The 288,358-nt window shown below is 41.0% G+C and overlaps 1 long non-coding RNA gene and 1 pseudogene across 3 annotated transcripts; one reads left to right on the top strand and one right to left on the bottom strand.

Moving 5' to 3' along the window:
- Window positions 1-524, top strand: part of LOC123374527 — a 2,154-nt pseudogene extending 1,630 nt beyond the window's left edge.
- A 52,525-nt stretch (window positions 525-53,049) lies between these two features.
- LOC123373868 lies at window positions 53,050-207,007 on the bottom strand. 3 transcript variants are annotated; one of them, XR_006580902.1, is made up of 5 exons: window positions 206,928-207,007; window positions 189,453-189,605; window positions 130,399-130,482; window positions 55,218-55,327; window positions 53,050-53,150 (listed from the first exon to the last, which is right to left on the bottom strand). It is a non-coding gene; the product is annotated as an uncharacterized LOC123373868 (long non-coding RNA). The 3 variants fall into 3 exon arrangements; XR_006580904.1 differs by lacking the exons at window positions 53,050-53,150; window positions 55,218-55,327 and adding exons at window positions 117,205-117,391; window positions 117,475-117,557; XR_006580903.1 differs by lacking the exons at window positions 53,050-53,150; window positions 55,218-55,327; window positions 189,453-189,605 and adding exons at window positions 117,205-117,391; window positions 117,475-117,557.
- Between the last annotated feature and the right edge of the window lie 81,351 nt (window positions 207,008-288,358).

Raw genomic sequence — 288,358 nt, 5'->3', positions numbered from 1 at the left:
TATAAAGAAGATAATTTAGGTCATTCTAGTAATACACGTAAAATAGTTGAATTATTCAATGTTACGGATCCCACTTCATGGAATATTGAAGAAGTCAGGTTACCTTGGAAATCAGGAGAAGAAAAAGTGCATGAATTAAATAAATTCATAAAATGTGTAGCTGATTTAAATGATTTTTGTGACTATGTAGAGAATAACATTCAATCAAAAAATCTTCCTGATCTGGAAACAATAAGGAAAGCAAAGCTAATTATGAACACAATTGCAATTAGTTCTGCGGAAGCAGAAAGAGCTTTTTCGTTGATGAATATTATTTGTAGTGATAAAAGGGCAAATTTAACAATTAAACATATCTCAAGCTTTATGACCATCAATTTGTTGGGAAAACCACTAAAAGTTCCTGGAACCCAATACCATATGTTAAATCATGGATGAGAAGTCATCAATCCGCATTAGATACCAGAGTTCGTGTAGAGAAGATCAAGAAGCCATTTGGAAATTACTACCTAATTAGTAATAAATAATGTACTTAAATATTCTTTAAAATATTGTTTGTTGCATTGTATACTTCAACATGAATGTATTACACTTTTTATTTTTAAAAACTTAAGTAGTTCACATGTAATATTTTAAAATACAAAAATACACATTTCATTTTTAAATATTATCATTTCCTTACTCATACATCTCTTCTTTATATTTTCTTCTTTTCAAATGTATTTTAAATTCATTTAATAAAGCAATACTTTTACCTGTTTATTACAATAGAGGCAGAATGTTTTGGTTTTTTTTATTGTTAAGTATGACTCCCAATGACTCAATGCATTGCCACTTCTTATGGAGAAAGGTAGAAAAAATACATACTGTGGGATATCCCTTAAATCAGAACTTTTTATAGGGAACCGGTTGTTAAGATTTTGGCAGCTCATCACTGGATATGCAGAAAAACAGTTGTTGTCGCAAAGGTGGACGGTGGAATTTTTTAAGGCATGTTGGGAGGGCCTCAGAAAGAAAAAGGGTGAGAACCCCTGTTCTAGACCAAACCATCTGCTTGTAGATTTCTTGGTGATATTGTGGTAGATTTCAATTGTCACTCTCATATAAAGCTGTGAAATCATTCATTTAAGGCCAGGTTATGAACCTCTTACTTTCATTGGCATGCAACTGCTTACACAAGTATTCCAGGTGATTTCAATGGGACAATTCATAAAAGTGATTGCTCACAAATTTGAGAAAAGAACTCATAATCTGACCCTAAAAACCTGTCAACCACTGATTTGTTTTTACCAAAATTTCACTTAGCATGAAAGATGATATTCAATTACAGCTTTAAACCTCTTTCTCAAAATATGTAAGTCAAATGGTCCTTTATATGTTGTAGGTACATTCTTCTGATTTAACTGCATCAAAACCAGAAAACACTACTTTTTCTACAGTTTCTGAGCCACAATGGTTGCATGCTGACTGTCCTATTATATCAGGAAGAGTTCAAATCATATCCCCTTTTGCCAGTGAGTAGTATGCCTTTTATTCTCCTCTTCCACAGGTCACACTCTAGGCTTTTGTTTATCTCTGATGTTTACAGTTTTACTAGCAGTAATTCCTGAAACATTCACTAGTAATAGTAAGTATTCTGTCTTCTTCAGGTTACAGTCATTAAAGATATCATTGATCACACACACTCTATATTCCGTCCAATAGACGGCAGTAGTACAAACATGCATTGCCAGAGAAGAGGCAAACAAACATGGCTTGTTATTACATAGATGCTTAGCCAAAGAATTGAACAATTCAGCAATCCTGACATTGCCTGTAACTCAGCCAAACATGCACCCAAACAAATCTTTCAGTACTAGAGCTGTGTGAATAATTTCTAGGGGGAAAAAATCAATAAATTGAAACAATTATTTTTCAATCAATCCAAAACTGAAATATTTTGAAATTTTCAGTAAATCAAAAAAATTCTGTTTCAGTTTAAACAAAATGTTTCTTTCAACCCAAACCATCCTGTTTCATTTCTGGGAACAAACGGCTAGATTCATAAAACCCCAGCGGTAGAAGGAAATATTTAAATAGTCACTGGGTCAAAAAGTAAGTGACTATATAGCCCGGTATTTAGGGCACTCATCTGGGAAAGGGAGACTAGGGTTCAAGTCCCAGCACCAGTGAATATTTAAGTGTTTCATATAAAGGTGGAATAGCTTTAACAGGAGAGACTGAAAGAGTCCATCTAGAATCACTACGAGCCCAGTGGTTTGGGCACTCTCCTGTGAGGTGGGAGACCCAAGTCCCTCCTCTACATCAGGCACAGTGTGGACTTTTAACCATGCCTGCAGTACTGTGACTGAGTGCTCTAATCGCTGGTCTATTAGAACAGGAGTACTTGTGGTACCTTAGAGACTAACACATTTATTTGAACATAAGCTTTTGTGGGCCTCAGCCCACTTCATCGGATGAATAGAATGGTGAGGAGATATATATGCACATACAGAGAACATGAAAAGGTGGGAGTTGCCCTACCAACTCTAAGAGGCTAATTAATTAAGATGAGCAATTATCAGCAGGAGAAAAAAACGTTTGTAGTGATAATCAAGTCATTAGAGTGGCAGACCAACACCTTATGAATGACACTTATGTTCCTGTGTGAATATAAGCCAAAAAAAATCAACACTTCATTGCAGACACATCTAAATGATCCATTTTGACCTTTCCATTTTTTCCCTGAAACAATTTGCTGAAATGCACCTGAATTCAGAAATTATTTCAGTCAACCTGAATCTGCATTCATTATCTAGTCAGCACCTTAGGCTAGCCTAGCTGGACTAAATCACCTGGAGCCTGATCCAGTTCTCTCTGAAGCCACTGGGAGTTTTCCAATTACTTTTATGAGAGTAGGATTGGACTCCTAGTATTTACTAGCTGGAATTGTTTAGGACTGTTTGATTACTATTAGATGAGGTGGGTTTACTGCAAGAGAGAGCAAAACAAAACAGTAAGTGACTTTAAATCTTTCCATCCCCTGACAATATTGCTGCAGAGTTTAGTTCTTTTTAAAACATAAACACATGTAGATATCCAACTCCATGTGTAGCAACCAGGTTTGACTCAGTGAAAAATCACACTGAGTGTTGTTTAACAATTCCCAATTTATCAATCATTTCTTCTGAATTCCCTGCCTGTTTCTATAAATCATCCCAAAAGACAAACTGTACTGATGGTCTCATGTTTTAAACCTTCTCCTACTTACTCTCTAAATTTGAATTTCACTTCCTATTAGGAAAAAATAATTATTGGTGGCACTGCGGTACACATGAGCAGTTGTGATAAGATAGACTTAATAGTCTAGTTTATTCTGGTTACCATATATCCCCTAGAGACAGTTGCAGATTAGAATGATAGAAAAATACTACACACATGAACTGCTGGTATGGATGAATAAAAAGGTGGTTTGGGGATTATCTTTTCAACATGGTAAACACTTCAAATATTTGATAAATGATAGTAGTATCCATATTCTCTGACTCTGAAGTGTTCCCAGAAAGAGTACTCTTTTTGAAAGGACCAAAATGAAAGGGGGTCTTCATTAGAGTTGGTCAAAACTCAGAATTTGCAGTTCGCACGAAAATTTTGACATTTCAAAATTTGGTTTAATTCAGATTCAGACTCTTGAGTGGTAACCGTTAATTAGACCCCATTATTCTGTATGTATAGTTGGTATTATGTTTTCCAATGTGCATTACTTTGCACTTATCAACATAGAATTTCATCTGCCATTTTGTTGTCCAGTCACAGAGTTTTGTGATATCGTTTTGTAACTCTTCAGTCAGTTTTGAAGATAGTCATTGTGAGTTATTGTGTATCATCTGAAAATTTTGCCACCTCATTGTTCACCCCCTTTTCCAGATCATTTAGGCATATGTTAAATAGCATAGGTCTCAGCACAGAACCTTGGGAGCCTTTTTAAAAAAAATTGATGTTACATAGTTAGCCTCCAATCATCTGCTACAGAGGCTGATTTAAGCAATATATATGAAACTGCAGAACTATTTACTGTGGTTTGTAACCTGAGTTCCTTCAGAACTCTTGGGTGAATACCATCAGGTCCTGGTGACTTATTCCTTTTTAATTTAGCAATTTGTTCCAAAACCTCCTCTATTGACACCTAATTCTGGCACAGTTCCTCAGATTTATCACCTAAAAAGAATAGCTCAAGTGTGGGGACCTCTCCAATATACTCTGCGGTGAAGACCTACTCAAAGAATTCATTTAGTTTCACCACAACTGCCTCATCTTTCTTGACTGTTCTTTTAGTACCTCCATCATCCAGTGACCCACTGACTGTTTGGCAGGGTTCCTGCTTCTGATGTACTTAAATATGGGGTGTTTTTTTCTTGTTTCTTTTTGTGTGCTTAGTTAGTTACTCTTCAAATTCTTTCCTGGACTGTCTTATACTTTCACACTCACCTTGCCAGAGTTTAAGCACCTTTCTATTTTCCTTAGTGTGATCTGACTTTCAATTTTTAAAGGATGCTTTTTTACCTCAAACCATATCTTTTACTCTACTGTTTAGGCATCTTTTTGGGTCCTCTAACTGGTTTTGTTTATTTTCTGTATACATTAATTTGAGCCTCTATTATGGTGTTTTTAAATAGACTTCATGCATTTGACCCCTGAGTCTGTTCCTTTTAATTTCCATTTAACTTGGTTCCTCATTTTTGTGTAGAACCCTTTTAGACATTAAATGCTACTGAGGTGGGTTTCTTTGGCATTTTCCCCCATGCAAGAATATTACATTTAATAATATTATGGTTGCTATTACTGAACAGTTCAGCTATATTCACATCTTAGACCAGACCCTGTGCTCCATTTAGGAATAAATAAAAAAATGCCTCTCCTATCGTCGGTTCCAAGTTAAGCTGCTTCAAGAAGCAGTCATTTATGGTGCCTAAAATTTTTTATCTCTGCATCTCTTCCTGAGGTACTTTGTACCCAGTCAATGTGAACATAGTTGAAATCCCCCATTATTATTGTGTTTTCTGCTTTTGCAGTCTCTCTAATCTTCCTGACGATTTCATGGTCATCATCATCATCATCCTGGTTTGGTGGTCAGTAGTATATTACTATTGCTATCCTATTTTTTAACTTTATTATTTTCATATAAAATAGAAAGACAATGAAACAAAACAGATATAAATACATGCACAAGATGGAAGTCACATATAAACAACACAATTCAATGTTCATTATTTGTAAAACCTGGGGAAAATAAAAAACCTGAACCCACAGAGGTCATGCAGGGCATCAGTTATTAAAGTAACTAAACAGATAAATGAGAACATAACCTGTGAGTATCAGGAACTAATATATACTAAACTGCAAAAGCATGCAGTAGTTTCATGTGTGACCAGACATCCTCATATTTTTTCCAAGCATTTCTATTAGACAGTGTCATTTTTTCCATTAATGCAGTAGTAGAGAGCTAACTAAGCCAGGCTGTTTATGAGGGAAGAATTGCAGATTTCCATTTTCTCAAAATAACTCTTTTGGCCACTAAAATAGTTACTACAGTCCATTTCTTAATGTAAACTGGTAATACCAGCTCATCCAGCACCCCTAAGATATGCAAGCTTGGAGAAGGAAAGATTTTGAGAGTGCATGAATACGGTTTTCCAGAACACATGCATTTTTGACAGGTATAAAGGATGTGTAAAAGAATGGCCCTTCTCCCCTCTACAACAGTGTTAAATTTAACATTATGGCCACTATTATTGAGTGGTTCAGGTACACTTCACCTCTAAGACCAGATCCTATGTTCCATTTAGGGCTAAATCAAGAATTGCCTCTCCCCTTGTGGGTTCCAGGAGTAGCTCCTCCAAGAAGCAGTCATTAATGGTGTCTAGAAATTTTATCTCTACATTCCATCCTGAGATGGCATGTAACCAGTCAATATGGGGATAGCTGAAATCCCCAGTTATTATTGTGTTTTCTGCCTTTGTAGCCTCTCCAATCTCTGAGCATTTCATAATCACAGTCACCATCCCGGTCAGGTGGTTCAATAGTATATTGCTACTGCTATACTCTTAAATATATGGAGATATACCTATCTCATAGAACTGGAAGAACTCAAATGTGAAGTTGCGGAACTATTAACTAAGATTTGTAACCCGTCCTTTAAATCGGCTTCAGTACCCAATGACTGGAGGTTAGCCAATATAACGCCGATATTTAAAAAAGGCTCTAGGGGTGATCCCGGCAATTACAGACCGGTAAGTCTAATGTCAGTACCGGGTAAATTAGTCAAAACAATAGTTAAGAATAAAATTGTCAGACACATAGAAAAACATAAACTGTTGAGCAATAGTCAACATGGTTTCTGTAAAGGGAAATCGTGTCTTACTAATCTATTAGAGTTCTTTGAAGGGGTCAACAAACATGTGGACAAGGGGGATACAATGGACATAGTATACTTAGATTTCCAGAAAGCCTTTGACAAGGTCCGTCACCAAAGGCTGTTACGTAAATTAAGCTGTCATGGGATAAAAGGGAAGGTCCTTTAATGGATTGAGAACTGGTTAAAAGACAGGGAACAAAGGGTAGGAATTAATGGTATGTTCTCAGAATGGAGAGGGGTAACTAGTGGCGTTCCCCAAGGGTCAGTCCTTGCACCAGTCCTATTCAATTTATTCATAAATGATCTGGAGAAAGGGGTAAACAGTGAGGTGACAAAGTTTGCAGATGATACTAAACTGCTCAAGACAGTTAAGACCAAAGCAGACTACCCTTTGTGAAGAGCTTCAAAAAGATCTCACAAAACTAAGTGATTGGGCAACAAAATGGCAAATGAAATTTAATGTGGATAAATGTAAAGTAATGCACATTGGAAAAAATAACCCCAACTATACATACAATATGATGGGGGCTAATTTAGCTACAACGAGTCAGGAAAAAGATCTTGGAGTCATTGTGGACAGTTCTCTGAAGATGTCCACGCAGTGTGCAGAGGCAGACAAAAAAGCAAACAGGATGTTAGGAATCATTAAAAAGGAGATAGAGAATAAGACTGAGAATATATTATTGCCCTTATATAAATCCATGGTACGCCCACATCTCGAATACTGTATACAGATGTGGTCTCCTCACCTCAAAAAAGATATACTGGCACTAGAAAAGGTTCAGAAAAGGGCAACTAAAATGATTAGGGGTTTGGAGAAGGTCCCATATGAGGAAAGATTAAAGAGGCTAGGACTCTTCAGCTTGGAAAAGAGGAGACTAAGGGGGGATATGATAGAGGTATATAAAATCATGAATGATGTGGAAAAAGTGGATAAGGAAAAGTTATTTACTTATTCCCATAATACAAGAACTAGGGGTCATCAAATGAAATTAATAGGCAGCAGGTTTAAAACAAATAAAAGGAAGTTCTTCACACAGCGCACAGTCAACTTGTGGAACTCCTTACCTGAGGAGGTTGTGAAGGCTAGGACTATAACAGCATTTAAAAGAGAACTGGATAAATTCATGGTGGTGAAGTACATAAATGGCTATTAGCCAGGATGGGTAAGGAATGGTGTCCCTAGTCTCTGTTCGTCAGAGGATGGAGATGGATGGCAGGAGAGTGATCACTTGATCATTGCCTGTTAGGTTCACTCCCTCTGGGGCACCTGGCATTGGCCACTGTTGGTAGACAGATACTGGGCTAGATGGACCTTTGGTCTGACCTGGTACGGCCGCTGTTATGTTCTTATGCTCTTAGCTCTTCCAGTTCAGACACTCTAGCCTCAAGAGCCTGTACTCTCTTTCTCTACGGGCATCTTGCATGACACATCTTGCCCACACACTTCAGGATCAGGGATCTAGACTCTTGTATAGAATTGGGAATATTAAAGCAGGTAAATACCATTTTTTTCTACAAAGCTATGAATGGAGACACGGTACCATGGAGATGTAGCTCAGTCTGTAAAATAATCAGAATTAAAAGGTCATTTGACAACAGATTTCACTAGGACTAATCATAGTAATAACTTTCAGCACACGTGTGTTTGCAGAATCAGGGCTTTAGTTAGCTAGTTGATTAAATCCCAGGGTATTACTTCTGTTCCCTGATTGTATGACTTATGCCACTAAACAATCACAGCATGAATTTCAAATTGTATGTTTGAGTGTAGAATATGCTATGCGCATTGGGTAAATATGGTACGTATTAGCTATGCAGTTCATAAAATAACAAACTCTGTTAAAACACGTGCCACTATTCTTTTGAATATTTTACAAACGTATGTATGTTTATTTTTAACAGAGTTCAGACTCCACTGTGTAGTAACTGCTGAGACATGATGACCTTTTTTCATTATGAGCACTGTGATACATGTTACAAAATAAACGTTCTATGTATGTACTAATAGTTTGCATGTAAATTAAAAAATCAATTATAGAGATTAAACATACTCAGATGTATCTGAGGCTTTGTGCTATCTACATAAAAAATCTAGAATACTGCAATTTTCTTGGGTATGTACCTCAATCAATTTTTTGCAATGGAATTTTAAATGGATAAGGAAGGGGAGGAACTATGAAATATCAGGCATTCATGTCTACAGAGGACTGGAGGAGATGGTTAAAGCTGACTGGGGGGAAATAAATAACAAGATTAATTCTATTAGAAGCTATTGAATCTGCCTGATCTGGGAAAAAGGACTATAATAAAGATGAAATCCACTACAGAATTTTATTGCATTTTATAACTGCAACCTTTGGTTAGAAACAGTTTAGCAAAACTGGATATATTTTATCTTTCCGTGGAGTGGGAACAAAATACACCCATCGACGACAATATTATGCTTCTGAAGGAAGTGAGGTTTAAAACATCCCAATTTTATCAACTTTTACTGACATTGGCCCCATGGTTGGAAATAAAGAAAACTTATCCCAACACAGTTCTCAGTGGAGACTTTCTGCTTAAGTCTACACAGAGCATTGTGGCAGGATAGGCTAGACTTCCAGGAAAAACATTGTTTCCCTTTAGTCCACTTGACTCTTGGGGCAAAGGCTCATGGGGGAAACTCTCATGGTTTTAGGTCCCTTCTTTGTTTTAGGGCTTGTCTTCTTACCTTCCTTATCTATCAAGCTTCTATTGGTTATGGAGATCATTAGCCAGTTTTCAATCTCTCAACTTTAATATAAGCATCCTGTGACCGAAAGCATCTCTGTACCTACATTCTACACATTATTGTAATCCTTTAACAAAACAAGCCTTGTGAGTTATTATTTGGTCAACAATATCATGGTGATGTGTATGTAACATATTATGTGTAAAATTATGAAATCCTCCTGTATGATGTTAGCACATGTTAAAAGCACACAGCCCTGCCCAGGCAGAAGCATCCTGTCTCATACCTCAATTTACATATAAGTAGTAAACAGGGTCCCCAAGACAGCAGGGAGAAGAAATGGCAGATGGAGCAAATTTGCATTTTAGCAAACTCAGGTGAGACGAGAGAATGGAGTCTCCTTCACCACCACATTCCATGTCACTTCCTTTACTGTTTGAACAAACAGTAACCCTCAGAAGAATCCGCTTCAAAGGTTAACTAGACTATAAAAGAAAGAGGCAGAAAACCTCAAGCTCGCTCTCTCTCCTCTACATCAGAAGACAAAGGAGCCAGCCCTTTGACTTTGCGAGGAGGTCCTGACTTGAGAATTTGGTCAACCATGTTGCTGGGAACACCTGGCACGAGTTTTACCTTGAACCAAGTCTAGCTTGTTTATCTTCTAAAAAGCTTTTTCTTTCTCTTGTAACCATTTCTGACTTTAATACCTGATACCTGAATTCATTTAAAAGCCTATCTTATTTTGTTAATAAACTTGTTTTACTTTTTAATCTAAACCAATCCAGTACTGTGGTTAAACTGAACTCCAGTTAAAGTAGCAAACTGTTGAATATTGACCTTTACAGGGGCAATGGACCTTTAATGTCTGAACTGTCCAGGAAAGGGCTGGATGGTGCAGAACATGCATTTTGGGGAAAATTTAGGACTGGAGGTGTGTTGGGGCCACCCTGCAAGGAACCAAGGCTGGTGAAAGCCAGAGTATGACTGGAGTGTTGCTGACAGGCTACTGGGGTCAGAGCTTCTGGACCAGGGCTGTAGCTTTACACAGACACTGAGGGTGTGACCTGCATGCTTGTAAGCTATTTGAGAGTGGCCCAGGTCGAGAGCTACAACAGCAAAGCATTATAAGGGACCCTGGGTTACGGGGCAGGCAGTGACAACAACTCACTGATTAGGATTGCACCCCAGAATATGACACATCCATTTAAAATGTAGTTTAAAAAACACAAATAGTAAGGATGCCACTCCCACATCGTTGAAGTAAATGGAAGTTGTTCTAAACTTCAGTAAAAGGGGTTGTGGGAAGGAGATGGCTCTAGAATTTCACCTATAGGTTACATAATTCCTTTAATCTGTGCACAGAAATGCCATTGTTTAAAACAGTAGTAGATACAGAACAAGTATAATACCAAAAATGACCCAATGATATTTAGGTTCCTCACACTGCTGCTAGACTGTCATTTTTAGCAAGATAGTGGACTCGAGCAAGTGACTCATATTCTATATTAAATTAAATTCTTATGTTTAAATAAATATTCACAATTTAAACGAGGTACAAAATTGTTCAACTGTCTGAGCTACATTCTCAGGATTATTTGCATAGCAAAGTGGCTTTTCAGAAACCAAAGTGTTTGAGGGTTATAAAAATGGCTTTAATATTACACTTAAAATCATGTTGAACTAAACTAGCAGTAGAATTTCTTGTCCTGGTACATCACCAGACTGCATCCCCAGCATCCTCAAGGCAGGGGGAATTTGTTTAGACTGGTTGGAAAATAGGGCAGTGACTTTTTGACAGTCCCCCCCCACCTTGGGAATTGGGGAGGGGTGGGCAAGATGGGTGATTCAGGTAAGTCATTGGTCCCTGCACACCTAGAAGAGAGTATGTACACCCTGCTTCTCCAACCTGTACTCATTCCATAGGGTGTCCAGTTCCCTGATAAACCAGAATTGGGAAGTGGATTTAAGAGAAGGCATCTTGTAAAATAAGCCCCTAAAAATGGAGTGCTTATTGTCTGGCACAGTGAAGAGATAATGCCTTTTCCCTAACCTCTTAACTCTCAGACAAGGAAAAGGTGGTGGAGTCGAGCAATGGGTTAGGACCAGGTGTGGAGGACTGCCATCCAGGAAATGATTAAGAATGGAACCATGATTCACACTATAAAAATCATTGCTGGTTAATTTCCAGGAGCATTAAGTAATAAAATTGAGGCCTAATTAAACCACATCCCTTCCATCTTGTTTTTCTTTCCACATATTCAGACAAAGATAAAAATCACCAGTTTACTAGCTGTAAATACCTTCCATAAGAGTTTCACACACCGATGATTTTGCTATTTCGATACCATTTCTAACACACATATAATCTGATGATCAACAGGACAACTGAAGAACAGATTATTGTTTGTACATACAATGACTAAGGCTGCAAATTTGTCACAGAGGTCACGGAAGTCACAGATTTCGTGACATTCTGTGACCTCCGTGACTTCTGCAGTGACTGGTGCACCTGGTCCAGGGCAGCTCAGGCAGCCCCTGCACCAGTTGCATCAGCCACTGCTGGGGCAATCTCAGGCCTCCGTGTCCCATTCCACCAGCAGCAGGAGTTGCGGGGGGCAGGAGGTTGGGGCATAGGACAGGGTGAGGTGGGCTCTGGGCAGCGCTTACCTCAGGGGGCTCCCGGGAAGTGGTGACATCCCCCTCGCTCAGCTCCTAGGCGGAGGCCTGGCCAGGCAGCTCTGCACACAGCCTCCACCTGCAGTCTCCCATTGGCCATGGTTCCCGGCCAATGGGAACTGCAAAGCCAGCACTCTGAGCGGAGGCAGCGTGCAGAGCTGAGCGAGGGGGATGCCCCCACTTTCAGGGAGGCGCAGAGACAGGTAGGGAGCCTGCTGGCCGTGCCAACCCCCTCCCCCTGCACCAGCAGGCATCCCGGCTGGACCGTGCGCCACCTCCTGCCCCCTCACCAGCACCAGCGGGGGTCCCGGCCAGGCTGTGGACCGCCCCCCACACACATACCCGTTTCCCAGCTCCAGTGGGAATCCCGGGCCTCTCCCCTCCCCAAAATTAAGTCAGGGTATATAATAGAAGTCATGGATAGGACATAGGCTGTGAATTTTTGTTTACTGCCCATGACCTGTCCATGACTTTTACTAAAAATACCCATGACTAAAATATAGCCTTAGCAATGACTAACCAAGGCCTAATGTACAGAGCACAAAAAATTTCATTTAACAATACTATATTTGGTCAGGAATAACTATCTTTATGGAATGCAAATAGTGCCTACAACTTTTTGTAATCCTATAAATTCAATATAGACTTTGCTCAGAAATTAAGTATTACAGTGGGGGACTAAAGGATTTCTCATTCTCCAGTGTTTCAAATTTTATTAATTTTACCAAGGTTCCCAGCAGTTCAGCTTCTTATCAAGCAACTGCAGAAATATGTGGCTTCACAGTTGTCTAATGCCTCCAAGTTTCATGCTGCAGTCAAAGGTAAGTGTTTATTGTAACAAGGACCAGTATTCTAAATGTATTTTGAAAGCCAAGAATCGCATACTGAGGAGTTTTAAATAATTATCTCTAAAGCAAACAAGGAATTTCTCTGTGGGTTTGGAAGTTGAACATTTTGTTTTATATCAAAAGGTGAAGTAGTTTTAAAACTGTTCATACACGCACTTCCAGACATTTAAAATGAATTTGACTATACCTTGCAACTTAAAATAGTATTATTCAGAGGTCTTCTGCCTTCCTATACTATAGATGATAGTAAAAGCAATTAAAGAGTAAATTTGCTGTGAGATTTTAGCAATTAACTCAAGTTTATACATTTAGATGAAACGTTCACACCTCTTGAGCAAGTGTAAACTTCCAAAAGACTGCAGAATATTGATTGAGCTCAAAAAACCTGGAATAGAAAAGCTTATTTTTCTCCTATTATGTCCCGATCCTGCAAAGATTTAGGCACACTTATAACTTCACACACTATAAACAATACTATTGATATTAATAAGGCTACTCACAGCGCAAAGTTACTCATGTGTAAGTGTTTCCAGGTTCAGGGCCTTAAAATGCTTTTCCCAGTGCATAAACCTCTCCCTACACAACTAATAAGTTGTCTTACGATGTAGCTAAGGAAGTTATATTAAACCAAAGGAATGGGCAAAAAATAGATTACATTGAGGGGGTCACAGGCAAATATTCATGAGGATACAAACAGATGAAGGCATGGATCCTTTTAATAAAGCCTTTTCTCATATCTTTTAGAGGTAAAATTATGTTTCACAGAAAAAAAACCCCTTAAAATCAGAAGTTTACATATAACAGGAACATTTGTTTAGGCGCAGTAATTCTGGTACAAAATTGGTATCCAAACATTTGCTACAGGGGTTTTTAGATAACATTAGCTGGAAAAAAAATTAGAGTAATCTTAAATGAGATTTACAGACATTTTCTTCCACAGTTTTCTAATTTTCATTTGTCAGAGTCCCTCGGGAAAATGACGTTAAAAATTCTAATGTTAATTTCCCCCACTAACAGCAATTAAGGAGAAATATCAGGCTATAAAGCCAATATTTAGCTTTGAAAGCTATTCTTTCCTGAAATGAGATTCGTTCAGTTATTCAGGAGCCAGCTTTTGATATTTGCAACAGCTATGATGTGAATTATTCAGGTCTAGTGGAGATTATTTTCAAAAATAGTTCTTCCACTCTAGCATTTACATTGCACATCACAGGGTAATTCTTCCCTAGATTTACTAGTCAAAGGTGTCTGGGTTTTGACCTGCTATCTAATTCCCTATTAGGATGGCATCCCTAAAACAATTTGTAGAGTTCAACTTCTGTGCAATTTTGATATGACCATCACAAGTAAATTGTATAGAAAGGGAACATTTCCCTGAAAGTAAGTTTGTGTGAAAACCTGTAACTTTCTAATCTTGCTGCTAGTCTCTAGCATCTCCTTTTTACCATTTTCTCCTCTTTTTTAATATTTTAAGACTATTTATGTTTAAAACATATCATACATCCCTCTTTTTCTTAGAACTGTGATATCTCTTGCATCGTTCAATAACTTATTTCTCAATCACTTGGAAGTAGCTGTGCTTAACATCATTTTTCACTAAATACTATTGGCTCGTTTTCATTTTGCTTGGAATTAGTCATCACAGCACTGAATATTTCTTTTTCTTGGAAAAAAAACCTCCATGTTTTTCTGTTTAATGCACTTTATTTAGACTTTGAGATAAAGATGTAATATGGTAGGTAATGCTGAAAAGCATTTGACTTTCCAACAGCCCATCAGTTGAGAACCCTCTGTATCTGAAAATGTTCTTTGGTCTAATTTCCTCCACTTAGGGGAGGACAGTCAACATTGCAAGAGCAACTCAGAAGAGCAACATGTTCTGAAATACTTATCTCCGATGCAGAGCTCATTCTTTCAAAATGGTTTCTTGAAAATCTAGGTTTTAAAATTAAAAAGATAAAGAATGACTAGTGACTGAATGCCTCCATTTTGTAGTATTCAGCTGCAAAACTTTAAAGGAATTTGATTGGTCAACAAATGGGAGCTCAGCATTTTCTGAAAAACAGGCCGCTTTGGCAAGTCTTGAGTTAAGCCCACCTAACTGGAGGCATCCAGAATCCCTAGTTACTTATGGAAATCCTGGTCTAAGTGAATCTATCTATCCACTGAGCCAATATCACTACAAACTTCCTAATTATTAAAATAGCACCTGGCTTTTGTACTGCACTTTTCATGAGCAGATCTCAAACCACTTTATAAAACCAATGAATATCATGATCCCCGTTATCCAAGGTCACCCATGATGATGATTTTAGTGATTGGGATACCTATCCAGAAAGCGTCCAAACTCACATTGGACAGGCTACCAAATAGCCATGAAATGGTAATGACTTTTGGTCACTCTTGCCCTCACTTTTTCACAGCTTCCCATTTCTTTTCTTTACATATAATTTTAAAAATTAAGCAGTGGAAATCAATTTTCATTGTGAGATTAGTATCTTAAACTTACAAGAGGTCAAGTGGGTTTTGAGTTATAGTAGAAGAAAAGTTTAGCAAATACTCAAATCACTCTTCATTTCCTTGGTTTGTCAAAGAAATACCTGAACAAATTTCATTTTCCTGGGAAAATAAGAAATATTGAAAGAATATTTCCTACCAAAATCATTTCCAACAGTTATGAGTTTTTTCAAATTCTGCTAGTTTAGGATGTTGCATATACTCAAAAACTAAGCTATGAAAGTTGGTTAAATAGAAAATTACAATAATGATTAAGAAATTGCTTAGAGCCATATCAGGCCTTCAATCTACTCAGCCACTCCCACTGCTGTGTGTCATGTGCCAACCATAAGCCCAGAATTCAAAGAGGGATCAGGTAGGCACAAACATTTGGGAGAAAGGAGACTGAAGAGGAAACTACACTAAGGTTTTGGGAGAATCTGTATGTTATGGAAGGCATCAGAGTTCCAGCATAGCTATAGTTAGGGCCCTATCAAATTCACGGCCATGAAAAACGTGTCATGGACCGTGAATTCTGGTTCCCCTCCATGAAATCTGATCTTTTGTGTGCTTTTACCCTATACTATACAGATTTCCTTGGGGAGACCAGTGTTTCTCAAATTGGGGGTCCTGACCCAAAAGGGAATTGCAGAGGGGTCACAAGGTTATTTTAGGGTGATTTCAGTATTGCCACCCTTCGGCACTGCCTTCAGAGCTGGGTGGCCAGAAAGTGTCAGCTGCTGACTGAGGGCCCAGCTCTGAAGGCAGCAGTGCAGAAGTAAGGGTGGCAGTACCATACCAGGCCATCTTTACTTCTGCGCTGCTGCTGGCAGTGGCACTGCCTTCAGAGCTGGGATCCCGGATAGCAGCCGCCGCTCTCTAGCTGCTCAGCTCTGAAGGCAGTACCACCAGCAGCAGCAGTGCAGAAGCAAGGGTAGCGGTACCGCAACCTCTCCTACAATAAACTTGTGGAATCTCCCCTCCCCCCAACTCCTTTTTGGGTCAGGACCCCTACAAGTACAACACTGTGAAACTTCAGATTTAAATAGCTGAAATCATGAAATGTATTATTTTTAATATCCTATGACCATGAAATTGAGCAAAATGGACCGTGAATATGGTAGGGCCCTAGCTATAGTTATGCATAAAAAATAATTAAAGTTTAAACAGAGGGAATAGTGAAATCAAAGGGATTTATTTCAACAGAAAATACATCACTGTTGTAGACAGATTTTTAATGGAGACAAAGTGAATTACAGTACCTTGGGATCAAATAGCAGCCCTTACTACTTAGATGGCTCTCATCAGCATAGTATAGAAGCTTATCAAGACAACAAGGCTTCCAGCAGAGGACAACTGCCTATTGGATTTTTCATTTTACTTTCACCAAGTTTTCCTTGCCTCTCTTATCTTAAAACTGGTACTTGATCAAAATAATTGTGCCTGTAGGAAGGAGAATTGTGCTGAATACATTTCAGGCAGGAGTCCATTACCATAGGTTACTCAGTAGGGACTTCTCTCAATAACTGTGTCAGACACAAAATCGTAATGGGATACTAAGCTTAATTAAGACTCTTCTGTATGTTTCTTCTCCGTGTTGAATATCTGTATGGAGTACCTGTATGTTTGCACAGAGCCAAGCGCACAGGGAGCTGATCTGCCTTGTGTAGCATAGAGATGGACTGTTGCACATGTGCTGAACCTCCATTAAAGTCAAATACATACTTGAATGTTTTTCAGAATTGGGGCTACAAGTGTTGTCATGCACACAAATGAGTTTAAAATAGGAGAAGACAGAAGGTTAAAGGAGTAAATTCTGCTTGTAAAAATTTACCAATTACACATATCAACCTTCACTTTTTTGTTTTTCTAAAAAAATACTTGTATACATTGTTACCAGATTTGCCTGTTACTTTGGAGTACGCTCACTTATTAGGGTTACTCTTCTGGAAGCGGGGTTCTGTAATTCTATCAATGTACTGCTTGTGTCACTTGTGTTTTCATATGGAGCGCTACTTCTCCCTTCTGCAAGTTCCCTCCCAATGGAGCTATCCTGCAGGACCTAGGCTCCCTAGGGCTGGGTTCCTCCAACCCCAGAATCAGATGAACACACACAAACAGCATTCCCAAGCTGACCCCTTATATGTCCCTGGACTCAGCAGACTGGGTCGAGCAGCACTTCCAAGCTTCCACCCTCTTATGCCACAGGTTCAGCACGTTCCTATCCCCACTTTCACATTACAATTGTTCTGGTAGTAACCCACTTGATGAGCAAACCCCATAGGACTTTTGGGCGCTACAGGGACCTTTAGGTTAGATAAGAGGAGCGTTGCTGCAGAGCAAATGGGGAAGCCAAAAACACAAGAGATTGAGAGAGGGGGGGCAACCAGTTTAATCATAAAAGTTATTTATTGCCAGGTAATAACCATACAAGGAAAGCCAAACAAACAATATTAAATCTAGCTTAAATTTGATTACAAATGTCAGGTTTAGAAAACTATACCTGATCACACAAGTCAGGGTTAGAAAGCTATACCTAGAGCAGAAAGAGAGAAAGAGAGGGAGGGAGGGAGGGTGGGAGAGTTCGATTCTCACCACTCCATGAAGCTTGAACCAGTCGGGGTTGCCAGGTGGTGGTGGTAGCTGAGGGTCCAGAGTTCTGGAGACAGACAGAGCCCCCAGCACAATCAGTCAGGAGAAGATGAAGTCCCAATAGAACTGATGCAGATTTTGGATCCAGGCATCAGAACACTTACTTGAACATAGGTAGGGGTTTTTGTAGGGAAACAACAATGCTTCAAGGGAGAACACTAGATTTGTTTATGGGTAAACTGATGGCTCAAGGGAGTATACCAAAGTTGTTTTGTTCAGGTTAGACAATAGGAACTGATCATTCCTGGCTCTGGGTGGTGTTCCTTCGAGGGAGCTCACAATGCATTTAGGCAGCTTCAATATTTTGGATACCAATAAAGGATTTATTACTAGAATTGGTCTGATAACTACTGAGCTGGGTGTGTGCAGGCGCGGGTTCATTAACATCTGGAACAGAGATTCCCCCATCATGCAGTGCTTCCCTGCTTCCAAGAGATCAGTGTGGTTCTTGCCTTGGAATCTCAGTTCTCCATTCAGTATCCTAATGGAGATGCCTCCCTGTCCCATCATCAATGCAAATGAGGCTAGGAGACTTGCCGTAATCCTGTCACCCTTGTCTGGAGGGGTTTAATTGCGTGTCTCACTGTCTTTTCACTTATCAGAGGGGTAGCCGTGTTAGTCTGGTTCTCCAAAGACAAGCTTTGGAGCTTACACAGAGCTCTTCTTCAGGTCTGGCAAATGTACTCAGGATGTCACAGCTAAATACAAGGTGAATGGTCCCTGGAGATGTGTTAACCACTTATGCAAAACAATCTGTTCCATCTTGTAAACAAATGATATTCTGAGTACATTTCCCAGACCTGAAAAAGAGTTCTGTGTAAGCTCCAAAGCTTGTCTTTCTCACCAACAGATATCTCACAACTTTATTATGAACAGCTGTAGCATGCCATTAGTAAAAAGTGATTGGGTATAGAGAGGAGCACAAACATAGTTTTCAATAGTTTGGTAGAATTTGGCTGCCATTTGTCAAATTTATAAAAGTATTATTTTTAATATACTGTGTGCATGTCAACTAGGTTTTGTGAAGTATAATCTAATATTTGCCATTTTCTATGTATTTTGCTTGTGTCTGCAACTCAGGTGTTCATTATCAGTGCTGTTTTTTTTTTAAATTAATATCTATGTCAGGGATGAAGTAGTTCTTTAAGGGGATCCTCCTTCAGCCTACAATCTTCCTCCAATCCCCTTCTGCTTGATTTCCTGCTTCTGTGAAACAATACATATTCTCATACCTACATCATTTCTTGTACATATTATGTAGTACAGATTGTTCTGCTGCAGTCCAGCACACAATTAAAGATGAAGCAATTACTTTGTTTATTCATTTGTCTCAATACAAAATGAAATCCCATACAACATTTTTTGAAAGAACATTAAGGTTGCTAAGTGAATCACTCCAAAGGCAAGAAATGACTTCAGCAGCCTCCTTTCTAAGGGTGAGGTTTTAGCCTAGAAGTCAGACCTGTAACTTCTTTAGAGATTAAAACTGTTGCCTTACAAGTGAATCAGAATTAACATTGTCAAAGATGAATGGCAATGCAAAAATAAAAACAAACTAATTTTCTGGTCATACTACTTCTTTACAATGTTTAAAAGTTTGTTTGTTTTAATTCTGCTTGATTTGTTTTACATTAGTAATAGCAAGTCTTCACTTTACTGCAGGACACTGGAAACTATGGGGAACCTGAAGTCACATCACCCAAGGCTAAAACTGTTTAGAAATCAGAACCTTCTCCCTATGCAACTGTGAAAGGAAGAGGTGCTGTTCAGGTTATATTACTATTCAAGTCCTCCAAATATGTTGTTGATGTTCTACAGAAAAGAGTAAAGTGAGGACTTAATATTTCAAAAGTAAAACAATCAGGAAAACAAAACCGCTCAAATATTTAGGTTGTCTTTATACATCACAAAGGAGATGCATTTTTTGGTTCCAACATTGACCTTTAAAATAGCATCCCTTAGCAAAGTCTCAGGTTCAAATGGTTTCTTAGGTTTTTTTTTTCTCCCTCAACTTTTCATTTTACTTGATGGCACATGTATTGAATTCATTCAATATGCTAATGCAGCACATTCAGTTATGCATCAGAAATAGAAACTTCCTGAGAGCTAATATGGGCATAGGTTTTCAAATCTGCAAATTTTACTGACCTATTTTGTTCATAAATGTTGACATCAGAACTTTGGTGTGCATGTTAAAGTGTCACTAAAAGATGTATTAATCTGCCTCAGAGTGTATATTACCGCAGCATTCTCTTTGTAAACTGAATCAAGTTAATGAGGTAAGACTATAGCAAAAGCATCCCTCCTTCATCTCTAGTGATGCTGAGAATTCCATTTTACTGTATGAAAAGCTATTTCAATTTCTTATGTTAAAAGTTCTGAGGTTTGGCGATGTGCTTCAGAACTGCTTTATGTTTCCTTCCTGTGATCTAATGCACTGTCTATACTGCCTAAAGATCTATCCAACAGGGTGTCACAAGTGGAATAAGGACCTTTTTTTAAAATTTATTCTGACAGGCAAACTCCTGGAACAATGGCAAGTGGAAGCCATTACAAGATCATTTGTATATATTTTACACCTTCAAGTTCTCTGTACTTCCTACTACTCTACATTGAATCACTTGGATTATGATTTGGTGAGCTAGTGTATTTGGGAAAGTTGCTAGTCTATGGGATTCATTACACATTGGAGTACGCACCTACGTGTAAAACAGACAGCTCAGAACCTCCTATCATTTGCAGAAGTTGGACTTTATCATTTAATTCCACCAAGAGAACCTGATCAGCAAGCTATCAGGCAAAGACAATAACTACAGCTAGTAACCCGATGCTCAGTCATAAAAAGTTTTCACAGAAATGTATCCGTTTTGATGAAAAAAAAACTTTCATCGGGAAGGTTTCACAGGTCCAGAATAGCCAATAGCCTGGTGGTTAGGTCACTCACAGGAAGTGTAGGAGCTGCAAGTTCAAGTCCCTGCAACACACAAAACAAGAAAAGACCAAAATCCAGACAAAGATCTGGAATGAAGCATTTATTGATCGTACTTCTGACCTCATCTGCCTTTTTCCTTCGGGAGATTGGAGGTGCCAAACTGAACCTAAAGTTCTTTCTGATAAATTCAAGTCTGGCTGTAAATAACACTAGCACAACCTATGACCCAGTCACTGACAAGGCATTATACACATAACAAGTCACAGAGAGCTATACAAATGTTTAGTTAAGGTAAATAAATATCCCAGTTAAATGGTACTCTGTGGCGCTTAATCCTACTAGTTCAGGGATCGGCAACCTTTGGCACACAGCCCGCCAGGGTAAGCACCCTGGCAGGCTGGGCCAGTTTATTTACCTGCCACGTCCATAGGTTTGGCCGATCTTGGCTCCCACTGGCCGCGGTTCGCCGCTCCAGGCCAATGGGGGCAGCGGGAAGTGGCGGCCAGCACATCGGTTGGCCTGCGCCGCTTCTCACAGCCACCATTGGCCTGAAGCGGTGAACCGCAGCCAGTGGGAGCTGTGATTGGCCGAATCTGCGGATCTGGCAAGTAAACAAACCAGCCCGGCCCATCAGGGTGCTTATGCTGGTGGGTAACGTGCCAAAGGTTGCCTATCCCTGTATTAGTGCAACAGAGTGATGCCCAACAAACAAAACAATATAAACACACCTCAGATAGGTATATCCCCAAGAAGTAAGGCATATGTCAAACTATCCATGCATGTATGTATTAAATATATATACTTACACAGACAAGTGTGTTTGTGTTAGGTCACAATTGTGACGCAAGGCCAGAAAGGGTTAAGCAGCTTGCAGGCTTATTGACCCAGATTCAACCTTTAGGGACATATTGGTAGATAATGTTTGTGGTTTTGTGTGTTTACATATATATGGTTAGAGGTTAACAATGTAATGGAGCAGTCCCTGTCTATGCTGTATTCTGTTAATTCAGAGATCAAAAGGAAATATTAACATCTAAATGAACTGTAAACATAGTGATATCGCTGTATTCATCTCTCTTTGAAATGTATAGCACAACACCTGTGAATGGTGGAAAACAGGCAATTGCCTTATGTTAATCCCTGTAGCTAATTACCAGTGATGCTTAGGAAATAGGCCTACTTTAAAACTCCATGATTGCCTATTGTTTGCCTAAGGACTCCAACCTGTCAGGAGAAGGCCTTGAACTGTATAAAAACCCCTTGGGTCCTGATTTTTTTTTTTTTAAATCACAGATCTGCTTGATGCTTCATGCAGGGGAAGCTTAAGTCAAAAGATTGACATCTCCGGTCCTATCCAGATCACCCTGAACATGAACCTATGGACTAATTCCGAAAGAACTCTTTGCAACTACAAAGTTCACCATCTCTACTATGAATCTAATCTCAGAACTGTACTCATGTCTGTGTGTGTACTGATCTTTTAACCAATACGCTCTCTTTTTTCTTTTTTAATAAATTTTAGTTTAGTTAAGAATTGGCTGTAAGTATGTATTTGGGTAACATCTGAAATATTCATTAACATGGGGGGTAATGTGCCCGATTCTTTGGGATTCGTAGAACTTTCTTACATGATGAATAAGATTTTCAGTAATGCTCATCATATTTGACTTGGGTGTCTGGGTGGAGGCCTAAGGCTGGGTTGCTCTATGGCAACTGAGGAGTTGGCTTTGGGGTAACCAGTGAGGTATTATAGAAGCTGGTTTGTGATGGCTTGGTAAATCTAAGTATTGGAACATCTACCAGCTTTGGGGATTGTCTGCCCCATTCTTTGCAGTTCACCCTTATTGAGTAACCTGAGCGTGGCTCCCTGGGATCCCGGTCACAACTATCTCAACATATATTATCTATATTAATGATAACCAGTCCTAGAGAAGACTGTCTGTGCAAAAACTCCATCTGCAGGGGTATTTCTGAAGATTTTTTGTCAAGGGCTCACTTGAGCCCACTATCCCTGAGAGCAGGCTCACCACGGGTTTACAGAAAAATATGTACCAAACTCAAAATAGTTACCTGGGTGGTAAAATCCCTAACATAAACACTAGATCAAAGTACTGGCATGGTTAGGCCCCCAAACTGCACCAGGGTTACTTGGCTTAGGGCAGGCAGAGCCTCCTGGCTTCACCCAGAACTGGCCAGCCGTTTTTATCTGGCCTGCTGGACTCTGATCGGCCTCTGACTCCTCCTGGCCCTGCTAAATGATGGAGGACCAACTCTCATTTGAGCTGCCTGCAGCTGATCAGGGGAGACCCCACAGTTACTCTGTGGTGGTCAGAACTTGCTGCTCTTCCCTTGCAGCAGCAAGACAGCTTCTTAGGGCAGGATACACAAAGGTGACAGGAAAAAGAACGAGAGTCACTAAGATGCCACAAGTACTCAACAAATGTATTTCAGCATAAGCTTTCGTGGGCTAAAACCCACTTCATTGGATGTATGCAGTGGAAAATACAGTAGGAAAATATATATACACACAGAGAACATGAAAAAATGGGTGTTGCCATACTAACTATAACGAGAGTGATCAATTCAGGTGGGCTATTATCAGCAGGAGAAAAAATACTTTTGTAGTGATAATCAGGATGGCCCATTTCCAACAGTTGACAAGAAGGTGTGAACAACAGTAGGGGAAAAAATTAGCATGGGGAAATAGTTTTTAGTTTGTGTAATGACCCATCTACTGCCAGTCTTATTCAAGCCTAATTTAATGGTGTCCAGTTTGCAAATTAATTCCAACTCTACAGTTTCTCGTTGAAGTCTGTTTTTGAAGTTTTTTTGTAGGAGTATTGTGACTTTGAGTTCTGTAATTGAGTGATCAGGGAGGTTGAAGAGTTCTCTGACTGGTTTTTGAATGTTATCATTCTTGACGTCTGATTTGTGTCCATTTATTCTTTTGTGTAGAGACTGTCCAGTTTGGCCAATGTACATGGCAGAGGGGCACTGCAGATGGCATATATCACATTGGTAGATGTGCAGGTGAACGAGCCTCTGATAGTGTGGCTGATGTGATTAGGTCCTATGATGGTGTCTTCTGAATAGCTATGTGGACAGAGCTGGCAATGGGCTTTGTTGCAAGGATAGGTCCCTGGGTTAGTGTTTTTCTTGTGTTTTTGCTGGTGAATATTTGCTTCAGGTTGGGGGACTGTCTGAAAGGGAGGACTGGCCTGTCTCCCAAAATCTGCGAGAATGAGGGATCGTCGCTCAGGATAGGTTGTAGATCCTTGATGATGTGCTGGAGAGGATTTAGTTGGGGGCTGAAGGTGACAGCTGGTGGCATTCTGTTACTTTCTTTGTTGGGTCTGTCCTGTAGTAGGTGACTTCTGGGTACTCTTCTGGCTCTGTCAATCTGTTTCTTCACTTCAATAGGTGAGCATTGTAATTGTAAGAATGCTTGATAGAGATCTTGTAGGTGTTTGTCTGAGGGGTTGGAGAAAATGCGGTTGTATCTTAGAGCTTGGCTGTAGACAATGGATCATGTGATGTGGTCTGGATGAAAGCTGGAGGCATGTAGGTTAAGTATAGTGGTCAGTAGGTTTTCAGTATAGGGTGGTGTTTATGTGACCATTGCTTATTAGCACTGTAGTGTCCAGGAAGTGGATCTCTTGTGTGGACTGGTCCAGGCTGAGGTTGATGGTGGGATGGAAATTGTTGAAATCATGGTGGAATTCCTCAAGGGCTTCTTTTCCATGGGTCCAGATAATGATGTCATCAATGTAGCACAAGTAGAGTAGGGGCGTTAGGGGACGAGAGCTGAGGAAGCATTGTTCGAAGTCAGCCATAAAAATGTTGGCACACTGTGGGGCCATGCGGGTACCCATAGCAATGACAGGAACTCTGACAGGGGGCAGCAAACACCTGGTACACCCCATCACAATTTTGTTTTATCCCTCATAATTTTTACTTTTGTTTTAATTAAACTTAATTAAACTTTTAGTCTCCATTCAATTTCCTAAATATTCACACGCAGTCACTCTGCTAGGTCATTCTTGTACAAAATTGTCTGTAGCCAAACAGCAGGAGTAAATACATCATTTCTACTTTCCTGTTTATCTTACTGAAGTTTTAACTTCAAAGTCTAGTTGGGGCAATTTAAATGCTAATATTTATTCAGTAAGTCAAACAAATTTAGGAGTAGGATAACCACCCATAACCATACGTCTGACTGTTTCCAGTGTTTGGATATTTTCTAATGCACCTTTGTTTTCTTTGTTGCTAACAGCTGTTGTAATTGAAGCACTCGTCTCTGAGCATACACACATACCTTCACAATAGGCAATAACCAGCAGGAGAAATGAAGAGTGAAAGGAATAATATTGACTGTTTCTGCTTCTCCTGAAGAAGAGAACTCATAGTGAGTTGTAGATCTCTAAAGTGGTTGCATGGAAATGTATAGTGTGCTTTCAACATGAGGAAGAATTGCTTGGTGAAAAGGCATCAACCATTGCAATGATGGCTTGTAATCAAAGTTTACCATCAGAACAGAGCTAAAATGAATTTCCTAGTCCATCATGAATACTACTGGATTTTGTGTGTGTATTTTAAGTTTAATTATCTTTGTATATTGATATTACACAAATAAAAGTTTAAAAGACAATCTAATAGAACTATCTACACACCATGTGTGTCCACAGAAACCACTAAAAAAATATTAGTTGCATTACCACACCACTGTAAGCAGCAGCAAAAAAACAAAATAAAAACAAAGAACCCACGTGATGTAGTCTATTTGCTATTTTGTCTTGAATCCAAAAAAGTCTATGAAATTAGACAGTACAATAAATTAACAAAATAGATCACTGAATCTTATAAGTAAGGTCAATTAAAATAATGCTCCCACTGAAGATGACGGACTTAAATAATTATGAGCAGCAGCATGTCAAATATACATTGACAAGAGTAGTTATAGCCAGGGCCCTGTGTAAATCTGTTTTCAATGGCTCACCAATTCTGAATTCTGTAGCAAACTGGAAGTTCTGTGGCAGCTTAGAGAATAATTTGGGGAGAAAGGGGGAAGAGGCCAAGATTTGCAGAACTGGGTGCTTAAAGTCAGGCTCCTAAATATCTATCTATATATAAATGCTCTATTTTTCAAAAGTGTAGAGGACCCTGCATTTCTGGGCCTTCAAGTATGATGTACATGTCCTGGTCAGAAATTTAGCTGTCTAGGAAGCCTCTTACTGTTATCCACACAACAAATGCACCAAACTTTGGAATATGCCTGCTGAAAGTGGCTAGACCATCTGATTGTGGGGGTAAACATAAGCCAACAGAAGGGACAAAATGGCAGCTGATTAATCAAAATTAGTAAAATAGATTGTCTAGGAAGATTTGTAACAGCTGACTGAACTTGCAAATTCTGAGGCTGATTCTGTGATTACAAGACCCTGATTACAGCACAGAAGTATTTCCCTGCTGGTTTGAAAAGAGACTCCCTATGGGATATGAAAAGCTAACACATCCTTATTTTTTCCTGAGTTTGGCTTTTTAAACTGTTGGGGCAAGAGAGATATTTCACTCTCTAAAAATTCTAGCAAAAATAATAATAAAAGAGGAGAAATATATATCTTCCCTTCCCTGCTTGCCTAAACCCATCTTCTATCATTTCTACTTTTTATTTGTGTTTAATAAATATAAAATAAATAATCTTAACAACTCTTCATCCCTCATTTCCTACTTCCCTAGCAGTATAGGCAGTTGATGGGCTGAAGTATGGGACTTCTGTGTTTGGAGCCCCAGATATGTCCCAGGATTCTGCCCTTGGATGACACAATGAATCTAGAGCCAGTTACTGATGCCACCTGCTGCCAGAATTCATTGGGAAAAACCAACATGTTTGTAAGGACGAATGATTCTTCTTTGGAAGATTTTTCTTTTCCTGACCAGCCCCAGACATCAATGAGAGACAGCTCCTAATTCCCTCAATATCCTCTCTGCTGCTGTATGCCAAAGTATCTGTTTGCAATTAATGTATTAATGGCAGAAGAACCAGAACGTCTAGTACAGGGGTCGGCAACCTTTCAGAAGTGGTGTGCCGAGTCTTCATTTATTCTCTCTAATTTAAGGTTTTGTGTGCCGGTAATACATTTTAACATTTTAGAAGGTCTCTTTCTAGAAGTCTATAATATATAACTAAACTATTGTTGTTTGTAAAATAAATAAGGTTTTTAAAATGTTTAAGAAGCTTAATTTAAAATTAAATTAAAATGCAGAGCCCTCCGGACCGGTGGCCAGGACCCTGGCAGTGTGAGTGCCACTGAAAATCAGCTCGTGCGCCGCGTTCAGCACGCATGCCATAGGTTGCCTTCTCCTGGTCTAGTACCAAGTAAAAGCCTTCTCCTTAAATGAGACAGTAGGAAGGAAGCATTGATCCATCATTCCCTCAAAGCTCTTTGCAGCAGGAAAGTCTACACTCTCAGATGGGACCAAGGTGGATCCGTTAGACCAGAACAGTTCCAATTGTCATGATTTTTTGCACAGTCTATGGAGAAGAACGATTTCTTAGTAAACTCTCATTGCTGTGATACAGGATTTTGAGAACCCAGGTCTAGTCACTTATCATATGGGTGGGTCTCCTGGGCTATCTAACTGGCAAAACTACACTACTAAAAATAGAAAAATAACAATAGTTGTAATATATAGTTTTTGTTTTCTAGGGTTCTAACAGGTCAGTGAGGTTTACAAGGATTGCAGTATAAATATCATACTGATGACTATTAGCAAATCAGAACAGAAGAGTTCATGACATTGTATAATTATTTAGTAATATGTTAAACCATTTTTCATTCTTTTGCATGTATTGTGTTATCAGGATTTCTTCTGAGGAATGTAATTGGGTTTCCCATTACAGATAATTGGAATATGTTTTATCTCATTGCAAAGTCCAGTCAGATGAAACATGGAATCACATTAAAAAAAAAAAAAACCAAAGCACCTAATAGTTTTTTCTATCAATGCTGGGGGATAATCTGCATTAACTTTTTTCTATTTTATCCAACCCTCTTTCCTTTTATATATACACAATTTGAAAGAACTCAGGCAATCCTTATTTTTAGTTTTCACTAGCTACAGCATATCCCAGAGTGGCGGGACTTACAATAAAAATCAATCCTTGAATTCGACAGCAATTTCTTTAGAAAGTTGAGTGGCACATTTAATATTTCCCAAAACCACAATATGCTTTTTACCAGAGACATATTTTAGAAAGAATAAAATGATTACTGTCTGAAAACTGGAAATATTAATGCACTACTGTTAGGGTTTCAGACTGGCAATTTTGGTACCAAAAAAATCAACTGAATCCTAACAAAAACAAAAAATGCATTCTCTTATTCTTTATACTAAATATATTCCAATTATCCATTTTTACAGGAGCATGTCAGTGAGATAATCATAGACTCCTAGAATCATAGAAATCTAGGGCTGGAAGAGACTCAAAGAGGTCATCTAGTCCAGCCCCCTCCACTCAGGGTAGACCAAGTATATACTTAAACCATCCCTGACAGATGTTGGTCTAACCTGTTCTTAAAAACCTACTGTGAGAGATTCCACGGCCTACCTTGGAAGTCTATTACAGTACTTAACTATCCCTTTAGTTAGAGAGTTTTTGCTAATATCTAACCTAAGTCTCCCTTGCTGCAGAATAAACCCATTACTTGTCCTACCTTCAGTGTTCACAGAGAACAATTGATAACTGTCCTCTTTATAACAGCTCTTAGCATATTTGAAGACCATAATGAGGTCCCCCTTCAGTCTTCTTTTCTCACGACTAACATGACCACTTTTTTTCACCTTTCTTCATAAGTCAGGTTCTCTAGATCTTTGATCATTTTTGTTCCTTTCTTCTGGACTCTCTCCAATTTGTCCCCATCTTCCTTAAAGAGTGGTGCCCTGAAATTGACACATTACCCCAGCTGAGGCCTTACTAGTGTCAAGTAGGAGAAGGACAATTACCTCCCATGTCTTACATACAACACTTCCATTAATGTAGCCCAGAATATTACCTCTTTTTCACAACTGAATCATATTGTTGACTCATATTCAATCTGTGATCCACTATAAGCCTCAGATTCTTTTCAGCATTATTACTGCCTCACCAGTAAGGCCCCATTTTGCGGCTATGCTTCTGATTTTTCCTTCCTAAGTGAAGTACTTTGCATTTGTCTTTACCAAATTTTATTTTGTTGATTTCAGACTAATTCTCCAATTTGTCAGGGTTGTTTGAATTCTAATCCTGCCCTCCAAAGTGCTTTCACCCCTCCCTCCCCTGAGGTTGGTGTCATCTGCAAATTTATAAGCTTATTCTCCACTCCATTATCCAAGTCATTATCTCACTATAGTTCTGATCCTGCAAATATTTCAACACGTGAGTACCTTTCTCTACATGGGTAAAATTACACCAGTGCTGGAGCGTTTGGAGCATCAGAGCCTATCTCAAACAGTTGTCTTTTGTCAACATGTGACTATAAAATTTTAGAACCAAAGATTCAGAAGCATTATTTTAGGCTATGGGCCAGATTCTGAGCTGATGTAAATCAATGTAGCTCTACTGTCTTTACAAAATTAAAAAGCTAAAAATAAATACCATGTACTTCCCAGATTTTAGTTGTCCCAAACCATAAAATGACACATTTCTCATAGTAAATGAAGTATTGGGATTACTATGAGAACTAAAGACTCCAACAATAAGTGCTACATTTTACATTGTACAGTTTTGAAAAAGGAGGACTGGCTAAATGATAGTTTTCCCTGGAGAGAAAGGGATAAAAAGTAAGATCTCTGTATCTCTTCTTATACAGACTCGAGAGGAAAGAGCAGTATGTTATGTTCTCCCATCACCACTGCATAGCCACCTCTCCCAACTCAGTGGCTGTTATACTGGAGCTCAGCTCCATGCACACATGGGTAAATGTGGCCAGGAGAGGGGAAACAACTGTTTTAAGCAGAGTATTTTCCTTGAACTCCTTTGGAAACTTCACAGCATTAAACATTGTAAATAAGTCTCCCCCAACTGCTTCTAGAACAATTATGTTTTCTCACTGCATTAATCAAACACTTAACAAATACTGACCTCACTCCTGCATGTGAGTTCTGTACAATATATCCTGGTTCTATTGAGCTTATGATCCTAGTGCCAAATTGTCAGTGGGCCTTCAATTTGGCAATCCACAAATGTAAAAAATCTGTGTGCATGTAAAAACATATAAGCTGTATATGCAAATTCATAGTTTTGTGCATGCAGTTTGGCACTCATTTGCATGTGAAAATGCAATATTTGGCCCAGTCCTGTAATGATATCCAAATGTTAATGAGGTACATTGTACTGTTACTGTTAAAAGATCCCTTTTCCTGTCATACACTATGCAAACAATTGTCAAATGTTGCTCACAGACATCTGACTTCTCTGGCATAAAGTTTTCCCTCCCACCATGACTTTATTTTCTGTCCAGCCCCAGCTGCCAGCAGATCTGTGAAGTAGACTGCACAGAGTGATACACAACTATATAGGATGATCATACAGAGAAATATAAAGAAAGAGAAGAGGCAGAAATCCCACTAATTTATAGTCTTCCTCAGTCACAGTACCTCAGTCACAGTACCCCTGCTTCTCATTTTCTATCCCATCACTCACCAGTTTTTGAATTGCTTTTAGATTTTCTACCTTCCTCCACAAGCAGGCATGAGCAGGTGGTGCCATAATACTGAATGCTTTTATACATACCACCTGCTGCAAGTTCTTTGGTTCTTGTTATTTCCACAGAAACCTTGTACTTTGAACAGTATATTTTCAGGTCAGAGAAGTGAAAAAAAGAGAGAGTGGTGCCTTGATGTTGTTGAATTGCATTTCTGTCTTCCCCACGCAGGGAACCATCTGGACGTGGTAGAGCTGGCACTGCTTGTAGATGGTGCCTGAGTTATTTCTATAGTTCACAATTTCTTGCAAAGTCACAACACTTTTGGACTATGGGGCATTTTGTAATCAAGTTTATCTCAAGCATACATTGTGCTGAGAATGCAACAGGGCATTGTAGCTTCATTGCTATCTCTCTCAGACCCCTTCTGCATGAAGATGAGCATTCTTTTTACACACCATTTTCTTAATTCTTATTTAGTTTCTCACAAGATGAAATGACTGATTTACATTGGGGGGCTTCTCTTTATATATTGAGTCACTAAACAGTGAAAATTCATTTTTGTGCTCCCATTAATATTTTTTTACAATTAACTTACTAAAATTTTGTCAACTGATAGTGAAAAAAAAATAGATTAATATTCACTATTTACTACTAGAAGATTGTCTAAATGTAAACATATATTTTTTAATTCAGCATGGATCCTCTGGCATTTCCCATAACAGGGCATTTATGTAAACAGTATAGACCAATATGTGGACTAATGCAATGTTATGAAATTAATGTGTGTCCTATACTAGGTTTTAATGCTCATTCTGACTTTGGATGCTCTCTGAATTTTATATGATCCTCTTGGGTCTGCAAAACTGAAGTGGAAATGTCACAAGAACAGAAACTCAGGAATTTTCTGTTACTGGTGCCTATGAAGCTGGAAACCCACTATGGAATCCAGAAGTACAAATGTTAAAAATAATATAGAAAATGGGTTTCTGAACTTATACTTAAAAATTAATCCAAAAGATCTGGATTTGAGAGGGAGGTTTGGGTTCTTCTTTGCCAGTGACCTCCACAGGTTAAATATCTATTGTATAAAAAGAGTACTGCGGTGATGGACTGGACAAACTCATTTGGTCTGTCCTGCAGACAGGGGCTGAAGCCAGCCCTGGCCTGCAACACTTACCAACAATGCCAAGCATGGAGAGAGGACCCTCCAGTTGCAGTGAATGAGAGGGAGAAGACCTTGGGGTACAGTATAGCAACAATGGCTGTGGCTGGCACCAAGCCTGGAAAACATGCTGGGATAGGAGTATGTTGTGTTATTGTTCATTTGCATGTTAATAAATTCAAACCCTAGGAAGGGGGTGAGGTTTAACCTTTCATATGGTGTGTGATCTGTCTCTTAGTGCAGGCGGAAAAGTCACCTGCTTCATATTCTTTAACCATTTTTTAATTTGTTGCTTTTTAATTTATTTGAGTTTCCCCCAATTCTTTTATTATCATCAGTACCAAGATATACAGTGATTGCTACTCTATAAATGTCTTAGACATATCATTATAATGGTATTTGGCTCTCAATTATCTTTGTGTGCTGAAAGACAGTCTAGAACAGCGTTTCTCAAACTGGGATTCAGGAAGGTACTCTGGGGGTCTGCCAGCCCCACTATCAACTCCTCCCCCTCCCTCCCTCCCTAATAGATGTTCAGCGGCATGCAGAAGGGATTGGGAGGGACAGAGAGGAGTGGGGATGGGAGTGCGCTTGGGGGAGGGGGCAGAAAGAGGCAGGGAAGAGGCAGGGCAGGGGTGGGAAGAGGTGGGGTGGGGCCTTGGGGTAAAGGGTGGAGTGGGGGCGAGGCCTGGGCCTGAGCAGGGGCTTGCAGGTCCGCTAAAAAAATTAAATTAAAATGGGGGTCCTCAGGTTGCTAAAGGTATAATTCTTGGGGCCAACGTTAATATGCTGAAGGTTATGGTGATGAAAGCCTGATTTTGGAGGGATTTTTTGTTTATTTTTAAGATTATATGAACTGTTTATTGAGTACCATTACCCAGATGTCTTGAAATTTGTATATGTCAGATCAAAAATAACTTTCTAAAGCAATGGAATATGAGGAGGCAGCATGTTAAAGAAAACACTTAGTATTTCTACTCGGTAATGTCTTCCATCTGAGAATCTCGAAGAGCTCTGAAGACACTAATGAATTAAGCCTGTGAAGTATGTTAGTAAAATTTATCTACATTCTGCATGCTTATGCCTTGATCCTGTAATAGGGTGACCAGACAGCAAGTGTGAAAAATCGGGACGGGGGGGGAGGGAGGGAGGAGTAATAGGTGCCTATATAAGAAAAAGCCCCAAAAATCGGGACGGTTCCTATAAAATCGGGACATCTGGTGACCCTATCCTGTAAACATATACACAAGTTTAACTTTACTACTGTGAGTAGTCCCAATGAAACTAGACAGGCTACTCACAGTAAAAGTTAAGCATCAGCAGAAGCATTTGCAGAAACGGCAAATCAGGTAGGGATCCTGTAAGCTGGTGGTCGAGGCTCAACCCTCCAGCTGGCGGGAGGGGAGCCACACCGACTCGCTCCTTGTCCCCTCTAACTGGTGGGCGGCAAGAAGTCAAGGTTAGCACCGTCTCAGGAGTCAGGCCCTCTGGATCAGGGGGGCTGACCAACAATCAGTCTCAGATTCTCACAGCGATCAGTCTCATGAAGGTTCACAGGTGCAGACCCTCAGGCAGGGGCTGACCACAAGGCACACAGTCAATTAGTGTAAGCCCAGGCCCTTGGTCAGGGTGGGGCAACAGCAGTTCAATATAAACCCCGGCCCTCTGGAGCAGGGGCAGGGCCACAGCAGTTCAATAGAGGCCCAGGCCCTCTGGAGTAGGGGCTGGGCAACAGCAGTTCAATATAAGCCCCAGCCCTCTGGAGCAGGGGCTGGGAAACAGCAGTTCAATAGAAGCCCAGGCCCTCTGGAGCAGGGGGCTGGGCAACAGCAGTTCAATAGAAGCCCAGGCCGTCTGGAGCAGGGGGCTGGGCAACAGCAGTTCAATAGAAGCCCAGGCCCTCTGGAGCAGGGGCTGGGTAACAGCAATCAGTCTCAACGCCTTCAGGTTCAGATCCTCAGGCAGGGGCAGAACACCAGGCACACAGTCCATTAGTGTAAGCCCAGGCCCTCAATCAGGGTGAGGCAGCACAATAGCAGTTCTATATAAGCCCAGGCCCTCTGGAGCAGGGGGCTGGGCAACAGCAGTTTATATAAGCCCAGGCCCTCTGGAGCAGGGGGCTGGGCAACAGCAGTTTATATAAGCCCAGGCCCTCTGGAGCAGGGGGCTGGGCAACAGCAGTTTATATAAGCCCAGGCCCTCTGGAGCAGGGGGCTGGGCAACAGCAGTTTATATAAGCCCAGGCCCTCTGGAGCAGGGGGCTGGGCAACAGCAGTTCAGTTTAGGGCTCAGGTCCTTGCCTCAGGAGCTGAGCAACTACGAAGTCAGTAAGCCCAGACCCTCTGGTCAGGGCGGGGCAACAAACCATAGTCCACAGGACTCAAGTCCTGGTGTCAGGAGCTGGGCAATGACAGCAACTCAGCTTAGTGCAGGCGTCTCTGTCTGCGCTGGGGTGAGGGGGAGACTGCCACCCGTGAGTGGGGTGGCAGGGGGGACACAGGCACACCCACTCCACTGTGTCCCAGCCCGGGGCCCTATTAGCGGCTAGCACGGCCGCTGGTCAGTGGGGTCCTGACCGAAACACACTGACATGGGCACCTCGGTGCCTATAGCCTGACAGGGGTCGGCTATCCCCGGGCTACATTCCATATCCCCCTCTATAGGTACCTGCTCCTCGGTCACCATGGGTTCGGGCCAGTCCACCGGCATGGGGTCTACAGGACCAGGGCTTGGGGGCAAGTCAGGCAACTCCTGCTGGCAGTCCGGCCAGGCTGGCTCCAGTGGTTCATCCGGATAACAGCAGGGCAGAAGCGGCGGCTCCTCCTCGTACCGGGCGCGGGGAAGTCCTAGCGGCTGCTCCGGGATCCGATCCCGGGGAAGTTCCGCGGGTTCCTCATCGTACCGGGCGCGGGGTAGTGGGGGCCAGTCCAGATCGCCGCCTCGGGTCCTATAGGGCTCCCAGTCTGGACCCCCCGCCGGCACGTCTGCTCCCGGCGGTGGCTGGCTCCTGACTGAGCTTTGGCGTCCTCCTTTTCTACTTCCTGTCCCGCCCCTTGACTTCCGGGGGGTGGGGACAGGAAGTGGTGGCTCAGCCCAGCTGGGCTTCTGGGAGGGAGCGCCCTCTGCTGGGCAGGAGGGGAGCCACACCGACTCGCTACAGATCCCTATTCAGGAATGGTACTTAAGCACATGCTCTTCATGAACTGGGCTTTCAGAAAAGTTAAGGTAACTCAGTGAGTGAATGTTGGAGCTCAACTAGAACCCAAGTCTCCTAACTTCCCATTTTAGGTGCTAACCAGTAAGCCAACCTGCCTGCCTATCTAAAATTAAAAGTAATTTTATATGTGTCTTGATAATAAAACTTTGCTATTGCGTAGAGTCTGTCATTATGTTTAGTAACATCCAATAAACAACCTTGAATCAGGCTTAATTCAGTAAGTACCAGCAGAGCCAACTTTCAGAAATGCACAATGCTACCAATTTAATTCTTGTTATGAATCAGCTTTCTGAGTTATTATTAGCATAGGTATTATCTTCAACACTTTGAGTCAAAGAAAGACAAAATCAGGTTTCATTTATCTGCATGTTGCTGGAATGGGTCTATATATTATGGGTTGTTTTTTCTACAGGAACATTGCAATACAAATACTTATTACATTAAAAGCTCACCAGCTGCAAAACAGCATTAGAAATAGAATGTAATTTAGTGAGCAACACAATGGATATTTGGTTGTCAAGGAAGCTGGAAGTATTATTTTCTTCCAAATAATGATTTATAGAGCTCTAACGTTAGCATCTATAAGACTTCACTTGGCTGCTTGTAACCTTTCTGCTTCAGTCCAGAAATGATGCCCTCAGAACTCTGCAAGCTGTGACACATACAGATAAACCTTATCTGATTTCTACTAAACAAATACCTTAATATACAACAGGATTTGGTTGGAGAGGCATATAACTGCAGTATTACCAAGATCAGAAAATGGATTGACAATCACAACACATCACTATTTGCTCCCTAAAACATTTTCCAGCTTGTGATATTTCCCTTTCTTTGTAAATTATCAGTGTGTCAGTGTGATAGACACCGAATGCTGAAACTGTTGCCCCACAAATAGATGGAAAATTGGTTTAAAGGTGAATGATAAGAGGAAGCCATCCAGCATTGAAACACTAGAAATATTTCAAGTGGTAACTACAAGATCAGTATTCGGAGGTAATGTCCAGCATCATTCTTATTAGACTGACTAATGCAAAGCATGATCCTCCATATGTATCAAGTTTATCATTTTATAGAATCTTAGTACTGAACTTGTTTGCTATTGGTCTGTCCTAAAATCTCTCTCAAACACATTTTGTTCATCTGTCTCTCCCATATGAGTGCATGTGCTCAGTTTTTTAGACCAAAATATGCCCTTGTAGTAGGGTTATTAAAGTATGGCTTCTGCTCCATCTAAATGCTTCATTTGAGGTTGCATCACAGCTTTCTTAAGAATATTCATTCACCCTTCCTCCAACAAGATCTGAAATCACATAAGCAGCAGAAGGGGGATAAGAACATTGTAGATTATATTCCAACTCCATGTTTCTTAGAAAGGTGAGGTCCCTTAACCAAGCAAGTCAGAATCTTACATTAGGTTTAGCTGAAATTTAATTATAGGGATCAGCGAAGATTAACGACAGAGTGTTTTAATTTTTCTGAGCTGGTTTATGTTGGTCTACCTCGATCAAATGAAATATTCTGTTTAATATCAAGAAGACAAGAAGAGGAATGGCTGGCTCAAGCCCATTCAGAAGGTTAAACATCATACCAAACAGAAGATTCCCTCTCTGCTTGAAAGAGAGACTTACAGATTCGTATGGTTTATCTTCCACAACACAAGGAACATGGACAATTACCAAGAAGCCTATTAAAAGAGCCAACAGAGTAGAATAGAACATATATTCTCGGTGTCAGGGAAACCTAGATATTACTAAGAGAATAAAAACATTACAGTACAACAAAGCCATGGCATCACTCTTACAAGTAGAAAAATATTAACATTTGTAACTTATAATTCTTTAGCATCTTCCATATCAAGGTACTTTACAAACTATATACTGTAGCCTAATCACTTCACTCACAGCTAAAGGGCAGAAGCTTTTCTCTCCACCATACACAGTCACTACACAGCTTTGGAACAGGAAGTGAAAAAGAACCCTATCAACTTAAAATAAGAAGCAATAATTTACTAAGAGATGGAATTATACAGGATATTGGGATTATCATTCCTATTCCGGCAAAATGATCCATGAGAGGTTTTTAGGGTGGCCTTTTTCTTAAAAAAAAATGTTTGGCATGTCTAGCTACATGCTGTCACTGCATGGCAATTGGTTCTTTTCTGTCTCTGAGAGTGCCACCTATTAAATCACCATTTCCTTATAGTATCAACTGTACTTTGAAGCACTCCCGCTCAGCTATTGAGTATGTCAGTAACACTAGCTTACCTCTTCTGATGTCAGATCATGCTTGCCTCAGTTTCCCCACTTCTCAGCTCCTGAAGTGCTTTGGTAAGTCAGTAATGTCAGGGCTCCCATTTGGTGGAGTAACTTACCTTCTGAGGGATTAGAAAGTCCTCCCTGAGAAAACAAGAGTCCAACTAAACAAAATGGTCTCCTCAGCCAGGTCTTGCCTCACTATCTTCTGAGAAAAAGGCCTCTCATATCTTGATTCCTCTCTCATCATGCAGTGCAGCCCAGCCCACAATTCCCAAGCATTCCTCCCAATATCCTTGGTCTTAAAGAAGTCAAGCTTAGGAACAGTGCTGGCTAGATCAAGGCTTGCCATTAAAGGGACCTACTGCCCTGTTACAAGACCCAAATAACATACATTGGTGTGGCTGTAGGCATGAGGTCAGTAATCACTCTTGGGTTTAGAGATATTCAGAAAATTCTTTGCCTGGGTAACCATTATATTTATAATGAAAGCTCTGATTTTTTTCCAAATAATTGGCTACAAGCAAAAGAATACAGTATTCTACCATTAAAAAAACACTTGCGTTTCTGGATTTTCAGAGTTACTCAGAGGAAAATCTTGGAAGCTAAACAGGAAAATTTAAATTAAGTAGAGTAAATGTATCTGCTTGAGCAAGTCACTCTGAATGTTCAGAGGTAAGTATCCAGGCAAGCTAGCCAGAATAAGGTACATCTACACAGGGTAGCTTTAATTTACACTTTTTGCCATTGACTTAATTTTGAAACTTCCTCTCAGAAAGCCTGAGTCAAAGGGTCTGAGATCTCATTGTGGCCAGGACAATCTTTTAATTATGTCTATGTACGGTGCCTAGCACAACGAGACCTGAATCTCGATTGGTGGCCTTTAAGCAATACATAAATAATAATATCCATTCAGACCCATATTTGGAAATCACTGGGGTGTAAGATATACCCAAGAGAAGAATTTGTATTTCACTGAAAAGACTGGGGAGATTTCTACCACACCAGTTGCTTCACAAGTTTTGTTTTGCAGTCCTAAACACTGGGAACAACTGTGAACCAAACTTACATTTCTGCAGTGCTTACCAAAATATCACTTCACTTGGCTTATATTTTGGTTAACAAATGGAAACAGATTGATAAAAGATATACAAACACTAAAACATTCACTTGCTAATTCTAGTTAATATTTATATTTTGTACCAATTATTGGTGCCTTTGGGAAAGTAAATGTTAAGCAAGATGGCCTTGAAATTGAAACTGTCTCTCTCAGTAAAGACAACTCTCAAATGAAACACATGAAATTTTAAAAGAGAGGGCAAAATGATCAGCACATTCTTCATGAAATCCAGGAAATGTCCATGAATTAAAAGGGAAAACCATCTTTAAAGAATCTTTTCACGCCCCTTAGCCTCTGTAGTCTTTTTTTAAAAATGTGATATAGCCATTTAGTTCATTTTTATCAACCATTTATCATTGTGTTATATGGTGTTATGGTCAGTTCATATGCTATTTCATATATACGTATGCAAAATAGATTTAAGTTGTAGGATATAGAAGTATAAGAGAGACAAATATGTAGGAGTGATGAGTGTGTATTAGATATACAAGTAAAGCATGGCTGGAATGCAAGGCCTACAGGCTGACACCTGTAAGATTTTAGTTTAGCCAGACTAGGCCATAGGCTTAAGAACACCTGACATGAGTGGCTGACCTAGTTATAACCTTATATCAGTAAGGTCACAAGATTACTGTAAAAGATGTGCCAATAGGAAACGTTACAGAAAACTAGATTGCAATAAACTGCCACATACTGTCCAAGCGCCCCAGACACCTGATTGCAACATCATGGACTGTCCTGTCTTGACCATATTGATGCTAATGAAAATAAGAGGAACTAAGAAACAACGTATGAAACCCCTCCCCCACAATATTCATGGGGTGTGGAAGTACAGATAAGGAAAAGAGGGTTGAAACCCTCTTGCATATGCATACAGTGTGTTCAGAACAACAATATAAAAGAGGTTCTCTGGGTCAAAGTAGGAAGATCCCACAGGACAATCCCATCCTTCAATCAATGATCATCTGTTAAGAGATCCATCAGACCCACAGTAGTATAATACTAAATTATTAAATTCATTTTTAAATTAAACAAAGGCTACAGTGATATTTTTGCTCATGTTGAATCACACTAAATTTAATCACAGTATATCAAGCTACATCAGGTTGTATGCTTGAACAACAGCCTCTCAAACATTAGTGATGGAGGTCATATAAGTAGCTAAAGCAATAGATCAGATAGGTACAAATGACTTAAAATGATGTTGCATCACACACACACACACCCCTTCCCTTCCCCCCACCAAAGAAACACATACAGCAAGTTCCCACAACTCTTCAATCGGTAAATCAATTAATGCTGCTATTCTGTATTATAAAACAAGTTCAGTAGTACAGTGTATTATCCACTGAGTGATTAAAATTTTGACTAAAAAAAATGAAAAATCCAACTTCCTAACAGACAGACTTAAATAGGTGAAAATTAGCAGGCTTCTTCTAAGTCATTAACAATTACAGAGAAATAGGTGTTTCTGATTTTCTGTAGTAGAGCTCACCCAATTTTTTCAAGGAAATAATTATATAAGATTTTTCAAACGCAAGAACTTTGAAGGGGAAGAGATTCCTGGTGGGGGGGATTTTCTTCCAGGATATAGTGATTTATTTTTGTCTTCTATTTTGAGCATTCATCACATTTTTATGCAAATAATCCATGAAGCCCCAGGACAACATAACCCTGTTCAGAATTCAGAAAATGTATGTACTGCAAAAGTTTTGACAGACTTGGTGAGCTAAATATAGTACTTTCAGTCAATTTTTTAAAATTATTTCATAACTTCTAAAGAAAAATGACACTGAATTGGAGTGCAGTGCACAAGATATCACAGGTTGTGGTGATGGATGGATATTTTCTATTATCCATTATGTGTATACTGAATACATTCAACTAATTATTCCAGAGACATTATTTATTTACAAATGAAAAAAATATGAGAGCATGTAGGGAGATAATTTTTAGAACAGATGCTGTGCAGCTTGTTTTCTTGTCTAAAACATGTGATGCCAAACCAAGGATGAAAACTGGAGTTCATACTTTTCTATTGCAGCTAAAAAGAAAGAATAAACTTTATTTTAGAGATTTGAGACATTAAACCATAAGTAGTCCAGGAATTGTATTATATCGATCTATTACAGAGGCAGAAACATTTTATTAGCACATATTTTGGTTAACTTTTTTTAAAACACTAAAACATACTGCTGTCAAAGAGCTTAACTATGGACATTCAAACCAGTGACTGACTTTTTAAAGTCATTTCTTGGAATATCCCGTTTGAAAGGCAGTAATCCTGGAAATGATGTTAGTGTTTTCAGATCAGCACTGTACATCACAGCATGTAATAATAAATACCATCAGACTTTTCATCCCAAATAGCTTTACAAAGAATTTATTCACCCAACACTGCAATGCATGGATCTTTGGAATGGAATACAACACAACACTGATAACAGATTACAGCAGCACCTTAGAAAGATTTAAGGCAAAAAATGAAGAGTACAATATCAAATTGAAACTTTAAATGTATATTCAGGAAGGCATAATGTCTTGCATAAACTGTTGAATTAACCAGGATGCTAGGGCTACTAGCCCTTGTGACAGGGTGCTGGGCAAAGGATTGCTGATTCATCCCTCTGTCACACCAGCTTTCATGAGGGGACTAAATTAGAGCTGGTTGGAGATAACCGGAACCTAATTGGGGAAGCAGAGACAGCCGCTACCTAATTAGCCTGGGGCCGTATAAAACCCTCAGGGGAAGGAAGCAAGGGGGGAGCAGAAAGAAAGGGAAAAGGTAGGGAGTGGGAGTGGGAGTGGAAGTGGAAGTGGGAGTAGGGAGGTAGCACTCCCCTCCTTCCTGTCTGCAGATGGTGAAGGGCCAACTGTACATGGTGGAACAGTGGTGGGAACGAGCCTATGAATAAACTGCACCAGTGGTTACTAACCCTGGAATCTCAGAATGACATTGTGGAGCTTGCAGAGGCAAGAGCCAAGGGGGCCCCGTCATGCTCGGCTACAGCCATATTCTTGCAAACAGTATATATTGGATCTTTAATAACCACAAATGGTCAGTTCATCCTAAAACAACATATTCAGCAGCTTAGCTCTGTTCATGCATTGGTTCATTACTGACATCAAGGGATGAGAACCACCATATGAATCACCAGTCTTGTGCTACTTGCTGTTTCTTGTAGCACCCTGAATTTTATTCTTGGAAGTTCAGATTTGATTCCTGGATCTGACTCTGTTGTTTGTGAGATATCAAAAGATAGAACAGTGGAATGAAAGCTTGCAAGAAATGTTTTTCTAGAATAACAGTTACAAAGATGGAGGTACTCACTAGTTGGGTATTTGCTTAGATGTACAAAATATCCATTTACATTCATATTCTGCAGCTGTCCTGTTATTCAGTGATATAGTACTAGGGTAAAAACTTAGTTCCAAGGAAGTCAATAGCAAAGCTTCCATTGAACTTCAGTAGAGCCAGGACTTCACCCCTAAGCATGGAATAATGGTGAGCAAAGTAATGGCTGAAAAGATGAGGCAGCAACACCAAAGCAAGCCGTACTGTTCCTGACCATTATTTTAAAATACTGTAGTGTGAGATTAGCCTGTGCATATCATCTTTTTTGTTTCTCTGATTGATGTTTCCAAATGGTTTGTTTTTGCTGTTTATTTATATTTATGTTGATGTGATGAAAGACATTTTCATTCCGTGAGTGAAGCACTTTTGAAAGAGTTGCCACCCTCTTTTACAGTCAGCACAACATACAATTAAAATGTAATCTACACATTTTCAATCTCAAAGGACATCCAGACACATCATTTTAATAATCCTTCTATGGAATCTCATTTTATTTGAGTCATAGAATCATAAGACTGGAAGGGACCTCAAGAGGTCATCTAGTCTAGTCCTCTGCACTCATGGCAGGACTCAGTATTATCTAGACCATCCCTGAGAGGTAGTTGTCTAACCTGCTCTTAAAACTCTCCAATGATGGAGATTCCACAACTTCCCTAGGCAATTTAACCACCCTGACAGTTAAGAAGTTTTCCTAATGTCCAGCCTAAACAGCCCTTGCTGTAATTTAAACCCATTGCTTCTTATCCTATCCTCAGAGGTTAAGGAGAATAGTTTTTCACCCTCTCCCTTGTAACAACCTTTTATGTACTTAAACTGCTATGTTCCCTCTAGGTCCTCTCTTCTCCAGATTAAACAAACCCATTTTTTTTCCAATCTACTCTCACAGGTCATGTTTTTTAGACCTTTTATCAGTTTTGTTGCTCATCTCTAGACTTTCTTCAATTTGTCCACATATTTCCTGAAATGTGGCACCCAGAACAGGACACAATATTCCAGTTGAGGCTTAATCAGTGTGGAGTAGAGTGGAAGAATTACTTCTCACATCTTACTTACAACTTTCCTGCTAATACATCCCAGAATGAGGTTTGCCTTTTTTTTTTTTTTGGCAACAGTGTTACACCATTGATTCATATTTAGCTTGTGATCCACTATGACTCCAAGATCCTTTTCTGCAGTACTCCTTCCTAGGCAGTCATTTCCCATTTTGTATGTGTGCAACTGATTGTTCCTTCCTAAGTGGAGTACTTTGCATTTGTCCTTATTGAATTTCATCCTATTTACTTCAGACCATTTCTCCAGTTTGTCCAGACCATTTTGATTTTTAATCTATCCTCCAAAGTACTTTCAACCCTTCCCAGCTTATCATCTGCAAACTTTATAAGTGTACTCTCTATGCCATTATCTAAATCATTGATGAAGATATTGAACAGAACTGGACCCAGAACTGATCCCTGCAGGATGCCACTCAATATGCCCTTCCAGCTTGACTGTGAACCACTGATGACTACATTCTTGGAATGATTTTCCAATCAGTTATGCACCCAATTTATAGCAGTTCCACCTAGGTTGCATTTCCCTAGGTTTATGAGAAGGTCATGTGAGACAGTTACAAAAGCCTTACTAAAGTCAAGATATACCACGTCTACTGCTTCCCCCTCAATCCATAAGGCTTGTTCACCTGTCAAAGAAACCTATTAGGTTGGTTTGACATGATTTATTCTTGACAAATCCATGCTGACTGTTACTTATCACCATATTATCCTTTAGGTGTTTGCAAACTGAATACTTAATTATTTGCTACATTATTTTTGCAGATACTGAAGTTAAAATGACTGATCTGTAATTCCCCAGATTGTTTTTATTTCCCTTTTTATAGATTGGCACTATATTTGCCTGTAGCAGGGTGAACCCTGCTCCTGCTGTGAAGGGGTTTAAAAGGTGGCCTGTCAGGGCTTGAGAGCAGTGGCTTTCAAGGCTGAGTTGATTGGGGAAGTGGCTGCAGCTGGGGGCCACGCCCCAAACAGAGCAACAGGGCCTTATAAGAAGGCAGGGAAGCCAGAAAACAGACAGTCTTTCTCTGGCTATAGAGAGAGAAGGGCTTGGCTGCAGGGGCTATAGGCAAGGTACCTAGAGTGAAGCAGGGCTGGGGAAAAGGCTGAGGAGCTGGGAGCTCCAGCCTAGAAAGCCCCAGGCTGCAGCCTAGCAGAAGGCCAACAGGTACTGGGGGTTGCAGAGGGCAGCCCAGGGGTAGGTCAAGGCGGCAGGTCCAAACCCTCCTTGCCTGTGATGAATAGGCTGATACTGCAGTCTGCCCCAGGGTGTGGGGCTAGACCAGGGGTGGGCAAACTTTTTGGCCCAAGGGCCACATTGGGGTTGCAAAACAGTATGGAGGGCCAGGTAGGGAAGACTGTGCCCCCTCCCAAACAGCCTGCCCCCCACCCCTTATCCACCCCCTCCCACTTCCTGCCCCCTGACTGCCCCCCTAAGAACCTCCAAACCCATCCAACCCCTCAGCTCCTTGTCCCCAACCGACCCCCTTCCATCCACCCCCCCACCCCCTGACCACCCCCTTCCAGGACCCCCTGCCCCTGACCGCCCCCTTCCAGGACCCTACCCCTTATCCATCTTCCCCCCCCCCAGCCCCTTTCGGAATGTGGCCCCGCAAACATGGGCGGAGGACTCAACAGGAGCAGGGGCAGCCGCACAGCCAGAGAGAAGCGGTGGTTTCCCCTTCAAAGGGCCGGTTCTCTCTGGCCGGCTGCGTGGCCTCCCAGTGCTCCCCCTGAGTCCTCCGCCTGCGTTCCCTGCGCTCCCGCCATCTGCACCACCCGCCTGCATATGATTTCAGTGCAGCCAGTGTTGAGTTGCCCGAGTGCCCGGCCCTGGGTCCCCCTGTTGTTGGGGGGCCTTTGCCAGGGCACCCGGTGTTCGCTTGTAAATCTGCCCCTGCACCGTGCCGCCCAGCCCTGGAGCCAGCCAGGATGCCGCGCTGCCAGCACAGCAAGCTGAGGCTGCGGGGGAGGAAGGACAGCCGGGGAGGGGCCGGGGCCAGCTGGGAGCTCAGGGGCTGGGCAGGATGGCCCCGCAGGCCAGATGTGGCTCGTGGTCTGTAATTTGCCCACCTCTGCCCTATCCACACCCCCGCCCTCTGACCACCACCCCGAACTCCTCTGCCCTCTATCCAACCCCCCCTGCCCCCTTACCACACTGCCTGGAGCACCGCTGGCTGGCGGCGCTACAGCCACGCAGCCGCCGCCACCGTGCAGCACAGAGACTGGGTCAGGCCGGGCTCTGCAGCTCGCTGCCCCAGGAGCTCGCAGACCCGCCGCCCAGAGCATTGCGCCAGCGGTGGAGCGAGCGAGCTGAGGCTGCGGGGGATGGGGGATAGCAAGGGAGGGGCCAAGGGTGAGCCTCCTGGGTCAGGAGCTCGGGGGCCGGGCAGGACAGTCCCGCGGGCCGGATGTGGCCTGTGGGCCGTAGTTTGCCCACCCCTGGGCTAGACAATGACTGACAGTAGCCACATACTGAGGCAAGGTGGGGCTAGAGGGTAGGAGTTCCCCAAGGAGGGGAGACCCAGAGAGAAAGGGGTTACTGCTGGGGGCAGCACCCCATGTAAGAGGGCACCGGGTCCAGGGAGGGACACGGGGGGCCTGAAGACAGGTGGATCACCAGCCTGCAGAGGGCGCTCTGGACTGGAACTGAGCTAATTCCCAGCGTCACCAGCAGGAGGCGCCGCAGGGGTGAGTCCAACCTGTTACATTGCCCTTTTCCAGTCCTCTGGAATCTCTCCCATATTCCATGACTTTTTGAAGTAAATCACTAATGGCTCAGATACCTCCTCAGTCTGCTCCTTAACTATTCTAGTTTGTATTTCATCTGGCCTTGGTGACTTGAAGACATCTAACTTGTCTAAGTAATTTTTAACTTGTTCTTTCCCTATTTTAGCCTCTGCTCCTACCTCATTTTCACTGGCATTCACTATGCTACTAACCTTTTTGGTGAAAACAAACAAAAATTTCATTCAACACTTCTGCCATTTCCACAATTTTCTGTTATTGTTTTTCCTCCCTCATGAGTAACAGGCCTACCCCGTCCTTCCTCTTGCTTCTAATGTATTTATAGAATGTTTTCTTGTTACCCTTTAAATCTCTAGCTAGTTTAATCTCATTTTATGCCTTGGCCTTTCTAATTTTGTCCTTACATGCTTGTGTTATTTGTTTATATTCACCCTTTGTAATTTGACCTAGTTTCCACTTTTTATAGGACTCCTTTTAAAGTTTCAGATCACTGAAGAACTTCTTAAACCAGGATCATCTCTTAAGCCAGGCCTTTCCCCAGTAGCTTTCCCACCTTCTGAACTAAATAATTGTCACCAATACATTCTAAGAACTTTTTGGATAATCTGCCTGCTGTATGTTTTAGATGATTTTGTTAGTCCTTTATGAAAAGCCTCATCCACCTCTTCGTCCTGGTTAGGTGGTCTGCAGTAGACCCCCTACCATGACATCACCCTTGTTTTTTGTCCCTTTTATCCTTACTCAGAGACTTTCAACAAGTCAGTCTCCTGTTTCCATCTTAATTTCAGTCCAAGTGTACACATTTTTAATATGTAAGGCAACACCTCCTCACTTTTCTCCCCGGTCTGTCCTTCCTAAGCAAGCTGTACCCTTCTGTACCAGTATTCCAGTCATGCATATTATCCCACCAAGTCTCTGTGATGCCAACTATATCATAGTTGTGTTTATTAACTAGTATTTCAAGTTCTTCCTGCTTATTCCCCATACTTCTTGCATTAATATACAGACATCTATGATACTGATTTAATTTCTCCCCTACGTTCTCTCCTCTCTCCCTTATCCCTGCTATAATGGCCCATGCTCCCCCACACAGATTTTGACACTTCTCCCAGGTCTCCATGTTTTGGGTTTACCTGTGGGCTTTTGTCACCTGCCCCCTGTCAAACCCAGTTTAAAGTCCTCCTCATTAGGTTAGCTAGTCTGTATCCAAATATGCTCTTCCACTTCCTCGATAGGTGGACTCCATCTCTGTTCAGCGGTTCTTCTTCCCAGAAAAGCATCCCATAATCAAGGAAGCTGCAGCCCTCCTGGTGACACCATCCTTGCAGCCAAGCATTCATCTCCAGGATGCATCTGTCTTTGCATGGGCCCCTTCCCTTGATCAGAAGGATCGAAGAGAACACCACCTGTGTCCCCAACTCCATCTGTATTCCTAGAGCCCTGTAGTCACTTCTGATCTGCTCAGGGTCATAACATTAGTGCCCACATGGATGAGTAGCATGGGGTAGTAGTCAGAGGCTGGGTGATCCTCAACAATCCCTCCGTAATTTCTCAGATACAGGCCCCTGGTAGGCAGCATACCTTCCAAGATGCCGTGTCAGGCTAAAAGATGGGTGCCTTCATCCCCCTCAGAAGAAAATCACCAATCACCACTACCCTATGTTTCCTCCCAGGAGTGGTGGCTGTGATTCTCCCAGCCTTGGGGTACCTAGCTTCTCCTCCACCACCTTTGGGAGTGATTCCTCATTGCCAGGACAGCATAACGGTTCTTCTTCACTGTGGTGGGTGGGTTGGGAGCAGGAATGGAACACTGCCTGCTTCCCAAAGTACCCAGCAGCCAGTGTCCTTCCTGTGAGCAAGCCATATATTCCTCCCCCAGTGGCATGACAGCAGTCCACTCTAGCTGGATAGCTTCCTCAGCCTTGGACTTCGCCATATGAATTCCCTCAATGAATTAACAGACACCTTTCATACTGGACGGTCCCCCAGCCTGGCTTTCTGAGGGTGGGAAATGCAGGCCACAGTCTCTGCAAACCCACACCAAGATCTGGGTAGAGGCATCCATTGTCAAGTTCTCTGTCTGAATACAGGCGCAGGTGGAGGAGACAGGAGCAGTGTTCCCACTGGCGATGTGGCCCTTCTTCTCCATAGTAATTATATTGCCACTCCCTCATACAAACTCCCATGTATCCTCTTGCTTTTAAAGCCTTCTCTCCTAGGTCAGTCCTACCCTTTCGTTAATCACACAGGAGACAGGTGATCACAAAGCTGACTGAGGCTGATCAAAGACGATCAAGGATGATCAGGGAACAAAGGCTCAAACAGTTCCCAAACACACAATCTCAACTGACCCTGTAACTTTAAATAACCTGTAAGAGAGAGAAAAAAACACACATGGCCAAACAAACTCACTGACCCCAAGATTAGTACTTGCACTTTATTCTTTCAGCAGGGAGATCTCCCCTCCCTCTCAAACTCTCCTGTATCCCTCCATAATGGTCTACTGTTACTGTTACTGTATAGCTATTTAAGTTTCTACCACAGCTATCTAAAAAATCATATGAAACAAAAGTATCCATAACATTCTAGTCTTGGCAACTGATTTATTTTAAAGTAAAGGTTTACAAAAAAGAAAGAAAGAAAAAGAAAAAAGAAAGAATGGTCTTGGTCCAAGATATTTTTTACAAGATTTTTTTTCAAATTATGAACTGTTTTATTAAGAGTCTAACTAGCTTCAACACTTTACCTCCAGTCTACATTATTTTGATGGTCTTTAACACCAATTTAGGCTGACTACATTTTAAATGTAAAGTTAATCACCTTCCTGAATTCATGGTCTTTATTGTAATCTAAACTTGCCGCATACAATACAAATTTTGTTTAGGTACATAAGTCTCGAACATGGGCTGATCCCATGACTAAACTCTTTGGCCAGAAATGGAAAGAATGTGCTTGCAACAAAATAGAATGGTGTGGCATCAACTTGCGTTCATGGAGGGATGGATGAGGACAAGCCAGACAAAGGTGTGACATAAATCTTTCCTGGCCCAAATCTGCCCCTTTACAAACCTTTTGTAATATTTACTAATGAAGATTGTCCCACTGACTAACCTTCCCAGAAGCCTTATATACACATTGAACATGAGAGATAGCAATATTGGCCACTATGGAACCCTGTTGAAGAGAATCTTTGAGGCAGAGAAAAAACTGCACGAAGCTACTGGTTTCTCTCAAAGCCAGTTGGGAGCCCCATGTTAGGTTCCACAAATGAGTCAACATAGCTTGTGACCAGTTGCATAAACAAGTGCTGAGATAGCTAAAAGAATCAGCATGTGCACTAACTGCAATATTGCAAGAAGGCGATCATCAACTAACACTACTAGTGCAGTTTTCTTTTTACAATGAAGCCTATAGCCCAATAGAAGAGGGTCAAAACAGTCTGCACATGTAAAAACCTGTCAGTTACCTTGCCACAACTTTCTCTCAATGACATTTTTAAAAATAGATTGGATAAAGGTCACTTGTTAACTGGACTGTCAGCATTGAGCTGGTACCTTGATTATTGTCTTCACAATAGTTTCTTTAAGAACCGCTACGTTTACCCAAAAAATATTTATATGGAATGCACTTTAGTATTGGGATGTCTGCAATGCATAAAGTTATTGGATATTGTCAAAAACAATTAGATCCCTTCTTTGTGATATATAGTAGAGGTTCTGATTCTGCACCTATCACTCCCCTAGAGTAGTACTTCCTCTCTCAAGTAGGCAGAATTTCTATTATCATTTCAAAGATGATGATTTCCTATGATATCCAAATTATTCATGTTTTGCTTACATTTTCTTGCTGTTACTAGTATTTGTCAATATAATTTGACACTTTATTTGAAATTAGAAGACTTATTTTACCTCTCTAATTAATGCAGTCTGTAATGCACAGATGTTAGCAATTAATAAACCAAAAAGCTAATTGTAAAGAGAATTTAAATTTTACTTTTCCCCATTTAGTAAATCTTTAGTACTTCACAGCAGAGTTGTACATTAGTTGATCATAACCTGATTCCTAAAAAAATTGCCTCACAGTTTCAAAGATCCAAGTTCTCAGCTATGGAGAGGGTCAATGATATTGGGTGATATGTACAGTATTTCCAGCTATTCTACATTTGCTGTCATTCCATCTAGCAAAACTGTCCATGAGAGGATTGCAGAATGGGACACTGGCAGGCAGACTTGCTTAGTTCTTCTGTCTAAAGTAATAGATAAGATGCAATGTTATTGCAATCACTGATGAGTCAAGGACATATATCCAACCCACATATCCCCTAAATGCCATTCTTTGCTTCTGCTGCCCGACACTGATAGAAGCTACCAATCATTCAAGAGAATACAACATTATTGAATATGCTGCACTCTGAATAGAAAGGAGGAATACATAGGCAAAAAATCACTTTCCCTAGTGAAAATAACTTTATTGCCATAAGTCACAGTAACATCTCCTGTTGTTCCTTTAACATCTTTGGGCAGGCTTTCCTTTCTGAAGGACCTTGATTTGCCCACAACTCCTTTTGGATGATGCTCCTATGCCTATGCTATAGTAATGTTTACCCAATAGTCAGTTATGTTGAAGTATCCTATTATTTCTCAAAATTTTCACTTGCCTCTGCATTTCCCTCCACTTTTCTTCATAGGCCAACTTTCCTGTCCCCATCCATTCACTTCTCACCCTTGATTTGGCAGATGAGAATCTGAATTCTGGACAGGCACTGATTTCAAAACACAGGTTTCTGAAGGTGATTGTTTCAGAAGCTTTATCTTTCTGAGGTGATGCCAAGGTTCAATCCTTTTTGAAGTTGCTGGCTCAGCTTGTTGTTCTAATACAAAGTACATATCTCCCACATTACAAATAAAACCAGGTTTAACTCAAACATACCAGGGTTTTAAAGACTAGAGAGCTGTGAAATATGTATGGTTGGTCAGTGGTTTACCAGTGAGACTTTTCTAACTTTCTAAGAAATCAAAATCAAGTGTCACTGACCTGCTCTCCTTTGTTGCCAATACCTTCAAGTTAGACGTTATTTCTTACATCCTAGAAAAGCGATGGTTTCTGGATGAATGGGCAACCAAAAAATACATATCCATTTTTACCATCAATTTTCCTGACAAGAAAAAGTCCATGTATGTTATGGTGGAAAGATGATTGGAGTAGACTAATTGCTCAAGAGGAAAGGGGACCAGCAACATTGATTTGTGATACAATAAAAAAAACCTTAAAGATAATAGATTTTAGGAAAAATATTATTTTATGCACAACTAATGAATATTGGTGTGCGATTCATAAACAATTATAAAATGATAGATATTTAGTACCAAATGATCCTTTAAGTAATCCTCAGGGTTTCCTAGCAGAAATGGTTTTACTCAAATAAATGAAGAATTAATATCTGATCTATTAATAGCAATTAGGCTTTTTCATGGAACAAGGAAACAAAATTCCCCAAAACCAAAAGAATGATTTCATAAGGCATGGAAGATCACTGCTAAAGAATAGATAGTACATCAAATATGTACATAGCAAAATAGACAGAAAACAAATAGATACTTAAATATTTGAGTCCTATTTTTCCAGTACTCAAAGTACATTTATCTGCAAGGAAATTATTGCATTTAACTGATTTTTTTTTACTATTAATAACTATAATAGACTTGCAGTGGCATGGTAATCAATAAAGACAGAATTGTTAAGTTGGAAATATCCAAAGGCAAGTCCCTGTCTGGTGTAAGAAGGTTCATCTTCTTACATGGCAGTACCTTGCCCAAAAAGAAAAACTTGATTATACCAGTGCATAATGTTTCTCAAATGAAAAAGTGTTTTGTATTTGTTAATATTGCATTTTTGGTACTTCATGATGATGATTTTTAAAAATGATTTTTATGCTTCCTAAATAAACAATTATAAAACACAAATAAAGCATGTGCCTCAGAGATAACTGATTCATCAGCTCAGGCATGCTGGGAGGTGCGTCATTCAGCAGCATTTGCTTTCTGGTCTTGTGTCAAGAGACTGGCTCACTTGGACAGGCCCCTTTAAGATCACTGACTCACCATGTTTAGCTGCCACAGTGATGTTAAGTCACCTTTGTAAGCTCACTGGTTGAAAACCTTTAGCTTGCTTGCTTACTGTCAAGGACAGGCCTCTGTAAAGTCTGCCTTGCTGGGCTGGTTCTAGGCATCATGACTGTTTCAACACCTGTAGTTTGCTAAGACAGATGTGATAGCGAAGGCCTTTTTGAGGTTACTGGACCATCATATTAGCTTGCTGAGCTTATTTCAAGGCCTAGGCCTCTGTGAGTTCAGCTCTGCAATCTAGACATGCTGAACCAGTGGAGCCAAATTACTGACTCAGCAGAGACAACTAGGTAAAAAAAAAAATGCATCATCACCAGAGCCAGATTTGTGTCATCAGGGATCTTATCCCTTATCATATCATGAATTACATGAAATGAAGAAATGGAACATTGTTCACCAACACTTTGTATTCCTAAGAATCACTACGGAATCAAGAGTAGATATCTCGTCCTCTGTTAATGCCTATTCCATCATTTAATGTGTGATATATTTTCCTTGACTCATCTCTTCCTACCCTCCCACATAAAAGGGACAATGTCCTCAAAATCACCAGCTTTCTTAATTCTCCATATTATCAGCAGCATCATTCTACCAGATGCTACACTGATATGGTATTTTGATTCGTATCTGCATTTTATATATATTTTAGAGTATATATTTTCCATCTCGGCATTTTTTTCTTTCCCACCAGTAACATACTTAATATTTATACTAATTAAACCTATTTCCAGTTTTATAACCCTCCAGAATCTGAGTCTTAAATTGTCATGAAAACAGTCTTTCAAACTTCACAAGCTCTAGTGCTGTTAATGATGTAAATGTATTCCTACCTTTAATCTGTAGCTCCATTGTTCTGTTAATGAACCTTCACAGCTTTTCTGACTTTACTTTCCATACAAAACATGCATCCCCAAATTTCAGTCTTATTTGTTGACAATACAAGCCTTTTCAAATGATGTAGAAATGTCTATTGTGTCTCTTCACTTTGTGCTGCTTTGACAGCGGAAAATGTGCAGTTCAAGGGGATGCACACTTTTTTCTCTTAAGGAAAGATAAGTGCTTTTCAGAAGAGATTTTTTTCATTTCCATTATCCTAACTTCTCTGCTGTCTGTCCTTTGATCAGTTATAATTTGACCAGTGCATCTGGAAAAACTAATTGTGCATGTAATACATAGAGCATAGTTTTGGTTTCTCAATTAACAATAAAGGTTCTGTAACACAAAATAAAACTTCAAATCTCCTTTCTCCCATCAGCTAGATTGTTCAATGTGTTTTATGCACAGAGTAACCAGCTGCCAGGAATAAATCAGTTTTGCAATAATCTTTTTGCTTATCGTCTCACAAAGTAAATATATTCCAAAATATATACATTAATAAGCAAATAAACTATCACTGGCAATATGAGCATAACAGAAACACTGTTTTTTTTAATTGGGCATAAAATAGGATGAGATGAAGGTCAAAAAGAGGATATACAAGAAAGCTGCAAGTGAAAGTCTGGACACCTTAAAATTAGAGTTGTATGTGATGTATAATATTCAATGTGACATTTCAAATGTTGAAAGGAATATAATTATTTTTAAATTTGATGGTCACCATCAATTTAAATAACTATTTGATCTGGAATTTACAACAGGATGAAACAAAGTGGATTTTTCTGCCACATCTTCTTGACATTCTTTTATGAGTGTTTTCCTTTGTGTCTTGATGATGCAGCTTCCCTACAAGAAGAGATACAGTAACAGCCTAAAGAATGGTATAGAATTGGGCTTTCTGTCTTTAATACCCAAGGTATCCCAAAGCACTTTACAAGATAATGAGTTAGTTGTCAGTAGTGTAGTGACCGTAGGTAAGCAAAAAAGCCATTTTATGCTTAGTAATAACTCACATATAGTAGAACAGAATCAACTAATAGAACAAAACTTATTTTCTATTTCAGGCACTTGAACTAGGTAACATATAGTCTCTATCACATGTTTGGAAGATTACTCTTCCACTAGATGCTTTGTATCATTACTTCACCGTTCAGTTGTATCTTTATATTTGCATTGTCCAGTAATTTGTATGCACTTATTTTGATTATCGATTCTAAGTCATGTTGGAGATTCTTCATTATTGTGCCCCAAAGACACAGATCATCTTTATTACTCATTCAGTTTTCATCAGATGTCGTCTACTGCATCTGAATATTTTAGCTTTTGGTGCATTGCTATGAGCATCACAGGAGTTGGCTTCCATGTGCCATCTAAATGGCTGTGTCTTTTTGGAAGCACTTTTGCTAATCTAGTGTTAATTTTATCTGTTTGCTCCTACTTGACCAGTAAATTATAGAAGGGGTGCTGGACATCTTTTCATTTCAACCCTGTTCATCAACATTAAGGCTAGTAAGCCCCACTCTCCTGTAGAAGCATTTCTAATATATTCCAAGATACTGCTCTTTGGACCATTTCTTTTTTCTCCTGGGCCTTTGTATACTATATACTTTCTTCTATGCCAAAAACTTTGTTGATGAATTTCTTCATGACAGAATAGTATGTTCAAATCTTCACTCTTGTGCAAGCCTATGAGGTTCCTTACTGACAAATTGTAGCCTATTGCTGATAAAACTCTTTACGTGTACTGTACCCTCACTAACGTGTATTTTATAAGACTAATCACAAGGTTGTCCCCAGTATCCCAAAGCTGTGCAACTGTATGTTAAACCTCTTCAATAGCAGTCTTCTATTAGCAAATACACATTTCAAGTCTACATGAACATGTTTGTTCTCTGTGTTTGCCTGGACAAGCTAATATTTCATGAATGAAGGATGTCTGGGGTTTGGCCTGCTCAAGAGTCAATTGGAGTCAACAGGAGTTCTGTTGTTGACTTCACTGGAAGCAGGACTGATCCTTAATTAAGGCTTTTGATGCTAGGAATACATGTATTCCTCACACACAATTTCTCCTACAAAAATACTCTTGAAAAAGAACCTGACCATACCCTCGCATGGATCCTCACTAATACAATAGGACACTGTGGGAGTAAAGGTCACTGTGCTGAATTGTTTTTCAGGATCAATCCCCAAAACTTTACTTTTTGTTTCTTCCATTGAGGTGCACAAAATATACAGACTTAGGCCCTATGTCTTAGTTCCCAAATGTCCAGAATAAATTACATTTACCATTTCTTTTGTCAATGATTTAGGAATTATAATTTTACTTTTCAACATTTACTCAGTCTTCTGTTTCTTGTGGAGCTTCAACTATTCTCCTATAAATGGAATATCACTTTTGTCAACCATTTTACATCAATTCATTTAATGTTGTCGGTCTCTTATGTTTGTTTTCGTCCACATCTCATTTCAGTTAGAGTAGTTTTTGTTTACTCACTGGCAGGTTGTTACTTAGCACATGTTTTGTTTTCATTTTCTGTAACACTTAGCACACGGTTGACTAGTTTCAGATTTGTAGTTTTTCAGGCTTAGTATTTCTTCTGAATTTACCTGACATATAATACACATCACTGTGTTGGTTTGGATTCTGAATATAATGCTCTCTTGTTGGTTAGAAGAAGCCATACCATAACACCCCAACAAAAACCCCACTGAGAGTGACCAAGGGCATTTATAGTCAAATTGTCAGTGTCTGGCAAACCAGGGTGTAAAGCTATAGCACACTCTCCACGTGGACCCTGCTACCATTCACTAATAGTTCACTAGTGTGCTTTGATCTATTCTTCTTTGCAACAGTAATAGAGACCTCCCCACACTCAAAGAAAACTACAAACTACCATTTCACTTTTAACTCACCTTCTTCTGTCTAGTTACTGTTACTCGCTTTTAAGTCAGACCTGAACACCATTTTAGTATTTTCAGATGTGCTCCGTCTGTGTGCACAAGTCCATGTGATGGTATCGCAGCTGGGGAAAAAACAGAGGACTCTTGTGTCATGTGAATTATCTTGGGAGTTAACCAGATAATACTTGAGTATTTAGTGTCATCTACTGTGCTAAAGAATTAACTGTTTTGCTTTAATGATGTGACATAGTAATTTCTGTTGCTGAATAGAAGTTCATAGTCTAAAGAAATTCAATTGTGTGGTGCATTTGTTTCATTTTAATTATACTATTCTCAGGAGAAAACAAAAGATGATCTTTTGAAAGAATATTAATTAGGAGTTTCAGCCCCTAACTTCAGAAGTTTGAGATTTGTCTTTGCTCTTTAAAATCTTTAGCTGCTGGTGACAGTTCCATTACAATGTTTGACTGTAGCTTTGCAAACGATATCAATCATTTCTGTGAAATGTAATGAGGAAAAAAATGTTTCTCTACACTTATTCCCCACCCTCCTGATAAACCTCCAGATCCATGCTTGTCCAGTTTATTACGAGCATCTTTAATCAACACTATTTCTGCAGTTTGACAAGTTGAAATCTCCAGTTAGTATTTTTACTATTTTGGATGAAACCCGGGTGGATGCTGACTAGAGATTTTATTTCACACTGGAAATGGTTCCTATTTGGGGAACTATCACAGTGATAAGTATGGTCTTAATGCCTAGAATAGAAAGGAAAATAAATTGTTCTCTCCAGTAAGCAACAGTCCCCTTAATATGCAACAGAGCTTAATGGTCACATAGCAGAAGGAAGGAACAACCAGCTGTGCTGAGAGGAAGGGGGATTTAGCTATTGTATAATGTACATGCCAATTTGCAGCATTTCATTTCTACAGAATGCTGACAGTCTATTATATTAATTGATTAACAAGGTTAATATTTCCAAAGACCAGAACTTTAACTTTTCTGTTTATCTTTTTACTTATTCACTGACACCTGTCCTTAACTGTAAAACTCTGTTATCTTAATACATAGGGCTAAACTCACAGGTTAGCTGGATTGAGCCTCGGATGTTGGAATAAATAATAAGCACTTCAATTTCTTAAAACTACCCTTTAAAAAACTCAAATGTCACATTTTTTAGAGGCACACCAGTGAAGGAGTCAGTCTTTTCTCCAATGCCATAGAATCCTTCCTAATTCATACACAAGCTGCCCCACTTACATAGCCCACTCACGTTTAACTTCGCCCTCTAACATTTGCAAAAATATAGGTAAAGGTCAAACAAAACTGGCAGAATATTAGAAATAAATCCCTTGGATACTTGCGTAGTAAAAAGCCTGCAAAATTTTCCAAACACAGGGTTTTCACCTGTTTTTCCCTTCCCATTCCTGCTTCTCTTTCCTCTGCACTGGGTGTCAGCTTTTCTCAGAATCTGTCAGCCTGGAGCAAAAATAAAAGTGCAAGTGCAAACACATGGACATCATAGCAAGTGGACTGAAGGTAAAAAATCCATTGCAACTGACATACTACACTGACTATGGTGAGAGATTGTGCCACGTACTCTCAAATAAACTGAGGAACCACCTGATCAGGATCCTGTACAGGAAACAGGAGAAGATCAAGAATGAGCTCTCAAAACTGGAGACTCTCATACAAAACCAACTTTCCACACAAACTAGGGTGACCAGACAGTAAGTGTGAAAAATCGGGACAGGGGGTGGGGGGTAATAGGAGCCTATATAAGAAAAAGACCCAAAAATCGGGACTGTCCCTATAAAATCGGGACATCTGGTCACCCTAACACAAACTTCCATGTGACTGGACTTTACAAAAATAAGACAAGCCATTTAGAATGCATACTTTACTTTTCTACAGAGGAAAAAGGACAGTAAACTATCTAAACTCCTACATGCCACAGGAGGCTACAACAGTGGTACCCTCAACTCACCTAACAATATTGTTAATCTATCCAACCACACACTTAGCCCAACAGAAGAGTCTGTCTTATCTCAGGGACTCTCTGCCCCACCGCCCCCACGCATATGATACAGTTCTGCAGTGATCTGGAAACCTACTTTCGCCATCTCCGACTCAAGGAATATTTTCAAACACACCACTGAACAGAGCACTGACCTACAGGAACCCTCCTACCAACACTACAAAAAGAAGAATTCTGCGTGGACCCCTCCTAATGGTTGAAATGACAGACTGGGCTTCTACATAGGGTGCTTCCGCAGACGTGCACAAGCTGAAACTGTGAACAAACGGCATCACTTGCCCCATAACCTCAGCTGTACAGAACGCAACACCATCCACAGGCTCAGAAACAACTCTGACTTATAATCAAAGAGGCTCACAAAGGAGGTGCTGTAGTCATCATGAACCGGAGGCTGCCAGGCAACTCTCCAACACCATATTCTACGGGCTACTATCCTCCAATCCCACTGAAGAGTACCAAAAATACCTACACCATCTGCTCAAGAAACTCCCTGCTATAGCACAGGAAGAAATCTACACAGACGCATCCCTAGAGCCCCGACCAGGGGTATTCTATCTGCTACCCAAGATCCATAAACCTGGAAGTCCTGGAGGCCCCATCATCTCAGGCATTGGCTCTCTTACAGCAGGATTATCTGGCTATTTGGACTCTCTCCTCAGACCCTATGCTACCAGCACTCCTAGCTATCTTCAAGACACCACTGACTTCCTGATGAAACTACAATGCATTGGTGATCTTCCTGAAAACTACATCCTGGCCACTATGGATGTAGAAGCTCTTTACACCAATATTCCACATAAGGATGGACTACAAGCTGTCAGGAACAGTATCACTGATGAGGCTATGGCACACTTGGTGGCTGAGCTTTGTGTCTTTGTCCTCACCCACAACCATTTCAGATTTGGGGACAACTTATACCTTCAAGTCAGCGGTACTGCTATGGATACCCCCATGGCCCCACAGTATGCCAACATTTTTAAGGCTGACTTAGAACAATGCTTCCTCAGCTTTTGTCCTCTAGTGCTCCTCCTCCACTTGTGCTACATTGATTACATCTTCATCAAATGGACTCACAGGAAGGAGGCCCTTGAAGAAATCCACCTGGATTTCAACAATTTCCACCCCACCATCAACCTCAGCCTGGACCAGTCCACACAAGAGATCCACTTTAAAAAAAAATAAAAATAAAAAAAAAACTTCTTGGACACTACAGTGCAAATAAGCGATGGTCACAAATACCACCCTATGCTGGAAACCTACTGACTGCTATACTTACCTACATGCCTCCAGCTTCCATCCAGGACACATCACACGATCCATTGTCTACAGACAAGCCTTAAGATGCAACCAAATTTTCTCCAATCTCTCAGACAGAGACAAACACCTACAAGATCTTTATCAAGCATTCTTAAAACTACAATACCCACCTGGGGAAGTGAGGAAACAGACTGACAGAGTGAGACAGAAGTCATCTACTACAGGACAGCCGCAACAAGGAAAACAACGGAACATCACTGGCCATCACAACCCCCAGCTAAAACTTCTCCAGCACATCATCAACAATCTACAACCTATCCTGGAAAACGATCCCTCACAGACCTTGGGAGGCAGGCCAGTCCTTTCTTACACACAGCCCCCCAACCTGAAGCAAATACTCACCAGCAACTACACACAACACCACAGAAACACTTAACCCATGAACCACTCTCTGTAACAAACCCTGTTGTCTACTCTGTCCCCATATCTACCCTAGCGACACCATCAGAGGACCCAACAACATCAGCCACACCATCAGGGGTTCATTCATCTGCACATCTACTAATGTGATATATGTCATCATATGCCAACAATGCCCCTCTGCCATATACACTGGCCAAACTGGACAGTCTCTATGTAAAAGAATAAATGGACACAAATCAGACATCAGGAATGGTAACATACAAAAGCCAGTAGGAGAACACTTCAATCTCCCTGGACATTCAATAATAAAAGTAGCCATCCTAAAACAAAAACAAACAAACAATCAAACAGACTTCAAAGAGAAACTGCAGAGCTACAATTCTTTTGCAAATTTAACACCATTAATTTGTGCCTTCAATAGGGACTGGCTCACTACAAAAGCAACTTTCCCTCCCTTGGTATTGACACCTCCTCAATTATTGGGAGTGGACCACATCCACCCTGACTGAATTGGCCTTGTCAACACTGGTTCTCCACTTGTAAGGTAACTCCCTTCTCTTCATGTGCCAGTATATTTATGCTTTTGTCTGTAATTTTCACTCCATGCATCTGAAGAAGTGGAGTTTTTTTACCCACAAAAGCTTATGCCCAAATAAGTCTGTTACTCTTTAGGTGCGACTGGACTCCTCATTGTTTTTGTGGATACAGACTAACGCGGTGTCATAAATATAAAGGGAAGGGTAACCACCTTGCTATATACAGTATATAAAATCCCTCCTGGCCAGAGGCACAAAATCCTCTTACCTGTAAAGGCTTAAAAAGATCAAGTAACCTGGCTGGCACCTGACCAAAAGGACCAATAAGGGGACAAGATGCTTTCAAATCTGGGGGGAGGGGGCTTTGTTCTGTCTGTTCCGTGTGGCTTTTGCCGGAGACAGATCAAAGAAGCAAGCAATCCAATTCCTATAGAGTTAGTAGGTATTTAGCAAGGAAATGCATTAGATTATCTTTTGTTTTGGTTTGTTAATTTCTCTGTGCTGGGGGGAATGTGTATCCCTGTTTTTTTCTTTTTGTAACTTTAAAGGTTTTGCCTAGAGGGAAACCCTCTGTGTTTTGAATCTGATTGCCTGTGAGATTATCTTCCATTCTAATCTTACAGAGTTAGTCCTTTCACCATTTTTCTTTCTAATAAAGTTCTGTTTTGTTAAGAATCTGATTGGGTTTTTTAGTATCCTAAAAACCCAAGGCTGGTCTATGCTCATCTTGTTTATTCTCAAGCCTCCCCAGGAAAGGAGGTGTAGGGCTTGGGGGGGATATTTTGGGGAAATAGGAATCAAAGTGGTCCTTTCCCTGATTCTTTTTTTGAATCACTTGGTGGTGGCAGCATTTACCTAATCCAAGGTACATGGGAGAATTTGTGCCTTGGGGAAGTTTTAACCTAAACTGACAGAAATAAACTTAGGGGTCTTTCATGTGGGTCCCCACATCTGTACCCTAAAGTTCAGAGTGGGGGAGGGAACCCTGACACACGGCTATCCCTCTGATACTAAGAATATTTCTGTGGGCCTAGTTGGCTTCCAGAAGCACAACCAAAATTTATCCTTTCATGTCATTCATGGGCTGGGAGATCAGTATTTTCCATTTTTTTTCTTGTAACATTCCAGATTTTGAGATCACTATAGATGAAAATGAAGAATTTCAATCTCCATAAATTTTTAAGTGAAGTCTCTTATGAGAATCCAGAAATGATCAATTATTTGACATTCTTTATAAAATATGTATTTAAGTCTACATGCTCTTGACATTGCAATAAAATGCCATTAAATTAATGAGTAGTCAAGGTGTACAGGTGGATTCAAGAGGACAAAAATTGTGCAGTAGTAATACTGATAGACCCTGGTTGTTTGCCAGTGGGATCAAACCTGGGGCATATGGAGCTTAGTGCGTGAGCCTCTACTACATGAGCTAAAAGCCACATGACCCTTAGCTAAGGCTGTAGCAAACTCATTAATCTCTAAGTGGTCTCGGTGCCACTAGATGGGACAGAACACCACACCCAGAAGGTGTGTGGGTTACATACTTCTCTTAGCTGAGGAAGTGAGTCCTGAGCTTCAGAGACTTCCCAGTTGAAATCCCAGATAAGCCCCCACTTGTCACGCTGACAGACCCCGGGTGTTGGCAGGTGGGACTGAAGCTGGGACCTCCGGAGCTTAGTGCATGAGCCTCTACTGCATGAGCTAAAAGCCACACGGCCCTTAACTAAGGCTGTAGCAGACTCATTAATCTCTAAGTGGGCTTGGTGCCACTAGATGGGACACAGCACCACACCCAGAAGGGATGTGGGTTACACTATAACCATTCAACAGCTCTAATGAGAGGAAAATTGTCCAGTATATCTCTTGCATGCAGATAAAATATGGTTGCAATGTCACCCCCAAAACTAGATGATGTACACAAGGTAACTAGATAATTTACATGAGATTGGGATGACCTAGCATGCCTCCCTGATTGCCCACAAAAGTATCCGTTATGCTTGGATCAAAGGAGATTCCCCACAGCACACTGCTGCATGGTGGGTAAGAAGTCTGTAACTACTGCATGGACTTCTGGAATCCTGACCTCCCCCCCCCACACACACGCCCCCGCCCCCACAGAGAAACTCCACAGGTTCCACTGCCTGCAGGCCTCAAAGTGGGGCAGACACTATTTTTTTGTAATGGAACACTGACTTTCACCTGTTGAATTTCAAAACATTGTGCACTTGCAAATGAATAATCTTGTATGTGATTCTTCTCTTCAGGGTTTAAAGCCAAAAGAAGATTGTACAAGTTCTTTTATGTTATGACACATAGACATTGCTGCTTTGATTTTCAAAGGCTTCCTTTCTTTTGTTTCATTTATGATCTTGTAATGTGCAACTTTTATGTTTTGTGATAATGAATTTCTTTTAAGGGCAGCTGTTGCATCGTTCTTTGATCCTCAATGGAGAACTGTAGCTCATCCATGCTGAAAAATGTATGCTACCTGTGATTTGTATGGGATGGAGGTGTTAACATAAACACAGATATAGCAACCACCTCACTTGTATTTTTTATAAACTATGCCTTCTCTGTCTGTTTTGAAGGAAACTGAGGGACTCAGAAGGAGTCAAATTTTCTTGCTCTCATGTCTACAGAGATTAAGTCTCTAATGCACCTGCTTAGATCTTGAAAGGAGCATCTAGGGTGGGAGGACACAGAGGTGATAAAAACAGATCACCAGCATCCTCTACCCTTCATCCAATTCCATAAAAGGGACCCATTGCCCCCTCCCCCCCTTATGAGTTAAGGACACTGTGGAGGTGTCGTACAACAATTAGTAGAGGATTGGACCATGAGCAGCCTTCTGTGGCCTCAAGCCAATGGGTATAAAGAACAGCAATGAGACACTGTCAGCATTTTCTTATGCTGCTTTCATCTCTGTATAGTAAATATTCCCTTCTTATTTTGAGAGGAGATTTGGGACAGCAGTCACAAGAAAGCCATTTCAGTACAATTTGTGTGGGGAACATGTGAACATTGAGGAAGGGATACATTCAGGAGTCATGACAAGCAATTAGCCTAGACAGATGTCAGTACATCTGTAGGTTTGGCTGGCCAAACCCTGCTCACTCTGAGAGGGAGACAACACCCTCTCGTGACTGGGCAACTGAAAGGAGACTCAATGAACTGAAATGTGCTGAGTTCAGATGATGACCCATTCAGGGGATGATATGTCTCAATATCATCATCGCGGATATGATATGGTATTATTTTCTCATCCCAGGCATCACAATGAAGTAAAACTCCTCCCACTCCTTCAGAATATTATCTGTAATATAAATTAGGCATGGCAGTATTCAATTTGTTTTATTATTATTTTGAAGGTAAGATCAATGTTTATTTTTAAGTCATTTATTGATTTACATTTTCATAATTATGGGGTTTAAGCTTTTTTCTATTTTATCTACTGAAATTTTCACAATTGTGGGAAATTATGGGGGAAATCAGACAGTTATTTAACAACAATAGAGGTTAAGATTCAAAACCTTTATCACCATTAACACACAAATTAACATCACAGGTAAAAAAAATTTACAAAGTATCCATCCTTCAATCAAACTGAAAAAATTATCAAAGCAGCAAATTTCTTACTTTACCTAGCAACAAATTGTGTCCATCGTCAATTTTTTCCATCAGTTTGTGAAATCAATGTTTGCCTATTCTGATAAACATCTAACCCTTCCAAGCCTAATTACAATATTGTTCATATTTTGGTCAATCTATAATTTATGTTCAATGAATGATGTGTATTATACACAGCATGAAACCCACAGATACAGAAAATTGATTTTAAAAAAACAAACATAATATACAGTACTATAAATGTAAAAATAGAGAACAACAGCTGCCTGTGACTACAAAAAAAAAACACCACACAACCAGGGAAGCCTAAAAGCAAATAAAGCTACGACCAAATGCAGCATTGGCCAACACTATCACATTAGATACATTTTATACACATTACTTCACCTCCCCTTCACTTTCTAAAAATCTACAACACAATCTTTACAGTCCTATATAACCTAAAACTGCCACAATAGCGCTTGGAGTGGTGAGGGAGGATTGTCTGCTTGAAAAGATTATTGTGCAGTTCCCAAACAGACTGTTGTGGGTTGACTTAAAGTGGGGTGTAACCACCTCTTCATTTATTGTAGTTGTAAGTAACTAGTAAGTTCCCTTATGGAAGCAGGTAGCTGAAATGATAGCATCTTCCAGTCAAAACCCAAGCACATGGTACCACCCAAAACAAAGGCACAGGTGAGACCAGTCAGGAAATTCAAAAATGTATGTTGAGGGGCTCATTTTTGTTTTAGTAGAGGAGCATCAGAGAGAGAAGAAGAGGAGAGAAACAAACACAGGGAAAGAGCAGAAACTTTGGACTACGTGCTGACTGGAAAAGAGGCTTGGAATTAGGACCAATGACACACTCGCTCTCATTTGATTACTGCTTTGTTCAGGGAATCAGTAGTTTGTACATTCTTTGATACAATCCTGTTTTATTTACAAAGATATCTCCATTCATCAGTTTCTCCTTTTAATAGAAACAGCCTGCAGGGCACTACATTTTCAGCTAACCGTTCAGCTCAAAATGGGTAGCTAGCTACACTATATTTTATCCAAATTAATGTATACAACTGCTAGAGTTCACTAGAATTAGGTCCCCATATGTAATGCATATAAATTGCTGCCTAATTGCTGATTATTTCTAGTGTGACACAAAATTTCATTCAAGACTCTAACCTTTCATATTTAAATTTATTTTTAATTAAAGGCAGTTTAAACCAATGACAGCTGGGGATTCCCTTAACCTAGTGGAACCTGCAGGTGTAGAAAAGATGATATACCAGCTCCCTGGCACTAACTTTGTTTCTGGCCTTGGTGGTGTGTCAAAGTAGGCCAGGAGTGAAAGGGAGTATAGTAGGTCAGACCACCTCAGGCAATCCATAGCCAATAGAATTGTTTGCAGTAGACCACTCCAGCCAGGATAGCTTTTTGGACTATACTGGCACCCAATACATGTATTAATGTAAAGACAGCAGAGGCCACTTCTTTGAGCTGTTTCAACCTCCCCACATTGGCAATTTTTCTGCCCCACCATATTTTGTATTGATTAAAGCTGAGGTAAACCCCGGTAGAGTTTGGCTCACTATCTGTTTGGTTGTGCTGTATATTAAGTTATGAAAACACTCATTTGCATCTTTTCTTTACTGTAGCTTAAAAAATATGGGCTCTTTTTGTCCTCTAACATCTAAGCAGCACTCAAATCTCAAAGAGCTTGGCTTCTTTCTCTTCTCCTGTTGTAGAATATAATTTCAGTAGGCAGCACTTCTTCGGTATGCTGGACATGACTAACACGCGGCTTCTCTATACACATAGCAGAGATTTACTCAATAGAGTGCAAGGATATTTAGTTTGCTAAGTTCACATATGGAGCCAATATTTTTCCCTCCTTTACCATGCACACAAACAATGAGATGAGGAAAGGAATGAATTTGCAGCATGAATGCACATATACATGATAGATTGGAATTTGATGGTGTCAAAGGTCATGATGAAAGTCTCCGAGTATATGAAGAAATTAAAAACCAAGGAGGAAGACGGGTTTAGGGTTGTTGCTTCTCTGGTGATTATTAGTGTAGGTCCATGTTTCTCACTGCTATGATTCTCTGATATTCCAAAATCAACTCATGCGCTAATATTTAACAGTGTATAGGAGGAAAAAATCAAAGATTGGTAGATCTTAAGGCCAGAAGGGATCATCTAGTCTGACCTCTTGCATAAAACAGGCCACAGAATTTCATACAGTAATTTCTGCATCAAGCAAAGTAGTTGAAGTAGGGTATATCTTTTAGAAAGACACCCAATCTTTATTTACATGGTTCAAGTGATACAGAGTCCACTACATCCATTGGTAGCTGTTTCAATTGTTAATTATACTGTTAAAACTATGCACCTTATTTCCAATTTCAATTTGTCTAGCCTCAGTTTCTAGCCAGTGGATCTTGTTAATCCTTTGTTGGCTAAGTTAAGAAACCCTATACTGTTAGCTATCTTCTCCCCTTGTAGGCACTTACAGATCACGATCAGGTCACTTCTTAAACTTCTCTTTGAAAAGTTAAATAGATATCCTGCCACAAAGCATGTTTTCCAGTCCTGGAATCATTGTGGCTGTTCTCTGAATCCTCAAAAATTTTTCAGTGTCCTTTTTAAGGAATGGATAACCGAACTGAACACAGTATTAGGGCTTGTCTACATGGGGGCATGCAGTAGGCATGTGAAGTTAAAGTTCATTAAACACCTATTTGAACACTCTCATCAGGCACATTCAATCACCAACGAACTGCAAAGAAAAAATAGAAACATCACTTCAGTCCATCATTGCAAATTGATTGTATTATAGATCAAGGATCATAAAACGAAAGTAGTGGGAAAGTCCACAATATTTTTGTGAAAGTCCAAAATCGTTTAAATTCATTTTTATAAATGAACAGCCTACAAAGCAATAATGCATGCAAAATTATAATGCATCTAGAAAAAAAAATCCATAACTAAAGTTCATATATAGTATTTCTCGCTATCTTATTTTGCTTATTTTTTGCTGGGCAACTTAAAGGAGGAAGATAAGCACTCCGTTGATCATCATAGGAGAAAGGAAAATGGCCCTAATGACAAAGACATAGAAAGCACAATTATATTCCATAACATATGTGAGTATCATATGATATTATATAAATCTTTGCTATATTATGCTATAAATCGGAAATTAAACAAAAACATAAATCTCCTGTTCACTTTCATAAATACATTTCTTGTCACAAGTTTTATGCTAAGAAGAACTGTTGACAAGGTGACAAAGTAGAACTTTCTTGAGTAATTAGGCAAGGGAACTTTTTTTTTGTTTAGAACCCAGTTGAACAATGATCGTATTCTCCTCCTTACCATTGAACTGAGCTAACAAGATGCTCATTACTCCAATACATGCACTTTTCAGGAACAAATATCAGTGCAGCAGAAATCCTCTTAATTTGAAACCTTGCAATGTTCATTATCTTCCAAATCTGTTTGTGTAAATAAGTACAGAATTGTAGGATACAGCTTCTTCTACAAGAAGCTCTTCCCATTTAAAAAACTTATGGATAGAATGTAAAATCAATGCGAGTGAAATGGGCATCTGCAGGCCAACAAACATTTGTGGAGCATGGAGCATTTGTAAGTCATCTATACTGTCACTATCTCTTCGCCATAGCTGCTTGCACTAGTATCCTACAGTGCGCCATATCATTGTTCCCAGCCAGTACAGTGTCTCACATGACTTCTCAGGTCACTCATTCTACTATCTACTTCAGCACGGATATTCTCACTTTTTATGGCTATCATCCTTTTTGGCCTTATGTCAAGTAGTACACTGCTAGATTGAATTAAGAGGCTCTAATAGCATATAGAGAATATGTTTATCAAACTCTTATGCAGGTTTAAAATACATGAAAAGCAGGAAAGAACAAGCCAAAGGGAGGATCAGCAAAAAGGACTTTTCATCTCATGTGCCACAGAGCAGAGCTCAACAACAATATACAGGCCAGGTTTGGAGAAAAGATGAGGATTGAAAGAGCAATGGCAGGGATATGGCCAGAGACACTGACCACAATTAATGTATTTTGTAAATCACGCTGCTCAGAGTAGGGGATAGGGGTAGTAGAAGTAAAAGCTATTAACAGCTCATGTGCTTTAGTAACAGCTGTAGGGCAGATGTGACTATTTCATGCATGGCTGCCTTGAGTCTTTCCCATCCAGTGCCCACGGAAGTTTTGGGCAGAGAACCTGTTTCTTTGGGTTTTGACACAGGGGATCAGGATTTGGGAAACCATTGCTGATTCAGACAGTTCAAATCAAACTTGATTTTAAGTACTCTGTAGACTGAATCAAATAGTTTGCACAGCTCCAGTGGTGAGAATAGATCCTTTTCATTCTTTTGGAACAAGCAAAATATGGGAATGTTCTCTCCTTTTATTGATTCAATGAGACTAAAAGGTATTATTTTGGTAGCACTTCTATCTAACACCTCCAAAATAGTGAGGGACAAGCAGTACAGTTTGTAAGTAACCATCAAGGAGATAAAGAGCCAAAATACATCACAGAGAGAGAAAACCCAAATGATCAGTTGTTAATTTTTACTAATATTGACAAGCAAACTTTGCTTGGTTTAAGCATAATCTCTGCATAGCTACCTATGGATCCAAAAGGCATACAGGCACAGATCACTTGAAAACTTTTTTACCTTCTTGAAAAGCCTCAAGCCTTTGTCACATCTTCTTGGTATTTCAATCAAGTTTTGCTGATTATTTATAACCTAGCCTCTGTACCTGCAGCAATGAACAAATTGCAACACTGATGTTAATATTATTTCACTTTGAAAACTATTCAAACCAGTTGCTGTTTGTGTCATCTTCATTCTCTTTGCCACATTAAAAAATGGCTTATTGCTTTTGTTCTTATCTCTTCATTTTATTTATACACAAATACTTGCAAAGGACAAATTTGCAGCTAACATAGCAGTGAATCAATTGGCAGAAATCTGACAGGACAACAGTGTAAGATGTTTCATTGTATCCTGCTACTAACAGACATGGCAGAAGGCATCTTTGATCTTGTTTTCCACTTCCATGTATCTATGATGATGTGTGATTCATATCAACTTCTGAAGCCTCTTTAATGAAAAAATGAACTCTGTGAACAATAAAGAAGTGCCTGTGGAATACAGCTTCAATGAGAAGAGAAAACAATGTCAGAGAACACCAGCTGTTTCTTGACTTCAAAATATTTTCATCAGAAAGGCTGAGGTTTGCTGGTCAAGAATTTGAGACAGTCAGTTTCAAGTCTGAAGTTTCTGAAGAAATGTTCCATCTTGGAAGATGGTTTGTCAATATATTACGTACACAACAACATGCCAAGGAGGTTGAGCACCAAAGAAGAGTTATGGGTTTATGCCATAGCTGCATTTTATAAGTTTAACAAGGTTTCCATGGGGCACCAATTCCCAAGTTACCATGCTGTATTTACTTGACTGAAGTCATTACTGAAATGCAGTCAATTTCACTGCACAGTAGTTTTGGTTTAGCAGAACTTACAAAGATTCAATAACAACTTAAGCAACTGGAAAAGCATAAATCAATCAAACCAAGTTCACAGTCTTCAGAGAAAGGATATCATCAATCACTCCACTATTTTTTTGGAAAGACAATGTTGTATTTGTTGTAAAGATTCTAAAACATGTCAAACTTTGTTTATTTTCTTAGAAAATGATTAAAAGGAAAGTTTAATTAGTGAAGAGAATTTAGATGACCAAAACAATAAACCATATAAAAACCACATGCTGAAGAAATCAGTTATATTCTTTATGATTTATCTGGTATTTATACAAATATGTAAAACATTGTGTAGTTAGCATCTCTGCAGTGTTGTGTCAGAAACATATTTCTCATGACAGTAGAAACATTCTGAGCTATCTTATAAGTCTATGAGTAATCATGGCTGCACTGAAGCCTGTGGCCAAACTTCCAGGGACTTTAGTGTGTCCAGGATGTCAATCATATATGTATTTTCTGTCATAGAGATTCATGGAACTCAGCTACCTTGTTTTCAGCACTTTAGAAAATAGTTGTTGCATAGGGTGATCACATGTGGACTTTCAACCCTTCATGAGACTCTGAACAAAATATATGCTGAATATGGTCTTAAGGGAGTTGTGAGCAGTTTTTATATAGATATAGATAGATTAATTTCATTTTAGGTGACTAATTATACTACCATTTACCATGTATTCATAATGATTCTTGTTTACTTATATACTGTAACATACAGATATTCACAGTAACGTGAACAGAGTTTTGAACCTTACTGAAATGGTGTAACAAGCATGTTTAACTAAATAAATCTCTTGCTTTTTAAAAGATACTTATCAGCAACATTGTAATAGGAACATTAACATGTATGGTCCTGAGCCCACCTGTTCTCCCACAGGTTACATTCAGTGAGAAAAACCGTATAAGCATGTTGTAGTCATGTTTCAGTGTGTTTCAATCAGAAGCATGTTACAGTACAGACTTATCTTTCATATTACTTCAGAAAAAGAATATTTCCATGTCTGAGCACAACTCAAACATCTAGGTTAGGAGGCCACTTATTAGATACCCTCAGTTCACTGAGAAAATTTGGAGAGAAAAAGAGGCTGAAGAAACTAATCTGCACTGTTGTAATATCAGATCAAAGGGGGGAAAGACCTGTAAACTGACTCAAATTCTCAGGGAAGAGGTTATTCTTGGTATTTAATAGCTTAATGTAGCAGACAAAGAAACTTGGTGGAAGGCATATTGTCCTCACTTATATTTTAACACCAACTGCTTGAAGGGCAAGATACTTAGCTCCTTGGTGCATTAATGATGATGTAGTGTGGGTGAAAAGGCCTCCCTGTATTATCAATCATAGTATTAAATGTCTCATATGCAAACCCACAGGGCATGCAATTCAGCATTTTAAATTAAAGTTCTGCCTTGAAGATTCAGGGAATCACAGCCTGCTCTTCCTCACAGCTTTTGATGTTTTTCCACAGTTGATGAGGGCTGTGGGTTATAAAGTCCAAAAAATCAACTGTGACTGACTCTCAGAGTCAGTCTAGTGAGATAGTGCTTTATGTTCTTGTCTTGTTATAGTTATGTTAATGCCTTTCTCATCTTTTTAATGCTGTTCATTCCATGCTGACTTTTTTCATCATTCTCTTAGTGTACATTGGTTTCATTGGGGGTTGAAAGGGGAGGGAAGGGAAGGGCTTGTTTTTTCAACTCTCTTTTTAAGTTGAAACGGGGTGGCAAACAATCAAATGGAATTGAATCAAATTGAGAAAAATCATTTTGAATTGACTCATAGAAAATTTCAAACAAAATTATAACTCTAACAAATATAAGATATGACCAGCTCTAATAAAAACTTAGAGTGAGAGAGAGGGTCATTGTGGATACTGTGTGCCTGTGTAAACCTTTAGAGGGCGTGATCCTGAAATACCACACTGAGCCTCCAGGGGACTCGTTCCTGAACTACAGCAGTAATGGCTGCAAAGGCTCAAGACTCCCTTTCCCAGATTGCCTAGGGTTCAGGGCAGTGATGAAACTGGCTTGCAACATCGCCAGAACTCAGACCAAGGGTTTGGTTTTGGCTTTGGTTGGAGTGTAGCAGGGAAAGAAGCATCAGAACCAGGGAGGATCCTTCTACCCTCCACATTCCTACCCAAGAGGAAGACTTTGAGCCCTTCTGGGATTTCTGTGAAACTGGACAGTGTCATGTTAGCAGAGAGCAGAAAACCAAGAGGCCGAGGAATGTGTCACGCTATCTGCACATTGAATCCAGACCAGATAGATCACCAAAGATGAGCTCCTTGATGTGGATACTTGGTAAGAATATCCCTGTTTATTTATTTTGATACTGTGTATTAAGCCAGCCACCGATTTCAGCACTGCACCACCCATCTATATGCCTACACAGCTGCTTGGAGGAAGCAGGGTGGTTTGTACTGGATGTACATATTGGGAGGGGTAAAGTTTATGTATTGTTGTTTTTGTCTTTTAGTATCCTGATCCCTCTTTCTATTGTCCCTTATCCTAAGATTCCCATACTTAATAGAGCACTTGTTGCTGTTTTATTACTCCAGGAATAGGGATAGCTATTTTAATTTTGTGTGTTCTGAGTGGCACTCTTCGATATGAGATTGGATGTTGAACATTTTCCCAAGGGACAGGCCGTCTGTGTTCTCTGCATAAAGAAGAGGTTTCTTTGGCTGGATGCACCAGGTAGCATGATAGGTGAGCCCCGAAATGCACACCACTGAGGAGAAAAGAGAAAAGGGTGCAGCCGTTCATCAGGCCTGGGTTATAACTGTAATTTAGGTCACTTGAATGACAAAGTCTTCGACTAGTAGATGCATTCCAGGGGCTCTGACTTCTACATGATGTAAACTGCAGGTTCCGTTTGCCTGCAGTTTGCACCTGCAAAAATGAAGGTTCGCTTAAAATGAGATTAAAAAGTTGGACCTTTGACTGAACAAATCTCATTTTACCAATTCTTCCTCGTGCTTAATCTAAAATCCCATTTCCTACTTTGTCTCTTAATTTCTCTCTTTCTGCTGTTATGCATTATTCATCTCTGTAACTATATTATTTAGTTCTGTGTTCTATTATTAATCCTGTAAAAGTACCTGGAGTTACATTTCTATGAAAGACCCTATATAAAATAAAGTTGTAACATTGTATTAATCCTGCAATGAATTCATAGGTATAGTTGGATTACAAAAACTATGTTGTGGCAGGGGCAGTGCAGAGCTGCCTAACTGTGGGTTAAATGAAAGGAATGGGCTCAGCTTGCCAGAGGTGTTATTACTACCCTGTAACTGTACAATATGATTTGGGATTTGTGAGCATAGAAACCTGAGCTTGCTTAGTCACTATGGCAAACAGTATAAAATTCTTGCTGAGTATAAAAGATTATTAAACATAAAAGATATGAGATAGTGCAGGGTATTGGGAGGACAGGACTGAAGGAAGATAGTGGAGGATGTAAAACTTTGAGGGAAGGGCAACAAAGCAGGGCTCCTAAATCTTGTATTGCATTGATCTGGGATCCTTATTTTCCAGAAGTGATTGTGCAATGGCCTTAAAAGTGGGCTGAGGCATGAATGTCTCAAAGTATCAAGGTTCATAAACAAAAGCTATTGTGCCTCTGGGAAGAAGTAGCCCTCCAAGAATCTGCACTTGGCCCCACACACTCCCACAGCACCACCACCCTTCTCCGCAAATCCTCAATTTTTAAAGGCCCCAAAAGACAGGGTGGACACAATACACCATCCACTGTTGTCATTTTAACCAGTAAAGCATCATTCCCAACATGCCCATTTAGGCCATTTTTTTCCTGGTTCCTGAATTCTCTTTCCATGCAAGTTACAACTTAAGCATAGACGTTAAGTCATATCAGTAGCCCCTATTGTTTATACTTAGTCTTCATGTCTTTCTTTCATGCTTTTTCTATCAACCTATGTCATTGTAAGTTACTATGTCATTTATGGTAGCACCTTTCACTGACTGACTGAGCAAGGCTTAAGAAATCAGGTTAGGCCTCCTGCACCCCAATTGTCACAACATGCTGCAACAGGAGCCCTCAAAAGGCATTTTCCCTTCTGACCTTGTCCAGTGGCACAGCAGAATCAGAGTGCTGGTGCTAATCTGACTGTCAAGAATGTGTGAAGCTACTGGGGCTATTCAGCCCTAATGAAGAAAGTAAGTGAGAGGCAAGGCCATAGTCCTGTCCCCATCTCCACGCTGGTCAATGCTGTTGACTGGCATGCTGCACACTCCAAAAGTGTATGTACCTCCTGAATGCTGAGGAGCTCCCAGAGGCATTCTGTTCCCCATGGGACAATGCCTACCAGAACTCTGCTTGAGATGAGTAAGGCACAGTCTAGTCCTGAATTCTTAATATCCTCTTCCCATGAAAACAGATTAACAGCAAAGACACAGAATTATGAGCAGGGAAAACAGTTCACCAAAAACAACAACCTAAGCAAACCAACACCTGCCCCCTGAACAGAATCAGGCTGATCCTGAACCTGAGCTCTGTTCAGATAGTGATCCCCGGTTCCTCCGTTGGACTCCCAACACAGCCATGGCTTCCTCCCTATTTCGTACCTTCATATTAGACCCCTGGTCCCACTTTCCTGCCCAAGACTCTACAAGAGTCCCCAGCTTCATCTAGAATACAGAGAACTTGAATTCAGTGCAGCTATCAGTGTGGCTTGGTTCTAACACAGGATCTTAGAGAATGTGGAAGGGTCTATCAAAAGAACCTATTAGAGAGTTTGAAGTGCAATCCGTGAAACAAAGGATGAGAGACAGCATCAAAACTTATCTATAGCCAGTCCTTCAGACAAAAACCTATGAAATAAGTTAATGTTGGAAGGAACCATTATGAGACTCTAATGTAGCACTCCCCTAAGGTGTGGCTTAAGCCTCCCTTTTCTCTCCTAGCCGACTGATATCACCAGTATTTGGAGTGTCTTATCTCTCCTCATGCAGGTCAGGCACTGGTTTCTTTTCGTTCTTTTGGGTGATGATGCCTGATGCCTCCACATAAAGTGACTCCTCTCTGTGCCAGATAGGTAGGGTTGCGCTGCCCCTAGAAAATCAATGACACTACTACTAGGTAGCCAAGAGTGTAAAGCCAACTACACAGTGGACAATAAAGGGAAGAGGAGGGAAGAGCTTGTTTTTCAACCAAAGAATTACATGTCACTTTGTTACACTTCAGATGTATCCCCCTGTTGCAGAACCAACAAAAATATTAGGATTATGTGGGAGCAATAACTAGGCCTGAGTCAGCTAAATGTTAAAATGTGACTTAAGGTTTGCTAAGCTTGCTAAATATGTTTCAGGATGGGAAGTTTCTAAATTTCTGGTAGAGCAGTAAAATATATCCAAACTAAAAAAGTTTTGTAAGTTACTTGCTAAATAACTAACTGATGGCAGTGTGAGTGAGAGAGAAAACCATCCAGGTCAGAAACCACAAAAAAATTGAGGAAGTTAAATAAACAGGAAAGCACCATTAAGGAGAAGACAGAGAAACTGAGGCAAACAGGAAAGCATAATAGAGAAAAACAATCACAGTCTGGGTGGCCAGTACATGGTGTGATTGCCGTATGTGGGTTAAGTATGATTAATAATAATTAACTAATGAAATGGCTAATAGTGTATGTGTTTTTTATATTAATTGGAAAATGTGTAATACAGTGTGCTGATTGAAAGACAGTTAATGAATATGTAACAAGAATATGTATGAATATGCTAGGAAGTAAGGGGTTAATTTGAGCATTGTAGACGCAATGCATCATGACCCACTTATGCTCCAGGAGAAGGTAACTGATCATTGTCCCTCTCTGTCTATCTGTCATTACTGACTGCTTTAATAGTATTTGTTAATTGCAAGGTTTTGGTTCAAATACAGTTTAAATAAATAAACCGGAGTATCTCATCCCAAGTATGTTAAACCTCACTCACCAGTTCAGTGATGAAAAGTTCAGATAAGGGTCTAATTTAACTGAAATCTGTTTGTACTGTGTTTGTGTCTTTGGATGATATCAGAATACAAATAATCAAGTAATCGTGCTACAAAAGTGGTGGTTGGACAGTTGTCCATAATAAATCCTTATTCTCCTCATTGTATAGTTCTATTACAACTGAAATAAAGATCCGCTGGACATTCATTTCAACAGTATACATCATCAGCCAGCATACATTATCAGTTTCGTGCTTGATAGAGTACTGTACACAGTCAGCATTTTGACTGGTAGCTTTTCTGCATTTTTAATAGTGCTGTTATATGAACAGCACATATAATAGCTTGATTTTATATGAGGCATCCATCTTCCCTTGTTAGAAGATACAGCTGCTTGTGTATTATGGCATCATTCCTTAACTCAAAAATAAAACTAATCAGTTACATACCCTGCATTTACACCATAACAACAACAGATAAAAAGCAGCAATACGTTATATTTTCCTCAAACTGTAGTGACAGCATCCAAACAGCAGAGTTCCAACTCTGAAGTCCACACACAGTTTTTATCCGGGCAATTCCCACTGACTTCTATGGGGATTTTCTTCAAGTAAAGACTGTGTGGAAAATGGAGCAAGAATCATCCTTTCCATTCATGAATCTCTCATTTCCAGCATAGAAGGAGTGGGATCAGCCAGTTCCATTACACAGAGTCGCTTCTGTCCCCCATGACCTTCTCAAGGCCCTCCACTTATGAAAGAATCCTCCTGGGGATAGGAGAGTTAGAAGTGTTCCAGTTGCACATGACGCATTAAACAATGCATCAGCAGAATATTTTTGGATTTGAGCACAATGGCCTTGATTCAGCCAGGTACTTAAGCACATGCCTAAGTATGCTGTTTTCTTGCTGGTGCAACTTCTATAATGAAGATGCAGTAGTAAAAACAAAACATTCCATTCATTTCTCAGTGACCAGGATTTTCTAGGATTAGTGGAAATATATAAATAAGTCAGTCTTACTCACTGTAGTTCATCTATCCCATTAGGCTCAGAGTAAAAGTAGGCACTGTGAGTTGCTGAGAACTATTATCTAAATTCCGAAGGTTGGACAGTAAACTGGAGAAAGTAGTAGTAGTAAAAGAGCGATTCTCTTTTGGGAGAGACAAAGTAGTAGAACAATCAAACAAATCATTGGGTGCTAACCTTGACCTGAGTGAGACTGCTCACCTAAGCAGTAACGTTAAATGGAGACAGAAGATGAGTAAGAAGGTTTAACAACAGGTGAGCAATATTGCTACATTACAAACATCTGTGAATTTTAAAACATACAAGCCATTGCATCTACAATCATATAAGACAACACTGCCCCTTGCCAAAGGGGAACCTATCAAGGTGCTACAGGGTGCTGAGGGAGAATTCCCCCAGTGCAGATGCAGCATAGGGAGGCTGTAATCAGAGCTATTCTGTCCCCCTCACAAGCCCTGACATAGGTATATGCTGAGGACGAGGTTGGGGCGGATTGGAGATGTGTTTCTGAGTTGCACCAGAGCTCACAGGCAGCCTGGGACAGGTGACCACATATTAGAACAGGTGGATGCTGCTGTAATTTATGGCTGGTTTTGGTTCCCAGGGCCACCCATAAACTGGAGAGTATAATGGTGACATTTGCCCCTGTATTGGGCCTCCTGGAGACACACCGGACAGAACTGGATCCAGAAAACACAGCTCAGATATATATCATGTAATGTGATTGATTAAAAACAATGCACTGCAGGTATCTTAGATATATAACTGATGAAAGATTTCATGACACAATGACATTTAGATAGGGTTTGAAGGATGAGAGGGGTAATGCAGGCTATTTCACTGTATGAAAAGTTAAAATGTCATCAAAACAAAAGCAATACTTATGGCATTGTTTTTAGTAAAAAGTCCTCAACCTGCAATTCCTCCTCATGCAAAACTCCCATTGACATAAAACTTTGCATATGAACTTCAGTGAGAATTTAAAAACTCAACTTCTGAAAAACACACAAAAGAACTTAGCCAAAGCTCCAGACCAGGAAAAATAGCTGTGTTTTAGTTTTTATTTAAGGTAAGTTTTTGTGTTTGAAGACCGTATTAAAGTAAACAATGGGTGGGAAGGGGAATTGGGAGAAAGAGCCCAAAACACACATAAGAACGGCCATACTGGATCAGACCAAAGGTCCATCTAGCCCAGTAGCCTGTCTTCTGACAGTGGCCAGAGGGAATGAACAGAACAGGTACAGAACACCTTTTAAATTAGATATTACAATATATATGGAAAGTATGTGATATTTTGATATTACTGTAAGGAGAAGACCAGTCAAGGAGTCAAACTTAGTTTGTAATAAATTTAAAATTAATATATGTTGGAGCCTTTTTAAAAAAAAAAAATCCGCTACCTGAAATTTTAGTTTGGTTGTCTTTTATTAGTAAATTCCTTGATTCACTCAATCCTATTGGCAATCTTACCTGGTACACACAGTAACATTCTGAAATATTTATGTCAAAGGAAAGCTCTATAAATAATCTGACAGTTATGTTTTCTATATTTACTTGTTAATTTTTAGTGGTTTGGTAATATAAGTACTGTTAACAACCCACTTTCAATTTCTGGCTTTTTGTCTCCATTGATTCATTATGTGATTTTATGGTTTCCATTAATGAATGAAAATGAAATGTAAGCATTACTATAAATGTTGCAAACCACCATCTGCTTTGCCTTAATTACCCCAAAAAAGTGCACACACCTCTTTCTGAATACCAATATTCACATTTCTTTGTACAGACAAGCTGCTGTGATACAACAGCTCAGAGTATGGAAACTCTATCCAGCACTGAGGGGTATGCCTGATTTTGCAACCCTGTTTTTATACAGTAGTCCCAATGAATCTAATGGGACAACACATACAAACATAGGTGACAGGTAGACTTGATGGCCCCAATCCTGCAAATGCTTACACATATTCAGAACTTTACACACTTTTCCAGTCTCACTGATCTCACTGGGACTACTGAATGATGTAACATTATCCATGTGTCTTTGCAGGAAGAGGGCCTAGTTTGTAAGGTGGCCCAAAGAATGTGCACACATTTTATTGTTTGCTACAGAGATCTACGTGCAGAACTCTGGCACACTGTTTTGACAGTTTTCTCCTTAATAGGTGTGTATTACCTCATAAAGAGTAAAAAATGTTGTCAAGTTGCTATAAGCTCATTTTTCTAATGACTAACTGTGCTAAAAAAGTAGTTAAGAGAACAGCTATTAAAATATTCAATCTTTTAAAAAGCAATGAATTAAAATAAAAAAATGTCATGTGCTAGTTTTTGGTAAAACTAGTGGTGTTGGAAAAACAAAGAAAAAACGTCTACTGGAGCATTATAAATAGACAAGGAAAAATCGTGATTACTATGTGTTGCTAATCCCACTTCACACTTTCAGAAGTTATTCCCAGACATTTCAGAACAGATATCTGTAATGGGGTCTACAAACCCCATATTGAGCAGAGACAGAATGGGGATGGGAGCCTACTCTCAGATGCAACCAATAAGGAAAACAAGGCCTGCTATAAAAAGAGAGAGCTTGAGAAAGAGGGAAGGCAAAAAGACCTGAGACAGCAGAGAGGCACCATCCTTGCATCAAGCTGCCTCTAGAAACAAGGCCCAAAAGACCAAAGCATACCCCTGAGCTTAATTAGAGGCCAGGAGCCAAAAAATGCCCTCATCAGGGGCTAACCAAAGAAAACCAGATAGGAAGCAGTAGGTACCCCCTGCAAGACTACATCAGGGACCGCTGACAAGTATACATATTCAGATAACATACATTGCAGAGGACAGAGCAATTTAATGCATTTCAGGTTAATGTTCGTCACCCTTCCAGCATAGTCAGCTAATGGGCTGCATATCTCCAATCAGTCTTCTCCAGGTGAACTGATTGGCACCTAAGTGATCAGAGTGCTGGCTCACCTGTTAGCTTCCAGCACTCTGTCACAGCATTATAAGTGGGGAGGCAATCTGAACTTCGCATGCAATAAAAACCAAGACCATGGATTAGATGTGATAGTAAACAGCGACCAGTAGAAGGTTTTCAAAAACAGAGTGATGGGCTCTTAGAAGCTAATCACTCTCGAAGGAGACGCTCCCACATGGTATACAAGTTGGTAATTATGTGGCTTGAATATCTGTCCAAGGAAAATAAAATAGTAGCCTAGTCTTTCAGATTTCAACATGTAGATCATAATAGTTAGGTCCCAGGCTGATAATGATGGTGCAGTCCAGGGATTAAAAGAGTTTTCCTCTTTTTTATAGCTACCTGATCATTAAATAGCAATGATGTACATAATAGGACCCAACAACTTAACTCTATCTTGCTGATCAGAGGACTGATACCCTTAATGGATGGAAAGATCAGTGTTCTGTCTCAAGATGCCTCAAAGTCTTTCCTCTTCCTTTATGCATCACTTCTATTTTATCTGTCATTCAAGTAATTACCTCTTGGTAATATTATGACTCCTTAAGCTATCTCACAGCATCATTTCAACAAACTACTAATATTTTAAAGGGTACTATACAGAGGAGAAAACTGTTTGAGAGATTACATACAGTTACACTCACTACATACTGTATTTTTAAAGAATTAGGAATATTCTCTGTTTATTTCCACGATCTACAGAGCCCAAACAATTGTTGCTCAAACCATGAGTCCTGAACTAGAAGTTTTATGCTTTACCAACTGAGCTAGATGACATGCCAAACAATGCACTAGCCCTCCTCTTGTATTGTAGCCAGAGCTCCTCTCTTTTATTTGAAGATTGTTAGTTCAAGTTCCAGCAGAAACAGATGGTTACCCTGATGCCCAGTTTGTGATGTGAACCCTACTACTGAGAGTGGTTTTATGGGTCTCAGTAGGTAGCCAAAGGAATGTTATGTAATGGTTGCCTAGAATATTCTGTCTCAGAAGGAATAAGTATTTGAATCAAACAAATGTCTAACGTAGGAACAAGTATTTGATGATCCAATGCTTTAGCACCTAGATGCTTTCAATGCTAGATGCTTCGTACTAAGAAAACATTTTCAGAGTTCACAAACTTAAAATAAAACAAATCTATTGATGGTGGTGTTGGGTTTTATTTAACTACACTAACTAGCAACCAAATACATTTGTCCTCAAGGACTCACTTTTCCCTTCCAAAATTCTTCTTTCTAAGCCTACAGTGAATTCATAATGGTGAATTTGCAATAATATATCAATAGCATCTATGACAGCTGTTTGGGATGTTAAAACAGGCATGTGACATCATGGCAGAATCAATCATAAGGTGAAGTTGCACTCTGAGGGAGGAATCAGTGCTTATGCAGGTATAAATATGTAGAAAAATGAAAGGAAATGTAATATGATAAATCTGAACAATTAAATTCTTTTTTAAATAAATGTTCTCTTCATTCAGGGTTCGGGAATTACAAAGCTTTGGATAGATAAAATAATGTAGATACCTCAGTGAGACAGATGACTGAGTAAAATACATTAGATAAGCAAGATGAGATAAGACTGACAAACTTAGTGACAAAACATTTGAGGATTCCCACATCACAACCAAAATACATGTATGGGCTTTCCAATTACAATTTTAAAGCAAGATATTGGAAAATGAGATCTTTTGCACTTCCACCAAAAATCACAATCTCAATTCTCAAGGCCTATTGGATAAGTGAATAAGGAAATGACTTTCAGTTATTGGGTTTTATAATGAAAGCCTATTTAACATTTTCTTTGTCTCTTTGCTCTGAGTTTGCCCCATGCCTATTGAAATCAATTCAGGTAACTTAATGCATTATGAATCTTAAATGGGAATTATGTTGGATTTTCATATATATATGAAAGCTGCCTCTAGGGTCACACACACACACCCTATTAAGGTAAGCATTAAATGAGAGACTACTGTAGTTAAAGTATATTATCACACAGAGAGCTACAATAGCAAGAAAATACATGAAAATACTACGACAACTGACAATCATATGTTTTGAATATAGAACCAGTTCAATATTGTTTACCTTAGTAGCATATATTGTATGAAACTCTTGACCTGCAAGTTCATTTATATCTCCATGTGGGCAAAGAAATAAATCGATCTGAAGATGTACTTAGTGGGATTTTCAAAGCTGCTTATTGGATTTAGATGCCTAATTCCCATTAGAAAACACTGATAATTGGTGAAGATCCTTTAGGAAGTTTTGAAAATCTCACCCATTATTTCCATTCCTCTCAAGAGATTCTTGTGCTCTTCTTCTTAAGATGATATTGGCTTTTTTGCCTTTCCTAGGTCTTTCCCCCTCTTTCCTATTCCCAGTGCAGCCATAGATCAGCAATACCTGCCTGGGAGGAGGGAACCTCCTGCAAGTTACATACAGACTTAGAAACACAAGAGAGAACCCTGAGCAGCATGCAATTAGCAGAGAAACTGTGAGAAAGAGCCTTAAACAAGAAGCATGCAGGGAGAAAAGAGCTCAAAGCAATCTAAATGGGACTGAAGACATAAACAAAACCGCAATAATACCAGAGAACCTGCCGGTAAATTAACACTAATCCCATTTCTAGTTAAGTTAAGGATCTATAGAAAGTGTCTGACCAACTGCACCTGTATTCCCCTGGCACGGTCCTTCAAGAGCACCCATTCTAGCCTCCTGACTCCCAGCCGTTGCCTCTCTTGCCTTCCTCCTGACCAGGAACTTCCAGGCTGCACAGTCCCCTGCCTACACTGAGTTTCCCAGAAGCTAGACTGCCTGAACAGGCCTGTGCATGAATTTTGCTTTCTCCTCAGAGGCTATGAACAGTTGCAATTGCCTACAGTTGTAAGTTACCACACCGACATCCCTAAGCAAGCACATTTATACTTAAGGTGAAAGCATTACAGAGAAAACATTAAAAATGATAAAAGAACCTACACACATGCTAATAAGCTTACCAGAGATCATCCCAAGAACAAGAACCACCATGACTTGTTCATTATTTCCTTTATACCGTTTGGGGTTTTTCATCTGTTCTCATGTAACAGGTGATCAACAGTCAAAGGTCCTTTCCTCAGGGTGTAGGTCAAAGGCAGAGTTTTTGCATACCCATAGAGGAGTACATTTGCATTCAGATACCCCTAGCAATTTCCTGAGACATGCACTTAATTTGTTCGTCCCTGCAGCAGGGGCTGACCACTAATCACCAACCCTGTCTGCTGCTCTGGGCCTTCTGCTCTTGCAGCAGCAGCCCCTGCTCCTGGTCTGGCAGCCCCAGGCCACGGCTCCAGCAGTGGGGGCTGACTGCCAGCTGCTGCACCGGCCTGGAGCTGCTACCCCTGAACCACTGCTGCTCTTGGGCAAGGGCTGACAGCTGCTTCAGCCCCACACTGTGACAGGCTAAAGCAGTAGTAGTCACAGAGATCCACTGAAGTCATGGAATCCATGACCTCCATGACAGAATCAGATTCTTAATAATAATTAGGGCCCTACCAAATTCACAGTACATTTTGGTCAATTTCACAGTCATAGGATATTAAAAATAATACATTTCATGATTTCAGCTATTTAAATCTGAAATTTCACAGTGTTGTAATTGTAGGGGTCCTGACTCAAAAAGGAGTTGTGGGGGGGGGAGGGGTCACAAGGTTATTGTAGGAGGGGGTTGTGGTACTGCTATCCTTACTTCTGTGCTGCTGCTGGTGGCAGTGCTGCCTTCAGAGCTGAGCAGCTGGAAAGCGGTGGCTGCTGGCCAGGAGCCCAGCTCTGAAGGCAGAGCCATCACCAGCAGTAGGGCAGAAGTAAGGGTGGCCTGGTATGGTATTGCCACCCTTACTTCTGCACTGCTGCTGGCAGGGCACTGCCTTCAGAGTTGGGCACCCAACCAACAGCCTCCACTTTCCAGCTGCCCAGCTCTGAAGACAGTGCAGAAATAAGGGTGGCAATACCACGACCCCTCTAAAATAACCATGCGACCCCCCACACACACCCCACAGTGTTTCGGTCAGGATCCCCAGTTTGAGAAACTCTGGTCTCCCCTGTGAAATCTGTATAGTATAGGGTAAAAACACACAAAAGACCAGATTTCACGGTCCATTATGCATTTTTCATAGCTGTGAATTTGGTAGGGTCCTAACAATAATACATAAATGTTGCATTTTTGATGCATTGGACATTGAAGCTACTTAAAACTTAATTCAGTAAGTTTCAGGAAATTGCCATATCTGTCTCAGAAAGTACTCTAAAAATCTATAAAATTTAATATAATAGTAGTTGTAAACTTTTAGGATTGAGGTAGCATCCAAAGGCCTTAGTCAGGATTGGAGTCCCATTGTGCTGGGTGCTATACAAACACGTTAAAGAGACAGATTATAAAACCGTCAGAGTAGAAATTAACAGAAGAAAGGGGGAGGGGTTGAGGATACAACAATCAGGCAAATAAATATGGTAAAGAACTAGCACTGATTTGTTAGATACATGTATTGTATTTTTTTAAAAACTGAAGAAGAAAGTAGGAAAAGTCACGGTTTATTACCTGCCCAATCAGCAGGCTGGCTGCTTGGGCATCATGGCAGAAGTGAATCTTAAAGTGGGGTAAAATGAGGATTAGGTAATGGCGCTTCAGATTTTATCTGGGAATTTTTCCTATGCAGGAGAGGCAGCATAGGAAAAAGTACAGAGGTTTGTAAGGGAGAAAGATGACTGATGGGCAGTAAGGGCTGGGGTCAATGTCATGAAGGGCATTAAGGTAGAGATCAGAGACTTGTATTCAAGGTGGAAGTGAAGGGGAACTAGTGAAAGGACTCAAAGAGGAAAATGATGTGGTCAAAGCAATGAGCCAAGATGAGTTTAGCAGCAGCATTCTGAATACATTGAAGGAGATCATGGGTCGAGCAGTCAAGACTAGACAAGAGAAGGGTAGCCGTGTAAGTCTGTAACCACAAAAACAATGCGGAGTCCGGGGGTACCTTAAAGACTAACAGATTTATTTGGATAAAAATAAATCTGTTAGTCTTCAAGGTGCCACCAGACTCCTCATTGCTTTTTTTAGGCAAGAGAAGATTGCAGTAGTCAAAATGTGACATAATGAGAGCTTGGATGAAAGTTTTGGCTGCATGGACAGAGAGAAAAGGCTGATTTTAAGATGTGTAAGAAAAAGCAGCAAAATATAGAAGTGCCCTGAATGTGTGATTCCAGTGATATATATGAGTCAAGATGGTTGTAAAAGTCCGAGTGATCTGGAGGATAGTGTTTTCCGTGGTGACCAAGAATGTAGAAAGAGGGAAGGTTTGTGGGGAAAGTTTTCACCACAATGAATTTAAGATCATGACTGGACATCCACGATGACATGTAAAAAAGACAGGCCAAGATATTAGATTGGCTGGACATAGCTCATCAGTAGAGAGGTAGATTTGTGAGTCAGCAGGGGGTATGAGCACCAAGAGATATGATGTAGATGTAGAAGAAGAGAGAGCCAACACCGCACTCATCAAGAACATCCATAGAAAAGGAGAGAGTGGAATTACATCCTTAAAAAAAAAATTCATCCTCTAGCATAATTCTCAATGACATTTTAGAGGTTGAGTTAAAAAAAAAAGCTATAGGAAGGTTGTTTCCCATAGAACCTTTCTAAAAGGGAAAGTGTGTCGTATCAAACACTAAAATGTATCCTTTCCTAAAATATGGTAAACCCACGGACTCCAAACACCATGACATAATGAGGTTTTACTCTAATATACTGGTTAGCCAACTAGCATGTAATATTAGCAATATATGCATTCACACTTACAGGAGATTTTCAGAACACAATCATTGTACCCATACTGGGCATTCCTTTTCATCACATCAGCCTTCTGCGGTGCCTTTTTAACCTTTAACTTAAATATTAATTTTATTTAGCTTTTTCCCCCTGCATATCACCACTAATCTTGAAGGGCAAGAAAGCCTATTTAAATGCATTGAAGTGCATTACCATGAAAAAATAATGAGCCCTTCCAGCATTCTAATTTAGGTAGGTGCATTTAAATTAGTTATAGCATCTGCTGTCAAAAAGTTCTGCCCAGACAGGATTCTGTTCAGACAAGGATCTGATTTCTACATTTCTAGCCATACTGCCCCAATGGGCCTCTCCTGGCTTTAGTGCTATGGGGCCTAAGTAGGAATCAGAAGCCAAAAAAATTCTGTGCCTTGCTCCTGTGGAGCTCATTGTGCTTGTTGTGCTTTCCTCCCTTCCATCCTTTCTGACTAACAAGGAGTTATTCTTTTCTCTCAGACCCTCACATAAATATCGGCTCACTGATGTTGCAAAAACAATCCAGCAGACTACAGTCAGAAAAACAGATGTTGGTGACACACAGGGACAGCTCTCAGAGGAACATTCACTGAACAGCTCTCTAGCCAGTTAAGCATATGGGACACATGTTAAATATTTGGTATGCTTTAGGCCTTTTTTAAACAGTTACATTAAATCAGCTGAAATGCTGATTGATTTAATAGTGAAAACTCGTCACCTCACACAATTAGGCCCTGCCTACATGGGAAAGGGATTTTTGGAATATGTCCACTATTTTTATATATTCCAATGCCAGAAGGGAATGCCATTGTAATCATCTAGTCCTCAAAATAATTCCTATAGCAGATCTTTTAGAAAAACATCCAATCTTGATTTTAAAATGTTCAGTGATGGAGAATCCACCACCTTTGTAAATTGTTCCAAGGGCTAATTACTCTGACTTAAAAATTTAAGACTTTTTTCCAGCTATATTTAGCTTAAATATATTTAAGCTATATTTGTCTAGCTTCAACTTCCAGCCATTGGATTGTGTTAAGATCTTTCTTTGCTAGATTGAAGAACCCATTATTAAAGATTTGCAAAGAAGTTACCCCTTAACCTTCTCTTCGTTAAATTAAATAGATTGAGCTCCTTGAGTCTCCACTATAGGCATGTTTTCTAATCCTTTGATCATTCTGTAACTAATGCAGAATAACTACAGCGAAAGAGTGCATCTACCTTCTTTGCTTATGCCAGCTTACACTACTTTCCTTGTGAGTCAATGCATTCTCACAGCTCTTTTGTTATGTTTTTTAAATAACCACACAGCATTCTGGGAAGCTGTTCCATGGTTCAGTGTACTGCCACTAGGCTCTATGAACTGGGACCTGTCTCATGGCATTGTAGGATGCCTACTAGAACCTACTGAAATTCTGGGAATTGGGGTTTAACTAAAGAACTCCCATGACTCTTTTCTTGACTTTCCATAATTTATCTCTTCTTGGTTTGGATTTTTTGTTTTGTAAACCAGCAACATTTTTTCAGCATGGAGGAAACATTGCTGAGTTATTTCATAAAACCTTTTCTGGATAGACAATGCCTTACTGCACCAGAGAATAGGGAGAGAAGGCAGTGGTAGGAGAAGGAGTGGTTAAGCTTCACATTGAAGTAAACCAGAGATAAGCAGAATAGATAAGGCTGTGTTGGGAGAAGAAATAACCCAGCAGGGAGCTGAGAGTGAAGGTAGGAAAGGTGAGGGAGAGTTATTAAAATCATTGCTGCTATTCCTAAAAGAAGAGAAAAACAGAAACAAAGATGAAAACAATGATAGGAACGCGACAGGCACAGGGGACCCACAGCTTCCAGAGTTATAGACTAATAGTGTGACCAGAGCCTAGCCATAAAAGCATCATTGATACAAGTAAGACCACACTAAAGAGATTATTTTTATTTATTCTGCACTCTGCTTAATACCCTTTAGAAGTTTAGCAAATAAAATCCCTTGTTTCTTTTTCTGTGTTGTGCTTACTTTGCTGGATTTCTGGCTGTGCAGCAACAGAACACAAAATATTACCCACTCGGTTCAATGCTGTTTATGGGATTTTGCCACATGATAAGCATTTTCTTTCTAGTATATACTGTATAAATCCTCATGTGTACAAGCTGTGTTGTATTTAAGCAGCATTCCCCTGTGGGAGGAGCAAAGGTGGTGTTCACTGTTGCTATTTGCACTGAGTTAATGCTGTTATTTGGATCACCACAGGAAAGGATGTCTGACGCAATCTTTTTTGTACAAAAACAAAACTATCACAAAACTGCTAAAGTCATTTTAATATTTGACCTAGAGTCTCTCACACTTCCTTTTAGTGTCAGTGGAAACCTAACAGCTAAAATTATGCTCCATATGTTGAGCAATATCTATAAACAGCAGGTCCCAAATAAACAGTGTTCTCTATCGGTAAATATCTATGACAGAACCACAACTCTTTTCTCACAGTCCTGCATATGAAAGTCAGCAAGTATCTCATCATGAACATTTATCTACCTCACTATGAGATTGCATATGCACCACCCTGCTGAGGCATGACAAATGTGTCTGCCCTCAGCCATCACCCTCCTTCCCATATCTGATGGGCAGTCACTCCATTGTTACCTTAATCTCCTTTTCCTTGAGAAGAGCTAGACGTTGTACTACTTACAATTTCTTGAAGTTCTTTTTCCTTTTTAAATTCTACACAGTGATAGACTCAGAGGAAAATTACATATTAAATCACAGAGGAAGAACCCAATAATAAACTGAAGCTACACTTCCTCCTTGCCAAAAGGATTATTTTGCCTGTGCAGTATCATTTATTTGGCCTTTCTTGGGAAAGTTGTTTTTAGCTAAGCCTTTTATTGTTAGTGCTTTGCTGCTTGTCATTATTCTAATATTGATTTTCAGTTTCCATTTCTTTCACCTCACACTGAAGGATATTTACTGTAGAGTTGGGGGGGGGGTCTTTTTAGCATGTTCAGTACTTACGTGATATACTCCAGCAGCTTCCAGAGCACTTTATTAATAGAAGCTCACATCAGCTTTGAGTGCAGCACCTGCACTAAGAGGCTTGGTTGAGTTCTCCAGGACCAGGTGTCTGGCTTGGCTCAAGTTGTTCTTGGTTGCCTTCCAGAACCGTTCCATAAATCCTTAATTATAAATTATCTGGGGGTATGGACTGTCTTATTAATTGCTTGAACAGTGCCTAAAACAATGGCACCTAGATCTGTTATTGGGGTTCCCTTGTGCTGCCATGATATAAATAAGTCCAGCTTGATGGTGTGCGTGTGTCAGGAACAAAAAGGGCTAAGCAATGGCTCTTCTAGAAGTCTCTCTCTTGATTCAAAGCCAACAAGTTATATATAGTATTCCAAGGTAGATACATCATCATATGGCTAAGAGGGATTCCTAAATTAGATTTTGTTTTTAAACATTTTAAAAGGCTTGGATTTTTGTTTGGTTTATTATTTATTTATTTATTTGGGGTTTTTTTTTATTTTGCTTTAGAAAAATATTTAGAATCTATAATTGCAGCAGAACCTTTAGGGCCAGCAATTTTTATCACTGCATCCCCAGGCCCTCCCAAATGAAACAGCTATGAGTTCTTTTTCAATCAGATGTTATTTCTTTAGAATACAGCAAATAAAGCAGATTGGATCATTGAATTATACAAAAGGATGAATAGTTGTGGAAAGGAAATAAACTAAGGAAACTAGAGGACTTGAGCTGCTAAATCTCTCAGGAATCATTTATACCAGATGGTAAATTACACAGACTCTTCTTTACAAACAAGTTTCCAAGACATTCAGAGCAGCTTCTACAAATTCTTACAACAATAATAAACTACAGGCTATCTCTGCAGTGAGCACAAAGTACTTGATCCACACAATGTACTTTCTTAAATTTAAAACTTTGTTCTGCTTACCCAATCTATCTATCCTACAGCAAACTACAGTTTAACACATCTAAGTACCGGTACATTCATTAGAAGGCTATGGAATAAAGCCAACCTGTGAAATTTTATGTGCTTCATAATTAATTCATTTCTCTTTTGCCTGCAGGCACACAACCTCAAATTGTGATCTCCTCACATCTCAGAAGATAAAGCTGCATTAGGTCATGGCTTTGATTAGAGACCTGTATGTAAAATTTAAGTGCTATAAAAAGTGGAACTGATAATTCTGTAAGTGGTACTATCTCTCTTATTTCTGAATCAGGGGTAAGTTACTGCCCCCAGCATATTGTCAGCATTGTACCAGGGGGCATCTCCAGAGGAAAATTTGAACCCCACACCCTGATCGCTTGTAGTTACTAGAGATCTTATAGCACGTGTCAAACCTCAACCTCATCGTCCTATCCAAATGCCATCTAAAGCGATTACATTCTGACCCTGGAAATTTCAGTTGACTGTGTGTTATACTTCATTTCCTCCTCTATTGAACTACACACAAGACTGGAAGCCAGGAGACCTGGATTCAAATCCTGGTTCTGACACTTATTTACTTTGCAATGTTGTTGTAGCCATGCTGGTCTCAGAATATTAGAGAGACAATGTGGGTGAGGTAATATCTTTTAGTGGACCAACATCTGCTGGTGAGAGAGAGAAGCTTTCAAGTTACACAGAACTCTTCTTCAGATGATTATTGACAAGTGGCTTACTCACTTTGTAAATTGCGGAAAAATATACTTAGTTCAAAGGAGACAGAGTTTACAATTACTTTTTGCACAATGCTTTCAAATTCTAAAGTGCTATATCATCATTATGAGGTGCTCTTCAAGTTTGAATTAGAGGCTAATGCTGCACTGGGGAAAACAGTCATAGCTCCACTCATGACAACTCTTGTCCTCCATGATGGGTCTGAGATTCTCATGATACATACATTAAGCAGGAATGAGATGTGTGACTTGGCAGAAGCATTTTCTGCCGAGAGAAAAGATAAATAAAGTAGCAGTGGAGCTTTTAGGGTCAATTGGAGAGGATGTTTTAATTGTCTAAAGAATAAGGTTTCAAATATATATTCTCCCTGGAGCTGTAAATTCAAATTGAAGGCAGAGATGACTCAACTTTTTTCCAAAAGGCAGAGAAACTGAATTTCACTCCATGTGGAGTTTTCAGACAAGATGATAAAAACTGTTCTGCTCTCTGCAGACATTAAAGAGATTCAGTGTCATTCCTATTAGAACATGTCCTCATCTCATTTAGCACCTCTGTTGAGAAAAGTCTAAGTAGAAATACAAAGAATTGCACGGACAAGGAAAGTGAATGGGGGAGTACATGGAACAATGAGACAACATTGGTCAGTATGACTGGAAATGTATCTGTACACAAGCAGCCTATCAGTTAATTTTTTGTAAGCATCACAGCAAAGGAGAGTTTTGAGGAAGTTTCTGTAGGAGGAGTTAGTTAATTTTGCAGATGTTTATGGAAGGCTTGTTAGAAAATGTGAAGTGAGCGCAAAATATATTTTGGTGTTAATTCCTGTGTTCTAAATCTATCATGGATTTTTTCCCAGCAAGCTGTCAGATTCCAATATTAATCAGACTTAGAAGGCATTGATAGACAAAAGAATGTTGCTTTAATTGACAAACAGAAATCAAGTAGCTCTTAAAAAACATTGTTTGGTTCCTTTGGAATTCTGCTAGTAATGGAAATAATTTCACTGTACTTCAGGCAGATGCATTTCAGATTTACCTGGGTGGCAACATTAAGAGAGCCATATAAGAGTCTTGGTGTAGAAAATTTAAAACTTTTTTTTAAAACATATCATATATACCATGAGATGACGTAAACTATCTTTTGAAAGTGTGAACCTACTCTAATCAACAGTCAGACAAAACAAATTACATGGTTCATATGGACGAGATAAATGGTCCAGTGACAAACTAGCATGTTTAGTCTGATTCCCTGTTCTTGAAGCTAAATCAACTGAATTAGTGGAAATGGCAGAATAAAATACAAAACATCTGACAACTTCTCCTCCAACAAACCAAACCATGAAGTGTACTAAAAGTAGAACGTCTCTCACAAAAATCACAGATGTTTTTTGACCTTAAGCTTTTCTAACTCTTTGTCTTGCTATATTCGCACACAGAAACCAGTACTAAATTGTAACTATGGTTGCTACTTGCAATTCCAAACTAGTCATACTATTCTATTCACCACTAAAAGCAAACATTAAAGTTATGGAAATCCTCAGTGAAGACTGAGTATATACCCAGACTAGTATTCTCTTGCTCTCTCTGCAATATTTAAACAAGCCTAACTCCGCCATGAGAAACTCCATACAAACTTAGCCATCCATAAGAATCAGTGGAGGTTTCGAGGGAGCTTTTGGAAGTTGGCAAGAAGCCGTAGGGTTTTGAGGCATCATGGACAAGATCAGCAGGATGTGTCAGAGGTGTCAAGGATAGGAAGACACAGGGAGAGTGTCAACATCTCTATTTCAGGCCTCGGAGAGGGGCACAGAGTAAGGATCATTCCTTCAAGCCTGTTGAGAAGCTGGAAACTTGATCACTCACCATGCCAGCCAAGGGAAGCATGGCACCTCAGGCACAATGAGGAGTGGGAGATCTGAATCTGATCTGAGTGCTTTTTGCTCTGAGACTGGAGCAAGTAAGAGCCTAGATAAGAGCTCCTGCTGCTCTGCAACTGCACCAGCCTTGTAGTCCCTGCTGAGTGGCATTTGATGAGTACAGTGCCATCTCAAAATGTCCAGACTCCTTGTCTCTTCATAAGGGACTCTGACAAAGGAATACACATAGATTCAAAAGATACTAATTTCAGAAATAAATGTCATACATGTTAGATCAGACTACTGCTTGGAAGAGCCAATATAAAAGTCTCCTAATATTTCAGTTAGGAGACAGTGATACCGTTCCATTAGGTGGCTACAGGGAGATAAAGAAATACTAGATAACTAAAAACATTCTAAATCAAGCCATTGTTCTCAATTCTCCAGATACTGTCAGAATTCATAGCACATGATCCTTTCTGTAAGCCCTTAAAATAAAGAGGCAAGGTCATGGCCTCAATCTCAGTGGACCTGCTAGCAACTGGCTCGGAAAAAGAAAGCAGACACAGCAAGAGGAAATGGCAGAATAAATAATACCATTGAATGATATCTGCTCTCTGCAAGCACATTAGCAATACATGTATTCAGTGGGAGACTGATACATTTGGTCAAGAAAAGTAAGCAATTCAGAACCTCACTGAAACCTGACCTGCAAAATGACAGATGGATGGTGAAAGGGGAGAGAGAAAGAGAAACCGTCAGGCAGAGCCATTCTTTGCAGACATTCAAAACCCAGGGCTAAGCCCCCCTTTCCCCATTCCCACATACACCCCTAAATTGGGGAACCTAGAAATGTGAAGGAAATTTCCCAGTGTTTGATTTAAAACTTAAATTGTGGTCCCTTTCCTTTGTGAAGATAGCTTTGAAAATGTGACCAATGTAAACAGATCACAAAATGCATTGAAAGCTTGTCACTGATATCTTCTGAAAGATCATTCCCATTCGCGTTCCAGACATGCAGGGCTGGCCTTTGGGGTCTGGAGAAATTGTAGCTATAGGCCCCAATTAAGAGCTCACTACAGGGAGCAGTTCCACCTAGACTGCTGGCACAAGGGTCTCTGCATGTTCTTTATTAGCCAACTGCCTACAGACGAGCCAGCTCCTCTGGGTCCTGATTCATTAAGTCAACCCCTTCCAGAAAAGAACTTAAACTTTAACTTTAACCACATGCTTAATTGCTTTCCTGAGCTGGAGCCTTAAAGAGTAGCTAGCAACTCCTATGGCCACAAGGAGGGACTGCTCAATAGCATCAGAAGCAGCACAATCTAGTGGGCTAAGCAAGGAACTAACCCCATCTCTGATACTGACTCCCTCTGTAGTCTTGGGTCAAATCACATAGGCAATGTTTTTAAACTTAGGTGCCTAATTTTAGGCATCTAAATCCAGAGCAGGTGAGCACCAGAGCAGCTGCCATTCATTTTTGTTTTTGACAAACAATTTTTCTTCCCTCAGACAAGATTTTGAACTAGCTGCATTATTTGAAAATTTCAGAGAATCTATTTAATACAGTAAAGCAATAGAAATGACTATTTAAACAATCAGGCCTGGTCTACACTAGGACTTTAATTCGAATTTAGCAGCGTTAATTCGAACTAACCGCTCAACCGTCCACACCAGGAAGCCATTTAATTCGAACTAGAGGGCTCTTTAGTTCGAATTTGGTACTCCACCTCAACAGGTGGAGTAGCGCTAAATTCGACATGGCTAGCTCGAATTAGGCTAGGTATGGATGCTAATCGAACTTAGTAGCTCCGGGAGCTATCCCACAGTGCACCACTCTGTTGACGCTCTGGACAGCAGTCCGAGCTTGGATTCTCTGACCAGCCACACAGGAAATGACCCGGGAAAATTTGAATTCCTTTTCCTGTCTGGGCACTTTGAATCTGACGTCCTGGCTGGACATCAGGGCGAGCTCCGCAGCACCTGCAACGATGCAGAGCTCTCCAGCAGAGGAGTCCAGCCAATCCAAGAATAGAAAGAGGTCCCCAGCATGGACAGACCGGGAAGTCCTGGATCTGATTGCTGTGTGGGGCGAGGAGTCTGTGCTCTCGGAGCTGCGCTCCAACAAGCGGAATGCAAAGACCTTCGAGAAGGTCTCTAAAGCAATGATAGAGAAAGGATACAGCCGGGATGCGATGCAGTGCCGCGTGAAAGTCAAGGACCTGAGACAAGGTTACCAAAAAGTCAGAGCGGCAAACGGACGCTCCGGAGCACAGCCCCAGACATGCCGCTTCTACGAGGCACTGCATGCCATTCTCGGTGGGTCTGCCACCACTGCCCCACCAGTGACCGTGGACTCTGAGGATGGCATAGTGTACCTGGACAGTTCCTCGGCGATGTTCGCCGATGGGGAAGATGAGGAAGGGTTTGTGGAGGACGGCGCAGGCGACAGCGAACACAATACCGCTTTCCCTGACAGCCAGGATCTCTTCATCACCCTCACAGAGATCCCCTACCAACCCTCCCCGCCCGTTAACCCGGACTCAGAATCAGGGGAAGGATCAGGCGGTAAGTGCTATAAACATGGAAACTTTTATTTTTTTAAAAACGGGTATAGAAAAAATAGAAATACTATATACAAAATTTTACATGTCAAACTATATAAATAGTAGGTCCACACATATAGGGATTGAACAGTAATCCTCTTGGGACAGTTCAGCAAAGCTCTCAGAGAGCAGCTCGAAAAGCCTCCGCAGGAGGTTCCTGGGGAGAGGTGCCTTATTCGGTGCTCCATGGAAGCACACTCTTCCGCGCCAGGAGATCCTAATGTAGAGAGGAATCATCGCCTCCACCAGCATTGCTGCATATGGTCCTGGTCTGTGCAGGGCTTCCAGTAGCATCCGCTCTCTCTGACTGCGAGTGACCCACCTCAGGGTGATGTCGGTCTGGACAGGCTGCATCTAAGTCGGGCAATTAGTGTATTGTTACTATTGTTAACGGTTTACAATTAGGTTGCATAACAACGACCCTCGCTTAACAGCCATGTGCTGGAGGCCACAGAGAACAAGCAGACATTGATCTTTCCCGTGCACTGGCGGGAGGGGCTGAAAAAGGCTCAGCCTTTCTGCTTTCCAGATTGCCTTTAGCAGGAGAGCACAGCTATCCACTAACTGATAAGCATGATCTACTTTAAGGCTTACCAGGACTGTCTGCAAGACGGATTATGCTGTCTCTCCCCGCTTGTCCGCTCTCCTGTGCAATGGCGCCGCCAATGAGAGCGTATTCCGAAATCTCGAACTTTTCCTGAGATCTTGTGAGACTTGGTGCCCTGTATGGTCTTGTTCAGAGAAACTGCCTAGACTGTGTTCACTGTTCGCAAACATGTATCTGTTCAAGGAAATCATTTACTGTTTCCCATCACACAGCTTCTGATCTTTCCCGGACTGCCCCGGCATCCCCCTCGCAGAGGCTGGCTCAGATTAGGCGGCGAAAGAAAAAGACTCGGGAAGAGATGTTTGCGGAACTGATGGCCTGCTCCAGAGGCGAGGCGGCAGAGCAGAGACAGTGGAGGGAGACCCTCTCTCAACACCATCGCACACACATCGAACGGGAGGATAGGTAGCGGCAGGAAGACCATCAGGCGACTCAAACGCTGCTTGGGCTAATGAGGGAGCAAACGGATATGCTCCGGCGCCTTGTTGATGTGCTGCAGGACCGCAGGCAGGAGGAGAGAGCCCCCCCTGCACTGTATCTGCAACCACCCTCCAACGCCAAGAAGTCCTGTCCCCCCCTCACCGAAAATTACAAGACTGAGGGGCGGTAGGGGCCGTGAGAACTGTCACTGCACCACAGCTGAGCGCTAATGTTCCACACACCTCTGACGCTATAACTGTTTAGAAGCGCTTCCCTTACAGGATCACCCAGTCCCAAATCCAAGTTTCATCACCCCACTATGTAGTAGATTAATAAAAGCTGTTTGCTGTTGTTCACTCTTTCCGTCACGTCTTTCGTGTCAGAAGACTGTGTATGTAGGGGGGGGGGCAGGGGATTTATAATTGCACGGGATAGCCTACATTAGCAGGGTACAGACTATTGGGGGCAGGATCAACTGCAGGTCACACACAGACTGCATTCAGTAGTCACCAGGGTCCCTCTGTGTGGTGTATGCTGCCCCGGGTCATTCTGTGATGTGTACGCTTGTCCACGGTCCTAGCGCCTGCCACCCCCTAATGTTAAGGCATGCTGCCCTTACCATGCACTTCCACCGTAGGCGCGATCCTCTCCGCTGCCCTGAGCCCCAACAAGAGCCCTCATCCACGGACAGATACTCACCCTTCCCCCACACCCCTCACCCCTTCCTACGCCCAAACCCACAGCTCAGAGCCTGCATCCAAATCCCTATGCAAAGACGGCACCACTCGCCCCTTCCTGCAAACCCACCCCTACATGCACAACCACTTGAAACCGTCCCCCACCCCAGAGACCTATGTAGGAGCAGGAGGCTGTCCGTCCTGTATTGGACAAGCGGTCTGTACATCAGTGCACACCGTACCCAGCACAGTATGCGTCCATGTTTCAAACCCTGAACAGAAATGCAAAGTAAAGGAAAGATTTATTAAAAATAAGTGTTCCATTTAATTTGTTTAAAAACGTGTTTTGGAAGTGGGGGAAACTTGGAGAACGGGGTATGTAACCGCAGATCTCACTCAACACATAGAGACACAGGCCCAGGATCAGCTTCTCTTAAAATCAAGTGTAGAGTCATTGGTTACCCTGCTCTCCGAGGAAACTTGCTTTCAAAGCCTCCCGGATACACAGCGCTTCCCGCTGGGATAGTTTTTCGGCACGGGTGTCTGGCTGAGCGTAAACAGCAGCCAGGCGTTTTGCCTCAACCTCCCATCCGGCCAAAAAGGTCTCGCCCTTGCTCTCACAGACATTGTGGAGCACACAGCAAGCAGCAATAACTACGGGGATATTCTTTTCGCTGATGTCCGAGCGAGTCAGTAAGCTCCGCCACCTCCCCTTAAGACGTCTGAAAGCACACTCCACCACCATTCTGCACTTGCTCAGCCGGTAGTTGAAGAATTCCTTCTCACTGTCCAAGGCGCCTGTATAGGGCTTCATGAGCCAGGGCATTAGCGGGTAGGCTGGGTCCCCGAGGATCACTGTAGGCATCTGCACATCCCCAACCGTTATTTTGTGGTCCGGGAAGAAAGTTCCTGCCTGGAGGCGTCTAAACAGACCAGAGTTCCTGAACACACGCGCGTCATGAACCTTGCCCGCCCACCCAACGAAGATGTTGGTAAAACGTCCCCTATGGTCCACCAGTGCTTGCAGCACCATTGAAAAGTAGCCCTTTCGGTTAATGTACTCGCTGGCCTGGTGGGCTGGTGCCAGGATAGGGATGTGAGTCCCATCTATAGCCCCACCGCAGTTTGGGAATCCCATCGCGGCGAAGCGATCTATGATGTCCTGGACGTTTCCGAGAGTCACTACCTTTGAGAGCAGTTGATCAACGATTGCGTGGGCTACTTGCATCACAGCAACCCCCACGGTAGATTTGCCCACGCCAAAGTGGTTCGCTACTTACCGGTAGCTGTCTGGCGTTGCAAGTTTCCAGAGGGCTATGGCCACTCGCTTCTGCACAGTCAGGGCTGCTCGCATCCGTGTGTCCTGGCGCTTCAGGGCAGGGGCCAGCAAGTCACAGAGTTCAAGGAAAGTGCCCTTACGCATCCTGAAGTTTCACAGCCACTGTGATTCATCCCAGACCTGCAGCACTATGCGGTCCCACCAGTCCGTGCTGGTTTCCCAGGCCCAGAATCGCCGTTCCACACCATGAACTTGACCCATTGCCACCATGATCTCCACGGCGCGGCGTACCCTGCTTTGTGAGAGGTCTGCGCCACTCTGTGAATTCCTGTCCTCACCGCGCTGCCGGAGCCTCCTAGCCCGATTTCTCAGCAGCTGACTGTGGAAGAGGTGGACGATAAGGTGCGAGGAGTTGACAACGGCCATAAGTGCAGCGATGATCGCAGCGGGCTCCATGCTCGCAGTGCTGTGGCGTCCGCGCTGTAACTGACAAGAGAAGGGCGCGAACAGATTTCCCGCCGGCGCTTTCAGGGAGAGAGGGCGGGAGTGACGGTTCAATAATGACAGTTACCCAAAACCACCCTCGGCACATTTTTTCCCCCAGCAGGCATTGGGGGCTCTACCCAGCTTTCCAATGGGCAGCGGGGAGTGCGGGAACTGTGAGATAGCTTCCCACAGTGCACCGCTTCCAAAGTCGACGCTGGCCCCGTGAATGTGGACTCAGAAATTCGAATTAGTGTATTTAGTATGGATACACAAATTCGACTTCATAAGGTCGGATCCACAAATTTGAACTAAGTTGATTCGAAATAGTCTTGTAGTGTAGACAAGGCCTCAGTTTAGTTTTGATTATATTGAGAAAGTCAATAAAAACACAACACTGAAAAAAAATTCAAAAAATTCAAAAAATTCAAAAAATTCAAAAAAGTCACGAGTTAAACCACCCTCGGCACATTTTTTCCCCCAGCAGGCATTGGGGGCTCTACCCAGCTTTCCAATGGGCAGCGGGGAGTGCGGGAACTGTGAGATAGCTTCCCACAGTGCACCGCTTCCAAAGTCGACGCTGGCCCCGTGAATGTGGACTCAGAAATTCGAATTAGTGTATTTAGTATGGATACACAAATTCGACTTCATAAGGTCGGATCCACAAATTTGAACTAAGTTGATTCGAAATAGTCTTGTAGTGTAGACAAGGCCTCAGTTTAGTTTTGATTATATTGAGAAAGTCAATAAAAACACAACACTGAAAAAAAATTCAAAAAAGTCACGAGTTAAGGATACAACATGAACCCTAGCTTTTATAAAATCAATAAGCTATTTGGAGGTAAACAGAGAAGTATGGAAATGTGAGACAAAAACAATATCAACAACAAAAGATGTTACAGAGAAACATACTCTTTTAGAATGAAAAGCCTCAGTAATCTTAAAAACAAAGTAACAAATAAAGTTCTGAATCTGGCCATTATTTTGATTCTCTTATTCATAAGAGATTCAAATTTGAGTTTTCAATTAATGACATTTAACAAAACTGTCTCTCTATGCAGTCTTCCAGTTCTCTGTACTGAAACTTTTTAATATTTGTTAATCACATACGCAATATTTAACCATGCTGAAAATGAGGTTTGTAAGACCTTTCAAATTCATAATAGATTAATCACTAGTATTAATCAAAGCCATCTATTACACATTCCACCACCCAGACAAATACATAACAAGGGAAGAAATATGAATAATGAGTTCATAAGTATTTGGATTAACTTTTTCTACTTGTGCTCAGAAAAGAATAATCACTGGACATTGGAACTTCAGTAGTTCCATTACCTCCAGTGAGGCTATGCATGTGCTTAGATTAAGGGATGTGCTTAAATACATTGCTGAATAAAACTGCATTGCCATCCCCCAAGTGTTCAAAAGTCATGAGGCAGGCCCAGAAAATCATGAGATGCTTACAACCAGTAAATATTGGGTTATTTTTATTTGCCTTCTGGTGCCAAGCCCTTCAGAATATTACTCAGGTCACATTTTCTAACTTTCCCCCACAACCATGAGAGCTAAAAAATTACTTTAAAAAAAGAAAGTTATATTTCTCATGTATTCACTGGACTCTAGAGGCTGTGGATTTAAGAAAAATATCAAATATTGCAAGACTTCTAAAAAAATAATAATAATAATCACACAAAGCTTTAGCACTGGAGTTAGAAAAGGGAAGAACTAGTGGGAGGAAGAACAGCTGAAGGAAGAGGAAGAGTCCATTTATTCTAGCCTGGTTGATGCCTGCACATACACTGAATTTTCTAGGTAGCCTAATTACACCTAAATTTTCCTTTGAAATTCCACACAGTAGGTTGCAATAAAATGTATTATTTTCTAAATGTTGATTTCATTGACATCCCTTCTACCCCCAAAAAAACATGAAACAAATCAACCTAAAAATACAATACACACCTTAAAACCAATAAAATATAATTGTTATTCAGTTTTCCCAGTTATGGAAACTAAAACCTTGGCAACACCATTTTCTAGAAAATAAAATTGGTTATACAACTTTCATTATAGGCTTTGCAAAAGCCATGAAAAATGGCATTAATACTTATCTTTGGGCAAAAATCTTTTCTATATGTATCTGTATAATGGTTAGTATAGTGAGATAAACTCTTCTTTGGTCAGGCCATGTGAGCAGCACAATGCACATGTTGCACAGGACCAACTGCTACAGGTATTCTTGAAGGCTTGGTTCTAAGGAGCTTGAGCCTCTCAGGGGACCTCTTACTCTGCTCTGGTTAGGTAGCCACTCTCTCCTAGGGCCCAGAGACCCTTCATACTTATCCAACTGATTTTTTTAGTCTTCATGAGAGGCCAGTGCCTATCTCCTCCTTCCTGGTATTCAGGGATGTTTCTGAGCAACATTGAAGCTATTGCACATGAAAGAATTGCCATGAAATCTGTGATAATACATGAGACCCTAAATCCCTGTGCAAGGATACAGGCTCAAGAGCAGGTGTCTTAGAACCAGATATCTCAGCTTTATGCCACACTCAGGTTCCCCTATGAAAGGGGAATCCCTAGCTGGCTGTTTAAGCTAACTCTCCATTACGTTGATGCTACTACAGCAGCACAAATGGAACACTGTAGCAACCATGATCTGGCCTAGGATGTGGACACAGTTTCTCCAGAGGAAGGCTACACACATTCTAAAATCATGCAATAATCTCATCCTCCACAATGCTGCTGAGGTAAAACTTTCTTAAAACAAAACCAGCATGGTTTCCTATTTTAATGGAAAAAGTAAATTTATTCCTGTTGCTTGGATTTGCAACTGAAAAGTCTGCACCACATACTCAGCTTAAGTTCTAAGAACATTAAAATGAATCGACTTGTTTGAGTGAAGCATATATTTTCTGTCTGCACTGGGGAAAAGATGAACATAAATATGCTGGTGTCAAACTACTGAATGAAAAGAGCTATACAAAGTAGTTAATCATAGTTACTGCCGTTGGTAAAGAGACTTGGTCAATTAAGTCTCTTGAAGTAGTCACAATGATGGGTCTGTAGTTCAAAAGAAAGTATAAACCTGCAGAGTTAATTATAGAATGTTAAAAACCTCTGTATATCTCCCAAATGGCACTTAACTATGCAAAACTGCAATAATTCAAGGCAGGTAATAAGTATGACTATCATATTCATATTCTTTTCTTTCCTATCCAATATTCCCAAACTGGGGTCCACCTAGGGAGATACCATTCATGTGTTTGTGTAGTTCCCTTGGCTTCAGTGGATTACATCCCAGGTAACAGAACACTTATTACATAATTTAATGCAACCCAATAGGACAGAGGTGGGCAAATTACGGCCCGCAGGCCACATCCGGCCCACAGGACTGTCCTGCCCGGTGCCTGAGCTCCTGGCCGGGGAAGCTAGCCCCCAGCCCCTCCCCTGCTGTCCCCCATCCCCCGCAGCCTCAGCGTGCCGCCAGCACTCTGGTCCGCTGCTCCTGCCAGGCAGCGCGGGCGACGTGACTGGCTCCAGCTGGGCAGCAGGGCTGCGAGCTCCTGCAGCATGGTAAGGGGGTGAGGAGCAGGGAGCGGCGATCAGGGGACAGGGAGCAGGGGGCAGTTGGATAGGTGTGGGAGTCCCAGGAGGCCTATCGGGGGCGGGGGTGTGGATAGGGGTCAGGGCAGTCAGGGGAGAGGGAATGGGGGGGTTAGATGGGGAGATCCTGAGGGTGGGGGTTCCTGGGGGTGTGATCAGGGGACAAGGAGTGGGGATGGTTGGATGGGTTGGGAGTTCTGAGGGGGGCAGTTAGGGGGCAGGAATTGGGAGGGGGTGGATAGGGGGTGGGAGCAAGGCTGTTTGGGGAGGCACAGCCTTCCCTACCTGGCCCTCCATATAGTTTTGCAACCCTGATGTGGCCCTTAGGCCAAAAAGTTTGCCCACCCCTGCAATAGGATATGCTATACAAAAGTGGTGAATGGTTCGGAGTTCAACAAGTTATTTTTTCATATTCTTAATCTGTTATTATGATAAAGTATACTCTGCTGAAAAATCAAATTGTTGATTATGTAGATATTACAATTGCTTCTTAAACATGATTCCTCAAGCTTTCACATGTTTGAGGTGAGAGAAAAAGGGGCCTGTATCTGCTATCATTATAAACCAGAATGAATTGAAAAAAAATATAGACATTATTGTGTACCATGTGTTGCGATGAATGGGTAGCAGTTAATAACTGAAGTATATTTTATATCTGCAAGGGGGGAAGACAAGATCTGAAGTATCTTTACAAGTATCTTGTTCAATGTCATTACAAAGTTAAATATCTTAGTTTTATATACAGCATTTATATGGCCCTTTTCATTCGGTAACAAAGTGCTTTGCAAAGAATTATAAATATCATTTCAGATAAACGGAAACTGATGCACAGAGGGGTTAAAAATCAGTGAGGATATTTACATGAGTAAGGATTCTGGGGCTGGGCCTGTAAGAATGGATGATCTGGAATACATACATACTTTCAAAAACAATGAGGAGTCGTTGTGGCACCTTAGAGAACAAATTTATTTGGGCATAAGCTTTCGTGGGCTAAAACCCACTTCATCAGATGCATGGAGTGAAAAATACGGGAGCTGACATCAGGAATCATAGCATTCAAAAACCAGTAGGAGAACACTTCAGTCTCTCTGGTCACTCAATAACAGACCTAAAAGTGGCAATTCTTCAACCAAAAAAACCTTCAAAAACAGACTCCAACTTGAAGCTGCAGGACTGAAATTAATTTGCAAACTTAATACTATCAGAATAGGCCTGAATAAAGACTGGGAGTGGTTGGGTCATTACAAAACCTAAACTTAATTTTCCCAATACTAATTTATCCCTGCTGTTACTCACACCTTCTTGTCAACTGTCTGTAATGGGCCACTCTCTTACCACTTATTTTTCCTCCCTTGGTATCCTGCTGTTAATTGATTTATCTCGTTAGACTGACCTCACACTTGGTAAAGCAACCCCCATCCTTTCATGTATTTATACCTGCTCCTGTATTTTTCACTCCATGCATCTGATGAAGTGGGTTCTAGTCCACGAAAGCTTATGCCCAAATAAATTTGTTAGTCTCTAAAGTGCCACAACGACTCCTTGTTGTTTTTGCTGATACAGACTAACACAGCTACCTCTCTGAAACCTGTCTACATACTTTCAGTGAGTGTTGGTGACATAGGCCATTTGATATGGGCACTGTCTCAAGATCTTAGGTTATTTATTTAGCCGGGTTAGCAGCATATTAAAAGTTTGCTTTAAAACAGGTTGTAGCTGGATATTTTTATTTCACAGTATTTCCAATAAATGAGAATAAAACATCCAAGAGTTTTAGAAAATAAAATAGCTATGAATAGTTTTGTTGGATTTAAAATTAATTGTTCCAGAAACTATATTGTAACTAGGTTGTATTGTCAAGATAAAGTTAACATCAATGATTAATTTGACCTGCAATTTCTCCAATTCATAAAGCACCTCATATGTGATTGTATATGAAGGTGCTTTTTTTAGAACTCAGTTATTTGTATATGATCTGTGTAGTCACATTATTACACTTTAGCTTATCATAGTGCAGCTACATATAATGAGCCTTTGTTCCATGTACATTATTTACTAAAGGAAGATTTTTCTTTCTTGCAGAATAGTTTTCACTGAGGAGACGGACTTGGCAAGAGCAGAGCTATCCATTCAATAATGAATATTTGTTATGATTTTGTCAGTTCTGTAGATGACTCCTACGAACTGACATTATGGACCAATTCAGTATCCTGCATTAGAAGACAGCAAAAAAAAATCAACAAGAAATTACTACTTAGCTTCCCCATCAACATGTTTAAAAAAATAAATATTCTTCCACAATCTACCATGCTTTCCACCAATTTTTTCCCCCAAAGAGAATAACTCCATGTATCTTTTAGGGGTTAGCAATGTAATATAGGCCTCCACTTAAATCAATGGGGTTACTCACATGCTTAAAATTAGGCATATATTTAGATTCCCTGCTGAAGTAGGGACTTAACTAGTAATTTAAGGAAAGAATGATCTCATAAATTTGACAAATCCAGCTCTAAACTATAGTGTTTAGCTGTTTAACCTACATCTACATGAACCATTACATTTCTGTTCATCTCTATATTTTATTAAAAAATAATCAGTTACTGAAATATTTATCTACATATCAAAGTAAAGCCTGCAAGTCAATTTGATTTGTCTTGCTTGCAAAGTACCTGAGACGATAACATGCCATATTTTCAAAACAGGTAGGCTTTTCATGATCTTATCTGGCAGTATCAAATCTTTGAACTGTTTAATAATGTAATTATGATTTTTGAACTTGCTAAGCTACTACAATATTTTAAAATTTAGCAAACATAGGTTTTCAGTTCCACAGACACCTGTGAAAACATTTGCTATGCCCAAGACAGAGAAATTGAAGAAACAGTTGAATCCTGCAAATAGAGAGACTATTTTTTTTAATTTATGCCATCCATGTACAATTTATGGTAAAATTCTTTTTTTCACTAATATTCTTTAATGAGGAAATTGAATAAGACTGATGCAGCTGGTGGTCAGATGCATGTACCAGAAATATAGTTAGAGTCTTTCTAGAAGGTACATCTTTGCCTTTGATAAATTAGGCATAAATGTCTGGTGCTCTTCAAAGATCCCCAATATTCAATTAACTATCTGTATTCTAAAAGAGCTGTATGCCTATTTAACACCTTCCAGACTAATGTTTTTCCCATTAGAAAATTCTGAAGACCCATCAGTGCATTCATCCAACCACTTATATTATATGTTTGGGGGGGGTTGCGGGGGAGAGGAAGGGGGTTCAAAAGGTATGTATTCTCACTTTTGAACCTATCATTCCACAAAAAGTCCTTGTTGCATGTTGACTTCCTGTTTCTTCCACCTAAAATTTATTTTCATTTGAATTCATTTGAACTATAAATGAAAGCTTTGGGGACACTTTCAAAACAAGGAAATGATAATAGTATGGGGGAAAGAATGCTGCTGAAGTATCTTTGGCATATCAATAGCATTATTGCCTCCTATGCTATTATCCTTTCCTTGTTTTAAAAGTTTTACTATTAAAAAGCTTTACTATTAAATTACATTTAATTACTAATGTATGCTCCCAGGCTGACACCACTAACCAGTCAGTATTTTTCATCATATTAGCAAAAATATATTGATCTCTTCCTTTCTGCCAACTGCCTATCTTTATGCTGAACAAATTTTCTTGCCTTAACAGCAGAATTTATTTACAAGCCTTTCATCAAGCAGCTCAGTGGAGGAGAAACTCTGACTTTTTTAAGGGACAAGGCTCAACATTACTATCATTTGGAAAATGGGACATTTCCCAATGTTGTTGAACATGAAACATGTGTGGTCCATTTATTTTCACAAAACTAAAGGGAAAAACAGTCTTGCTGGCAAACTTCCCATCTACTTAAAAGAGAAACAAGGCCAAATCCAAAGAGAAGGATGACAAATATAATCATATTAAAATACGTACAACGCAATCATCAGTAGTTATAATGATGTAGGGTACATAATGCACCTCTTATTTATTTATTAGAAGCAGAACTCCCCATTGATTTCAGGAAAATCAGGTAATGCATATCATCCTTCCTATTATCCTGATCTGAAACCAAGTGAAGTCAACAGGAGTGGTCCTAATAGAATATCATTGGCTATGTTACAGTACATGTGAAAGCATGTTGCATTACATATAGAATCAATTAATATAACCTAATTGTGGCATATTCATTGATCTGAGTTTGCTTTCACATGTATTTGCACTGCAGTGTTTCTATAGGTATGGGAGGATCATCCTACTCTCAAGACAAACAAAAGGCAACATAAAAAAAGACAAAATATGTAAACAAGAACAAAAAAGAATTTCAGACCTAATAATGCTATTAGTCCCCAGATGTTTTCATAATTTCATCAGTTATTTCTGCCTTCCCTGCAAAAAAATTCACAATTCTAGATATTTTAAAGATCTTGAACTTGTATATTGGTTGTATTTCTGAGATGTTGAGGTTGTGTCTGCGGCCAAATCTGGTTAAGGGATTATGTACCAGGTGGAGTCAGGAGACTGGGGTTCTATTGTTGACTCTGCCATAGATTTATTGACTTACTTTGCTCCCATCTTCTGTTTCTGAGAGCCCTGTGACTTCACTGAAAACACTGGAGACATTATTGCTTATTAACATGGTCAGTCCTGGGCCAAAAAGTAGTATATTGACTCTCATATATAATGGTCGTAGTGTTGGGGTAACTACATCTTTGACCCTCTTCATGGTCTGCTCAAGGAATGCCCTTTCAGGTCTCAGGCCTCTAGCCATCGCCTGTTGCTAGGTAGGGATCTGAACCTTTCTCCTTCCTGACCAGGGGTTTAAATGTACAACCCTATTTTACTTCACTGAATTTATCCCAGCAGGTCTAGCCAAGACTCCAGCCCATGCTATGCTTTCTCTCTAAGAGATATGACCAATGTATGCCAGTGGTTACCAGTAAACCAAACACTCACTCTTCCAGAGCAGAGCACATGTATTTAATGACTAAAGCATACAGAGAAAACATAAAACAAAAAGCTGTAAATTCATATTTAAGCTTATCAACGGTCCCCCCCAACTGTTCTCCTGGGAGTCCCTAATAGGTTCCAGAGTCTTCTAAACCAGTCTCTAAGGGCTTCCCTCTCTTGGTTAGCAGGTCATGTTAATCTGTAGCCCACAAAGCCCTTTCTGTCAGTTCAAACTCAGCCATTGTACCCCAAAATCCAGGCTTTGTTCCCAGGCCTCCTGAAACTGATAAAGCCAGTTGCTGCTGTGATGGGTTGGATCAACTGATGGGAACTGCCAACTGATGTGCCAAGACTACTACTTCCCCTGCTTTCCCTGCCAGCTTGGGACTCCAGCACCCTGTCTTGTTGAGTCAGACATGCCAGTCTGCTCCAACACAGACCCAGGGTCTGAAACACATGCCCCAAAGTTGCAGACTTAACTGAAAGCAACTTACAGAAGTGTTCCTGTCTTTAACACTCAGATGCTCAACTCTCAGTGGGGTCCAAACCCCTAAATAAATCCGTTTTACCTTGTATAAAGCTTACACAGGGTAAACTCATAAATTTTTCACCCCCTATAACACTGATAGAGAGATATGCACAGCTGTTCTCCTCCCCCCCCCCAGATATTAATACATACTCTGGGTTAATTAATAAGTAAAAGTGATTTTATTAAATACAGAAAGTAGAATTTAAGTGGTTCCAAATAGTAACAGACAGAACAAAGTGAATTACCAAGTAAAATAAAATAAAACACGCAAATCTAAGTCTAATACAGTAATAAAACTGAATACAGATAAAATCTCACCCTCAGAGATATTTCAATAAGTTTCTTTCACAGACTGGACGCCTTCCTAGTCTGGGCACAATCCTTTCCCCTGGTACAGCCCTTGTTCCAGCTCAAGTGGTTGCTACGGGATTTCTCCCGCATAAGGCGGGAATCCTTTGTCCCTCTGGGTTCCCTCCTTTCCCTCTTCTGAGTGGAAAAGCACCAGGTTAAAGATGGATTCCAGTTCAGGTGACATGATCACATGTCATTGTAAGACTTCATTACCCACTTGCCAACACACACACATATACAGGAAGACTCATAAGTAAAACAGAGCCATCTACAGACAATTGTCCTGGTTAATGGGAGCCATCAAGATTCCAAACCATCATTAATGGCCCACACTTTGCATAATTACGATAGGCCCTCAGATATTTTATATTTCTAGTTTCAGATGCAAGAGTGATACATTTATACAAATAGGATGACCACACTCAGTAAATTATAAGCTTGTAATGATACCTTACAAGAGACCTTTTGCATGAAGCATATTCCAGTTACATTATATTTATACTCATCAGCAAACTTTAATAAAATAATATAGAGTGCAATGTCACAGCTGCCCCAGGGAGTAAGGCTTCACTTGCTAGGCAACTACAAAACCACTCTGCAAACATGAGGGATAGAAACAAACTTTTTTCCCCACTATTTAAATGAAAGCTGAGTTTTTTACATAACTCAAACGCTCTCAAGAGGCAGCCGTACATGAAAAACACCAAATAAGAGATAAAATTGTGAGATTTGACCACACACATTCCAAAGCTGAGTGTCTGGAAGCAAATGGGAGAGACAGATATATTCACAGTGGAGAAATGGTGAGAAGGTTTTGGCAGGACAGCAGCAGGAGCTGGAGAAAGGTAAGGGGGAGATTTTCAAGATAACCTAATTTAATTTTAAGAAGCTAAATTATTCATCGTAGGGATGATATGAGCATCAAAGAGGAGGAGAGGCCTTTGAAAGGAGAGGAAATACTAGGCTTCACAGGGCAGGAAGGGAAGGAATGGTCACTTGAGGAGACCATGTTGGTTATAGGCATATGAAAGGTGATTTTGTAGGGTAACACCAAATCAGAGCATGGGTATTTGTTGACTAACCACACGGGTACTGATAAACAGCCAGACAGTCTGTATACAAATCTTTGTGTGATGGCTAAAGGTCATTAGTGAACAGACTAATCATATAATATGGAAAATCCCTATACCAAATACCCACACAGTCGTGGATCAGTAACTACAGCATTCCTGTGCTCTAGCTGGCTGAGCACACTACATTTCAATATAATATTATTTGTATCTGTAGCTAAAGAATAGTTAGGATTGTAGACCTTCAACATTCACTTCTGTAATCTGGTCAGAATGTTGTTATAGTTCTAGTGAATATAGCAATCAGTCAAATAAAACTGAAGTCTACTCATTGATATTTTAGTCATCCTGGCATGTCTTCATTTTCTTTCTGCAAGGCTGCAAAGGGCATTGCCTTTTCTTCAAATACATAATAGCACTTGGTTGATGGACATTCGGTGCATCAACCATTTAAGTGCTGACATGATTGATGGGAATCTCTTTATTTGTCTATAACCACCTATGGCTGAATACTTTATGTAAAAAATACTTTACACACCAAAGGTTGTCATTCTAGGGATTTTGAACACGTCAAGAGATCATGACCCTTCCCTTCTCAATTTGTTGAATGGGAGAGACATCCCAGAAAGTCCTGGTATGGAAAAGACTGTGAACAACTGCTTTGCACAGCATTTCTGAAACTGAAATAATATCCACCAGTTTATAAGACCCCACTCCCAAATATTGTCATAGTATAGAGCTTCACATTAAGATTGTATGAATACATGATAACCTTCTGTGCAATCAAGCTTAACCAGGGTTTGTTGGAGCAGGGCAGTGGGTGAAGTGTTGATAAATTCATCAAGCTTGAGTTTAGATGGGCTTTCATACAATGTTTATGCTGGTGGAGAGTACAAGGTTAAAGAAGCCTGGAACAGTCATGAGAAAAATAGGACTGCTAAAGATAGATCAAAATTACTATGGAAAAGATCAAAATAGCTTAACATATATTAGTAATGGTCCTGTATAGCTGACAGCAGCAGGAGATGGAGGGTCAACAGAGGTATATGGAGAGTGAATAATAAAGTGAGATGAGAAGGAAAAATGCATAGGGGAGAGTACAGAACTAAGGGGAATTAAAATTTAAAAAGTTTAGAAAGGTCCAGGGAGGGAAGGAGATGAAAGAGTTGTCAGAATGTCTGTCAGAAAATTAATGAAACCAAGGCAGAAGTAAAAGAAGTTCAACAGTGGACTTGGAGAGGTCATTTATGCCCTAGTTTATTCAGTTCAAAAGGTGAGCATGCTTTGAGGGACTTCATTATTCCAGCTTCTCAAAGGGGCTCATGGTTTGCTGAATACAGCTGCAGAACTGTACATACAGACCCATGAACCTAATAAAATCATTTGTGGTGCTTATAAAGCTTTTGCTTCACATTCTGTGCTACTCACTAGAATAAACACACATTAAATCTTAATCTCCAAAAGGCAGTGTTACGGGAAAAAGTCACTGAATATTGCAGAGTGGTATGAAAGGAAAGTACTCTCCAATAAACATGTGTGCATGGGTTTGGTGCAAAGTCCTGTAGTGCATAAACATGATGTCACAAAGACCTTCAGTACTATATAGAGAGACTGAGGTTTTCCATTGAGAAATATCTTTAACAAAATACTTCTTTAGGAAGGCTGCCTGGTGTGGAGAAATCATGTGTGGGACTAATTCATTGGAGAGATTGCTTAGAAGTAATTCGACCTTGCCACTATATTGCCCCTCAGTGTAGATAAGGTCAGCAAGAGCCCAAGTAATCCACCAGAAAAGAACAGATGAGCCTCTGTAAACCTGGCAGCAGCTTGATTTTGTTCTTCTCTTGAGAGTGAGAGAGATGTGTTAGGATTTAACATGCAGCCTGTTTTATTAGTTCCTGGAAGGAACGCCAACAGTGCTTTAACTCCCTTTTGTAAAAATGTTTTAAATGCTCAGTGATTCTGAATTACTTTGTTAGTCACTTTATCCCTGAGGTAACAGGGGAATAGCCCTCCTGTTTACAGAAAGATAGTAAAATAGCATTTGTTTTTCAACTACTCAAGGTTACAACCTCTCCGTAACCTAATGAAGAACATTTTTGTCATTTGAATTTCTCTTTTAACTTACAATACATTAACCTTTGCCATTAAGTATTGCTGTATGCCATTCCTTTAGCAAATTTTCTCTAAGAAAAAGCTTACAAAATGTGAAATCGCCGATAGAATTGGGCTAAAACTAAAAACCACCTCACTACCACTTCTACAAGAAAAATGTTGCAGATGATACAACATGCCTAAGCACACACACTGTGATACACCCCAGAATAGCAATCCAAAAACCCAAAGCAAGACATGCAGGTAGGTTGTCAATTAAAACCATGTAATAACCATGAACTGGTTAAGTCAGCAGAAGTCTGAACAAAACATAATAGTCCCAACAGAAGATATGTAGGTCAGGCCCTGAGTAGCTGCGCACACCCAATGCTATTCATGCACATATACACAGCCTTAAACAGGAACACTGAGTTCAGGGACCAGGAACCAAAAACAGAAGCTGGAAAAAGGAAGGCAGCACAAGCACATGCACGTGCCCCCTTTATAATTTCCTTCCCTTCTCCCCACAAGTTCATTGGTACGTGCCCAGCGACACCAGGTGATCTCAAGGAACTCAAGAGATGGATGCTCTTGCTGTGGATCAACTTTCCCAGTTGGCCACATATCATCATATGCAGAAAGAGTGCTCTCTTCCCTATGTGTTCCCCTTTCAGTAGGCAGTATATCTTGCTGGTTAACAATACATTCTCCTTGTGGTAAATGCACCCGCTATGCTCCATATCCTGCAGCCCACAAGAGCACACCACAAGCTTTGAAAAGGCCTCCAGACCCTCAGCTAATGTATACTGTTTGTCCAGGATTGAACATCTGGAGTCTTGCATGGATACTCTGGTTGAAACTCGTGTATTTATAGACACATCAGTCAGCTTCAAGAACACCAAAAAGGGGTTGGATGAAATTTTTCTCATCAGCTTAGTCCTCACAGGTCAACTGAAGAGCTGATAGAATGAGGTTTCTCCAATACTTCCATGTGTACTCCAAATATCATATAAAGCAGGGGTCGGCAACCTACGGCACGCATGTCAAAGGTGGCATGTGAGCTGATTTTTTATGGCACGCAGCGGCGGGCTGAGTGGCTCAGACCACCGCTGCTCTGGGAACCCCAGACTGGCAGTGGGCTGAGCAGGCCGGTGGCTGAGACCCCGGCTGGCAGGAACTGGCGGCCAGAACCCCAGAGTGGCAGCGGGCTGAGCTGCTCAGACCGCTGCCAGCCTGGGGTTCCATTCACTCAGCTGGTGGCTGGCTGAGCGGGGTAGGCAGTGGGCCGAGTCGCTCAGTCCACTGCCAGTCTGGCGTGCCGACAGCACTCAGCAGGGTGGCGGCAGCACTCAGCCTGCTGCCGGTCTGGAGTTCCGGCTGCCGACCCCTCTCAGCCTCCTGCCAGCCTGGGTGAGCAGAACCCCAGGCTGGTAGCGGGCTGAGGGGGACCGGCAGCCGGGATCCCAGCTGGCAGGAGCTGGCGGACAGAACCGCAGACCGGCAGCGGGCTGAGCGGCTCAACACACTGCCGGTTTGGGGTCCCAGCCACCAGCCCTGCTCAGCCCAGACCGGCAGCAGGCTGAGCAGGGCCTGGGAGTCTTGTCTGGGGTTCCAGCCACCAGCCCTGCTCAGCCCACTGCTGGTCTGGGGTCCAGCTGCTGGCCCTGCTCAGCCCGCTGCCGGTCTGGGGTTCCATTCACTGAGCTGGCAGCGGGCTGAGTGGGGCCGGTGGCCGGGGCCTCAGACCAGCAGTGGGCTGAGTGGCGCAGTCTGCTGCTGGTCTGGGGTCCCGGCCGCTGGCACTACTCAGCCGCTGCCAGCCTGGGGTTCTATTCACCCAGACTGGCAGCGGGCTGAGCAGGGCTGGTGGCTGGAACCCCAGGCAAGGATCCCAGGCAAGGATCCCACTAAATTGATAAGATCTGCATTTTAATTTTATTTTAAATGAAGCTTCTTAAATGTTTTAAAAACCTTATTTATTTTAAATACAGCAATAGTTTATTTATATAACAGGGGTCGGCAACCTTTCAGAAGTGGTGTGCCGAGTCTTCATTTATTCACTCTAATTTAAGGTTTTGCGTGCCAAAAATACATTTTAATGTTTTAGAAGGTCTCTTTCTATATGTCTATAATATATAACTAAACTATTGTTGTATGTAAAATAAATAAGTTTTTTAAAATGTTTAAGAAGCTTCATTTAAAATTAAATTAAAATGCAGAGCCCGCCAGACCGGTGCCACTGAAAATCAGCTCACGTGCCACATTCGGCACACGTGCCATAGGTTGCCTACCCCTTTTATATAATATAGATGTAGAGAGAGACCTTCTACAAACATTAAAATGTATTACTGGCACACAAAACCTTAAATTACAGTGAACTTGGCACACCACTTCTGAAAGGTTGCCGACCCTGATATAAAGCATGACAATGCAGTAGGGAAGAGTATATCTTGATGTTCCTCCAGTGGCAAGCTACATGCTTCTTCAGAGTCCCATAAAGTTTCTTCACTATCCCATTTCCTTGGGGATGGTACACAGCAGATTTATATTGTACTGTACCAATACTCATCAGAAAGCCTTCAAACATTCTTCATAAAAAAGATGTCTCATTATCTGAAACAAGGATCTCTGGTAGGCCACACAACAAATAAAGGAGTTAGACAATAATGAGCTCCTTTGAGGTGCCGTGTGAAATTATGAATGCAAAAGTGTGTCTAATAATCAATGGTGTGTAGCCACATAGTGCATTGAGGGGCCACTAATATCCACTACAATTTTCTGCCATGGTACATCTACAACTACTGATTTCAAAAGGAACTAAATAACCAGTAGTTCTATGCATTGTGCAGACTGAGAAAGCCTTCAGGCAATGTTCAGTGTCAGAGTGCAGCCTTGGCCACCAACTGCAACTATGCAGAAGTTTCTTCATCTTCACTACTCATAAATGTCCTTCATGAGCCACATCCAGGACTGCTTGTGACAGTGCTATTGGAATGATCAGCAAGGCTCTGCTGCATAAGATATGTCAAATAGTACATCTTCACCATGAGCTCAGAATGATTTTTGTAGAATGTAGACAGTTTTCTAAATGACTAGGTACATCCAACCCACTGGGATAGCACATATCCCGATGCACACTTCAGCATTTTAAAGAGTGTCAGCAGTGGTGTCAAATATTATCCAGGAGCTGGGAGATCACCCTCTGAAATACCTCAGGAGCACAAACTAAGCCAAAAGGGAGTTGCTGGTAGCAGTTCCTACAAAGTGGCAGGCAGAAAGTCAGCAACAGCTGTGAATTTTCAGTCACAGGTATTTGCCAATAACTAGATTGGTAGTCCAACACAGAGAAAATCCACGATCCGCTTACCCAGCAAGTCATCTCTTCAAAGGTTAGCAATTGAAAGTGCTCACATTTCACATATTTATTAAGTGCCCTAAAATCTGTGCAGGATCAAATATGAATGAAATGGGAACAGGAACACTGAATCCAGGAAACAAATCAGGCGTGGGAACAGGAAGCTGGAAGGCAACACACACACAAATTGATCTTCACAGGTAACAGGAGAATATCCCTCCTGTTTACAGAAAGACCACATAGTATAAGACAAGAATAGTATGTCTTTTTCAGCTAATCAAGGTAACAACCTCTGTATAACCCAATGAAGAACATTTTTGTCAACTATCATTTGAATTTTTCTCTTACATACATTTTTAACCTTCGCCATTAAATATCGATGTAATAAAAGGTTCTGTATGCGTTCCTTTACCAATTTCTCTCCAAGGAGAAGAAAACTTACATAATTTGAAAGCACAGATGGGGTGGGGGGAGAGATATTTGTTTTAAGTTTTAGCCCAATTCTCACTTTAAGTTCCACAAGGAATATTTTGCAGATGTTACAGTATATGTAAGTGCACATATTTATAAAGGTACATCTGTGTGTGTGTATATATATATATATTTTTAATTATAAACATTTATCCCTCTTTGAAGAAGTAATACATGAAATAAAATGAGATTATTCAACACAAAGAAGTGCCAAGAAATACTACACATTGGAAATGAGAATAAATTTCTAAATAGAAAACTGCAAATAAAGACACTTCATTTACTCTTACAATACCACTTTTGGTAAAATAAAACATGTTTTGGCTGTGAAGAGAACCAATTTGAATATTTCATAAAAGACAAGGGGCATATTTTCAGTTTACTGCATAGAGGATTACATGCACCAATTTTATTAATGTTAATGGGAGTTTCATGGCAAGTCCTCTACTACCAGGTTGAAAATTTGTTCCTAATTACAGAATAAGAACACTAGACAATTTTGCAAGTTTCTTCAGAGGTGCAAAATTATCTTGACCTGAAACAATTAAGAAGTTCTGCAAATTAGATAAGAGTGTTTAAATATATACTTAATATACAATGTTCTAAATGTCTTGGGGGCTTTCCAGTTGTGTAATGTTCTCTTATAATTCCTCAACAGTTCTATCAAAAGGTATTTTTCTGTAATAATCGGAGCCTGACTTATTACTTATGACCTTTTTAAACAAAATTCTCAATGACATGTCTTTAAACAGTGCTAGGGGAATGCTTTGTAAATTCATTTTAGTACATAGATAAAAAATGAAACATCTAAATGCAGCATAATGTATTTCAGCAATTTTGAGAGTATTAGATACACACAATTCAAATATGCTAAATAGTCTTTTCACCTATGAAAAGGATTTGGAAGCTACTGTAAGGTTGTCAATGTAGGGGGAGAATTGATCATATACAACCATTAAACAATGGGATTAAACAAATTTTGGACCAACAGATGTCTGTGGGATTAAGGAATGTAGTTATTATACAGAAAAATATTATTGTAAACCAAATGGATATTTTGGGATTGAAAGAAAAGCAAGTACAAGGCGCTAAATCATGTTCTGGCACCAAACCAACAGAGCCAGGATGAGTACCGACACCAGAAGGGAGTTCTCTCTACAAATGATTTGCTGGCAAAGGGTGCAATTCTACACAGCAGGTCATTGTCAAGATCTCAGAGATGAATTTTTCTTCTCCTTTGCGCAGAAGTATACAGTGACCAGCTGCTGACAGCACACCCTAGTCAGCTGGTAGGGGGCTAATCTACCTTGAAGACTATAGAGATGATGCTTGCTTATGTTTATATAGGAATTTGTTGAAATGTAAGTAGGCCCGAAAATCTATTTTCTAAAAGTAAGCTTGACAATAGTTAAGCGAGGCCTAGTAAAATGTGAGTAAAGTGAGACAATTCAGAGGTAAATTAGAGATAAATAAAGCATAACCCCAAGTCATGTTGTAAACATGTTTGGTCCTTACTGTTTTTTACAAAGTGTTTTAGATAAAGTGTTAATGTTTTGGAAAATGCTATCTATACTGATAGTTATTGGTATGGCATTTACACAGATAAGACAATGTTTACTATTAACTAGCCAACGAGAAAGTACAATCTAGTTATGGTAGAGCAAATATAGATATGGTAAAAGATGGATTTAAATATTAATTAAGGGGATTATAATTGGATTAGACAAAGGGTAGCATGCTAATTTTGGAGTAGGTGCCCATCCACCATCAAGATACCATTAGTAAAAGGATTATACCCATTCTCCTCATTTAGGGACTGATCACCCATAAATGGATCATTTCATCTTAGAATGTGAGCATCAGTGCAGTGTATGGTTATATTGTAATGCCGGTTTGCTTAACTATTTTATACCAAATAAAGGCTAATTTTCATAACTGATTGAGTCATCTAGTCCTCCACTAAATTAAATTATCTGTAACAGCTCTGCAGCGTTGAAGCTTAAAAAATTCAGTTTGGTTTTATTCTTTTATTTTTAAAATTACTAATTAGGAACACAAACAAAATGTTACAACCTCCTTTCGGAGAGGCCCATGTCCCCTCACTTATTTACATCTGTATTAGCGCCATAAATTGCTTTTAGGAAAACCTCTCTATTCACCTGTACATAGCAGTCCAATGTTGAAATGCCATTAAAACCACATCCTATGCTATTTTATCCTTTTGACACTCATGACCCTAATTCATTTCTGATACAATGCCACTGACTTCAGTGGAGTTATAACAGAGATGAATTTGATCCAGTTCCTTTATCCCACTCTCCACATTAGAAAACACTAGTCATGCTACTCTGTATATCTCTTGTTATCTGGATGCCCTACAGTTTGAGAAGGCAGATAATAAGGCACTGCTAACATTAATGTTGGTGTATAATTCTAACTCAAGAGGGTACAGCAAAAGAAGCCTTGGGCACTGCTCCTGGATAAAAATTATAGCTGCTCATCTTGCTATATAGTCATAGCATAAGGGCGGGAACTACTGAAAATTCTGCTGATGCAATTGTTTGAGAGAGACTTATTTTCAGCCAGGCACTTGTCTCTGCCAACTGATTTTTTTCTTCTGGAAGAGTCCTTATTAAAGTGCAGGCCCTGAGATTGGAATCATGCAAGACCCCACTCTCATTTGATTTCTTTAGACAACATTGTTGTAAACAATCCTTTACACTCATTTGTGCCTCAAACAGAAAGGATGATGCTGCAAGTTGCAGGCTCTTTCTGTTGCAGTGACTTTTGCTTAATTTTGTGTCTCCACTTCTCTATTAGTCAGAGAAATTGGGGCATGAATTGTACCTTTCCCCTTTTCTATGAGTTGTCTTAAATGAATTATTTTCCCCCATTGCATCATGTGGTGGTTGAGGGGTGTCTGGCAAAGTGCTGAAAGCCAGGTAATTTTAAAATGGGGGGAAAAAATCAAAACTATGTTCATGATGCTTGACAGTCTACCTCAGTGGATTAATAATAACCTTTTGATGTTTTTAGTGTTCTAAATATTTGATTGAATACTATTGTGGATTTTCACTGTTTGTTCAAGCTTATACACATTGCCATTATTCTACTCCTTTAAACAAAGTTAATATACATTTATCTTTAATTTTTATCTTATATTCTAGACTATCATACTTGATTAAGATGTTGCTTTAAAAAACATTTTAATTTTAAAATTGCCAGGCTGCTTGCACTTTGAAAGACCCCCATTCCCCTCCACAATCACCTCCTGTAAGTAAATGGGGTTCCCATGCTACATCACACAGACACTACACACATTAGGCCATCATGCTATGACAGAATGAATGATCACAAGGATCATGGTAGTCACTAGTAACACATCCCCACTCTGTACAGTCAGTCTGGTACAGACATTTGAAAGAGCTCACATCTTTACACATATTCCCTACAAGAAAAGGTTAGATTTATTTTTCAAGACACATCCTAAAAGATGTGTGCAGCCTAAACTCCTACTTCAGGCCATTGAAAGTTGAGAATGCAGCAGAATTGAGGAGAGTACATAAAAAGAGATGTCTGCTTACTGTAATGGGATGTTTTTCAACACTTAAACATTAAAGGCTCAATTGGGTATACGATGCCATAGGCCAGCAAGCCACAGTGGCTCAGTGATAGCTCAGGTAAACTTTCTGCCTGACTCTGCTACAAAGCCTCATGGAGCCTCAGGGATTGCTGGGAGAAATCAGGCTGTGGAACATTCCTTTCCAAGAGTGCAGCGTTTGCTACCTTTGAACTGGTGACACCCTGGGTTGCAGAGTGGGATATGCAGGCCTGTGGCCATGTTCCAATCCCCGCCTCTTCAGAAGCCAGATCCAAGGTCACTCTGAGCCCATCCCATACCATGCATAAAGACTGATAGTATCCAGCTCCTGTACAGAATAACAAGGGGAAAACGAGACAAGGGTCATCAGCTTTCTTCCACTCCCTTGCTTAAAATCTTTATTGGCCTTACCTTGCAATTTAGGTGAAATGTGTACATTTAACTACTGCATGTGCCAGGAGTATTGGATCACAGAGAGTGGACTGGGCAATCATCTGCAAAATCATATGGAAAACTATATGAAATGGGGTAAATGGAGATGTTACAAATCCCTTTCAATAGACACCCTTCAACTTTGCAATCAATTTCGTGTTTAAACATCTCTCTCAAAAATTTTAAGTATAGCGAAGTAGCTCCCCTGAGGTAATAGAAAAACATATATAGTATATAAGGTTTATTGAAAATCAATGCACTCTTTGTGCAGCATTTATAATGTTCTTCAGATATATAGGAGGTGGACAAAGTGGCTTAACAATCAGTGACAACTCCGAATAGAGTTCATTTGTTGCTCATTGCATTAATATATACTAGCAAATTTTTATTCAAAATGTAAATCCACCAGTGGAGATAAGCCCAGGTAGAGGCATGAGAGTATTTTGCTATTATTTGACCCTTCCTAACAAATTAAAACAACAATATTTTAAGAAGCAGGGCTCAAGGGAAATGGTTCCTCCAGAAATAATGTTGTAAAAATCAGAAAGCAGTGATTGGCACCCTATGACCTTTTGCGGTTGTGTCACCCCTGCTCTGCAACCTTGGGTGCCTTACAATGCCTTGTAGTTTCCATCTGGGCCGCTCACAAGCAACCTTTCTGAGCATGCAAGTCACACCCTGAATGTCTGTGTATAGCTGAAGCTTGCCAGCACATACGGCTTCCACTAACCTTGGTTACCACATGTAGGGCAACACCCCCTGCCCCTGGCAAAACACACTCCAATTTCCAGATTTATCCTCCAAAATGTGTATTCTGTACTGCACTGGCCAGCCTTCTCCTGAACAGTTCAGATAACAAATGTCTATTGCCCCAGAAGGGAACAATATACAACAACTTGCCACCTTAAATGGAGTTACCTGCACAGTTTGCAACACTGAATTAATTTTGATTAAAGAACAGAAAAAGTTTATTCAATTCCAAGGATTAATGCATTAAAGTCAGAAATGGTTACAAGAAAAGCAAAGATAAAACACTTCCTAATATTAAAACTTTACCAACTAGGCTTGGTTTAAGGTAAAATTCTTACCACATTCTTCCAACTGCATTACTGACTAATCTTCAGGTCAGTAATCCTCCCAAAGTCAAAGAGCTTGATTTCTTTGCCTTCTTAGGGTATGTCTACACTACCAGATTAGTTCGATTTAACGTAATTCGAATTTGTGGAATCAACCTTACAAAGTCGAATTTGTGTGTCCACACTAAGGACACTAATTCGACTTTGTGAGTCCACACTAACGGGGCAAGTGTCGACATTGGAAGCGGTGCACTGTGGAAAGCTATCCCACAGTTCCCGCAGTCCCCGCTGCCCATTTGAATTCTGGGATTTCCCCACAATGCATGCTGGGGGGAAAAATGTGTCGAGGGTGGTCTTGGGTAACTGTCATCATTCAACGTGCTTTCGGACGTCTCAAGGGGAGATGGAGGAGCTTATTGATTCGCTCGGATCTCAGCTAAACCAATATCCCCATTGTTATTGCAGCTTGCTGTGTGCTCCACAATCTCTGTGAGAGCAAGGGGGAGACCTTTATGGCGGGATGGGAGGTTGAAGCAAATCGCCTTGCTGCTGATTATGCTCAGCCAGACAGCCGTGCAATTAGAAGAGCCCAGCGGGAAGCGCTGTGCATCCGGGAGGCTTTGAAAGCTAGGTTCCTCAGGGAGCAGGGTAACCTGTGACTGTTCAGTTTCTTTACAGAGAAGCTGAACCTGCCCCTGCTTCAGTTACTGTTGACTTTCTTCTGCGGTTACATACCCCGTTCACCACGTTTCCCCCCTTCCAACACACGTTTAAAAATAAAGTTAATGGAACATTGTTAATTAACAATGTTTTCTTTATTAATGAATTCGCGTTAAAGGGTTGAAACAGGGACGCAGACTGTGGTGGGTAGGGTGTGCAGTGATGTTAACACCACTTCTACACTCGAGGAATGATAGGCTCCTGCTCCTAGAGCGATCTGCAGTGCCGGACTGGTTGTTTCAACGGAGCCTGCCATCCCTCCTTTTCGGGACTCTGTGTGCGGGGGCTATGTGACCTTGTGGCGGGGGAGGACGGTTACAGATTCCCCTGCTGCGTGGCTCTGTGGTCCGGGACAAGGACCGCTACATAAGTTCTGTAACCACCCTCCCATGCCACAAAGTCACGTACCCCCCACCCACACAGAACATGGAAAACACCTCCCAGATCGACCAGGGTGCCTACTGACTGCACTGTGTGTGTGACCTGCTGTTGATCCTGCCCCCGTGTCTGTACCCTGGTAAAGGTGACTGTCCTATGCAATTAACAACCCCCTTCCCCCCCCTTCACAGACAGTCTTCTGTAGAAAAACTTGATGGAAATAGTAATTAACAGCAAACTACTTTTAATAATCAACTACACAGTTAGGGGATGAAACTGGGATTGGGGCTTCGGTGAGCCAGGAAGGAAAGGACTTCTCAACATTTAGGGAATGAGAGCCTTCTTGTATTTGTGCACTCTGCAGGGGTGCAGTGACAGTTTTCACGGCCCCTGTCGCCCCTCCTTCTTGTTACTTTGGGTGAGGGGGGTTTGGGACTTTGTGGCGGGGGAGGGCGGTTGCAGATACAGTGCAGGGGGCTCTGTCCTCCTGCCTGCGGTCCTGCAGAACATCCACAAGGCACCGGAGCATGTCAAATTTTCCCTGGGCATTTCCTGTGTGGCTGGTCAGAACATCCAAGCTCGGACTGCTGTCCAGAGCGTCAACAGAGTGGTGCACTGTGGGATAGCTCCCGGAGCTACTAAGGTCGATTTCCGTCCACACATAGCCTAATTCGACATAGCCATGTCGAATTTAGCGCTACTCCCCTCGTCGGGGAGGAGTACAGAATTCGAACTAAAGAGCCCTCTAGGTCGAACTAATTAGCTTCCTGGTGTGGACGGGTGCACGGTTAAGTCGAATTAACGCTGCTAAATTCGACATAAACTCCTAGTGTAGACCAGGCCTTAGGTCGATGAGAGAGATGGACAGGAAGAGATAATTTGGGGTGTTTTTGCCCCTCACTTTTATACTTCAGTCACCCTTAGTAATGCATTTCCATGAGAGTGACCCATTCAGACTTGGTAATAGTGAGAACTTTTTTGTATCCTATCACTGAATCAGACTGTGCTGCAGTTATCTAAGAAGCTTATTTCAAAGTGAACATTCTCAGAAAAGAGGAACCACCTTTCTGTAGAATGATTTTACATTATGGCAGGTTGACATAAGCAAAGATACCGCAATCTTTTTGTTTGTTTTTGTTTTTTTGGAGGGGACCATCTTATTGCCTTTCCAAAAACAATAGACTGTTTACAAAAGATACAATTCTTAAATTCAGCAAAAACACAATTGTATTTCTCCATGCTACTTATGCCCCTCTCTGAGCATGAATGCTTCTGTGACTATCTGAGGAATTTGTCTGTGTACAACTTGCAAATTCTGGTTGTTATGAATTGTTGTATCATGGACTATACCTCCAGGAATCTGCAGGGCTGTTAGCATGTCCCTCCTAGACCAGGTACAATAGTGGGTCGTTAGACCCTAATGGCCACCTATTCAGATGGATAAACTTTGGGATAATGGGTTGGCTGAGGATAGACGATCCGGTTTTCTCTGAGCTTTACAGAGGAGAGAGGAAAACAGGGGTATGCTTTCATAGCATGTTTAACTGTGGGACCAGCCAAAGTAGGGTTACCATATTTCAGGTTCTCAAAAAAAAAAAAAAAAACGGAGACTACCAGGCGGGAGGGGGACTGGAAGAGAAGGGAAGGAAAGGAGATACAGTTGGGGGAGGCAGAGAGGGTGCGTGCAGCAGGGGTACTCACTGGGGGAGGAGGGGCACTGTCACTCCCTGTCACGGTGACAGAGCAGCTGACGCAAGCCCAGGATGAGACAGCCATCAGTCAGCACCTCCCTGCAGGGGTCCCTCCCCAGGACTGGAAGAGGGGGCCTGAGTGGGCAGGATCCCGCAGCTGCGGCTGCAGGGGAATGGACCAATCAGCTATGGATGCAGGGGAGGGACCAATCAGGGCTCTTTCTGAGCTGCAATATCTGCTTGGTAAAACTCCCAGACATTTCCTGTTATTTGAAAAAATCCGGTTGGACAGAGGAGGGAGCCTCAAAAAAGCAGCAATGTCTGGGAAAACCCCGATGTATGGTAACCCTAAGCCAAAGGAAGTAAGCTTATTTGGAGCAAAGGTGTGTGTCTGTCGAGAGACTCCATAATTCAGAAGAAAAGCCAGGTGCAGAAAAGGGGAAACTTGGTTTCCTCAGAGGACTCTACCCTAAGCCCAAAGAACATTCCGGAGTGGCAAGGAAATTGAGGCGGCATGGCAGGGCCAAACACAGCTACCTGGTTTGTCTCCATCAGATGGAGCTTTACCAGGGCTCCATGTGAGACAGCTTTTAAGGCTCCCTACCATCACAATGGTTAATTTTCAGTCTGAATGGTCATTCATTGGGTACGTGCACTCTAAGTTACTAATATATCTCTGCTCCTGATCTGGCCAATCTAAGTGGCTCCGGGCTTGAGGAACTCAATAACTGTAGTTCTAGGTTTTAAAAGTTTTTGGTTTTTATTATTATTGAAAAAGGATTGATTAAGTCAAGTTTACCTCATAAAAGACAAACAGCTGCTCTGCTATCTCTGCAAGCATTTATTCTAAAGTATGTTGGATGTTACAGAGTTCATAAATACATCAGAAGAATACAGTCTAACGTAATTAGATTGCATTTTCCTAAAACAGTTCTATTAAGTTTCACAGCTATGAGCATAAAGAACTTAACTTGGAAATGGGGCAGCAAACTCAGTAGCCATAAAATACCAAGAAATAAATCATTAGCATAATGGAATTTACAGCTCATTTTTTTTTCTATTGCTAAGGTTAAAATTATTTTTGATAGACCATATTGTGCTTATTCAGTTATGAACACATTATAATGATGAACTGGAAAAAAGTAAAAGCTACATCTGATCATATTGGTCCAGCATCCTCTTCGTATTATGAATCACTGGAGCTAAAAAATTCTACCTGAGTTGTATCTTCTTTGTTCATCAATGCTGGGATTTTCAAAGGAATTTAAAGGACTCTGTTTGCCAGAAGCTGGGAATTAGCGACAGGAAATGGATCATTTGACAATTACCTGTTCTGTTCATTCCCTCTAGGGCACCTGGCATTGGCCACTGTCAGAAGACAGGATACTGAGCTAAATGGACCTTTGGTCTGACCCAGTATGGCCATTCTTATGTTCCTATCATATAGGTACCCAACTCCCACTGAGTTTCAATGGGATTTAGGCATCTAGCTGGGTTCTTTGAAAATACCAACCCAAATCTACTTGAACTGCTTAATCGGACAATACATAAATCGTGAGCTAGAAATGACTGTGCAACAAAGGGTCTGTCTACAACGCAATGTAAGCCCAGGGTTAGTAGAACTTGAATTAGCAGCTTTGGGTTTGTTAACCTAGGGCTTGAGCCACTACATTCATTTGTAACCTCAGGTTAGGAACTGTTGAATCCTGGGTCCCAACTTGGGACTCCAGTGTCTACATTTCATTATGTGAGCCCAAATCCAACCACCCAGACCGTCTACCTGCCTCCCAAAATGTGGCCACTCTAGCCATTTGTTCATGGTGAAGTGTGGGACAACTTGATTGTCCACCACACTTGGCTGTTCAGAGAACAAAGAAAGGTGGCTCAGAGGATTGTGGGGTACTTTTTGGCAGACTCCCAGAGCATGAGTCCACTGGGGCTGCATCTATGATGCAAAACAATTGGGTTTCAACCCTGGGACTCTGCTTGGCTCCAGGCTCAGACCCTTCCCTCCCGTGGGGTCCTGGGTCTTGGGTCCAAGCCCTGGATTAGCGCAATTTATGTGTAGGGGAAAGAGAGGTTAGGTTTGAGCCTGAGATTAAGTCCTGGGCTTATATTGCTATACAGACATACCCAAACTGGCTCACCAATGGTTTTACTTACATAATACACCCTCAGGAACAGAAAGACAATCAAAGTTATTATCTGTGCCTTTTCCCTCTAACTTCACACATTAACTTTGAATGCAGTGATGCATTATCATTAAAAAAAAATTCTGTGTATGCATACTAAATCAAGTGGTATTCAGCCTGTTGACCTCTACCCTCATACATCTGTTAGTGAAAGAACACTTATAACTGCAAAACGGCATTGAGAGGCAGGAGGCTATACTCCATTTACTAAATCTCCCTTCAGAGGCAATCATTGGTACTAGCATTGAGCAAATAATTCATAAGTTTATTCAATTAATGTTTTTCTTTTTTCCCCTGTCCATGAACTGACCATTTATAGAGTCCCAAATTCTATTATTCAAACTCACTCGCAAATTTCTGCATCATTGGACTTCATTTGCAAATCACTGGATCATTTGCAAATACTTGAAATTTGTATTGCAGTGGTTAGTTGCACAAGTCACATGGTGTAGTTTCAAAGCCCTGATTCACTGACTAATGCAATCAAGCAATAGTATATGTAGTATATGAATCAAATATGAAATTCGAATACACTTTCAGTCAACATTCAAGCATTTGAACTTAAAATTCAATTTTCAGGATTAGTCACTCTAGTAAAGCTTGAGTGCTTGAATGTTTGCAGAAAGCAAGCACAAAAGGCCTGCAAACACGGTTGAATTGAAATTTTCTTTAATATTCAAATTAATAATAGCAGATAATTTTCCCCTTTATTTGCTCTTTTTTATTATAAAATGATTGTACAGTGAGGGTTTTTAAATGATGTTTTAAAAAGAGAAAGCATTATATCAAAACTTACTGGATGAGTGCATACAACACAAACGAGTTCATAAAGAATGAAAGATGTTTTATTTTAAAGGTGATCTAATAAAAGGAAAAATAGGTTTTCATCTTTTTGGCTTCTTTATGATGGACAAAAGCAATCTGCTCTCTTTTTCTACTTGATTCTTACTTTAGAAATATCAGGACTATCAATTCTTGTCTTCCCTGTTTTACTGAAGGTCTCCACGGAAATATCCAGAGAAGATGATTAGGAGATCTCTCTGCCTAAATCTTACACAAAAGAGCTTTGCACCCAACTGTTTCTGGTTGGGGGGGGGGGGGGGTTGGGTTTGTTTGGTTTGGGTTTTTTTTTGTGGGGGGGGGATTGTTGTTAACTACAAAACAAAACCTAATACCTAACAAAAAGCTTTACACAGTTTGAATGAAGTTTACTTGCCCTCTCAAATAATCAGCTTTCACTTGCTATGGTAAACATACTAGCTCATTTCCACAGAGGTGTAAAGATGCCACTATTACAGAAACTCATACACATTCTGTGTACCTAACTGTGTAAGACATTAGACCTTCAAGGACTAGCTATTGCTGGTTATGGTACAATTCTTTTCAAAAGCCGTACATTTTATCAGTAAGTTTGGCTCTCTCTGTCTGAAACAATTTGACTTCAATTCTTTTTTTAAGGTGCAAAGCTGAGGCCTATAAAATATAACCGCACAAAGAAAGAACTCATTACATGGCATCTAAACACTGGAGGAGGCTTCCAGGAAAAACAGGTAGACCAGACCCAAACATCTAATGTAAAAAAAAAAAAAAAATTAAACCCCCCAAACATTCAAACCTTCTTCCTAAATTAGAAGGGGGAAAAGCTCATTAATCTTTTATTTGCACTTGCAGATCACCTCAAAACTTTGTTCACTGAGACTGATGAGACCTCTCAATTTCAGAAATGTTTCAGTATAATCTTATCCCAATATACTCATGTGACAGGATGCAGACCATTACTTCAAATATAGAAAGCCATGTCTTAATTTCCTAGCTACTTTATCCTGAATTCCAACACTAGAGTGTCTGAAAACGTTGACTAGGCTAATCAGAGCTCTTAATTAGAGGATAAGGAGCCTGAAGCCTTGTTTCAATGAAGACCCAGCTGGTCATAAGGTTGCTTTAAAATGAGATATGCTGTTAGGCACAGGGAGAGACAGCAAGAAGGTGCACTGAGGTAACAGCAGAACAAGCTAGCCAGGAGTTTCAGGAAGACTCTCTAGGAAAGAATTATAGAGCTCTGTGTAATTTGACAAGTCTTCATTATTTATATAGAACCTTTTCAACATGGAATTTGTAAGATTAAATCATTTGTACGGTACCCAAGATACATTTTATCTATCTAAGTACTTATACCATATTCATCATGTAATATCTGAAACAAAGTATATGGCTTAATAAAGAATCTCTGTTGGACAGCATGATAATAATACTGAATTTTATTTATTCTGAATAAAGCTGCAATAAAAAAAATAAAACCACGAGCTAAAAGAGCATATCGCATTTTCATTATCCTTGCCTCAACTTTTTTGAAAAAGACACTCGTTGCACATTTGTATGCTTTTATGATGCAATGACCAAACAAAAATCTAGGTTAGTGGAGAAGATTACAAAAGTTTTCTGCAATACTGATGAATTAACACTTATGAACATGAACATACACAAAGCTTTGTGATTCAGCCCAAGGGCAGAATATTGCAAAGCTTTTGTATTGAATATGACAGTCTGGCAGAAAGAACAAAATGCCATTCTGGATTGAGCTGGCAACTACCAATTGACATTTCAATTTCAAATGCAAATGTTCATAAAAGAGAAAAGTAGTGGGTTTGAAAAGCTGTAATTTTGAAAGACATCATCATCCATTGTTCTGCTAACCTGCTGCAATGTTCATAACTCAGAGTAGCTTCAACACTCATAAGCAGAGAAGGACTATTAATGAACTATCTCCCACATGTTCACTGAGGACAGAGGCTGCCTGGTTTTTACGCAGATGCCTAATGAAGGATAGAGCCTTCACGTGACCCATGTAATGGACAACAATTGTAATTCATGCCTGGTGTCCTTGTCCACAATAAATACCTGCCAGGAATATGGTGAATTGTCCGAACTCAGCTTGTCTAAAATATAATAGGAATTTGAGCATGTGGCTACTGTGATACTGGGTATCCTAAACCCGATGCTTCATCTGATAAACCGACCTTCTGCATTTAAAAACCATTGTTCAGGAATATCCTTCAGTAAACCAAAACTGTGTGTTAATTGAAGGTAGGCTTTATCCCTCAGCTCAGCAAGGCTGAAGCTCCAGGTAACACAACAAAAGATGATCCAAAAGTTGTGCATCTCCCAAGACATTCAGATAGTCAGAGTTTACCCATATCATTTCATCCCAGATATTGTGTTTGCTTTTACCATAAAAGAAATTAAGACTGGGTTTTCAAAGGGGCCTAAGAGAGTTAAGTGTCCAACTTCTTTTCAAATTCAGTGGTCACTGGGCATCTAACCCGTTTGAAAATCCCAGCCTAAAATAATACTTATACATGCACATTCTTAATTATTTACATCACACATTGAATAATCCATCTATGGCATATGTTCAGGGGACAGTAATGCATTTGGATGGAAAAATTTATCTCCTTATTTGCCCATATTTCCCTTTCAATACTCCTACAATTCCAGTGTACACCCTCTCAATGTTATCTGAAACCCTCCACCACATAGTGCAGTACACACTTGGGACCTGCCAAAGCATGCTGCTAAGAGCTTACTTTCTAATTATTCTGTGCTTAGAGTGCTTAGTTGATTATGGAAGGTCTATATTCAGCAGCTGTTAATCATGTTTAGTGTACTATAATGGCATTTAATTTTTTCCATGGGATGTTAGGTGGCCTGTATAAACACTATGGTAATTATCTTTAACTTAAGTAGTTTGTTGTTATTTTTTTCCTCTTATAGTCTCAGTTATGTTTCATCTCTGTGGAAAATTATTTACATTTAGTTTGTACTCCAGCTACCTTCTGTTTGGTGCCACATTGAAATCTATGGTCCTGAACTTCACTGAGTAAGTCATTAGTGGGGACAGAGTTACTTAGGAGTGTTAATGATCAGTAATTATGATGTTACAAATGGCAGTTGTTTGATTTTAAGACAGTTGAGAGAGCCAACACATACTTCAACAAAACAGGTAATACACCTACCTTTTGGGAAGAAGCCCCAGTGTTTCACATTAATTGCTGCTTGTGGCAAAAGCACCTCAGCAGCCAGTGCATTTGCTTTGTGGTTAGGAGCAGCCTCTCTTTTCTGTAATCCCGCCAACTAGGATCCACTTGTGATCCACTTTTGTCTTGAGACTCGGCCCTTCAGCTGAGGCACCTTTGATCTCCCCTCTTTCAGGGTAAACCAGAGAATTCACCCAATGGTCCCATGACCTCATACCAACTGAGAGCCCTGGTCCAGGCCCAATAGTCCTTCTGGTCCCTTGCATTTGGGGGTCTTCCCACTAGTCTTCACAGTAAGGCTGAAAGGGAATCCAGTTCCTCCCTCTACCCTGGGTTCCCAGGGACCCTTGTAGCAAGTGGTTAAGGTCTGCCTGATCAGACCTCTTACTTCTTCCCTGGGCTATTTCTTACACCAGCCCCCCTTCTCATCAGGGGACTCATTCTCAGAAGAGTGTGGGAAAGGGGTCTGCCATGGGGTCAAGCCCTAGTCCCAGTTCTTAAGCCAACAAATGAAAAAAACAAACAAAAAAAAACAGAAATCAACAGAAATAAAGAGGCTTCTCTGTCCTACCAAGATCTTCCAGCTAGCTCTCCTACATCTCTATGCTCACAGACAACTGAAGGCTCCTGTGCTGTGCTCCTCTCTGGGAGCTGAGGATGAAAGGTCTGTCCACCACCCGCTCATCCCCCACAGGCAAAGCCCTTCTGAACTGCCTGAGCCCAAAGCTGCCTGGTGCAGGGGGTTGTACACCCCAGCACACTTTATAGTAAAGGTTAAGTGGAAGGTTCCTTTGTCATATGAACCACTAATCATGGAAAAAGGCTGGCTGAGAATTTTCAATCAAAACTTTTTTCCCCCAAATGAAAATTGGATTTTTTACTATACCAAAATTCACAAAAGAAAGGATTCCACTGATAAGATTGTGAGGGTTGTATATTTCTGCAACTGATTGGATTGTAACTCACAGATGTTACTTTTTGTTCCGATGAGATTTTTCCCCTTCTCCCCAAGATGGTGGTCAAGATTTGGGTTCATATATGTCAGTTACTTCTCAGTAGTGAAAATATTTCTATTTGTAATGGGCATATTTTTAAACAAACATACAATGTTAGCGTCAGGTTTTCTTCAAAAGTAATATTTTACTAGAAGATTACTGTATCAGATCCAAAATCTATTTTGCAGTTTTCTATTATGGTTTAACCCTCAAACTATTTAACTTTGCTCAAATAAGAGCTGGAAACAATTATTTTTGACAAGTCTTCACCTTATAGGCTACCAATAACTCGGCAATTATGAAGCAAATACTGATGCATCATTTATAGATACGTCGCTATTTCTGTCCAAACTGAGATGTCAATGAGATCTGAAACTTCAAGTTAGCATATCACAATTCATCTTTTAGTGAGTTAATAAGTATAATAATCTAAAATATGCAGGACAACTAAGAGTGTAACCTACACCTACATATGATGGAAAAGTGAATGGTAGTTTTTATAGAAATCTGTCCTATATATAAGTTTTAGAGAAATGTAATATCTCTCTGTATTATATAAGGCATTAGTGTTGTAATAGCCCCAGAACAGGAAATTTGTTTTTCAAAATTATGAAAGCTTAAGTGTAATACTAAATTTTATTACAGATATTTTCTTTTTAGTAGGAATTTTTAATCTATCATTTATAGCACTATCAGCATTTGAATATCTGCCTCTAAATTCAAGTAACATAAAGGTAATCTCTTAATATTGTATAGTATCTGAATGTGATTGTGATATCTTGTTCTGGTTCATCCATTTTCTTCAAGTAGTAATTTATAACACAAATCTATGTTAACATGAAAAATAAATAGTCTTTCTTACATATTTTATCATAAGACAACTGAGGTAATTTAAACACAAAATTGAAATTACTTATAGAGTAGGTTATTACAGGATCAGATTCAGAGACAGTGTTACAAATTTTCCACAGTCTCAATCCCATTACCACTGACTTCCTCTTTTTATCTCGCCTCTTCCAGATGTAACCTGTCTTGATGTAACTAACAAATGCCTTATTGTTCAGTTAGATCTAGTTTTCTCTGAGGCTCTTAAAGTATAAGAAATCTTGAAAAAATCCAACAGGAACCCCATCAACATGAGTAACACCAATTGCCAACCTTCACTTGTTATTTACATTAGCATTTTTCTCTTTTTCTCCCCTTTCATGTAGTATTACAGATTTTTTTTTAATTCATGCAAATATTTAAGAAATATTTTTTAAGTTTGGTAAGTCAAAGGTCCTAGTGGTACAGACACTATGATATAGTTTTTATGTACTCCTTTCATCTTGCCAATATTTTCCAGAACATTAAGGCAAAGGGAGAAGTCCCAGTTCCTTTCCAGCCTGTTCAGAACTACACCCATTTATCGTAATATGAAATCCAGATTTATTTTGCAGAATGCAATCAAAAAAGGCTTATTTTGTAGTGCTTAAAACAGCTCCTGCATTGTAAGTCTGATTGTAATGTTTAACTCTCTATAGAAGAGCACCCTCCCACTGTACAAGTATTAACACAGCTCTTTGAAATGGTGCATGCTGTAAACCTTCACATTTAAAAGTATCCATTTCCTTTCTTTACTACCATAATTTCTCCCTCTTTAACTATATTTTAAATCAATTATCTTCACAACTCTCCTTAAAAAGGAATCACCCTTACATCAGCCACTGGCAGAAAGCTTTTTCCTATATATTTATTTTCCACACCAAACACCCCTAAAACATGCAAGCATTGTCACTATCATGTAAAATTTGCAGCTGCTACTAATTATGACTCACCCAGGCCTGTATCATAAATCCTTCTGAAGAAGGCATGATCTTGAATTGTCAAGTGCTGGAAAACATCAGATGTGGACAATTGACCTGAGAGACAAAATCTCATTAATCTCCCTCCTTTTCTTCCATATTCTCTCATTTTTATAACAGTCTCAAATATTTACTAGGGATGGGCCTGTATGGTAGATTTTAGAACTTTGCTGATCTAGGGCTTTGGTTTTGACCTGAATGCTATCAGTTGCCACATCTTACAAGTGGTCTGATTCTTTCTGCTTATAATTGAATTTCAGAATAGGCTACCTGGTGGTTAGATAGGTAAGTGAAAGACAGGGGAATATTGCCAAGGCTTTGCCTTGTCTGAACTCCTGGTAGTGTCCATGATTACCATGCAATAGTAAATAATAATTAGAGCTGCTAAGATAATATTTTCCAGCACCTTTCAGTCAAGCTAACTCAATCTCTGATCACTTGTGGTGCTTGTCCATCAGCAATCCTTGTCTGCCTCTCAGCAATAATCACATCAGTACTCTGTGCCAACATAACTGCCCCTATAGGGCTGGGCAAAACTGTGAACAGCCTTAAGTGGTATACTGGCTATGAGCTGGCCCTCTTTACAGGGGGTAATGTCACCTTCAGCTCCTTGTACCTACCACCCAGAAATTGATTGGTGAACTTCTGTATGCATCCCAGCACATGCACTGTTAAGTGTAAGCAGAATGGTTCTAGTGTTACATTGTAAATACGGACTAGCCACTAGTGCTAGATGTCAGAGTATTCTTGGCTCAAAAAGGGACACCATCAAAGCAAACGTTGCCCAACAGTTAGTTTTAGAAAACACATGAAATTCTATTTAATGGCAAAGGGCTAAGTGATGAACAGGCCCGATGATGGCTCTTTATAGACAGCAATTTCAGCCCTAGAAAGAATCATATATTGACTTGCACTTCAGTATCTAATTGAACCTAACATGGCAACATCTCTCTCCAAAGCTGACCTCTGCAAATATTTGGTTCCATTGGCCTCTGTAGCCAACACATTTGATGTTCCCATATCAACACAGACCTCTGGGCTCAAATCTGCCCTGTGCTCATCCACCCCACGCACACTAGTTGATTTGCACTGTGCTTTATAAGCAGAGTTTCCTGTCTACATAGGTGAAATTTATATTTGCCTTCTCACTGAGCACACAACTGGTCTGTGTTTGCCTGAAAACATAGTGTAGCTGTGCTACTCTGTATGCTGCTTCCTCTCTAGCTATCGGTTTTAGATTCCTAGGGCCATTTCTTGTACCTGAGCAACTTTCAAAGCTCTAAATTAAACTCAGCTTCATGATTTATCAGCTCATGGACTTTTGGAGTCTTAGCCCAACACTGTCCTTTCCCAAGTAATTTTTTCCATAATCAGAAATTCTAATGCTGTTACAAACTGCTTGATGGGTTCACTTGGGCCTTAACCTTCATTACAAAGTCTGTAGCACAGAAACTTTGGGAAGACATTCATTTAACCTACTGTAATATGCCCTCAGCTGTTGTGTCTCTTTGGTTGATCTCTCTTGCCAAATATCATAAACCACTATCTAGCCTTAAGTAAGGGCTACATAGTAGCACTGAGCTAGAGTTCTGCATTAGAAGTGATGTGTACATAGGGGCATTAGTCCCTTCACTCCACCTACTTCCAGCCCCTCCCTGTGCAGCTGTCCCAAAAAGCTGCACAAAACACATTCTGCCACAGATGCAGCTCCAGTAATGTATGTACGGTATATTTCATACAGGAGGCATATGGATCCCTGATCATTTTCTAAGGAGATTAGTTAAGAACTTTCCATCCAGCTAGTGTCCAGTCTCAAGCAGAGACATAACACAGAAACCAGTTTATTCTCTGCTTGTATTAAAGATCTTGCTTAGTGGTAAGCTGCCACTTTTCCTTCAATTACTTAAATTGAAGCCACATTTACTCAGTGCTAGAGCAGCCACAAGGATTCAACAGTCTTCTTTAACTTTTGACTTGGGTCTCAAGTGATCTCTCGCTGATGCTGTCAGTGCAATGAGAGATGTTGCCCTTTCTAAGTTGGCTGGATGTATTACAACATGCACTCCTGCCCTTAGCCACTATCAGAGGCTTGCTTGGAAAAAGTGTACAAATCAACTGCTGTTGCCCATTAGGCATCAGATGACAAGCAAATCTACAAGTTGCCAATATTTATGTATTAGAGGGAGTCAGATTTTTATCTGATAACATGACCAGAGACAGAAAAGCAGCAGATTTAATGGCTTGATTTTTCTCTCTCTCTCACTCACACACACCCCACTTTCTCTCTCTCTCTTCCCCACTCCCTCTCCCTGGAGTTTTCTCCTTTGATTTAAATAAAATTTTCCCTAAACTCACAAGATTTAACTACTTTTGTTTGATTTTTCACAAAAAGGCCTTTTCTATCCCTGTTTTAAAATATGCAGTTTCCATTCACTCTGCATCAAGAATGTCTTTGTGCATGAGTGAGTGAGTAGTTCAACAGTTGCTGTTTCATTACCCAGAGCAGGATGTGTTTTTCACTGTTTCTCTGACTCTTGCCACTACACAGAAACAAATGACAAAATAGAGTAGTAAAAATTAATTGAGTTAATCAGCTCTGTTTAACAGACAAGGCTTTTGCTTGAGAGCTTTACTACTTCTGAATACAGGTCTCAAGAGAATGTGGCAGTGTATTATTGCTCTTCTCATCTCCACCTCACTCTCCAGAAGGGATAACATTAAGGGACCTATTCAGCTTCTATTGATTTCATTGGTAAAGCTTCCACTTGCCGCAGTGGTGCAAAACTGGCCCCAATGGGTGCCCTGCTTGGATGCACTGACAAGTAGTAGAAGTCCCAGGGAGCCTCAGTGGAGCTGTAGTCTCTTGTAATCCCTGCCTGAAATAGTATCTCCTTGTGCTGCTAATAGCAGTGTAAAACCTAAAGCGGGCATGTCTGGGCAACTGGACCTTGTTCTCCATATCCTTTGAACACCAACTATCTCCAGAAGAACAGCAATGGTGTGAGTACAGGTATAGCACGGGACACTGTGAAGAGTGCTTCATCCAGCTCCCATGACTCATGCACGCAAAATGTCTCCTGGCAGCATTATTCTGCTTTACTCCCAGTGCTCTGCACACTGTAGGAGCCATTATTTAGCCATCTTAATCAACTTTCTTTTTTCCACTGCACAGGCATAGCAACTAACTTATCACTATGTAGTCATAATAATGCTAATATAATATAGCTGAACTCTTGCTTATGGTTCAAAAATGAGTGAGCTCAAAACCCACTCCAAAGCTCAGTATGAGCTTATTGTATTTCAGTGTAGTACTGGAGGTAGATTATTGCTCCGTTAGAAATGCGGTCCATCAGGTGGAACACTAAACTCTTCTACTCATTCCTAATAACTCTCAAGGTGGAACTTGGAAGTTAAAATCTCCATGCCCCTTTTCTCATTATATTTTGTTTATTTTTTTGTCAGCCTCTGCTATCTTCCCCAGAGTCTCCTATCCCATCCTGAGCTCATACACAGAAAGGCCTTGTACATATGTCTCTTAAAAAACCTATTTCTGCTGTGCCACCTGCAGAGCACGTATATATGTTTTATTGAAATAAATCCTCTTTTGTTACTCTTCTTCTCTAATATCGGCCTGCCTTTAGACTGCGAGATCCTGGTGGCTGCGAGCCTCTTCTTGGAAAGTGTCCAGTACATATCATCCTCATTTATATAATAGGCACAACCACAAACAAAAAATAAATGATTAGATGACAATAGCAACAATCTCCTTTAGAAACTTGCATTTCAGTGGGTTTTTCCTCCTGACTTTTCCTCCAGTGGGGTTTAAAAAACACAATGCAAAATAACTGGAAAGTAATCAATACAGATGCTCCCCGGGTTATGCAAGACCCGACTTACGCAAATTTGCACTTACAGAAAAAGTTCCATAAGCCAGAAATAGGATTTTCGAGTTGCAGAAATTTTTGCGTAACGTATGGGTATACGATTCCGACTTACGCAAAATTTGAGTTATGCAAGACTTTCCAGAATAATTGCGTAAGTCAGGAGGCGTCTGTACTTCAAACATTATTTATGCATGAGAACCTGTAATTTCAGAGTGAAATGAAATCTTGAATAATTCAATATTTGGGTCTTTGATGAACTATGTTAAATATTATTTTTAATTAGTTAGCAAATATTAAAAATATTAAACATCATTTATTCAAGTGATAATTCTGTCATCAGACAATCAGGGGATTAGATGGGAATAAAATCCTACAGAGATTCATTATTTACAATCCAGCATTTAAACTAATACTAAAGAGAATTTCTCATGTTTATGGTTCAGATTTTGCTTGTGAGGCATATTCTTGTGTTGAGAACAGTAGGGGTCCACACTGCACCATTACAGTACAGAGGGCGTCACGCCTGCTGCTACATCCCTTTTTGGAATACAGCCTGCTCCCTGTTGCATGCTGGTTCTACTCTGCAGGCTGGTGAATGAAGCCATGGCCCTGCCTCCTCCTCTTTCTGTCCCTTTCGTGCACTGTGCACACATGGGGGAGCATGGGGATAGAAGTCCCACAATTGCATCTGATTTTTGTTCACAGGTCACAAGAGGGGTGTGGTTAAGAGGTGGGCACAGAAATGCCATTAGCAACCTCCCCACACTATGCAGGCCAGGCACAGTCTGGCCCCTAATATACATAATGGAGTTAGTGTTGCATCAGTTGTCTATTTTCTTTATTGTATTCATATTGTAATTGTGGGTGTACATGGGCCTTAAATACTGCATAAATAATGGTGTCAACTATGTCCTTACGTTAGTATAAAAGCTGGTCACATTAAAAAAAAAACACTTGCAAATATAGTCGCAAATAAAGTACCTACATTTATATTTGCTGCCAATCATTGTATCTTTATTTCATAATTATTCAAATAACTATTTTGACATTCAAGAAAATATTTGTAAATCCTAAAAGTTTTGTGAACTTGTACTGGAAGAATCCACTACTTCCTAATCATCATTTGTTATTCTTCTGTTCATGTTGTAATCAGCCAGCCAGGAAGCAGTAACCAATTACACATAGGAAAGGCTAATCACTAATAGTTCATTCAGTGTAGTCAGAAGCTTGTGCATCACCAGTAGTTTGAAAATTATTTGTTCAACCCATTTGGTGAACAGATAGAAATAATGAATTGCAGAAACTATGAATGGTTTGTGAATAATCCTCAAAAATAAAAGATGCTAAATTCATCCTATTTCATTGTTCAATAAACACTGTTTGAACAGCCATAGTAATAACTGCAAGACAAGAATAGTAAAGGTAAACTATTGAAATTTTCCCTTTAATAAGCCTATATGAGTAGCTGCTTTCCTAGCTGCATGTGCGATGCTCATTGCACTCTGATCCTTGGCCTAGAGTTGGTAACCCAAGAGTTAAGTGAATTCTACTTTTCACTGCATTAGAGAGTCACATATTCTGAAGTGAAATACATAATTCACTGGACTATAGTCACTAATGGCTTCTTTTCAAAATGAATACAAATGAAATGCATTGTTGTTCTGGAGTCGTTGGAATACCTTATTGGTTACTCATATCTCTCTCACCATCTTTAATTAAAGTCCACCTATTTTATTCCAATAAAAAGTATTTTTGGATTCATGCATTAAAAAAAGCAGCTCTTGTGTTCTTGGCAACTGGTGCCCTAGATATGGGATGACTAGCCATAAAGGGTATGTCCTTGCTGCAATTAAACACCGGGGCTGGCCCACATCAGCTGGCTCAGGCTTGTGTGGCTTAGGCTAAGGGGCTCTTTAATTGCAGTACAGACGTTCAGGCTCAGGCTGGAGCCCAAGGTCTGGGACCCTGTGATGCGGTCTCAGAGCCTGGGCTTTAACCCCGAAGTCTACTCCCACAGTTAAACAGCCCCATAGCCAGAGCCCTGCAAGCCTGAGTCAGCTGACACAGGCCCACCCCACTACAGTGTGGACATATCCAAAGGGAAAATAGTCTTTCAGTTTCAATAATGGTCATTATTTGCTGTAGAAATGCCTTGAATGAGAACTAGGGTGACCAGAAAGCAAGTGTGAAAAATTGGGACGGGGATGAGGGGATAATAGGCACCCATAGAAGACAAAGCCTCAAATATCAGGACTGCCCTATAAAATCAGGACATCTGGTCACCCTAATGAGAACAGACATCACAGGTTAGATAGAAAATAAAGACCATCATACGAGTGAATATATTGATAGGAGTCATGTAGTCCAAAAGGATATGATAATCCCCTTAGAAGATCACTTTCAGCATGAGGTCCTGAACCCTTGGTAATGCAACTGTCTTAAAGTGACTGAACCCTAATCAAGTCCATTCTTGTACAGGACATTGGGCCATCATTCTGTTAAACTCATTATCTGTGTGCAATGGTCAAGGGTGTCTTCTGTGAGAGACATTTCTGTCTTCCTGAGCTTCCAAGGCCTAAATTACACAAGTACCTTTTCAGTCTTCCCATTAAATCCCTGAAGGACTGGTAACTGAAAAGTGTATTGAAATGAAAAGCTGTGAATCAAAATAAATGGGAATTAGATAAATTAAATAAATTGTTTAAAAAGCCAGACATCCATTTTCTGTGTCCACATCTGCTCGTATATGGGTTGAAGAAGAGTTTTACAAGTTGCAGGTGATCAGAGGAAACAATTTTTCTCAAAATTGTAGATCAAAGTGCCAGAATGAAATCCTATGTTCATCCACAGAAGAGGTATGCAAACTTTCCTACACCCGTGAGCCTCAAAAGAGGGACAATGTGTAGGGTGAGAGAGCGGTCCATTTTCCATACTGCCACTACCAAGACTGACAGTTAGAGCTGGTTTTGTTACCTAACTTTTTAAGCCGCTCAACAGCTACCAGATAGTAATACCATTCAGTCCTCAACCACCTAGGGTCAGGTTCAGTCCAACTACTTAGAAACGCAGACGCCAATCTCTATTACTAGTTTTTTGAACCATCTAGTCTCATCTTCTCTCTTTGCTATCTGTTAGCAGATACCAAGATAGTACCAAGAAAAATATTGCTTCTGTTATGCTCACTGGCACAGATGCTCAGCCCTCTGGGAATTTCCTCAGAACAGCTATAGCTGTTAGTAAAACATTCTACTAAAATACATACTTCTGAAAAAATGCTTTCACTAGTTCAATCAATCTTAAAATGAAACTGATCCCTCTTTCTGTTTCATTTACTATTATTTCCTCTGCAACATAAACAGGTACTGCAGGAAAACAAAGCAAACAAACAAAGCTGAACAGACATCTCTGAGGAGATGCACCACATATATTCATTTTTACTGACAATACAGAAAGAAAAAAGTAAACAAATTAAATATTTTCCCATTAGCTATGACATTTTCTATATAGTAAAACATGAATGACTTGCCAAGTTTTTCATTTTTTAAACATCAGACATAAGGGGATTTAAAATATAAAAACTCTAGCATTTTTAAAAGGTTTTATAGCATTATGGTTTTGTTTAAAAAAAGTTTTCTTACCAAAAAAAATAGCACTCAGTTATTTTCTTTGACCATGAATATTTTAAATTTAACAGATAATTGAACATGTAGGTCAGATTTTAGAAGTACCAAGGGCTTCAAGGCTGAGGGGATTCCAGAATTAAAAGAGCTTCTTTTCTATTTCAGAAAAGTCATTTCTCTAATAGAATGTTCCTACAAATGTTCCTGTTCAAGATGGTTTATGAACTGATCAGTAACACTGAGCATGACAACATTATGGAGTGACTATATTTCCAAGATTACCTGGAGCAATTCTTGAATCAGGGGTCAGCAATACCGATTGTAAGAAAGGTCAAGCCACAAGCCTGGTCTACACTAGGCGTTTAAATCGGTTTTAGGAGCGTAAAACCGATTTAACGCCACAACCGTCCACACTAGGAGGCACCTTATATCGATTTTAATGGCTCTTTAAACCGGTTTCTGTACTCCTCCCTAACGAGAGGAGTAACGCTAGTATCGGTATTACCATATCGGATTAGGGTTAGTGTGGCCGCTGATCGACGGTATTGGCCTCCGGGCGGTATCCCACAGTGCACCAGTGACTGCTCTGGACAGCATTCTGAACTCGGATGCACTGGCCAGGTAGACAGGAAAAGCCCCGCGAAGTTTTGAAATTCATTTCCTGCTTCCCCAGCATGGAGATCTCATCAGCACAGGTGACCACGCACAGCTCATCAGCACAGTTAACAATGCAGTCTCCTGAGAATCGTAAAAGAGCCCCAGCATGGACTGCACGGGAGATACTGGATCTGATCGCTATCTGGGGAGAGGATTCAGTGCTAACAGAACTGCGTTCCAAAAGACGAAATGAAAAAGTATTTGAAAGAATTTCTAAGGCTATGACGGATAAAGGCCACAGCAGGGACTCAGTGCAGTGCAGAGTGAAAGTTAAGGAGCTCAGACAAGCCTACCAGAAAACCAAAGAAGCAAACGGAAGGTCCGGGGCAGGTCGAAAAACATGCCGCTTCTATGCTGAGCTGCATGCAATTTTAGGGGGCTGCGCCACAAGTACCCCACCCCTGATCGTGGATTCCGAGGTGGGGGTTGTAATCTCTGCCATGGCTGAGGATTATGCAGACGGGGAAGATGAAGATGAAGAAGAGGAGGAAGACCTAGCAGAGAGCACACAGCACTCCGTGAGCCCCAGCAGCCAGGAGCTTTTTATCACCCTGACGGAATTACCGTCCTCCCAGCCCTCACAAGCCACTATCCCAGACAATGACGCCATGGAAGGGAGCTCTGGTGAGTGTACCTTTGCAAATAGCAAACATTGTTTTTTAAGCAAGCCTTTTTTAATGATTGATTTGCCCTGAGGACTTGGGATGCATTCGCAGACAGTATAGTTACTTTGAAAAGTTTGTTAACATGTCCGGGGATTGAGAGGAAATCCTCCAGGGACATCTCGATGAAGCGCTCCTGTAGGTACTCCAGAAGCCTTTGCAGAAGGTTTCTGGGCAAGGCAGCCTTGTTCCGCCCACCATGGTAGGACACTTTACCACGCCATGCATGTAGCAAGTAATCAGGTATCATTGCGTGGCAAAGCATAGCAGCGTATGGTCCCAGTGACTGCTGGCATTCAAGAAGCATCCGCTCTTTATCTTGTTCTGTTATCCTCAGCAAAGTGATATCGTTCAGGATAACCTGGTTAAAAATCAGGAATTTAAGTAAGGGGGGTGGCCATTTTTCTACTGGGTTCGTGGACTGCATCAGCTTAAAAAAAAAACTTTCCTGCACGTAGCGAAGCGGGGGGAGGGGAGGAGTGAAATGCCGATGATCTTTTCTGTGTTTGGTCACCGGCGATCTTCCCCAAGCTACCAGACACGCAGTGGGTGGGGGGGTGGGAAGGTTGTTGATTAGCAGGGAGCTAGCGTGGTATTAGCCATGCGTTGGGGGGGGAGGGGTAAATCACTACTGAAGCCGAAAGACAGTGGCTTACCATGGCCGCATGCAAGCTGAATTCTGATGCCTGGACCTGTGTCTGTGAGATCTGTAACTCCAGAGCTGCAAGCACTCACTATTAAGATGAAAAATGCGACCTTGTAGGGAAATCACATGTGCTAGGTGAATAGTGCTGTTCACTGTGAAAGAGTATAACCATTGTTCTGTAAAATGTATCTTTCTAAATATTTATCTCCCTCATGCAGCTGCAAATTTTTCAACCATCCCTCCTCCATCCCAAAGGCTAGCACAGATAAGGCGGAGGAAAAAGAAGACGCGAGATGAGATGTTCTCGGATATTATGGAAGTTACACGCAATGAAAGAGCTCATCTGAATGAGTGGAAGGACGTGGTATCAAATTACAGGAAAGAGGCCAGTGAACGTGAGGACAGGAGGGATGAACGTGAGGACAGGAGGGACAACCGAGATGAGAGGTGGCGGCAGGAAGACCGGCAGGAAAATCAGCGGTGGCAGCAGGAAGATCAGCGGTGGCGGGATGCAACTCTGGGACTGCTGCGTGATCAAACTGACATGCTCTGGCGTCTTGTGGAGCTTCAGGAACGGCAGCAGGATCACAGAGTGCCGCTGCAGCCCCTGTATAACCACCCTCAACCCTCACCATGTTCCACATCCTCCTCACCCAGACGTGTAAGAATGCGTGGGGGGAGGCTCCGTGCACCCGCCCACTCCACCCCTGTGGACAGCCCAACCAGAAGGCTGTCGTTACTGTGAATTTTTTTTAATGGCCTTCTCCATCCCTCCTATCCTCCTCCCAAACCACACCCTTACTTCTCTCCCTCTTTTTATAATGAATCAATAAAGAATTCATGCTTTTTAAATGAGAGTGACTTTATTTGCATAAGTAAGCTGTACTCGAAGGGGGAGGGGGAGTTGCTTACAGGGACTGAGTCAATCAAGGTGGTTGGGTGTTCATCAACAAACACAGCAGTCACACTGTACCCTGGCCATTGATGAAGCTCGTTTTCAAAGCTTCTCTGATGCGCACCGCTTCCTGGTGTGCTCTTCTAATCTCCCTGGTGTCTGGCTGTGCGTAATCAGCGGCCAGGTGATTTGCCTCAGCCTCCCACCCCGCCATAAAGGTCTCCCCCTTACTCTCACAGAGATTGTGGAGAATACAGCAAGCAGTAATAACATAGGGGACATTGGTTTGTCTGAGGTCTGAGCGAGTCAGTAATGTCCGCCAGCGCGCCTTTAAACGGCCAAATGCACATTCCACCACCATTCTGCACTTGCTCAGCCTGTAATTGAACAGATCCTGACCACTGTCCAGGCTGCCTGTGTATGGCTTCATGAGCCATGGCATCAAGGGGTAGGCTGGGTCCCCCAGGATAACGACAGGCATTTCAACATCCCCAACTGTTATTTTCTGGTCTGGGAAGTAATTCCCTTGCTGCAGCCGTTTAAACAGAGTAGTGCTTCTGAAGAAGCGAGTGTCATGAACCCTCCCTGGCCATCCCACGTGGATGTTTGTGAAACGTCCCTTGTGATCTACCAGTGCTTGCAGCACCATTGAAAAGTACCCCTTCCGGTTTACGTACTGGGTGCCCTGGCGCTGCGGTGCCAAGATAGGGATATGGGTTCCATCTATCGCCCCCCCACAGTTAGGGAATCCCAGTGCAGCAAAGCCATCCACTATGGCCTGCACGTTTCCCAGAGTCACAACCTTTCGTAGCAGCAGCTTAGTGATTGCTTTGGCTACTTGCATCACAGCAGCCCCCACAGTAGATTTTCGAACTCCAAATTGATTCCCGACTGACCGGTAGCTGTCTGGCGTTGCAAGCTTCCACAGGGCTATCGCCACTCACTTCTCTACTGTGAGGGCTGCTCTCATCTTGGTATTCTGGCGTTTCAGGGCAGGGGCAAGCAAGTCACAAAGTTCCATGAAAGTGCCCTTACGCATGCGAAAGTTTCACAGCCACTGGGAATCGTCCCACACCTGCAACACAATGCGGTCCCACCAGTCAGTGCTTGTTTCCCGGGCCCAAAATCGGCGTTCAATGGATAGAATCTGCCCCATTACCATCAGGATCTCCAAAGCGCAGGGGCCCGCGGTTTGAGAGAATTCTGTGTCTACGTCCTCATCACTGTCATCGCCGCGCTGCCGTATCCGCCTCCTCCTCGCCTCGGATTGAAGGTCCTGGTTCACCATAGACTGCACGAGAGTGCGCGAGGTGTTTAAAACATTCACGATTGCGGTATTGAGCTGAGCAGGGTCCATGCTTGCTGTGCTATGGCGTCTGCACAGTTCACCAAGCAAAAAAGGCGCGAAACGGTTGTCTGCTGCTCAGGGAGGGAGGGGTGAGGCTGTACCCAGAACCACCCGCGACAATGATTTTTGCCCCATCAGGCACTGGGATCTCAACCCGGAAATGCCAAGGGGTGGGGAAGGCTGCGGGAACTATGGGATAGCTACGGGATAGCTACCCACAGTGCAACGCTCCAGAAATCGACGCTAGCCTCGGACCATGGACGCACACCACCGATTTAACGTGTTTAGTGTGGCCGCGCGCACTCGATTTTATAAAATCTGTTTTACAAAACCGGTTTATGCAAATTCGGAATAGTCCCGTAGTGTAGACGTACCCACAGATTTCAATATAGGAATATTCATAGAACCACGTCCTTCGCTTTGGTTCTGTGCAGCCAAGCCAGTTAAAAATGATATCAAAAATAGGACCTGAACAGATTCCCTCACCCTCCAGAATTCCATTACATCTGCACAACAAGGAAGACTCCTCTTCCGTTCCATACTCTGAAAGCATTGGCAATGGAATGTGATACAGTTAATCTAAAAATTAACCTGAAGTTTTGGTTCCTCATATTAGAGACAAAAAATTAAGAGCCAGAACATGAGATCACTGCAAATTCAGAATATTTTGGATCTAGTGTTTTGGTTCAGACCTTTTTCTACAACAGTTTACAAAATACACAACTTCCTTGAACTGTGACTATATATATTTCAAGTGACCAGCCAGGAAGGCAAGGTAACTGACGAACTCTCACCACAGAAGTCAAACCCTTTATCAAAAAAGTTCAAATGTAGCATATATCAAAGTGAACTAGGCAAAAATCATCTTCACAACCATGTTAATCCTGACCCTCTACATCTTATTACAGTGATCCTGAATTGTTTTAAGACTTGATCTCGTGTCTCCGAAGATTGAGGCTTGTGCCCTAACCTTCGGACCATCCTTCCCGCCTGAAAGTGTGGGCATATATTCCTATATTTACCTGCTGGTTTAGCCCATAAGAACTTAATCACCAGATTACTTGGGAACTTCGACTAAAATAGTTCTGTAGCCAACCCTGTGAAACCCTTTCCATCCTACAACTAACAAGGATATGCCATTTTAAAGCAAACTGACCATATTCATCCTGGCATAGCTTGAACACAGCTTGTAAATGTGATTAGGAAACGTGTTTTAAAAGCTGTAATAGGGACAAACTGGGCTAACCACTTTTGAAATTTGGACAGGACCTAGGTGATTAATGTTCAGGGATGTTAAGAAGTGAAAAGGCCTTTTTTCCTACAAGAAATGCAGGAAAGCTACTGAAAGAGAAAAGAAAATAGGGCTACATAATAATAAAAAAACTATTATTGCTGCAGGAAAAGGACTGTGCATTTGATTCACAACTTGAAACCGCTATTTGTGTTCTAACATATGACAAATTGTGAGGGTATGCACCAGCATGAAAACTACAGTATGCCAATATTTAGCAGAACTTTGGAGACAAAGAGGAACTGCAGCTATTTGTCCACCATAAGGACAGCAAAAAAAATAAAGGAATTAATGCTGAAGCCTGCTTAGGTGAAAACCCTGCCCAGAGTCCATTGCAAATGGGGATGCAGAGTCCATGAAACAAATGCTGTATTGACTGTTGGAGGGGAATATTCTTGTGCTGGAAATTTACTCAAAAGAAAAATCACAATACAGGACCATTTCTTGTCCTGTACAAGATCCAGCTAGCTGTTCAACCCTATCCAGTGGATTGCAGAGATGAGATTATCTGAAATCCTTTTAAATTTATTTATTTGTCACAGTATGCTAGGTGCTTTCCAAAAAGCAGATGAAGACATGGTCCATGTATTTGAAGTTGCCTGGAAACACTTGTGACACCTTTACTACAATGTAGAGTCCCTTGTCAAGCCAAATTTCCAGTACAGTATGATACTGCTGACAAGATCAAGGATGAAAAGTACACTAGCTACTCAAAATGCACACACAGGGTAGAATTGTTTGCAGACACATGAGAAAAAGGAGTTTTAATAATGGGTGTATTATTTTTAAAAAAAACAAAACTTGGCATCAGCCCACAATTCAGTCCACACAGAATTCTACAGTATCCTGAAAGCAAAGATGTAATTCAGTGCCTTTCCTGCCATAAGAATCCTGCCATCTATAGGCAGGGGTCGACTGCTATTCCAAGTAGAAACGTAGTACACTCTACCTGATGCCCACCAGATTCTCCGTTAACTTGCAGAGAGTCCATACAATCTTGGAGATGTAGTGCAGGAACACTTTCCTTTATTCTGAATGGATGCTGCCTTGATGCTCTTGATGGGGAAGGGAAAGAATCAGTTCCCTACTTTAGCACATCAGTGCAACAAGAGTAAAAGAGCTTTATGGAAGGGGAGCGTCATACGGACCCAGTCTTTCAAAAGAGATCATGCTGGATATTGAGCTCTTTTGAGAATCTGGCCCTTATTTATGTGCTTAAATGAGAGATAAGCTGTTTTGGAAAACTTGTCCCAATTGTGAGTGTTGAGGGCTTGAAAATCTGGCCCACAGGGAAGCATGTAATGGAAGGGGCTGGCATTGGCCTTTTCTATGTTAAAAAGAAAAAAAAAAGTGTTAACAAGTGTGTTACCAATTCACGGAAAGCGAAACAAACTAGTTACAATCAATTGGTTTGGTTAAAGAGTGTGCCAGCAGCATGAAACATTGTTCTTAGTTTCCCCCCTCAGAAACAGAGAATAAATTAAAAGTAGAGAGAAATTATATAAACAACCATAGTCTTATGAGCACTGTGCAGGTTCAAGACAAGGAAAAAAAAACACGGTATAATGATAATGAAGAGCAGACAAAATACAGCCAACTGCTGCCTCCTGCTGTATACTGTGTAGAAAGGTCCCCCTAGGCTTTCTCCCTCTACTATCATTTTAGTCTCTCTCAAAATTGTATTGAATCTCCAGAATTTTATTACCAGACACCCCTTTTTTACATGTACTCCCAAACACTACACTAAATATACATCACAGCATATTACGGCTTCACTTAATGTGTTTTTCTGTTTTGTAGCTGCATGTTTTCAACTTTCTTGCCTCTGAAAAGACCCCACAGTGGAAAATCCAATCAAGTTTCAGTACTGCAATCAAGCTTTATTGCGGTTGTGATTTTAGTTTGTTCCCAGGTGCACAGTCATTACTGTATCCTCTTTCTAACATATTTTCAAAACCTAACATTTTGTAGCAAGATGTTTCTGTTAATCATAAAAAGTAGTGCAAATGTGCTTATTTCTTTGTTAGTACAGTACAGCACATAAAACAAAAGGAAGCTGCTGTTTCTCTATTATGTATCTTAGAAAAGCCACACATCAACAGCCATCTAGGTTACCCAATAGTTCATTCTTTCTAACCTCCCAAAACTTCACCTGATTTATTCAGGTTTACTAATTTTAATTACTTGACTTGGTTCTTGCAGCTTGTTAAAACTACTAGTACCAAATGGACAACCATAAATATCAAACCAATTCCCAGTTAATATTGGAAGCAGAACTGGCCTCTAAAAAGAAATTGTAAACTACTATCTAAGAATAGATTTCAGATTAATTTTCTGTCACAAATAGGTCATTCTCAAATATACTGAAGGCATTGTATGTACTATCAGTCTGCAAAGGGTTAAGACATAAGAGCTTGTGCTGTTAGCTGCATTCATATTTCACAACTCTCGTGAAATATGACATGACTTCTCCCTGCAATTTTTTTTCTTTATTTTTAATTCCTCAGAACTAAGCAAAATAAAATCCCATTATTTTAGGAGAAGATGAATTCTCTATTAGCTGCCTCAAGAAGGGCTTTACAGGGTAGATGTAAGGTTATACTAGAATGCTCCTTTTATAACCCAGAGAAGGAGAGCACTGGGTTTGTACCTGAGGCCCCAATCCTGCAAGCTGATTAACAGACACAGATGACCGTACAAAGCCCCATTGGCTTCAATGGGGCTCCATGAGATTGCAGGGGTCCATTCACATACATCTTACTGCAAGATCAGGGTCATAAGGTGATAACAATTGTAAGGACTGAGTCTGCTGAAAGCTTAAAATAAAAAGTGCCCAATAACTGCATGAACTTCATGAACAGAAAGTATGACCTGTTTCATGTAAATATGTTGGCATATATGAAAGACAATTGCTAACCCTTGGGCAGACTTTTGTGCTTGTCCATCCTGATAAATGGCTCATTTATTTTTAATAAATCAAACCAATCAAATTGGCCACTTCCAACACTGCACTGTAATACCAGCATTGGCATGAGTCTGAGTGTTGGTGTGTCAATCAGAGAGGTAAGAGTCTTATCAAAGGAGCCATTTTCAACTATTTTAATAAACTGCACTGGACTTCATTTACCTGGAAATATCTAAGCAACACTGCAAACATTTTAACTTTAAAATATGTTTTACTTTTTGTTCTTTCTGATAATTATTGTAAAGTGAACAAAGTGGATTTTAATTATATCGTAAAGTTACGGATGTTGAGATTTTTCAAGTGAATACTTTCTCTCTTCACTGTTCTATAAAATGCTAATTTACTCTATTATCTTTCCTCTTGAAATTGACAAATTGTTTGTAATTCAAAGAAAGCTCACTGATTTTAATGCCACTTTAAAAGAATGTGGGAATGTTTTAAAGTCTGTACCATCATTATTATTTATTTACTTACAATAAAGTAGTTTATGTGCCCCACTCAAGATCAAGGCCTCATTGTGCTAGGTAAAAACTCAAGAGTAAAAGCCTGTCTGCCCCACAGCTTGTAATTTCATATTTTGTTCCTTTTATACTCGCCTACACAGCTTCTTTACTATTTAGCAGCTCCCATTAAACTTCCATTCTCTTTACTAATGTTTCCGCCTAGTTTAGAAAAGGTATGAAATCATTAGGAAAGAATTTTGCTGTTTAAGTAACTGACATTATTACTTTTTTTGTTGCAGCATAATCAAAGACCTGTAGACTGTGTGGTGCTGAAAACTGGAGGTAAATTGTGATAACAATGCTTTTTAATGGCATAAAGAAGGGAAGACAAAGTGAGAATTGCTACCTACTGCAAGCCAAAAGCTGCTATTTGAAGGTGCTACATTATCCACTTACAGTCCTATTTCCAAGGGTTTATAAAATGATTAAGAAAATGCTCCATGATGAAACTTATTACATAAGGCTTTATCCTGAAGCAAACTTAAATCTGGTTGAAATCAGTTTACTTCTTTATAAGTTATATTTTTGCAATTTCAGATGCTCTTTTTTGTGCTCTGATTTATAGTCAATGCCTTCAGCTGAAGCCATCATATTTTACACAGTTATTAGTCCATGATGTAGACTAAAGCTTCTAAGCGTTTCAAACAGAAATAAAACAGCAGTGTGTTTGGAATGCTAAATTCATGTTCATAAACCTAGGTTTGGATAGAAAGATTCAGGACTATGCATATGGGTGCTGATTCACAGGATCTGTAGCAGTCAGCTCCCCACAGAGGTAGGTTGGTGAAGTAGCCCTATCTGTGGTACTCAGGCAGTCTTCACTGAGGCTAGTAAAACAGTGCCAGGTTTCTGCATGTATTATTTAAAACCTAGTTAAAATAAGCTACCAACTAAAGCTTAACACCAACCAACCCAACAAGCCAACTCTATTGTGTTGGTTTGCATTGAGTTTTTCAGTCTTTCCTGCCTACCCCACCCCATTCCCCCTACTCAAGCCTCAGCATCCTGCCAGACAACTAAAAAACTCAACAAACCTCTATTTCTCTGAAATCCTCCTCATATTGGATGAGTCACATAGACCTCAAAAAATATTCCAACATTATAGCATGTGAACATTCCCACTTAAAAAAAAAAAAGTCCTGTTTGTTGAAATGTTACTCTGAGGCCTGGAAAGGCTTGCAAGATCAGTGTTCCCACTAGCTTGGTAATAAAATCATAGCCATAGAAATTTAGGGCAAGAAGGGACCTTGAGAGGTCATCTAGCCCAGCCCCCTGCACTGAGGCAGGACCAAGTACACCTAGACCACCTCTGACAGGCTTTCTCTCACCTGTTCTTAAAAACCTCCAGGGATGGGGATTCCACAACTCTCCCCCTTAGAAGCCTATTCTAGAGCTTATGTATCCTTACAGCTAGAAAATTTTCCTAATATCTAAACCTAAATCTCTCTTAGTGTGGATTATTCTCTAGGCTCACTTGCTTAATCAGTCACTGTCCTCTTGTAACATCCCTTAACATATTTGAAAAGTGTTGACAGGTCCCCTCTCAGTCTTCTTTTCTCAAAACTAAACATGCCCAATTTTTTACCCTTTCCTCATAGATCAGGTCCCATGTTCCGATGTAGATTTTTTCAGGCATTCAGACAAATACTGGAAGAATATTGATGATACTTATAAAAGTTCAGAAAAATAAATTTGATTTGGTTGTTCTTACTACTGCATGCACAAGTATCTATTTTTCATTTAAATCTTTAATATTAATATAGTGTTTATTGCATGCAGTGAATATAGTGGTCAAATTCATCTCTTTCTTACCACCACTGGAGTTGCAATAAATGGAATATTTTGCACTGTACATTATTTTTTAAATAATACTCAGGCCAACTTGCATAACAGTGTCAATGTTGCTCTCTGTTTTCATGATATTGCTAACCCTACTGGATGTAGTGAGCAATGGGAATGTTACAGGAAAAGCTTTTTTCTGATGAGATTTACAGCCTAATTTTGCAGTCTCTGCAAGGTTGGATATGGCGAGGATAAACATCTTGTTGGTTTCTTATCAAAACTAAACTTCTGAGGACTCCCCATCACTAGCTTGAGCATGAACTCCTACAAAAGGATCTGATCCAAAGTCCATTTGAAGTCAGTCGGAGTCTGTACATTAATTTAAACGGTCTGAGTCAGGCCATTGTTTTCCAAATTACTATTATTAGTGAGGAAGAATATTACAATAAGTTATTGGGGTCTTTCTTGTTCTTTTATTCATATACAGTATTTATAATTCATTAAAAAATGTTTATAGTGGCAGTAATTCTTTGTCTGGATTCCCCCCAGACCTTGATATACCTCATTTTCTTAATGTAGCTTGTGCAGCATCAATGGCTGAATCAACAGCTGTGCTATGCTGATATGGGATCAAGTGACAAATTGTGATAATTGTTGCTGCTTCAGCCTTGGCTAACTAAAATATACATGCTTGTGGGTGAATTTGACCCTGTTAAACCTTGACCACCCACCATAATGCTTCGTACAATACTGCTCCTGGAGTTTGTAAAGAGGTTATTTTGTCTGAATTGTCTCCTATTACATTCTTACATATGCTGCAAAAAATAAAAAAGTCCATGATCATTATGGTATTAATATTTTTAGTAAGAGCCAGTAAATATTAACTGCTATAAATGGCACAGCTAGGTTCATTTTGATCACTGAAGTATATATGCAGTACATCCATTTACAGAATCCTAACAGAATTCCAAGATGGAAAAAAAATGCTATCAAATACACACTGGAGATTATTCTGCCCTCAGAAGTAGAGATTACTAGATTACAATTGTATGAAATTAATCATTAATAAATGATTCAGTCGGGAATCAATTTGGAGTGGGTAAATCTACTGTGGGGGCTGCTGTGATCCAAGTAGCCAATGCAATCACAGAGCTGCTGCTATCAAGGGTAATGACTCTGCGAAATGTGCAGGTCATAGTGGATGGCTTTGCTGCAATGGGGTTCCCTAACTGTGGTGGGGTGATAGACAGAACGCATATCCCTATCTTGGGTCCGGACCACCTTGGTAGCCAGTACGTAAACCACAAGGGGTACTTTTCAATGGTGCTGCAAGCACCGATGGATCACAAGGGACATTTCACCGACATCAACGTGGGATGGCCGGGAAAGGTGCATGACACTCGCATCTTCAGGAACTCTAGTCTGTTTGAACAGTTGCTGGAAGGGACTTACTTCCCAGACCAGAAAATTACCATCAGAGAAGGTTTGAAAACCAGTTTCATTACTGGCCAGGCTACGGTGTGACAGTTCTCTTTGTTTCTCCTTGATGAAAACCCGCCCCCTTGGTTGACTCTACTTCCCTGTAAGCCAACCGATCTCCCCCCTTCGACCACCGCTTTCAGAGCCAATAAAGTCATTGTTTCAAAATCATGCATTCTTTATTAATTCATCACACAAATAGGGGGAAAACTCACAAGGTAGCCCGGGAGGGGTGGGTGAGGAGAGAAGCACTGGGTACGGTGGTGGATGAGGGGAAGAGGGAAGGACAAGGCCACACTACAGTTCAAAACTTATTGAATGCCAGCCTTCTGTTGCTTGGGCAATCCTCTGGGGTGGAGTCGCTGGGTGCCCATAGCCTCCCCCTCTCCCCCTGTGTTCTTGGGCATCTGAGTGAGAAGGATATGGAACTTAGGGAGGAGGGCAGGCGGCTACACAGGGGCTGCAGCAGTGGTCTGTGATGCTGCTGCCTTTCCCGCAGCTCCACCAGATGCCTGAGCATGTCAGTTTGCTCCCCCATTAGCCTCAGCATTGCATCCTGCCTCCTCTCAGCGTGTGCCTCCCTCCTCTCATTGCATTCAACACTTTCCTGGACTCTGCCATTGTTTGCCTCCATGCATTCTGCTGAGCTCTTTCAGTGTGGGAGGACTTCATGAGCTATGAGAACATCTCGTCGTGAGTGCGTTTTTTTTACCTTCTAATCTGCGCTAGTCTCTGGGACGGAGATGACGGGGGAGCGTAGAAACATTTGCAGCTGTGGGAGGGAAAAAAAGGGAGAGTAGTATTTAAAAAGATACATTTTAGAGAACAAAGGGAAGACTATTTCACACTGAATCAAGCGATTCACATTACATAGCACATGTGCTTTTGCTACCAGGTCGCATTTTGCCTTTTATATTAAGTGCCTGCCAGTTTGGTGAGAGAGACACGCTTGCCTGGGCAACAGAATTCGGCTTGCAGGTAGCCATGGTAAGGCAAAGGGTTTCGGCTTCTTCAACCTTCAAAACATGTGGGAACGGTTTCAAACAGCAGTGCCCTCCTTTCCCAAACCAAGCAAAGCCCGTTTGGGTTGGCCATTTAAAAGGAGGGGCCGTGGTTTTAGGGTGAATGTGCAGCACAATCCAACCCCCCCACACACACATAATTCTCTGGGATAATCACTTCATACCCCATCCCCTCCTGTGTGGCTAGTATCAGGGAAGATCCCGGTCAGCCATGAACGGGCGTCCCCACACTGCGTGGCTAACAGCCAAAGCCTGGGCCCATTCGCTGCAAACTGCAATGATTCCATACTACTTGCTACTGGCTTGGCGTGGTAAATTAATCATTAAACACACTTGCTTTTAACCCCTGTATTATATTTACAAAAGGTACACTCACCAGAGGTTCCTTCTCTGGCTTCATGGTCCGGGAGCCAGCCTTAGGAGGGTTGGGAGGGCATTGGCTCCAGGGTGATGAAGAGTTCCTGGCTGCCAGGGAAATGGGATTCTCCACCTGCCTGCTGTGCGCTACCCTCAACCTCCTCCTCCTCACACTCCTCAAACTCCTCATCCCTGTTGCATGAGACTCCCCCCTTGCAGGTGTCTACGGACAGTGGTGGGATAGTGGTAGGGGCCACCCCCAGAATTGCATGCAGCTCGTCATAAAACTGGCATGTATGGGGCTCTGACCCGGAGCAACTGTTTGCATCCTTTGTTTTTTGGTAGGCTTGCCTCAGCTCCTTGAGTTTCACGCAGCACTGCTGTGTGTCCCTGTTGTAGCCTCTGTCCATCACGCCCTTGGAGATTTTGGCAAATATATTGGCATTTAGTCTTCTGGAAGTGAGTTCTGCCTGTATGGATTCTTCTCCCCATACAGCAATCAGATCCAGTACCTCCCGTTCAGTCCATGCTGGAGCTCTTTTGCGATTCTGGGACTCCATGGTCACCTTTGCTGATCAGCTCACCAAGCTGGCCAAACAGGAAATGAAATTCAGAAGTTCCCAGGGATTTTCCTGTCTACCTGGCCAGTGCATCTGAGTTGAGAGTGCTGCCCAGAGCAGTCACAATGGAGCACTCTGGGATAGCTCCCGGAGGCCAATACCGTCGAATTGCATCCGCACTACCTCAAATTTGACCCAGCAAGGTCAATTTTAGCGCTAAACCCCTCACTGGGGAGGAGTACAGAAATTGTTTTTAAGAGCCCTTTAAGTCAACAAAACAGGCTTGGTCATGTGGATGGGTGCAAGGTTAAATCAACCTAACACTGCTAAATTCGACCTAAACGCGTAATGTAGACCAGGGCTAACTTCTGTCATCTGTTAGTGGGCCCCAGTGACCTGTTATGTCACCTGGGGCTGATCAGAGCACAGCACCACTCTGACCATGCCTCAATATATTCCCTACATGGGACAGGCTGGAAAGGGGTGGTTTAGATCCGGCTAAGAGTGGTTCCATGACAGTTCTCCCAGACCAAAGGAATTCACAGCTGCTTAATCTCAGCAACTATTTGCCCCCTTAGTGGTACTAGAGCAGCACAAAGAGACCCCTAAAAAACCTAGGAGCAGATACCATCCCCCTCCACAGACAGAGCACAATAGATACAGATCTTCTGTGCACAGAGGACGACACCAGCCAAAAACTGTGTTCTATGGGGGCTATGTAAGCCTTCCTCCAGCCTAGCCTGCTGGGTGTTTTATTGATGAGTATATTTATGGCCTTATAGGTCCACAGGCCATTTCCCAGACATAAGTCTCAGGGGCGAGATGAAAATGTCAGGAGCTGCAGGGGCTACTGTAACTCTACAAGCAGTAGTAGCAACCCCTGAGCAGCTCTGCCAGTAGTCTATGACTGGAGGAAAGCGATATCTTCTTCACTTGGCATCCTCAGAAGCTGTTTCTACGCTAAGTAATTTTACCCAACAATTCTTAGTGGTGCAATTACACGTTCAGCTGAATTGGTGAGCTCCAATGGAGGTGAGACTCCCACAGCTTCCAGCATTTTACCAACATGACTGAAATCTGATGTGTGTGTGTTGAAATTCCCCATTATAGACAAGGCAAGAGTTTCCCTAGCTACTTCACTGGATTAGGATTTCAGCCGATTGCAGAGAAGGAGGTGAAGTAATTTCCTTCAATTAATTTGCAATATGGCATCCAGTGACTTCATCTTCTCTTGCCCGTGACCCAATCCTTACCCTCCCAGTTGTATGTATTCGTCAAGGCAGTAAAATCCACTTACAGAATCAATACGAGCCACTTTGTTAGGGTGACTTCCAATGAATTAATTTACCCTAAGAGTCAATACTGACTGGCAATGACTTCTGCTTAACTTTGGAACATAATTAGCATAAATTCTGTGTAATGGGGACACACACAGACTTTGCCAAATGGGGTTAGCTGGTGATTAAGTGTTCAATATGTGTGAAATTCACAGTTTGAGAATTTAATGCAGGGGTTGCTGAACAAAGTTTTAAAAGTATCAGAGGGGTAGCCGTGTTAGTCTGGTTCTGTAGAAGCAGCAAAGAATCCTGTGGCACCTTATAGACTAACAGATGTTTTTGCAGCATGAGCTTTCGTGGGTGAATACCCACTTCTTCGGATGCAAGTAGTCTATTTGCAGCTCATGCTGCAAAAACATCTGTTAGTCTATAAGGTGCCACAGGATTCTTTGCTGCTTCTAAAGTTTTAAAAGATATGAAGATAAACTGAATAATGACTCACTGCATTTCAAGTCTTCTCAGGTGGCTTTATTAATCTGGTTTCTTCCCACAATCAGAATAGCTACTTAAGTGGAACAATAGGGCATCCACTCATAGATTAACAGATTATAAATCCAGAAGGGACTGATGTGATCATCTAATTTGACTTCCAGCATAACATAGGCCATAGGATTTACCCCAAATATCAGCCTCTCCTCAAATTTCTGTTCCCCATGCAAGTTCTCGTAGACTGTGATAAAGTCACCCCTTAACCTTCTCTTGGATAAGCTTCTCTTGGATAAACTAAGGCATCTTATAGCAGCACAGCTGTGCAGCCACACCAGTGTCGCTGTACGTATGCAGTGTATTCAATGTAGCCACTCTTTGTCGGCAGGAGAAAGCTCTCCTGCTGACAACATAAAACCACTCCCAATGAGGGGCAGAAGCTTTGTCAGCAGGAGAGCATCTCCCACCGACAAAGCGCTGTCCACAACGGCGCTTTTCATCGGTAAAAATTTGATGGTCTGGGGGATATTTTTTTCACACCCCCAACCAATAAAAGTTTTACTGACGAAAGTGCAGTGTGTGTAGATATGCCAAAATAGACTGAGCTCCTTCAGTCTTTCTGTCTCAAAGGTATGTTTTCCAATTCTTTAATGATTCTTGTGGCTCTTCTCTGAACCCTCTCCAATTTATCCATTTCCTAGCTGTCTCAGTTGAGAGCAGTCCTATTGCACTCTAACAGACAGTGTTATGCTGGGGCTTGGCTTGAGCCTCATGATTGTACCCTTTATTCAAGATAAATGTAAGAAACAATCCAGCTCCTTAACAAGACAGATAAGCTAAAACAACAGGAGCCATTAGCTAAAAGAGGTCCATGCAGGGCCAGTCAGCAACTTAGTACATGGAAAGGTTTCACTGGGTATGGTTTGTTGGAGAGGTGTGTGTGTGGTGGGGAATGTAGATGCAGGCAAAGAAACATCACAGAAGGAGGGTGAAGGCAGCAAGGAAGCACCAGACACAGAAGCACTGGTATTGTGATCCTGAGAAAAAGCTAAGACCACTCTGGGTCAAGGTGCAAAAGTTGGAAAGAGGCTTGGAAATTTAATAAAATGGAACTAGGCTCCTGTGGTTTGATTCCTTCTGCATTCAGGGTGTTTGCATATATTCTTTGTAAAGAAACAAGACTGCAATAAACATATTTGATTCCATCAATTTCTGTCCCTGAAGGAATATACCTATAAGCTCCCAATTTTAAGCACTCAGGACAATAGGAGTAACGTAACATCTATGCATTTTATGATCCAATCTCTTTGCATTAATGTGTCTGAACTCAATTTTTCAGTCATTCCTCCCTCCCACCCCCACAGAGTATATGCATCATTCTCTTAGCTCTCTTCTGAAGGACATTTCTATAAGTAGTACGTCTCTTTCCAACCTCAATACTTACATGAATGTGAGTAACCCTTCTGCCAGGTGGATCCAGTAGCAACAAGAGCTTTGCTTAAAATATTTTTAAAGGTAGAAAATGAAAAACAAAACAGATTCCACTAACATATCAATGCAGTATGGATTACATCCATTTAATCATTTTCCTAATGGTCTACAGAAGGGGTCTTCAGACTTTTTCATATTGTATATCACATCGTAATAGAGACTGGACCATAAATGTCCACACCCTTCCACAATCACACAGTCCACTTAACCCTTTCACACTAGGATCAACAGCTGCTAGTGTACTGTCAAGCAAAAACTGTCTTTCCCTTTAAAGAGACAAGATGGATGAAAACCAACTTCTATCGGTGAGAGACATAAGTTTGTTCAGAGAGTGGAGCCAACAAGTAGACTCTCTGTAGCATGTTTCCCTTTAAGACGCTACACATTTCCAAACAAAAGCATAGGGGAGTTATTTCCTGAAGAGTCCCCCATGGTTTCTCCAGCACAGCAAAGGTTTTGGTGGAAAGAAAGGAAAATACCCAGTGGTACCATGGCTGGGGTAATCTGTGCTGCCACAAGGAGAGAGCTATTGTAAAATATACTTGACTGAAGCAGTACCCAAGGGGACAGTCAACAGCCAAAAATAGACAGTGTGCAGTACCACTCAAGCACACCCCAGGCAGGCCCCTTATGCTACAGTCATGAAGGTGGGGTGTTATGGAAGAGTTTAGCAGCTTTTTGTCAACTTGGTAACATCCTTACAATTGGGGTTAATGCCTGGGAGATCCCACCTGGTTGAAAGTTCCAGAGACTGTACCATAAACATCTGGGCCCAACAAAGTTATATACACTAAATAAATCTGGTTTTAGACCCACTTCTAAAAACACAAATCCCATAAACCCTTATGTGAAGCTCTATTTCCTCAAGTACTACTCTGAGCTTATAAAAATGCTCTCTCAAGTTTGACAAGTTACTTTTGGCACTCGTGTCAGAAAACTTGAGGCCAGGAACTAATTGGCTAGAGAAGTCAGAAGTACATTTCACAGAAGCTATGGGTACAGTTTGTGATATGTTATAGTCATTTTGAATTAGCGTTGCTTAAACCCACAAAGCCAACAAAAAAGCTTTTAGAAGTGAAAAAATTTCAAACACAGCAATGCAGGAAGATGAGATAAACTCATGGCTGTTCAGGGGAAAGAACAATAAAACTGAAATGTCAAAAAAGATTATTTATTTAAAAAAACAAATAAAGTCTTCCACCCTGCCCAGCAACCCCAGATTCAAAGATATAAAGCCTAGTTCAATGCATCTGTGATGCGGTATACAAACCACACACTGAGCAACAAGAAGCTTTTCTGGACTTAGCCAGCCCCACTCTGCCACACCTACGAGAGATGCAAAGGCTGGAGGAGGGATTAAAAGGGAGCAGAACAGCTCAATCAGCAGACCTGCACCTCAAAGGGAAGGCAGAATCTCTCCCTACAACTGCCTAAAGGTCCCTCTCTGAAGGAAGGGAAGACTAGCTTCAGGTACACCCAGAGAAGGAGACATTCCCCACCCTCCATATGGACTCAGTTTATTTGTGTTAATTCCCCCTTTTTCATTTGTGGATCACCCCTGAAAGGGAGAGACTCAGAACTGACCCAGCCAGAGGTCTAAGGTGCGAGAGGAGGCAGCTGCCGTTCCAAAAGGGAGATAGTTGCCATGCTATGCTTTGCCACGAAGAGGCGCCATGTGGTGAGCTGACCCCCTTCATGCTTTCCTGTACAGACTGCGAACTGTGGACAATTGAGGGATGGTAAGAAATGGCCCAGAAAGGGTAGCCTTAAGGTGTTCCTGGGTGTCAGACCCTTTTGTTGCCCTCACAGGGCCCTGTGGAGTGGGAGGGCCTGGGTTACTCTATCAAAATTCCCTCTGCAGGTCAAAGATCCTAAGCCCTGCCCACTAGTCAATGCTCCCCACAAGCAAAGACCGTCACAGTATCACAAATGTATCCAGACCTTGATGTTTCTTATGGCTTTACTTGAATTGCTGAAAAAGCATATAAGTCAAAACATACCTTTTCACCACTTAATTTTATGTTTTTGCATAGACTTCTTGAACTTTATACATGTGTCAAATCCTCCCAGGTATGCAAAGAAGTAAAAACTAGCAGAATATATTAACTCTAGCAACATTATCGCTATTTTTGTTCTTGCCACCAAAGGGACTGTTCAAGGTTGAGTTGAAGGGAAATAGCAACAGTGCTTCCTGAAGTAAAAAAGTATGCCTATTGAGTAAGCAATTATTCATCCCTACATGATTTGTCACTAAACCTTTCATCCTGCTATTGACTCTGTTAACTTCCTAAATGAATATTCCTTATAGAAATAACACACATTGGAGGCCCAGCTGCATTGGTGAACAGACCCATTCTTATGACCCAATGCTGAAAACTGGTTATACATCTATGGGGACAGGACAAAACTTTCTTCAGCAACGTTGAGCAACTGTTCTTTAGACTTGGTGGAAACAAGTGCAGGTGAGCCATGGTGGAAACACATGGAATCCTGCCAATTCTGTGAGCACTCCCATCAAGGGAGTCCCACGCAAAGCTCCAGGGCACTATATGAGCTATTGTACATCTTGTGATATGTTCCAGCATCACATTCATAATCCAGGCTATTTCAATTATTTCCTGAAAGGGATGCTGTCAACTTGAAAAAAAAGTCATATTTTCATCTGAAAGTTATGCACTTTTTATTGTTACAAGCCCCTCTAAACAGCACTAATTGAGAGACCAAAGAAAAGTAATTCTCTCGTCAGTGTTTACTTTGTGCATTTGTCAGCACTTTGCCCCAGATCCACAAAGGTACTTAGGCATTTAAACCCGAATTTAGGCAATTGTCCCAGTTTTAAACCCCACTTAACAGCCCCCAAGCCTGTAGGCATCTAAATTCACTCAGCACCTACATTTTCTGCTGTAAAAGTTCCATAGGTGCCTAAGTTTCTGCTTTGAGCATGAACACGCTGCCTACCTCTAGGCACCCAGACATAGGTGCTGGAAATAGGGGTACAGGGGGTGCTGCAGCACCCCCTGGCTTGAAGTGGTTTCCATTACATATAGGGCTTACAGTTTGGTTCAATGGCTCTCAGCACCCCCACTATACAAATTGTTCCGCCCTACAGACACCTAGCTTTTGTCTACACCCTAGTGCAATTTACAAACTGGGGGTGGGGGGGAGATAGGTGGTGAAGAGCACATCCCTCCTCGGGGGCCCAGGCTGGAAGGCAGGCTGGATATCCTACCCACTGGATCAGGTCCCATTCAAGATCTCTCTGGAGGAGATGGTGGAGCCCCACCAGAGCCAACCTTGTAACTTTAAGCCCAGCAGTTAGACCACACATCCCTGAGGATGAGACACACCCAGGTTCACCCCCGCCCCCCGCCGGAGAGGGAGAAAGAATGTGAACAGGGGTCTCTTCTTCCCCCTCAATCCTTTTGGGCGTAATCAATTTCATTACATCATTGCTGGTGCCAGAGCCGGCCCACAACATTTTGGCACCTGAGGCGGGGAGCTCAAATGACGCCCCCATGCTTTCTCGCTTGGGTCAAAACTTTGAAAGGTCTCAATTCCGCCTTTTTCCTGTTCTACTCCTCTCATGGTACTGCTCTGCTACTTACCCCAATAAACGAGAACTAACTCCACAAAATGCCTCGATCAAAAATTTTAAGGAACATGTAACTTTCAAATGCCTGAACAGCAAATGTAACTTTTCTTGTCTGCATAGTGTAAACTGGCATTGTTATCTGTTTGAATAATCAAAGTGGTGCTTTCTGTGCCTTCTTCGTTGCAAAGATTTGAACTGCTTTCTGAAGGTCCACAGTCTGGGCCAGCTCATGCTCTATTGAGATGCTTGCAAGGCTGACCAGCCTCTCCTGTGTAATTGTGGAGCATAGATGTGTTTTTATTAACTTCAGCTTAGTGAAGCTACGTTCTCCACTGGCAACTGTTACAGGAAGTGTTAGAAGTACGCAGAGAGCAACAAAAGCATTTGGAAAGGAGGGTGGTCATCTTATTTGTGCACATATATTCCAGAACAGCCTTTGGAGTTGATCTTGCTGAAATGTATCTTCAAAGGGCTTTCAGTTCATCGCCTAAATCACTCACATCAATATCGCATATGTCATCATGTGTCAACGCTGTCTCTAGTACCCCGCATTGCTGGGGTAGGTCTTCTTCAGGTATAGTGAGGAGTTTTGGAATATCACCCAACATCCCAAATATACTGCTGTGTTCCTTGAGCTGCAAGACACGTTCTTCAACTGACTGTATTGCACGATCTAGCACTTGGTTAAAGAATTCAACTTTGAATTGTTGTTTGGAGTCTCTTATGGGATTATCCTGTGCCTCGTAATCAAAATGTCCTCTTCTTCGGTGGCTCTTGTATTCTTGAATGGGTGGGAAAATAGCTTCAGTGTGAAGTTCCTCTGCCAACTTCTCTGCACTCTACAGAATGTTTTGAAATCCCGCATCTGACTGGTAAGACTGTAGGTATGACTGAGCTTTGTCCAGTTGTTCCATTGCTCCAGATATATCAAGGTCAACACCTCGGAGTCTCTTGCTTACAACATTTATTTCAAAACAATACATCATGCCATAACACTAAACCACACAGAAATTTGAAGTTATGTATGTTTCTGATGATTCCATTTCCCTCTGCCACTGTTGTCCCACAAACAGTTCCTGTCACAGCATTATCCTCCATAATGGCAACTGTGGCATCATCTATCTTCCCAATCTGGTGTTTGATAGGCTTTATTGCCTCCACTCGACTTTCCGATCGTGTGGCACTCAGTGGTTTCAGTGTCAGAGAGGATGTTCCCAGATGTTGCTTCAAAATTTGCCATCAATGAGTTGATGCAGAGAAAAATACATAGATGCTTTGAATTACATTAAAAAATTCAGCAACCTCACTAGAAGCTGATGCTGCATCACTGACCACCAAGTTCAATGAATGAGAACTGCATGGGACAAAAAAAAAGTTTGAGGGTTTAACTCTCAGATCTGTGTCTGCACTCCTCTGTTCTTTCCTCTCATGTTGGCACCATTATCGTAGCCCTGACCTCCCAGGTCAGCTATTGCAATTCCCGTATCTTCCAGCTTTTTAAGAAGCACATTTGTCATACCAGTTCCTGTAGTATCATCAATGTCAATAAATTGTAGAAAATGCTCTCTGACAGTCACCATTGCAGGGACATTTTCACTAGGTTCTGTTGTTGTTACAAAATGCACCATTAAAGTCATTTGTTCCATATAGCTGATGTCAGGTGTGCAGTCCAGAATAACAGAGTAATATCTTGCTGACTTCAGATCTGCCACAATCTTCTGTTTGACTTTTGTTGCCAGTAACTGTATGATCTCATTTTGAATTGTTTTTCCAAGGTAGTTTTTCTTGGGTGGTGACTCTTCTTAGATACTCCTGGAGTACAGCATCAAACTCAGCCATCAGCTCCACAATTTTAAGGAAGTTTCCATTGTTGGGCACATACAGCGGATCTGAAGTGCCACGCAGTGCTAGGTTTTGGGTAGCAAGCCTTCTTACAATGGCAATGAGCCTTTTCAGAACATTTTGCCAGTAAAGACTCTGATGCAATCTTCTCTTGATTCGGATAATCTATGGTGGCCTTTAACTTTAGTCTCATCTCAAGCTCTTTCCACCTATGGAATGCTCTCTGGTGATTTGCTGCCTTCTCATGGCATGCCAGATTTCTAGCCAGATTTTCCAGTCCTTTGTTCCTGTAGAACCCAATGTGGCTGGAACATTAGACTGGAAGAGTCTGCAACAAAAACAGTATGCAGCATTCTGGGGTTTTGAGTACATAAGCCATGGCCTCTCCATTTTGTCACCATTGGGGATTTCACGCCAGTAATGTGTTGAATGGAAACTTCTATATTCATTGTCTTTGGGGAACATGAAGTTTTTCACTTGCTGTGGCCCATGCAGAACAAGGAAGTGCCTCAGGCTACTGCTCAAGTGTGTCCACAGTCCTGGATCACCTAGACTTAAGGAACTAAACTCAGCAGCAGCTATTTCTTGCGCCTCCATCACTCTTTTCTCTGATCTACACTTTTCTTCAGGAATGTGCATGGTTACATTCATTGGAGATGGAGATATGGATGCTGCAGTAGCTGCCAGGTCACCTGCACTCTGACTAACTGGAAGATCAGGCGTCTCCTCACCACTCACATCCTCACTGGGGCCAGAAGGCTCATCATGAACATTTGTGTCTATGTATCTCAGGAGAGCTCCTTCCTGCTTAGATAAAGCAAAGGAAGCTTTTCTCTTTCTTCTTCTGAATGCTGCCCCAGAAGGGCATTTTCTTCTTTCACTCATGACTGCTGTTCTGTGCCAGCTATAGTGGCTCTCAACACTCAATTGAAGGGGACAAATAAGCAGGCTGGTAGCAGGGCCTGAGTGAGGGAAGATATCAGCATCTTAAGGGCCTAACTGGCTCCTACTACTTCAGGTTGACTGCCTGAACTCCTCAAGTGGGTTCAGGGAAGCAGCAGGAAACAGGAAGCTCCCTGAGAAGCTGGTGTTAATCAGTCCAGGCTCCTGGCGATGCTAGAGAGGTACATAAGAGGCTCCTCCTCCTCTCTCTCCCTGCAATTCCTGCTGCTTTCTATTATTCCCTCTCACCCTTTCTCCTGCCTGCTTATGTCATGTCTCTTGTGCCCTCCTTCCTCCAGCACAGCACTCCACCATCTCTGTGCATCTAAAGCAGAGAGAATACATATGCACCAGCAGCAGACACAATTTTCTACGCTCTAGGTCCTAGTGGCACCCTCCACAGTCTGGCACCTGAGGCAGCCGCCTCATCTCGCTTCATGGTAAGGCCAGCCCTGGCTGATGCACACTCTTTCCCAAGCCCTACAAAAGGGTGCCCTTTGGTAGCAGCAGAGCTGAAGCTGCATGTGTACATAGCATGGGTGTATGTAGTTGAAGATGACATATAGCTATAAATTCATAGATTCTAGGACTGGAAGTGACCTCGAGAGGTCATCGAGTCCAGTCCCCTGCCCTCATGGCAGGACATAGAGAGTTACTATAGAGAGTCTAGTAACATCATATGGTCTCCAGGACTGAATATGGGGCTTGATGCCAAGAACTTGTGCAATTACCTCCTGTAATTCTAGGAACTTCTACTATGCACAGAGACCATCAGTCTATCATAATTACATTAAAAAGAAGCATCTACAAAACTTGTCTTGGTTTTTCCCCAGTGCATCCTGATTTCTCCTAGTCTGTCTTTTAGGCTGTAAGCTCTTTAGAGGAGGGTCTACTTCTACCACTGTAGGGGCTGAAAAAGTAACTCAGGTTTCCAATTGCAGTGTTGTTAGTGATTTGCAGGGTGGCCCAGAGGGAAGTCGTTTCCTTTCTGCCTCAGTTTCCCCAAACTCGTACCTCCGGTGAGTTTGTGAGGATTAGTATGTTGGTAATGAAATTTAAAAATATAAAGTGATATATCCCATTAATATGTTGTTTCCCCTTCGTTGAGCAATACTAGACATCAGGACCTTAAAGGTCAGCTTCCCAGTGGAGGAGAAATCAATGGCTTTAAAAATGGGTATATTTTTAGTGCAACTTGCTTATTTTACATTATATGTAGAAGTTCTCGAAAAGAGGTGGTGACAAACATCACACAAGCAATCTCTTCTTTCAGGGATTTTAGCCTCAAACACCTAGGCCCAGATCCTACGGAACTACTCAGTTACAGCAGTTCATGCTAGTTAGAGACATTGTTATAAACTCTTGGAATATTAAGAGAGTCTCACATATTTGGAGTTTTACTTAAAACCACAGTTCCTGGAGTCAGACTGGTGGAGAATCTCAGCATTTTTAAAAAAATGTTTTTAGCTCTCATTGTTGCAAAGAAAAGCTTGAAAATGTGACCTGAGTATCTAAATGCTCAAAAACCACAAGACAAGTAAAAAGAACTAAAATTGTCATTTTTAAATAAAAATACACTTTTTAGGTTTTGATTCATGATTTTTGAATACTTGGGGTGGGCAGTTCTAGATTAAGACAGAGAACAAACTCCTGCTGTTTGCAACAGCTCCCCAAAGAATCAACAACAGAATAATCAAATACCACAGCATTGCTTTCAAGACTGAAACATTGGTTGCATGTTACAAAAAAAGAACTTTTAAGATGTGTAACAGTGTCAACTGGTGACCCCTTGTCATAAGTAGTTAGTTAAGGGTTAAGTTCTACCTGCAAAGGGTTAACACAGACCTGGTGAAACACCTGACCAAAGGACCAATCAGGGAAGAGAATTTGAAAATCCCAGAGAGCGGGAACTTGGGTCTGTGTGTTCTTTGTTCTGTGTTCTTAGCCGTCTGGAAGTACACCAGCTCAGACGCTTAACCAAGGGGTACTGGCAAGTACTACTGGATGAACCTGCCAGGGAAAAATCTGCCTTCATCACCCATGCAGGGGTGTATGAGTTTAGAATTTGAAAATCCCAGAGAGCGGGAACTTGGGTCTGTGTGTTCTTTGTTCTGTGTTCTTAGCCGTCTGGAAGTACACCAGCTCAGACGCTTAACCAAGTCCTGAACTTAAAAAGAGTTTATTAAAAGAATAAAGAAAAAAGGGAAAAAAATACACAATCTCTATGAATCCAAGATAGGCATTCATAGGGTCTAATCTTATTAATCCCTGGAGAAATTTCTCCCTTTTCCTCAGTACAAACAATACAGGCAAAATTACGAATAATCAATAACAAACACACAGAATTGCAGACACATTCTTATATGAAATTACCCCGTACTTCTAATACTCACTAGCTTGAATAGAAGAAATTAGTTCAGAAAGATGAGCAGGCTTGGTTAAGCGTCTGAGCTGGTGTACTTCCAGACGGCTAAGAACACAGAACAAAGAACACACAGACCCAAGTTCCCGCTCTCTGGGATTTTCAAATTCTCTTCCCTGATTGGTCCTTTGGTCAGGTGTTTCACCAGGTCTGTGTTAACCCTTTGCAGGTAGAACTTAACCCTTAACTAACTACTTATGACACCCCTGCAACAATATATTTTACATCACACACACACACACACACACACACACCTTTTATTCTTAAGTATACCTTTCAGAAAAAGTGCTTCTTCATCTCCCCTCAGATATAGAAATTTCTACCAAAATAAATAAATAAAAATCAGCCTGCTCTTGGGTAATACGGCTGGACCAGCACCAGCTCTTTTACACACTAAAAATTTCTCAGTTTGAAAATCCATTTTCTCACATCCATGCAGTGCTAATGACGACATCTTTATACCATGAGAAGGGAATATTACTGGGAAGACTAACACCAACTTCTTGCCCTCAAAAAGGTGCAGATATAGCCATTTTAATTAGTGACTTTTTGCTTTTAGAAACACATCAGAAACAGGATAAAAAAGTATTAGTTCAATTGATTGACAATATTTATACATCTATGTTAAGGCAAGGCAGGCATAATTTTATGCAAAATCATCAGAAAAAAAAGTCTGACAAAAATGATGCAAGATATTGGCACTGTATGGTATAAGAAAAAATTGAGGCAACAGCTGTTGGCTTCGTTTTATTGCCTGTTAAGTGTAACAGTGTTCATTTATCAGCCCAAGCTTTTGAAATGCTACAAAATGTAGACCAGAACTGTCAGTGCAAATATTAAATATGTATTTGTTTTTGCAAGCAATTAGATTGGAACATCTCTTCCTCATTATTAAGAGCTAGAAGAAACAGATATTGTTCATAAGTCATAAATGAAAGAAGACAAAATGTAGTATCCCAGCAGTGTTACAGCTTTCAAATTTTCTAATGAGTTTCAAAAAGTTTCCCCCTAAAAAATGCCTGTGATTGTAGCACACTAAGGGATAATTGAATCAGAGAAGATGAGCCAAGAGGATCTTAATATTCTGGTTCAACACACATGCCTGTTGCATACATAGTAATAGTTTTTTTTATTTATAATGGATTTTATCCCAGGAATACAAATGCATTTTACAAAGAGGAATCATTTCATCTGTGCATCAAAACAGCACTTCTTGGATAGAATGCCTGGCTATTTGAAACACAATGCAACTGAACACTGTAGAACAGGGAGTGGAGAATATTGTTTCCATGTTGCAGAATATTTAATTATATTACTGGTTTTTAAAGTGTGCAAGAATGGCCATTTCTGTGAGCTCTTGCATTTCAGGACTCTGAAAATTCCCCATCAGCCCATGCAACTATCAAACACCACATGGAAGGGATCTAAAATGTTTATCGGGATTCAACACTACAAATCTGGCAGTTTGGTCTGTGTGTGTGTCTGTCGCACTGTTCAACAGACAGCAATCCCTTCCAAACACGCAATAAGAGGGCTTTTATGATCTGTTCATCATTCTGGATGGCGACAGCTTGCAACATAAATTCTAATTTATCATTTGTAAAGGTTCAAATAGGGGATGAGACCTGGAAAGGTGTTTGGGGCAGCGGGAATTATATTTTACTCATGCTTTGCTGTAAAATGTTTTGCTATTTCTATTTTATTCATTTTAAGTTGCCTGTCTTACACACACACACACACACAGAGTTGTGTATATTTATACACACTTGTCTAAATTAAATCCTGTCCAGCTAGGATGACCAGATGTCCTGATTTTATAGGGACAGTCCCCATATTTGGAGCTCTCTTTTATATAGTCCCCCACTCGTGTCCCAATTTTTCACTTGCTGGTCACCCTATGTCCAGCACAGCCATTCATGAAATCTAGAGTTTAGACAAAATAAGAGAATAAATCACAGAATTAAAGATCTTGAAAATATTTACTTAATTCAATTGATACTGTGCTCCTGCTCATTTTTCAACCTGACATTTCATAATAAATAATATATTAATTGGAGATATACCAATCTCCTAGAACTGGAAGGGACCTTGAAAGGTCATCGAGTCCAGTCCCCTGCCTTCACTAGCAGGGCCAATTTTTTGCCCCGATCCCTAAGTGGCCCCCTCAAGGATTGAACTCACAACTGTGGGTTTAGGAGGCCAATGCTCAAACCACTGAGCTATCCCTCCCCCGCTAATTTCCACTGATGGATAATTTCCTCTTCCCTTCTAGACAGCCAATTCTATCTTCCTTGTAGTCTCTCAACATAATCAACTTCCACACAAGGGTTGTCTGTCATTTTATACAATCATTATATTTGTGAGCATGAAATGGCAGCAGCCTCCTACGCCCTTTTTGCCATCATTTTCCTACTTGGCAGCATTATTGATTAGTACTCTATCTAGGTCTGCACCTTGTATGTTCTGTTTGGATTTATTTCCTTGTCTTTTGAAACTTCCACACATCTACAGTCACTTTTCCTCAGCATGGTAAAGTCAAATTTACATTTAAAATGGAATTCATTTTGCATACAAAAAATATGCAACTTAATGCTGGCTGTGAATTTAAAGCAATCTAATTGCGTCAACAATATAAATGGAGGCATTTAAATTAAATGCCATAACTTCTTGGATCATACTATCCATATGCTACTGGAGCAACTTTATGTCTAATTCATGATTTAACAAAGTAAACCAAAATTAGTTTTTGGAAATGATTCAATGCTACCACTCTGAACACCATATTTTGCCAAAAGAACTTATATTTTATACAATGCATAGAAGATGCTAAATTGTGGGGTTTACAGAGCACAATAAATCTTTTGGCTATTACTGATGCAAATTTACTTATCATAATTTCAATTCTGTGTTCAAATTAAACATTTGGAAATAATAAAGCTCCTTGATGCAGTTATAATTAGCCCATTTCTAATTCTGTACTCAAATAATTTTTTTTGACACAATAAGGTTTCTTTTAATTGGCATAAAAATAGGGTGAGGACAGAGACAAAATATCAAGATAAAGTTTTCTACTTAAGTATTTATTGTTTAAAAGTTGTCACGGTAGTGTAAGTATTCTGAACACACAGCAATAAATCAACTTAATAAAATCAAAAATGAAAAAAAGTACTGAGGTAAGTTGTCCTTCAGTGTTGACAATTAACAAAAATATCCATTTATGTATTTATACCACCAAGAAATCTTGAACGTACAAAAGCATATATGCATGTGATTGAAGCTGCTGCAATATATGGTGCAAAGTGATGATCCCAAAGGTTTCTGTAAAAGAGTCATAGTCTGGAATTCAGACACTGATATTGAACCTTTAGTGGCGAAAGTCACTTCTCCTTAACACAAACCAAGATAAGTTGTAACTGTCCTTTTATGTCCCTAAGCAATGTTCAGATAAAACTGATATGTCATAATCTATAACTAAAAAACTCATCAGTACTGAACCTGTTCCTGCTGTTTTCTCATCCACTGGAACCCAACCAATGATGACCTCAGTGATCCCATGATTAAGGACAGAATTAATATGAACTAAAGAGACATTTTGCACAATTTCAAGCAGACTCAATAAGTAGTATATTCATTCCTCTTCCCCCTCCCCCTTCTTTCTATTTATTTTTATTACTCATTAAGATTCAATCATACCAAGTGGGAACAACTTCCACATCTCTGTTTAAAACGGCAAATAAATGAAAAGAGTAAGGGATTCTCTATGCACTGAAAAGAAAAAAAAAACAATATGTAGTACTCAATGTGTTACCTACTACGATTAGGAGAGAAGTACACAGTCCCCTTATTCCAGATATACTCGACCAATAACAAAGACTACACTCTGAACAATCACAGCACTATCTAGATAGTCATCCAGTTAATTCCTAAGGCAATTCATGCCATCAAAGTTTATTTGGCAGATCTGATTGGGTAGGTTTGTTTTGGGTTGGTGTTTCCATGTCTTTTCTGAGGGCAAATGTGATCGCCATTTAGCCCATATTTTGCCCAGCTACGGGTATCTAATTATATCCAGTAGTAACGCTATATTAGTTTTCCCTGGTCTCATGCTGGGTGCCTTTTCTGGAAGGGCCTTCCTATCCAATGTTATATTTTAAATATAGATATTAATTATTATTATGGTATGTGTAATAGATCATTAAATTTTAAGCGTTAGGAATTTTAAACATGGCAAAACAACGTTTTTCCTCAACCTTGTTCTCAGACCAGGTTGAAACGTATTTACTGAAACTTTCCAAAGAAAATTCAGCTTGAAACACAGCATGGAAATTTCAGCCCAAAGGATAAAAATTATGGTTAGAGTTCTGCACAGCTGAAAAGTGCATCTTATAATGGAAAGTATTAGATAACTTTAAGCATAGGTGTTGCTACTCACTCTGCCTATAATACAGCAATATTATATAATTAACAATATATAGCCTAGGATTTGTAATGAAGACTAACATTCTGTGGCATTGGTATGTCTATTAGTAAACATGAAGGTTTACACGAAGTAAACACCTCTACCTCGATATAACGTTGTCCTTGGGAGCCAAAAAATCTTACTGCGTTATAGGTGAAACCGTGTTATATTGAACTTGCTTTGATCCACCGGAGTGCGCAGCCCCCCCTTCTCCCCCAGAGCACTGCTTTACTACGTTATATCCAAATTCGTGTTATATCGGGTGGCGTTATATCAAGGTAGCAGTGTACTTTGCAAACTGGCTTTTTGGCTGTGGCATGCATCGTTTTAAAACAAAATAAAATAATCTGACATGTCTTTCACTTCTGAGAGCCATGTCCCATTTCACAAAACACTTCAGGGCATATTGGATGGGAAGTACAATAAAGTGCAGGACTCTCTGTAATTTGAGAATGACAAAAGCCTTGAGAAATAGAGAAAATATTTATTATATAAAAATAGGGATGAGAAATTAAACTGCCTAACAGGAACATGTCTTATCACACAATACTTCATCCCCTTCTCTCACGTCATGTAAACAACTTATATTGAGTTGTTTTTCCCTCCCACACACACGAAATAATTAAATTAAACATTTCTAACTTATTGGCAATACAATGATCTTTTGACTAGCTGTTAAATACTACCAACATTAGATCTGTCAGATGTGAAAATCCTACATACAGATGTATGAAGCATTTATGGACCTAAAGTCCTTCAGAATCATGCAAATTCACATTTCTCCAAGTACTGGATTTTGCATTTGCATCTCTGACTTAGCTGAAAAAGTCATAAGATGTCATGTAGCCAGACAGCTGCCTATTGATTACACATCAGAGAAAGCTCACATGCACTGTTTATTCCTGTAAAGACAATGAATATTTTGAGTCCGTGAAGTGTGCTGCTGATGCCCTTGTGTAAAATAGGAGTATGCAAATAGCTGGTGCACAGGGCATACACCATCTTCCATCAAGCTATGATGTTTCCACTAGTGCAGTGTTTCCCAAACTTGGGACGCCACTTGTTTAGGGAAAGCCCCTGGCAGGCCAGGCCAATTTGTTTACCTGCCGCGTCCGCAGGTCTGGCCGATCGCGACTCCCGCTGGCCGCTGTTCACTGCTCCAGGCCAATGGGAGCTACTGGAAGTAGCGGCCAGTACGTCCCTCGGCCCGCGCCACTTCCAGCAGCTCCCATTGGCCTGGAGCAGTGAACTGCAGCCAGTGGGAGCCACGACTGGCCGGACCTGTGGACATGGCAGGTAAACAAACTGGCCCGACCCACCGGGGCTTTCCCTAAACAATCAGTGTCCCAAGTTTGGGAAACATTGCACTAGTGCTTCGACCCATGTATCCAAAGTTAGTACAAAGGAGAGGGAGCAGTACCATGAGCCCCTACAGAATTAGTTGAAGGGAGGCAGGGTGAAATCACACACCCTTAAATCCTTGGGTTAATGTGGGATGGTTACCGTATTCTGGAACCAGCACCAGCAGGCTGTTCCTATCCCATTGTTGCCAATGTGGGCCCAGACCTAGCAAAGCATTTAAACATACAGCTAGCGACATTAACAGTCACAAGGGTGAAATGCCTGAAAACTGCATGGAGACTATTTAAAAACCCCATAATTGAGCTCAAACTAAATGTATATCCCAAATTTAAAAAACCAAAAGAGGATAAAAAAAATGCCACCATGGCTAAAGAGCAAAGTAAAAAAGAGGCAGTTAGAGGCAAAAGGACATCCTTTAAAAATTGGAAGTTAAATCACACTAAGGAAAATAGAAAGGCACATAAACTCTGGCAAGTCAAGTTTAAAAGTATAATAAAGCAGCAGAAAAAGGGTAGGAATAAACAGTCAATTTTCACAATGGAGAGAAGTAAATCAGTGGTTCCCCAAAGATCTGTACTGGGACCTGTACTGCTCAACACGTTCATTCTCTTTTCCAGATCATGAATTAACAGTGAGGTGTCAAAATTTGCAGACAATACAAAATTACTCAAGATCGTTAAGTAGAAAAGCTGATTGCAAAAGGCTACAAAGGGATCTCACAAAACTGGGTGACAAAATGGCGGATGAAATACACTGTTGATAAGTACAAAGTAATCCCAACTATACATACAACGTGATGGGGTCTAAATTAACTCTTACCACTCAAGACAGATCTTGAAGTCATTGTGAATAGGTCTGTGAAAACATCTGCTCAATGTGCAGCAGCAGTCAAAAAAGCTAACAGTGTTAGGAACCATTATGAAAGGAATAGATAATAAAACAGGAAATATCATAATGCCCCTACCTATATTAATTGTATGCCCACACCTTGAATACTGCATGCAGTTCTGATCACCCTATCACAACAGTTATTAGAATTGTGAAAGGTACAAAGAAGGACAACAAAAACTATTAGGAGGATTGAACCCTAGCCCTTCCATATGAGGAGAGATTAAAAAGAGATGACTAAGGGTCAATCTGATAAAAGTCTATAAAATCAAAGACATGGAGGGGAAAAAGTGTTATTTACACAAAAGCTAGGGGTCACCCAATGAAATTAATAGATAGCAGGTTTAAAAAAACCCAAACAAAAGGAAGTAATTCTTCACACAATGCACAATAAACCTGGAGAACTCCTTGTGAAGTCCAAGAGTATAACCAGGTTCAAAAGAGAATTAGATATTTCCATGGAGGATAGGCCCATTAAAGGCTACTAGCCAAGATCATCAGGGATGCAACCCCATGCTTTGGGTGTCCCTAAACCTCCACTTGCCAGAAACTTGGACTGGATGGCAGAGAATGAATCACTCAAAATTGTCTTGTTATTTTTATTCCTTTGGAAGTATCTCTCACTGGCCACTGACTGAGACAGGATATTGGGCTAGATGGACCACTAGTCTGACCCAGTATGGCCATTCTTATGTTCTTATGTCAATGAGACTATTCACATGCTTTTAAAAGTTAAACGTGTGCTCAAGTGCTTTGCTGCTTCAGAGACTTGGGAAGGATGGTGGCCTCCATTAAAACAATATTTCAAGAGTAGCAAAAGACTACTACGTACTCTTCTGCCTCTAATGGAAATAGGCCATCTGCACTGAGTGAACTTGGAGAGGGACAAGTAATTTCACGCCCACCCCATAAAAATGGCCTCAGTTGCTTTACAGAAGCTAAAGGGAAGGCTGACAAAGGGATGTAGGCAAGGAAAGTTATGGCCATTTCCCCTGCTCCCTGGGTTTCAGTTTCCCCTGCTCCATACAGGACTACCTGATGTTAGTAACTTCAGTGTCTTGTCTTTTATCAATGTGCTTTTTGTACAATCAGGTATTTCTTCACAATGTTTCATTTAAAATTACAAGTATAGAGAAACAAGGTGGGTGAAGTAATATCTTTTATTAGACCAACTTCTGTTGTTGAGCAAGAGAGACAAGCTTTCAGAGCGCTCTTCTTCAGGTCTGCGTAAGTAACTCAAAGGCTACATCTACACTACAGCACTTGCAGCTGTGCCACTGTAGCACATGTAGTGGAAACACTCTAAGCAGATGGGAGAGTGTTCTCCCATCTGCTTAATAACTTCTACTTCTGTGAGAAGCGGTAGCTATATCTGTGGCAGAAGCTCTCCCATCAACATAGTGTTGTCTACACCAGCACTCAGTCGGTATAATTTACATCACTCAGGGGGTGTGGATTATTCACACCACTGAGTGACCTAAATTATGCCTAAATAAATTCTAGTGTAGACAATGTCAAAGTGTCACTGTTAAACACAAGGTTTGAATGGATTATTTAGCTTAAGTAGTTAACACATATTTCAAGGGACCATTCTGGGTGAAGTGGCCCATTAAACACCCCTCCAGTCACAGGGAGGAAAGGAAGGCGAGAGAGGGCAAAGCAGCTGGAGGTGGGGCTTCTTAGTTGGTTACAGATTGTTGTAATAAGCCATAAATCCAGTGTCTCTATGCAGTCCATCTTTTTGTGTCTAGCAAAGTTATGAATTTAAGCTCCCAAGCATATCTTTTGAAAGCGTTGTGCAGGTTTCCTTTGAGGATGATGACTGATAGCTCAGATATAGAGAGATCACTTTGTGGAAAAATGTTTTTCACCCACAGGTGATGTGGTGTTTTTCCATCTTTTATCATTTTCCTGTGAGAGTTCATTCGAGAGCGTAGCAATTGTCTGGTTTCACCCACATAGTTGCTATTGGGGCATTTTCTGCATTGGATGAGGTACGCCACATGGTGAGATAGGCATGTGTACAACCCATGGATTTTGAAAGATTTGTTGTGGGGATTGTTGATCATTGTAGCAGCATCTGTTGCTCTCACAAGGTCTAGTGTCACTTGAGTTGGTGTGTCCTGGTCTGTGGGGAGCCTGGAAGCTTAAAATTCATAACTTTGCTAGACAGACATTAAAAATCGTGGACTGGATTTATGGCTTATTACAATTTGTAACCTACTAACAATTCCCACCCCCACCTGCTTCCCCCCTCCCACACACACACACACACACTTCCTTCCTCCCTATGATTGGAGGGGTGTTAATTGGCCACCTCACCTTGAATGGTCCCTTGAAATGGGTTAACTACTTGCGCTAAACAATCTGTTCCACCTTGTGTTTAGCAGTGACATGTGGAGTACATTTTCCACACCTGAAGAAGAGCTCTGTGTAGCTTGAAAGCTTGTCTCTTTCACCAGCAGAACTTGGTCCAATAAAATATATTACCTCACCCACCTTTTCTCTCTGATATTTGGGACCAACAGGGCTATAACAAAACTGCAAACAAGTATACATAGTCAGCCATCCTTACTCCTACTATGCAATTTGAATTCATTTATATAAGGAAAGGCTATAAAATCAATAATCTTGGTTTCAGTTGTTTTATATTAGACTATAATTTGTTTTAAATGTTGCCAAAGCTGAGCCAGCATAACCCCATAATGTAAATGAAGCCTACACCTATGGAAGAGATTTTTTCTGATAGTTTTACTTCCCTGAATGATGGTAACTGAGGGTATGTCTACACTACAAGACTATTTCGAATCAACTTAATTCGAATTTGTGGAATCGACCTTATGAAGTCGAAGTTGTGTATCCACACTAAATACACTAGTTCGACTGTGTGAGTCCACAGTAACGGGGCCAGCATCGACTTTGGAAGCGGTGCACTGTGGGAAGCTATCCCACAGTTCCCGCACTCCCCGCTGCCCATTGGAATTCTGGGATTTCCCCCCAATGCATGCTGGGGGGAAAAATGTGTCGAGGGTGGTTTTGAGTAACTGTCATCATTAAACCGTCAATCACGCCCTCCCTCCCTCCCTGAAAGCGCCTGCGGGCAATCTGTTCGTGCACTTTTCTGCTCAGTGACAGCGCGGGCGCCACAGCACTTTGAGCACGGATCCCGCTGCAGTTATGGCCGTTGTCAACTCCTCGCACCTTATCGTCCACCTCTTCCACAGTCAGCTGCTGAGAAATAGGGCTACTTTTCAATGGTGCTGCGAGCACTGGTGGACCATGGGGGACGTTTTACCAACATCAACATCGGGTGGCCAGGCAAAGTTCATGACGTGCGTGTTTTCAGGAACTGTGGTCTGTTTAGATGCCTGCAGGAAGGTAGTTTCTTCCCAGACCACAAAATAAGTCTTGGGGATGTGCAGATGCCTATAGTGATCGTCGGGGACCCAGCCTACCCACTAATGCCCTGGCTCGTGAAGCCCTAGGCAGGCGCCTTGCACAGCGATAAGGAACTCTTCAAGTACCAGCGAGCAGCATGACCTGTGACTGTTCAGTTTCTTTACAGAGAAGCTGAACCTGCCCCCGTTTCTTTACCAAGTTACTGTTGACTAGCATCTGCAGTTACATACCCCGTCCACCCCGCTTCCCCCACTTCCAACACACGTTTAAAAATAAAATACATGTTCCACTGTAACTTTACAAAGGTTTCTTTATTGATGACTTTGCGTTAAAGGGTTGAAACTGGGACGCGGACTGTGCTGGGTAGGGTGTGCGGTGATGTAAAGACCACCTCTAAACTCGAGGAATGACAGGCTCCTGCTCCCAGAGCGGTCTGCAGTGCCGGACTGGTTGTTTCAACGGAGCCTGCCATCCCTCCTTTTTGGGACTCTGTGTGTGGGGGCTATGTGGCCTTTTGGCGGGGGAGGACAGATACAGATTCCTCTGCTGCGTGGCTCTGTGGTCCAGGACAGGGACCGTTGCATGAGATCTGTAACCCCCTCCCCCGCTACAAAGTCACGTACCCCCCCACCCACACAGAACCTGCAAACCACCTCCCATACCGACCAGGGTGCCTACTGACTGCACTGTGTGTGTGACCTGCTGTTGATCCTGCCCCCGTGTCTGTACCCTGGTAAAGGTGACTGTCCTGTCCAATTACCAACCCCCTTCCCCCCCTTCAAACACAGTCTCCTCTAAAAGAACATGACGGAAACAGTAATTAACAGAAAAGTATTTTTTATTATCAACTAGACAGTTAGGGGATGAAACTGGGACGGGGGCTTGGGTGAGGCGGGAAGGGAAGGACTTCTCAAAATTTAGGGTATGAGAGCTTTTGGGTACTTGAGCACTCTGCTGGGGTGCAGTGACAGTTTTCACGGCCCCTGGCGCCCCTCCTTCTGGTTATTTTGGGTGAGGGGGGTATGGGACTTTGTGGCGGGGGAAGGCAGTTGCAGATACACTGCAGGGGGGCTCTGTCCTCCTGCTTGCGGTCCTGCAGAACATGCACAAGGCACCGGAGCGTGTCTGTTTGCTCCCTCATTAGTCCAAGCAGCGTTTGAGTCGCCTGCTTGTCTTCCTCACGCCACCTCTCCTCCCGTTCGCTGTGTGAGCGCTGGTACAGAGAGAGGGTCTCCCTCCACTGGCTCTGCTGGTCCGCCTCGTCTCAGGAGCACCCCATAAGTTCAGCGAACATCTTGTCCCGTGTCTTTTTCTTTCGCCGCCTAATCTTTGCCAGCCTCTGTGAGGGGGATGCTGTGGCAGGTCTGGAGACAGTCGAAGCTGTGTGACGGGAAAAAGGGAGTGAATTCCTTGCAAAGATACATTTTTGCAAACAATGAACACAGTCTAGTCTGTCTCTGTGAATTCTGGGTTGAGATCCCAGTGCCTGATGGGGCAAAAACCATTTTCGCGGGTGGTTCTGGGTAAATGTCGTCAGTCATACCTTCCTCAGGGAAAGCAACGGCAGACAATCATTTCGAGCCCGTTTTCCCTGGATTGCCCTGGCAGATGCCATAGCATGGCAACCATGGAGCCTGTTTTGCCTTTTGTGCCTGTCACCGTATGTGTACTAGATGCCACTGACAGAGGCGGTCCAGCAGCGCTACACAGCAGCATGCTTTTGCTTTTGCATGACAGCAGAGATGGTTACCAGCCATACTGTACCATCTACCATACCATAAATTGGTAATAAGAGGATCATGGTTACCAGTCCTTTTGCACTGCACCGTTTGCTGCTGTCATAAGTGCCCCTGGCTGAGATCAGCCAGGGGCGCAAAAGTCAAAATTGGAAATGACTCCCTGAGTCAATCCCTCCTTTTTGGTATCTAAAAATAGAATCAGTCCTGCCTAGAATATGGGCAAGTGTACTAGAGAACCACTGTATCAGAGAACCAGAGAGCACAGCTGCTCTGTGTCAGATCCTGCATAAATTATGAGCTGTATGCTATTCACAGGGGGTGCTCCTGCAACAACCCCACCTGTTCATTCCGTTCTTCCCCCAGCCTTCCTGGGCTACCATAGCATTGTCCCCCCCCCCCACTTGTGTGATGAAGTAATAAAGAATGCAGGAATAAGACACAGTGACTTGTTAGTGAGAAATGAGTGGAAGGCAGCCTCCAGCTGCTATGATAGTCCAGACAGGACATTAAGGAGTGTGGAGGAGAGGAGCCCAGCATCCCTCTGCTAGTCCAGGGGCAATTGAATCTTTTCTTTACACATGAAGGGTGGGGGCTGATGGAGCTCAGCCCCCTGTTGCTATGATGAGGACGGTTACCAGCCATACTGCACCATCTACCAGGAAAAATTAGGAGCAGGCGCCCTTGATCGACCTCACTGATGCTAGTCGGCATGGTTACCAGTCCTTTTGCACTGCCCCATGTGCCAATAGGCTGGTGATGACGATGGATATCAGTCATATTGTACCGTCAGCCACCCATGGCGGGGGGAGGGGGGGAGCAAGGATATTGGTGTTGAGTGCTGCAGCATCGCATCTATCTGCAGCATTCAGTAAAGATAGGGTGACATGTAAAAGAGTCAACAGAGGATTGTTTTCCCTTTCACTTTTGGGGGTGGGGGGGGGTGCGTAAATTGCCTAGCTATGCCCTGACCCACCGCGGACACTGTGTTTGACCCTAGAAGCATTTGGAGCTCAGCCAAGAATGCAAATGCTTTTCGGAGACAGCAGGAACTGTGGGATACCTTGCGTCCTCAGTCCCCCCTCCCTCCATGAGCGTCCATTTGATTCTTTGGCTTTCCGTTACGCTTGTCACGCAGCAGCGTGCTGAGTCTCTGCTACGCCGTCTGTCTGGAGATTTTTTAAAAATACTTTGGACCAGGCGTAACAATACAGTAATTCCCCTAATTAGATGCAGGAGTCTCCGAGCGAGATCACCCTGAGGACGGTCACTGAAGGAGATAGAGAGCACATGCTGCGTGAAAGCCAGCACAAACCAGGGGCCTATGCAGCCGTGCTCGGGGAGGCAATGCTCCCTGAGTACCTCATGAAAGCCTGGCGCGGAAAAGTGTGCTACCACGGAGCACCCAATAAGGCAGCTCTCCCCAGGAACCTCCTGTGGAGGCTTTTCGATTCCCTCCTGGAGAGCTTCATGGAGATCTCCCAGGATGATTTCTGTTCTATCCCCATATATATAGAGACCTCCTTTTCACATACTTCAGATTCCTATAATATTAAGAATAAAAGTTTACATGTTTAAAAGCACTTACCGACTGCTCCTTCCCCTGACTCAGGGTCCGGGTTAACGGCCGGGGAGGGTTGGTAGGGGATCTCCGTGAGGGTGATGAAAAGACCCTGGCTGTCGGGGAAACCAGCGTTGTAAGCGCTGTCGCCTGCCTCGTCCTCGACAAACCCTTCCTCATCTTCCCCGTCCGCGAACATCGCCGAGGAACTGGCCATCGACACTGTCCCATCGTCAGAGTCCACGGTCACTGGTGGTGCAGTGGTGGCAGGATCCGTAGTGTCCGTTTGCCGCTTTGATTTTTTGGTAGCCTTGTCTGGGGTCCTTGATTTTCACGCGGCGCTGCATTGCATCCCGCCTGTATCCTCTGTCTCTCATGGCTTTGGAGACCTTCTCGTAGGTCTTTGCATTCCGTTTGTTGGAGCGCAGCTCCGAAAGCACAGACTCCTCGCCCCACACAGCGATCAGATCCAAGACTTCCCGGTCAGTCTATGCTGGGTCCCTCTTTCTATTCAGAGATTACATGAACTCCTCTGCTGGAGAGCTCTGCATTGCTGCCGGTGCTGCTGAGCTCGCCACGATGTCCAACCACGAAATGAGATTCAAACTGTCTGGACAGGAAAAGGAATTCAAATTTTCCCGGGGCTTTTCCTGTGTGGCTGGTCAGAACATCCAAGCTCGGACTGCTGTCCAGAGTGTCAACAGAGTGGTGCACTGTGGGATAGCTCCCGGAGCTACTAAGTTCGATTTGCATCCACACCTAGCCTAATTCAACATAGCCATGTCGAATTTAGCGCTACTCCCCTCGTCGGGGAGGAGTACAGAATTCGAACTAAAGAGCCCTCTATGTCGAATTAAATGGCTTCCTGGTGTGGACGGGTGCACGGTTAATTCGAATTAACGCTGCTAAATTCAAATTAAAGTCCTAGTGTAGACCAGGCCTAAGTTGATGGAAGCATTCTTCTGTCAACATCAGCTATGTCAGTCATGGATGTGAATTTTTCACTCCCCTGACTGATGTAGCTATATCAACCTAAATTTTAACTGTAGACTAGGATTAAACAGTTAATTTTAGTAATCATTTCCAGAATCTTTGTAGTTTTGTGGCTATTTCTCATTTTGAGAGTATCTCTTTGCACAACTTGTCAAGGCAACGAGTATGGGGCGAGGGGAGTTCCTACAATTTTTTTTGCATCATTCCAGACAATAAATCGGAATGCACATGCATTAGTAAAATAACAAATGTATTCAATATCATGCATATCCAACTTACTATTAAAATATTTTAGCCCAAATCCTCAAAGGTATTAGGCACCTAATTCTCATTGAATTTAATGGTAATTTGGCACTTAAATTCCTTTGCGGATCTGGGCCTTTGTGTATGCAAATTTGTAATTGCTTCAATGAGCAATACTAAACTTGGAAAATTTGGTACACCCATCATTTATTTAAATATTTATATTATAGAGCACCCAGACAATCCAATCGATATTGTACTGAATGTCAATTTATCTAACGTTTTCAGTGTTGTAGCCCTGTTTTGTCCCAAGATATTAGAGCGACAAGGTGGGTAAGGTAATAGCTTTCATTGGACCACCTTCTGTTGGTGAAAGATATTTTATAGGCAGTTTTAGAGTATTCTTGAAATCATAACCCAAAAAGTATTACAGACAATGAAATATCCAGAGATCTGAAAATGTCTTATACTTCACCTCTTAGGAGTGTATGGACTGCACAGGAATTTACACACACATGCTGTGAACAGCAGACAGTCTAACTGTAGACTAGTACCTAATAGTTCTTCCAATGAAACTTCCTACCATAGGATGCACCGTAAGTGAATAGGTGCAGAACACACTGAAGCATATAATAAAGACTGCCACAGCCATTTAGCCTTCACATTTGTGCTTCTGTGTTGCCACATGTGGGGGTCTAAACAAATGGGGCAGGGCAGAAAAAAGAAGCTGTATTTCCGCACACATACACCCATTAAGGCAAAACCATTCTACTTTGAAAGGAAAAGACTGACAGAGTTGTCAGAAATATTTCTCCTCCATAACAAGGTAATTGAAAGTTGCCATTTTGGTCTTACACGCATCTTAGAACTCTTGAGCAATATGCAAACAGCTTTCACGGCATACTTCACAGAGCAGGGATGAGACCGTTCCAAAACAGGAGAGTCAAAATGCATTATTTGTTGGAATTAGACTAGACAGGGAAGGAAAGAAAGACTTTTACAACTGTCTAGTGATGCAAACAGGAAAGTTAATTTTCTACAAGTCTCTTTCCCATGGTTGCGGTTCCAAATAATGAAGGATTATCTTTCCATTGCTGACTGTGCATTACAGAAAATCATGTCATTTGCAATGACAAATGCTTTTGTGACTGAATGCAACTTCCCAGCATAAAATGCATTGAAACCAAACGATATGAAAAGCCAGAAGGTGGAAAATGGTGTTTGAGTTGCAGTCTCAGGGACTCAGCCATGATCTGACTTGTTGCTTAGCCAGTGCCAGACACAGAAATCACATTAGCATTATAAATTAATCTCATTACTTTACTTACTCTAGAGAAATACTTGTAGACAATGCAAGATCAAGAAAATACTGGTATTAACTTTACTAAAAGTTTTCACTTTCAAACCAATCAATATTTCCTGAGTTCCAGCTGTAACTAATCATAATGAAAATGTACAGGTTTAATCAACCTAAAATCAATACAGTCAAGTAAAAACAGAATTAATACTGCTCCCGCTCTCCTCCTGCATCGACTCAATTCTGCAGCTATCAAAATAGCAGCTATAATATGGTTTAATGTTAAATCATCTAAAGAAGAAACTTAAGGAACACAGATACAGTTAGATGCATATCCATTTCAAATTTGGGCAGGGAAAGAGACTCTCTCGATTAAAATATAAGTGACTTAGGTGCCTACATCCCATTTTCAAAAGGGATTTAGGCACTTAGGAATATAACGTCTTGCTGAAAATCAATGGGATTTGATTACCTATGTCACTTTTGAAAATGTTACTCAATTTCTTATTTATGCTCGGTTTGTTTTACCTCAGTCTACTTATTCTCTAGCCCCTGCCCACGGCCACTCCACACTAAGGAATCTTTAAAAAAAAAAAAAAGATCACTAATGCTAGCATTGAATAGGTGATATCACCTGTGGAAGCCCTATTGTAGGCAAGGCATCTGCAGCTTCCATCGTGTTTACCACTGTAATAGGGTGAAACTGGTAGGAATTTCTATGAATTTTTTCCTCTGTTGTTCTTTTTGACACCCTTGTTATAGCAGGTCCAAGCACACAGCCAGTGGGCTGAATATGACCCATGGAACAGTTTCATCTGGCCTGTGGACTTCCCGTGAATCTTTGGACTTTTCTAGTGTGTTGCTCTCTAACTCCCCCATGTAGATCCTACTAGTGTGCATTGATGAAGACCTGTTTCAAACAGGACTACCATCAATGCGCACTAAGGAATATTCAGTGTGCGCCAGCTGGGTCCACACATAGGCTTTAAGGTCAGAAGGGACCATTATGATCATCTAGTCTGAACTTCTGCACAATGCAGGCCACAGAATCTCACCCACCCACTCCTGTAACAAACCCCTAACCTATGTCTGAGTTATTGAAGTCCTCAAATCATGGTTTAAAGACCTCAAGGTGCAGGGAATCCTCCAGCAAGTGACCCATGCCCCACGCTGCAGAGGAAGGCAAAAAACCTCCAGGGCCTCTGCCAATCTGCCCTGGAGAAAAATTCTTTCCCAATCCCAAATATGGCGATCAGTTAAACCCTGAGCATGTGGGCAAGACTCACCAGCCAGCACCCAGAAAGAATTCTCTGTAGTAACTCAGATCCCACCCCATCTAACATCCCATCAATAGACCAGTGGGCATATTTACCTGCTAATAATCAAAGATCAATTAATTGCCAAAATTAGGCTATCCCATCATACCATCCCCTCCATAAACTTATCAAGTTTAGTCTTGAAGCCAGATATGTCTTTTGCCCCCACTACTACCCTTGGAAGGCTGTTCCAGAACTTCACTCCTCTAATGCTTAAAAACCTTCATCTAATTTCAAGTCTAAACTTCCTAATGTCCAGTTTATATCCAGTTGTTCTTGTGTCCACATTAGTACTAAGCTTAAATAATTCCTCTCCCTCCCTGATATTTATCCCTCTGATATATTTACAAAGAGCAATCAAATCTCCCCTCAGCCTTCTTTTGGTTAGGCTAAACAAGCCAAGCTCTTTCAGTCTCCTTTCATAAGACAGGTTTTCCATTCCTCGAATCATCCTAGTAGCCTTTCTCTGTACCTGTTCCAGTTTTAATTCATCCTTCTTAAACATAGGAGACCAGAACTGCACACAATGTTCTAGATGAGGTCTCACCAGTGCCTTGTATAATGGTACTAACACCTCCTTATCTTTACTGGAAATACCTCACCTGATGCATCCCAAGACCGCATTAGCTTTTTTAATGGCCATATCACATTGCCGGCTCATAGTCATCCTGTGATCAACAATACTCCAAGGTCCTTCTCCTCCTCTGTTATTTCCAACTGATGTCTCCCCAATTTATAACCAAAATTCTTGTTATTTATCCCTAAATGCATGACCTTGCACTTTTCACTATTAAATTTCATCCTATTACTATTACAAGGTCATCCAGATCTTCCTGTATGATATCCCGGTTCTTCTCTGTATTAACAATACCTCTCAGCTTTCTGTCATCCGCAAACTTTATTAGTACATTCCCACTTTTTGTGCCAAGGTCAGTAATAAAAAGATTAAATAAGATTGGTCCAAAAACCGATCCCTGAGGAACTCCACTAGTAACCTCCTTCCAGCCTGACAGTTTACCTTTCAGTATGACCCGTTGTAGTCTCCCCTTTAACCAGTTCCTTATCCACCTTTCAATTTTCATATTGATCCCCATCTTTTCCAATTTAGCTAATCATTCCCCATGTGGAAACATATCAAATGCCTTACTGAAATTGAGGCAAATTAGATCCACTGTGTTTTCTTTGTCTAAAAAAATCTGTTACCTTCTCAAAGAAGGAGATCAGGTTGGTTTGCCATGATCTACCTTTTGTAAAACCATGTTGTATTTTGTCACAATTACCATTGACCTCAATGTCCTTAACTACTTTCTCCTTCAAAAATTTTTCCAAGACCTTGCATACTACAGATGTCAAACTAACAGGCCAATAGTTACTCAGTTCCTATTTTTAAGAAAGGAAAAAAAAGTGATCCAGGTTAGCAATTTTCCAGTCATGCGGTACAACCCCTGAGTTCACTGATTCATTAAAAATTCTTGCTAATGGGCTTGCAATTTCATGTGCCAATTCCTTTAATATTCTTGGATGAAGATTATCTGGGCCCCCGATTTAGTTCCATTAAGCTGTTTGAGTTTGGCTTCTATCTCGAATGTGGTAATATCTATCTCTACAGTGGAGTTAGAGCACAACATACTGGTGTGCTCTACAATATCACACCCCTATAGTCCAGACTCTGGCACAGCAATCCAGCAAAATCTGATGTACAGACATAGGCCTGGTCTACACTGCCGGGTGTGTGTGTGTGTGTGTGTGTGTGTGTGTGTGTCAGTCAATCTAAGTTACACAATTTCAGCTACATGAATAACGTAGCTGAAGTCGATGTACTTATATCTACTTATTGCGGTGTCTTCACTGCGGTAGGTTGACTGCTGACACTTCCCCGTTGACTCCACCTATGCTTCTTGCTCCGGTGGAGTACCGGAGTCTACAGGAGAGTGCTTGGCGGTCAATTTATTGCGTCTTCACTAGACAAAATAAATTGACCGCCGCTGGATCGATCGCTCTGAAGGCAAGTGTAGACATGCCCCTAGAACCACTTGGTCACGTTTAAGAGATGCTGGGAGAGGCCTAAATCTGATGGAAGCTGGTACGTGTCCTGGCGAAGGGAAAGGATATTGAAGAACGCTTACCTGCTGTTAGGCCTGAATAAAGATGTAGCACAAAACCAGTTATGCCAACCTGACTGAAGTCAGGCTAACAAAGGTTTCTGGGTAATTCCAAAGTAAAAAAATACTAAAAAGCAGCATGTTTCACAAAGCGCTGGGAAAAAGTAAAATAAGTGGGGAGCTGCATTCCTGGCATAGTACCAGCTGTGCTGTGTTAAGAACAGTTCGTTTGAGGAACTGATAAGGAGCCAGCCTTTCTGTATTTACTTTCTGTTTCTGTCTTAGGTCCGTTCTTAACTCCTGTCTTTCAGTTTCTGGTGTTTGGCAACCATGCTAATAAAAAAGTTGCTGGGGCATCATAACTTGCTTACATTATAAAAAAAAATCAATGTGCTTTGTTACTAGGGTTTGTTACTAACCAAAGGGGGGTGAAATATGGGTTGTGTGAAATAAATAATCTGTGACGCAACGGAACTTTCTATATAACCTATACTTAGTTGTAAAGGAGGGGGCTGGTTCTCTCTGAAAACAAGCTGCTCTCTATTAATAAGTGCACTTGTCAATAAAGAGCTTTTAATCGGACCTTGCTGGTGTTGCCTGTCTCTCTGCAGTCAGACAACAAACTTTGCTGTCGGGGTTAAAGTCCCTGACACTGCCTGCTGGAAAGTAGAAATCCCAACCAGACATTGCAAAGAAAAGAAAACTTCAAAGAAGTCAAAGGGTGAATGCCTATTAAAGCCAGTAAAACAGATTCCCCTTTAAGTTGGAAAAAAAAATTGGGGAGATGCCTTTTCTTCTACACTTCCCTTCCTTGATTTATTCAGCTTGTGACAAATGGCCATCATATCTTTATCCAAGAGAACGATATGTCAAGCATGTTCTGCATTTCAAGAGAAATAGAGCCGTGTTAGTTTGTATCTACAAAAACTTGTGCTTGCATCTGAAGTGGGTTTTTTACCCATGAAAGCTTATGCCCAAATAAATCTGTTAGTCTTTAAGGTGCCACCAGACTCCTTGTTTTGTTTTTTTTGAGAGAAATAGAGAATTTTGTATTTCTTTGTGGACATGAATGGAAAGCGCACACGTTTGACTGGTAAAGAATAGAAAGTTATGGTAAAAGAATACAACATTCAAAGAGACTTAGGGTAGGTCTATACTCACCGTCCGGGTCGACGCGGTGAGTTCGACTTCTCGGAGTTCGAACTATCACGTCTAATCAAGACGCGATAGTTCGAACTCCCCGCGCGCTCCGGTCGACTCTGGAACTCCACCACCGCGAACGGCGGTGGCGGAGTCAACCTTGGAGCCGCGGAGCTCGACCCCGCCACGTCTGGACGGGTAAGTCAGTCAAACTAGGGTACTTCGAGTTCAGCTACACTATTCGCGTAGCTGAACTTGCGTACCCTAGTTCGACCCCCTCCCCCCTTAGTGTAGACCAGGCCTAAGAAGCAAACCATGATGAAAATATGACAAGTACACAAGAAAGTTACATGAAGACAAATACTCTGAACTAGCAAAGCCAGTCATTGAAAAAGCATGTTTACTGATGTTCAGCAAGTAAGTGATGCTGCTGTTAAGGCAAGCTACGTGATTACCCATTAAATAGTGATGCCATCTAAACCATTTTCTGAGGAAGAATTTTTGAGGAACTGCAGGCTAAAATTTACAAACTAGTTTGTCCAGGTAAGCAGCAAACTTTTGCAAATATCAGCCTCTCAAGAAACACAATTGCTGAGAGAAACAATGATTTAGCTGAGGATTTGAAGAGTCAACTCCAAGACAAAGCAAAGTCTTTTTTTTTTCAGCTGCATTTGATGAAAGCCCAGGTGTAGATGTCTCTCAACTAGCAGCGTTCATTCATGGAGCTGATGAGAAAATGTGTATAGCAAAGGAGCTTGTAGAATTGGTACAGATGAGAGATGCAACAACAGCAAGTGTCCTCTTCAGCAACTTGGTGGAAACTCTGAACAAACTGGATCTGGACTGGACAAGAGCTGGGAGTCTAGCCACAGACAGGGTACCCTCAATGGTATGCAAGAAAGCTGGACTTGTGACAAAATTAAAAGGCCAAATTGAAAATTATCAACCATAACCAACAGTTCAGCAGTTTTCACTGCATTTTACATCAAGAAGCTTTGAAGTACAACTTCAGAAAATGAATCATGTGATGGATGTGGGTTGCTAAAACTGTAAATTTTATCAAGCTAGAGTCACAACCACCAGCACTTCAGAAAGCTGCTGAAATAATGTGACATTTGTTGTGGACTGCAGTATCACGCTGAGCTGTGTAGAAGTTCTTTTATGAACTGTGTGGTGAAAGCCAACTTTCCATGGATTAGAAAAGGAAAACTGTCACTGAATTACAGGACAATTAATGGCTTTAAGTCCTTGCTTTCATAATAGATACTTGAACTTACTCAACAGAAGAATACAGGGAACACAACCAAACAGTGACAGCATACGATGACAACTTTCACACTTTTAAAATTAAGTTACAGTTGTGGGAGAAGCAACTTTCCCCACATAAGTTGGCACATTTTCCTGTCTTGAAATCACTATGAGACACTGTTAGGACTTAATGTGATGACACCATAGAAAGGTATATGGGCAAAATTGCTGATCTGATAAAGGATTTTCAAGAACATGAAGTAGAGTTGGCAGTTTTCAGCATACTATTTTCTGCCAGTGTGCATGATGTACCAGAGCAGTTTCAAATGGAACTTAGTTAACTGCAGCATGACACACACCGTTGAAGGGCAAGTTTTCCACTATTGGTTTTCCCAAGTTTTCAATATCGGGGATCAAATAATCCCAAACTGAAGCCCTTTGCATCAAGAATTCTATAACTGGAGGCACATACCTCTGTGAACAAGTGTTCTCCGTCATAAATATCAACACATCTAAACTACATTCTCAACAAAATGACACACACCTGACCACCATACTCAAGATAGCCTCAGACCAGCCATTTGCTCCAAAAGTTGATGCATATGTTCAAGCTAAGAGATGCCAGGTGTCAGGGAACAGCAGAAGCTGTCGCTAAAATCTAAAATTACCAACATGGTTTATTTCATTGAGTGACACCAATTTAGATAGCACAGTTATGAATTCTGTAGTTTATAAACTGTAGCACTGAGAACTATAGCTGAAGTCAAATCACCATTGTGTGAACTCTGGTTAACCAAAACTATTTCCTAAGGGACTTATAACATGTTCCAAGATTTGACTGAAGCTTGGGACCTAGGCTGCTAAATTCTGGAAGATTGTGCCAGATCATAATGTTTGAACCTAATTGCCTGGTACAATTTACAAGATACCCTAACTCAATGAACAGCTAACACCTACCTGTTGCATGCATTATATTGATTTTTAAGTCTCATGCAGCTTCTCTAGTGGACCTTGTCATCTCTCGTGGAGCTAACCAGCACTCCCTGCTCAATGGGCAGCTGATACCGCCTCCTTATGCAGTTATTCAGCTTGACAGTTCAAACAAGCTTCCCCAGAACAGCTTGTCAGTTATTTGCTCCAGAAGTCATGGGATTTTGGATTTCACAATGGTGCTCTTTAATCTAGAGCTAAGTAGCTTTCTGGACTTGCTAACCTAGCTCCAAAGCCTCTCAGGATACATCTACAGAGCCATAGGTGCCAACTCCATGGGTGCTCCGGGGCTGGAGAACACACGGGGGAAAAATGGTGGGTGCTGAGAACCCACTGGTAGCCCCCGCCCCCCATCAGCTCCTCCCCTGGCCCCCAGAGCAGGGAGGGAGGGCGAGGAGGGAGGATGCAGCACACTGTGGGGAGGAACAGAACGGGGCATGAAGAGGTGTGGGGGGCATGGCATGGCAGAAGGGACGGAATGGTGGCAGGGCCTGGGGCAGAGCCAGGGGTCAAGCACTCCCCAGCACATCAGAAAGTCAGTTCCTGTGTACACAGCCACAAAAAACTTGCAGGGCTGAGTCTCAGAGCCCAGGTCACAGGACTCAGGCTGTGGGGCTAAATTTAGCAGATCTTCACTAGATTTCAGAGCCCTTGTTCCCACGTGGGCTGATGTATCTACACTGCCATTTTTAGTCCTGCAAGCCTGAGTCAATGGACCTGGGCTCCATGTCTTGGCACCACAGATTTTAATTTGCAGTGTAGACATACACTAAAATGTATAATCCAGCTTTAGCGCCTCAATATGTAGGTTCTTGTGATCAAATATGCACACAACTAACTACCTGCACAGGCATGCATAACACTCATCTTCTAGAGGAAATACTCTGTCCAATGTACAGTCCAAGCAGCCAAATGAATTGGGAATCACTCCAGTGTTTACTTCGGCCCAACAACTTGAACTTGCCATGGACACTTACGCAGCAGCACCTCCTGCACTCCCCACACAGTGAATAGTGCACACATTATTTTATATTACACACACAATTGTGTGTGAGCCAGACAAAGGTAAAAAAGCTAAATGGTGTTGGCCTCTGTATCAGCAGCATTCTAATTGATAAGACCTCCAAGGAGCCCAATACAAAAAGAGCAGCTGTCCAGCATGCATGCAGCATCCTCTGTAGCACCACCAGAGGCTGTCCTAGATGCCTTAGGCATGGCTGGTCTTGGTGCAGCAATCCACACCACACCTGTGTGACACTGGCAGGCCAGATGCCAGTTCTTGCCCAGGCTGCAGGCATTAGCCAAGAACCAACAAACTTATAGCTGGAGACCAGACAAGCTCACCTGTATGCTAGTTTTGCTCAAAATAGGTATTACTCTTATAAGAATGTATTTAGTGATCAGAATCTATGAAATGCTTGATGCATTAATCTCACTTGTAATGTCGGTGTTCCATGCTATAAGAAACATGTAAGTTTTGCTTTATAAAATGTTTGCTCTGAACCTGTGAACCCAGGCACAGGAATCGTCCCCCACCTCTGCCCATCCAGGAGGACTATCAAAATCAGTTGGGCCCTCAAGGAATATCGCAATACAAAGGATTTGCTAATGACCCTATCACATCTTGGAAATGCTATCTGCAAGGAAGTTTGTCCTGTCGACTTGGAAGCTGAAGGAAATAGAAGCCACAGGAAAATTACACACACACACACTTGCTGGCTTTAACCTGTAAATAACTCATTGATTTTTTCCTAGTTAATAAACCTTTATTACAGAATTGGCTACAGGCCTTCTCTTTGGTATAAGATCTACGATACCAACTGACCTGGGATAAGCGACTGGTCTCTTGGGACCAGAAGCAATCTGAACATGGTGTAATTTTTGGTGTAAGACAAATGACCATTTATCACTAATCCAGTTTGTTTGGGTGGTAAAACAGACTGGAGAATCTAAGGGGACTGTCTGACACTCCACAATAAGACTGTTACAGTGATCCAAGAGTTCACATTTGTTCCTGGCTTGGGGAAATCTAAATATAAACACACCACCCATTTGCCATCCTGAGGGCAACACTCACAGTCATGAGTCACTCCAGACAGCATGACAACCTGAGCTTGTCGAGCTGGTTCCAGAGGCAGCATGTATACAATGAAGGAAGCAGACAACAACAACAAAAAAAGGTGAAATAGGGGATAAGTGGAGGTGGTGGAGGAAAATAAGGTAACATGTCTGGATTGCCTGTTGTATTCCTGATTGGAATATAGGATCCTAAGCTACTTGATTTAAAGTCATAACTTGTGTTCATCTAAAGAACAATGCTGTTATAGTAGCATGATATATAGACATGAATTTAATAACCATTTTGAACTGAAAAGCTGAATTACTGTCATATCAACAGTTTAGCAATAGCATGTTGTCAGCACCTGCATCTTATACTATAAGACAGTATTATTTTTGCAGCTATAACTAAGCTACAGAATAAACGCTTGTATGAAACTTGCTCTGCAGAGCCAGATTTGATGAGTGGTTTGCATGTCACTATTCAGAAAGCATCTGTTTTCCATACTTACAAGTAGTCAGCTCAAAAATTGCTCCTTTTTAACCATTTTACTTGCTGTTTGCTCCCATGAATATATATCCAGATGTACCATGTTAACCTAGTTTACGGTTTTATAGTGCTGTCCATCATCATAGTATCTGTGCACTAATATGTTAGCATGTACCTACACACAAACAAAAAAAAAATAAAGTAACTTTTTTGCAATGCTCCTGTTATAACTATTTTTTCATAATGTGCTCTAATTAAAAACATCTAATACTATGCCACAGTAAAATGGCTCTATGAATATATACAATTGTTATTGTCAGAGGGTGCACCTGTCCTGTAGCATTCTCTGGCATTGGAGGTGCTCTCTGCCTCAGTTCCCCCTAGAGTCATCAGTAAGTTCAACAAGGTCTTATAAAGAGAAGAATGCCCCTTCTGAGGGGTATCATGTATTAACCAAAGGCCCAATGAAAACACTAACAAACCTTCACCCCAGCATTTTAGCTGGGAGACAGAATTGGTCTTAATTTATACATTCCCACCTGGGTCCACCACTTGCTGGAGGGCAGATTCTGTCACCTAAGGACCCTTCCCTGAAGTCAGACCTTTTGCCATTATGTGCGGAGAATCATTCCCCAGAGTCAGGGGTCTGTGGCAACCAGTGAACTGCAGATCTGCTCTGGAGTAGCGTGTAGTTTCTGACAGGCTGGTTATCTTGCTACTGACTGGGAGTTTCTTGTCCCTCAGAGTATACCTTCCAAGCCCCTTGCTCTGATGAGCTCTTCTGGCAGCTCCTCTTCTCAGGAGCTTCCAGTCTCTGGGAAACACCCAGCTGAGCCCTGGTAAACCTTTAGCAGGCTCATTAGCAGCCAACTAGTCACCAAGGGATTTAATTACTTCCAAATAGGTCTGAGTTGGCTCATTCTCCCTTACAAGGAGTTGACAGAGAATTTCTTAACCAAATGTTTCATGAAAACATACGTTTTGAGAAAGTTTCATCAGATCCTGGATGGAATTTCTAGTCAAATGAGAGAGAGAGGGCGGGCAGTGGGAGGAACAGCTAACAGTTCAGTCAGGTCTCTTCTAGGAAATCCAGGTTCAAGTCCTGCCTGATTTGGAGCAAGACTTGAATCTTGGTCTCCGAGAACTCAGGTGAATGCCCAGCCACCAGGCTATGAAGATACATACATACATGCATACACACACCCTTTCCTAATGAATATTTAAGTATTTCTACAAAGTGAAACAGCTCCAATAGGAGAGTGGCTGACTCTATAGCTCCCTCTGAATCAGGCAGGGACTTGAACCTTGATCTGCCATATCACAGGTAAGTGCCCTAACATTTACATTGACTATTTTTGGGTGGCGCTCTCTCAAAAAATTCAAGGAGTCTACTTTTCATTCCACTACAGAACAAACAAAATGTCAGCATTTAATGTGAAATGGAATTCTTGTTTTCCAGTCAACCCTACATGACATTAATTTCTGCCTCTGCCTGAGCTGCCAAAATACCTCATGGAAGCTGTAGTTCCAGGTCACTCTTAATCACCTCTTTTCCCCCTATGGGACCAGCTTTGTGGCTGGACTACATCTTCCATGATGCACTGCACTATCTCCCTGTTGCTGAGCCACTCTAATGAATTGTTTCCTTTAGATTTTCCTAATGAAAAATCCCACAAAAATTGAGTCTCTGGAAAATGTTGGGATTAAACCCATTTTCTGATGAGAAAAAGCTTCAAAACACGTCAAATGATCAGCTCTAATTAAAACATAGGCAACCTCAATGAAGTCTAACTGATATTGTGGAACACCTTACTAGAATATATATTAAAACAGCTGTATCAGTACAGCTGTGCAGCTCCAGCACTGTATGTATAGACATGGCCTAAACCACTATTATTCAGAAGACGGTGGCACTATATTGTAAATCTAACAAGATTTAAAATACCTACAAATGAGATTAATATACAGTAAAATATATTTTGCTTTATTTTTATTTACCTCCCTGTCCCAATCTGGTAGTGGCCCAAAGGTCAAGCCAAAAGGCTGAGTGTGATTTGAGATGTGAACATGAACCCAGGCTGAGTTGCCATATGACAAAAAAGATTAACATTAGATTTGTATGGAAAAAATTGCATCAGAACCATACATGAATTTTATTACTCACTCTGCAATTAATCTGCTGGCATTTCACAGCCAAATGATTAAATTTCTGTTTCAATCCCCTCACAACCATCTAGCCTTTAAGATCAACTAAGTAACTAAAACCTTCAGGCCTCAGGGAAAATGTTTAAGACTTCTTCCTTCGTCAATATTCAATGCTACACATATAGAACTGAATGAATTCTGAAAACCACATTTTCTAGGAATACTTGTTTGAATTTTTAAATAGATTTGCTTCAGCTGAATTCACATCCCTGGGTTCACTTTCTGCAACTAACCAAGCAAATGAGTGGACAGAAATGTTCACAAGAACAGCATGTTTTAAGCAATTACAGCAGAATATTCACAGACAGCCAATTTCAAATTCATCTGTTTGAGTATTCAAACCAAAAACTTTATTGTAAGAATTAGGTGTGATTTAAGAGTATAAATTTTGCTGTAATTTCATTAGTTTGTGTACATGAAATAAAGTTTAAAATTCTGTTTTAACACTTTTTGAATATGGAAAAAGGGAGAAAAAAATCCATTCATATATATATATATATATATATATATATATATATACACACACACACACACATATACACACACACACACAGACACACACTCGTACTGTGTATATAATCAGTAGAATATCTTAGGATCTCTCAAATCGAAAGAAGTATAGTTTAAGATGCTATTAAATATAATACAGTAAAATACATTTCAAGTCCCTTTCATGAACCAAACAAGACAGATCAGCTGTTTCAAAGGACAGATTATATTTAACATGGTCAAAGATGAGATAGCAGCAATATCAGAAGTCTGAAACATTGGATCTTGTCTCAGACTACACAATAAATGATATATGTTCACTTGATTTTTCTCTTGAAGATATTCTTGCTGGTGAAATTAATTGGTTGTGCTTGGAGTTTGTTTTGCCTATTGACATAATAACAGATACTAATGGACTCATTATACTAGAGCATTGAGGATTAAAGTAATTCCTTAAATTGATTTAAATTGTAGTGACTTTTGAACTCTGCTGGGAGCAATGCCAAGAATAGTATATGTTTCTAAAAAATTAAGTAAGTGTCAAAGATAATGTATGCTTTTTTTTTCTTTTCAGAATTTGTATACCCAAAGATTTAGAATTTCATTTGGTACTGTCAACTGGTACTGCCTTCCTGATGCTCTCATGGTGTTATATTTAAAAGGACTAAATTGACAAATCATTGACAAATTGACAGATCATAGTGGAAGTTACACATCAGACCTGATTTTTAATTCCATTGAATCTGTATGGTATGGAACTGTTGTTAGAGAAGAAGATGGCTTTACATGGCCTGTGTGCCATTCCATAGTCTTGGGACTGTTCATAGCATAAGTGAGAGTAGCCTCAAGGATACTCTAATTTACATTTGGCTAGCACAGTCAGAAAGGACTGTTCTAGCTGCTGAAAACAGCTGGGAGTGCAAGGGTGTTCCAGCTACATCTCCTTTCATCCTGGCCACACTGGCATACCCCCTTATCCTGGGTGCAGTAAGGATAATGATGTAAAAGGAGCAATAAGACAAGGGGAAGTTGTGCTGATCAGATCTAGGTTGGTGAGAAAATGGGTGGCAAAGAAGCCTAAGTCACACTAATTTGGAATTCTGCAGTTGTGTAAAACGACCAATCCTGTTTACAGTTAACAGCCCCCTGCTGGTACAGAAGGTTGGACCAGAGGGGTAATTCATTCTGCACTGCTGCCCTCCTGCGAGTACTTTTTGAAGTGCAGAGGAAACTCCATTAGCCTCCCACTGGGAAGCTGACCATGGACCTTCTGAATTGTTACAGAGAAGGCAAAAAATAGTGTGAACGGTGGAGGCATGGGAGGAAAGACCACAAACTAGCTACTTTTTCTGTATTTCAAAAAGTAAAATGCTTCAAACTATTTCCTTTGAAAGGGAGATGAGAAAATGGAAAGGAAAGAAGTATGGAGAAAATAGGGAAAATGGCAATTGAACTTCCCTCCTTTATTGTCCCCTGTGATCCTAGCTGCAGTTTGTGGAAATGACTACATTTAGCTCATTTCATATGGATAATGCTAACCAAATTCAATTTTCTCAATGGAAAGTTAGACTTGAAAATGGTTATTGGACCACAAATGACTGGTGAAAGGAGGAGGTAGGGACTAGTATTATATTAGGAACATTTTTATGTTATTGTGTACACAGAGAGAGAGAGAGAGAGAGATACAGAGACTGAAAATTTATTTTTTCTTATCCTTCTACTAGAGGAAAGATGCACTGCATGACTCTCCTCCCCAATACTCTAATAGTAGTAAGCCATGTAAGAGTGTGTGCATTTATAGGCTATTGATGTATTTCTCAGCTGGTTGGCATGCACTGCCTGTTGTAGCTTTTTGATATATTGAATTGTGATGGATATGAATGAGATCCCTAAAGTGGGTTAACACTTCTGAAACAGCTCAATTTGTCAATTTGTCAGATTCTATTAAGACTTCCCCATCCCCCTTCCCCCCCACCCCCCATAGTGGGGAGGCTTCACTTCAATATAGCAAATGTAATCATCCTAAAATGTCTAATAGGGTTTACAAAATAATATCAATTTATCTCCCTACTCAGTAATTTTGATGAGTTCAACTTTCTGCACTTGTATATTTTAACAAAAACACAAATCATGTGCCTGTTACATATAATCTCCTCAACAGCAGTTAATTTGAGGTTTTCATACATGAAATTTCCTGGAATATAAAAATATCAAACATCCATGATTTATTTTCAATTTGTTGCACTAGTTTACTGTACAGTTTAAAAAGAGCAAACATTATCCATTTTATAGATCTTTTAAAAGATTTGTCTTAATAACAGTAGAGTGAATAATCTGCAGGAGAAAAAAGGTTATCCTAGAGCACCCTTAGAATGTGTTTTTCCATAAATATTCCCACCAGTAAACTTGCTAGCTAGAATATCTGCTAGAAAACAATGGAAAATTCAGAGAATATTTACTGAAAAATAAAATCTAATGTTGACATTAAAATGTCATTAGTGGTAGATGATGATAGAGAAGGACACCCAAGTGTCAACTACAATGAAAGGGAAGGTCATCCAATAAGGCCAACTACATTTACTTGGAAAAGGCTGTGCCTTTGTCCACTCCCCATCCATCCTTAAAAAGAAGTTAGGGCTGGCAGCGTCACTCTACTGAAATAGTCTTGAACTCAGGGGAATTCATGGCTCTTTCTGTACCCTGCTTCTTTGCAGGTGTACAAAGAAGAGCTCACTGAGCATTCTCTCCCATCTTGTGCCCCCCAGTTACGAGACAATCCACCCCCAAAAAAGACAGCACACACACAGTAACAGTGAATTAAGTTTTTCATTAAGCACCAAGATTCATATAAAGTCAGTTCTTGGTTTTCCAAAACCAATCATCTTTGTTAGTGACAGCTTTAAATGAGAAATCAGACCAATGAACTATTGTCAGTTTGTCCCCATCACCAATCTCCTAAACCATCTAGTCCCCACCAGCAGAAACCTATATGACAGGTTTCAATTTTAATTTTGGAAGATACCAAGATACAGATCTTAGAGTGATCTTGAAAAACTTAATACTATGACCACCTACCATAATAGCCGAATGAAGAAAGGAGGTCACAAAAGCAGGAAGACATCAGGAAGACATCTGAATGACAGCTCTTATGCAGCTTTATCTTACTGTGAACTGAAGGCATCTTTCATGCCAAAGCCAATGCTTCAGAAATTATCCAAGCTAGTGCTGTTTTTGCAGATAATACATAAAGAACACAATTCTACAAGCACAGATGGTAAACCCATAACTTAAATTTAAAAAAATAGTCTTGTTTTGTTTTATTACCCAAGGTTTAAATTAAGGCAATAATGTCCAAAAGGAATTCCAGACTTATTAAACTCCCCTACTGTTTCACAGCCACACCACTTCCACAGACAGTCACAGATACAAAACATGAAAACTCTGATGTAAGAGTGATGTAAGAGGATCTTAAAATACAAGCTGTAGATCACATAGTCAGCTAATCAGCTACTGACCAAAATCATTCTTAACTGAAGCAAAATTACTAATATAAATCCAAGCTACTGCCGTGACTAATTAGAATGTAAAAAGGTTACACAATATTATCGAATCACAAAATATATAGCAGCAAACAGACATCCCTTTGCTAGTGTAATGATATTTCTCAGCCATTCTTAGAGAGGAAATTAAAGATCAAAATGCAGTCATCATAAAGCAACACTTATATACTACAACAAAAAGAAAAGGTTTTGTGATATCACACTTTTTAAATATAAAGCACTTGGTGTATTTTGAAATTCATAAGAAAGTAAAATTAGGTGGGGGATATTGTTTTAGAAAAAATGTCATTTTGGCTTGGACTCCCCAGAACAATTTTTCAATCGGTGCCATTACAGTCAATTCCTTCCATTTTTCTGAATAAAGGTGACAGAAACCACAACTTAAAATATGTCACCAAGTTTAGGGGAAAGAACAGTTCAACCCTACAGCCTGTTATTGGCCCTCATTCCGCACCATTTAAGTCAATAGGAACATTGCTGTGGATTTAGGATCTGGCCTATACCTAGCAGTGTATAATACACTGAACACAAAGTCTTTGTACATTCTAAGCATAGCTGATATGACAGCAAAAATCAGAATATTTACAATGAATGATGAGAAGAGGCGGTAGGATCATTGTACCTGGAACCCATCATGAAACAGGTGAGTGAGTTTTTTTGAAAGCAGAAAATGTGGACAAGATGACAGGAATAAGCCAAGGAGAAATTGATGGTTGTATGGAACAGGGAACAAAAGGAGAAATACAGATGGAGGAGGCGGCATGGTAGAGGTAGAGAGAGCTTTGGAGATTCAGAAAAGAGCTGTTTCTTTTGTGAGAGATGGGAAACTACCAAAGTGGGAAACAGTTGTATGACACTGTGATTGCATAAGCCTGGAAATGCCTTACTTACAACCAGGGGGCCACCCATCACAAAATGTAAGAAGGCCTTGCAAGAGAAAGTGCTGGATGGCCTTTTCTCCAGCCAGAAGCACTGACAAATCTTGGATTCATAGGAAGAATGAGATCAGACTAGGAGAGGACACATCTCAGGATTTTAATTTCAATAATGTGCAACTCTCAAGTACTTTTAAGAGTAAATTGCCTGTGGTTAACCAATTCCTTTGCTGAGCCTATGTTCCTTCCTTGCCTGCCACTTTAACCTCAAACAGGATCAGGTAGAAGCCAAGTTGCCATTGTCTAGGGCACACGTGTGTAAGCAACCAGAGGTTTTGGAAAGCTCAAGCACTGATTTCAGGTTTCAGGGTGCCTTGGCATTGGCATTCCACATCCCAAAGGAAGGACATCAGATAAATGACCTGAGTCTGGGAGTGTGTCCTATGTACCCAGAGGTAGAAAGAGTAACTAGCTTATACCCACACTCAGTTGATGTGGAAGCTTGTGAGACCCAGGAACTGGGTCCACTTTGTTGTGTACTTAAAGTTAACAATGTTCTGAGATTGTCAAATAGCAGGCTCAAATGGAATTATTAATCAAAGATTAACCATGTGAGATTAGTACAGCATTATCCAGAATACAGAATAGATATATTACCACTCATGATGGACGGGAAAGAGCTAGCCTGCATGTCTTTCTCCTCCATAACTGGTGGGATGGTGACAATTCGCAATCCCTACATAATTCCCAAAAGCTCTGTCTCTTTATAGGTTTTTTATGAAACAAAGAAACACCTTTTTGGGGGGAAAAATACTTTCCCATGGCTAAAAATGTACCTTGTATTTAATTTTTCTAATAACCAATTGAATTTCTTCAGTTTACCCAATTGATGAGGAATCTCTAATCCTGTCATCATTCCTGACAGCTGTGATAACCAGCAATTTTTATGGAGTTAAAAGCATTGCAGAAAACATTTGCAACAATAAGTACCTCTTATCAATCACCCAGTCTGGTTTATACTATACTTCTGTAAATGCTTTATCAGTCTGAGGGGTCTTTTTCCTACACATCTATTTTCCTCAGAAGATAATTATATACAGCCCAGCACTCAATCATATGAAATTCCTGAATACTCACTCACAGCCTTAGAATTCAAACAAACTCTCTACTAATACCATAAAGATTTGAGGAGAACAGTTAATATATGAATGAATTTAATACTAAGCAGGACTAAAAGGTTAATCTTTACTAACAGGTACTAACAACTTGAAACAGACAAGTGACCATGTGGTGGTACTGGGCCAAAAACTGTAATAATGATCAGGAAATGGGATGCTTGCCTAGGTCACAAAATCACTATACCATTTGGCAAAACTCTGAGTAATTAGTAGTTGCCCATAAAAGACTGACTGGTGTTTCAGGTAAGGATTTCTGTGCATTGGCAGAGATGTGCAAGAGGAGCTTGCATAGCTCATTCTTGCACTCTGGTTTGAGCTAGTACTGATAGCATCTCCCATCCATCAACAGTAAATTCATATTTTCTTTTATACAATGCTGAGCCTACTTCTACCTGTTTGCTGCATTCTAAATGGTTTATTTAGTTTATACAGACGCAGTACAAAATAAAATGCGAACACGTTCATTCTGTCTGGTCTCTATCGCCCCCTGCACAAACAGAATGACTGCACAAAGAGGAGAGTTTGCCCATGTAGAAATCTAGGAGAAGATTAATCAAATCACAAAGAATATCCAAGACAAGAAGTATTCATTCACCTAAGCAATGAAGTAGAGCAACAAATTTTTCACACGACCACAAGGTGATTCAATTAAGACAGCTGCCTACTATGATAGATAAAGACTTAAATATCTCCATGGTCCCATATTCAAGCGGAGGAGCTGCCAAAGAAATTTGAGAGGGGCTTAGGAAATGGATTTAAAGCAGCAGCAAGGTGACTTGCAATTTTACCACCTGAAATCTGATTGATTCATACTGAGGATTTCTTGCTGTACAACTTAAAAAAAAAGAAAAAAATGAGAAATATCACAGGCCTTATATAAGATCATCTAATATACACCAGTGCATTATAACTTAATCTATATATTTCAAGAATTTATTGTAATATGAAACTTTGAAATTAAAATTCCTGAGAAATAACCTGAAAACAATGCTTTAGCATGTGGACTACAATTTAATAAAGACTTGTCTCCTTTACAAAACTTGTACCACTGTTTTCACAGGAAGTTCATAATTATGGCTTACTTTTAAAATAATCTGTGTAGAACGATATTGTTCTGGAAGCCTGATGTGAATAATGAAATAAGCATATGATAGAGATCTTCCTCTCTCTTGCAGACAGCTTATAGCTTCATGTTTAGGTGCTTATCATTATCCCTTCAGCTTCCACATCATCCAATGGGCTTTTGTTCTAGTATGTTCAGCAGAATAGATGAAGTAGAAATTCATCTAGATAGAGTCTTCTGTGTTTCCCGGTGTGATATTTCTCTTTCACCATTTTAGCCAAAATATTCAGGGCCTTTATGTAGAGCATTCAGTAGTGAAATGCTCCTCTATTTGTGAGGCTTCATTTAAAGTAGCCTTACTTCTGTGAAAGTACTTGATATTTACATATAGACTAATAATTGATGGCCCCAGAGAAAATAATCAAGCTATATTTCACTTGAGTTTTCTGCTGACTTCATAAATCATGTGAACACGTTGAGTGGTTTATTACTGGCAAACCACCAAGAAATTTAGATTTGTATAGTATTTATTCAAGAGCCATCTGCTCTTTTTTTTTCAAAAAAGGACTATTAAAAGGTAACTTAGAAATACAAGAGAGGACCACAGACCATAGTTGGGTGTGTGCACACATGTGGGATAGTCAACAAATGAAATCAACTCATCTATTTGCCTATTTTTACAACAGGCTACATAGAAAGCACTAGGAAAATCAGTACAAATTAAATTTTCATTCAGATAATGACTTATTTATACTGCTCTATTTACTATCCTCTAAAATGCAAGTACAATATTTATATTTCAATTGATTTTATAATTATATGGTAAAAATGAGAAAGTAACTAATTGTTTAGTAATAGTGTGCCGTAACACTATTTTTATGTATTTTATTGTATTTTTATGTCTGATTTTGTAAGCAAGTAGTTTTTAAGCGAGGTGAAACTTAGGTATGCAAGACAAATCAAACTCCTGAAGAGGGTACAGTAGTCTGGAAAGGTTGAGAGCCACTGCGCTAATGTACTACACCATACACCCCATGGTCCTGGCTGTCTGGATTCCTTCAGACCAGTGGTCCCCAACGCGGTGCCCATGGGTGCCATGGGGCATTTATGTGCACCCCCCTAGTGCCCAGCAGGGGAGAGAAGCCGTGGCCCCGCACCTGCCAGGGACAGAGAACTCCTGGGCTGCAGTCTGCGGGCACTGGCATTCTGTGTCCCTGGCAGGCGCGGGGCTGCGGCTTCTCTCCAGCTTCTCCGGGGCTGCAGACTGCGGGCGTCGGCATTCTCGGTCCCTGGCAGGCGTGGGGCCATGGCTTAAGCCGGAGAGAAGCCGCGGCCCCGCGCCTGCTTGCTCCACTGGTGCCTGGAGCCGGCCCTGTATGTGAGTAATTGTTGGCGCCCGCCACACTCTTCTGAAAGCATGAATGTGCTACTGGCCACAAAAAGGTTGGGGACTACTGCTTCAGACAAAGATGCAAGTGCAATAACAGCATCCTTCTCCTTCATTGCACCAACGAGGATAGTATTTGGCTTATAGAATGCAGAAAGATGATAATCTAGTAACCTGTATCTACAGTTTACAAATGGCACCTACAATTCTCCTATAATCACTTGTGGTGGGATCAACTGCAGGTAAAAAATGATAAATTTTAAGCTCTCTCGCTTTAAGTTTAAGCCACATGCCAAAATGCATAATTCTATGCAGTGTCTGTCCTTGCCTACTCACTTAGCCTCGTTAGTAAGACAAGAATATAAAAGTAAGTTTTACCATTGAAACATTAGATCCTAATTAAGCAAGCCTTTTCTTTCTTAAGGGGAGATCAAAGGAGAAAATGGAAAGGAGAGAGAGACACCTCACTTATACATTCTGTCCAGTGTCCATTAAATCTTGACTGTGGCACAGATTCTAATACTGTATGACCAATAATCTTTTCTGTTCACAATATTTAATGCTTCTAACAATTCCATATGGTCAGTTCCTACAAATTTAGTAAAACTACAAGTTTATACTATATAATGGTACAATATTGCTAGTGCATATACAAACAATACCACTGTTGGTACACTGTTATTAATATCCCTTTTATGTTTAACTAAGCTATAGTAGCTAATCAAATAAAACAACACTAGCATGACTAACTGTCCTAGTTTCTTAGATGCTTGCAGTGTTGTTGCAGCTGTGTTAGTCCCAGAATATTAGAGAGACAAAGTGGGTGAGGTATTAATATCTTTTGTTGGACCAACTTCTGTTGGTGAAAGAGACATGTATTTGAGCTACACAGATCTGAAGAAGAGCTCTGAATAGCTCGAAAGCTTGTCCCTTTCACCAACAGAACATGGTCCAATAAAAAAATATTACTTCATGCACTTTCTGTCTCTCTAGTTTCCTAGACACTACCCAAATTCCCCCTTAATCTCCCCCAAATCTACCAAACCTTCCCAAAGCCATCTAAATTCTACAAATTGGGTGGAGGGAGCGGGGTGAAACCTTCCCCAGCACAATGCTGCATATTTTATTTTTTGTGTACCACCTGTCTTCAGTATCTACCAAGTCATTCTGCCACCAACAGTGGGAGCCAGAGAGAAATGAGAACTGGAAAATGTTTTAATACTCAGCCAAAGTGAGAGGATTGAGCCAAATCACCAAGCTAATGATCACTGATGACTCTAGCCCAGGAGTTAAAGGCAGCACTTCGATAACTTGACAGATGTTAGGGTTTTCTGAAGTCTGAATTATGTTCACACAGAATAAATCATTCCTACATGACATGCCTTCTAATCAGCCATGTCACAAAATGAAGGAGTCATTGCAGGGCACGCACTGCTGCTGAAATATACAGTTCAGCTTCAGAGAATAACTGAAGGAAAAGCAACTGAAAAGAAGAAGGTAAGCAGCAAAAGAAAAAAAGGCTAACTCAAGGAAGAAGATTGAGGTGGGGGGGGACAACCTTCAAAATAACTGAAAATATTTGGATGCATACATGCCAAAAATGCACATCTGATTTTCACACTCAGTTACCTTGACTAGTGCAGAAAATGGCATTTGCCTTCACAAATGGCAATATAATTGCCTAACAGTCAGGCTGCATGTGAAAATGCTCAATTCACATGTGCCATTATATTAATCACAGGCAAATTAGAAATGGTCTTGCATCCACAGCTGCATATATGCCATTTTGAAAACCTATTTTCCTCAGATTTAGCTATTCAGTAAAGAAAGGACATGATCAAAAAAAGGAAAGAAAATAGCATAAGATAATGGTAGAGCTGAATCCACCCATCTTGGGTCTCTCCTATCCTGGTACCAACACTGCAAATAACATAGCAGTTAGTCACAGAAGTACCTATTACGTTATCCCAACAGTTTGTTGCTCACCTGCCACTTTGTTCATCTTATTCTACCAATTTAGCCATCCTGCATGCCTGTGAATCCCAGCTGCTACTGCTCACTTAAATTAAAAATGATTTTTGCTGAATTTTTTTAATAAATCTTCTATTCTAGTTGTGCTCCTTAACTAAGATTTCTGTAGAATATCCAAAATAATGGCCCATTTCTGCCAAGAAGGCACTGGGAGGAAATAAATATTTCTCTTTGCAATTTTTAGTTGAATATACATAGGAAAATAGTGCAGTTCTGCCCCTGAAGCGATCACAGATGCTTTGAACTTTTTATACAAACATATAAAAAAATCATTCAGTTATAAAAACTGAAGTGTTCATCCCATGTCTCCAAAAAGAGGAGGAGATAAAACCTTCACAGTTCTGGGATTCACTTTCTGCTTGCCTCTGTCACAGTTCCTAGGCTGCTGACAAGTGCCTCCTACTGGATGGACATTGAAAAATCCATCTGCCCAAGCAGAGGTCTCTGTGACACAACTAGTGTTTAGCAGTCCTATTGTATTGATGGGGCTCTTGGCTCTCACTCACTTAGGCCCTTTTGTACATTCTCAGATTCCCTAACCCAGAAAGGGGTAAAGAGTAATGGTACCAGCTACCTAATCGGTTCTCCTCAAGGCCTGCCGAACCTATCTTACCAAGCATAGGAGGAGCTAGTCAATGGCCTTCCTGAGGGCAGTTCCCCTGACAGCTTCCAGGAGTCTCCTTCGGGAACTGTAAGCTCACCACCTGACAGAACAAGGAGTAATGGTCTCAAGTTGCAGTGTGGGAGGTTTAGGTTGGCTATTAGGAAAAACTTTTTCACTAGGAGGGTGGTGAAGCACTGGAATGGGTTACCTAGGGAGATGGTGGAATCTCCTTCCTTAGAGGTTTTTAAGGTCAGGCTTGACAAAGCCCTGGCTGGGATGATTTAGTTGGGAATTGGTCCTGCTTTGAGAAGGAGGTTGGACTAGATGACCTCATGAGGTCCCTTCCAACCCTGATATTCTATGATTCTATGACCACCTGCTCTATCCCAGCTGCCCAGCAACTGCTGCAAACATCCTGCTTTTAAGCCCTTATTCCATTTTTAACATGATTGCCAGCCTTGTCCACAACAGCTCTTTAAACCCTGCACCAGTGATGAAGGGGTTATACATGCCATCACAGCCTTATGTTGTATTTACTGCTAGTCTACAAATTAATAATAGTTGTGACGATAATCATTCACTTTGACTTCTGAACTGGAGGTGGCACAGGCTGGGAAGGGTGGGTACCCCAGTCCATGAAAAGGAGCAAATTTGCCTTGCTATTAACCATCCTGAAGACTAATGATGTTGGGAATAGGGTTAGTTGCATGCCTAAGACTTCCAGACACTAACCTCAGAAGACCTCAGGAGGCCCCCAGAGAAAGGGGAGCAGATTTCTTGGAGAAAGAGACTCTTGGTTTATTATTTCATGTTGAAACCATGTGAAGCTAAGCTGTGTTTAATTCTATAAATCCTACATGTCATCAGGCAGCAGTTTTGTCTTTAGGGTTTTCAAGTTTTATCAGTTAATGCCCATGAACTGAACCAATAAATATTAGCCATAGCCCAGAAATCCAAACCACTAGGTTCTGTGCACAGAGTATCACATATCAACATTTCATAATTTCTACAAAGGCTCTTTAGCATTCATCTTGGTGTTAATTACATCCAAAAGAAATGTATAACTATCCTCAGACTTTTACCTAAAAATTATTCAACCACTGATTCAAAACACAGATTTTCAGGTAGGGTGGCTTAGTTTGACTTTATTTGAAAATATAAAATCTACTCTTTTTTAAAATGTCATTTTAGAGTTATAATTCTTTGCACTTAAAAGCACATTTATCAAGGATCTCAGAATGATTCACAGTTCTTAGCATGATTATTGATAAGCATTTATATAGAAACATAAGATCTACATGATGTTTTACAAATAGACAACATATCAGTAAAATGCTAGTCACTGGCCCAAGGTAAACAAACATTGTAACATCCTTTGTACGCCTCTTAGACACATGGCTAAATGGAGACACAAAGGCTTATGTGACTTGCCCAGGGTGAGTGAGAGGCAGGCAGGACACATAACCTAGGAGTCCGGACAACTAGTCCCCTCTTCTAACCATCAGAAAAATCTCTCAACATTATATGGATGTCTATAACAAAATTATAGTAATATCTCCAGGGGCTGCAACCAAGTACATCACACAAAAAATGCAATGCCATATGGCCAGAAAACTGTAACTAATTTACAAATCATGATTTTGTAAAATAATTATTTCAGCTATATTGTTGCATTGTTATTCCTTTATTCCCTGACATCCCTGGTTTTCATCTGATCAGGTTAAACAAAGCAAGACAGATTACTCCAGAGACCTAGGCTATTTATCATCAGTATTTTAACAGTCTGAACACTATTATCTGCATTAGCTTAGCCAAAATGTAATTAAAAAAAAAACACTTAACAAAAACAGTTTTAAAAGCTTCCCTTAAAGATACTGAGCAAAACCAGAAATTGTTAAAGGATTCAGTACATCAGTTCTTCTTCTAAAAGCATTCCCAATAATAGCAAAAATAACCTCCTTTCAATACATTTCCTCTTCTGAGTCTTTACAAAATATTAACTGCATTATGGTGAAAGAAAGCCTTTTTATCTTTGGCAAGGTAGCAAAGTACCTTCAAAATTAATTATACTCTGTTGCTAAATTTAACATACATCTACAGCATTTATATTTATTTTACAACCTTATTTTTTCCCACACTGCCATTTAAAGAGAGTAGGATTGAGGGGCAACTTTGGGAAATACACAGGAGATATTCTTCAGGGAAGAGAATGCACCTGGTTTCCCAAGGTTGAGGGTATTGGAATCTAGCTTAATTTGTACCATCAGTACCAACTGATTGCCTAAGCTTTAATGATATGCCTCCTAGAGAAGTACTATCCTGCTCTAAATGATGAGGGCCCTGGATACATGTCAGGGGGGCAGGGAAGGTAATGAAATAGAATAATAGTGTATGTAATGAAATCAGTAATGTTTTACATAAAAGGAAAGGCTGAAAGGGCTGGAATCCAGAATAGGTGGAATAGTTAAGTATTTATACAAGGAGCTCAACTTAATTTGGTTTAAAACTAGAGATATTCAAGGGCAAATACTCCCATAGCAAATAAAAACATTTGAGACCAGGGATCTCAGACTTGACAGCCCACCTTACAAGCACTCCTTCAGCTTCAGCGTTCCCAACTCCCAAGCACATCATTGCTACAGTTCCTAGACAAATTTCAATTGCATACAAAGTGTCCCTGGCTCTCTAGAGAATGCCACCATCAAAGTCAGGGTCCAAAAACAGAGCAACATCATCTCAGACCTAGGTGCAAACAGAGTATACTGTTCTCTGAGAGAAAGGGATTCTCTCTCTGGTATAAAGCCTTCCTGTTAAAAAGATGGGTTTCTTAATGAGACCTCAGTAGTCAGCCCCTCCCTCCCAGGGCTTACAGTCTGTAAAACCACTTCAGGGTACTAAAGGTATTTTCCTTCCCCTTTCTATTAAGCATATTAACTCCTCCTCCACTTACCAGGTAAGGGTATAAACACCCCCGTCATATAAAGGAATAATGGAAACTCTAAATGCAGCCTGAAGTCAAGTTTAGGCAAATGAGTTAATGGGGAGAATGATCTTCAAATGTACTATTTAAATGTATTCATCTGGATTTTTAAAGTCTGCCTCTATCAGATCTGGTCCCAATAGGGTCCTGGTGCCTATATGCATGAGTAAGGGTCAGCAGCATCAGGACTTTCTTTTTTTAAAAAGCATTTCAGTTCTTTATATACCAAAAACCAACAGTGATTCTGCTCACTAAAGAAGAACAATGTGATACTGAAAGAGCAGTATTTAGGCATAATTCCTATTGATATCAAAACCACAGAAGATGGGATTACACAAAGATTTACAGAAAAATTAAAAGGCATCATCTTCATCAGAACTAGAATTAGAAACTTGAGAAAGTTGTCACCATCATTATCAGACAGAGCTATTTAAACCTTAACTTTGTTTACAAAAATATTTTAGAATGAAGGAAGGTCTGTTTACCTTGTGAATTCTAGAACTGCTGGGGAACTGGAAGGATTGCTGATAGACTGAGTAGGAGCCCCAGCTGGGTTTGTGGTACTAACTAGATTTAACTAAAGCTTTTAACTGAATTGCTTTACTCTTCTTCTGGGCTGTCTTACTGCTCACTCCTCTTATCAGACTCTGCTGTATCCAGCTTCTATGAGCCATAAGAAACACTCTCATCAGAAGCCTAAACAAAGCCTGGGGACACAGCCCTGCTGTGAGTAGGATATAAATTTGTGTTTTGAGGAAGCTCATATAAGTGACATTTTGATAATTGTGCTTGCACTATAGACTGACTAAATGAAAGGTGTGGCTTGACCAGTTGTCAGTAGTTACTACTATAGGAAGGGTACAACAAATTGTCCATTGTAATTTTTTTTCACATACACTCATTCAGTTTGGGGTGGAAATTTCCATATTTGGTCCCTGTTCAAAGATGAAATTTTGAGCAAAATCCTTTGCAATAATTTGAGTTACAAGAGTAACAAAAATAAGTTTTCCTAACAAAAATACTTTCTTTTTTGGAGTAAGTGTTTGCATATGAAAGTGAAGGAATGTGAGCAAGTAGCATATCCACCATGTTCCAAAATGACAGATGTGTACATTCAAAACTCACCCTTTTCTTGAGACCCAGCTTTAATGAGCTACCACACAGTCATAACAGAACAGCCATCAAACCTCTTTTGCAAATTTAACTGTTCCCCCCTGAGATTAGCATAGACTAACGTCATCTGGTTAGAGGCCTATTCCTATAGTCAGTGTGAGTTAACAAGCTGCACCTGCCACAGTGAGTCAGCAAAACTCAGCTCCCTCCAGGGTTCCAGCTCCTGCTAACCCACTTTATCAGTGTACTCAAGCACTCCATTAGAGAATAATTCAAGGGAATAAGTTAAACAACTGGACTTTTAAATAAGACCCTTGATATATAATAGATTATAATGATTAAAAACAGGCTTTGGCAGATATGAAAAAATTAGGCTGTGAAACAGATTATGAAGATTTGAAAATACACCCATCAAGAGAGGAGATCAGAACAGAACTAGGAGTTTGGGGCTCCCATCCCATTAGACCACCTCAAACACAATATCTAGGCAGTTCCACAGATAAATCATATAAAGTTAACTCCAGCTCAAACTAGGCAGCACCTCAAATTCCACCTCATTCCATTATTAAAGTTATGAATGTTTAAACTAATGAACTAATTTTCTTCAAAGATAGCTTGTTTAGCAGAATACATTCAGATTTAAAAGTCAAGACATGTCTGAACACAATAATTCTGAGCAGTTTTAAGGCAATTTTGCACTTTCCATATGAATTTGACCCCCTTTATAAGGGGCCTCAAGAGATTCTCTGAACATATTCCCAATAGGCTACTGCACCAGCCCAGAATAGTCAGAGAAAACAGAGTGCTCTAATCACGCCTCTTTTTTCTTCCCCTTCCTGAGCATGTCCCTGTTCTCGGGGGGGTGCATAAGGGTGATTCCTCCAGGCCTGAGCCGTCTGGAGAAGATATACATCCCTATACTGGGGAAATTCCAAGGGTGAGTTAAGTAGGCTGTAGAGTTATTATACATTGACTAAGCCAACACAGAGAGTCAACCACAAAGCCCAAACTTGGGGCCCATATGTATTGTACCATAATTTACCGTATTGTAAATCTACATGAGAAATTCCATTTTGTATTATAATGTATTTCTTGACAAACCATTTACAGTGTTATAAAGCACAGATTCTAACAGCTAATTTTTGGTGGCCTCAGAATGACTGACACTTCTTCTGAAAATTATTTATTTTTCCTAAAGTTAGTAAAATAATATGCACATATATACATCCAAATCATAATTTATTTATGTAAGGTTTGGGAGTTTTGGGGATTTTTTTTGCAGACTCAATAATAAAAATAAAGCACAGTTATCTCTATTCTTTATTGGACCTAACAGAATAGAAACACAAATAAGGTGCTTTGCACATTCTTGTCTTTTTTATTATTATTTATTTTGCTTTTTTGGTAAAAGTGGTTGTCTGTATAACAATTCTGAAGTAAATTTAAAAATACTATGACATAGTAAAAGTCCAAATAATAATGAAAAACATATCTGGGTGGCTTGGGTCTGGGGAAGGGTGGAGAAGGGAGGCACAGCTGTAGCTGGCCCGGGGCTCCTTCAGGCAGGTGGAGGGACTCAGGGCTTTGGCCGTCCCAGAGCTCCTCTGGATGACGGGCGCTCTGGGCTTCTGCCAACCTGGGGCTCCTCCAGGAAGGTGTGGGGGGGGTGCTCAGGCTTCTCTGGGTGGGGGGCTTTTGGCACCAGCCGCAGGGAGTCTCAGGGCTCTGGCTGTCAGGGGGTGGGGTGCGGGCGGGTGGGTGGAGTCTGCAGCTAACCTCCCCAAAGGGGGGCTCCATCCACTACCCTTGCACCCGCCGCTCACCACCTAACCCCCACCCCACCCCACCCACCACTCACCTCCTGCATCCCTCCTCAGTGCCCCTCCTGCATCTCACCTCCTGACTCCCCTGCCACAGACACATCCCCCCCCCACCCACTGTGAGAACCCTCTCTTATTGGTGGCCCACCACTCACCTCCTCACTCCCCCGCTCACAGACAGACCCCTCTCCCTGTCCACCTCCTCACCCTGCTGCTGGCTCACTACTCGTCTCCTTACTCCTCCACCAGGCTACTCACCTCACTGCTCACCTCCTCATGCCCCACCCTCCACTGGCATCCTCACTTCCCCCACTCACAGTCAGCCCCCCGTCCTGGCTTGTGTCCTTACTCTTCCGCCAGGCCACCACTCACCTTGCCGCTTGCCTCTTCACCCCACCCACTGCTCGCCTCTTCACCCTCCCCATCCCGCCGCTCACCTCCTCACTCTCCCACTTGCAACCAGACCCTCCACTTGCCCTCCTCACGCTGCTGCTGGCTCACCTCCTTACTTCTTCTTCAGGCACCCCCGCCCGCCCGCCTGCCTGCCTTCTCACCATCAGCCCTGGCCTCACCTTGCTCCTTAAGTGTTGTGTGTCCCACCTGTGTCTCCAGAGAAGCGGTGCATGCAGGAGCAACAGAGAGAAAGGGGAGGTGCTGATGCTTCCGCCCACCCCACTGCCCAGGAAACTGCCATGGCTGCAGGGAAACCCCTGGTGGCCACATTTGAGAAATGGTGTTATAAAGAGCAAACAGAATTTAAGGGGTAACTTTTAAGGGATGGAACTACTTTTCAGCCTTACTGCTGGATTTCCTGACTTTTGGTATCTCAGCCTTAATGTTGCATAAACACTATTTTTTGAATGGTCTATATATTGTAGCTTGTTTTCATTCAAGTCTACAAAGTTCTTTGGATCCTCCCTGATGTAATAGTCGAGATAAAATAAGGTAATTTATATAAGTAATGTCCAAGAATACATGGTTCCAGAGTTTTGGTTCAGTCTATGAACTAGAGAGGAGTCAGCCTTAAAATCCAGATTCAGCAAATGGTGAGTTTTTTGGTCTCTGGGCTTTTGGTTAGGACTCATCTCTCATGCATTTCAAATAATATTCATAGATTCCAAGGCCAGAAGGGATCATTGTTGTTATCTATTCTGACCTCTTGAATAAGACAGGCCATAGAACTTCCTCAAAATAATACTTAGAGTATATCTTTTAGAAAAACATCCAATCTTGATTTTAAAATTGCCAGTGATGGACAATCCACCATGACCCTTGGTAAATTGTTCCAGTGGTTAATTACCCTCTCTGTTAAAAATGTGCACCTGTTCCCAGTCTGAATAAGTTTAGCTTCAGCTTCCAGCCATTGGATTGTGTTATACCTTTCACTGATAGATTAAAGAGCCCATTATCAAATATTTGTTTCCTATGTAGGCATTTATAGAGTGTAATCGAGTCACCCCTAAACCTTCTCTTTATTATTATAATAACAACAGAAGAACCTCTTGTTCAACAAATTATAATGAAATAGTAGGGGGAAATAAACTTCACTTGCAATGGGGGAAACAGTAATGCAGTATTGCTGCCTCAGAACTTTAAGAAGTCTTCATAAGTATGGTTCATTGCAGTAATAATGTCAAAAAACTATTATACAAAAAGAATAATTACAACAATGCAAAGTAGCCAATCACAACTCACTGTGAGAGCATCATTACAGCAGCAGACTAATATTACAAAAGAAAATTGTAATACACAAGTTATTTTGAGTAAAAAGAGTACGATAGGGCAAGATAAATGTATCAATATGTTTTTATCAACAACAATAATTACATTCAATAGTTATATACACCAGCAAGAGAAGATAGTGACACATCATAACCTAGAGTGACAACTGGATATTTACACTGAATCACAAGAAGCATAGCAAAATGCAGGAAGCTTTTCATTTTTTTCCCCAAAACACAACCCTGTTGTTGCTAGTTTGGGTATAAAATTAAACTCTATCTCCACAGAATCTCACCCACCTGCTCCTGTATTAGGCCCATAACCTCTGGTTGAGTTACTGAAGTCCTCAAATCTTGATTTACAGATTTCAAGTTACATAGAATCCACCATTTACTGTGGTTCAAACCAGCATGTGACCTGTGCCCCATACTGCAGATATAGGCAAAAAAAAAATCCCTAGATTTCTTCCAATCTGACCTGGGGGGAAATTCTTCCCTGACCCCAAACATGGCAATCAGTTAGACCCTGAGCATGTGGGCAAGACCCACCAGGCAGACATCTGGGAAAGAACTCTCTGTAGTAACTCAGAGCCCTCCCCATCTAGGCACCAACTCTGGCTGTCAGAGATATTAGCAGCCTCAGATGGGCCATATGCCTTTGTAGGCGATCTCCTCATACCATCTTCTCCATAAATTTATCAAGCTCAGTCTTAAAACAGGTTACATTTTTTGCCGCACCAATACTACCCTAGGATTGCTGTTCCAGAACTTCACTCCTCTGATGGTTAGAAACCTTTGTCTAATTTGAAGCCTAAACTAATTGATGGCCAGTTTATATCCATTTGTTCTTGTGCCAACATTGGCCCTTAACTTAAATAACTCCTTTCCCTCCCTTGTGTTTATCCCTCTGATGTGTTTATAGAGAATAATCATAATTCTACTCATCCTTAGTTTTGTTAGGCTAGACAAGCCATGCTCCTTAAGTCTCTTCTCATAAGGCAGGTTCTCCATTCTTCTGATCATCCTAGTAGCTCTTCTCTGCACTTGTTCCAGTTTGAATTAATCTTTCTTAAACATGGGAAACCAGAACTGCACACAGTATTTCAGATGAGATCTCACCAGTGCCTTGTATAATAACAACAACATTCCCTAGCTCTACTGGAAATACCTTGCCTAATGAATCCTAGGATTGCATTAGCCTTTTTTCATGGCCACATGACATTGGTAGCTCATAGTCATCCTGTGATCAGCCAATACACCCAGGTCATTCTCCTCCTCTGTTGCTTCCAATTGATATGTACCCATCTTATAACAAAAATTCTTGTTGCTAGTCCCCAAGTGCATGAGTTTGCACTCTTAAATATCATCTAATTTCTGTTACTCAAGATTTCAACATCTGTATGATATTCTTGTATAGAGATTATCTGGAATTCCCAGTTTGGTCCCATTAAGATGTTTGAATATGGTTTCTACCTCAAGTGGTAATTTCTAGTTCTATATCTTCGGTTCTGATTAGCCACGCTGCCACTGCCCCCAAAATCCTCATTATCCTTATTAAAAAGTGAGTCCATGTATTCACTTAGGTGTGGGACTCTACCTAGATTATCTTAATCTCGACCCCATCCTCAATGCTTAGAGGTCCCACTACTTCTTTCCTTGTTTTCTTTTATTTTATATGTCTAAAGAACATTTTACTATTGGTTTTAATTTCTTTTAAACCATCTATGCTTGGCTTTTGGCAGTTTTCACTTTTTCCATGCACTTACTGACCGCAAAAAGGTAGCTTTCCTTGCTAATCCCTTCTTTGTAGGCTTTCTGTTGTTGAGACTTTTTTTAAAAATAACCTTTTGAGACAATTGTTCATCCAGATTACTAAACTTTTCTTCATTTCACAGCATGCAGTTCCATGGGAATGTGATACCCAAGTTCAGAATAAAATTAAATCCTGTGGATATCTGGTGATCATGGAGGAAATCACTCTTTTTGATGTGATGTGATGATCATTTATAGCCTCAGCAAAAAGAAATTTTCACTATGGAATCTGTTTTCCACTAAACAGCATTAAGCTTGTGCTTTCATAGGAGAGGACTGATGCAAATAGGCAAAATGTAATTTCTGCTGCCATCACATACCTTCACTAGATGAAAACTCCTATATACCCAAATATAGCATTCAGAATCACATGAGAGAAAAGAAGTAGGAATGTTCTACGGCTAGACTGTGGAGACAAGGAAGCCCACAGAATCTTCCTGTGATTCTTAGATGATTGTAGACTGCAAATATCCCACTTTTTTTTCACCAACATACTGATTTTGTTCATGCTCAGAGTTCTCACAGAAACTGGTAAAACTAATAAAACATTTATTTAAAATCTGCTGTCTAAGTGATGTACAGCTTCAGAGCACTGAAAATGAAGTTTTTGTCTGTAAGAAGAGAAACAAAGACCAAGGTATGACTTTCTTCACAGGGAAATTCTAGGAGGAGCAGGAGGGTAGACTAGATAATCATGATGGTCCTTTCCAGCCTTCAAGTCTATGAGTCTACTAACAAGCCTGCCTCAAAAGCTGATGCAGTAGCCAACAGTGCCTACTTAACATGATGCCATATCAAATTTACTGCTGGAAAAAGTTACTATATGAAATATCTGCAGGGTAAAATGTTTGAAAAAAAGTGTGTGAAAATGTTTGAGAAATTAAGGGAAAGACAAAGATATACATGCAATATCCTGACATCACACTACAGGGCCTGATCCATTGCCAATTTAAAATCACTGGAAAGCCTACTATTGACTTAAGTAGTTTGCATGAGGCCCATAGTTACGACAGAAAAATAAACATTAATTGAAATTAATCCTGTGTGTTACTTCACTAACATTAATGGGAGCACTCACATTCATAAAGTCAAGCACATGCATAAGTGTTTGCAAGATTGGGGCCACAAGCACTTGGGGCCAGAACCTTGGCTGTATTCAGCTTAACTACCCCCCCTGAAGATTCTTTGTGTTGGGGAATCCTTGTGTGATGTTGACCCATCATTGCAGGTTATTATGGTTACATGGCAGCACCTCTGCCTCCCTTCTGTCTCTCTGAAAGGAAACACTTCAGGTCTTGGGCCTCTTGTCCTTACCTGTTTCTGGGTGGAATTTTGTGATTCTTCCACTGTTAGACTGGGACCCAGGTGGCTTAAATCTGCCTTTGCACCCAGACCTTCCTCTAATCTTGCACCAGCACAGCTCACGTGAACCTGCACATCTGTATCTTTAAATTTAAAAAAAGAAGAAAAAAATATATAAGTTGGAAGAGTTATTACCTTTAGATGGAACTAGTTAAATAATGCCCCTCAAATACAATGCCCCATGGATGGATGGGTTCACTGATGACTTTTTAAATTAAATATTGATATATTTATTGTACTCCATTAGACACTTTGAATCATGCTATGATGAAAGGACAACTCCTGGATCTATGGGGGAAATCCCAGCCCCTTCGTAGGGTGAAGTCTGCCCACATATTTCCTGAATGGCCAGCTCAGTTACTCAAACTGGGTGTTAAAACTGAATTTTACCTGAAGAACCCAATCCTGTGAGATGCTGAGCACACACAACTTCTGTTGACTTCAATGGGACTAGAAGGTGTTCAGCACATTACAGGAAACATGCAACACCTCACAAGAGCAGACCCTCAGAGAATGTGTCTTTATTTGAAATGAACCAAAATGCAAAAAGTATAAGATCTTGGGACATGACCCAGCCATCCTCTCCCCTGTACTAACTGTTTATATTAGGTGGTTGTTTTAATCTCAGTCTACATTGTGGGATCACTATACAATATGGCAATGCCCCAACTTTGTATCCTGTAGAGACTGTTTCTGACATCATAACACTATAAAATTAGGGGTAACTCCACTGTCATAAAGGGAGATACACCTATGTAAAACTGGCATATCCCCAATCTGTAAAACCGGTATGCCCTGAGTTCCATAAACTGGTAACAGCATGGCTGGTCCCATCCTCAGAGGTGGCAACAGTTTATGGACCTGAACTATAAGACCACTGATTTGTGTGAGTAAAGTTTTAGGATCAGACTCCATGTTACACCAGGCCACGGAAAGTACAGTGGTCTAATACTGTGCCCTGACACAGTTAAATTTGCGCAGATAGGAACCTTAGAGCGAATTAGAAAAAGTATAAAATAAATTAACTGTATAAAATGTCATGATCTCCCACATCCAATTATTTTATGAATATTTCCCCCTCTATAAACACAATAAAACAATATAAAAATCATCAATCCATGCTACTGCTGTAGAAGATTAGTTAATTTTGCCTTTGCAATAAATCTTGATTTCACCATTTTTAGGGATACAGATAAACCATCAGGAAATTTATCATATTCATCAATTTTCTATTTACCAAGAATATCTCCTTACTGTAATGTATTTAATTTGAATATTTGGATCTAGTTTCTAGCACTTTTTTTTAAAAAAAACATGGAAGAAACAGTCACTATAAAATAGTTCATTTGAACAACAACATGTATCTTTTAATTAACTTGTGTATCAGAAAGTGAAAGGTTTATCACTTTGCAAAGTTCAAAACATACTCCTACAGAGCGATATATTCTTTGGGTATTAGAGATAACTGCTTCCATAAATGTTATGTTTCTAGAACACGTTAGAATTGTCTCCGTTGCACATTTTCTATGGAAATCCTTATTGATATCCCAGAACTCAAACTGCTGAACTGTTTCATGTCCTCAGGTGTAATGGGCACAGTACTGAGTTCTTAATCACGTCTTCAGTGATTCATGTGCTGGTAGGAAATAACTGCAGTATGTATCAGTGCAAGCATTTTTATATGTTCCTGAAGCTGGCAAAAATATTTTATCATGAAAATAAACACTTCAGCAGTATCTAGGACTTTTTTCCCCTCTTACAGGCAGCAAAGAGGCTTGTTAGGTGAATCCCAGGTGTGTACTGCCAAAAGAAAAACATTTGAAAGTAAAGCAGACCTTATTGTAAAAGCTATTGGACAAACTTGCATTCAGTTGAAGCTGCAGCAATTAGTTAGAAAAGGAATTGTGCAGAGTAGTTTCTCTGAGGTACAGTATGTACTGATTAACTACAATAGGATTCATCTATGAAATATTACATGAAAAAGAAGACTAAGTTGTAGATGGTTTATCGTCTATACTATATTGAATAGAGTGGGTTAGTTGTACTTAATTTGCTGTGCTTTATCTTCAGCAATCAACCCTGTAACCGTACAAGACCTTTGCATTGACTACTTTGTGCAACTCCGGCAAATAAAAGCAGCTATTATTTATTTATTTAGTATTTGAATATTCACCGAGCCAAGCAATAGTGTTCTTAGTGGCCAAGTGGAGCTCTCAGAGCCCACTGCTGAATTTGATTAGTGGGCACTTTGCCTCACTCTAGCAGCACAAAGCAGCCATTAAACTCAGCCTAACCATTTATGGCTGCTCTGTGCTGCTTGAGTGAGGCAAAGCAGTTGGAGTTTACTAATGTATCTGGTTCTTTTGGTGGGGAAACATAGTGTGTGTTCAAGTAGTTGACGTAGACAACTGGGAGTCAAAACTCATTTGTCTGTTCCCTTCTGCATCTCAGCTTCCCTATTGGAAAAGATGGTCAATATTTAGCTAATGGACTATTGCAAGGCTTTTCAATTTATAACTAATTTCTGGGAGATGATTGGAGGAAAGTGACACAGAATAGGGCTCTGTCTGTACCAAACTGAACTCCATTTTGTCTTGTGAATACCACTTTTGATTGTAACCTTCATTGCAACCTTCACTTTGCATTGCAATCTCAATGTACAATTAAGATATCCATTTTGTGTTGAAAACCACCTGGCCCTGACAAGGCCAGTCTATTCTAAACACTGTCCGGCTCAAGCTGGGGGGTGGGATACCTCAGAAAGGGCTAACCCCTGAGAGAACCCCATTAATGTCTATCAATGGATTATCTCCCCTACTGAAACAGTGATTTTCTAGCAGTAGTGCTATTGATTTCCAGTGATTCCTAAAAGCTTGACTGAGGAGAGGATGGGGAGGCCTAACCAGCAGAAGCAGATGGGGAAACAGAGGCTCGGACAGATTTAAAAGGTGGGTGTTTCTCTGAGCAAGCGATCACCAGGTTAAGGGGAGAGAAGGCAGAAAAGCCTGCCTACCCTAAGGGTATTGACCAATCCCAGGAGTCATAGGAGGGGTGAGATCAGGGTAAGGATCTACAGTTGGGAGTATGTTGTTTTTCAAAGATCTGTAAATACGAGGCATGCTCTATTAAGAATAAGGTGTCTATGGTTGAGAAATTCCTTTGCTAAGCCTGTGTTCCTCGCTTTCTTACCATATTGTCCCTGAAGGGTTTAATTAGAAAATAGAGATCTCACAGCTAGGTGGACTCTTTGGAAATGGGTTTAAGGAACAGGGGGTTGAAGAGGACTGAAGTGCTGGTTTGGCGGTTTAAGGTAGCCAGACTACAGGGTCCCACTAACCAAGGAGGGTATCAGACATTGGTTCTATACCTGAGAGTGTCTCTGAGATACCCACAGCTAGGAATATGACCAGTCATTACCCAGACCAAAGAGGGCTTCAAAACACATGGGACCCAGGATCTGAGTCCATGTAAAAGAGGTGGGTTACTGTCTAAACAAGAGGATTAGGCCATACAAGAAAACTGTTATATAAATGTGGAAAGTATTACTACTATTCTGTTGTGTGTGCACCCTTCACTCCCAGATCTGCTACCATTCAAAACCTACAACTACAGACATCTGGGGAGAGCAACAGACACACATGTATGTTAAATGCATTTAAATATATTGGACTGCAATAGCTTTTGGGAAGACAGAGTAGAAAAAGTGTAAGTTGGTTGCCAAGTCTAAGGAGGACGGTTGGCACAAGGGCTGTGTGAAAGTCACTATTTTTCTTTTGTAGATTTGTGTATGAAATTCAATGTGTTTCATGTAAATTTGCTATAAACAAAATTTTCTATGAAATGTTGATAATTTCCTGTGAGAAAAAGCATATTCCCACTGTTTTTATATAAGCCATGTTTGCTCATTAGAAATTCAGGAACCTCAGAAAAAAATTCCAAATGAATGAGCATATTTTTCAGTTTGTGACAAAAAAAAAACCTTAATTTTATTAGGAATATTCTACACAGTTGTCAGCACCCGCATGTATGAATTCAATGAAGTCTTTTGTCCATTGGTAAAAGGAGCTGCAAAATATAGCCACAATGTTAACATCAATGTATCAGAACTCTTAGAAATAGATTATTTATAAGCAGGAATATTTCAATATGGCTCTAAAAAATGATCATACATTAGAACATTTAGGAACTTGGAGCTTTTGTCAGTTCCTTAGCAAAACTTGACTAAAGGAATTGATTAGGTGAGTAAACTTACTTAAAGTATTTGGACAGTATGTGGTGAATTATGTTCTTTGCTTTCTTACATCCTTTTAAAATGTGGCAGATAAAAATTCTGGTTGTTAGTTTCTCTGGATACCAGATAGGAATCTGGGCAGTAAAATATCATTTTGTAATAAAAAAATCATATTTATTCCAGAATTTTATGGGGAAGGAGGAAAAACAATAAACTACACAAGGCAGCATCTTTCATAGCTAAAAATGTGAAAAACTTTTCAGATATGCAGCACACTGAAAGGTACAATATACATTAAGCCAGATTCAACCCTGGCACCAAGCAACATAAACCAGAGCACAATAGCAGAAATTCTACCAGGGAGGCATCACAACATGATTGAAAGCTTCCTTACACTGAGACAGCCATTGAAGACCAGTGGGGCCCATAATGAAGGCAGGGCTAGTGGTGGAGAAGAATGTGACCACAGTAGTTAGGAAAGGTACTGATGCAGCACATCCCTACAGGAGCTTCAACTATCAGAAGCTCTGATGAAGCCACCAGGTGCAAATTACAATTGCTCTGCTCCCAACTTCATGCAACCCAGAAGATAGAGTACACAGCAGAAATCCAAGTTACCTTCTCCCAGGAGTGAATCTGACCATGGTGCACAAACCACCCCTACTGTCTCAAGGAGGTGCAATATGAATATCTTTTGCACCTCCTTGATAGTTGACTATCTTTAACCTTTCAATCATAATAGATATTCAAAGATGGATGACAGTATTAGGGTGTTTATTGAATGCTATATGAAGCTGTTAGTCTATAAAAGTACACATTATTGGATTAATAAAAATGGCAATTTAAAATGTATTCAAAGCTGAATATGAGCAAATCCCAGTTGAAAGATATTAGCCCTTCTGCATTGTTGTAGAGCAATTGGCATTTATCATTCCGCATAGCTGAAGAGTCAGAGTACACAGTTGGGTGTAACTCCAAGAAAACACTGCAACAAGAGTCAGATTTAGAAGAATGATTGCCTTCTGTTTCCATTAGTTTACAGAGTAAGCCAGGAGGAACACAGTGGTCACTGACAGATATGGTGTAACAGAGACTGAGGGTCTGTTAAAGTTTTTTCCCAGAAGCTCCACACTATGTGGACTCTATTTCTCAGTGGCTGAACAGTTGCTCATTCTTCAGCTTTAATTTTTTTTCTCCAGTTGTGCTTTTCTCTGCATATTTCTTCAGTCAGTTTCTATGTGGAAATTTTCTTCAGTGCTCATTGCATCAGAATTGAATGGATAAATCATAAGAGGTTAAAAATATAGATAACTGTACAGCCTTGCTTTGATTCAACATGGCAGAAAGGGTCTGATATAAATTTGAAAACTCTTCATTAGGTGGATCAAGTCCCCTCATCTGTTGCTTCCCCATTTAAAGGAACTGCCAGTCCTTGAACAGTCAGACTCACCATAGGGATGCTGATGTCTCAGAGCTTATTCTGCAGGTTAATTCCTTGGCAAACTTGAGTACTTGACTCACAGTCTCTATTAGGATGAAATGACATTAAGATCCCTGGAGCAAGAGGCACTGAAAGCCTATTGTATTTTCCAACACACATTTAATCATAAGTGAAATGCCAACATGTGACAACATCTAGAATCAGCTTGGGACCAACCAGGCCTGAATTATTTTCCTGCAGCTTAGAGACAATGGTGAATGAATATTTGAAATAGCTGACAAACAAGTTTGCCTTGGAGGATTGTTCTAGTAATGTCTCCTTGCTGCTGATCTGCAGCCTGAATAATGCAAATCATACCAAGCTGTACGCACTACGTTCACTGACAGCTTTTATGATGTTAGCTGCATTATCTCAGAACACCACCTGGACAATACCATTAGCAAGCTGCCATTTATCAAACATGTTCAGAAATGCCTCTTAAGTGTTTCCATATGTTTGCTATCAAAAGCTTCACAATGTAGTTCAACTGTTTCTTTGGTGAATTCCTTTTCTATCAAGTGTGTTAGCCCTAGAAAGAATTGTGAGGTGTTGCTCTGTGTCCATATATCTACAACAAACAATAGGATTTCACGGTTTTCATTGGCATCACCATTTGTTGCCAGATTATTCATATATAACATGCTGAATGGTATAAGGAAATACCTTGTGCAAAGAAAGCTCCTGGGGCTCAGCAGTTTACATTGACTGGTTATCATCAGCTCATCAAGGACAATGTGAATTCTCTTTGCAACTCAAGAATTAATTTCCCAAGGTCTCTTTGGGATACCCAGTCATCCACAATCCTGTGTGTGCTCATTTGAGATTGGGCTTCTATTCTGAAGCCTCATTTTTACTTTCTGGTAACCCTTTCTAGGGTATTATATTAAGCCTTATTTCCACATGCCTTGTGGAATAGCCTACAAGTGCATTTCCAGGAGAGACTGTAATTTTGCATAATCTGCATCATCTTTTCATGGATTAGTCTCACTATGAATTTGACATGAGAATAAGTGATGTTTGTACACAAACCAGGAAATAGAAGGGCAGGGATAACTATGATATTGTATGATTGTTCTGTAAGGAACAGAGACATCTTGAGGGTTCTATTTACTTTTTTTGCATTTTGCTTTTCCACCCCTTCGTTTCTTCTACTGGAAGAGATAATTTTTTGGGGGAAGTGTCTTAGCAACCAGACTTGCCAGAGTGTGTTCCATTCACAGGGAGCAGTACAAAGGAAGGCATAGTGGTGGGAGTGAGAGAAAGGAACAAAGGGGACATTGAAAATAACATCACTTGTAGACCTAAAGGTATGGCGAGTGTGAAAATGAGACCAAGTCAGAGAGACAGGATGAGTCTTAAAAATGTAGGTCCTTGAATGCAAGAACATGAGTTTGAACAGTGCAATGGGGAACCAGTGAACTGAGTCAACAGGTGAAGGAAGGTTCATGTGGTCTAAAGGAAAGGTGAGCATTTTAGATGGACTGAATTTGGCAAGGTTAATAAAAAAGCAGGGAAAAAGAAAGTTGAGGTAGCTAGGATGAGAAATGCTTTGAGTGTGGCTCAGCACCTGGATCATTGGAATGGAAAGGATGGAGTAGCTTTCAAAATTTTATGGAGGAAAACATACAGGTGGTTTGTGACTCAATCCTGTCAATGAGTAGAGTAGAAGGGAAGAGAAGGGTTGAAGATTATTTTAATCATGTGACCAGGTGGCAGGGAAGATAATGGTGCTATCAAACATAACAGATACTGGACATGGTAAAGAAGACTTGACAGGAAAGATTATGAGCTCAGTTTTGGCAAAGTGAGCTACCATCCAAGATAGTAAACTATCCTGGACAAAGACTTTCCTAATCTTTATTTTACAGCATCCAGCACAATAGGGCCTTAAATCTAATTATGCCCTTTGTGTTATTTTAATATAAAGGATTCATAATAATAATAAAATGAGATGTCTTAATCTCACATAGCTATTAGGTATCTTATTTTCTTCAACACTATTTGAGCAATTCCAAATAACTTCATCAATAGACTAGTACAGAGACTAAATTTAGATCAGGGACTCCTCACATCTCTAGTATATCCATGTATATTTTCAGAGATAAAAGAAAATCATGGACACAAAACTGTAAATTCTGCAATTTTATCATCTTTCTGTATTTATTCATCATTTCCTTCAGACTAAGCTTTGACATGAGAAAGTTTTCTGTTTATAGCTTTTTCCACTACAAAGACTCTTCACTGAATAGACTGTTGTATTGTAAACTGTGGTCTACAGAGTATAAACTTAGATCAATGTACGCTGCCTTGCATCAATCTAGTTGTGCATGCATCTACACTTAAATTTGTCTCCCAGTGATGTAAACTTTCTGTTATACCAACAGTAACACCACATCCCTGAGCAGTGTTGAGCAATGGCTGATGTATTGAGATTGACACAGCGCAAATGTAGACATTTCATTACCTATGCAATGCCAACCACCTCAGCCATCATTGGCAGAGATCAAACCTGGGACCTCTTGAGCTAAATGCATGAGCCTCTGCTGCATAAGCTAAAAGACACATCTCTCTTAGCCAATGCTGTAGCAGGCTCATCAGTCTCTAGCAGGCCTAGCCACTACTAGAGGGTAAAAGAGTGCTACACTGAGCAGGCCCTAACAGTCCTCCAGCAACTGTCCCACAATGCCAGACACTGAATGCTCTGGTTACAATTGTGAACTTTGCTTCCTAGGGGTCATGGAGACTGAAAGAACCCCCCATCCTTTAAAGCCCTGTGGATTTTTGAAATGCCTTTTCCTGATTGTGCAGTTTGGCGAGCACACCTAGCTGATCTCCACTGTTGTGCACCACTTCCCAGCTGACCGTGCTGGCTACATGCTACAGCTTACAGCAGACCAGAGATATTAGATCTCCTGGGCCAGTGGGGAGAAGAGGCTGTGCCCGCTGTAGAAAAGTGGACATCTATGAGCAGATTGCACAGGGGGTGCAGGAGAAGCGGTATGACAGGGATAAGTAGCTGTGCTGCGTGTAAGCAAAGGAACTGCACAAGGCATGCCAGAAGGCCAATAGTCAATCCGGTGACAAGCAGCAGGTCTGATGCTTTTACAAAGAGCTGCATGCCACAGTTGGTAGAGCCCTATCACCACCTCGCACACCACCGTGGATATCTCCCAGAAGCTCAAGTCACAGGCCTCTGGCATGAACAGTGAGGACAACGATGACTGAGACATGTGACCATGGGGTGGGAAGGAGTGGAACACCTGCACCAGATAAAGAGAAGAAAGAAGAGGACTCAGGATAACATGTTCAGCGAGATCCTGAAAGCCAGTGCTGCATCAGACCATGAACATAAGGCCTGGAGGGTGAATGTTGCAAACTGTATGGAGGAGGAAAGGACAGGAGAAAGGCCTAGGAGTCAGAGATGGAGATGCACCAGGCAATAATGGGGCTTCTCAAGGAGCAAACCTAGATGCTGCAAACTCTGGTGGACCTATAGGTCCAACAACCTGCGCTCACCTCCCTTTGCAGTCCATAGAGAACTCCAGTATAGCACCATCCTACACCTTCCTACCCCCAACATTCTATATGGCATCAGGGATTGCATTCCTACCCCTATCACTCCACACTGGGGAACATCAAGGACAACCAGAGTTTCACATACGTCAACTGTGGCTCTCACAGGACAGTATATGTCTAGCTAAAGTGGACATTAATGTTCCTTCCCCTTCTTTAAGCTCTGATCCATACATGTACTAGGATTTTAATGTATTTGATTTTAATTTTCACAGAATTTTTTTTGAAGTATTTTTTGTTACTCAGTAAAACTCTATTGTTTGGGAAATAATTCATTTTTACTAGTTCCCAACATATGCTGCGAAATGGCTGGCAGTATTGAAAGCACCCACTCACTTCTGATTGTACACTTTTACACACCTCATAGGATCAGTGAGACACACAGTGCAATCCTAAATATACAGCAAGTACCACAAAAGTAATAGTTGTTATATTCATAGATGTGCGTCAAGCACCACAACATTCCTAACAGGCCCCCAAACTGCAGAGCCAGGCAGAGCACAGTACAACCTACCACAGTACTGTGGCTCGCTGTTAACATTCTCTTGCAAAGCCTCGATGAGCCATCTAGCTCCACATGGAGCTCTTCTGATATCATTAAACACAACATTAAAGTAAGATATATATTGTTTCTGTTAAGAAGGCTTTTAAAAACGATTGACACATTACTCTAAAGCTTGCCAGTGGGTTATTTAAATCAACTTGGTTAACTTTTATTGCAACATGGTTCACGCTCCACCTATAAAATATGATTTTGTTCAACTTTCCTTTCTCCAAAGTAATTGGTTCAGTTTCTGAATGTAGTTAAGATATAGCCAAGTTTTTTGTGCTATATTATTAAGAGCAGGGTTTCCATACATTTCACATGATAATACCAGAAAGATATCGCAGAGCACTTTGTTTGCTACAGTAAGTATATCTTTGTGAAGGAAACTGCTCAAATAAAATTGCCTGCAATACCAAAACAGAATGCCTTTGAAGTCACCAAGTTTATTTTGATTATGTGGGGAAATTACATTTTTATTGTATTTATTAACCATTTAATTGCCTAATCAAGAATCTGCATCATGGAAAAAAAATAGCCATCTATATCACTACAGAGGTGTAGTACAATGTGCACCACAGCTGCATTACCACATAGTAAAAATTATGATTACAACAGAATGAAGGATTCTGGCTATACACACTAAGGGCTTTAGCCAGCTCCTAGTTAAGCCAATGGGAGTCTCTTCATTGACTTCAATAACACAATTACACAATAACCCTACATTTGACTTTACCAACAACAACAACTATATGTTTTTAGAAAGAGAGAGAGAGAATTCCCAACAAAAGAACCAAGGAAGACACCCACAGGCCCCCAAATTTGTAATAAGACATGCTCTGTCCCCATCTTCTGATGCCTCAGGAACCTCTCAGACTCTGTATAGTAAGGGGCAACTTCATGTGATTTATTAACATTCTCATCACCAACAGTCTCATGCAGCAAATTATTTACAGTGCTTCTCTACCTTTAGCTCTTTCCCACAGGGCCAGAAAGGACCACAAATCTTCCTCCTTGAGATCACTGAAAGCTCTGAACTCAGCAAGCTCAAATCCACCCTCCTCATTTACTGTCTTCCTGTGTTCTTCTTATATACCCCTCAGCTGATGGGGTATTTGTCTCATCCAGCCTGCCAGCCTGATCAGCCAATTAGCTTGCACATTCTCAGTCAGCCTTCTCCAAAGTAGCTGACTGATGCTTAAGTGATCAAAATGCTGGCTCACCTGCTAGTTGCCACCACTCTATCACAGACCTCCTTACCACCCCTCACATAAGAGGCATGCTGGGCGTTGGGCTAGAGGTGGGAAGTGTGCATCAGGGGCAGGGCTATGTGCCGCAGAGATGCCTTCCAGCTCTATGGCCCTGGGACAGCCTGGGGAGGCTACTATAACTTTGCATCCCAACGTTGCTAAAGTTACATTGGGGGACATTTTGACCCCTGGCATAGGCCATAATCAGAATAGTACACGAATGGTATAAAGCAGTGCTTAAATTTGTGCCAGAGCTGAGCTCTGGCACCTCTAGGCTTGGCAGTTTATAGCTCTGGCACCTCTGGGCTTGCTGGGTCAGTTGTGAAAATAAAAAAACCTTGCTAGAGCCCTGGCACCCAATTGCTTGAGCCCTGGCATCTCTTTCCTTACAAATTAAGCATTGGCATAAAGCCACCTTAGCTCTTCCCCCTTCCCCCTACCCCCCACCATCACTAAGAGGTACAGCATGCAATCTCACTCAATTTATATACACACTTTACTCGAAAATTTTTTACTGTGATAGAAGGAAACGCAATATGAATGTTACACAATGAGACAGTCCCTTGAATGCCTTTAGCTCAGGCAAGGAGGCACTGAATCAGCACATGCCACAGCTCCCTTGACCATAAACTCTTTCCAGCCACCCTGCCCAACATTTGGGTACAGTGGCATCTTCTCGCTACTTTAATGCAAGAAAGGCTGCAGCCACTTCCATCCTTGCAACCTGTCCCTATTGGACGTTCAGACTTGGGAGAAACTATCAGAAACTATCATAGACCCAGGAATGGCTATAATCCAAAATCTGTAAAGCACTATGGAGATGAAAAGTGATCAATGAAAGCTAAGTATTATTAATAAATATTAAGATAAAATAGTATCTATATTCACTTTCATTAGGATGAGGTTTCTATCCTGAAATTAAGCTTTTGACCATGGTAAGGATATAATCATATGTAATACAACTTCTTCAGAGTACTGTACAAAACAATTTCCTAATAATAAAGATAAAAATTTAATGCACAGTTAACCAGCATGTCCATGAATAAATCTTGATTGATTAGCATTCCATGTAATTAATTAGCAAAATATGACCAGAGCCCAGTGAGCACCATATATGAGATACAATAAAGCAGGACAAATTATTTCCCTTCTAAAAGGAAAAGCAGTCAGGGATAATGAATGATGTAGACAGTGATCGCGGTCCTACAGCAAGCTCTATAAAGGAGAGTGTTATTTTCCATGTTCTGGAGGTTATCACTATTACAAAACCCTATATTTCTTTTTACAAAATTATATAATTGGAATCATATCTTTGTATTATAGACACCATTTCACTTACACAATATAATCAAGCAAAATTGCTGTGTATTGATCTGTCCACAGACCTTTAATAAAAAGTAATAATTTATACAATGTAATTTCTCTGGTGATTGTTTTATGGTACATTATTATTTGTATGTCTTTGAGATTACATCAAACTAGTACTGTTATTAACACTATCTTTACTGATATACTGGACTGAAATCCAGTGGTTAGACTTTTATATTGCAGATTTTTTTTTAATTTTACTAATTTCACCATAACTGATAACATGCCTCTTATCTAATTGTGCCCCAAACCACTAGTCCAGGAAACAGATCTTTCCAAGAATCTGCATTTACGCAATTGTTTTTTAAAATGAATACAAAAGAATTCTCAAATTTTTCATGTAGGGCCTCATTCCCATGTACACTATGACCACTTGACATCTTCCTGGCAAGGTAAAAGAGCTTTAAAATGAGTGTAAAATTACCATGAGTCATAGCGGTACGAAGTGGCCTGAGTATAAATGAGAATTAGGCCCATTGTCTTCTACCCCAGTGTAAGGGGGATTGTGAAGAAGGTCAAATGGTGACCTCCAGTGAACAATGTAAAGAGAAGCAAAGGAGCCTTCTAAAGGATGGAAAGTCCTTCCCCATATAGATTACGGAGCAGCAGCACCTATGGGCTGTGCTCCTCCTAAGCCTCCAGAAACCCTTCTGCACAAACACTGCAGCTGCTTTGTGGCTTTTGGGAGAGGAGGGATGAGAGTGGTGAGCTACAGATCTAGTAGAGGATGCCATTTTGTTTTACAATGCCTACGCAGAGGCCAGACAGAATCATCCTGCAGGCCAGATCCAGCCCACAGGCCTCCCGTTAGACTACATTTTTTGTAAATTCTGGGGCATGCATATGTTGCATACATAGATGGCATGCTACTGAACTCAACTATGTGCTAATAAAGTTTGCGGATGACACAAAGATGGGAGGTATTGCTAACACAGAGAAAGACCAGGATATCATACAGGAAGATCTGGATGACCTTGTAAACTGGAGTAATAGTAATAGGATGAAATTTAATAGTGAAAAGTGCAAGGTCATGCATTTAGGGATTCATAACAAGAATTTTGGTTATAAATTGGGGGCACATCAATTGGAAGTAACAGAGAAGGAGAAGGACGTTGAAGTATTGGTTGATCACAGGATGACTATGAGCCGCCAATGTGATATGGCCATTAAAAAAGCTAATGCGGTTTTAGGATGCATCAGGCGAGGTATTTCCAGTAAAGATAAGGAGGTGTTAGTACCATTATACAAGGCACTGGTGAGACCTCATCTGGAGTAGTGTGTGCAGTTCTGGTCTCCCATGTTTAAGAAGAATGAATTCAAACTGGAACAGGTACAGAGAAGGGCTACTAGGATGATCCGAGGAATGGAAAACCTGTCTTATGAAAGGAGACTGAAAGAGCTTGGCTTGTTTAGCCTAACCAAAAGAAGGTTGAGGGAGGATATGATTGCTCTTTATAAATATATCAGAGATATTAATATCAGGGAGGGAGAGGAATTATTTAAGCTTAGTACCAATGTGGACGCAAGAACAAATGGATAAAAACTGGACACTAGGAAGTTTAGACTTGAAATTAGATGAAGGTTTCTAACCATTAGAGGAGTGAAGTTCTGGAACAGCCTTCCAAGGGGAGTAGTGGGGGAAAAAGATATATCTGGCTTCAAGACTAAGCTTGATAAGTTTATGGTATAATGGGATAGCCTAATTTTGGCAATTAATTGATCTTTGATTATTAGCAGGTAAATATGCCCACTGGTCTGTGATGGGATGTTAGATGGGGTGGGATCTGAGTTACTACAGAGAATTCTTTCCTGGGTGCTGGCTAGTGAGTCTTGCCCACATGCTCAGGGTTTAACTGATTGCCATATCTGAGGTCGGGAAGGAATTTTCCTCCAGGGCAGATTGGCAGAGGCCCTGGAGGTTTTTCGCCTTCCTCTGCAGCATGGGGCACGGGTCACTTGCTGGAGGATTCCCTGCACCTTGAGGTCTTTAAACCACGATTTGAGGACTTCAATAACTCAGACATAGGTTAGGGGTTTGTTACAGGAGTGGGTGGGTGAGATTCTGTGGCCTGCATTGTATAGGAGGTCAGACTAGATGATCATAATGGTCCCTTCTGACTTTAAGTCTATGAAAACTCAGCACACCCTTCTCAAAATGGTTGGATTTCAAAACTGAAATTAATGCTGTTCTTTGCTGCATCTACGTCCCCTTTTCAGTTTCTCACCATGTAAGAGACAAATACAGTGGGGGGGGAGGAGCCAGTGGCATCATGGCATTTGAGTGAGTTATACAGCATTAAGAGCAGTTTGTGTGTGTAGCACATCTTGAATATGTCCAGGATTCATAGGTCTGGGACCTCATCTCCCTGTGGATACTCAGACTCCACAATGTTTTAAGGACACACTGCTCCTCCCTGCACACAGCTACAAACCTCTCCCTGTTGGTGGAAAAACATGATCGAAATCAGACAAATGATAGACTTAAGAAAACTCTGCACACTTGTTCCCTTCCTGTAGGTTTTTCCATGGTAGAGGGAGTATATGAATCAGTATAACTAAGGCTATGTTTAAGTCAGGCTCGTGACCTGTCCATGACTTTTACTATATACCCCTAACTAAAACTTGGCCCGAGGTGTCACAGGTGCTCTGGGGGGTTGGGAGGGGGCATGCCCCGGGACTCTCGCTGGCAGTGGGAGGAGATCTGGGGGGCAGTGCGCAGCCTGGGACCCCTGCTGGTGCTGGGAGGAGAGGGTTGGTGGGACTCGCAGGCTCCCTACCCAACTCCATGTGTCCCTGCAGTTCCTAGGAGGAAGGGCAGCCAGGGGGGCTCCATGAACTGCTCCCGCCACAAGTGTCAGCTCTACAGCTCTCATTGCCTGGGAACTGCAGCCAATGGGATCTTTGGGGACAGCACCTGCAGGCACGGGCAGTGCGCGGAGACCTCTGGCCCCTCTGCCTAGGAGCTTCAGGGACTTGCTTGTGGGAACCAGGGATCTCTGCCCCACCCAGGTAAGCGCTGCCCCACACCCCAACCTCAGCCCTCTCCACACACCCAAACTGCTTCTGCTGGCCCAGCACCAGCCACCACAGAAGTCACAGAGGTCTTGGAAAGTCACAGAAACTGTGACTTCCATGACAGACACGCAGCCTTAAATATAACCAATTATTGACTCATTTGTTGTCTATTCAGGTGTCAAGATTCTTCATTAGTGACAAAAAAAAATCCCCAAATATCATCTCTTTCCTTAAATCTTTACCCTACATTTCCCACAACATTTGTATCTTGCACCATTCCATTCTCTCTCAGCATACGCACAGTGTGCCCAACCATTCACCTTTAACTTATATTGCTTTTCTTATTTTGTCTGTTTTACATAATTGTCTTAGTACTCAAATTAGTATAACCAGTTTTTAATATCACACATTACTGTATACACAAGATCCTAATGCAACCCTTGGAAATACCCAATGTTGTCAGAGCTCTACCGGTGTGGTGCTCTGCTTTCTCCTTGTTGATATCACTCGGCTGTGTGTGTGAGTTTCCTCTGTGTGCTGCCCCAGCTCTGCAGATAGCTGACACAGCAGACCCGACGAGAATCCCCAATAACCACAGAGTCCAGTAAGATGCAAAGCCACGTCGGCTAGGTTTATTGCGACCTCGGACACCCGTGCAGGGTCCCCGTAGATTACTTAGTCTACCGGGCATACTGCGAGAGAGTGCCTCTTGGCAAGGACCCGGCTTAGTGGCGGGACTTTCCACTCCCCCTACGGCCGGACAAAGGCACCTCCCCAGGGATGCATTCTTATACACAGATACAAACAAGTTACACATCACACCTGACGTATTAAGGTACAACCTCTCTACGTAGCAAGTTACAACCCTTCTACGTATTAAGGCACCGCCTTCTACCTTGTACATGTTGGTTCGAACAAAACAACTTTATCCATCATATTACCCTTTTGCCCCTGTCATTGGGATGGGCCAGCCTGTTCCTTGTTATCTGTGTGGAATGTGCAAGTATGTGAATGTTACGTACCTAAAAGGTACTGATCTTCTTGCAGCATCAGCCCTTTCCTTGCCAGCTCCTGTGAGCAGGGCCTGCCTCTGGCTCACAGCTTAACTTTGCTTTATGTTAGCAAAGTCTTGACCATTACTTTAGTTCAGGCCTCAGGCCTCATACCAGGCCTCTGATACCAAGGTTTATATTTTAGGGCCTCCTCTTACTACACCCAAGAAAGGAACATGAAGTTCCATATATTTTGACATGTTTCACAGACAGAGAAGCCATAACTCCTAACATTATTGTGTGTCACATATTGCACTTATGACCAACAAATTCCACTAGACCCCCAAGTTTTCCAGCTCTACACTGGTTCCCCCCAAAGAACATGCACCACTGACTTCACACCTCTTACACCCTGAATTTGAGGAAGATTCAAGGAGATTGTAAAAACTTTTTGAAACTATTATTTCATGAAGTATTTATTTGAAGCCTCGACAATTAAAGGAATCAAAAAGCCCTGACAAATAAAAGGAATCAAAGTGAAATGTTTTGATTGACCAAAACCAATATGTTTTTTTCAGAATTTTCAAAATAATTGAAACTTTTGCTTTTCATTCCAATTGAGGATGCAGGTTTTTTTGAAATGCTGAAAATTTTCACAGGCTGCTCTAAATATCAATCATCAGGACACAATGGTGTGTATATAGCACAATTAGCTCTATTGCATCACCAAACGGGCCCAACCATTAGGGAAAAAGAACTGTTTTGGCACACAGAATCCGCCTTGAGATCTGTTGATGTCCAATGCCATGAGATCAGCAAAAGAAAGGGTGGTGAGTTTCAAAGGCCCTGCAGAGGGAAGAAGAGCTACATGAGCTGTCTTTTTCCATAGAAAAACTAATGGTAATAGCACCAAACAAGTGCTTCAAAAAATCGTATTAAAAATAAACAAACTGCAGCTAAACTCAGTTTATATTAATGTTTTAATTTGGGTCACAAGTGAATAATATAAATCACTGTTACTTGAATACATTAGATATTAACAAGGCAAAAAATAGGGCACTGGACCAACCAAACTACATATAATTCTTTTCCTACATTGCTGCATAATACTCTTGCAAGTACCAAGAACTAATTTTCTAAAATATATGTGCTCATAGAAGTTCCTTTCATACTGTTTTATTTGTATTTAGTATGTATAGAGTTAAAGATCATGGGAAATTATATCATCTACTAGGTTACAATCTAGATGCAATAAATCGACCCCTGAGAGCTCTCCTATTGACTCCTGTACTCCAGCGCCGCAAGAGGCGCAGGCAGAGTCAATGGGGGAGCAGCAGCAGTCGCCTCACCACGGTGAAGACACCACGGTAAGTCGTTATTCATGTAGCTGAAGTTGCATAACTTACATTGATCCCACCCCCTAGTGTAGACCAGGGCTCAGAGATGATCTTTCTCTGGGGCTGCTACTGAGAATGGCACACAAATAAAAATGGCAAACCCCACAACACATTTTCTAATATACCCACAGTTCCCAGAACTAATTCAGCATATCAAAAAATCTGACTGTTGTAAATTGACATTATTTTTCACTCATTTCCTGTGAAAAATTCATGGGTTGGTGGGAGTATGGCATTATGGTACAGTAGTTTCCACCTCCTCCTCTATTCCCCCTCAATTTCTCATTCTCACTCTTCTCAGATGCCTCACCACAGCCTCTAACACAGATAAGCTCAGAGCCAGCCTTATAGTTAGTGGGGACACAAGCAATTAGGCTACAGGAAAGACTCAACTGCCAATGGTAAACTTGCATCCCTTTTTCATCTCACTATTAGAGCGAGACGCAGGTATAATTCTACAATGCCCCCATTGCCAGAGAGCAAGCCAGTCTATTAATTTTTAATTTGCTTACTTTACACTAAGAATTCTCTGAAGGTCACCCAAAAGAATCAGGCCTCAAGCAGTCATTCACAATCCTAAAGCCACAGTGTGTTTTGATTCTGTCAGGAACACAACAGTTCTGGAGTGGAAGCTTGCCTTAAAAGGAACATGCAACCTGTCACAAACCTTTCCCTGTTTTTACTCCATTACAACCACTACAGTGCTGGAGAACACTTTATGTCTCTATATATTCCTCTGAGGACACAATCACTTTAAATTCAAGAGATCCCTTATTTAGCTGACCTCTGAAATCGCCCTCATCAACATTTTTATGGTATCACGATTAATAAATCTTTATGCTTTCCTGTTGAAAGTCAAGCCCATCCAGACACAAGATGCCTACTGCCCTTTAACTCTACACATTAATGTGTATATTTTTCATATTACCTTGTCATGCTTTTACTTCAGATTATGATATCTCAGCAATTAGAGATAAACTGCCAAGCAAATTGCTAGTAAGCAAGTTCCCTTTAGTTTCCTAATGTATGGTATGGTAAAAATTCTACTTCGAGGAATTATGTCACAAGCAATGATGAGGAGTAATATCTAATGCACTGAGTAATGGATCTGAAGCTTGACCCAATGTTCTGGTTTTGCAATATAGCAACATTCTCATAATTTGAAACTACATCATTCCCAGAAATCCACCCTTACTGTTAAAATATGCTCTGGTGATTTCTCATCCTCACTACTGAAAACTCCTTTTTTTTGTAGGCTCTCTGCTCCCATCTATTTCACCAATAGTCCATCCAAAGCACTGTTGCCACAATCATATTCTGTTCTCACTACATTGATTGTGTCTTTCCATCTCATGAAACACTCTATCATCTCTTTATCTTCTGCATAATATTAAAGCTTCTCTTCATCTTCAGATATCTCCAGAGCACTGCCCTTGCCTACAACTGTGTCCTCTCACCTCCTCCTGGAAGCCTCTCCACTCTGAACTTTGCCTATGCTTTTCTTTTGATCTTTCCCTTTGTTTCCTTTGACCCTCCAGACTTTGGGTTATCTTTCACGGTTCTCCATAGGTTTGTGTAATGAACAATGGCTGAACACACAAAGATACCATGGCTGCCAGTCAGGATTGGACCCACAACTTTCAGCACCCAAAGCACAAACCTCTAGCGCTTGAGCTAAATTGTCTAGCACAGGGGTCCCCAACCCCCGGTCCGCGGCCCAGTACCGGTCCGCGGCCTCTTACAAACCGGGCCGCGAACCGACCCAGTGGACCTCCCGCAGGCGTGCCTGCGGGAGGTCTACCCGAGCCGCGGGACGAGCGCTCCCTCCGCAGGCATGACCTGGTCCTGAAAAGGTTGGGGACCCCTGGTCTAGCAGACTGAATAATCACTAGAACCAGCCACTAAAGGGAATCACATTCACTATGTTGTACTTATAATAGGCTCCTAAGGATGACAGAGTACTGGTGTCAACGATTTATTATTTCAGTTTTAAATTTCTGGCTATTGTACATTTTAAATTGTTGTAGATCTCTATTGTCCAAAAGGGTCACAATGCACTCAGTGCCACTATACATTGGCTGAATCTACACTAGTAGAAATGGGAATAATTTTGATGCAAGCATTCCTTGCTGAACATTTCCATATAAGTTATCACAAGAAGGATTTTTTTCTTATAAAATTAAAAGAAATAACTGTTGAAGTATAGGGACTTTTACATTTAAATGTATTTGAGCAAGAGCCTCGTGAGTTTTCATAGACTGATTAAAATAGATACAACAAATACAAGTCTGTGTCAATCAGGAGATGTCTTTGTTAGGAATAAAGAATTTATGCAGTCATTAGAATGTAGCCTCAAGGATTTGAGGTTTTTTTAAATGCAAGTTCAATTTTATACCAGTGGCCTGCCCACTCCTTACACAGAGCAAGAATTCCTGAAGAAACTAATACCTTCTGGAACTAGCCATCAGGGCCGGCTCCAGACCCCAGCGTGCCAAGCGCGCACTTGGGGCGGCATTTTGCCGGGAGGGCGGCAGGCGGCTCCGGCGGACCTCCCGCAGGCATGCCTGCGGAGGGTCCGCTGGTCCGCAGCTCCGGTGAACCTCCTGCAGACGTGCCTGCGGAGGGGCCGCTGGTCCCGCGGCTTCGGTGGAGCATCCGCAGGCATGCCTGCGGGAGGTCCACCAGAGCCGTGGGACCAGCGGACCCTTTGCAGGCACGTCTGCAAGAGGTCCCCCAGTGCCGCGGGACCGGCGACCGCCAGAGCGCCCCGCACGGCGCGCTGCCCTGCTTGGGGCGGCGGAATTCCTAGAGCCGCCCCTGCTAGCCATGTTACGAAGATTGTGACTCTCTATTTTTTGTGGGAAACAACATATTCTCCCCCCATACCCACTGAGACAAAAAAAACCTGTTTAAGACTATTTAATTAGAAGTAACAGTAATGACAATCTAAAAACAGCAACCATTTTGATATATTGCATATAGAGAAGTGTACATTTTTGAGTCACTTCCTCCTTTTCCTGTATAGATAACACCAAGTTTTTTCCTTTGACTTTGTTTTTAAGAGACTTTGTAGTGTTTAAGGCTGAAAGCACTGCCTACCTTTGCATCTTATATAGCAGAAGAATGTGTTGTACATAGGAGGACAGAGATGAGCAAAGTCATGGGTAGGAAAGCCTTTCATTGTGTGCAGACAGTGAGCCTGCAATGAGTGCCAGAAATTCATACACTGACATCTTAACAATGGCCACCTGAGGAACTTCATGGGTTTTAGCCCTCATAAGGAGTAGCCACTGTATACAATATGAGAAGGAAGAAACCATTCTGCTCCCATTTTGAAACAGCCAATGTACTTCTGTACATTTAAAAAACATTCATTAAGATGGGCAAACAAACCATAATTCTGATTACAGTGTAAATGTTAAAGATTTTCAGCTAACATTATTTGCATTAGCAGAAATCAATAACTTCCATGGGGCATGTCTTTCTGGCTGCTATGCCTGGCATTGTGCTGGTGGGTGCCTGGCATTGTGCTAGGGAGATGGTTGCCTACCAGAGGGAGAGTTCATCTGGAGGTAGGAAAGCTTACTGGGATAAAAACAACAAGGAGTCCGGTGACACCTTAAAGACTAACAGATTTATTTGAGCATAAGCTTTTGTGGGTTAAAAAAAAAAATCTTCACATGCCTGGAATGAAAAATTACAGATACAGGCATAAATATACTGAAGAGAAGGGAATTACCTTATAAGTGGAGAACCAGTGATGACAAGGCCAATTCAATCAGGGTGGATGTGGTCCACTCCCAATAATTGATGAGGAGGTGTCAATACCAAAAGAGGGATTGTGATTTTCCACCCATTATTGTTTCATTTCAGTGCTACTTTTAAAAAAGGCAAGCTAGTTTGGAATTGTCGTGGTGCAAGTGGGTAGGGTTAGTGTTGGTGAGCTTTCCGGGCAACATCTTTCAGTTAGTGATGCAAACTCAAGAGCTCAATAAAGTACATTGGATCTACACAAGCACTGTTTAAACAGATATTCTCCATGGGCCCAATCCTGCAGCCCTTATTCTCACGAGTAGTCCCATTCTCATGCATGCAAATACTCACTGACTGCTCATCCGACGAAGTGGGTATTCACCCACAAAAGCTCATGCTGCAAAACGTCTGTTAATCTATAAGGTGCCACAGGATTCCTTGACTGCTCATGTAAGGGTTCCAAGATTGGGCTCCGTGGGCTAGATCCTTCAAACTTCTGAGCATCTTCAATTCCCATTATAGTCAATCAGAGTTGTGTACACTCAATACTTTGTAAGGGTGCTTAAGCTCCTTGCAGGATTGAGCCCCTAATGCTCCAAATGTGGTGGATTTTTCTTTCCACACAGATGCAAAAAACCCTCCTCTCCAAATCTTTCTAGTATTTGCTAGCTAGCAAGTACAAAATCCTGATTGCTTGCCTGCAAAATATTAGTATCCTGTTGTTAGTTAATCTATACAAGACACCATACCATATATTAATTAGTAAGAGGGGAAGGAGATCCAGCAGAGAGAAAGTCCATAGCATAATTAAGGAACATGTTTTAATCACAGGTCTACTATTTTCTGTCATCCTCAGGGGGTTTATCCTCCCCTTCATCCCATGGCAGAGATAATGAATACTTATGAGGAAATACTGCAATCAGCTAAGCAATTCATTTTTGAGTGATTTTAGTTTTGTTCCAAACAACTAACCCAAATTTTAGCAGGGTCAATTAACCTTAAAGACCCAAAATTGTTTTTTAACCATAGATAGACTCAGGCAGATCCTTTCTAAGGTATTTATTTACTTTTTTTAAAATCGCTTTACAATTCACAGTCTTTTGCCACTTCTTGATTGGATTTGTTTTTATCAACTACTCTCACCCATCCTCATTTCTTATTTTGTGAAGTCTGACTCAAAACACATTTCCAAGAATCAACTATGTTTAATATAGCTGAACAGAATACAAAGAACAAAAATGGGACAATGAACAAACCCAAATATTAAACTTTGCTCTCCTTTGTTATTTTATCTTTGCCATCTCTCAGTATACAGAAATAATTGAAGAGACCAAGTATTAGACTTCAGGCAGTAATTAACCTGTGATTTTCCTATTAAACTGAATAGAAAGCAGCGGGGGTTTGCCACAACATGACCCACTTTATTGCAAAATAATCAGCCACTGCCATTATAGCTTTCTAAAGAAGATTGAACTATGCCGAGTAGCAGAAAAAAAGAGTTAAGGTATAAGCCAAGTTTTTATTAATATTATATACACCTTTATTTTTCAGGAAACAGAACAGTGCACTTTGTGAATATTCAACAAGAATGGCCAAATTTGGTATGCACAATATGCATGCAAATTAGATTCAGAGAGCTACCAGTTGCAAATATTACTTTTTAGTCATAAATTAGTGATTATTCTTAGCTAAGGAGATAAACTTTATCAGGACCAGCAATAATCTTGTTGCTCTGTTATCTTCAGAGACACACACGATTGGATTCAGTAAGCATGAAGCACACTGAACAGAGAAGAAGAAAATAATAAAGCTAAACTTATAAAAACAGAAAATTTGGAACTCCAGACCAGTAAATCTGATAGTCCTTCAATTTAGGATAACTCAATGGAATTAGGACAGTTGAGAATTACACTATCCTCAAACATGTCAGTTATCTCTATATAGAGGGCCAACCTTTATTTTTTCAACAGACTGATGATAATCCTGTCTACAAAATGTTATTCTATTCTAATATGACTCAGTGATGCACTTCCTAAAATGGCTCACATCCTAGTAAAATCACCCTGTAGCCAATCTGGACCAAAAAAGCATAATTAATCTACCTAAAAAACATCCTACAAATATAAGGGCTTGATCCAAAGCCCACTGAACTCAAGGGATATGTCTGCACTGCAATCATGTTGTGTGACTACAGCTCATGGAGGCATAACTGCACTAGCTTTAATCTAACTTGGCTAACAATAGCCATGAAGCAGCAGCATCTCAAGCTTCAGTGTGGGCTAGCCAAGTAATTATCCAGGGTTCCGGGCAAGCTTATACCAGTGCTACCACAGCTCCATTCCTCCAGGCTAGCTCAAGCTGCAGTCACACATGGTGACTGTAATGTAGACATAGCCAATTAAAAGACTCCCAATGTCTTCTATGGGCTTTGAATTGGCCCCATAATGCATTTATCTACACAACAATCCTACAAAGTAGCAGCATTATTGAAACTGAAGTTCCAGTCAATGATACTGGTGAAAGTTTCATGAAAAGTATGTGATTGTTTAGTTATTTCTAAGCTCTTTCATTGTTTCCACAAATAAAATATTTGATTACACAGATTTTTTTCATTTTCAAATCATTCAGACAAAAATTGAAATAAAATACATACACACTTTTCTTAAAATTCATCTTGGTTTAGTCTGAGTCACTGAGCAGCAAGAAAAACAAATTTATTTTTAACTTTACCTACCGTACTTCTTAATCAAGAAGCTTAAATGACAAAGTTTTGTTGACATCTTATGTATATTGTTTTAAAATGCACATATTTGCACATGCACATAAATGCACAGTTAAGGACCATTTCCTGAAAGTTGCTAGGTACTCATCTTAATGGAAATTGAGGGCATTGGTCACCTGTGAAGTTCGATCCCCTTAATCTTTAATGGATACTAATTTGTCTTTTTACACAAATAAGAAAATAATTTTGTCTCAACAATCTCATGGCACTTTCAGTGTAAGAACAGCTATACCATTATGGTGTCATTATTACGCTGACAACATGTGTGATTACAATAGCAAAATTAATTCAGTGCTAACCTACGGAGAGCCCAGGATGGCTCCATTATTACGGCATATTAAAATAGGAAATTGCTTTGAAAGTAAGTTCATGGAAAAGTCATGGCAATGCCATTAAGAAGCCTCTACGGAGAGTAGAGTGATGATTTGATAAAAAACAATTTAAATGCCTGTTGCATGGAGATCCTCATTACAAAGCTTTTATGATGTGAGATTACCGTAGCAAAATAATTTCCATACATGTCTACAGAAATTCTATGTGGTTAACAACTCAGGACCAATTCTACCTTCATATGCAGTGTGCAGCTACCATTGAAATGTGAAATGGTGTAAACATTATTTTAACCAAGTATATGTAATTATACCCTAGTTCCAATGTCAAATTGAAATGAATCAGTATCAGTGGTAGTTCTATTACGCAGCTGCTGGAGAGGGAACTTTAATACACAAAATAGGACAATATTCTAAGCTAAACTCACAACACAAGAGAATTATATCTCCAGATACTGTCTGCCAGCCTACTCACATAAGTAGGGCTTACATAGGGCCTGATCCTGATATCACTGACCTCAATGGAAAAGTCACCGACTTCAGTGGGACCAGGAGTGGGTCCATAGCAGTGCAGGACCAGAAGCAGATCAGGAGCCATCTGTGGTTGGATAATTTTCTGACATCTCTTGCCTTCGTAAATTTTCTAAACTTTCAAAAATTTTAAAGGTTTGCATTTCATTTGTAATCTTTTCATAACTATTTAGCTTTTTATTTGTGTGTGTTTTAAAAAACCTGTTGTGCCAGAGGAGAAAAAAAAATACTCCTATGCTAGCATCCCCATAACCAGTCAGCATTAAAAAACATGATCAGTCTATCGAAAACCCTCTCCTGACCCCCACACAACAGGGGTCAGCTACTATCAAGTACAAAACTGATTCATTCCCTTTAACTTAAACACCATCGCCCCTTCCAGTTTTTGTTTTGATTTGTCCTGACTGCAGCTTCTCACCAGAAGTCCTCTCCCCCTACCAGCTTGTTTTCTGCAAAATAATATTTCCTTAAATTCTCCCTATGTGTTTCCTTGTCATTTGTCCCCTACATTTGTCAATAATCTTCAAATACACCTTAAGACTTCATTTTACAAAAAACACCCTGAGCAAGTTTAACTATTCAGTTGAATTATGTTCAGAACTAAATAAATCCAATTGTGCAGTCTTTTCCTGTATGTAAAACCCATTTGTCATCTTCGTAGCCATACTTTATCATTTTTGCAATTTATCTATATCTTTCTTCAAACTGGATGATCAAAAATTGACCCTATGCTCCAAATACAATCTAGAAAGTGCTTCATAAAGTGGTAGTACAATATACTTTGGCTCCCCTCTATACTATTCCCCTCTTGACACACACCAATATCCTATTAAACCTCCTTTACTGCCATTGCTGTTCACTGCAATAAGGATTTAAATGAGAGATACAGCCTTACAGCTAGGTCTTTTTATGCTACCAGCTAATTCATTGAAATTTAAGCTTAGCATGGGCTTTATTGCTACACAGCTTAGTGCCTCCTCATGGCCAGGCATTGCAGGGCAGTCTCTCTTTCAGGGACAGCAGCTGCCCCCTCCTGTGCCTTGGCTCTGCAGCCAAGTCACTTCCAAGTCTCCCCCTTTCCAGAATAATCCACAAACAAAACAAGAGGAATTAACACAAACTAAGCTAGTTTAAGGGCATGTCTACATTTGCCATTTAAAGCGGAAAAAGTCCCTTTTTTGCACAAAAAACATGGAAGCGTCTACTTGCCAATGACTTTTTGCAGTGAAATTCAGAAGTTTCACCGCAAAAAGACAATCACCTCCATGAGAGGTGTACAGCTCTTGCCGGTGATGCTTTTGCAGTGATGTGCAAGTGAAGACACGTTCTTCCAGTTTACAGCTTTTAGCCTCCGGAGGATATCCCACAGTGCCTAGGTGACCACTCTAGCCAGCAGCTCTTCTGTTCTGCTGCCAGGTAACCAGACATCCACCCCCTCCCCCAGGAAAGCCCCGGGAACTTTGAAACTCCCCTTCCTGTTTTCTTGGCAAATGCTCATTTATCTGGCGAGGTGACAATGCCTGCTCCACGCAGAAACAAACCTCTGCTTGGAGCAATGCTGAGCTGCTGGAGCTTATAAGTGTTTGGGGAGAGGAGGCCATGCAGGGAGCCAGGATGCCCCACGATCATACACACACACACAAACACACACACGACCCATCATCAACCTGGAGAGAGCTGCACTGTAGGAGAGCTGCCCTAAAGCGCTGCTCTCATCAGCAATGGAACTGCTGCTAATGTAAACACTCTGACACCTGAGGAATTAAGTGAGAACACAAACTTTAATTTCACAGGTTCCCTATCACCGGTGAAATTTACAGTGCAAAAACTCTGCAAGTGTAGACATACTCTGAGAAAGGTGGGAATGCCTCTCTATCAGGTCCCGACCTTCAGGCAGATACTGTTAGGAAAGCTCCTGCCTTCCCTCAGCCCTTTCCTCAGGAGCTGCAAGTTAAAGACCTGCTCTCTTCCCTGGCCTGCCCCCAAGTCAGCTGTTCTACTTCCTTTTAACTCTTCCAGTCTATTCATCTCTTGCAGGTATGGCAGGGCGGGGCTGGCTGGGCCCAGAGGAGCTCCTTAACCCCTTGTTGCCCAATGCGGGGTTTAATATCCCATCATATGGTGTCATCTACAAAGTTAATGATCTTACATGTTGTACTTTTGTCTAATTTACTTTGTCAGAGTTCTGAATGACAGCTGCTTTTGGATGCCAACATCAGAAAATGTTACATACTCTTAGGAAAATATTTATTTACAAATAGAGTGTGCATGTGGATGAGTATAAATATTTTATGCTATCATTAAAGATATGCTCAATGTACATAGTATTCCATACAAAAAAATGTTAAGAAAATATTAAAGTTGAACAGTTAAGCACTCAAGTCAGGAAATACCAAATTTAAGGCTGGATTTTCAACTTTCACTCTGCTCCCTTATGTCTATGAATTATTATAAAGTCGACCAGATCGTATTTCTCAAATTTTATATTGTAATGTAATATCAAACTTTATTTCTACACTTACATACACAGGTAGCATCGTGTAGAACTACTGCTCTATGTATGCTGGACAGAGTCTATGAAGGTCAATGATATGTAAAGCACATAGTAACACAACATATATAATGGACTCCAGTGAAAATGTGCTGATTTTATATAACCTGTGGAGTTTTCAGCTGAGTGTAGTTACTTGCCTTCTTCTCTGAATTTCCCCTAGGATGGTCTGTGCTATGCACACTTGTGTAGGAAAATTAGCTTTCTAAATAATTGCCTCTTTGCTTGAATTTCATTTGAGGAAGTTTCTGCAACTTATTGGGAAAAATGAATCAAATATGACAGTTGACTAAATTATTAAAATGCATACCTTAGAAAGAACTTATAAAAGAAGCTTCAGATGTGGATCCATGTATATGTAAGGGATTCTTTATCTTTCCTCCTCCTCTCTTTGCCATTGCTGACAGTACCGCCAATTCTCCACATCACACAGGTCCATAACTTGGGTATTGTCTTTGAGCTAGTATTTTTTATGGCTATGTGACACAGTGCTGGGCAACAGCACCTATTGAGAATCCAGGGATAGGCGAGCACAAGCCTGCCGTCATCTAAAGGTCCCTCCCCTCAGTGTAAGGGGAGGAGCTACTACACCCAGATCTCAAGTGATTCTGAGGGACAACTAATGAAAAACAGAGATGGAGAGAGGGTCACAGTGTCAAAAGCAGCGAGCCAGAAGAAGACAACGAGCAGAGAACCCCAGACAATGCCCACTTCTCCTCAAAGGTGTCCAGGGACCAAGTGGATGCAGCCCAAAGGAACTCCGCCCAGAGACATGACTCTAGTCACTGCAGCTCTAATTAAATTACTCCAGGGAAGGCCTCATTAAGAAGACTGTGCCCAACTGATAGGCTGAAGAGAACTGAGATGTTAATGAAACCATTAATCAGGTGATACAAAAGGCACAGGAAGGAAGCAGAAAGAGAGAGGGAGAGAGAGCTTACTCTTTGCTGCTTGCCTCAGGAGCTGGGGGGATCCCTAGAACTGTAGGCATAAGGCAATATAGAGTATAAGGGTCATGAAAACTAATATTGTGAATAAACTATATGGGGCATTTTATCAGCAAAAAAGATCTGAGGTGTTTGTGGACTTGAACAAAGGCAGAAGCAAATGGCCCTGGCTACAGGGTAATATAGATAAAGTCACAGATACCTACTTCATCCCTCAAGTCCACTCAAATACAGCTACTATATTCAATTTCCTTGCCAGTCTACCTCCGAATGTTACCTACCTCTGTGAATCCCTCCTCTGGCTTCCTCACTTTTAATACATCAGCTTCAATCAGTCTGCTTCAGGCCTTTTACAATTGTGCCCCGTGCAATTTAGCGGTGTTTGTCTCATCACATAGGCCCCTGCTGCCTCCTCTTTAACAATAATACCAGCCTTGACCGTCCATTTGTCCACTTCTCCCACAACTATCCTCATGTTTCCTTCCATGTGTCCCTTGTTCTTAGAATGTCCTTTCTGAGCTCACCCATACAACCATGACTCTGTTCTTCAAATACCTCTTCTTCTCTGATGCCTACGAGGAATCAGCCAGTTTATAATAAGTAGGTTGAGTGGCAGTCAAATATAACCTGTGCTGTCTAGTTTGACTGTAAGCTCTTCACAGCCACTATGCAGGTTTTTAAGTATGACCTGAATAAAAATATTAAATATAAAAAACTATGTTAAGGCTAAAGTTTCAGAATTGAAGTTAAATTAAAGCTCTTGACCTCTCACCAAATAGTGACATTTAGTATTATGAGTGGTACAGCCTTGATTTTTCATCTGCTCTGAAAGATTAAACATTCAGATCAAACTTAAATATTTCCACTAAAAATATTCAGTATGTAGAGAGGAGAAATTATAGTACACACTTGTTTTCTCAAAAATTGACAATGCATGATCTCATTTATGGACAAAACACAGTGCTTCCTTGGTCATATATCACATTAACATAATCATTTCTTCTTTCAACTTTTCCTCATTCCTGAAACTTCACCTGCTACAAAGCAGAGATCTTCTTAATTTAGGAGATTCCAGAACAAGCTTTTGAGGGATTTCTGTGTATCACTGTCAGTTCTCTCTTTCATGATTTCATTTTCTGAATAATCTCATAGTTCATTACCTTGTTTCTCTCATAATCTTTCAATGTTTCCAATCTAAAGTGAAGTATTTCATTATTCTTGATTTATTAGGGTTTTATCTGTGTTTAATTATGATTAATTTCTAAAACCTGTTTTTATGCTTTCACAAACTATTGACTAGCACACACATTTTTCATCATACTTTTCTTGGATTCATACCCTGCATTAATTCATGAATGACTCCTACTAAAGGTAGGTAATAATAGGATAAATCCATACTGTCATTCATGCACTATCCTTATATTTTCCAACTCTCAACCTTGTGCAGGCTGGTACTGTGCATATGGCAGTATAAACAAAGTATGATTTTTATGATGTATGAAGATTAAAGTGGAAAACACAAGTCAGTCACATGCAAAGGCCCCAAGTGGACCATTTGCCATTTTACTATAAAATATGGCCAAGAACCTATACTCAGATCTATTTAAAATGATGAAATTCCTCCCATTTACACCATACATGAATTCAACCCTATGACTGCATTATTATTATTAATTTGATTTCTAAATACCTGATTATATGTTTACATTTGATAAACCATCAGGGACCATTCCTGCATAATTTGCACAAACACAAAAATCACATCTGGAGAAATAAGAATGTATATATTTTTAAATCTATGGACCTCTTTAGTGACATTCTAAAACACATTTGAACAGAATAACTTATTTTTGACCTTTGGAAACGATCAACATGACCCTGATCTTGCAAACACTTAAACTTATCTGTAAACATTAAACAAGCTTGAAGTCAATGGAAATGCTGATGTGCTTAAAGTTAAACGTGTGTAAGTGATTGAAGGATCAGGGCCTATATGTTTTATATAGATGGTCCTTTGTGTTAAGTCCTTTATTTTATAGCATTTCAGTTGATCAAACAAAGCTACTTTGTTACCAGTAAAAGGAGCTTTTGTATTAACATAATAGAACATTGCTTTTCGCAACTTATTACAGAATTGTCATACTTGATTAAGGAAGAGTAGCAGAGCACTGAATATGACATTTTCTTATAAATCTCAATAATTGATATCTATGCAGCCTAGAGTTAATTTTTCCTTGTGGCCTTACCTGTCAGGAGAGAGGTCTGCATTTTTGTTGTATTTTTTAACCTTATCAAACCATGTACTTCAAAATTTATGCCAAGGATTCCTAATGAGATGATGCGCTTTTTACTTTTACATTGCTGCGATATTATTGGATGTCACCAAGTGGTGTAATTACAAATAAGGAGAATTTGTAAGCAGAGGTGAAAGTAAGCTGGTACGCCCCAGTATGGCGTACCGGCAAGAGCCGGTGCACCATACCGGGGCGGCCCGGCTTCCCCAGGCAGCAATTAAAAAGGCCAGGGGCTCCCAGCAGCAGCTGGAGCCCCAGGCCCTTTAAATTGCTGCCAGAGCCCCACTGCTGGAACCCTGGGGTAGTGGCAGCGGGGCTCTGGGGGTTATTTAAAGGGCCGGGGCTCCCGCTGACTCTACTGCCCTGGACCCTTTAAATAGCCCCTGGAGCCCCACCACCACTACCCCAGGGCTCCAGGGGCTATTTAAAGGGCCAGAGCGGTAGAAGCAGGGGAGTCCTGGGCCCTTTAAATAGTCCCTGGAGCCCTGCTGCCAGAGTCCTGGGGTAGCAGTGGCAGCCGGGGGCTCTGGCAGTGCTTTAAAGGGCCCGCGACAGTAGCAGCGGCTGAGCCCTGGGTGCTTTAAACTGCTGCCGGAGCCCCCAGCTGCCGCTGCTACCCCAGCGGGCAGGGCCAGCTTTAGGCCAATTCCACCAATTCCCCCGAATCAGACCCCGCACCTAAGAGGGCCCCGCACCCAGTGAGAATCTCTTCCCTGGCTAGAGGTGCATATTTAATTTTTACTCACCTGGCGGCGCTCCAGGTCTTTGGCGGTGGGTCCTTCGCTTGCTCTGGGTCTTCGGCAGTACTTCGGTGGCGGGTCCTTCAGTGCCGCCGAAGATCTGGAGCGAGTGAAGCACCCGCCACCAAAGACTCAGAGCGCCGCCTGGTGAGTACAAGCCCCATGTGGTTCTTTACCTTTTTTTTTTTTTTTTTTTTTTAATAGTCATCCCTGCCGGGGCCCCGTCGAAACTGTTCGAATTGGGCCCTGCACTTCCTAAAGCCGGCCCTGCCGGCGGGGGAGAGAGAGGGCACTTACCGGTACAAGGCGGGCTGGCTCTGACCCCACCCCCATCCCCGCGCCTTCTGGGGGCCAGAGTCGGCCCCAACCCAGCCCCGTACCAGTAAGTCCCTAGTTCTACTTTCACCCCTGTTTGTAAGACTGACTAAATACAGAAGTAGTTAGATCTTGAACAAATGCTTGCTGTTAGTTGTGTTTGGGCTCTTTTTAGAAAGCTGAGAGTATCACCAGAATACATTCTTTCTGCTTGAGGTTCTCTTGCAGGACTTGCATTTTAGATGCAGAGCTCTTACCTACTGGTTAAATCCATGCAAAACAAATATAAAACATTACACAATGTCAAAGACACACAGTTACAATTTCCACTTTGGTTCAGGTCAATAATGAAAGCTGCTATTCTCTAACTGTTCAGTGGTCTATGTCAAATAAACTGCAGCCTCAACATAGCTCCTATGAGACGAGTGCTTACATCACAAAACACACCATCAGAATTGTCTTTACATGACATTTTTGCTAGAATTTGCCATAGAAAACCTAAGATTGGTGATTAACTCAAACTACCTTCATACTGCTATGTGTGTGAGGTCTCTAAATCAGGTTTGAGGTACACCTGCAAGATGTTATGTGGAAACTTGAACTTATACTTGAAAGTGCTGTATCCATTCTATGGATAAGAAAGGACTTTGCACTCCAAAGTTTCAGCCAGTTTCTCAAGTACCAAGTTCATTTAAAAAACAAAAAAGAGTAGTGAAACAAAGACTGCTTATGTTTTTTCCTCCTGAGATTATTACTCAACTCAAGCCATTCTGTGTGTGTGTGTGTGTGTGTGTGTGTGTGTGTGTGTGTATATATATATATATATATATAGACAGTCTTGGAAACTATTTAGAGAACTGCACTACTATTGATAGGGTTTCATCGTAATAAAGGAGCACAATGTATGGGAACACACAGTTTTTCAAGCTCTATCAATCTGCATTTCACAGATCCTAGCGAACACCCAGTCCTGGTCACACATTAGGACTACTGTGAGGGGGAGATAGGTGTCTGTGCTCTGTTTCCCCTGGGGTGTGTGAAGTTTCTGGAGTATCAGCAGGGTGCAGCATTGGTTCCTCTCCTGGCATTTCTTCCCATTTCCTGGGCACTAACTCTCAGTTAAAATGGGGCTTCTCAGCCCACCGGCACTAGGCTCTAGTATCAGCCTGACACCTCAGTTATTTAAACACACCCCTTTCCCAGCACTATAGCACAAAGGTAAGACATTTCTGGTTTACAACTTAACCCTCACGGGGCACACAGTACTTGTAAAACAATATACACACACATTCTTTGCACACTTTATGCGCTTTTATACTTAGTCATGTAAAGCACAGGAGAGTTCAGCTCCTACAAGACACTAAATACTTGTCCCTCATCCACTTTCCTCACCACTCCAGCGCATGCTTGGGCTGGCGTCTGGGTCCTTTGGGTTGTCCAGGTCCTTGCAGCCATTTGGGCTCAGGAAAGCAGGTATGGCCCCTACCCCATGAGGCTGCTACCTGCTGGGTGACCTCTCCCTCCTGGATACCCTTAACCAGCTTCTGTGACTTTGCTCTTTCCTGCCCCATGCTTCCTCTACCAGTCTCTCCCCGTTCCGTTATTAAGCCCCTCCGAGTCACTTGGTCTCTTTTGTTCTACTCCTGATAAAATTTCCACAGTTCCTACTTTCCAGTTTCCCCCTCCCTTTAAGCTATAACTAGATTTTCGCGGTTTGAGTTGCTTCTTAGAATAACCTTTGTGAGATCTAAGTATAATTGTTACCCTTAAGTATTTCCCCTTGATCCTGCCTGGTGTGTATCTGCTACATGCCCTGTCAGCAATTCATATACATATAGGCACTCATAATACAGTTGTTTTTCATCATACAACTTAACAATATCAGTCAGAACTTACAAGATGCACAGATGTAGTCCCAACTCATTGCAACACACACCACCCTCATCACTGCCAGTATCTGAGTGCTTATAATGAAGCCCACCCCTATAATTCCTCCTACCACCATTTGGAGGTCCCTGTTACAATTAGACATTCACAAATGTACATCACACTGAGATTAATTAAAGCTGCTCAGAGAGCTGTTAATCATTAATTTGTTTTCTGTAGTTGCTTACCCTGTAATTGCAGTACAGACCATGTGGTATTTTGACTTTGCCCTGACCCATCCCATCATTTTTTGGCATTTGCAGATCTTTTGTTGAGCTTCAGGGAACCTGTTTTATTATAAGTTAGAACGTTCGTCAAGCAGAATATTTTAGCATGTGTAGAGCTGTTCTGACTAGCTACAAGAACTCCTTTGACTGAGATCAGCTGATCCATTTGAACAAATAGGCCATTCTTAGTACAGAGTTCGGTTCTGGAACTTCTTTTTCCTGCCAGTCCCAGAGTCTTTGATTACCTTCAGGGCAGAGCAAGGCTCATTTCTTTCCTCAGGCACTTGCATGAGGGGCTTGGGAAAGGGTTGTTTGTTTTTTAGAGAAAGCCTTTTTTCCCATTGGATGTGAAGGGGCTAAAGTTGTAAATTTTGTAGATGTGATCTAGTCATGGTCAGGAATATTTTTATAAATCTATAAATAAATACATACATTGGGAGGCTTTCTTTGTAGTGTGGTACCAATCTTTTTGGCATGCAAGCAATGATAACACATAGCCCTAAATTTTCCCTTTGTGTGGGTTCTTCCTAAGGAGAGTGTGATTGTGACCTAGAATTTTAATAAAGTGAGAACAAGGTCACAATTTCCTCACATAATAATAGCTGAGTTCACTATGGCTCTGCTCTCCATGGTTAAATCTAGCTTAATAGTATTTGTTGGTCATCAAGTTCCATTCTAAAAACTTAGCACTAGACACCCTGAGGTACCCTTATCTCTTCAAATTTATCCAAAATTCAGCTACATTAGAATCAGAGTTAGAAGGGACGACACATTAAATGTTTCTTTATAGAATTCAGAAAATCTATTGGCACAAAATTGAATTAACTTTGGCTAAACATAAGAAAGTAAAATACTATATGGCATACTCTATGAGCAGGGGGATACAATGTTATTTAATAAATCTTTTAGCAGCACTTTTGATTTAAAAAAAAGTGCTGTACCCTAGAGGAATTTTCATTTTATGTTTCAAAAGGAGGTCAATTTATTAAACTTTACCGTATACAGATTAAGTAAGGACTTTCTAAAAATTCTCAAACTTATCTACTCAGCTGAATACATTCTCAGACTCTGTACTTGGGGTAATTGCAGTAGTGTTTTAGACCCCTGGGTAGATGGATTTAATAGTCCTATAAATCCCAGATATTCAGCATCTTCAAAGACTATAAAATATTTATGAGAGGTTATAGTTTTAGAGAAATCTTGTGGTTATATAATCCTAAATAAAGAAATCAACAGTGCAGATATAAAACATAAGTTCTACTTTTCAAACAAAAGTATCTTATAAAGAGAAAAAAGTGATTAGTTTGTGCAGTGTCTGTATGAAGACTGAGGCAGATAATTTGCCATGAAAGGGGATGAGGAACAGGGCAGCTTTGCTCCCATTAAAACAGAAAAAACATCCTTTAAGAGAAATAACTGTATGTTTCTTTCAACAGTGTTCAAACACATCACAGTCTTAGTGTGTAGAGGTTTTTTTGTTTGTTCGTTTGTTTTTTAAATAGACATTGGATATACTAAATAATTTTTAAGTTCTTCCCTTAAATGACTCTTTGGTTTGCTTTGTTAAGTTGTATTTTGTTCTGTTTCTTGGCTATACTCTTTCTTCCTCTATTTAAAAAAAAAAGAAAAGAAAAGAAAGAACAAAAAAAAAAGAAAAAAAAGTTCATTAATACCCTTATATGCTAAACTCTTCTACTTTGCCAACTCAGAACAATTCAGAAACAGAAAAAAAAAATCTTAAAGTGCATATAGATGAAAATACAGGAAAAGAAAAATAGAAGCACTTAGAGGCAAAGTGAAAGATCCAAATAGTCTTTCTTTCCGTAATAACTTATTTTAATGAAAAACACAGAAATTTTAAAAGGAGCATTATTTAACTTTATGGCCTTAAGACTTTTTGTACTTAGTGATACATCCTTACAGATTTTCTATTAGGATATAAAATGTAGAATCACTAATTTGGAGATATCAGACCAAGTTCTGCTCTCATTTATATGGACTTAAATCCAGAGAAACTCCACTGAAGTCAGTCACTTAGAATTTAAACCAGAGTAACAGAGCAGAATATGGTTCATCTACTATACCTGATATAATAAGGCTGTGATTGTATTGGAGAAAAAAATACTATAATATAGATTTTAAGACCTGTAAAACAAAGGGGGGGGGAAATGGGAATTGATAGCTTCCGGGCATGCCTAAAATTGAGTCAGGATGACTGACTTTTTAATCCCCAACACCTAGATACTTAACATGCTGGGCCTCCTTTTATTTAACTCCTTCTCTCTGATTTTGGCTTATCTAGTCAACTGGCAAATTTCAAGTATATGTTAATTGCTCCTTTTTCACTAATTCTAAACCAAATGGTTGTCACTGAAAGACAGCTTCGCCCAGAGGCGTAGCGAGCGCCCTCTGTACCCTCCGACCGGAGGGGCCCCCGCAAGGAAGGGGGCCCCTAAAAGTGGCAAAAAAAATGTAAGGTATAACTAGGTAAGTGACATTTATTGCACAATCCATGTCGGTTTTACTGACAAAACCGTGAAGTCATTATGATACATCATAATGCTATTGGCTACATCAGTTGTCTGTCGGTCAGTTTCGAATTTTAGTTGGACCCATTCAAAGAATGTGTATTTGCATTCATAATGGCGGTCGGCGGATAAATGTTATTAATTTAGCTGTTTAATTTTTTATCGTTTCCAACACAGAAGCGTGCTTTGTGATGTCTAAGAAAACGTATAAGAGCGGAGCTAGTAAACGAAAGGCAGCAAAAGATGCCGAGAAGGAACTTGAGAAAATTCCAAAGTTGTCAACATATTTTGCGCTGCAATCCAACGTACAGGTACAGGCACATGAAACGGACAGCGCTAGCAGCGACGAATCGTATCCAGAAGTATCCAGAAGTGCTTCAAGTGAGGTCGAAGGTGAAGCCAGTTGTTCTACCAAACAAACTGTGACAGATATTCCAGCTGCTGCTGGGAAAAAAGTATCTGAATCTAAACCACTGACTGATGATCCAGGAGATTGGCCATCTATAATATCGGACAGGCAAGTGTGTGACATTGTTGCACGTGGCCCACCGCAGCAGAATGAAAGTTACAAATTTCCATTTAACGAGGAAAGACGGAGGTTCACAAGTACTCATTTCTATCGAACCATGGCAAATGGCGAGAAAATAAGACGTTCATGGTTAATGTACTCAGTTCAGAAAGATGCCATTTTTTGTTTTTGTTGTAAATTATTTGGCACTGGCGACATACCGCTACGTCGTGGAACATCTACTTGGAAAGCACTGTCAAAAAGACTTCAGCAGCATGAAACAGGCAAAGGTCATCAAGACTGTATGGTGAAATGGTTTGACCTTCGGTCAGGCATAGTAAACCGTACATCTATTGACCAACTCGAATTGCAGGCTTTTCTGAAAGAAAGAGATTTCTGGAGAAATGTTGTCAAACGCATGGTTGATGTCGTTATTTTCTTGTCCGAAAGAAACTTGGCATTTCGAGGAAGTAATGAAAAGCTCGGCGATCCTTCGAATGGCAACTTTTTGGGACTGTTTGAATTGCTTGCAAAGTATGATACTGTCCTCAGCGAACTTTTACAGAGGATTAAGAAGGCAGAGACACATGTTCAGTACCTCAGTCCACAGATCCAAAACGAGCTGATTCAACTTGTTGCCAGTAACATTCAAGAGGCCAACATAGCGCAGCTTAAAAAAGCAAAATATTATTCAGTTATTTTGGACTGTACTCCCGATGTGTCACATGAAGAACAGATGTCTGTGGTATTACGCTTTGTTGAATGCGACGGTGAAGATGGTGTCAATATTCGTGAAGCGTTTGTTGGTTTTCTTAATGTTCATGATACAACTGGCGAGGGCTTATTGGAAGCGTTTCTTGAAAAGGCAAACAACTTAGGAATAGACATTGCTGACATGAGAGGCCAAGCTTATGATAACGGCGCAAATATGAGAGGAAAGAATAAAGGAGTTCAAGCCCGCATGCTAGAAATAAATGACCATGCCTTGTATGTACCATGTGGAGCTCACACTTGGAATCTTGTGATCTCAGACGCGGCAAAGTCATCGAAATATGCCGTTGACTTTTTCGGTCTGATTAACAGAATATACGTTATCTTTTCTTCGTCACCTTCACGTTGGGATATACTTCAAGAACATATGCCAATATCTGTTAAAGGGTTATCGGACACTCGTTGGGAGTCGAGAATTGATGCTGTGAAGCCATTGCGTTATCACCTTGAAGAATTGTGCAATGCTTTGTCATCTTTGCGAGAATATGTGCTCAAAAAGAAAGATGGCAATACAGCAACAGAAGCCGGTGCGCTTTTAGACCATGTTACTACGTGGCCTTTTGTTCTGACTGTGTACACATGGTACGATATACTTTCTCACTGATCAGGCCATATCTTCTGTTTCGTCGCGATTTGACCAACTCGTGGAGTGGTATAAGTTGTTTGGATTTCTGTACAACGCTAACAGCCTGAAGCAGTGTCACAGAGAAAATGAACTGGAGAATCACAGCAAAAATTTTGAAAGAAAAATGGGAGACATTGATGCCAATGAACTCATAATGGAATTGAATCGTTTTATTTATGTCATCGAGAAAGAGAGAGGACTTGTCACAGCAAACAATTTTTTAACGTACATATACAAGAACAGCCTTCAGGAGATATATCCGAATCTTTGCATTTGCATCAGAATTCCTCTGACCACACCAGTTACTGTCGCCGGTGCTGAAAGGAGCTTCAGCAGAATGAAACTGATCAAGAATATCCTGCGCTCAACCATGACAGATGACAGGCTTTCTGCGCTTGCAGTTATCTCAATCGAAAACAAGATTGCCAGATCTCTGGACTATGACGCATTGGTTAACCAATTTGCGGAGAACAAGGCTCGAAAGAAGCGCTTTGCGTAAATACGGAATACATGTACACTGTAGGCCTATGTATACATAATATGAACCCTGTATATTGTATAAAATAAATACCACATTCCAGTTTCTGCATTGTAAGGGGCCCCGGACATATGTTCGGAGGGGGCCACGTTCTTTGTTGCTACGGCCCTGGCTTCGCCCTTGACTCAGATTCTTCACATGCTCTTCTTTTTCTGACTATTTGTAAATATTGCAATAATTTTCTGTCAAAGAAGAAGTGGCATGATTGTGATTTACATGACCAATGAAACATGAACCAGTTTTTGACTGGAGGGAGAAGGCAAAGGTATCCTGTAATCATATGCCACTATTGGAATCCCTCTTCTTTATCAAAAATGAAGAATATTAAGAATAGGTTTATTTTGTTTTTAATCTTTCATTTGTAATTTGAGAAATAATTTTTATACAGTCAAGATATTTCAGTTTGAAAATTACCTGTTGATTACTGGAACTAGCATCCCTTCTACTCCGATGACATTTCATACCCCAAAACAGAATCCTGTAAAATACATAGGGCAGAGCAATAGACCCTTCACACTTTCATAATGGATGTATCCATCCAAAATATTAAATTATGTATCCTGGTAATAGCATCACTACAGTTGTCCCGACCATGCAAAAAGACAGAAAAGATACAAGAAAAATGGTTTAATTAGCCTGCAACTTATTACCTCATCTGGGAAATATCCAGCAGTAAGTCATACAGAGTAGGTCACCCTTCTTCCTCACTAGTTTCCACCTATTTGAGGGCTGCCATCAGCCTCAGGACCCCCTATGGAAGTAATACCTGCACTGGACACCTGTCACATGGAGCCACCAGCTATTTGGTTGCCTCCCCTAACACAAGTCAGGTTCCCAGATAATGAACAATTCTCTCCCTAACATTGACCAAAAATATATCTACTTCCTAGTCAGAGAGGTGTACCCCATCATCCCTGAATAATTCAGGTACCCAGTATGATTATTTTTTTTAATGACATGTACCCATTCCAAATGTCAGACTATGTATCCTCATAAAAGCAATACTGCAATTCTGATTGAAAAGGCTCTTTCACTTTATAAATCTGAACTTACAAATTTTCAATGAAGTTAGCCTACATACTAATATTTCCCAATCTTGTTTTCAGCCAAGAGGTGATTGGAAACATCTACTGAATCATTGTTTTAGTTAGCAGAGCATGAAAAGGCAGAGATTTTCAGACATTAAGAAAGGTATTTCTCACATATTTTTGCACTCCAATCATTCTGATGGAGTTTTGTCTTCAAACTTCAAACTTGGACTGTAATTACAGGTAAGAAGCTACGTTAATATAACATTATGTTTGAGATTATACATGCACCTAATTTAGGCAATTTAAAATTATAATTGCTGAGGACACTATAAGCTACATATCTGTTAAATCATGAAAGTTAACATCATTTGCAGAATTACACAGTATTATTTGCAAGATTAATCATAGAATCATAGAATCTCAGGGTTGGAAGGGACCTCAGGAGGTCATCTAGTCCAACCTCCTGCTCAAAGCAGGACCAAACCCAACTAAATCATCCCAGCCAGGGCTTTGTCAAGCCTGACCTTAAAAACCTCTAAGGAAGGAGATTCCACTACCTCCCTAGGTAACCCATTCCAGTTCTTCACCACCCTACTAGTGAAAAAGTTTTTCCTAATATCCAGCCTAAACCTCCCCCTCTGCAACTTGAGACCATTACTCCTTGTTCTGTCATCTTCTACCACTGAGAACAGTCTAGATCCATCCTCTTTGGAACCCCCTTTCAGGTAGTTGAAAGCAGCTATCAAATCCCCCCTCATTCTTCTCTTCTGCAGACTAAACAATCCCAGTTCCCTCAGCCTCTCCTCATAAGTCATGTGCTCCAGCCCCCTAATCATTTTTGTTGCCCTCCGCTGGACTCTCTCCAATTTATCCACATCCTTCTTGTAGTGTGGGGCCCAAAACTGGACACAGTACTCCAAATGAGGCCTCACCAGTGCTGAGTAGAGGGGAATGATCACATCCCTTGATCTGCTGGAAATGCCCCTACTTATACAACCCAAAATGCCATTAGCCTTCTTGGCAACAAGGGCACACTGTTGACTCATATTCAGCTTTTCGTCCACCGTAACCCCTAGGTCCTTTTCTGCAGAACTGCTGCCCAGCCATTCGGTCCCTAGTCTGTAGCAGTGCATGGGATTCTTCCGTCCTAAGTGCAGGACTCTGCACTTGTCCTTGTTGAACCTCATCATATTTCTTTTGGCCCAATCCTCTAATTTGTCTAGGTCCCTCTGTATCCTAGCCCTACCCTCCAGCGTATCAACCACTCCTCCCAGTTTAGTGTCATCTGCAAACTTGCTAAGGGTGCAGTCCACACCATCCTCCAGATCGTTAATGAAGATATTGAATAAAACCGGCCCCAGCACCGACCCTTGGGGCACTCCACTTGATACCGGCTGCCAACTAGACATGGAACCATTGATCACTACCCGTTGAGCCCAACCATCTAGCCAGTTTTCTATCCACCTTACCGTCCATTCATCCAGCCCATACTTCTTTAACTTGCTGGCAAGAATACTGTGGGATGGTGTTAATGCAGCATTACATGAGAGATCTATATGTACCTAAGTCCAGAAATTCAAAGTTATGGCCAACAAATGAGATTTTCAAAAGTACCTAAGGGAGTTAGGAGCACAAGTCCCATCTCAAACATAATATGGTTATCATACCATTTCATCAACACCATTTTTTGCATTTACTGCAATTTGTTTGGGGGCAAGTTGATGCAAATTCCCAAATAACTGAGTTTATCTAGGTCCCTTCCACCACTGGAAAAGGAACAATACATTCTGTGTCCCCAGGGGACCCATCCCCCCATTTGAGAACCTCTGATGTGGAGAACGAGCTTCCCTGCCATAGAAGCACTGCTCCTTCTGGAGCCATGCTCCCATTAACTTCCACCTTACTTACCAAAAGGGGTGCTAGCTCAGAGCAGGAGTTAATGCTACTCTGCGTAGTGTTAAGAATATATATACATAGCTATGGGTTCAATGGGAAAGAAGCCACAAAGTGTAGCTGCTTCCCTTACTATGAGTGCTCCTGACCTCAGAGCTGCAACCCCATGAATTTGTGGAAGCAAGTATTTGAGTGGAAGAAAATAATATCGTGTTTCTTCCTCTCCTTTCTATCCTCCCATGCCAGAGATGCAAATAGTTTTTCCCCCAAAAAACCCCGACCCTAAACATTAAGATGTACCCCATAGAGCTGCCTGTGTCTCCCTTCCTACTGCCACTGCAGGAGAACAGAGTTCACCATTCAGAAATGTGCTTATACTTAAGTGCTCTTGCTGTTTCCCGGAGGGATATTGAAAAACACCTGTCTGCAGTGATGGATCTCTGCAGACAGCTGTTAGCACAGAACCAGCAGCAGAGCCATCTCCCAACCAGGCACCCCCATCACAGCTAATAATTCTATGCCTGCATACACAGGAGAGAGTTGAGACTCTTGACTCGGCTTTTGTAGAAAACCTGAACATTGTGGAGAGATCACAGTCTTATATACTTTGTACATTTATTTCTGTTCATTAAAGTTCTATGCTACAAAATAAACAGTTCCTTAAAACTGGGTAAAAAAGGATATTTGATATTTATCAAAGATATTGACATTATTAATCTTTTGAAAAATAAACTACTTTTCATACACAGGATAACTGGCAAGCTGATATTTGGCTCCTTTTAGTTACATAAAAACTTGCTAAATTAATTTTGTCTTATGTTTCAAGCAGTAATAGAATTGGCTTTTTATATTAACACTCAAGTGCACCTCACCTAAATCATTAGTTAAATTAACATTTGTCGAATAAATCCTTGCCTCCACTTCCAGGGATAATCCACAGTTAATAACAGTTTGTGCAATATTGACGCCTGCTGGGGAAATCTTAAGAACTTTAGATGGCCTGTATTAAAATGTATTACTAGATCATCTGTATCAAGGCATCTGAATCTCATTTGCAGAAGGCCAGAAGTTATTTTAGTATCACTGCTGATTTTTTGTGCTTCATTATGTTGTAATTCATGTTTCTGAAGATTTGGAATTGTAGTCAAAAGGCATTTCTTTAGGGAACAGCTATTATCTGCATTGTCTGAAAAACAATCCAAAGAAGTGATAGGATTGTAAAAGAAACAATATTTTACATCATATGAAGTTAGAATTATTCTCTGAGGCTCTATGCAGATTAATGACCTTCTTTAATGTGTAAACCAAAGCATGATGCATTCTGGGTTCACGTGTTCTGGGATCAGGACATTTTGGGAATAAGCAAGCGGTCTAGCTCTGGTATGGGGGTAAAGCTGAAGAGACAAAATGTTACTTCTTTCTTTCAACAGCTAAAGGATGATATTTATAGGGCTAGGAAATAGGGAACTGTCAATATATCAGATAGTCACTAGCCAAGGCTAATAATAACCACTAATAATAACCCTAATCAAGCACCAGCAGGGAGTTCTAATTAAAAATGGATGGGCTAATATGACCCTGTGATTATTACAGGACAAACTGCACCTCAGCCCTCTTTCTTAACTCTCTGGGTATGTCTACACAGCAAAGAAAAAACTTCAGCTGGCCCATGCCAACCGGCTTGGGCTGCAGGGCTGTTTCATTGCTGTGTAGACTTCCAGGCTTTGGCTGAAGCTCAAGCTCTAGGACACTGCGAGGTGGGAGGGTCCCAGACAGGGATGGCTTTACGAATTCTGCCACCCCAAGCAGGGCGGCGCACTGCGCCGCTCGCGCTGCCGGGCGCCGGTCCCACGCCTCCGCGGGACCTCCCGCAGACGTGCCGCTGGTCCCGCGGCTCCGGTGGAGCATCCACAGACATGCCTACGGGAGGTCCACACGAGCCACGGGACCAGCGCACCCGCCGCAGTCATGCCTGCGGGAGGTCCGGTCGTCCCACGGCTCCGTTGGACCTCCCGCAGGCATGACTGCAGAAGGTCTGCCAGACCCGCCTGCCGCCCTCCCGTTAAAATGCCGCCCCACGCACGCGCTTGGCGCGCTGGGGTCTGGAGCCGGCCCTGGTCCCAGAGCTCAGGCTCCAGCTTGAACTTGGAAGTCTGCACAGCAATGAAATTTCCCCACAGCCCAAGTCAGCTGGCCCAGGCTAGCCACGGGGGTCTAGTTGCTGTGTAGACATACTCTCTGAGTGCTCCCACCTGAAGTGTTCAGCCTCTGGCCTTTACCTGTCCCACGGTGGAATCTCATGATTCCTCCACTTAGGCTGGAACTCAGGTACACTACCAAATGCTTATCACCCTACAGATCCCACTAGGTTTGGAGTACCTGTGGGTACGTCTACACTACGGGATTATTCCGAATTTACATAAACCGGTTTAACAAAACAGATTGTATAAAATCGAGTGTGCACGGCCACACTAAACACATTAAATCGGTGGTGTGCATCCACGGTCCGAGGCTAGCGTCGATTTCTGGAGCATTGCACTGTGGGTAGCTATTCCATAGCTATCCCATAGTTCCCGCAGCCTCCCCCGCCCCTTGGAATTTCCGGGTTGAGATCCCAGTGCCTGATGCGGCAAAAATCATTGTCGCGGGTGGTTCTGGGTAAATGTCGTCAGTCACTCCTTCCGCTGGGAAAGCAACGGCAGACAAGCATTTCGTGCCTTTTTTCCCTGGATTGCCCTGGCAGATGCCATAGCATGGCAATCATGGAGCCTGTTTAGCCTTTTGTGACTGTCACCGTATGTGTACTAGATGCTGCTCACAGAGGCGATTCAGCAGCGCTACACAGCAGCATGCTTTTGCTTTTGCATGATAGCAGAGATGGTTACCAGCCATATTGTACCATCTACCATGCCATAAATTGGTAATAAGATGATCGTGGCTACCAGTCCTTTTGCACTGCACCATCTGTTGCTGTCATAAGTGCCCCTGGCTGCTCTTAGCCAGGGGCACAAAAGCCAAAATTGGGAATGACTCCCTGAGTAACAAAAAGTGCCATAGGTATGCTGCTGTAAGCCCATAGTATACACTCAGACTACACTGATGGAAATTCCACTTCTCTGCACAATGGTTGCTAAGTCAACACATGTTCTTCCATTTACCTACCTGTCATTACACAGGGGATGAGGTCAGCATAGCTATGGCACTCAGGGTGTGTATATTTTTCACATCCCTGAGCACCACAGCAATCTCAAAGTAAATTTTAAGTATAGACCAGGCCTTAGTCTTCTCTAATCATATGCTATAGGAATGGAAATGAACCAATTTACTGCTGGCAAACCCAGATGATACTGTGGGTCTGTGGTCTCTCAAGCTTTGTTTTCACAGCTAAAAAGGTGGAATTTTTTATAGCAAGGTAGCTAACATGTAATAGTTATCTCACTGTAAAATCCTAGTGGAAACCAGCTCCCTGACATCTTTATCATGAGATAGCTAGGCAAGATCAACACTCTCTCTCTCCACCACCACCCATGAAGTTGTTTTTCTCTAGTTTGCCCTATGGTAAAAGTATATTGCCCAGTCTCCAATAGGATTTTACAGCAGCATAGCTAGGTGTGTGAGTATCCCATGGTAAAAACACCCTTTTTTGGTAGCAAAGACAAAGCTTTACTCTGATTATTTCTGACCCACACTGTTCAAACTGGTTTCAGTGCTCCTCAGAAGAGACAGTAGATCCATTATGGCTACATGCTCTAGCATTGTCCCTTAATGACCTTTAAGTATAAGCTATTAGAAAGTGCCACTTCCTTCTTGCTGTTGCTCTGCTATAGACAGACTGACCCTTGGAGAAAATATCTACTTCCATATATGGGACAATCACAGCATGCTAGTGACAGATCCAGATACAATATTATTACAAAGCATGCACAAGTTTGTCATGGGCTCTATAGGTTTTTGCTCCCAGGACTTAATGACAACTGCAGTGTCACAGACTCCTTTTAGTAATTGCTTTTGATGCTATGGGTCTGAAAAGAAACCAGTACAATACAGTCTTAAGAAAGGCACTTGGGTATTAAATCTATGTCCTGGGAGACATCAGCTAGATTAATTCTAAATAACAGAACTATAATTTGTAATGAAACAATGGATTAACAAGATTCAGACATATATGGCAATTATTATGGGGAGAATCTGGCTTTCTATTTCTCTGTAAGATGATTTGAAAGGGGACAATTGTTTGTCAGTTCTGTGGGCCACATCTTCTGCTACAGAGCAGCCATTTTCTTCTTCCACTGAGGGAAATTTTGATCCACACCTGTGCCCTCCATCACACACTTACTGCTGGTGTAGCCGGCAATGCCATACCTGCGTAACCCTCTCCTCCTGAGCTGTGCTGTGTGGTCCTTGACTCTAGGTACACTTGTTGCTTAGTCATGCTTTAAAATGTCTTACTCGATTAATTATTCCTTCAGGACAGAAATGCCTCATTGACTCATTCTCTCTTCAAGAAAGAAAGCAACAGTTTTAATAACAACCTTGGGTTTATCTCATACTGGCTGCCAGTAAGAGCCATAACTTACACTGATTTTCCAGGCATAAGTTAGGGCAGTTTATCAGGGATATGATTTGAAAGGAAAATTATCCAAAGTCAGATTCACACACACACACACATACACACACACACGCACGCAAAATTCTACAACAAGCAACAGAGATACCTCATCTTTTAGACCAGATGAGAATATCAATCACTTTATGCTGGAGATTTAGACGAGGCATTGGTGTTAGACTCTTCAGGTCAGGAAGCAGAAACCCTTCTTGAAAGAGCCCAATCAAACCAGGCAAGTGTGATGATTCTGGCACTGATAGCTGCCCAGTTCTTACCCGCTGTCAAGCTGTCTGAAGTGGTTCACAAATATGAGTACTGACCTCAGGGCAGACTGTGAAGAAGCAGGGCACAAACCCCAAATGGGTTGCCAGTTCTACAATTAGATTTCACCAACCAAGTATCAAGTGTGAACTTCTCAAATGCTATTAACATGGAGTCAGACAGTCCCCTTGGGTACTCTGGTCTACCTTGCCACCTAGGCAAACTTGCCTTTGTGATAAATGGTCCCTTAAACCAAAAATTACAATAATATTCAGGTTACTCCCAGTCCCAAAGGACCAGTCACCGTCATCAAAGAGAACGATTTCTCATCAAAGAGAATGTTTGTAGCCAATCCTATAATGAACTATCTAAGGATTTATTAACTAAGAAAAGAAATAAAAGTTATTTACAAGGTTAAAGCAGGTAAATATACACACAAATGAGTTGCAGTCTTAGGTTACAAAAGGTAATAGAAGTTGTTGTAATATGCAAGCTCTATAAGTCCTCTACGGCTAACTCAGGCCAAACAGTTGGAGATCCCTTGCTTATACTTAGAAACCTTGCCTCTCAGAGTTCAAGCAGTTTCTTATTGTCAGGGATTTTTATTCCCTTCCCCCAGAGTTCAAGCTGATGGGACAAATCTACCTGCACATCTCCTCTTCATGGGTGTGAAGGAGGAATCAACAGTCTTTTCTTCTCTGATGTTCCACAGTGGTTTTTCTGGTGTCAATGGGCCTTCCTTTGCTGGGCAGGAGATGACACCTCTTATGGAAACCTGTTATTTACACTTGGTAATGCTTCTCTCCTGACTCTGATGGTTCACAGTTTCAGAGCAAACACTTAAATACTACATTGTAACACAGGATACACTATTATATGTGAGATTAAAACATGCAGCAACTCAAAATCATTTCATTGAGTCTAAACACTAAACACATGTTTATGGCTAATACCTATTTTAACAATACAGTAACTCCCCACTTAACGTCCTCTTGCTTAATGTTGTTTTGATGTTATATAACTGTTCCATTACAGAACGTGCTCCTTTAAAGTTGTGCAATGCTCCGCTATAACATCATTTGGTTGCCTTCTTTGTCCACAGCTGGCAGCACCTCTATCAGCTCCCTTACGCCTCTCCCCCCAGCACCTCCCGCCGGCTGGTGGACCCCGCGGATCAGCGCCTTCCCCCTGCTCCTCCCCGCCTCTTGCCCACAGCAATCAGCTGTCTTGTGTTCAGGAGGGAGGGGGGAGGAACAAGGATGCAGTGCAGACCAGCTGATTGCTGCTGGCAGGAGGCGGGGGGAACAGGGGGAAGGCGCTGATCTGCCGGCAAGGTGCTGGGGGGGAGGGCATAGAGGAGCTGACAGGAGGGCTGCCAGCCTGTTTAATACCTGTATTAAATTGCTTGTTTAAATTTGCTTAAAACTTATACCTGTATTAAATTGCCTGTTTAAAATTGTTTAAAATGTATATAATGCCTTTTGTCTGGCAAAAAAAAAATTTCCCTGGAACCTAACCCCACTCGTTACATTAATTCTTATGGGGAAATTGGATTTCCTTAACATCGTTTCACTTAAAGTCACTTTTTTCAGGAACATAACTACAAACATTAAGTGAGGAGTTACTGTACTAACACACAAGTGAGCCAGACTGGTTTCCAGCTATGCATTTGTCAGTGTTCAGTGAAGGCTAGGGGCCTTGGCATGAGCTGGCACCTGGTCAGCCAATATCACACCCACCACACTGTGAAACAAGTAAACAAATAGAAGAGGCTGAACTTTTTATAAGCTCACAAAGATGGCCTCCTGTTCTTGCTTTCCAGGTGCTCCTCTTTCACAAGCTAGTTCAGAACCGAAAGTTTCCACAGTTGTCATAGCTACCATGACCAGATAGCAAAACCTAATTTCCTGCTGACAGGTACAAGATGGGAGCCTGAGTCTATTACTGACGTTCACTGCATAGTTTTAAAAGTTTTATTAGAATACTAAGTTATCAAAGTTGGCATGACGTTTTGTAAAATCCTGCCGTGTTTGCATTATACATGGGCTATTGTGAGTCATTCCTTCCTGCTTATTGCAAAATTTGATGCAGCATCTCCTGTAGAGAATTTGTTTCTTTTAATTATTTCTGACTGAATAATTCCTTTTAGTGAATGATTTCTATGCTGATTAAATTGGAAGGATTAAAATTAAGTCAAACTATACCTTTGAACATGAATCTAAAACAATTACTATGCAAACTCACAAGTGACACACTACTGTAGAGGATTTAGGACATATGTTATGCTCTGTCATTCAAAGAAGGTTTAGGGACTCTGAGATAATTTATTTTAAATTGGGAAGGTATTTGGCAAAGATGTTGCTACTGATTACATGTGTAACCATGCTGAGTTTAAAGAAGCACTGTGAAAAACATTCACCTAAAAACTTTAAACCATTTAAAACTCATCTAGCTTTCAAGTCTCATTACAAACTCAAAACTTAGATCAGGTTTATCAAAATGCTTATTAACAGTCAGAAAACCTTTGAGTGAACTCAGGCCCAGTTTCCAGCAAAAAAAATATGTACTACTGTTATGGCACTATATTAATTATAGGCCATATGTTTATGGCCTTATTCAATTTTTATTCAATCCTTATGCAGGCAAGCTAATATTGTTAACAGTGAGAGTTCTCTTGAATAGAGAATTGGCAAACAATAATGCTTTGATCCAGAGTCCATTGAAGTCAATGGGAAAAGATGGACTTTCAATGATCTTTGGATCAAACTTTAAGGAAGAACCACAGAGTTTAACCCTATATGATTAATGAATTGCCTCTTAAATTAGTGAGTAATGTACACAGAAGAATTATTTTGTCTACATAGATTGGCATGTAACACTTCCTACAGTATATATCTTCATTAAAGATGGGAATTTTTCTTAAGGAAATAAGTGGGTACACCCATCAATAGGGAAAGGTGAATCTAAAAGTTTGGAGGTTACATTCAGATAAGTGCCAAAGCTTATTCAAAACTTTAAAAAATACCTAAATCTCTTGGGTCTACAAAACTGAACTGGAAATCTCAGAAATGTTCTCTCACTGGATTTCTAGTGCTTCCAGCCCCACTGGAAGAATAAATAGAAGAACTTTTTGTTATTGAATTTTGGAATTTCTGCTTCTGTTTTGAAATTGAAGCCAGGGACCAAACTGAGTTCTCAGTTACACTCATGCAATGTCAAATGATGCTAGGGCAAAATATGGCCCCAGGAATGGTGAGGTGCATAAAAAGAAAAAATAATAAAAGTTATCCAAACTTATTGTTTTGGGATAGAGTGCCTACTGGCTGGTAGTCTCATTCGACTGCATTACTATCCATCAATTTCCCTTATTTTTTAAGTCATGTAGTTAAACTTCATCCATCAGCAATCAGTGTTCTGCTGGGTCTTACTTTAGAATTCTAGATTAAAGTTGGCAAAAGCACAACCCTTGAAATTCATCTAATGATAAAATTAATCTTAATACTTGCTTTTCTCCATTGCTATCCATTTATCAATTTTATTTCTATTTGTGTTTTAGTGCCTTGCTTTTTTTTTGTTTTCTTACAGTTTACTCTCCACTATGTTTCCATTGACTTCTTGTAGTCTAGAGGGTTTTAAAAAGAAATTATTGGGAAAATGACAGCAAATTATTTTTGCAAATGTAACACACAAGAGGAGAGATTACAAAGTTGTCCTTCCTCATGTATCATTTCTGCTTTATGGTATATGAACTTAGATATTGTTTTCATGGAGGCTGCATGTCTATGGTTTTTAAATAAGATGCAAATGCAGAAGTTAAGTATATGACCTGAGTTATCTTTTCACTGTTATTGATTTTTCCCAAGCTATCAATAGACATGTAATACACAAAGCAGAAAGAAGAAAGGATAAATGTATCTTTAATAACTGTTTTGCCATGGTTTGTCAACAGGGGGAAAATGAGGTAAGAACATGTTGCCCCATGCCCTCCACCCATCAGCAGGGGACCATGTTATTCACATTCCTACCAACTCACATTTCTTTGGTCTTTCAGCTTCTCACCTGCATTTGTCTGATGCAGCCCTCTTCAAACACTTTTGTCTGTGCCCCGTCTGACCAAGACCACAAGTGGAGGATTAGGTACATCAGTACTTCCCTCTAAAGTTTGAGGGAGTCTTGTCTCTTTTGGATTAGTCTGCATGAAATTCAGTAGTAGGTTTCTTAAAAGTCAGATTAAGAACAGAGTATCAGAGGGGTAGCCATGTTAGTCTGGATCTGTAAAAGCAGCAAAGAGTCCTGTGGAACCTTATAGACTAACAGACGTATTGGAGCATGAGCTTTCGTGGGTGAATACAAAAGCTCATGCTCCAATACATCTGAGATGACCTGAATATTTTGTAAAATCCAGTAGAGTAGGTTCGTTCCCATTAGGTTAGTTGTAGAGAAAAGCAAAGAAAATCTTACCTCCTCTGAGATCAAGTCTCTTTCTGACCATCCCCTGTTCAGCCTGACAACTTCTCCATATGGTCCAGTAGAGCTGGTCTAAACCTGGAATTTCTGTTTTGTGGGAAATTTTGACATTTCAGAATTGACTTTCATTCCAAATCTGAACAAAACCAAATATTTTTTAAATTTCCTGTGAAAACGGAAATTCTGGCAAAAACCAATTTCAAAAGCTTTTTGCTTCAGATTTTTAAATTTCATTACAGAATTCCAAAAAAGGTATTTTATGGTTTTATTCATTTTTATATTTTTATTTATCTTTATATTATTTCATAACATGTCAATAGTAGAGCATACCATGCACTACTATTACTGACATGTCATGACATGATATATAATAGTCAACATTTTATTTTTAAATTCGTTCATGGCTGATGCTACTTAGTACTGATTGAGTCTTCTAATCTTTCCTATTTCATAGTGCCTCCTGTTTATGATGTGTCAAAATGTTTCATTACATGACAAACATGAGACACTTAGATCTACAAAAGGAGCTTTTACTGGTGTAACTTATTCCATACCTGAGCAAAACAAGCTATACTGATAAAAACTCAGTTTTCCAATGTAACTATGTCAATGCCGGGGGCTTTTGCGACCTGCATAGCTATGTTGGCCAGGGATCACATCTTTCACACCCCCGACTGACATAATTATATTGGCAGAAGTCTATAACATAGGCATGGTCCCAGTCTACATTGTCTGCTGCCCCCAGCATATAAAATACAGGGATTTAAAAATCAACAATTCCTTTACACTCACACCCACTTACCCATGTGTAATTTACCTTTTTCCTTCCCTGTCCACTGATCCTTACATATCACCTCTGAATCTGGCCCTCTGAATCTGAGAGTCTCAACTGGTGTAATTTACAAGCCACAGAGTTATAAGAGGATGGAAACTGAAGTATGGGGTGACTCCATTAATTTACATCCAATTACATCTGTGGATAGAAGTGTTTTGCTGTTAGCCTCCTCTCTTCTAGCTTCTTGACATATAAATTACACAGGTTTAGGCTTGCTGAGTGGGCCAAATTCAGAGGCTATTTGCACAGGAGGTATAAAATTACATTTGGTAAATGAGTGTGAATAAGATTGTAGTTTACATATTAAGGGTGCTAGAAGCAGATGCGTGATACACCAACTCAGACTCACTTCTGATTTTGTGATCATGAAGGTAGAGTCAAGGATAACACTGTTCACTTAAGCGGGATTTTTGTTCTCAGTTTGCATGTGCTGAATAAATTTCAGTCATTTAGTGGAATATGAGAGGTTTTACTATATCAATAACTTCAATCCTAGTACTAACACAGAGCTAGTGTGAAGGGAATGATACATTGTCATTACTCTTTGTTCCACTAGCAAGGTTCAGAATACAAGTATATAGTTTCAACTGCAGTGTTCATAAACTCCTAGCAGCCCCTTAACAAGAAAGGTTAATGTATTAAAATACCATGCATTTTGCTTTAGGTTTCCCCACCATTTAAATGGTGGGAAATTTTAAATGCAGTGTCGTTAAAATCAACAAACTTAACTTGATACGCTCTCCAATGAGGATATGTCCCCAGCAATGGCTGTACACAAGAATTCCCCATGCTCTTTCTGTCATTGATAATGTCCGCGTTCTGCTATTTTATTTTGGAGGAAAACTGCCCTTCAACTTGCCTGAAGACACTAAGTAAATGGAAAAGAAGCTGCAATATTATGTTCTGACAATTCTTTGAGGACGGTTATTTCGTATTTACTTACTCTTTATTTAAAGAAGTACAGAGCCATAAAAACATCTGTTCATTTTCCCTTCTTTTGAGGAAGGTGTCAATTGTAGACAAGAAGAAGTCTCATTCACTGTGACCTTTAGATAGCAAGATCTGAATCTAAATTAGCCACCTCTTGCTATGAGAATGACAATGCTACAAATAAGATTATGAAAAAGGATATGTAGGAACAGCAGAAAACTAAGAAAAGGGTTATAAAGGAAAGTACCAACTCTGTGCACAAATATCTAAGAATAATAAATTTAGGAAAACAAATGAGTGTCAAATTACTCTCTATTTAAATGTTATGCTCAGATACCTACAAAAATGTATGTCATGTGTTCATAATATCATCACAGATGGCCAAAGAAAAAAGTACAGAATAGACTTTTTATGCATCATACATGAAATACACATCCTTTTTGCTCAGATTCTCTGACTAAAATTTACCCATGGGTTATCATAAGGGTTATGCACCATTAAAGTCCTGTGTAAATGCAGGATCTACTCCAATGCACAAAGTATGCAGAAAGTATATGTTACATACCTATTATCTGACAGGGGCAGCCGCCATTCCAAAATAACTAAGTACACATAGGTGTGCCCAGACTACCTTATGTAGCAGGAAAAACATTGGGGAAATGTGCCCAATTAAACATTATTTCTGTAAGACAGTGTTGTTTCATATCATTTATCATCAGCAGGTAGACCACAATCAGTTGTGACTCTGTCAGATCTTAAAAGACAAAAGTCAAGGTGCTACAATAAATGGTGATGAAGTTTTAGTAAATGATATTCTTCCCTCTGAATTGATATTGATTCAGTATCTGAACATGGTGTTATGGGATTCTGTTCTGCAGGAGGTCCTGTCTTCTGAACAAAGTCCTGAGCACTTGAGTTTATTGGAGTTCTCAGAACACTTTTTCTAAGAGCAGGGGCCTTAGCATTAGTGTTCTGGCCAAATTCCAGTCTGGGTAATTTAATTCTACTTCCTAGGGGATAAGGGATGCATCTACTCAAGAGACCACTTTTAGCACCCACACTTCAACCCTGACATGTTATCACAGTGATTAAAATGTTCTGGGTCACTTTTGTTTTCTGGAACTTTCCCAAACTAGCAGCAGGGCATTGTCAACAGAGAAACTTTGTCTGTGGAACCTCCTCAGTCTGCCAAGGGCAACATTCATCTGGTTACTCAGGCACCTAATGCATTGCTACTATGCCAAGGTGTAAGTACTTTGTATGGTGGAATGGATGGTTTTTCAAATATGTTGTGAGGAACACTGCTGCCATGGAAGAAGGTACCATCAAATGCTTAAATAAATACAGAAGCATAGTTTGTACATTTTACAAAGGCCTTTGTAGTCCTTCGGATGAAAGGAGTTACATAAGAAAGTTATTTATTAGTAGCATATTAAAGCTCACTTTAGGAAGTATATACCCTATTTTGATCAGCCCAGCAGTTTAAGTCAGGAGTCTGTAAGACGTTCTCAGCATGTTACTATGAAATATATTTGAATGTAATTTTTAATGCAATTATCTTGAAAATATTTTCAAATCCATTCCACAGTTTATTCATCCTAAGAAGTGTTTTTATATTTTAATACTGTCAGGATGATAGGCTGTTGTCCTTTACTGTCTAATAGTATATCCTTTGTATAGCACTTTGAGATATATGGATGGAAAGCATTATATAAAACTAGGTATTCATTATTATTCTTATTGAACTGTTTCAGAGCAAGATGTGAAAAAGGACACAACAAATTTAAAATAAAAGAGGAATAGCCTTCACAACGATCTAATAAGAGATTACAGAGTCCATGTCAGTATGGACCAGAAGTCAATACAATCAGAGTTGATGAGTAGGGCTACGATTTAGTCATGTATTTTTAGTAAAAGTCATGGACAGGTCATGGGCAATAAACAAAAATTCACACCTGTGACCTGTCCATGACTTTTACTATATACCCCTGACTAAATCGTATCTGGGAGGGACGCTGCTCTGGAGGGCCGGATGAGCCCCTTCTCTGGGGCGGGGAGGCCAACGGCACCAGCTACCGGAGGCCACCGAGCAGTGCGTTGCTCCTGCCGATCCCAGGACCACTGCTTGGGCAGTCCTGGGGCCAGCCACACCAGCTGCTGCTCAGTTGGTCCCAGGGCCAGCCACACCAGCCACTGCTCGGGCGGTCCCTGGGGCCAGCTGTCTGGGGCCACACCAGTGACCACATGGTTGCACAACCATCTGGCCCTGCCGCTGCAGAAATCACGGAGGTTGTGGAAGTCACTGAATCAATGACTTCCACGATCTCCATGACAGACATGGAGCCCTATTGATGGGCAGCCTATAAGAGAATAGGATGGTCTTGTGATTTAAAAAATGTTGATCATTTCTAAAAACAATACATATCATATGTGAAATTAGTGGGCCATATCACAGAAACTACCATCACTGTTTGTGTGAACTGATCATTTGGTTTAGTTTTGACACAGAGATCAAAGGCTTAATAAGCATGGAGACTGAAGAAACCTCTCAAATCTGGAGGTAGTCCCTAAACATTTGTGAAGTATTGGTTTGTGACAGATTTTCATTACCAACCTTCCTGGGCCACAGTTAATCAGGCTGGGCCACAGGAACTTTTCAGGAAGGAAATGACGAAGCATACCAAGGGTCTAAGTTTTAAAGCTTTATTAATAAAATAACAGTGGAGAGTGCTGGAAATGCTTCCATGTCACACAAAGGAAGAAAGAAAAGCGTTAGTGCCCCAAGCCCTAGCCCACTCTCATACTCACATACGTCTGACCCAAAGCTGGCCAGGCCTGTGTGTAACGTGAGAAGAAGAAGGGGGAAGGGTGGATGGGAGTGCTGTCCTGGGCCCAGGCCGTCCAAGAATCTGCTGTGCTCTCCGAATTGGTCCAGCTCTCAGGAGGGTTTTAAGTCCTGGCTCCTCGGGGGCGTGGGGGTGCTCTGTTCGGGGACCTCTGGTCCTGGTGCTCTCTGTGCCAGTCTAAACCAGCCCTCCATGGTTTCTTCAGCTTTCCCAAAAGACACTGGCTAGACTCTGTTGTTCTCTTTGTTTTCCTCTGTGCTGGCCTTCGCTTGCCTCGCTTTTTATGGGCTGGCTCGGCAGGTCTGTGTCTGTTCAGCTGAATCTTTCTTTCTCATGGCTGGTCTGTGGATTCCAGGCCCCCCTCTTTCTTAGCCGGCAGCCGAGAGTCAGATGTGTGCTGTGGCCTTGAGCTGGCTGGAGTTAGCGTCTTATCTTCAGGCTGAGCTTGCTAGCTGCAGTGTTGAGTTAACCCGTTCTCTGCTTTCTTCTTTCTTCCCCCCCTCTCTCAGCCTCTAGTACCCCGTAAAGGAAACTTCCACTCCCCACTCGCACACTTTTGACCCTCCCCAAAATGCTTTGCAATGCTTGCAACACAGTTAGCAATATACAGTGCTGATCTGCCTTCCCAGGGGACTTCCTAAGGGGAGGGGGCCATCGGGTTGTGACATTCCCCCCCTTGACCCCAAATCAACATTTTGTTGGTAGGGGTCACCACTTAGGTTTCCATCCTCCTCCGGTATGGTGGAAAGGATTACTGTTGGCCTTTTACATAAACGGCAATATAGCATACATAAAATTATTAGGACAGCAACAATTACATACACTAGCCAATAATAACTTCTGGCTTCATTAGTCACATAGCATAACACATCCCCCTGTTGGCACAGATGCCCCATTCAAATGGCGGTGGCAAAGGCAGCTTTCTCCAGGTTAAATGTGTGTTTTAGCACCGTGGAGGAGGAGGCGGCATCTGTCTGGTGAGCTCAACTCATATAACACAATGGCCTAATCTTTACTTAATGGATAATTGATTAGCAATGTATAGTAGATGAATAAGTAATGTATAGCCAATATACATGCAGGTTTTGTATGTCTGTGTAATCAAGCGTGGTTATGACCTCTGTATAATCTTTCAGAGATGGAAAAGTACAGACAAAAGTTTCTAGCAATGATATCATTATCTGAAAATCCTGTTATTGAGTTTGTGGAGTGCTGAGGCAAAACAAGGCAAGTTTCTTTCAGATAAATAGGACAGATTCACTCTTGGATCCTTAGTTTTGTTATTGCTAAAAAGTGAAAGTCTACAACCCAGGGCTGTGGGGGCTCTAAATCACTGACACTCTTTCAGCATCATCAAGGGAGATGGATGAAGCAGCTTCTCACTAAACCTGGAAGGTCAGACCCTACTGGAAGTCCTATGGGAGTACCTAAGCCCTGCTGCCACCTGATTGGTTCACACCATTATTTAAGCCAGGAAGTGAGCCAGATGCGTTGTCTTAGCAACTGTGCAGACTTCTGGCTGCTGCCACATTGAGCCATGCTCTTGCCTGCCTTCTACAATCCTAATCCAACCCTTTCCTGATTCTTGACCTGCTCCTCACTCCTAGCTGCCACCTTGCTCCTGCTCTGTGCCTGATTCTTGGCTTTCTCCAGTTCCTACACTTTCACCTTGCTCCTGATCCATAGCTCAGACTTCTGGCTCTGGCTCAGCCCTGGCATTTGGTATCTGACCCCAGCTCCAATCCTCATATTTGATTCCTGGTCCTGACTCTGGCTCTACCCCTGGCTCTAGTATTGGCATTTGATTCCGGCTCTGACTCCCACATCTGTTCCCTGATCTGGACAGCTGCTCTGCCCACTAGGTGTTGTCAGAGTGGTACCGGTGTGGTGCTCTGCTTTCTCCAATGTTGATATCACTCGGCTGTGTGCGTGTGTTCCCTCTGTGTGCTGCCCCAGCTCTGCGCAGATAGCTGACACAGCAGACCCGATGAGAACCCCCAATAACCACAAAGTCCAGTAAGATGCAAAGCCACTTCGGCTAGGTTTATTGCGACCTCGGACACAATTGCAGTTCCCTGTAGGTTTCTTAGCCTAATTCAGGGCATACTACGAGAAAGTGCCTTTTGGCAATGGACCCGGCTCAGTCAGTGGTGGGACTTTCCACTGCCCCCTCGGCCGGACAAAGACACCGCCCCAGGGATGCATTCTTATACACAGATACAAACAAGTTACACATCACACCTGACGTATTGAGGTGCAACCCCTCTACGCAGCAAGGTTCAACCTCTCTACGTATTAAGGTGCTGCCTCTTACCTTGTACATGTTGGTTCGATCAAAACAACTCTATCCATCATTTTACCCTTTTGCCCCTGTCATTGGGATGGGCCAGCCTGTTCTTTGTTATCTGTGTGGAATGTGCAAGTATGTGAATGTTCTGATATCTAGTGTTACGTACCTAAAAGGTACTGATCTTCTTGCAGCATCAGCCCTTTCCTTGCCAGCTTTTGTGAGCAGGGCCTGCCTCTGGCTCACAGCTTAACTTTGCTTTATGTTAGCAAAGTCTTGATCATTACTTTAGTTCAGGCCTCAGACCAGGCCTCTGATACCAAGGTTTATATTTTAGGGCCTCCTCTTACTACACTAGGCAAGACTGCCTACATCCTGGTTCCTAATGAAAAACAGAAAAACATGTAATAGTGTAATCTGGAATAGCATATGTGGTAATAAATATTGCCAAATAGGGAAGGATAGATGGGTATAGCGAATGAGAAGAAAGGGTATTCATAAAAGATAATATGTAATATTGTGTATAAAAGTCCCTAAAGTCTATCTCTCTGTGAAAATAGCTAGTTCACTAGCCTGCTACATCACTAAGGTATAACATTCTTCACCTATGCCAATAAAGCCTGGATAATGGATCCAAGAACCATGTGTTAGCAGTAAACTGTGCTTTCTTTGGGTTAGCAAGGAAACATGTGACTTACTAGACGGGGTCCTAAAATAGCCTTACAGTTTCTCCTGAACAAAAAACTGTAGCATATTTGTGGAGAAGTGTGAGAGTTTGCAATGAGAGTCTGTGCTGCATTTGTTTTGTGGATAAATAAGAGCATTTAGCACCTTTCACATGAATACTTAAATTCAATGCAAAATAGAATACAAAGAATATAAGTCAAAAATGTTACAGTATATACTGATGAATTATATTGTATTGCTAGGCCCATATATATTTAACATTTTGTGATCATAACAATCCTGAATAAGATACGAGGCCAGGGTAAATATGATATTATAAAGGCAATAATCTATGTTATTGTAAATTTATGGCTGATGATTTATTGCACAAGTCAGGAAATTCTAAATTATGACACCAATAGCAAGCATAATTCATCCCTCTTGTATTTTGTATTACTGTACTGCATGGTGTTCACTTTAATGCCTTAATATATCTGCAATGTTACTGAGTTATAGTGATTTGGGGCAGTATATTTAAATTCCCTGAGCCAGATTCTGGTCTCAATTATATCAGTATAAATCTGGAGTAATTCAAATGCCTTTGTATGTTTTATTGTAGATTTTACTGATAGTAACTCTGGACCCCCGGCTTCAGTTGGTTTTAAAAATCAGTGTCTTAATTTTGAATAACACCTTTTGAATTAATATAATTTTGATTTATTACATTTTAAATAAGGCAAAAGACTAAGAAAAAAATAAAACTGATCCATTTCAAATAAATGCACTCAATTTTATTATTGTCTAGGTATCATTCAGTAGACTGATGCTTATGATATCAAGTCAATGGCAAAGTTCCTGTTGATGTAACTGGGAACAAAATTGGATGCCATGTGTGCATTTATTTGAATTTGTAATCTGAGATTCAAATACATGCTAGAACTCTATGAATTGTATATTATAATTATTTGGGGATTTATTTATTTTTAAATGCATATTTGTTTCAGTGTGCTGTGACCCAGATATATATGCACACTCAATACCATGTTTTGGTCCTTTTGACGTTTTTGTGGCAAAATTCTCACCAACTTCAAGGAGAGCAAAATTTGGCATAGAGTTCATTGTTTGAAAAAAAGGTAGTGGGAAATAATACAGTATAATGTGTTCATTTCATGTAGATTTACTATTTGTAAACCCAGTTTCTTCAAAACACATCAAAGGACACGAGTTCTCACTGCATATTAAATCTATATTTGAAGATCACCAGAAAAGCATTTCTCAATTGTCCAGGCACAAAAAAAATCTGAAAAAAATTATAAATGCTGAAAAGTACTTCCCACTCCTTGCCCACCTACCACAAATGATGATTAGTAACAAACAGTTTAAATTTGCTTACTTTTTTCAATTCAAATGGAGATTAGAACAAATCTGTTGGATTACTCATGTGCTTTGAAGTTAAGAATGTGCTCAGATGTCTTGCTTGATTAAGTCAGAAAGCTCCGCATGTTGCAGAATCAAGCTCTATTTGCATTACAAGGATAGCAGATGCTTGTGTCAGTACAGACTCTTCTTCCATAATATAATTGTTGTGGGTCAGGCACGCCCCATCCCTTCCCAGGGTGGGGCACAAGTCTTGATAGGCCCGTGGTCACGCCTGCCCACCCCCAGCTCAGGGCTGTGTGGTCTAGTGACCAGAGTCACTAGCTGCCCACCCCAGCTCGGAGCTGAGCAGCAGAGTGGTCAGAGTCACTAGCTGCCCCCCACCCAGCTCGGGGCTGTACGGCCCTAGCGGCCGGAGTCTGTCGCTGTCACGATGGGCCGCCACCCCAGGATGGATGGTGGCCAGGATAGGGGGACCTGGGCCTCCCTCTCCACCGAGTCCCAACTCAGGGCCCTGTCAGTGGCGGGGTTGCCTTCCACAGCTCGGCGAGGATCCGGCTGAAAGACATCAAGCTAGCTTGAAGTTGTCCAAGCAACTCCCCGCAAAGACTCCTTGGGTTACTTCCTACCCGCTTCTCTGCAACTTGTGGCTTCCTAGTTTCCCCCGTTCCTTCTCTCTTGGTAGCGTCCAGAGCCTGGGGGTTGAGGGTTGCTGTCAGCTGGCTGGCCTCCACATCGTGAAGTGCCCATGGCCCTTCAGCAGGAGCCAGTGGCACACCTCCTTCCCCTATGGCAGTCAGCCCAGACTGTGCCAGGCTGTTCCCTGTTATACTGGTGTTGCACTTCAAGCATGCCCAGTAGGGTTGTGGGGCTGTGGCCTCCTCAGCCCACAGTGAGGGGTTAACCCTCGCAGCCCCAATGCGGGGCGTGCACGCCCCGTCTCACTAATCTTTAGGAATGTGAGAATGATGGCGTAGTGTACAGAATCTAGGAGAATGGGCTGGCAATTGAGTGCATTTCCTACTCCATATCTATATAAGGTTTTTGAAATATAATTCTCTATACATCTGGTCCAGAGCCCATTGAAGTCAATAGGAGATTTTCCCTTGACTTTTATAGACTGGATCAGGTCCTATTTGCAACCAAGTATCAATGAAAGAAGTCTCTTGATTTTCTTCTATACTTATCTTAGAAATTAACAAATCTACAGATGAGACTGAAATAGCGAAGGGTGGAAGTGCAGTACTTTCTTCTTTCTCTGTCCAGGAAGCTATTCACCAAGCAAAACTTAAAATACCTTTAATGAGAGCTAATGTACTCAGAATCATGCAGTACAAAAACAGTCTCATTACACTTATAACTGCAAGACAAATTTGTCTCAAGCTGGCAGTCAAAAAAATGAAGCATCACTCAAACACTAAGCATCTACACTAAAATGTAGCTCCCACCAATGTAACTCACCTACTACTCCATCTTAATGACTCCACCTCCACGAGAGGCACAGCACTTAAATCAATTAGTTAGGTCGCCACAGTGGCAGGGTAGACACTGCGATGCTTACACTGACTGTTCGTGCCTTTCAGAAACCATCCAACAAGCCCCACACTGGCAGTTAATCAGTGCAAGCACTCCTGGTGAGGACGTGTACCACCGACATGAGGGGCGTAGAATGGACATGTAAAACTGATTCAATTACTGCGGTGGCTGTATATCAACATAAACTCAGGTGGACTTAATTTTGTAGTCAAGACTTGGCCTTATATACCTGGCCTCAACATCACCATATCAATTCCTGGCTTGTGGATTGACTCCAGCCTAGCAGAGGAATGAGTCATCAATGCATGTGGCTTAATCAGGCTCTAGTTCAGGGATGACTCACAGTACATAAAGTGCCAATCATTGCATACTATTCACCCAGTGTTCTGGAAGAGACCATCGTTTTACATATAAATTACCAGAACAGCAATAATCATTGTTTCAAAAGTAAAAGTCCTTTTCTAATGCCCATATTACATATTGTATATTCCTTTCTATCTCTAAGTAAACATCTCTTTACTATGAATCATTTTTCTTCTAAGGAAGATAGAAATGAGTTGCCATACCAGATCAAAACATTTGTCCATCTACTCTGTTATACTATTTTTGTCCTGGACTTATAAGTGAATACTTCAAAAGGAAGGTGAAAACCTGCTTTAATGCTGCCTAGTCCATTGTGCAATGCCATATCTATGTGTGCATGCGGGGGAGAGGGAGAGAAGGAAAGGAATTATTTCCTGTTTCCTGCAGCCAACCAGTTTATATCATAAATATATGAGTATCACCTTATTTTTGTCTTTGAACTGGATATACAAAGTGCCCCTTTGGCCAGATGCTCAGCTGATGTAAATCAGCATTCAAATTAATGGAGAAATATTGATTTACACCAACTGAGGATTTCTTTCCTTGATTTATGCATAAGTGAAAAGAGTAAAGTTCACATACATCTTGCAGAAATACTATCCTGAGACCTAATCCTGCTATTTTTACTCAGGTCAAATTCACATTAAAGTCAAGATTTCTTTTTTATTTTATAAATACTTGTATGCTTTTTAATGTACTCAGAAAAAAATAATGTTTTAAATATTTCGGCCATATATACTGAAGTAATCTAGTGTACTTGTATCTCTGCTAGAAGGAAATAGCTGTATTACTATGATTGAAAAACTTTTGATTGAAAAATCTCTGAACACCAACACTGAATCTAGTGTATTAAATCAAAAACAAGACTTCAAACTGTGATTTGCTGTATATAATATAAAGAAATCAACATGCAAAATATAGTTTCATGTTTTTGCACAGTGGCACATACAAGCATACAGAGAATCCCTCCAAATTCATATCTGCTGGAGCCCTTATGTCTGTCAGTAAGTCAGTCCCAACTCCCCAAATTTATCAAAAGGAATTCATTAAAAAGTGCTGTCATTTGAGTGCCATTCATTTAGAAAATTACAATGAATTTGATTTACATATCCTCTTTAAAAATTTTATCACCCATTTCCCTGAGGTAACAAGCACTTAATATCATAAAACTCCAAAGAGAGAAATTCACATTTGCATTATACATACTACATTAACATTTTTCTCACTTTCTTAGATAACTTCTTGTGGAGAAATCCAATAGTCTTCCAGTTATTATTAAGGCTGAAAGCACTAATAGATTATGTGATTAATTGCTCCATGTGTTTAATTTGGTTTCTTTATTGCAAAAATGAATGTTGAATATACAGCAAGGGCTAATGCCACTACAGAAATAACTATATTTTAAAGGGTTATTTAAGTTTTCTTGAGGTCTAACACTTCATTCTGTACATCACTTAAGAAAGAATCTCTTCCCATATCCTACACAGAATATTCTCTCTCCTTCGTCCCATTTTGTAAAACTTGTTTTCTTGGCTTAAAACTTTGGAATCTTTAAAAAGGTTATAAACACGATATTTCCCAAAATGAATTAAATCATAGGATTCTGGTTCAAGTTAAGTGATAAACTACAAGGTCTTAAGTAAGTAGCTAAAGGCCTTCAAATATTGTACGTAAAGCAGTAATTAAATGTATTGTTTTGTGTGTGTATGTACTCATGTAAATAAGGTAAAGTGCAAAGCTATTACAAACTTGGAGCATGGAAATGTTTACTTATCAGTTGTTTTCTCTCTTTTTAGCAGATACTCATATACAGCTGTAAACATCAAGAAAGACATGCATAAAACAAGATGCTGAAAATCACAAATTTGACTTTCACAGAGAACTGTCCTTATTAATCCTAGCTGGTGCAGACTGAACATGGGAAACTACTTAAATACAACATATTAATCTCTTACCAAAAAGGAAAAAAAACGAATTTCTGTCATTTATTTGGCCATTTTGATTTGTCTTGTTTGTGTGTTTGATTTTGGCACACCTAACAGCCCTCTAATCATTTTGACAATTGTGCCAAATGTAAAGATGGTATAAATAGTGAAAGTTAGATTCCGAGGGCAAAACTGTGCTATAACACTGGCACAACTCCCACTGATTTCAATAAGGCTGTGCCAGTGTAACCAAGACCACAAATTTGCCTACTTACACTAATTTAGTTTTCCTTATATTCAGACTACCTAGACCTACTTACACTTACTAATCAGTATGTTAGACAGACAGAATAGGTAAGGTAATATCTCACTGACAACTCTCTGATATCCTCTACTATAAAGAACTCAAGGAAGATCCCTCACACACACCACAATTTACTCAGGAATTTAAGAATATCATCAAATCCTTTCCCAAACAATTCCAAGAGAGAAGCTACAAAAACTCATTCAGCCCCCCCCCACACACACATATACACCCCACTCCCATGAAACTCCGCCTCCCCTCAGAACATTCTACATGCTTCCCAAGATACACAAACAAGGGAACCCAGACAGACTCATCATAGCTGGCTATGGCACTCTTACTGAAGGAATATCAGGACTTAGAAACCATCCTCAAAACCACTCACCACACAAATGGTCAGCTTCCTCCAGGACATACTTCCTCCACAAACTCCACAGTATTAACTCCCCTCAGAACATCATCCTTGCTACCATGGATGTCACCTCCCAATACAGACACATCCCACACAATGACAGCATAGTTGCCTGCCTCAAATATTTACAAGACCATGGACAATACTCAGATATCCACCCCAAAATCATCTCCAAACTCAGCCATTTCATCCTCACCCATAATAATGTCACATTCAAACACTTTGTCCAAACTATGGGAACAACCCTGTGTACCAGTATGGTTCCTGAATATGTCAACCGCTTCACAGGCCACCCTGAAGAAGAATTTCTGGACTAATATACCATGAAACCAATGATATACATAAGACACAATCAATATTTTCATCATCTGGACAGACAGCTTAAACTCCCTTGTATATTTCCACCACAACTTCAACACCCATTACCCAGCCTTTAAATTCTCTCAGGAACACTCCCACATTCACATCTACTTCCTGGACACCTCAATCAGCTTCTACAATAGAACCCTACAGACAAAAAATATACCAGAAAACCACAGATCACCACACATATCTTCATAGATCTAGTAACTATCCCAGCACAGCAAGAAATCTGTTATCTGTAGCCAGTCATTCGGATACCAAATATTATGCTCAAAAAAACCCACACAGGATATACAGCTTACCATGTTCAAAACTGCCTTTGCCAAACAAGGACACTCCATCAAAAAGGTAGATCACATCATGGAATAAGGCACCCAAATACACCAAGAGACACGGCTTCAGTACAGAAAAAAAACCCTCTGACCACAGACCCTTAGTTGTCAACTACCATCCCACACTAGAACTCTCCAAGCTCATAGTCAGAAGCTCCGCACAAACCATGGCACACCAACTCAAAGTGGCACCAAACCCTGCCAGAACATATGCAAAACCTGCAGACATATCTCCACTGCTACAATGATGAACCACTCCCAAACACACCTTTCAAGATCCATGGATCCTATATATGCTTATCACAATATGTGGTGTGCACTAAATGTCCCCAAAACAACTATGTGGGTGAAACCAGATGATCACTTTACTCTCAAATGAACTCACACAGGAAAGTGATAAAAGACAAAAACACCATAACCTCTGTGGATGAACGTTTTTTCACAAAGTGATCACTCTATATCTGATCTATCAGTCCTCATCCTCTAAGAACACCTCCATAAAACTTACAAAGGATAAGCCTGGGAGCTTGCTAGACACTAAAAATCATTGTCTTAATAAGGGCATTGGACTTATGGCTTATAACAATCTGTAACCCATTACCCCCCACCCTTTTTAGTTTCTTTCAGCTTTTGCTGGAAAGATCTATGCTTGTGGCATGAAGGTCCGCCATTGGTCAAGCATTTTCCACTGTCTGTGTACTCTCTCTGAGAAGTTTTCTGGGATGGCTGTTGGGAAAGTGGATTTGCTTAATGGCCATCAGCACATCTGGCTTTTCCATTGTACCTGAAAGGCTGATTGTGGGTTTCCCAACTTCACAACATATTTCAATAACACATACATAGCAAAATATTGTAACTTCACATGAAATGATAGCACATACAATTCAACAGGACATTAGTTTTCAACAGATCAAGATTTTTAAAATAATACCTCACAAGGCATACCTTGTACAAAACTAATCATAATTATATGATAGTGGTGAATATGGGGGTTCCAGGGTGCTGCTTTGAGGTTCAGAATACCACACTCACCCACCTTGTCTCTCTGACTGACATAGCTACAACAACACTGCACACATATGCAGTGTGTGACAGTGAAGAAGTCTAAACTGATAGTTACATGAATTAACTCCTTTTAGACGTTAGTATACTCACTTCTGAATTTAGCACCTAGCTTCCACATAGGAGCTAAATAGCCCTGATTTTTACCACCTTTAACACTGAAAAAAGCTCCTTTTCACATAAAATTTGTCATATTAAACCTTTGCTGATGAAGTTGGGTTTTGACTGAATCTCCTGGAAAATTTGAAATAAACAGGACAAATTGCTTTTCAGTTCTATAACTTAGTACTAAATATTTTGAAAAATGAGTACTTTTTTACTTTGACCTCTGTTCTGTTTTTTTCTCTTCTTATAACTAAAAAATAATGATGCAAAAGTGTGTGTGTAAATATATATATGAATATATATATTCACAACTATGAAGTTTTTGTACACACACTCTAATCTTTAATGAGAACCAACACACAAAAGCCTATTATTACTAAGTTTGTTCTTTGAGCATGCTCCCTGTAGTCAAACTGATTTAATCAGTTAGCCATTTTCTATGTGCCTTAAGGCTATTGAGGGGAAGAATAGACTAAGGGTTTGGCTACACTTGCAGTTGTACAGCGCTGGGAGTTAAAGCTGTCTTCGTACAGCTGTGTAGGGAAAGCACTGCAGTGTGACCACACTGACAGCTACCAGCACTGCAGTGTGGCCACATTTGCAGCATTTGCAGTGGTGTTGGAAGTGGTGCATTATGGGCAGCTATCCCACAGAGCACCTCTTCCCATTCTGGCGCCGTGGGTTGTGGGAAGGGGGCGGAGGGGGCTGGTCATTCTGCTTCCTGTCCAAACGCCCCATGATGCATCGCTTCACATCCCAGCAATCCCTGTTTTTCCATCCACTTTTGGTGCCATCTTGCATCTTTCAACAGTTTCTGTGCAGCGTGATTCTGTGTTCCGTTTCGGTCTGCGGGAAATGGAGCCTGAATTGCTGAGGAATATGCTGACGAGTCTCGCCAGCACATCACGTTTGGCAGTTGAGCTACTCCTTAAGATTCAAAGTGACAGTGAGGAGTCCGACAATGATAGCGAGTCGCATGATGCGTATGACACGAAATTGCTTGTAGCATTCACAGACATGCTCAGCACCGTGGAACGCTGCTTTTGGGCTCGGGAAACAAGCATTGAGTGGTGGGATCACATCGTCATGGAAGTCTGGGATGACGAGCAGGGGCTGCAGAACTTTCAGATGAGAAAAACCATTTTCATGGGACTGTGCGAGGAGCTCGCCCCCACCCTGCAGTGCAAGGACACAAGATTGAGAGCTGCCCTGCCGGTGGAGAAGCGGGTGGCTATTGCAATCTGGAAGCTGGCAACTCCAGACAGCTACTGATCGATCGCGAACCAGTTTGGAGTGAGAAAGTCGACCGTTGGAATCATGTTGATGCAAGTTTGCAGGGCCATTAATCGCATCCTGCTAAGAAGAACCGTGACTCTGGGGAACGTGCAGGACATTGTGCATGGCTTTGCACAAATGGGTTTCCCTAACGGTGGAGGGGCGATAGATGGGACCCATATTCCTATTCTGGCACCACCCCACCTAGCATCCGAGTACGTTAATCAGAAGGGGTATTTCTCTATGGTTCTCCAGGTGCTTGTGGATCACCATGGGCATTTCATTGACATTAACGCAGGCTGGCCCGGAAAGGTGCATGATGCACGCATCTTTCGGAACACTGGCCTCCTCAGGAAGCTGCAGGCCGGGACTTTTTTCCCAGACCGGAAGATCACAGTAGGGGACGTCAAAATGCCCATTGTGATCCTTGGAGACCCCGCTTACCCATTAATGCCGTGGCTCATGAAACCGTACACAGGGAGCCTTGAGAGCAGCAAGGAACGGTTCAACTACAGGCTGAGCCAGTGCCGAATGACTGTGGAGTGTGCTTTTGGCCATTTAAAGGGGCGCTGGCAATCTCTGTATGGGAAGCTGGACTTGGGGGAAAGCAGCATCCCCGCAGTTATATCCGCGTGCTGTACCCTCCATAATATTTGTGAAGGGAAGGGTGAAAGATTCAGTCAGACATGGACCTCCGAGGTTCAACGCCTGCAGGCTGGATTTGCACAGCCAGAGAGCAGGGCTACTAGAGAGGCCCAGCACAGGACTGCAAGGATTAGGGATGCCTTGAAGGAGGAATTTGAGGCTGAAAACCAACAGTAATGTTTGGTGCCTTGCACGGGAGTGAAGTGCAGTGGTTACAATGTTAGTAGGAACCTGTGTTTCCTAAGCTGATTTGCAGTGCCTGTTTCTTTCCTGGGCTAAGGTATCTAACTTTCTGCAATAATAAAGACTGTTTTCAGCACCAAGAATTCATTTATTGAAAAGAAAATTACTTTATTGACAGACAAACAACTTTTTGGGAATCTGAAAGGGCAAGGGGATGGGGTGGGGAACTGTACAGACACAGGCTTGAATATGTCCTGTCTGGAGTGCTGTGCAATGACTGCTGCACTTCAGGATGCCTATACTGCATGGTGATGGGGGTTGAGTGCAGAGGGTAAGGGTCGTAGTTCTCAGGGCTGGTTGGTGAACGTACAGGTGTTGGAGGCAGCTGGTGGTGGTAAGAACCTGGATGCTGGAGAAGGGGGTTTTGAGCTGACATGGGGGCACAAGGGAAAGAGCTTTGGGACAAGGGCGGCAGGGGGCGGCTGGCATGGTAGTGCTCCGCCTGCATGGCTACAAGTGCCTGGATAGAGTCTGCTTGGCACTCCAGGATGCTTAGCAGCTGCTTCGTGCTTTTCTTCCTCTGCGCTGCATGTCTTCTTTGCTTTTTTGCGGCTTCTTCCGGAGGTTTTGTAGTCTCTCAGCTGGTGATAACACGGACAGCCGAGATCTCAAGGTTGCATCTGTAAAGGCAAAATGCAACACTTAACAGAGGCAGCATTGTTTATACCAGACAGAGTTATTCCCCCGCAGTTAAGGAGTGAGTGCACATTAACAGTCTTCACAATAGCATAATTTTCCCATCCCAAAGAGAGCGCACATAACCCACAGGAGCCCCGAAATGGTGAGTAAGGGGGAAATGATTGATTCAGGGCTGTACTGAGGTTTCTGTGCATTGGGGAAAGCAAACAGCTGCAGGGGGCACCTATACTGAACACTATCCCAACATTTTCCACAGGAGCTTATCTTGGAAGATATCTCGCTGCTGCGGATCACCTGGGAAGCATGGGAGGGTCTTCTACTGCAATGCGGATTCCGCCCTGGCCCCTATGCAGCTTGACTGTGTGCAGCAATGGTCCCCCCACCCCCCACAGCACAGTGGCGTGGCTGCGTTAGCCTGACTGGGACAAGGACCACAGTGGCTCTCCCAATAAACCCGCGCAAGCGCATTGCCCACACTCTGGCTGAAACTTTTGAAGAGATTACCAAGGCCGATTACCACGATGTGATAGACCACATCAATGTGCTGTTCCGCATCTAGGCATGCATGCATGCAGCCCTAACCCTCCCTCCTCTCCCAAAAAATTTCCCTCCTGAAAATAAAAGCCGCTTACCGGGAACCCGCTCCTCTGTTTGTCCTCCACCAAGTACCAGCTGCTGCGACTGGCTACCTTCCTCTTGGCTTGAGAAGAGCTCCTGGCTGCATGCCTCCAGGGACTCCGGGGTGTCTCCCCCCACCCCAGTACCCTCACTCTCGCTTTCCTCCTCCTCCCCCCCACTCTGAAGTGTCCATCGTGGTCCTTGGAGTGGAGGTGGGGTCACCCCCAACTATCGCGTCCAGTTCTTTGTAGAAACGGCAGGTCGTGGGGGCAGCGCCGGAGCGGCGGTTTCCCTCACGGGCTTTGCAGTAGGCACTCTGCAGCTCCTTCACTTTAACCCTGCACTGCAGCACGTCCCGTTCATGGCCCCTTTCCATCACAGTCCTTGATATCTGCCCATAGGTATCGTAATTCCTACGGCTGGAGCGCAGCTGGAACTACACAGCTTCCTCCCCCCGAACACTGATGAGGTCCAGCAACTCGCCATTGCTCCATGCTGGGGCTTGTTTGCCGCGTGGAGGCATGGTCACCTGGAAAGATTCACTGATTGCACTCCACACCTGGCTGAGCAAACAGGAAGGGGATTTTTAAAATTCCCAGGGCATTTAAAGGGCAGGTCACCTGAGGCCAGGGCAGTAGAGTTCGAACTGATGAGCAGAGTGGCTGAACAGGCATTCTAGGATACCTCCTAATGCCTCTGGAGGCCAATAACAGTGCTTTTGGTGGCCACACTGGCGGAGCAGCGCTGCATCAGCAGTGCTATAGTCTTTATTCCTCTCGTCGAGGTGGAGTACAACCAGCGCTGTAGCCAGGGAGATACAGCGCTGTATGTGCCTTGCAAGTGTGGACGGTGAGTGAGTTGCAGCACTGTAAAGCCACCACCAGCGCTGCAACTCTCCAGTGTAGCCAAACCCTGAGCTATTGAGAGAGTTGGGAAATGTAGATGGTCAGCCAGAGCCTAACTTCTCCAAAACTATTGTCTTGGAGGTTTGCGATCCTAAAACAGGAGCATGCTCTGAAACTATGGTCTCTTTGTACTACTTGAGGAAGAATTCCTGAGGAATAGAGCAATATGGATGTTTTCAATATAGCAATGTATTTTTGCTGATTGATAAAGGATGCTTTCCATGTAAAGTCTTTTGTTTCACTGAAAGTTACTTGTTTCTATGGATAGAATGACCCCAGGGATCAAACATTTACCATCAAAGCTGAAATGACTGCATTTAGAGCTAGGTAACCAAAGGCAAACTATACCTTGCCATTTTTGTGACATTCAAGGGAATTCCATTGCCATTTTGAACAGATACATTTGTGAAAATGTGAAGTAATATGCATATTTCTGAGGTGATAGTTTTAAGATGCCATTGTAAGTATTTTAATATTTTTCCTGCATCAGCTTGTATCCATTACACTTAAATTATTTAAATTCAAAACAGCTGTATATCCTGCCCTTTCTCACCCAATATGTCTTAACACAGGTTCAATTCCATCCATTTAAAGATGGTACTCTGGTTTCATACTGTACATATACATGTTTTACAAATATATAATAATCCTCATTGTAATTAGATGAATTTCTAAATAAAATAAATGTTGAATCTCTCCCTATATCTTTTAAAAACTATTCATGCTAAGTGTCAGATTTTCACCTGAGCTCTTTCAATCTCAAAGATCTTCTAGTGGTGAATGTAAATGTTGCTAATGACATATGTAAAATTTGATTAAAGAAACTGTAACAGAGCAAAAGGAATTTCCCTTTACATCTTCTGCTTCCATGCTCAATGGCATCATATGGAAAATGTCATTTTCAAAAAGTGCTTTTTTGCTTATGATGATCAATGATTACTTGTAAATTAACCACTAAAAAGGCATATTTGCTTTTCAAAATAACCCAGGGGGAAAATGGAAGCATTGCCTAATATATTTTACATCTTGAATTTTTGCCTAATTAAGACACCGTTTAGCAGATGTAGACTAATAAATAATAATTTTAAACGTAGGGGTTGGAAGAGTTGACCTCTACTTTGCCCATAAGGAGATTCAGTAGTGTGCATAGGCTAAACCTGGGTTCATGCTGTGATGTTGGGCCCATCCACAACAGATTTCTTGCTGTGCTGGGATAGTTACTGGATCTATGAAGATATGTGTGGTGATCTGTGGTTTTCTGGTATATTTTTGTCTGTAGGGTTCTATTGTAGAAGCTGATTGAAGTGTCCAGTATCAACACTAGGGTGACCAGATGTCCCGATTTTATAGGGACAGTCCCGATATCTGGGGCTTTTTTTTAATAGGGGCTCCTATCACTCCCCAACCTGTCCTGATTTTTCACGCTTGCTGTCTGATCACCCTAATCAACACTATATGGAGAAGAATAGGGGTGGGTAGTACATAGCCCTCCCCCTTTCCTCACCACCTCACAAAAAAAATACCTCATGTGTTGGGCATGAGGTTGGAGCAGGCCTACCATTCTACCCTCTAACAGCAGAAGGGTACTGATCCAGCTAAATGCTCCCTGTGGAGAGCCAGGTATTTGTTGTAGAACTTCTGTGGGTAGAAGTTCACTGGCAGAATTGGTCAAATTATCTATGATTGATCATTTATCTGATGAATATAGCCCTTTTTCACTTTATCCATAAACAGATTTGATTTTACAAATCTATGCTACTCAGTTCTTTGATTTTCCTCATATTGGCTATGCACAAACTATCCACTTTGTCTTATTATTTGTAATGAATGGCATGTGTGACAGGTCACCTATGTCACATTGTTGCTTCTGCTTCCTTGTTGGATGACTAAAAAAATTTTTAAAACAAGAGAACAGGAAATAAATACTATTTTTGTACATGCCTTTCTGGTGCCCCTAGCCCTGCATGGCACAGCTGCATCTAGAAAGCTCCTGACAGTAGAAGCCAGGGGACTTGACTTATCCACTACAACAGAACTTCCACTGCCTGTGGCCCCTTCTCCTCTCCCCCACACCCCCATCCCGATCTCTGGAGTACCTTTTAATCTGTCATTGCTCCCCGAGATGATGTACAGCTGACATCAGGCTCAGAATGGGACAGAGCTAATTCTAACTAGAGACGTGAAAGTCATAGATAGTCATAGATAGATATCTATGACGTGAAAGTCATAGATAGCTTGATTGCTCCATTTCAGCCTGAGCCTAGGAGTGGGTTTTGCTTTGTAAAGATTCCATAAAGGCCAGTCACATGTGTTCACTGCAGATTTTTGTGGTCTCATTGTTTCAAAGTATTTAAATAACTGTCTCATGCTAGCTTGTGTGTACTATTTGGGGATCCCAAGGTGCTTACCTCCAAGATGGTGGTTTGCTAATGAGCAGCCAATTTTTGCATCTGAATTCTATCTGCTAAATACACTACACAGAAAGTAAATGTATTGATAGGTACTTAGATCCAATATACAAACTGAATAAAGGTTATTACGGTGGAAGCCTGCCAAGATAGTGGAGAAATATTTGACAACTTTATAAGTCAGGAAATTCAAAGTTAAATTTCCATATGAAACCTTAACTCTGACCTGCTATCAATGCTCCTCATCTGCTTATTCACTAACAAACCTGTACTCCTAAATGCCATTCCACAAACCACTGTAACTTACTCAGTTTCCAATAATGTGAGTTACAAGATATAATTTAATTCATAATGGAATTATCAACTACCACACTGTAGTTCATCAATCTACATTGATAAGCAATCAACCAATTGTCTCCACCCCTGATGATTGTGTGTCAGTGCTTGAGTCTCCATGAAGTCCATTCCTGTCCACTCTTTTATGTTGTCAGTCCATCTCTTCCTCTGTCTTTCTCTTCCCCTGTACTGTCCCTTGGAGGATGATCTTGGATAGACCAGATGATTTTGTTACATGGATGTACCACTTCAGCTTGCGCTTCTTCATGGTTGTCAGGAGGTCTTCATATGAGCCAGCACGTTGGGTGATGTTGCGGACCTCTTCATTAGTGACATAGTCAAAGTAGGAGATGCCCAGGATTTTATGGAAGCATCTCATCTCTACTACCTGAATTTTCCATTCAAGTTCTGCCATAAGGGTCCATGTCTCGCAGGCATACAGAAAAATGGAGATGACCAGTGCATGCAGCAGTTTCAGTTTGGATTCCAGGCAAATGTTCTTGTTCCTCCAAATTGGCTTTAGCTTTGCCACTGTTGCTGTTGATTGCGTAGTTCTTGCCAGAATTTCTGCCTTTGCTCCCTCATCAGTGATGATTGCCCCCAAATACCTGAACCGTTTCACTGTCTCCAGGTCTTGTCCACTTACAGTAATATGTGAACTGATCCCATCACATTTGTTTGTCATCCACTTGGCTCTCTCTGCATTGATTTCCATGCCATATTTTGCAGAGGTTTCATCCAATCATTTCACAAGGTTGGCAAGTTCATCTTCGCTGCCTGCTAGGCCGTCAATGTCATCAGCAAACCAAAAATTTGAGATTGTTCACCTCCCGATGCTGACTG

The sequence above is a fragment of the Mauremys mutica genome, chromosome 7 (genome assembly GCF_020497125.1).
Source record: "Mauremys mutica isolate MM-2020 ecotype Southern chromosome 7, ASM2049712v1, whole genome shotgun sequence".
In the NCBI taxonomy this organism is placed as follows: Eukaryota; Metazoa; Chordata; order Testudines; family Geoemydidae; genus Mauremys; species Mauremys mutica.
This window is presented reverse-complemented; position numbering and strand designations above follow the sequence as displayed.